We start from the raw sequence: 280,658 nt of genomic DNA on the forward strand, positions 1-280,658 counted from the left end.
CTCCCTGGAAAAGACCCTGATGTTGGGAAAGATGGAGGGCACAAGGAGAAGGGGACGACAGAGGACGAGATGGTTGGACAGTGTTCTTGAAGCTACCAACATGAGTTTGACCAAACTGTGGGAGGCAGTGGAAGACAGGAGTGCCTGGTGTGCTATGGTCCATGGGGTCACGAAGAGTCGGACACGACTAAACGACTAAACAACAACAACATTTTTTATCTATGTCATTTTAAACTGTGATTGATATTAATTCTGTATTCTTAGTTTTAGATTTTATGATTTATGTGGAAATTGTTTTCCACTTGGTTGTGTACTTTTTGATGTGTTTTATTTACTGCTTATGACTTTTGTTATGTTGGTAATTACATAAATCTTGTCATGTTGTAAGCCACCTTGAGCATTGTTTTAACTATGGAAAGGTGGCATACAAATAAAATGATGATGATGATGATTTTGCCAGGGATGAATGTTCAGGGGAAAGAAAACTCCTGTGCAGGGTGGTTCATTACTCAAAACAGCACATCCACACAAATCCAATGAGATGACTAGTTATAGGCACATGCTTTAAATTATCAATTTGTATTATTTAGAAATACAATTATTTACATATTTGATGTTACTGATACAATTTTCACTTTGGAAAAAATATAATTTACAGTTTTATTTTACAGCAGAAACTAAAAGTTTGGTTATATAAAAACAGCCAATGTGGCAAGACAGCAAATAATTTAGCATTATTTTCAGTTGGGAGCTGCTTATCCAACACAATGAAACTGATTTCAGCCTAAAAATGTGATCAACCCACACTACCATCAATGAAAATGCTCACATTTAAAAGTTTTGGACTGAAATATAGTAGGCCAATCCTAAATATGTTTATCCCAAGGAAGTCACACCAACTTTAAGGGGAGGGGGCTCACTCCCTGTAAAGTAATGGAATTGCAGTTTGGTTTTTGTCATTTGTCTCTGTCTGATGCGCGTTGAACACATCAGAAAACAGCACATGCTCCAGTACAATTTGAATGGAATACCTTTGTCCTATTCTTCCCCGCCACTTTAATTGCACTTGTACTTTAAATGTAATATCTAACATTGCAGAGGTTTAAAACCTTTGTGTATTTGCTCCTTAGCCAGTTTCTTACACTTGCATGTTTTAGGACAGTGTATCAATTTACACTGACGTCTACCTGCTCTATGAACTGCTCTCCCAAATGTTACTTTCTGGTGTATATAGAATTGTAGAGCTGGAAGGGACCCCGAGGGTCATCTAGTCCAACCCTCTGCTATGCATAAGAAAAAACTCCACTTCCAAATATTTGTGGCATACAGTCTTACATCCAAAAGAATGGTGGTAGACATAGTAGGACTCCACCCTTATAGTCCAGTTGATATTTTATTCTGGATTACTTTATTATTGCAACCACGTAAGTAAATGAATGCAGGCAAATCAAAGGAGATCTGCCTACAGCTTATGGCTCTTCTCAAACCAGAAACCTACTTTTCATAAAGTAGATGCCCAACCTGTGCAAGGCCCAAATTTCATGGCACTTTGTGTTCAGCACCAATTTTCAAATAACTCGCAGAAGCATTTCTTGAGACATCTTCCATTATCCCAGTTTTGAACGTCCAGTGTTTTTTGTATCACTGTTGTTTCGCAGGGCCGCTGTATTCAGTGTTTTGCTTTAACTTTTCTTCTTGCATCTTTATGTTTCTTCCGACAATCCTGAAAATATTTCGAGTTCGTTATTCTAAGTTAACATTTTAAATATTGTCAGTTTCACCAGCTAGCCTGCTCCATAACAGACAGGGAGAGACAACTGTTTGTAAAGTATTTGTAGGTATTATGCAAGTTTATTCTTTCCCTGGTTAAATTAGGATAGGCATCCACCACAGCTATTCAGCACCTCTGTTTAAACTGCACTAAGATAGCTTTCCGGGTCCATTGTCGTGAGGGGTCCTAGAAGGGTTTTGTGACCATGATTATTGCATAGCTGTCAAGTTTTCCCTTTTCTCGCGAGGAAGCCTATTCAGCATGAGGGAATTTTCCTTAAAAAAAGGGAGAACTTGACAGCTATGTTATTGCGACAGATGTATATTGGTGCAGCAGTGGCCAAGGACCTGGCAAGCTGGACCTGGAGCCTAGTGGACCTAGTTTGCTCCTAAAACCCTTTCCACTAGCCCTTGAGCTTTGTCTGAAGCCCTGCCCTTCTTGTGCAATTGAATTCCCCTCCCTTTCCTTGCCCCTGTACTGCCGCCCTCTCAAATCTACTCCATGGGTTCCCCCAAATATCTTAGGCACATTTTTTTTTTGGGGGGGGGAGAGGAAAGGAGAGGGAGAGGGAGAGGGAGAGCAACTTTGCTCTCTGCTTGCACAAATCATTAGAATTCAACCCGCCGTCCCTTTTAATTATAATAACCATGAATATAGTACAGATATACAATGAACTAGGGCAGGGCATGGCTGGGAAACCTATGGCCCTCCAAGCATTAACAGACTACAACTCCTATAATCCATGCCCATTAGTCATGTTGTTTGACACCAACAACAGGGACAGGTTTCCTGCCCCCTGAATGAATTGGTCATAGTTCAACTGCATATTTTAGTTGCGTGCAGTTAACGTGATCTGCATGACCAAGCTTGTGAAAATAACTTTACAAAAAAAGGGTTCAGGAGTCTTGTTATTTCCACAAGTATCTCTAAATCCGACCAATAGAGTATCTTCAGTCAACATACCTCAAGTAATGTTTGGCGTCGACTTTCCCAATCATCTCTGTCTTCATCAAGATTAGAAGATTTACAGAACAGCTTTGGACCCTCTACAACAGGCACAAAGAAGAACTCCAGTATTTTCTTTTAAATATCTTGCATTCAGCAGGAGTACGAAGGGAGGAAGTTATCACTGTAAGACAGTGATCCCAACTCCTGCCTGAGATGAAATGCTTGATGGCTTTGATAGCTGAAGCCATGATAGTGTTTACTAATTCACATGCTGCTGTGGCCTATTTCCTCCCTCCCACTCCATTGCCTGCTATGTTAAGCATGAATTACATACTTGTAAAGGACAAAAGGTTATCTGTGCTGTCCACAGCCTGAGAAAATCACATGCTGTTCTCAGCCATATGGCGTTCCAAAAACTGCACTTGTTCTTTAAAAACCATGTTGTCAGCAACAAAACATACTAAAAACACCAGGGAGGAGAGATCGCAATCTAACACCATCCTGTAAGTACAGTCTGGGGAGGGGGGAATTGCAACTCCTGCCCAAGCTAAAGCATATTGTTTTAAAACCACATCTTATGAGTTCAGTGTTAATCAAGCTAAATTTCACTGCCAACTGACATATTTTAATGTTCTTTGACAGGCACGTGAAAAGCAGCTTTTAAAAAACCCAGAAGCTTAGAAGAGCATAAACAAGGAAAAACCATGTGTATGGAAAGCATGACAGAATGATCCATGTTTTTAGAGGTCTGTAATTTTACAGTAGTTTTGCTGGTTACTGAAATATCCAGCTGCCCTAAAAGCTCTTAACCACCCCTGCACCCTACCCCAGCCTCCAATAGCTCCTATTTTTCTTCCATGCCTTCTCTGAGCACCTTCACACAGTAGCATCTAAGGCAAGCCTTTTCCAAGGGAAGGACTGATGGGAGTAAGGTGTGTTGGGAGCAGCTGTTTGAAGGGGCTATGCATGAGTTCAGACAGTGGTTGCTACACTCTCCTGCTGGCTGTTCCTGAGGGAAAGGCAGGCAGTGAGCATGCCGGGGGGGGGGGCGTGTGTCACTGGCTCCCTCCCATCAATGGTGTCAAACCCACCCTCAGCCTTTCCCAGGGGAAAGACTGGCAGAGATGGGAGTATGCTAGCTTGGCTACTACTGGGCCCAGTGCCATCTAAGCATGCCCCACCTGCCAGCCTTTCTTGCGCCACTGTAGGAAAGGCTGCCTTTGGCAAGGGGTGCTGGTTTGGCCTGGTGCATCTATGACGCTGCTGCAGGTGCTACCAAATCACTTCCAGCCTCCCTCCCAATTTTGGAGTGGCAGGCAGCCCTGCTCACTTCTACAACTTCAAATATGGGAGGAGGGCTGGTGCCTCCTCACACTTGCCATTGTGAGCACAATGAGCCTAATTTTCAAAGGCTGCCCATTCACTGTGTAAGGTAAAGGCTCACAGGCTGCTCCACTGAAATAAATTAAAAAGATGCATTAAAAACTTGAGCTGCATCTCCTCCTCAGTTGACTATATTAAGGGTGCACCTGCTGCTGAACCCCCAATTCTGCCCCCTGCCCTTTTTCCTGTTCATAGCCAATAACATGACGCTTTATCTTGAAGTAAAGTTCAAAATATGGGCAGCAGAAAGGAAGATGACATCATAATAAATATGAACCTTAATAAGCAGAAAACGGGAAAGAGAAACTCTTTGGGTATGCAAGTGACAACCCAAAGGAGGATGTCAGACAGTATTAGCAAAGACCATCTTGAGATTTATGGCCTAACACTTTAACATCTATGGGCACCAATTCCAAGTTAAAGACAAAATATGAGTCCTCAGGAACTTCTGATTGTTAAATAGACTCAAGGCTGTGGAAAATAGGTCTGCATGCCAACCATGAATTCTTTACTTGGTTCAGTAAAGGGTGGGGGGGGGCTGACAGCTAAGCATGCATTTGTTACTAGTCTGTTTTCCTTTTCCTTTGTACCTACCTTTTAATCTATCATCATCTCGGGAGAAGAAGAAAAATCTAATATTAGTCTGTGGTAGAGCTGGAGACCTAAAAAATGAACAAGAACATTATTAGTCCCCAAAAGGAACACATGAATAGCACGTTCAACTTGAGGAACAAGTATACATTCTTAAAAGCAACATGCAACATTTTAAAACCTTGCCCTGCCCTCCTTTCCTGAACATTGAGATGTTTCAAGAAGGGCCTGCATATGGCACAAAGGGATGCAGTGGAAGGGGCAAACCACCACAGATTAGACGGGTTGAGAAGCTTGGCTGTGTGAGTGGTCTAGGGAATGTCTGATATTTGGGGCCTATATAGCCAACTGCTTTACGGATTCTCAATAAATATCATTTGTAAGGACCACCTACATTTCTTCGACATCTTCTCTTTCAACTTCTTCTGTCTCATCATCTTCTGAACTACTGTCCTGAAAACGTGGATCCTCTTGCCATGCAACCCTTGAAGCCTTTATTGTTTCAATTACATAGGGTTCTGAAAGAATAGAGGATGACAGCTTATGAAGAAAGCAGTCCAACATAGAAACTTCCACCTGAAAGAAATCATTCCCAAGCTATCCCACCCTTTCCCTGCAATATGCAGAGGAGTCACGCTCAGAATGCTGACCAACATGCAAATACACATATGGGATTGTGGGCACGCAGAAGCTATCTTACTCTCTACGGATGTATTTTAGTAGACTTACAGTGTATCACCCCACAGGTTAATGGTACCCAACAATCCAATTTGGGACCAAAAAAATCTTAAAAATTAATTTGAGGTTATCTCATAGGTATCTACCCACAATTATTTTTTGTGAGAGCACATGGCACCAGGTGATTTGGCATGGAATGACCCACAATGGAACACAGGGATGGGTATAGTCTCTTGGTTATGCTATGCTCAGACAGTTAAGGGCTCTAGAGGTAATCACTAGCTGCTTGCATTATGCCTAGAAAGAAACAGGTAGCTCAAGCAGATGCTGCAATACTGGTGTAAATAGGCTCCTAATGATTCATCCCCATCAAAAAGATGAGTCACAGTGTTTGGAACGAGCTCAAATCCCTAAGCCGCCATAAAGGGAAGCCTTCGATGAAGTGCTCCATGGTTGTCAGCTCTCAAAAGTTATGAGGCCATGAACATGAGCTAAGTAACACTCTGCTTGCATGCTGAAGTTGCAGCCTTAGAACAGGCATTGGTACCTTCTTTCATTGGCAGCCTCTCCTCTTCAGCACCAAAAAAGGAAAATCTGAAACCGCTGGTTTCCTCTTCTCTGTCGGTTCCATTACTGAATACGAATGTCTCTCCCTCAGCTGGAGTTGCTTCTTCCACATCCTCATGTTTATCCCAAGGTATTTGTTCTGTTTTCTCATCACACTTTGTAGATCCAAGTATCTCTTTCAAATCCACAGTGACATCATAAAAGATTTCTTTAGACACCTCGGGCAGTTTCTGAGCTTCCTCCTTCTGCTTCTTCCTTTTAGCTTTACTATAGGAATTAAGCGTGAGTGCATTTTAGTGTCTCATATTTTACAGATTAATAATATACAGGTGATTTATATATTGTCAAGAGCCTACAGCAGGGTAAATAGGAATGTAGCATTTTTCTCAACCCATTTACTTTGGAACGTTCAGTGTGCAAAAGCCCTCAGTCTGGTACTATTGCTTCACTAACTTTGGCTGTGTTTTCATATAGCAAGGGACTTGCCATAAGTCATGCCCCATCTTTAGAAGCAGCACATTGCTCCATTTCAGCATTTGATGACTGGCCAGTCTTGGTTTTTTATATAAATCACTGTCAGTCTCTAAGATCTAAAGCAGGAGTCTGATGTTTCTGTAAGGCAAGTTCATTAGCAAGCGACAGCTCTGAAATCACAGCTAGTCTATCCTGCACCTTCTGTAAAGTTAGCAGATTCCTAGCAATGAGCAGTTGGTGGAATAAATTACCTTTCTTTCTCAGTGTTTTCTGGCTTCCTTTCAAAAACAGCATGATCTTCCCTTGTAGGGTCATAGCGTAGGGTATTCATATCTCTATAAAAGAAAACAACCAAGTAAATCAAGATGTCATGAACAAAGTTTAAAATTCCTCCAATGGCTCCAAGATCCCATTTTATGACAATATTTATTTATAAACAATTTTGTTGCTAAAACTACATCTTGCTTGTTTTATTGTACAATGATCTATGGCAGTTCTAGCAGAGATGAATTGGATATATGCCTATTCTTACATGCACTGCTTGAGAGTCCTGCATAGTACACTTGGGGCATTCACTTAGGACTAAAGTATGTCTCTTCTCTTTTCTAAAAGTACATGTGCTTAAACCAATATTCCAAGGCCTCAGTTTGGTGTATCAAAGGCCTGTCTATCTGCAGGTTCTCTCTCACCTACAGCAAGTGCCCACAGAGCTGTGGAGACTGACCTGAATTCTCCAAAAACATCCAGTGACTCTTTGGAAAATGTGTGAGAGGAAAAGATGCAGGTGTGCTTGTGTGAGTTCCACCTTTATGTATATTCTCTTCCCCTTCTCATGCTGACTTCTTTGTACACTTGGGGCTTGTTTTCACTTTTCATTGTTTCCTTCTGTTATTTGTTCCTGTATTTCCCACCTCCTTAATTTTCTTATTCTTTTGATTCCCAGCATTCCTTCTTCCTGCCTCCTTTCTAACTTGCTTCTGATCATTCTCCTCCTTTCTATTTCCTTCAACAACCCCAATTCTTGATTTGATTGCTCCAATTCAAAAGGATTAGGCACCAGTTTACAACCAAGTGGAATACAGGCAGACTTTTAACCTATATTCCTGAAACAAACATAATATGAACTTTTAACCTTCATAAAAGTCGTAGTATTCTTAGATACAGCTATTTAGAAGCTCTGTTGCAATGACTGTGAACTCCTGCTATTCTACTATTTCTGTAATGCATAATGGTACACAGAAAATGGTATCACTTAAAAAGGCTCGAAGTAAAACAAAAAAATTCCTTCAGTAGCACCTTAAAGACCAACTAAGTTTTTATTTTGGTATGAGCTTTTGTGTGCATGCACACTTCTTCAGAAAAGCTCATACCAAAATAAAAACTTAGTTGGTCTTTAAGGTGCTACTGAAGGAATTTTTTTATTTTACTTCGACCCAGACCAACTCGGCTACCTACCTGTAACTTAAAAAGGCATGAGAGTGTCAGTTTTTAGATGCCAGGATATCTTTACTCGGGCCTTGGATTAATTGCCTCCTATGAGCATCCTTTAAGTGAGGTGGGTAAGACTTGTTAATTTGTTGCTGGATGAGCATATTATACTTATAGTCATTGTTTCTTTTTTGTTTTTGTTTTAAATTGCTTTTATGTGTAGCATTTTATATTGCTTAGTCACTTCAATACTTTTTATTGTATATAACTGATAAAAGTAATTAATAATAATAACCAACCTCAAAGATGGCTACAAAACATTAACAAATAGGAGAAATTTGCGTTATTTTAGTGAGTTAATGTTAAAATGTTAGAAAACATCTGAAGGCAGCCCTGTTCAGGGAAGTTTTTAATGTGTGACATTTTAATGTATTTAATGTATTTTAAATTTTTGTTGGAAGCCGCTCAGAGCGGCTGGGGAAACCCAGCCAGATGGGCGGGGGTACAAATAATAAATTTATTTATTATTATTATTATTACACATTCCATAGGAAGAAAAAAGCCACTCTTTAGCAGCAGAAAGCAGTACAGTAGTTCTATTCTAAGCTGGGAAAATGGATGTTTTCACTTCACTTCCTTATACAGAAAGCTTCCTACAAACAGAAAACCATCATCTTAGGCTGAAGGGTTCTACTCAGGCCTTGGTCTGCGGTGATAGCCTTCTGCATTCAGGGAGTTATTAATGTGGGAGAACCATCAGCAATCTGAAAAGATGTAGTGCATCCCAACATTTCATTCTCCTGTATGTGTAGAACAAGCCTTAGTTCATCTGATAAAAGAAATACCCATACTTGAATTTCTTGGCATTTGCTGTCTGCTTGCGAGGTTTCGAAAGTTCTGCACCAATATTCAGAAGATTTTTCAAGATGTCAAGATTTCTCTTTTTTTCTAAAGTGAGCTCCTCCTCTTCATCTATTTCCACTTTTGATTCATCTAAGTGGAGAAAAAGGAACATCAATTAAAGGAGCCTTTGAGTAGCCTTAATTGCCAGCACCACCAAATGATATTGGTTGAATTCAAACATCACACCAAACCATGGTTTGTTTTTAACATCTGAACCTATGCGGCGGGCTAGCAAATGGTATGATATTAAATGGTGTGAAACTGCCATGCAATCCACAGTTTACCCTAGCTGTCTGAATTAACAAATCACTGACAAACCAATGTTATTGCCCAACCTCAAGAGACTGTTATTACATCATGGCAATCCATGATCTTATGATAGCCTTAAAAAATTGCCTTCCAAATGTGTAGATCATGGGTAGGCAAACTAAGCGGATCTGGCCCAATTGCCTTCTAAATCTGGCCCGCGGACAGTCCGGGAATCAGCATGTTTTTACATGAGTAGAACATGCCCTTTTATTTAAAATGCATCTCTGGGTTATTTGTGGGTCATAGGAATTCATTCATCATCATCCCCCCCAAATATAGTCCAGCCCTCCACAAGGTCTGAGGGACAGTGGACCAGCCCCCTGCTGAAAATGTTTGTTGACCCATGGTGTAGATGTAGCTCTATTGATATTCTGTCAGACATGGCAAATTTTCAAAGGATTGCAGGTGGCAGTGAAGACTATTCCTATACAACTGTAGTATATTACTTTTCCCTTTTTCCATATCACTATGGCCACAGGCACAGTGTTCGTTAATTGCCTTTTAAACCATTTAAGGTGAGCAGTAGTAAAGAAGAAACAATAAATATTACAAGGTTACAGCATATAAAATTATTTTAATGAAGTTTTCTCTAGAGCAATCAATAGGAAAGCACCTAACCTTCTTGTTCACTGTCACTTTCAAGGAAGCGAGCATCCATACGAAATCTTTCATCTGTTCCAAATCGTGACTGTAAATGCATAAGCTGAAACAACAGCAAACAGAAAGTTGGTATTCATTCTTACTGGTTTACAGCAGATGTTCATTCTGTTGTTGTTTAGTCGTGTCCGACTCTTCGTGACCCCATGGACCAGAGCACGCCAGGCACTCCTGTCTTCCACTGCCTCCCGCAGTTTCTACGTTCAATAATTGCTATGTGGTTATAATGATAACCGTTATTCTGTGTACACACACACACACACACATTATGACTTAGCATGAATAAACATGCTGGTGGACATTTTTTAAAACTGTGGTTGCTTCACTTCTCCCTCTTACCTACTACTGCTGCGCTATGGGGAACTAAGCTGCAGTTTGCCTTAGTGTTACATCCAAAACAGGGCTTGTGGTTTCTCTCCCCCCCCCCCCCCACAAAACCCACCAGTGGTAACGCAAGAACAAATCAGCTTAAGACTTGAAGCAAGCCTGAGTTTGCATGCAACACTAAACCAAACCATAGCTTATCTCTCAGTAGTGTGGCAGCAGCAGAACCAGGGGAAGAACGGAGTGGAATGGTTTTCTAAACATGCACTGCACTGTTTGCTTGCCCATGCTAAGCCAAAAATGTTGGGCTTAATGTTATGTGCAAGCTAAACGAAGTGTTTATAAGCATCCCATTACAGCAGAGATGAGGCAGATTAGCAAACATGAAGGGACAGAAATGCCATTTATTGTCAGAGACGTATTAGAATGTCAGGAAAATATTGCTATTTCTTAGGATTAAAAAGTCATGAAAAGAACAATATTTATACCTATAAAGGGCTGATTCACATTTTGGAACCGTTTCAGAATATGCTTAGGATAATGTTAAGTAATGAGAAAACACGAGGAAGCTAAAAAAAAAAAATGCCTTAAGTATATTTACTAACCTTCTCTCCAGCTTTACCCTCAAAGTGAGGTTTGATTTTGAATCTGTCATCTTCTTCATCTGTTGTTTCTGATTCGTCATCACTGCTCTCAAACAACTTTCCAGAGGTTTTAGTAGTAAATTCCTTGGGCAGAGTAACAAATACAGGATCTTAATCAGTTAATTCTAAAAACAATTCCTAATGCTTTAGCAAGTATTCCCCTAGTTTTTCCAGGGGTGAGCGGGAAGAAACTACAATGGCAAATAAGCCACTGTTTGGCGAATAAGCCCCCCCCCCAACTCATTTACCCATTCCAATTCAAATGAATGGAGGAAGCCACTCTATTACATTACAAGAGTCAGGTAGAAAGACTGTTTCCAAGCCCTTGGATTGATTCAGAAAACTTACTGATGTTCTTCTGATTTCCCCCCTGAAAAACTCCTGTAATTTGAGTTATTCCAAGGCGAGCTGTAAAAGGTTTGCCTATTCCTACTCAGGATAGTGGAAAGTGTCAGACATTTTACCATGTCTATTTATTTGGGTCCAGTATCTACTAGGTTACCTGTACTCATTAACCATCCTTAAGAAGTTATTGTTGTTGCTTTAGATGTGTATCTCAGAAAAAAATCAATAAATTTTGTCTGGGACAGGGGTGAAAGTAGTGGAAGCATTCATTTTTCTTTTTAAAAAACACCCCAGACATGTGTATGCTTATTTTTCTCTCCGTTGTCGGCCATGCAAAATGCATGTTTAAAGTTTTATAGCAATCGCTATGAATACAGCTGAATTTTGTAGTCCTCTCACTTTTCCCAGCAGCTGTCCTGAAGACCCTCCTTTCATGCTTTCTTGTACTTCATCTTTATTTTCAGATTCATCCTCTGAATCAAATACTATGTGCTTCTGTTTATTTGCCGACTGAGTTTCCTACAAAACCAGAGAGTGAATAATTATGAAGATGAAACATTAGCAGTACACAAAATATTCAACAGGGGAACAAAACAAAAACTTGCACATATCTAGAGCAGTTGGACATGGAGCCAACCAGAGTGGTGGTGACTCTGGACTTAATCTGAAGTGGCGCTGGGGTGCGAAATGTGACCATTGTTGAACCAACTGGGAACAGGGACAGTTGAGCTATCAGATTAGATGTCCACCTAGACCTCCAAGAGAATCTAACAGAGTGACATTTAATAGAGGAATAAATACAGTATATTATTAAACTTTTCTGAAGATACAAATCAAAAATAAAACAAACTAAACAGATGGAATGTGTAAGTTAACAAGCTTAAGACAGCTCAACAACTATACATACTGATAATCTGAATTATTGGCCCAAATATAAGCCACACCCGCAAATAAACTGCACGTTTAAAATTCATTGGGGCGGGGGGAAGAGGAAGAGACAATACCCGAATATTAGCCGCTCTCTTAAAACTGGGTTACAGGCTGAAAATCGCTGCGGTTGGTAGGATTGTAACTCCCTGCCAATTTAAGCCTTTGATCTTGGAAGCCCGCAAAAGTTACCGTACAATCGCTAAAATCGCAAATCGCTATTCAATTGCTACAATTCCGCAGGCACTTATACCCGCAAATGGCGAATGAACAGTCTCAAGCTCGCAAATCAGCAATAAAACTTTTTTTGATTTCGTTTTACCGTATTTCTGTTTCAGCAGCGATAGCGTAAAAGCCTATTTTTGTAAGGTTGCGAATTTAAGCCGCACTTTAACTTTTCATGGTTGGAATTTGGAACAAAAGTGAGGCTTATAATCAAGCCAATACAGTACTTTCTTTCTCATTTATGTTTTTCTTTACAGGGTTTTCTCTGCAGGGTTTTTCTTTATTGGGTTTCAAAATGAAGAAATAACTCAAAAGGTCCACAGTTGAGAGTGTGTATACAGTGTTACCTTGGTTTGCAAATAGTCTGGTTTGCATACGTTTTGGATTACAAACAGGTCAAACCCGGAAGTGCGTGTCCTAGATTGCAAGCTTTTTTGTGATTACAACCCTTTTTTGGGATTACGAACAATTTTTTTTTTTTGGAGGCCCCATTGGCGAAAGCATGCCTTGGGTTACAACCTGTTTTGGTTTACAAACGGACCTCTAGAACAGATTATGGTTGTAAACCAAGGTACTGTACCCACTGTTCAGTATTTATTGGGGGGAGGGGAGGAATTACCTTTTACACTTGGATAGTAAACACTTTCTGTATTTTCTCAAATGGGTCCTTTCTTTTCTGTCCGCTGGTTGCTCTTAATTTTTTTGTTAATTTCTCTGAAAGAGCACACTACCAAATCTTTTGATACCGTGGGCCAATATTTACATTCTGCAGTGTCTTCCAGTTTTGAGCTACGACTGCTCACACAGATGAATAAATGACAACAGGAATATGATCTAAATTTTTATCCAAAATCATTAACAAGTCAGAGATGGCTGTATCCATTGATCAGTGATCTCACTGACCTCCTGGCCTATCAGTTTTCAAAACACTTATACCTACTGACCATGTCACAGCTTCTCCAACATATAGGGAAAAGATTGCGGTTTATCATGGATAACTTTCTTGGTGTCAAATACCATTGATGTAATGTTATCAATGGCAGCTCCCTAGTAGTGGTAGATGTTGTTTCATATTATTATTTATTAATATGACTATTTCTTTTTGTTTTTCTAAGGCATAATTATTAAATTGTGGAATTCAAGGTTTTATGACCACTTGCAGGAATCATTTTTCAACCACTACCCCCCTTCCCAAGTTCCACCCCAATAATATCATAATTTCTCCCATCATAATCAAAATATAAACATAAAAACTACCAGACTGGTTAACGCTCCCTGAATAAGTTTCTTCTGCAGTTCTCGTTCTTTTTGCCTCTCCTGTAGAGCAGTCAACCTTTTTTCATTATCCTGCAGCTGTTTTTCCTTTTTATCAGACATGCTTGTAGCTTTGGCAGAATCCAGGGCAGGCTCTTCGCTTCTCATGTTCTTACAGTGTGCAAAACTGGAACCTTTAATGCTCGTCTCGATCTTTGTTTCCTTGCCAATAGATTTCAGATTTTTTGAGTTCTTTCTTTCAGATAGAACACTCACACCACTGCTTTCCACCTCACTACTTTTTGCACGGAGTTTACTGTAGTCAGAATCTTCCCCTGATTTTAGAATACAAGCTCCGAGAGAGTCTGTGCTATTTTCTTTTAACGATTTGCAGTTAGGTTTTTTGCTTGCAGAGCCGGAGTACTGTGAAACCCTTTTGGAAGCTTCCGGATCAACAAGGTCGGAAGAAGTCTGGTTATCTTGACTGTCCTGTGTGCCCAACTCTCCCTTAGTCAGCTCTCGACTTAATGACCCTATTCCTCTGAAAGGCGGAACTTTCAAATTCAACTTCTTTCTCTTCGGATTCTCTTCATCGGAACTTCCTCCTTCTAAAATGGCAGAAATTATCTCTTCAGGAGAAATGCCTTTTTTCCGGGTAGTGATCTCTTTGGATTTCTTTGCAATATTGCCAGTACTGTTAACTGGAAATTCAGTACTTTTACACGGAGTGTCATTTGGGTTACTTGCAGTATCTTTATCTATAGCTTTGGTATTTTCACTGGCTAATCTTTCCAATTCTTCTAATGTAAGATCTAGCCGGTAACAACCCTGCATCATCCTTTTGTAATCTTCATCCCCTTCAGGCTCACTTGTGTCAAGATCTGAAACGGAACTTTCACTGTCCCCAGCCTTGCACTTATTAGTGATGCTGTTCTGTTCAGCCTTAGAATCTGATGCTTTCTCAGGCTTTGCTCTCCCTCCCCTTTTTGGTTTATCCAATATTAAACCATTTGAGAAACAAGATCCGGAATTTGTAGCATGCATCTTAGGCTTCTCATCCTTTCCCAGCGTGTCTGCCTTAGATTCCTTTGGCGCTTCCTTCTTCTCATTATTTGGTGTTCTAGTCACAGCTATAATTTCATCAGTGTCAGCCGAATCATAACCAGACTGATTGTCAGTGGTCCTCAGCTCCCCATTACACCCGGTGTGCGCTTGCTTGGCATCTTGTGCTTTCTGTAAGGACCAATGAGTGCGATATTTCAGCTCGAAATCCTCTCTGACAACTTCCATATTCTCTTCCTGCTCAATATCAGGATTATCTTGACGCACTTCTCTCTCCCTTTCTATTATGGCTCGAATTTCCTCTTCAGAATCAATATCACTTTCAGACAGATGGTTTCTATGCCTGCAAGGTGTTGAAGCAGTTCCAAGCTTCTGATGCGCTGAGTGCTCTTTACTTTGCCCTTTGGTCTTGGGTGTGCTGCTTTGAATTAGTTTGCCTGCGGCCATGCTTGTTGTTTTTGATGAAAACTGACCATATGAATGCAATTCTGTCCGTCTCACACTGTCCCCGTCCTGCACCCTCATTTTCTTTTTAGGTGGCTTATATGCAGGAAAGTGCCCTTGCCGTTTCTGGCTCATGCTGTCATCGCCTTCCTCCAAATGCCACGTGAGCTTGGAAATAGGAATCATCTCAGTAAGGTCTTGATCCAGTTTTTTAAGATTGTGACAATATTTGGAGGGGTCATATTTTATGGTGTAATTGCCTGAATTAAGGAAAAACAAATTGTTCTCTTGCACCAATTATAGATAGGTTTGCAACACTATCTGGCAGGAAAGAAAATGCTTATTAATGTGTCACTATGACTCCACTCTAAGAATGCCTGGGAACAAGCATACTGTATTAGAAGAGTGCACATAGGCTACATGTTGTCCAACTTGGTTCAGAAAACATTTATAAAAACTGTCACATTCTTAAAATTATTCATTACCATTACTATGGATTAAATATTTCAATGGATTGTTCTTGTTTGGCTTCTTTTATTCTAGGCAAGAAGATTATCACATTGTAGACAGTGTTAATAACCAGTTAATGTTAACCTGCCTCCATTTATAATAATTATAATAATTTATTATTTATACCCCACCCATCTGGCTGAGTTTCCCCAGCCACTCTGGGCGGTTCCCAATCGAGTGTTAAAAACAATACAGCATTAAATATTAAAAGCTTCCCTAAACAGAGCTGCCTTCAGATGTCTTTTAAAAATAGAATAGCTGCTTATTTCCTTAACATCTGATGGGAGGGCGTTCCACAGGGCAGGCACCACTACCAAGAAGGCCCTTTAAGATCTACCCAGCCTTTAGGAAAGGATATCTTACTTCTGTGTTGACCTTTAAGATGGAGGATTGGTAAAACTCTGCCGAATTTGCCAACAACCCAGTCCTATTAAAGTAAAAGAAAATACACCATTATTTTTTGGGGGAAATGAATACAATTACAAAGCAGCATTTAAACAAAATGGTAAACAGCTGTCTAAGCTTGTTGAAGCCTTCCAGATGCTGTAGTCCATGGAACATCTGGAGGGCACCATGTTGGTTATCCCTAGTTAGGCATTCAAATTTTATGTCTGCCATTGAATTCACCATACCTTGTGATTTGGTACTTCTGTTCCTGGTACTGCTTTCATGTGAAAATCTGTAAATCCAGATTTCTTCATAGATTCTAAGACATCTGTCATGCCATTTCCCCCTGGCTTTTCCTTCTTTATACTTGCCTCTTGACGCTCTCGTGCCAGTCTACATAGCAGCATATAATTAGTTTTCCAGATTAAAAGAAAAGAAAAGAAAAGAAAAGAAAAGAGAACACAGGTCTTGTAAACTTTCAAGATGGGTGCTTCTACTTACAGACACTGTAAACGTCCTACTAGTTTCAGTTCATGCAAATTCCTCCCTCCACACAAATGAAAGATCACATTCTACATTATAGTCAGGTGCGTAGCAAGGGAGAAGTGTAGGGGGTGGGCCACCCCTAGCTCCAGTCTGGTGGGGGCATTGCGCAGGGGCAGCGCCCCGGCCCCTGGCCTGCCCCTGGCCTCCTCCTCCCAAGCAGGAAGAAGCAGAGCGCGATATGGAGAGGGTTGCCGTGTGGCGGCAGCGGCAAACTGCTCCATAGCACGCTCTGCTTCAGAGCACGCCGGCTGAGCAGAGCAGCAGCGCCAACCCGAACGGACTGCGCACGTGCGGACATGCGCATTCGTCCTGGCGCGTGCGTCATGACGTCATGGCGTCTGTGGAGCAACCAAGTGGCACCATTCGCCCCTGATTATAGTGCATCCCAAATACTAATTAATCAGCATCCACTAGGAAAAAACAATATATATTCAATGCATATTCATTTCTGTTGTGAGAGTAAGGTTCACTTATATAATGAAGAATCACTGAAAATCATCTGATGACTCATCCAACATTTTCACTGAAAGCTGTTTGTAAAATATTAAATATTACCTATGCAAAAAGCTCTCTTTGGCCAATTCTATTTGTAGCGTCCCACCTTTCCATTTTGTCTTATTTAAAGCAGATACACCTTTGTGAAAAGAAATAGAAACAGAATTATTAACTCATCCAGTATGCTAAGCAATTCTCCTCAACAACTTCTAAAGTAGGGGTGGGGAACCAGGCATTGTTGGACTACAACTTACATCAGCTCAACCCACCCTGAACAACAGGGATGATAGCAATTGTGTGGTCCATCAATATCTAGAGGGCCAAAGCCCCACTACCCTCATTTTAAAGTATTTGTTTCATTATTTCATTTCTACCCCACCTTCCCTCCCAAAGGAGCCCAGGGCAGAACTTATCTCAAGTACCATTGATCAAGGAAACATGCAAGAGCCAATGTGCTCTAGTGCAGCCTCCCCCAACCTGGAGCCCTCCAAATGTGTTGGACCACAACTCCCATCAACTCTGACCACTGCCTGTACTGGCTAGGGCTGGTAGAAGTTGGAGTCTAACAACATCAGGAGGGCTCCAGGCTGGTCTAGAAGAGACAAGGTGAATATGGGAACTGAGGAACATAGGTTGAAGCACTATTCAAACACATTGGCAATATTCTTGCACCTGAATGATGGGAAAGAATGGAAGGATAGCTTGATAGTCAAGGTTGGAGAAGTTCTAGAGGAGTTAAGTGACAGAGGAAAAACTTGAATGCTTGGCGACCAATACTGATAGAAGGAGAACACATCAGTAAGGAATTCAGTGCAACTATGATCATAAGGATAGACAAATGCCACAAAGAATAAGTGTCTATGAATAAGATGTGTAATTGTTTTTATTCAAAGGTTTGTTTCAAAGCGCTCCAATAGTAGCTACCTGTGGGACGATAGTAGAGTTTATCAGTATTACAAGGATACACACAAGTACTTGCATTTTTACAAGTGGTTTGCCAAAAAATTAAATTGATTAAAGGTGAACAGAAAAGTTAAGAGTTAAAATAGCTGTGAATTTCAACATTTCTGCTAGACACAGATTTCAGTGTCATAAGCTGGTTTTGCTTCTAGCATTTGGCAGATGCTTAAAACATAGAACATTGCACTGTCAAAAAAATACACCTATAGGTCACGTACTTACATTTTTTAAGTTCTTTTTCTGAAAGGGTGATGTTGATATAGGCAAATGTCTTTGTAGGGTTCCCTGTTGAAGAATGAGACTATGTTTACTCCAAAAAGGCACAATTTAAAAACTGCAGCATAAGGGTTGTTATTGCAGATCAGTTGTGACTTTAAAGAGTTTAAACTTTAAAGAGTTTAAATATATTACCTTTTTCATCTTTCCGGGTCACAATTTCTGTCTCTGTCACATTTCCAAACTTGCCAAATCTTTCCTGCAGTTCAGTTTCAGAAATTGTATGGCCAAGTCCACCAACATATAGTCTCTTTATAACTGGTGCTTCCTCCATATTCAGAAATTCAGCAAACGTCCTGATCTACCATGGGTCTTTTCAGTTTTAACTTTTCTGTAAAATAACAGGTATTTAACACTCGGAATGTATATTTTGTCATCAAAAGGGTTTCAAATATGAAATCAATTAAGGAGAGCACATTCCAGACCACGGATAGGAAACAAACCACCTTCAATGCTGTTTTGTTCAGTTTGTGGACTCTATTTTCGTTGTTGTTGTTGTTGTTGTTGTTGTTAGAATAGGAGTTGGTTCCAGAGTTCCCATGAGCAGAACTCCACTCATGGGACACTCCCACTGGAGAAAGCAATATCTGCCTGCCTTGACAATTTGAAAAGCAAAGTATAAACTTTAAAGCAAATTAAAATTTTAAGACAAATACAGCCACATACTGAACAGTGCTCAAAGGGCTTAAGAAACTCAAAGGCTTAGAGCAGGCATCCCCAAACTGCGGCCCTCCAGATGTTTTGGCCTACAACTCCCATGATCCCAAGCTAACAGGACCAGTGGTCTGGGAAGATGGAAATTGTAGTCCAAAACATCTGGAGGGCCGAAGTTTGGGGATGCCTGGCTTAGAGGTTTAAAATCCTGACTGCAAGCCACTGAGCCTGCTTTGAAGTGGCTTCCCCTCAAAGGGATACACTTCTGGTTTTATAAGGGTAACACACAACTCATTCTAATGTTTTGATCCATTTAGCACAGGTTAAAGGAAAAGAGAAGCACAACACAGCTGTCACTGTTTCACTTAAGAACTTTAAAAAACTCAAGCATGTTGAACCCCACTGCAACTCAAACCCTACTTCTCCTGCAATCCTTTGCATATGTGCTCATCAGAATCAAACTGCAGTACCATACATACTTTTAAACACACTTTCATGTAAACCTCGCTGAAACCAACAGGGCTAGCTTAAGTTCAGGGCTAGTTGGCAGGTGGCCCCATCATCTTTGCCTGAGGAGAATGAAAGGAGACATAACAGCCATCTTCAAATAGTTAAAGGGCTGTCACATGGAGACAGCTTGTTTTCTCTTGCACCAGACGAATGGATCGAAGAAAGGATATTCCAACTAAACTTCAGGAAGAACTTTCTGACAGTAAGAGCTGTTCGGCAGTGGAACAGACTCCCTCATAAAGTGGTGGGCTGTCCTTCCTTGGGTATTTTCAAGCAGTGTTTGGATGGCCATCTGTCATGGATACTTTAGCTGAGATTCCTCCATTGCAGGGGGTTGGAAGAGATGTCCCTCGGGGTCCCTACCAACCCCACAATTCTAGGATTCTCCCTGCGCTACTTTCCCTTCCCTACTGTCACCAGGCTCTGAGTGGGAATCAAGACCATTGAAAAAAGGGGATATAAAGAGATCCGTTGCCTTTCCCCCACGCCCAGGACGAACAATCCCGACTGAGAAGGAAGAGGCTTCAGGGCTCACCCGCGGAGGGCCTGCAACTTCGGGGTCCGCACTGGGACGTCAGAATCCCTCTCCCCCCGCCGCCACTCAGCACTACTCACAGCGTGGTCTCCGCGGGGTGCTCCTCGCTCACCTTTCCCCCTCGATCCACTTCCGCCGCGCGCTCCACAGCGTCACGTTCCGCGAGGCTACTAAACACATTGCATCCACTCTCCCCAACAGAAGTAGTAGAGAAACAAATTCCTGGTGTTGGGGGAAGCTGGGTTGCGGCAAACGACTCCCGAGTAGCTGTGATAAAGGGGAACCGTGACTGCAAGCCTGCCTCCTCTCACCCCGGCCAGATAGAGAGGCTTACATAGCCACCCTCTAGGGCAGCTCTTCGTGACGACCCTGCAGTCGGTGTTGTTTTTCCCGGGGTGGCAGAGGGGAGTAAGGCGGAAAATAAGCTTGCCATGGCTCTGAAATGCATAGCCCAGTGTTATTAAGTGCAGTTCTGACCATGTCTTCTGACTCAGAGGTAAGCGCCCAATGAATTCAATGGGGCTTAATCGGCTCAGGTCCGTGGAGTTAGGAACATTCGAATACCGGTACGCTGCAGTAACCATCACTTTGTTAAATAGCTCTTGATTTAGAAAAGGGAAAAAAATAGGTTGGTAATGGAAGGGCGTTGAAAGCTACCTGTATTTCCTTTTGTGGCTGTGGACGGTTTCCCACCGGAATCAATAAAAAATCTATACAAAACACAGCTCGGGTACCAGCCACAGAAAACGGCCACCTGAACCGCTCCCTCCAATCCTCTCCCTAACAACCCGAAACAGATGCTGCGCGCGTGTTCCCGTTTTAGAGCTCTACACCGCTCTACCCTTTTTCTATCTCTACGTGCTCACTGTTTCCCAGCCGGACAAGTATACTCGACAGACTTCTGGACTGAACTATCTGACATCCTTAAGAGGGATAAACGGAGGGTAGTGGAGTTTGTGAAAAAGAGGGCTATGGGCTCTTCCACGGAATGTTTTTCTGTTCGCGGCAAGGCTCTTCGAAAGAGTGGTGGCCGGGTGTGCGGAGACCTAACCCAACCCCAGGGTTATGACGAAGCTTAATAGCCTTTTTATCTCCCACCCACCACATATTCTAAGGGATGGTAGCGTCTGAGACGCGCTTTGTTTGGCGGTTAGTTCAGATCTAATGCCTGGTCGGAGGAGCTCGAGCTCGGGCGGTTTTCGCTGCGGCGCAAGGGGTACGTTGCCGCGCTTACGTCAGCCTCGGGGCGGTGGGGCCAGGGGAGAGTTGCCGGGAGTCGCTGCTGAAGGTGCTTTGGACAACGGGGGCCCCTGTTGCCTTTGGCGAGAGTGCCTCTGAGCATGTGCCGTTCCCTGTCGCCTAGCCCTCCCCACCCTTCGTAGTCGCGGCGGGTCTCCATGCCAAATGGCCCCACAGCTGAGGCGCCTGCTTCGCCGGGGTCGGCCTGTGTGAGACGTTCTTGCCCCTGCCCTGAGGGAAATTCTTGCCCCTGCAGGGGAGGGAGCTTCCGTGCTGGCCTCCCCGGCGGCAAAGCGGAGCTTCTCCAGGGTCGGGCGGCGGGGCCTCTTGCCTTTCTGCCGCCTGAGAGGACCGCTTCATCCAGCCTCAAGAGACTCCCTCAAAGTTGATGGCAGGGACGGTGAGGTTAGTCCAGGCATCCCCAAACTGCGGCCCTCCATATTTTTTGGCCTACAACTCCCATGATCCCTAGCTAAGAGGACCAGTGGTCAGGGATGATGGGAATTGTAGTCCAAAACATCTGGAGAGCCGAAGTTTGGGGATGCCTGGGTTAGTCAGTGTAATGCCGTGATAGCAAAGCACCGCATAAGATAAACCCTTCGGGATGAAAACACTGGTGAAGCCTGGTACTCTTAATAGGGCTTCCATTTGGTGGTCATAAAAGAAGCCCACCTCTGCCCCCCATTAGACGTATGTGTGTGCATACGTTGAAAAGCACATTTTGCTCTCTCCTCTGCCCTGTATTTCTACCTTCATGATACTTTAGAGAAAAGAACAAAAGAAAAAAAAGGACAAATTTGCAAAGACTGACAAGAAAGAAATGTACTTGGCCTGTGTGGTTTGGTATTTTAGACTATCAGATCACAGCACTGTATTTTATGCCACCGCCCCACAGAATATATACAGTGATCTTGAGGAGATTCAGGACATCTTACATTTGGTTCAGGCACTCTAACTGCATATTATAAACTTCTGGAATAGTTAAGTTGAATCTCATTCTTGCTTCTGACAACTAAGATGAGCTAGCTACATGGATTGTACCCAAAAATTCAAATTCACTTACTTCAAATTAATTTCTTCATTAAGATATTAAGAGATGAACAATTAAAATCATGCCAACCTTAAAAAGCTTTTAGGGGTGATTACCAGAATGTCTGATAAGAAAGCCAATGAATAAATGTTACTTTTTCCACTTAAGTTTGATTTTTTTTTAAAAAATATAATTTTTATTAAGTTTGAAAATTTAACCTTAATTTCAATTGCATTAAAAAAAATTTTTTTGGGGGGGAGGTGGAACCCATTACTTACCAAACTGCTGTTTTCATTCTCTTTTCTATAGGAGACCTGGGGTGTGAAAAATGAATAATAATGATATTAAGATTTATGAAAATGAAATCCAGTCTTTGGAAGAAGAAATTAAGATGTTAACAGAAGAATATGAATGTAGTCTACATGGATCTTTTGCTTATTCTGATGGGGAGATAATGAAAGCTATGTATGTAAATCTATCTATCTATCTATCAAATTAGCCCAATCCATGTTTATTCATATGTAAAGCCAACTGTTCTCGAAGCTACAATGTCCTCAAAGTTACAAACAGTGTTCTCGAAGCTACAAACATGAGTTTGACCAAACTGCGGGAGGCAGTGGAAGACAGGAGTGCCTGGCGTGCTATGGTCCATGGGGTCACGAAGAGTCGGACACGACTAAACAACAAACAACAACAAAGCCAACTGAGTAATGTGCAGTTTGGGACTGATCCCTGAAGGGTCCTGAGTTTGGTTTGGACAGTAATGTAGAAAATTGTCTATCCTATATGTAGGCAATGTAAAACTGAACTTTTTTCTTTTACTCAAATGTAAAAGGCCATCTGTTACAGATATCTTAGTGGCAGCCAGTACATGCAATGATTACGGTAGGAAGCTAGTGCTTTGAAACTGGAAATGAGCTTTTGTTACAACAGTAGATGTGCTTTCACATGGTATTAGTTAGAAAAGGGAAATAAATATTAACAACAGTGTAAAGAACAGGTGGGCGTGATTACTGTTGTCTACAACCTGCCTAATTATCATATTTGTTAGATTTAAAACTAAAATGATCAATTTGCTCATTTTAAACATAATGATCTTGGTTCATGGCTTATTACAACAAGAACAACTTGTGTTCCTATAGGCTTCCTCTTCCCCTCATGCATTTAGCTTTGGCACTGATAGTTTCTTAAGCCACTGTTTCTTGTGACTTCCCAGATGAGAAATACATTAGTTTAAGGACTCACAAAAAAACAGAATATGAAACCAGGATACAGTATTCTGATTTGTTGGAAGCCCTAGATTTAATCTAGAATGCCGGTGCCAAAGCCAAACTTGCAAGGAGAGGAAGAGAGAAGGGAGTGTCTGGATAACACAGTTCATTATTAATTGAATAAAATATGGCTTATTAGACCAGGTTTATTAAGTTTGAGCCAGTCCAGCACAATGTACGTTTACTGCCATGTAAAACAATCCTAGGGAGATGTGTATTGAAATACTTTACACAAAAAACTAGGCTATTTGCCAATATGTCAATCCTGGAAGTAGGCTTCTCATTTTCTTGCTGACAGCTGAAGTTTTTTCTATCAGGAAATCATTTAAAGGAAAATCTCAAGAAGACTTAAGGCACTATGAATTTTCTCCAGACTTAAAAACTCAGCTTGACTTCTTAGAGTCTGATCTCTTCTTCATGATGAAATTTACAGGCATTTGCTTCACACATTGTTCTAGAAAACCTGTGGAGAAAAGTACCGGCAAGTATTTTGACTCTTTATGCCTCACCCATTCTTAATTTCTATAAGCTTCTGTCATATGTCATACCTTATCATATTTGAAGAGATCCTACATCTGGGGTTTTTATGAGTGACCTGTTGTCCCAATCCTCAAGTTGTATTTTCCATTTTCTGTATACAGTCTTTAATTCTGCATACCGGTAAGATGTATTGGGACTGCATATCCTCATGATGGGACCCAGGTGGCGCTGTGGTTAAACCACTGAGCCTAGGGCTTGCTGATCAGAAGGTCGGCGGTTCGAAGCCCTGTGACGGGATGAGCTCCCGTTGCTTGGTCCCAGCTCCTGCCAACCTAGCAGTTCGAAAGCACGTCAAAATGCAAGTAGATAAATAGGAACCGCTACAGCGGGAAGGTAAACAGCATTTCCATGTGCTGCTCTGGTTTGCCAGAAGCAGCTTTGTCATGCTGGCCACATGACCTGGAAGCTGTACGCTGGCTCCCTCGGCCAATAATGCGAGATGAGCGCCGCAACCCCAGAGTCAGTCACGACTGGACCTAATGGTCAGGGGTCCCTTTACCTTTACCTTTATCCTCATGATAGCAGATAGGTGGAGGTATGGAAATGAGTGAAAGTTTTCAGAGGAGATGAAGAGGGCTAGTTAAATGAAAGCCCCCCCCCCTTTTCTGGTTTTCCTTACGTATTTTATAATCTGGGGATACTGGTCAGCCAACACTCTGGTTATACGGGTGGAGCTGACTAATGCCAGATCTGCCCAGAATACAACATCTATCACCAAGCTGACTTGGTATGTATAACAGACTTGGACAGATGAGCTTGATCAAGCTTGAGCTTGACAGCTTGGACAGATTTGCTAACCCAGGTGTGTTCACCTGTGTTTGGTGCAACATCATTCCATTTCAGAGAGATGAATGGTGGGGAGGGGTTCACCATAGTCTATAAAAATTTCATCCCCTTTTCTAGGAGGAGACTGGTGTGCATTGTCTGGGTTCAAGGGATTGTATGTGTTGTTGGGCCAGAGAGAGAGAGAGATCAGAGATGTTATTAATGTACTGTTCATCCCATTGTACTACAATCTCCCTGACCAAGCCGGTGGGAGTAGTCTCGAAAATTATGTTGAATAGCTTCTTCAAAACTTGGTCATTGGGGACTTCAGTATTCATACTAAGGCTGCCCCAGGCAGCTGGGCTCTGGACATCATGGCCTCCATGATAATGACAGGGCTGTCTCAGTACACTGTTGGCCCAGTACATGTGGCTGGACATAACCTTGACTTGATCTTAGCCAGGGGTCCCCAAACAAAGGCCCGGGGGCCAGATGCGGCCCAATCGCCTTCTCAATCCGGCCTGTGGAAGGTCCGGGAATCAGCATGTTTTTACATGAATAGTATGTGTCCTTTTATTTAAAATGCATCTCTGAGTTATTTGTGGGGCCTGCCTGGTGTTTTTACATGAGTAGAATGTGTCCTTTTATTTAAAATGCATCTCTGGGTTATTTGTGGGGCATAGGAATTCGTTCTTTTTTAAAAAAATACAGTCCTGCCCCCCCCCCCAAGACCATAGCTGCCAAGTTTTCACTTTTCTTGCGAGGAAGCCTATTCAGCATAAGGGAAAATCCCTGTAAAAAAGGGATAACTTGGCAGCTATGCCCAAGACAGTGGACCGGCCCCCTGCTGAAAAAGTTTGCTGACCCCTGATCTTAGCCATTTCATTGATTGGGGAACTCACTGTGAGTCCGTTGTCAGTACAGATTGTTCCTTGGTGTGGTTTGGAATGAATGTGCCTACTTCACTCTATAAGGGTCCTCTAAATGTTTTCTGGTCTCCCAGCTCCCATCATCCCCAGCCAGTATAGTCAGGGAAGATGGCAGTTCAGAATAAGCAACACCTGGAGGGTACACAAGTTCCTCTAGCACAGCTCCATACAATTGTAATCATGAACTGGTTGGTAGAATAAATATTTTATGTTAAATATGGCTAATTTTAATGTTATTACTTACTTTTAAAATGAATTAAACAGATATCAGTACCTTAAATAAAGGTCTCTTTTTGTCTACTTTGTGGTAGGTGGAACTAGAACTACACATAAATACAGGCTATCAGGAAATTGCCATTCAGTGTCCTTTCAGTTGGAATTTCAACTCATGGAAGAAAATCAGGCAAAAGAAGAAGACGTTCATATCAAACAGGTATATATTAGGAAGTCTGATTTTTCTTTGGCAACCATCTACCTCTATAGGATTGCAGCATTTTTCATCTTTTCATAATGGCATAGTCATCAGCATCAAAATATAAATTACTATAGATTTGCCATTTGTATTTTTTATTGAAAAATTGTTTCCCCTTTAGAAAGACATAAGTACACCAGTGTTTCATAAACTAGCACTGAAATTCAGACTTTTATTTTGTAACGTAGATCTAAGGTCTGTCATACTCACCTTGTTCACATATCCCAGTAGCACTGAGATAATGTCTCACTGTGAGCATGCAAATGGCTTCTGCTTCAACTCCCCACGCCCCGCATGAGTGGGAATTTCAAACCATGATTTCTGGCTGATTTTGGGCTGAATTTAGATATAACACTAAACCAAGGATTGCTGTTTACTGTTTCTGCTCCTGCTAGGGGAGCTGAATCGGAAGCCATCTGCTCATTCATGGTAAACTATTAACTATGGTTGATTGTGATGCATGAACAAGGTGAGTATTGCAGATTATGTATTCTTCTGCTCTGAAATATACTATAAAGCTATATAGTATAAGAAATAGTCATTAAAACAGGAGCATCTGCTTATGTGACATCCTAGGTTTCTGATAGAGAAACACCAAATTGTAATTTACCTAGCAACCATGGTTATTTTTTACACTTATAATTTAAATACAGCACAAAATAGCACTTTCCTGTAATTTATCTCTGCAACTGTAGCTGTGATAATCCTGCTTGGAATTGCTTAGTAGTCTGTCATGTGGAGCATTTGCCTTACAACAAATGTCTTCCCTCAGTGGGGCAGTTTAATTGTAATGCTGGTGCTTTTTAAACTTTGGTTAGGTAATCAATGCTAGGCTGTGGAGTAACATGCTTCCTCTAGAGTGAAATTATCTCCTACATTTAATTGTACTTAAGAGATACATTAATGCTTATTATTATTAAGATTAGAAAGTGTACCCACTTAACCTAGATTTGTTAACCGATTCCAGACTCTAATCTCAAATCCTGATTAAAGAAGGAAACTGGCTAATCTTACATTGGCATGAAGGTAAAATTTATTCCAGGGTGGCCAAGATGATCAAGGGTCTGGAAACCAAGCCTTATGAGGAATGGTTGAGGGAACTGGGTGTGTTTAGCCTGGTAAAGAGGAGATATGATAGCCAAATATCTAAAGGGTTGTCACACAGAGGATGGAGCAAGCTTGCTTTCTCCTGCTCCAGAGGGTTGAATTCAAACCAATGGATTCAAGTTACAGGAAATAAGATTTCAACTAAACATCAGGAAGAACTTTCTGATGGCATAGCTGTTCAACAGTGGAACTGATGGCATAGCTGTTCAACAGTGGAACAAAACCTCCCTCCCCCGAAGGTGGTGGACTCTCCTTCCTTGAAGGTTTTAAAGCAGAGATTGGATGGCTATCTGTCATGGATGCTTTAACTAAGATTCCTGCATTGCAGGAGGTTGAACTTGATGTCCCTCGTAGTCCCTTCTAACTCTACAATTCTAAAAATTTCCAAAAGACTTGAAAAATAAAAAAATCTTCACTTTGTGCTAAAAAGATCACAATGTAAGCAGAAGATGTACCTTCTGGGAGGGCATTCAGCTATGACTAAATATCCACCTGTAGATCTTTTGTACAGTGGAATTGTATGATAATACTGTCTGTAGCTTTAGGTTGTCTGCTGAAATGAAGTAATTTTCTGTGAAAATTAAAAGACCAGAAATTGTTCACATGATGTCCATTATAAGTGGCAAACTGCCATTTGCAGCATGGTTGAGTTGATGTAATCTGTTGGTGTTTCCCTAAGACTTTTCCATGGTAATTCCATGAATTACTATTTGTGTCTTGCCAGCATCAGAGAACGAAGGAAAGTAAAAACAAGTAAAAGGTTTTCCTTAAGTAAAATGAAAGGGGGTAGGAGTGCAGCAAAGTGAAGGGAGTGAAAATGGTTGACTGTTTGCATGTTGCTGTTACACGTGTGTTTGACATCCCTGGAAACCAGCTGTATGTGTGTTTTAGTGTGTTCTCCACATGTTGTGGAAACAATAGCCTGAAACAAAAGGTCAAATAAAAAACACCAAACCTTTAGTTTTTAAAGTATGTGATATCTAAGCTCATCTAAAGAATCTTGCTCAAGTGTTTTAGGATAATCAGTTCTAGAACATTGTAGTATCTCATGACCATCATGGCTAGCAGCTCTCGATAGCCTTATCTATGGGTAGGCAAACTAAGGCCTGCGAGCTGGATCAGGCCCGCTGACGGTCCGGGAATCACCACATGGATCGCCAGCGCACGTGTTCTTTCCCTCTCCCTCACACGGTGGCGGCACCTCCTCCCCCCCTTCTCCTGGCTTCTCTTCTCCCCGCCCTGCCTAGAGGAGGAAGGGACCTGGGTTTTGTTGGTGCCAGCAGAAGCAGCACTTGAGCCGTCGCCATTTTAAGCAGCCCCTCTCCAGAGCCCTTTCGTGTGCCGCTCATTATCCCCCCCTGCCGCCAGCCCCTGCCGCTCTCAAGACACAGGTAAGCAGCCACCGGGGCTCATGGTGCTCTTGCATCATCCCCCCCTCAAAATATAGTCTGCCCCCCACAAGGTCTGAGGGAAAGTGGACCAGCCCCCTGCTGACAAAGTTTGCTGACCCCTGGCCTTATCCTTTCTGAATTTGTCTAATAAGCTTTTAAAGTCATGGTGGCTATCACGATTTACATTCAAAAAGTGGAGTTGCTTAATGAACAGAACAGACCCCACTCCCACAGTTATCCCATGGAACTTGCCCATAGTGAGATAGATGAGATTCTGGAGACATGGAGATTGTGAATCTTAGTGTGCAAGGAGATCCACTTCATATGATCTATATTTTTTGCATTTTTTTTTACTCTTTGTAATGCTTGAAATTAAACCCAGAACTGTCTGCATGCAATGCAGATGCTCAACCACTGAGCTGTGGCCCTTCCCTGCTTCCTCACTTTTGATGCATACCTCAGTGCTGATCATTTTGCCTACTATGGGATAGAAATTCCTTTGCACAAGTTATTTACAACACTGCTGAGTGTTGCAGAGAAGGCAACAAAACCTTAGAAGAATAATGACAATATTCCATAGGTACATTTATTTTCAGATACTTACTATGATTAAATAGAAGCATCACATTTGAATAATACCATAACACCACCACCACCATAAATCAATACCTCAATACCAAAATGATTCCCAATTTTAGGTTCTACCAGAGATGTCTTTCTTTTAGAATAGTACAATCATATTGTACCATAATAGTGTCTCCTGTCTTACCCTTGGAGCAGGCATGTCAAACCTGCGGCCCTCCAGATGTTTTGGACTACAATTCCCATCTTCCCCAACCACTGCTAGCTAGGGATCATGGGAGTTGTAGGCCAAAACATCTGGAGGGCCGCAGGTTTGACATGCCTGCCTTGGAGGAAAGGTGAGATATAAGTGTGTGTGTGTGTGTGTGTGTGTGAGAGAGAGAGAGAGAGAGAGAGAGAGAGAGAGAGAGAGAGAGACCTGCTTCTGGTTCCATGGGATTGATCTCTTCCTCACTACAGGAGGCATATGTAAGTCAGTATTTTTTTAACTTGTTCATTTATCTCCTAAAATGTCCATTTCAGTTATTCTATATTTCTAAGAATGGACTTGTGGTAGCTCATGAATGCTTTGCACTGCTTTGGGGATATAAATCTAAAATAAAATTGCTTTTCCTCAACAACTAGGACATTGCATTTGTCATTTTCTCTTTCAACCACAAGATGGCACCTGGATATAAATATGTAACTTCAGCTTCTGAAGATTTTAGTTTGCCTAAAATATTTCACCCTTGCTAAGTTTTGCTCTTCAGAGTGCACATGGAAGCTTTTCAGACAGCAGTTGTTTACTTCTGTGGTAATGTTAACTTGAATACTGGTTTTGTATTGGTAGATAGCAAGCTACTGTTGTTCCTTTGTCTCAGTGTATGCACTTTGCATTCAGAAGGCCCCAGATTCAACTTCTGACAGGAATGGAAAGCCCCCCCCCCCCATCTGAAACCCTGAAGAGCTGCTGCCAGTCAGAGTATACCGAACCAGTGGAACAGTAGTCTGACTCAGTATAGGGCTGCTTCCTATGTTTCTAAAAGCAGTGGCTGTTCCATGGTTCTTCACAAAATAGTCAAAGCAGATCAAAAATTCTCCCCATCTATTATTTCTACTTGGAAGGATACATTCTAGCCCTGAGCCAAAAATGCCATCTCTTAAAAGCATCCCAGAGGAAACAGCAGTAATCATTGCCAGATCTTCCAATAGTAGTTTAACACTTGTCCAATGCACTCTCTACAGTGGTAGAAGGGTAAGCCAGCAGTATAGTGCAAGTTTGACACCTTCTGTATTACTACAGAAGTAGAAAACCCCATTCTTGGCCTCCTTGGCATCAGCAGCATGTCTGACTCATGTGCCTTCAGATCTTAGTTTTCCCTGTTTGTTGAAGAGAATTTGGAATAGCCTTAACTCATGCAGAGATCAACATAGGACATCCAAATTTGTGCCAAATTGCAGTTTCTCTTAATGATCACCTTTCTTTGATTTATTATGTACTATATATAGAAAAATTATTGTAATTTGATAATATTTTAGTCCTATATTTGAGTATTTTCTAGTACTTATTTTATCTATTAATAAAACATTTTCTTTTTTCTGAACCAGTGTAACAAAAATGTTTCAGCTGTTGTTACGGACCTTAGCATTGTGATAGAATCAGACAAATATTTGGATTTAAGCAAGCTTGTATCAAGGTAAGACTTCTACTAATATATAGAGGAATATCTTTCTTTGCTTTGGACAATGTCAGTTACATACTACACATAGTATGTTCCAAGTCCCACTGAGTTCAGTGAGACATTAACTATGTGGTAATGTCAGGCAATGAATCCTTTTTATCCCAAGGGTTAACTTTTATTCCCTTGAGGGTAATTTTCCAGGGGCCATATGTCAGTTGTTGGTGGGGCCAGCATCAACAGATGTGGCTTATAGTTTAGCAGACTACATTCCAGTGGTGTGTCTATACACTTACCCATTCAGGAAACAAAAAGGAACTATCACAATCAAAGGACCCATTCCAGTCAGGCAAAAGCATTTCACACTGGGCAGCTGGGCAGGTGACTGACTTGGCCTGGGGAGAGGATGGAGTCCTGAGGGTGGGATAGGGAGGGCTACATTCAGCCCCTGGGCTTGATGTCCCTCACCCACATGTGGTATAGAATTGCTATCTTAATTAAATTGCTGGCATATATGGTTATACAAGATAATACAGCTTTTATGTTTGAGAATGAACTACCTTATTCTAAATGTGCACCAATCTGGGATTTGGGAGTCACTCACCCGCAGTGTCTCTGCCTTAGGTTCAGCTTCAGTCTATCAGCCCTTGTCCAGCCCACCACTGCTGCCAGGCAGCTTGTGCCCAGCTGCTCCTGACTCAGTTTTAATGGAGAAACGGTCTTGATGGCATCAGCACAGTGATGACATTGTACCCCAGACTTCCCAGTTCCTGCTCCCAATGGCTTCATACTGATGCTAAACAACCCTGGAGATTTTTAAGAGTGCTTTGTGGTACCCTGCAACTATGTTGCCAGATTGTAGACACATAGTTTCCCAATGCTATTCTCTAAGACATGTCATGCAAGTACTGTATGTATCTGCCATATGCTGAAGGGGCACCTTTTTTCTTGGCCTTTGACAGTTGAGATACATATTTTCAGTATCCACCCTATTTGTTGACTGTAATTTTTTTTAAACCGATGTTTAAGGGGAGGAGAGAAATCAAACTGAGTATGTATTGATTTACATGTGATTATTGGAAAACTGAAAACTTGATGATGGTGATGTATTTTTAAATTGCTGAAATGCACCCTGGAAACTTATAGGTGAAGGGCACATAAGAAATTAGATTAAACAATAATATGTAAGAGCAAAAACCGCCATAAAACAGTGCCTCCAATCCCCAACTCACAGAGATGGTCCAGGAGGATACCATGGTCAGTGGTATGAAAGGCTGCTGAGACTTGTAACAGGAGCAGCAGGATTTCATTTCCCCATCTCTACTTGAGAAAAGGTCATTTGTCAGGGCAACCAAGCCCAAGTCTGGGACAAAACCAGGCCTGAACCCAGACTGGAATGTGTCCAGATAGTTTCCCCTAAAAGTACCTGAAGCTGAATTGCTAGCACACTCACAAATACTTTATATGTAAGATGTTCATAGGTTAGAGAACTTATCACATGAGGTTTTTTAAACTCTTGTTTCCTTCCCCTTTAAAATAACTGCAGAAATGGGGGTAGTGACAGTCAAAGAGGAGGTTTGTGTAGGGAAATCAAGTGTCAGAAATATGATTTAATCCTGGTCCATTGAATTGTGGGGAATCACTATGGGCATGTTTCTAGAAGCAATTCTCAAAGTCAAGGAAGTCACTACAGCATCCCTTGCCTTTGGGAATTGCCACTCAAAATACACCTGTGGAAGGCTTTCTCTCCCCCTCACCCAGTAACAACAGCAGGCTTGGAATAAATAATATTTACAGTGCATAGTTCCCCCCTCCTTTCCCTTTCAAACAAAACCAAATGGAAGTAAAAAGCAAACACCATACCCTCAATATGGATATTTTTATTTTTTAACTGTTTAGATCCTTTAGAAACATGCTCGGCTGCAAAACCAAGGTAAAGATAAATGAAAAAAATAAGCTTAGCATCTTTGCAGTACATAAAAGTAGGTTTTCTTGTCAGGATTTCTATTTCAGCATGTGGTATTTCCCACAGCCTAACTGATCTTGAATTTCTCTGCTGGTTGCAGTACAGTTGACTCTTTCCCTTCATCCGTGGAAATAGACAGTGGCAGCTCATAAGTTCTGCCCATTTCTGAGAGCAACATAAAAAGTGGCAGCCAATGTTTAGTATAATCTGTTGTATGGGTCACACAAAGTGATTTACTGTGTTTATTTTATGCAGTTTTTATATGTATATAGTGCCCATTGATATTTAGCAAACCAGACTGGGTTTACCTTGGCATACCAACTCTTGCCTAACATAATTGATGTGGCACATTCACCAAAATAATGCTGGGAAGGAGTTTCCCCCAAAAAACTTATAAGCGAGTGCTTGGCTTTCATGCTATATTTGATTGTTATATCATCATTACACAGCTAACTTGTTGCGTAATTGTTTCAAAAGCTGCTTTCTTGAAGCAGTATGAAGCATTTAAACTTGTCTTTTGCCTACCAGCCAACTGAAATTTGAGTCCATCAGTAGTGTGCCAGAAGTGAGTATTAAATCACATCTGGATCCAATTAAGCACTGAAAGACTCTTATATTTGTAGGTAGTGGAGGAGGGTAAAACATGAAGCATTTTTGCCATAACTGGAAGGGTCACTGCTTCTGACACACACACACCCGGTCTGGGTGCAAACACGTAATCATGCTTTGGTACTCTAAAAACCAATTATTAATTTTGGTAAGACTTAATTTAGAATCCAACAATTTGTTCAACATCATTAAAAGTTATCACACGTAGCATATGGTTCATAAGTTGGTGTTTTTTGCATGTATAAAGTTAGTTTTCTTTTAACGACTTCATTTTCATGTGACTGTAAACAATGGTTTAGCGTGACTTGCACAGTTTGCAGTGAGCCTTGGGCTTATATGTTCCCACCTCTCACATGGCTGGAGAACTTTAGAAGCATTTTCTTTTTTGTTCACCTTAATCAATTTCAGGAGTTGCTGATGGGTCTCGTTAGATTAATCCTGCCCAGAGTTTGTTGGTGATGGTAGGGCTCGCAAATGTGTGCTTTTAACATGTATTCCTTGTTAGATATAAGTAAAAGTGCCTGTGGTCTCTTTCCTGCCTTCCCACTCCATCATTGCTGCCGGAAGCTTGACAGTCATGAGATGGTAGGGAATGGAGCTGCCAGCCAGAGTGAGTAGAGTGTGCGAGGTCTGTGAAAGTGTCAGTGACAGTTTCATAACCAAGCAAGCAGATTAATTTTCATCAACTTTTCACTTGTGTCTGTGTAGTTGAGTGTGCGGATTCATGGAGCAATGCAACAAACTAGAATTAAGCCAGGATATGGAACACAGATGCTATTACAAATCACAGTTAATGCAGACTGAGTTTTACAAAGCAACTGCAAACTGTAGTTTGCTGGCCCCAAACTATGGTTTCAGATGTACAAACAAATTATAGTTATGCTAAACAAACTATGGATTAGCATAAAGATAATCTAATGATATTCTAAAGATTAAAAATATATATAAATGAATTTTTGTAAGGGGGACAGAAATATTTTTTTAATGGCATAATGTTGTTTTCTAGAGTTGAAGAGAGTGGGAATCTCTTGCTTTTCTTCAAATGTCTCTCCTATTTCACTGAGTGGTGTGATCATCGGAAACGCACTTTGACCCATTTCAAGGTAGTGTTTTGAAAAGTTTTGTTTTCTTTCAAACCTTCCTTTTTCTCTGTTAACCATTGCATTATGGAACAAGAGAAAACTGAATGACATTGGTTTTTGAAATATGGGTTAATTTAATGGTACTGCAAGGTTTTTTTGGGGGGGGGGGAATAAATTCATGGTTGTTTGGTTCTGTGCTATTTTAGAAATCTCAGTTCCTCAAAAACAATGTTTTATGGTTGTGTGGACAGCCGAGTTGAAACTTTTCTGTTGAGGTTCTGGGAGAGTCAAGAGCATTGTGTGGTTGGTAGGCTGACAAGACTCCTCATTTGTAAGTCTGAACTGTTAGTCACAGATTCAAAGTCTGGTAACTCTGGAATTGTCATAGAAGAGGACTGGGGACTGGGTCACAACAATTTGAGGATTCCCCCAATATGCCTATTGAGGGAAGGGGAGAAGGCTTTAGTGGAGAGCAAATAAAGGGTTCAATTTGTCTGTCATAGGATGTAGTAGAAGGAGTGGCAAATCATGGAACATAAGACTGAGGAAGATGCTGTGATCAAATAAACTTTCAATCTACCTGGCTGTTGGTGGAGATTGAAAGTGCTCAAACAGGGAAAGGGTTGAGGTAATACAATGGAAGTGAGGTTTGGTGCCATTGCCCAACCACATATTTTGCCAAAGACAAACTATGTATTGCCATCTTTGCCCAGTCATTTACTTACAAAGGAATAGTGAAGTATGTCCTCTTTCTTACTTTTTCTTTCTGATGATTTGTATTATTAGACATGTTAGCGTTTTAGTCAATAGGTAACACACACAAACTAAAAACAAACAGTAATCTCTAAAGATTTTGCCATGTAAATGAGATTGGATACATAGTACAATTAAAGCAGCAGAGCTAGAGCGGAGCTGAATAGCTGTAAAAATCTTCAATGCTAGTGAATAATTAAATCAGAAAAGAGCATATCTGGTATGAAAAAAAGAGAACGCAGATCAGAATTTACTGATGAAGAAGGTACTTCTGAATAAGTCTTCAGCTGACATGCACAAAGTTGGACAATTATATTCAAACCAGCCCAAATGACTTCTGTTTTGAGATAAGGTTTAAACTGGCTGATCACAACACATATACCACAGTCTAAAAATAGTCATGTGGTGGCTTGAGGAGAGTGATATATTAAATACAATAAAAATTCACAGTTATTGCTTATTCTTACTGCAGAGTACTATGCATGATTGGGTAGAATCAGGTTCCACAGAGCTCAGTAGGACTAACTTAGAATTGTGCATGAGATTGTGGTTGTCTGTAAATACCTATTTGAATTGTATAGGACTGTACCTAATATTACCAAAATGGATGCATTTCCCTTCTAAGTACACTGACAGAGCTTAAAGTGTCAATAAGGTGCATTATGAATTGTTCAGTTATTAATATTCTTCAGGGTTTTTCAGGAAATGAGTAATTGTTTATTGGTAACAGTGTTCAATGCATAGACTATGTTGCATGGTATCTTTTAAGCAATATTAATATTGCCAAGCATGAGTTTCAGGTGCTGACTATTTCTGATTAAGAAATCTAAACAACTCAATCTGACTGGTCTCTTTGATATGATGAAATCCTGGCTTAATAAGCTAGGATATGTATGAGGTTCATGCACCTTCACACAGACCTTTTGCTTTCTCTTCACACTTCCCTTTCTGTGAGTGGAGAAGCAAACTAAGAAGTTGCCTTTAAAGGCAAACTGTGAATTGTGGTTAATGATTTCCCAACAAGCCAACTTTAAACAATGGGAAACTTCGTCAGATCTATTTGTAGGTCTGTTACTGATTAAAGATGAAAAGCTGTTTGTTGCCTCCATTTTATCCCCAATATATTGTGTCTTACTTTGCCATTAGACAAAAAACTGGTGTCTTAAATTCAGCTACTTTATGTTTGCTAGAAAATAACAAAAGTTTATTTTGCTTCAGCTAAGTCTGTCTCATTTCTCCCATGTTGTGCATTATGTGTTTCCTATATAAAACACATTAGACTGGTCACACGAGAATCCTACCTCTTCTTTCTGATTATTCTCCATACAGTGTTAAAGCATTTTTTAAAAAAATTCTTTATTCTTTTGAAATACAGGCAACCCCCCATTTACGTGGGGGTTACGTTCCGAAGTACTGCATGTGTCGGTGAAATGGTGTATATTTGAAACACCGTTGAAAACAAAAGCCTGCAAACACCCTGTTCCTCCCCCCTGCCGCCCCATTCTGCCTCTTTTTGTGATGTTTTTGGGCCACTTCTGGGTTCAATATGATGCGCATATACATGGTCGTGCACATATTGAATGCACATAGATGGGGCATTGCCTGTAGATTGGTTCCCTTGAAAAAAGAATATGTTACTGGTTTTATATTTGAGTCTAAGTTCTAGAATATTTGAGTCTAAGTTCTAGAATTAAAAAAGGCTCAGGCTTATTAAATCAGAAGGTGCAATTTCACCAAGTTAAGGTAGAAGTTATAACGGCTAAAAGTGTTGAATATACATATGTGAAGCTATTAACATGGAAAGACAAATTGAAACAGTGATAAAATGGTAATCTTTACCTACTTTTTACCATTTTCAGTTTTGTTAATAATTAAAAGTATGTGCCTATAGGCAAGGTTCTCAGGCACATAAAAGCATTGGGGTACTTCCCCAAGACGACTGGGTTGCCATCCATTCTTATGATATCCATGCGTTGCCGAACGTAACGGGTCTGATTGTTCCCTTTGCAGAATGTTTCATCTGTGATGCTGGTTATGTTGTTGAACTGCAAATCAAAACAGTGAATTTGAAAAATCTGAATATCCAATGCTAGTTAAAAGATATATACTAGTTTGATGTTTTCTTTCATTCGAATCCTATTCAATACTTCTCTCTATAACACTATGATGATTTTTGCTATAAATATGTACATTGTCTATAGGATATGGTTTTTCCAAACTCCGTACACTAATGTTTGGCTTCTTCTTGGTTCTTCCTATACAACATTGTTTGTCTATTGCATGGTATTCTGCCCTGAAAATTTCTTCTTTACATGAAGAAAAATAAAACTTGCAGATTCCTATAGATTACAAATGGGAGCCCCTATGGTAACATATCCCTTCAGAAGAATCTGTAAGTTACCAGAGAACAGTATTCTTTATTGGGCAGGTTACGGTTTCCCTTGCTTAGGCTTGCAGTGCCACAGCTTCTGTTTTATTTTATTTATTAACTTAATTTATAAACCACCTTTCTGCTGAAGTATTTTAAAATACAAAAATGAAACAAAAAATGTAAAGCTGAGTTCTCTTGGGCTATTGGTGGTTGTGTGTGTGTGTGTGTGTGTACACACACACACACACACACACACACGTTTGTACAACAGCAACAAAATGTTTTGACACCTGAAGATTCAGAGTACGCAGGCTCTCTGGCAAGTTAAGTGGGACGGACTCGAGTAAATTGTGTCCTAGGTCGAGAAATGACAAGTTGGTCAGCTTCTGTAAAAGAGAAACAGAAAAGGAGGGGAAAAGAAACTTTTACAAACAGTTTGAACAAGATAATTGGTTACTAATTGGATAATCTATTGATAGGGATTGGGCTATTCAGTTGCATTAAAAGAAGTTTGAAGCCTGTACAGTAGTATAAATAAATATATTACTTAATCTAGAAAGAATAACACATTTTTTAAAAAGTGATCTCCTTCAGTACTTTTGGACCAACACCAATATGATAGATGCTGTAGATGAAGAGAAAGGAGCATGGAAGAGAATCAAAGATTCCTCTGGGCATATACAAGCCATTCAGCATGTCACAATTAATGAATTAAATCCCAGCTTATTTGTGCTACTTTAACTGTTCCTTTTCATAACTTTCATTCTGAACAACTTGTTTTTGGATACAGTGGAACCTCGGTTTATGAACACCTCGGTTTACGAATTTTCAGTTTACGAACGCCGCGGACCCATCTGGAACGGATTAATTCACTTTCCATTACTTTCAATGGGAAAGTTCGCTTCAGTTTATGAATGGTTCAGTTTATGAACAGACTTCCGGAACCAATTACACCCATGCTTCGGGTTAAGTACGCTTGAGTACTCTGCAGACCCGTCTGGAACGGATTAATTCACTTTCCATTACTTTCAATGGGAAAGTTCGCTTCAGTTTATGAACGCTTCAGTTTAAGTACTCTGCGGACCGTCTGGAACAGATTAATCCACTTTCCATTACTTTCAATGGGAAAGTTTGCTTCAGTTTATGAACAGACTTCCGGAACCAATTGTGTTCATAAACCGAAGGTATCACTGTATTTTGAGCAAAAAGTGGTGAGATGCTATGTAGCATGGTAGGCTGCTGGGTTACGAAACAGACTGACAGCCCTCTTGGGGATGCAAAACTAGTTGTATGGTCCTTTGGATTGGGATCCCATGCAATATTGTATTGAAGAAGTAGAAAAGCTTCCCAAAGCATACACTATAAACTATAGGACAAATCTTGGGTATAGTTCTTAGATAGTCTGAAAAGCTAAACCACAAGACTGGGTTCAGAGGACATGCACACACCAGGCCATGGCTCACTGTCACAGCAGCAAAACAATGAGGAGGAGCCAAGTGGCCAGGATGTCCTCTCATGGAGCGTACATGTTGTACTAAGCCATGGTTTGGCTTAGCACGACAGGAATCAATTGTAATAATAAATTTTATTACCTTGAAAGCATTTGCTTTAATTCCTCTGCTTTTAATAAAGTTATTGTTTGCTTTCAGTGAAGTTAGCTTTGGAGGCAAAGCTGGAAGCTTGGCAAGTCTATTATCAGCAAGTGAAAGTTCTTCTAAGAATACTAGTTTTGCAAAGGTCCCATCTTCAATATCTTGTATCATATTTCCAGTCAAATCTATTCTTTTCAATGTGGCTAAAAAGAAGAAAGAAAGAAAGAAAAGATAGGCTCTGATGCTTTTCGTAAGCAATCACCTGCTAAACGCCTAGTAAAGTGTTGCTGCATACGTAGTAGGCTGTGCTGTGCAGCCTGGTTATGGAATCCTTGGTTGATAGTTTATCTGAAGCTCTCACAAGGAGAAAAATTAAGCTTGCCTTCAATGTCCTCCAACGTTCTTCCTTTACAGTGGCAGCACCAATTGTAAATGTCTAATTCATCCTTTTTAAAGCACTAGCCTGGTACCACAGATGACCAGGAATTGCATGCAACTGAGTGAGCAGACTAGTGGAAGAGAGTGATCATTCCTCTTCTGTGCCCGTGGGCTGTCAGGGAAGAGAAGCCCCACCACCACACTCAGTATAAAAGTGCACAAACAGGCTGACCTCCTCAGCTGTTATCTCCCTTTCACCACTTATCAAATGATTGCTCTGCAACCCTCTCAGGAGCTGGGTGCTGTGCTCAGTAGGAAGGTTTAAACCAGGGGTCAGCAAACTTTTTCAGCAGGGGGCTGGTCCACTGTCCCTCAGACCTTGTGGTGGGCCGGACTATATTTTGAAAAAATAATAATGAACGAATTCCTATGTCCCACAAATAACCCAGAGATGCATTTTAAATAAAAGGACACATTCTACTCATGTAAAAACACCAGGCAGGCCCCACAAATAACCCAGAGATGCATTTTATTTAAATAAAAGGACACATTCTACTCATGTAAAAACATGCTGATTCCCGGACCGTCCGCGGGCCGGATTTAGAAGGCAATTGGGTCGCATCCAGCCCCTGGGCCTTAGTTTGGGGACCCCTGGTTTAAACCATAGCATTCAAGCTACTTTATTTTTTATCCTTTTTTGCTGAGATTTTGACAGTGTCTGCTCCCTGCCAGCTTACACAATGTTGTTCTGCTAGTCTATGAGCATGTATTCTTTTTTGGTCTTCCTCCTAGAGTAGCACTGTGTCAACTTGGAGAAAGGAGTTCTAGGATTAATCCTTTCTCATTCAGTGGGCATTGTTCAAGGATAGTACCATGCTGTTTTATCTTATTTCTAGGGATGTCATTGATGAAGAAATATTAATTAATTAATTAATCCATTACTTAATTAACCATACATGTATATGCATATGAAGAAAATGGTACTGCTGAAGATTAAAATGTTCTTTCTTAGTTGTTATCTAGGTCTGACTTTGTGACCACAGGTATCATGTAAAGAGATAGTCAGTCCCTTGTGTGGGAAATGATTGCTTCTTCCAAGATGGTGATTCATACAATACCTGTGGTTATTTATCTGAAAAAAATAAGTTTTAAAAATAAGAATAATAAATGAGATGAAATTAAAAGGAATACAATGATCTTGGTCAGTGTTTATTTGTTTACTAATATAGATGGTTGCAATTAAAATTTTATGAATGAGATGTAATTCACCTTCAGTAGTAATAGTATATGCAGTAGTAGTATATGGACATGAGTATAAAGGTAATGAAATGCTTTACCCAAACTTTTAGTATAGTCAAGAAGTATGTAGTTTTAAATCAAGTACTGTATATACTTACGAATTTCAGCAAAATCTGATACTTTCACCTTCTTGATTTTGTTGAAACGTGCATAAAGATACCCAGTTTCTTTTGGCAGAGCTGGAACACTTTCAATTTCTGTTTCTTCACAGTAAACTGAACCACTTAAACAAACACACAGCAGACAAGTAGCCAAATCTGAAATAAGATAATTTTGTTTCTATGTAAGTGGAATTTGACTGTGTCGACCACAGCAAACTATGGCAAGTTCTTAAAGAAATGGGAGTGCCTGATCACGTCATCTGTCTTCTGAGAAATCTCTGTGTGGGACAAGAAGCTACAGTTAGAACTGGATATGGAACAACTGATTGGGAAAGGAGTACGACAAGGCTGTATATTGTCTCCCTGCTTATTTAACTTATATGCAGAATTCATCATGCGAAAGGCTGGACTGAATGAATCCCAAGCCAGAATTAAGATTGCCAGAAGAAATATCAACAACCTCAGATATGTTGATGACACAACCTTGATGGCAGAAAGTGAGGAAGAAATATAGAACCTTTTAATGAGGGTGAAAGAGGAGAGTGCAAAATATGATCTGAAGCTCAACATCAAAAAAACTAAGATCATGGCCACTGGTTCCATCAGTTCCTGGCAAATAGAAGGGGAAGAAATGGAGGCAGTGAGAGATTTTACTTTCTTGGGCTCCTTGATCACTGCAGATGGTGACAGCAGTCACAAAATTAAAAGACACCTGCTTCTTGGGAGAAAAGCAATGACAAACCTAGACAGCATCTTAAAAAGCAGAGGCATCACCTTGCCAACAAAGGTCCGTATAGTTAAAGCTATGGTTTTCCCCGTAGTGATGTATGGAAGTGAGAGCTGGACCATAAAGAAGGCTGATCGCCAAATAATTGATGCTTTTGAATTATGGTGCTGGAGGAGACTCTTGAGAGTTCCATGGACTGCAAGAAGATCAAACCTATCCATTCTGAAGGAAATCAGCCCTGAGTGCTCACTGGAAGGACAGATCCTGAAGCTGAGGCTCCAATACTTTGGCCACCTCATGAGAAGAGAAGACTCCCTGGAAAAGACCCTGATGTTGGGAAAGATGCAGGGCACAAGGAGAAGGGGACGACAGAGGACGAGATAGTTGGACAGCGTTCTTGAAGCTACCAACATGAGTTTGACCAAACTGCGGGAGGCAGTGGAAGACAGGATTGCCTGGCGTGCTCTCGTCCATGGGGTCACGAAGAGTCGGACACGACTAAACAACAAAAAGTGGACTGTTAGACGAATGATTGTCTGCAGAGGACAGCTTTGAATTTATTGTCAGTCAAGAGAATTTTTTACATAGCACTTTATTCAAACAGACTTGACCTAGTAAATTTTAGAATTTAGATTTCTAAAACATAGAAACGTACTATATCTATATATCTATATTTGAGATAGTGTGCATATTTTTTCTAAAATGTTTTCAACTCCATTCCTTATTGTTGTATGGGTTGAAAAATACAGATAGATGAAAGGATAACAAATGTAGGTTAACTAGAATTCCAGTTTTAATAGTCAGATCATGAGAAATAGTCTATATTTTCTTTTTCTTTGCTTTAATTGAAATATCTCTCAAACCTTACGATATTGGAATGAAATTTGATATGATAAATGGGTTCAATCCTCCTTGTTTGTTTTCAAGGAGAGGAATTTACTCACTTCACTATTTCCTACAGTATTTTTGTTCTCCTTCCCTTGTTCTTCTGACATTGAGAAACCTTAGTCATGATTCTGACCCAACTTGATTCTGACCGAACACTGATTGATCACATATTGTCAGCACTAACACTGTAGTGGAGAAGTGAGATCTGTTGCTAAGCTTTCTGCTTTCTCTGGCATCATCTTTGTCTGGGAAAATGCAACTCTGTGGTATCTATGAGCATGTGCTTGCTGTCTAGGCTTATAAAAAAAGTGAAATTTTTAAAGCCTGGAGTATGTGAGTGTGCATGCACACAGCTGCCATAACATGCTTCTCTGACTAGAAGTATTAGAAATAGGGGAGAAGAGGAGACCAGTTTATCTTGCACTTTGTGGTTCATTCAGGGCAATCATTACTTGCTCCAAGCAAGTGGCAAGTTGAATTCTGTTTTGTTTGTTTTTTTGTTTGTTTTAAGCTTGATATTGTACTGTAATGTGGTAAAATCTTACCTGTTAAATTTGTTGATCCCTCACTAAGTATCTCTTCATCTCTCTGCACTTGCAGTTCATTGTCATGGAAAAGGAGCATATCATTGGTTTCCTTATATGTAGGAAGTTATAAAAACACATGCAGGGATTAATATATTATTTTTCAATAGTGGTGGTAAAACCTTTAAAAGTTAATAAAACACATTGTCTGGAACATTTCCTGGAGCACTGAAAACAATCTAGTTAAAAACACACACACCAAAATCTAACATTCAGCAGTACTTATGGGATAGGTTAACTTAATGTGACACCTCATGTTGAATACAGACAGTTAAATTAAGCAATACTTTGTTATTTCCATTTGCTAGTGGGCAGATCAGATGTCATGTTCCTGGCCCAACAACCATAATTTATTGGATCAGGCATGCACTGCATGTGAGCTTCTTTCCCTGGCACACTCAGCTTAATCCTATATAATAATGTGCAAGTGTCTCTGCGTCCAGATTCCCTGTGTCCCTGTGTCCGCGCTACTGTGCATGTGCCCCATGGACACAGGGATTGGACGCAGAGACTGCACGCACACACACACACTCTCCCCACCCCCACCCCTCTGCCTACAGATTACCTACGGCTGCCAACCGCCGCTCCCGGCTGCTCCCCCCGGCAACCAGCAGCCAGCGGGCGTCGCACGCACACATGCGCACCCTCCCCCCCACCCCCAGCCGCTCCGCTTTGACCTTTCGGTCTCCGAAGCCCCGTCTCATGCTGGAGGTGTGTGGCAAGGCGGCGGGGGAGAGAAGCGCTCCCCCCCGCCACCTTGCCGTGCACCGCCGGCATGGGACGGCGCTTCCTCGGCGAAGGAAAGCAGGCAGGCTGTCTGCCTGCTTGCCTTCGCCGAGGAAGCTGAAGTGGCAGCGGGCGCTTTCTGGGTGAAGGCAAGCAGGCGGGCTGTCTGCCCGCTTGCCTTCGTCAAGGAAGTGCCCGCTGCCGCTTCGGCTCGGCGGCAGCAGCGCTTCCTCGGCGATGGCAAGCAGGCAGACAGCCTGCCTGCTTGCCTTCGTCAAGGAAGTGCCCGCTGCCGCTTCGGCTCGGCGGCAGCAGCGCTTCCTCGGCGATGGCAAGGAGGCAGACAGCCCGCCTGCTTGCCTTCGCCGAGGAAGCCAAAGCGGCACCGAGCACCGAGGGAAGCCGGCTTTGGGTTGGCGGCGGCGGGAAGAAGGGGAGGAATTCCTTCCCTTCTTCCCGCCGCCAAGCCAGTCCCTGAGCCAAATTGTGGTGCGGTGGGGGCTTTTCGTCATTTGCCTCCCCCTTGGCTTGGGGAAGGCAAACGGCGAAAAGCCCCAGCCGTGCCGCAATTCGGCTCCGTCCCCCGCGCGCTTTGGCTTGGGGAAGCAGGCAGGGAGACTGCAACAGCCCGGAAAGCTGCGGGCTGTTGCTGTCTCCCTGCCTGCTTCCCCGAGCCGTAGCGCATTGGGGGACAGAGCCGAAGATCGGCGGGCGCTGTTTGCCGGGGTTGACAAGCCCCGGCAAGCAGCGCCCGCCGATCTTCGTGTCCCAGGGCTTCCCCTCTGTTCCCGCCTGGCTAGTGCCCATTTATTAAACGGGCTGAATGACACTAGTATAAGATAACCTGGCTGGTAGTTTGCTGTGATGACTGAACTGGGAGGTTGTGGGTTTAATGCTGGGATCAAACCATGGTTACCAATTCTGAATTGCAGTGAATACTCAGACTAATTAGAAGTGGGATGGTGTGTGGAGGCAGTGACAGGCTGGATGTGGGCCAACAAAGGTGTTGTATGTTCCAATTTCTTGAGTCCCAGAGGTGAACACAGCTTGTTCTGGACAGGATTGCACTCCACTGGAAGGAGCAGGTTGATAGCTTGGGGGTACTCCTGGCTCCAGCACTGTTACTTGAGGCCTAAGTGGCCTCTGTGGCTAGGAATGCCTATTTCCAGCTATGGCTTGTTTGCCAGCTATGGCCCCGTTTGGACAGAGATGACTTGACCACAATTCTCAGTGCTCTGATAATTTCCAGGTTAGATTATTACAGTGCCCTCTGGAGCTGCCCTTTAAGATGACTTAGAAACTTGTAGTGGTTCAAAATGCAACAGACAGATTACTGGCTGGGGCTGCCTTTACTACTCATATATAACCCCTGTTCTAAAACAGCTGCATTGGCTGCTAATTCTTTTCTGGGCTCAATTTAAGGTGCTTATATGCTAGTATTTAAAGTCCTAAACAATTTAGACCTCAAATATCTGAAAGCTCCCTCATTCCCTACAGACCCTTTCCCAGTGTTAATATTAGCAGAGAGGGCCCTCTTGGTAGTTCCATCAGAATTTTGGAATTTCGGAATCCTGCCCTGGGATCTGCAGGGAAATGAAATGAGGGACTAAAAGCCTCTCAGATACCACAATAACACTCTGAAGCTGGACAAACAACTGATTGTGTCTTGCTCCATATCATCAGCATTATAGTTGAGACAACTACTGGGACTGAGCTGACCATCCTTTTTGCAACTCCATATTGCTCAGCCGTCAAGCAGGATGAACCCCCATCACATCAGCTGGGACCTCTGGCCTTTCATTTATTGTTTAAGTATATGAAACATTTATAAACTGCTTAATACAGGCAGTGGCCATTTTAGGTGTGACTAATATGTGTGTGACTGTGTACATGTGCATCACACTGAACCTGAAAGTGACCCAAAAACATCACAAAAAGGAACGGGGGCAGAACGGGGTGTTTGCCGGCTTTTTCAGTGGTTTTTCTAATATATGTGATTTCACTTAAACACGCACTGTGTTGGAACATAACCCCTGAATAAGTTGGGAGTTGCCTTATTTAAAAATCTCAGAGCAGCATGACTATGGATAGTTACAGCTATTTCTGTACAACAGTGATGTTTCTGGGATTTTCTTGTGCCTTCAGTTGCATAGGAGGAAATCCCGGTATGCATTTCCTCAGGAGGATGTCACTGCCCATAGGTTGGCAATGGGGCTGTAGGTGAACAATTGCCATATGGGGGGCTTCCTGGCTCCAAGGGGTACTAGTTAAGATGGCTATGTTACCCCAACATTGAGAGCAGCATGCCTCTGAAAACCAGTTGCTTGTAAGCTTCCCATAGGCATCTTGTTGGCCACTGGAGAATAGAATGATGGACAAGCTAGATCTTTGGCAGGGTTATCCTTATATACTCATGTTTTGAAGGGACATGGAATGGTGGAGGGATCCAACAAGGTGACTTAATTTAATTTACTGTAAACTGAGCAGGGTTTTGTTCTACTGGGTCTTTTTTTTCCTTCAGGCTGTTTTATAAATAATTATAAATCATACCCCATTCCCCCTCAAGGTATGCAAATGTGCCACCAAGTTTGGGTATTGCTGCTTTGATGTTGTTCCTGTTCATGAATTAAAAGACAGGAAAATCATAAATGATATTAAAATATGAGGTGGCAAACTATTGTGCTACTTGCAAAAATGCAGGTAAATGTATGGAATATATGATGATAATAATAATAATAATAATAATAATAATAATAATAATAATAATAATATATTATTTATACCCCACCCATCTCGCTGGGTTTCTCCAGCCACTCTGGGCGGCTTACAACAGAAAAATGAAATAAAATAATTAAACATGAAAAGCCTCCCTAAACAGGGCTGCCTTCAGATGTCTTTAAAAATCTGGTAGCTCTTTTTCTCTTTGACATCTGATGGGAGGGTGTTCCACAGGGCAGGCGCCACCACCGAGAAGGCCCTCTGCCTGGTTCCCTGCAACTTGGCTTCTCGTAACAAGGGAACCGTCAGAAGGCCCTCGTCACTGGACCTCAGTGTCCGGGCAGAATGATGGAGGTGGAGACGCTCCTTCAGGTATACTGGACTGAGGCCATTTAGGGCTTTAAAGGTCAGCACCAACACTTTGAACTGTGCTCAGAAACGTACTGGGAGCCAATGTAGATCTTTCAAGACCGGTGTTATGTGGTCTCGGCGACCACTCCCACTCACCAGTCTAGCTGCCGCATTCTGGATTAGTTGTAGTTTCTGGGTCACCTTCAAAGGTAGCCCCACATAGAGTGCATTGCAGTAAGCCAAGCGAGAGATAACCAGAGCATGCACCACTCTGGCGAGACAGTCTGCAGGCAGGCTCAGCCTGCGTACCAGATGGAGCTGATAGACAGCTGCCCTGGACGCAGAATTGACCTGTGCCTCCATGGACATGAGAAGAACTTATGTCTAGTATGCATTTAAATGTTCATTGAGTTAATTTTGTTGTTCATATCCTGTTTTAGTATTATGAAAAGAAAAGCAATTTGTCTTTGTTTTAATACGCTTCATTTGTACCCACTGTTATTTGGTTCTCTTTTAAGTGAAACATTAGCTTCTCCCCATTTAGTACTCTAATCACTTTGCCCTTCTTTAACCCCTTTCTCACTTCTTTTTACTATTAAATGTATTACTCATCCTTCACTGAAGGACCCAGGGTGGGTTATAGCAACCTAAAACATCATTAAATGCAGCTTACATTACAGTGGTACCTCTGGTTAAGAACTTCATTCATTCCGGAGGTCCGTTCTTAACCTGAAACTGTTCTCAACCTGAAGCACCACTTTAGCTAATGGGGCCTCCTGCTGCCGCCACGCCGCAGGAGCATGATTTCTGTTCTCATCCTGAAGCAAAGTTCTTAACCTGATGTACTATTTCTGGGTTAGCGGAGTTTGTAACCTGAAGCGTTTGTAACCTGAGGTATCACTGTACATGGACTAGTTTTGGATAAAACAAATTCGCAAGATATGTACTGTAAACTGAAGTTCATCTTACTGAAGCGCCATCTACTGGTGCAAAGCAGAGTTTACTACTGTATACTTAAAATGTTACACTTTCTCCTTTTTAGGTAAACAATTTTAAAAATAGTAAATAGACTTCTTTAAGGAATAAACAGTTAAGAACTTAATACATAGGCAGATAATGTAAAAAATAAATTGTCACCATCTGTGACGGTTAGAGCATGGTGCTAATAATGCCAAGGTTTCAGGTTTGATCCCCCATATGGGAAAATGCATATTCCTGCATTGCAGGGGGTTGGGCTAGATGACCATTCCTACTCTATGATTCTATGAATACTGCTACCATGGATGAGTTGCACTTCCCTTGAAAGAGCAAGTAGGCAGTATGGGAGTGCTTTTGGATCCAGCTTTGTCACATGGCCAACCGCAACAACAACATACATGCTAAAACCTATTATTTCTTTTTCACATTGGCTCTGAACATCATGTTATGAGGCTTTGATCCACCATAGGTTTTCTGCATATGTGCACTACATTCTATACAATATAATTTTAAATACTGATTTTATTTATTTTTTGTACTCGTAGACTGAATGGTCACAGAGCAGGTATTTAATACTATTGAATAGGGCAGCACTTTGTGAATGCATTAAATGTAGTGGCAGTTTATAAGGCTTGTTAAGGTACAATGCTCTGTTTTGGTTTGAATAATTGAGGATTGTACTGTATAGCTGTTTATCATTTATATAATGCACAAAGTTTCTTATAATATTTATTAATGTTGCTCTCATAAAATAGGCCACTGTTAAACCTATTTTACACAAAATGGATTGCGGGTTGGGATAAGCCTAAGACTTGTCTAGACCAGAAAATGACCACACTTGCTTTTTGTATATAAGTGCAGAATGTAACAGTGATAATGTAACAGATAATTGGTAAACTGTACTTTAGAAATAAAAGGGGAAGAAAGTCATGCATTAAGGCAAACATGGGCTCACACCCATTGTTTGTGGCCCACAGAGGTATGTCACATTCCCCATTCCTATGTGCCCTAACAGTTCCACTATGATAAAGGAACAAAATAAAACAATTGTGTGTAACTATATTATGATTTTATTTTGGCTAACTTTACATTATCCTTATTTTTTCCGACTTGTTTTCATAATTACCCATGGAACATGCTTGCATGCATAGATGAACACAGAACTTTTCAAATACCTGATTTTTTACTGCATCCTGTGGCTTGTCTTCATAATCCTCCTTAAATATTATGTCTTCATAACTTTGTTTAAATATCGTCTCTTCAAGAGTGGCCAAACCAGGGTCATAAAATGTGGCTGAGTGTTGTTTAGGTGGTGCCAACTTCACCAAGGGCAACAAAAAATAAAAGAAGAGACCAAATTTCTGCAAAGTCTTCATTTTGAGAGGCTGGGGCTTGAATTGAGCTGGAAGGACTAAGCAGAATGATTTCTTTGTGACTGGAAATTAAAAAAAAGCAATCTCTCAAAACAATATTTAAAGCGTAGAGGTCTAGTTGGCAGTGATTTCTAATGCTTAAGGAACGTGGAAAAATTATTAACTCTTAGCATTCTTTCTATAAATATTTCCAATGTTAAAAAGTTGACAATGTACAGTGTAGAAAAATAGAAGTACAAATTGATACATTGCAGATTTGTTTTGTGAGTTAAGTGCTGATACATACATACAAAACATTGTTTTAGATTTTGTATGTATGGTGATGAAATAGTTAAAAGGAACAGGGCTGAGCCCAGCCTGGGACTGAAAAGAATATTTTTCATTGTCTTAAGGACTATTTTGTAGAGCAAATTAAACTTTGAAATATGCAACAAAGTAATAATGTATTTAAATATATAAAATATCATGCATACAATTGAAAAAAAATACTATAACTTTTAACATATGCAATCTAGTATATAATAAACTTTTACAATAACATGTTAAAACTAATAATATAACTTCTTGGAAGATAACACCTACCGTTTTCGCTGATTGAGATCTCTTGTGTGATTGTTTCAATATGGTTTTCTCTGCATTAATTCCAAATGGCTAGACAAGACTGAGATTATTTTCAGCAGTCTGAAATGATACTACTACAAAAACTGTCAAAATTTAAAAGCACCTTCTGTGGGGTAAATAAGGCTGGGTCAGCATGCAGTCTTGGATGCAAAATGATAAATCAGTCCTGCTCGACTAAAATATTGGAAAAGGTTCAACTTCATATGTTGATATAGTTGCTCTTATCATTCAAAGCTTTAACTGGACCAACTGCAGTTTCATGCAATAAAGACTTAAGCAAAGTCATATGCTTCTCATTTAGTTTAGCATTTAATGGAAGACAAAGGAGCTGACTTCCGTTTCAGTTTAGGCATACACATTCCACTTTTTTGTGCAGTTAAAACTTGCAACTCAAGATACCACAGAGGAAATTCAAGCTTTTAGTTTGCAGTTTAGTTGGTTGTAGGTTTTGAAAATCTTGAGAGCATTCTAACCTTAATGGCTCATTATAGAAAACAGTGTGATGTATATTCACTGAGAATGACAGAAAGTGCATATGAAAGTGCATATGGCAGAAAAATTACATTTCATTGAAAAATAATTCAGATTCATGTCTTGATAATGAAAATGCTTCCAATGTTTCATACCTCTTAAAAGAGGAGAAATCTTTCAGTTTGATACACAGCCAGTGAAGATAAACAGAACCTAAATGTACAAACAGCATTTATTGTTGAAAGGCATCACTGCTGAAACTGTCTGTGGTTTGGTATGTTACTTTTAGCTGGGACTCCAAATAGAAGATGCATCAGCTGAGAATATTTTCATTTTGGATTAGTTTTTTAATCCCAAAGCTATGCTGTTGTAGAATGTTTATTGCTCCAAGAAAAGCCAGAGTTCAGACACCAGCTGTTTGCTGTGGAACACCATCTCAGTTGGAGTTGGATGCTTTGCTTTAAGTACATCTGCTGGTTTACAGTCTTCATTTGAAACTTGATCCATTCTGAACATAAATGTTTCCCCTGAATTCACTGTGCAGATGGAAAATAATCGTAGCAAAATTGAAAATCAGTGCATGCTATTTTAAAATACTATGTGTCCTGTTAATATTAATACTGAGGCACCAGAATAATTTTGAAGTTTTTTAGCCCAACTGTTCCCATCATTGGTTTTATTTTCTCTTAAATTCAGTGACTGATGACAGTTTCTCTCACTTTTATGCCACTTTTACAACTCAAGCTAATATATGGACAGTCCAGGATAAACATGATGGGTTGCATCCGGAGCAGTGTTCACTCAAGCGTTATCCTCCTCCAAAAGCCACTCCTGGGGAAAGGCCTGAATGTGGGGTGGGAAGAGAGAGTTGTCAGGAGTGGGTGTAAGGAATCACTGGAGGCAGCTCTTGAACAATACACCTACCCAACATTCTAGGCCATTCCTGAAACTTTTTGACCCTTGGTATATGCTTTTGGATGGGCAGACAACTGTGCAGGGGTGGAGAGGGTAGCACATTCACTTTGCAGGAGCACTGCTTTGATTGCAACCTCTGGTGTTTGAGAAGAAAAGTAAAATTGAGCCTGTTGTTGCTCAGATAACTGTTGTGGCTCTTTTGACTCTTTTTATAATATGATTCTCTGAGATTTTATTTCTTTGTATGTTGGCAGGGAGACTGTAAATTGAACTGGAAAGCTCATCCCCTCAAATTTGGATGCAAATTGTGATTTTAATAAGGCTCTACCTATAAGGCAAATAACTCCCCAGTCATTTTTCTCTGTTTAACTGTATAGGGAAGGGGCCAAGGCCTCTCTTCATCTCTACTATTCCTGTAGACATGCATTTATTAGCTCAGTAATTTCCAAAGTGTATGCCAGGACAAATGAGTGTACAGTACTGTAACAGAACTGCTAATACAGAGCTTTCAAAACTTTTCATGTTGGTGATATACTTTTTAGACATGCATCATTTCACGACACAGTTTTACTAGCAACCCGGGAGTTTAACTAACCACAGGGGTCAGCAACCTTTTTCAGCCATGGGCCAGTCCACTGTCCCTCAGACCATGTGGTGGGCCGGACTATATTTTGAAAAATATGAACGAATTCCTATGCCCGACAAAGAGACGCATATTAAATAAAAGCACACATTCTACTCATGTAAAAACACCAGGCAGGCCCCACAAATAACCCAGAGGTGCGTTTTAAATAAAAGGACACATTCTACTCATGTAAAAACATGCTGATACCCCGACCGCTGCGGGCCGGATTTAGAAGGTGATTGGGCTGCATCCAGCCCACGGGCTTTAGGTTGCCTACCCCTGATTTACTAACCCTTTTCCAGCCCTGGGAGGAGCACGGGGAGCATTTGCATGACACACTTACACGATGCAGCCGACATACTAATGTGTCGTGACACACAGTTTGGAAAGCTGTGCTGTAGTCATAATGAGGGTGTCTGCCACATCTCTGAACTGTATGTGATTGGTATAATTCAGTCATTGTTATAGAGAAAAACTAGAATTTTTAGCCACTGGAAGGAAGTTCTCAGTTGTGTGTCTGCTTAAGTCGGTGCTCTCTGGGTTTTAGTCCTTCAAATTGCATGCAGCTCAGTGGTGCTTAAAATGCACAGGGGCTGAGCGTCTCTGGGGGTGAAACAGATTTCTGACAAATGAATTCTCCTGTTTTTTAAATAAGTTCTTTTTATTTGTATGGTGCAGTAAAATCTAGTTGTTCTTGCTGCTGTGCTGCCCACTCAGATCCAGCATCCAATTCCCACACAAGCCAGCTAGATGCTTATGTGAAGCCCCCAAGCAGGATCTGAATGCAATAGTCCTCTCCTCATTTGTGATTCCCAGCAACTAGTGTACAGAGAATTCATCTGACAGTAGATACCGGTACCACCTCTGTGTGGCACAGTATGTTGTAGCTGCTCATGCGCGATAAACCTAAATACCTCCTTGTATTATTCTTACGCACTTTAAAAATAAGTGTATAATTTGTCTCTATTTTTATTGAAAATTTGGGAAACACTTTTTTAATTTGCAGAGTAACCGCTGTGGTGTTCTTCATATGTTGTGGGACTACAACTCCCGCCTTTAACTCTTACTGTTGGTAATGCTGACTGGGGCTAATGGGAGTTGGAGTTCAAAAGTATCTGGAGCACCACATGTTGTCTACTTGTAGATCCATCTCTTTGGCCTGTAGCTTTTGTGCCCTCTTAGCATCTTGCTTCTAGTTTCATAGTTGAGACATGGAAAGATGCAGCTGTTGCTTGGCTGAAAGACCAGGTGCCATTTGGCTCCTTCCTTCCCCGAACTGTTTGCATTTATACTGGTCGTCATAACAACAGCTATGTGACTAAGAGCCCCCAGTTTGCTTGTCTGAGACTTCTTTCCCTATCCTTTTTGTGTCATGTCTTTTAATTTGCATACCTGCAGGCGGGGACAGGCTGCCCCCCACCTTTTAGCTGTTTTAAAAATGTAGGTGCTTCATTAAGGTAAAGTTACAGTCGTGAACGACTCTGGGATTGTGGCTCTCATCTCGCTTTACTGGCTGAGGGAGCTGGTGTACAGCTTACGGGTCATGTGGCCAGCATGACTAAGTCGCTTCTGGCGAACCAGAGCAGCACACGGAAACGCTGTTTACCTTCCTGCTGGAGGGGTACCTATTTATCTACTTGCACTTTGATGTGCTTTCGAACTGCTAGGTTGGCAGGAGCAGGGACCAAGCAACGGGAGCTCACCCTGTCGCGGGGATTTGAACCGTCGACCTCCTGATCGGCAAGCCCTAGGCTCTGTGGTTTAGACCATAGGGCCACCCGCGTCCCTAGGTGCTTCATAACTGATGATTAATAATATTTCACCCTTAAGGTAAAGGTAAAGGGACCCCTGACCATTAGGTCCAGTTGTGACCGACTCTGAGGTTGCGGCGCTCATCTCGTGTTATTGGCCGAGGGAGCCAGCGTACAGCTTCCAGGCCATGTGACCAGCATGACAAAGCTGCTTATGGCGAACCAGAGAAGCACATGGAAACGTGTTTACTTTCCCGCTGTAGCGGTGCCTATTTATCTACTTGCACTTTGACGTGCTTTCGAACTGCTAGGTTGGCAGGAGCTGGGACTGAGCAACGGGAGCTCATCCCGTCGCAGGGATTCGAACTGCCGACCTTCTGATCGGCAAGCCCTAGGCTCTGGGGTTCAACCCACAGCGCCACCAGCGTCCCTTACTTCAGGTTAAAATAGTGATGATTACAAAATGCTAACAGCAAGGGAGAGCTGCTACCTTGTGAGCTTCCCAGAGGCATCTCATTGGTAGTCACTAGAGATAGAATGCTGTACTAGATTGACCTGTGCTCTGATCCAGATTGGCTTCCCTGGTAAATCACAAGGAAATATAATGTAATAATAATAATTTGTTATTTATACCCCCGCCCATCTGGCTGGGTTTCCTCAGCGATTCTGGGCGGCTCACAATCGAATATTACAAACACAATACAGCAGGTTTTCCCAAACTAAGGCCCGCGGGCCGGATGCGGCCCACGAGGCTCTTTTATGTGGCCCCCGGCAACGCCTGCTGTCGCTGCCTACTCTTAAGAGCGCAGCGCAGCTGCCCATTTTTGGGTCACTGGAACGTCGGAAATAGCTTGTGCACATGCGCAAGTGTTATTTCTGGCGCACTTCCGAGCCGGAGGAGGCGCATGTTATACAGGACACTAATTGTAGTGGTCTGTATAATGAGAAGGGAACCACTTTGGTGTTCTTCCTACATTGCTGGACTACTATTTCCTCGCCTGCCACCTTAAATACTGAATCCACTCCATGGGAATAGTGTATCCACAACATTTGTTGATATTGCAGTGTTCAGCACAGTGCACCCTAGAGTATATAAGTCAAATACTTTGTAGTCTCTTAAGAAGGTACTTCAAAGTTATGAGGTAATAGTTGTGAAGCCTTTATTTTGTACTTTCCTTTTTCTCTTTTAAAAATTCATTCTATTTCATATGTCTTAATGGGTTGTTATTTTTTAATAAAGGCATGCCATTTTTTCAAAAAATACTGTTGCCATGTGCAGTATGAATTGGTCAATACTAAGTGATGCAGCACCGCAAAAGATAGGTTATGGGCACAGGCAAATGAGCTGGTCAAAGGTAGAGGAAAAGACTTCAGTTTATTCCACACTTTGTAGCAAACTTCCTGTGACCACATCTGGCAAAACATGCTTTGACTGTAATGTATATATATATGCAGAATAGATTAGAAGCCCATGAACCTTTCTGAACATGATCTGTTCCTACTTGGTTTTTTTAAAAAATAAGGTGGCCTGAAGGCTTCCTGGCACTTTTTTCTTAATAAAACCCAATTTTAGCTGTTTGGAGCAGCTAGAAGGTGTGGTGCTATTTGTTATTTGTTATTTGAGATAAGAATCCAATGTCCTTATTCAGACCAGGTCTCTCCTACTGGTTTCTCTGTCTTGTGATTCCTGATGTCAGATTTATGTCCATTCATCCTTTGGCATAGGGTTTGGCCTGTTTGTCCAATATAGAGAGCTGAAGGGCACTGTTGGCATTTGATGGCATACACAGTGTTAGAAGATGAGCAGTTAAATAATCCTGAGATGGTATGTTTGATGTTGTTGGGGCCAGTAATGGTGTTGTCCGGGTGTATGTGGCAGCAAAGTTGGCATCTGGGTTTATTACAGGCTCTGGTACCAGTGTCCATGTTAAGTCTGGTGGTGGTATTGTGGGTGAGGAGTTGTTTAAGATTGGGTGGCTGTCTGTAGGCAATGAAAGGTCTTCCTCCCAGAGCTTGAGAAAATTTCAGAAACAGACTGGAAAGAGAAGTTGCTGAATTGCAACTCATTACCAAGCTTAAAACCATGGAGAGACCTGGTCTGAATAAGGACATTGCATTCTTATCTCATTATACATGATAAAGCTTTCTTATGCCATCTCACCCCTTGCTTTCTCCTGCAAGACCAATTGCAGTCATTAACAGCCGTCAACAGGTTTACCACTCCTATCAGCCAATCACCCATTCCCACCACCCTTCTGAGTAATACCCCTCCCCACCTTCTGACTATACATAAGGGTCTGGTGACTTCTGTTTCAGTGTATCTGAAGAAGTGTGCATGCACACGAAAGCTCATACCTATGACAAAGTTAATTGGTCTCTAAGGTGCTACTGGAAGGAATTTTTTATTTAATGGTAGAATACCTGCAGCTAGCAAAGGTGACAGGAAGGATAAGAGGACAAACAAAACAAAAAGTCTACCGGTATAAGGAGTGGAGAATTTTTAAAGAATACTAAAAAAATTATGTTATAAAAGGAAACCTTTTGGCAGAACTAGGCTGACCCTTGTATTGTATAAATATAAGTTCGTAGGCATGTATAAAGAAACTATACAAGAAATATGTAACTGTGCGGTATAAGGTAATCAATAGACAAAGTACAGTGAGACTAATTGGAAGTCATTTTTAACTTTTTTCTTTACAAGTTTTAAAATTATTTGCATTCTTGGGTGTATAAATGATATATGTTATATTAATTTTGCTGGTTCTGATATTGTTGTTATTTGTTTGTTTCTTTTTATTGTTTGTTTGTTTGTATATTTGTTGCTTTTTCTCCCTGTTCCATTCTATAAATGTATTTATTTTAAAAGAATAAAGATATATACATTGAAAATAAATAAAATTAAATGAACTTTGTTATTAGCTCTGTAGTACATCTATTGAAGTTTTCCCTATTGAGTATCTTTTTGTTTTTGCAATTCAGAGCTTTAGAAAGCAATAAAAGAAAGGAAACTGAATATGTATTACATTGGAATGTTAATATATTATAAGTAATCCCTAAGAATACAAAACATCTGTTAAATGCTGAGCAACCTCTTCTTCAGAAATGGTATTGCTTCTCAAGTACTTCGGTGCAGTGTCAGGAACAGAATTTATTTATAAAAACATAATAAAGCTTTTTCCCCATGGGGAGGGGGGCAAAATAAATTTAAAAAGTCACATTTTCAGTGCATCAGTTTTTACTGATAACTTTATTTAGATAATCTGCTAGAAGAAATCTGTTACATTTTAAAGTATATTGTACATTTATTTGTAAATGCTTAGATATATAGCTAACTAAACATTACATAGTTACAATCTAGCTGCTTATATAATTCAGTCTACAGTATGTGTATTGCTGACAAACATCAGGTTTGCATAATTACTTGTCTGTTACAAAGTTACCGTATGTACAAAGAGCAAATGCTTGGTTGGTTCACCTGTAATGCTAAACCATGGTGAAAGTCTATGGTTTAGCACCATGGATGAGCCACCAGCAAACCCCAGAAAAGCCTCTTCCATTTGCAACAGATCCTGGTTCAAAACAAAAAAATGTTAATTGCTAAACAAGCAAATGTGAAACCATGGGTTATGAAGCTGCCCTGCTTAACTGCTTATTTAAACCAGGATTCTTAGTTTGCACATTAAACTAAATTTGAGATCATTGAAACTGAAAGTAAACTGACAGAACTCCTCCTCTTGGCTGTGCAAAGAGGAGGAGATGGGAGCAAGGGTAGCTTGCAAGCCCAAGGGCCCTCTGAGACTGGTTAGATAATATTAAACCAGGCATCCCCAAACTTCGGCCCTCCAGATGTTTTGGACTACAATTCCCATCATCTCTGACCACTGGTTCTGTTAGCTAGGGATCATGGGAGTTGTAGGCCAAAACATCTGGAGGGCCGCAGTTTGGGGATGCCTGATATTAAACCATAGGAAACACCCAGCAGAGTAAAAGAATTACCAGATGCTTCATAAAAAGACAACTCTGCTCTTCTAATTGACCGGTATTGTCACTGAATTGAATGTAAACTAGTTCTGGTTTTGTATTTGTATTTCCATATTAAACATTTGAATGTTGGTGAACACTGGTGAAGATTAAATCTTAGATCCAGTTTAAATGCACTAAGCACCCTATAGAAAACTTACACTAGAAGCACGTTTCTAATAGCCTTCTTTTTCAACTGACTATTGTTGCAGTATGCTTTTCTGAGCATATATTTGAATTTTAAAATATTTATAAAGCAGCAAAATTTGAATTCTGGCCAAACCTGTTGTAATTGTGGACTTTTAATTATTTGATTGTTGCTGGTTCTCATATTAATGGAATCCTAACATTTTCTTACAGTCCGAATCCTTTTACATCAGTGATGAATTTTACATTGGCCTCCCTAGGATTGTGACCATGCTTTTAACTTGTACTATATAATTTGCATACCTAGGAAAAATTATATTCTCATTTGAGAATGTCATTATTCCATAATGCAGACAGTAAGTTCAATGATATCTGTAGCTAGAAATATATCACACAAGCAAAGTTGATACTATGTGTTTGTATATATAGTTGAAATTTTCTAATTGGGTAGGTAAGATATTTAGAATCTTTTTCTGTTCTAAAATTGTATGGTTTGAAAATATGGGAAGTACTTTTTCATTGTAGATTGAAATTTGATAAATAAAATTTATCTGCTTCACAAGTCTCACAAATATTTTGCATTTTCAGAATGATTTTTGCTTTTTAAATGAGTATCTTCTCTATTTATAAGAAAATAAATTTTAATAATACTACTATACCTTATAACCTCTTAATACACATAAGGGTCAAAGTAATCATCATCCCTTTCCCTTTGATTGTGATCATGATCTTGTTCTTCGTGATCTTCTGCTTCTTCATACTCTTCTGGTGTTAAATATCTTTGGAACACTGGCGTTCTCAGCTGTGTTTGCTGGTTGGCACCAATTTTTTGTTCACCATAATAAATACTGCGTATATGTGGAAAGCAGAAGAAGGCATATGTACTTATTGGAGTGGTGAGCTTGTTGTGTTCCACTCGTAAGTAGGTTAAGTGATTGAGGTTCAGTGGATCAATAGTAGGACACATTAAGGTAACATTGATGACTGTAAAAAAATTAAGCAATGTGTTAAAAAGGTGGAACTATTAATTCTAAAATGCTGATTTGCTATCATAGAAGCAAAAATGGTACTCAATATAATCCAACCAAGGAATGCTTTAAAAGGAGCTGATTTTCTTCCTTCTGTAGTCAAAAGATGCTTTTACTGCTAAGAGTGGATTCTTATACATTGATACATTCTGCAAGTTCCATTGATGTCAGTGATGTTTACCTCTGAGTAGAAATGTATAGAACTGTATGATTAGTTATGCCAGACTAGTTAAGATGAAACCACTTCTTCACTTTAACAATATAAAGCTACAATTATGTATCCACTTTCCTGGGAGTAAGCCCCATTGAACATGGTGGGACTTAATTCTCAGAAGATATGTATAGAATCACACTGCAACTTTTGTTTGTTTTTTAAGAAGTGTAACATCTAATTCTGTGAGGTTTTTAATCTTATATATTGTAGGAACCTTTGCTTTCAAGCTTTTGTGACTCCCCGTTCCCACCTGCGATTTAACTAAGAAGTAACATTGTATAACTGGAGCTGGTAGTAATGAAAGAGATTGCACCATGGATGTATTATAAGACAGAATGCAAAGGTGTTAAATGAAAGCAATTAAGCAGTTCTAGACATGGTTGGTTGGTTGTATATTAGAGGTCACAATGTACTTTATATTTTCAACTATGACTGGTGCAAACTATGGTTTTGCATGGAGTCTGAGTTGAATCAATTTGGGAATATGAGAATCTTGGGAGTAATGGGTATCTGTGCTAAGCAGGTGAGGAAGCTTGTAGAATAATAAGTTATATGGACTGCTGCTTCCCCCTCCCTTTCATTTTTCACCAGGGTTGGCTGAGTGGAGTCTTACCTTGCAATCATGACAACTCACATGACATGTTGCTTTCTTCATTACAACCCATGCAGAAATAACTTCAAACAGATGCCATAAAGGTTGTGAGGTTTGCAACCTGCTATGTGGGTGATGAAGTAAGAATTTTGTCTTTTTCCCCTGTGTCTTTGCTGCAGTACAGTATTGTCTCAAATGGATATTCAAACTTTCACATAAAATAAGATAAAATTAATCTTTCTCACATATGCTGACAATAAGATGCCATCTTTCATTCTAGTTGCTAGACAATATTAGAACATCCATAAGACAATCCAATAATAATTAAAATTCTCAATGAATACTAAAAAAGCAACTTTAAAAATAGCTTAGACAGCTGCTGTATACTGTCTGATCACAGATCTGGTGGATCCCTGCAGGTACCAATAGAGTCATTACCCCTGTCAATGTTGCAGATGGGAGCACATGAAGACATTGCAAGAAATGGGAAGTCTGTGCAATCCTCTTATGTCCTCACCTGATCCTTCATCTACATGCTGTTCAAGTTATTTCTACTTGAGGCTGAACAAATACATTTCTTTTAAAACAACAGAAGGAACATTGGTGAAATTCTTCTGGGGGAGCCTCAGCAATACCAGCAAAAATTACTAATCTTTTTTACCTTGAGCCAAGGCAACTCATACATGAAACAATGTCCTATTTGATACATACAGACCTAAATCTCAACACGTGCACCTTTAACAACTCTGTAATCCACTGCAAGGGCTGCAGTTCTGGCTGATATGATCTTAGGCCCATCAGAAGATGAGCTCCTGCTAGTGTATCGGATGAAGTGTTTTATTAAAGACCCCTGCTTATATAGGACTAAAACTAGGTTCAGGAGAACTAAGTTATATGCTTGGTCTGATAGGGTTAGATAGCCCAGTGATTACTAGCAAGCCTATCTCTAGCAAAGAATCAGATTTCTTTACTAATATTACTTCTGTCTTGTCATGATTTTTATTTACTTTTGTAAAGAAGAAGCAACTAGTAAGTGGAAATAATAATAATAATTTACCCACTCAAACTTTAGCTTTAATCAACTCAACCAAAGACAGAAACCAGAGCTGCTGGAAAGACTGGTTTTCAGTTCATACTTTATTTTTTAAACCATGGAAGTGTTCCAGTTTCTCATTTGTTTCATTCTACCCATCTACCTTAGTCTTACACAACCGTCTGAGAGACCATGAGAAACTTGTATTGGTCTACATCTATTGACTTATTTATTTTGTTTACTGCATATAGGAAATTTCTTCTTCTTTGGCAATCACTCGTAGCCGAGTAAGATTGTGTTCCATGAACATGTTCTTAACCGTGAGTCCGTAAGTGACTGTGGAGGCCACTTCTGGATCCATACCACAGTGGGGACAGAGGTCTTTGGGCAGGAGTTGATCATAGTGAGGGTTTGCCAAACATGCCTTCCTCTTAGCACTTTTAAAAAAAATTACATTTTTTCATATTACATTGCCTTGCTCTAACTTCCTGGAAAAATATTTTAGAAGAATAGGGTAGATATTCCACCTTTTATGCTCTAACTTCTCTGTCACCATGCATAGCTAACAGTATAAAGAATGATTAAAAACTAATATTAACTTTACAGAGGCTAGATCAGGGGTTAGCAAACTTTTTCAGCAGGGGGCCGATCCACTGTCCCTCAGACCTTGGGGCTGGACTATATTTTTTGGGGGGGAAATATGAACGAATTCCTATGCCCCACAAATAACCCAGAGATGCATTTTAAATAAAAGGACACATTCTATTCATGTAAAAACACCAGGCAGGCCCCACAAATAACCCAGAGATGCATTTAAATAAAATGACACATTCTACTCATGTAAAAACATTCTGATTCCCGTACCGGGCCTTAGTTTGGGGACCCCTGGGCTAGATCATTGAAAACAAAGGATAGCATTACAGAAGTAACGCTTTAAAATAGTAATTCAACCAACCTTCCATGTCATTGTCTTCTATGTACAAATGCTGCAGGGTTCTTGGAATGTAGAATACTTGCTTCAGTTTATTGTGCCCAAGATTGAGTTCCACAAGATTAGAAAGGTTAAAAGCATTATAAGGAACTTCATGCAGATTGTTGTGTGTCATTCTTAGAGCAGTAAGCTTTGGAAGTTTCTGGAAATAATTATCTGGAATGAGAGAAATTGAGTTATTTTCAAGGGAAAGATGCATAAGTGAAAATGGTAGATCTGGAGGCATTGATTGAAGTCTGTTGCTGCAGAGGTTGATCTGCATTAGGTTTTTCATCTTTGAAAAATGTGTTTGTTTCAGTTGAGAATCTTCAAGGTGGTTATTGCAGAGGTCAAGCATAGTCACGTTTACTAAACCTTCTAGGTCTTTGCTGGGCAACCTGGTAATCTGATTGAAACCCAGGAGCAATCGTTCTAAGCTTCTAGGTAGAGGGGATGGAATTTCTTCCAGCAGATTGTGTTCTAAATGGAGTTGTACTAGATTTGAAAGTTTGCCAAAGACACCTGTGTCAATCATGTGAGACTTAATTTTGTTGTGGCTGAGGTTAATTTCTTTCAGGGCAGTAGCATTAACAAAGGATTCCACAGGCACAGCTTCAATGTCGTTATTCTGTAGATAGAGTTGTTGGATGTGACTGGGAATTCTTGGTATAGTTTGAAGTTTACGATTATCACAGTACATTGTTAGTGGGAAAGTTGGTGGACAAAAGCATTCTTTGGCACACTGAGCAGGTGTGCTGGGATAAGGAATGGCGTATTCTATGCTAGGAATATGATGAAAAATGGATGGATATTCATTATCCATTTCATTATCATAGTCATCCTCATAGTCATATTGACAGAACACTGAGACTCCCAAGAGGAGAGTGATAGTTAACAGTTGACTCAGGATTCCCATATTCAAGTTCTGATCTGATATCCTGTGGAAACAAAACAAAACAAAATGTATTAATAAAACTGTTGTGTAATTGGCAAAATTATGTTGTCATTTTTTAATATTGTTTTGTCTGAGAATTAACCATTGTACCATTTTGAGACTACAAACATACTTTAGGCTTGGGGCTAAAATACTGTTTACTGTATGGTTTGAATCAGAACATTTCTTGGTAAATTATTATAAAATAGTTGAAATGTTTTTCAACTACTTTTAGCTAAGTATTAAAGAGATCTGCTACCTCTTAACTAGCAACTATTTTCAAGTCTTCCAGATAATTCAGAGGTCAACTGCAAACCTAAGAACTGTTGATGATAATACATGAACTCTTTACAGCAAAAATAAATAAATCAAAATATACTCAAAAGTGCATTAATTTGACATTTTAATTGCCTGCTCTTGCAGATCACTCCATTGCTTGTGTTGGCCCTTTTCTTTCAGGTACCTTGCCCCTGCAGTATGAGGAAAGGATTTGCTGACATAAAATGTTTGTTATTTCCCTTCCTAAACATTTTTGTTGGCACAATAAGTATTTGGTTGTCGGTATCCTGACATATATATTAAATACGGTACATTACTTTAGTATGTAAGTGTATGAGACTAGAGGTTTGTAAGTCATGTTCTGTGTTGGGGAAGTTCATAGATAAGGATATATTCTGAAACTTTTTTCTTTTGCCACCAGTTTTTAAATAATTTTTTTGTTTTTTTACATTTCAATGTTCGATAGCATGCTGCACATCTATTTAAAATGTAAAACATATACAGCTACTGAGCAGATGAAAGAGTAAGCTAAAGAATAGGGGAGAAATACATTACTACAACCTATATTTTGTGGTGTCCAGTGGAAAGGAAGGAAGGTTGTAGCAAAAGATCATTTAAGGAAGTTTTGTGACTTGCTGGCAGTATAAACACAGTTGATGTAACCCAGCTATATGACAGGTCTTCTGAAAAGATGCCATATAAAAATTATTGACTGCCTCAGAAATTTAATGTAGTTTGGTTTCGGAATAAAGTTCTAAGAGAAATATACAGGCATAGCTGTCAAATGGCATTTATTTCCACTTGTTTCTCAACAGCTCAAGCACTAAAGTGATGGCAAGGAAAGGAATATTCATAGTTTAGCTTCTGTGGTGGAAGGGAAAGTTGTGGGTTTGGATTAAAATTTCACTCCAGCTATAGAGACAGAAGTGATAGGTTGAGGATTAGAAAATGATTTGGAAGAGATCCCAGGAACTAGGGAAGCTTAGGTCAGAGAGTTCAGAGGCAGTGCTGGGAAGCAGGGGGTCAGAATATATTAATTAAAGTTTCCTGCTGCTCACCCACTGCTTAATCTGAGAGAGGCATCTGTGGAAAGAGTGGATAAAGGAAACAGAGGTCCAGGGAAATATTTATGTTTTCTTGGGTTCCTTTACTACCTGTTTATCAATGCCCAAAGTACATACCTATAAAATGTAATTATGAATGTACACAATTGTTAGAATACTCGGAGTGAGGAGGAAAACAGGCTAATGAAACTCTGGGAATTTGGGGAAATGTTTAGTCAGAATCTCCTTTTATGTAACTTGAAGCCATCCCCTCAAGTCCTACCCTCCAGAGCAGGAGAAAACAAGCATGCTCCCTCTTCCATGTGACAGCCCTTAAGATATTTGAAGATGGCAATCATATCTCCTCTTAGTCTCCTCTTTTCCAGACCAAACATGCCCAGTTCCTTCAAGTGTTCCTCGTAAGGCTTAGTTTCTAGACCCTTGATCATCTTGGTTGCCCTCCTCTGCACACGCTTCATCTTGTCAACATCCTCATTAAATCGTGGTGCCCAGAATTGGACACAGTATTCTAGGCGTGGTCTGACCAAGGCAGAATAGAGTGGTACTATTACTTCCCTTGATCTGGACCCTATACTTCTGTTGATGCGGCCTAGAATAACATTAGCTTTTTTTGCTGCTGCATCACACTGTTGACTCATGTTAAGCTTGTGGTCCACCAATACCCCTAGATCATTTTCACATATACTACTAATAAGCCAGGTGTCCCTCATCCTATATTTGTGCATCTGGTTCTTCCTGCCTAAGTTCCGTAATCTGTTAAGATCATTTTTAATTCTGATTTTGTCCTCTGTGGCATTAGCTACCCTTCCCAGTTTGGTGTCATTGGCAAATTTGATGAGCATACCCTCAATTCCTTCATCCAAGTGATTTATAAAGACGTTGAACAACTATGGGCCCGGGACAGAACCCTGCGGCACCCCACTTGTCACTTTCTTCCAGGATGATGAGGAATCATTAATGATTACTCTTTGGGTTCGGTCAGTCAAGGAGCTACAAATCCACCTAACAGTTACCTTGTTTAACCCACATTTTACCAAAATAAACTGCTTCCTCCAAGCACGTCTGAAGCTGACTCTACATGACCATCTCAGTCATCTTGCCCATGAACAGGACATTTACAAGAGATGCGGAGAAGTGTTTGGATTCTAACCAAGGGAAATCTTATCCTATCAATAATATTACTTGAAGCTTTAACATTTAGTATATGATTCATGTTTTTAGGTTGCATCAGTTGATGTACTGTACCAGTAATTTACTCTTTTTATCCCTAACTTCCCACAATATTGGTCAGCAAAATTCTAAGAGAAATCACTTCTGCAAGATATGGAAAGAGTTAAATGTGGTTTTTAGTTTACTTAAATATCCCCAGAGATCAAGAGTAGGTCTGGCACAGAACATTAGGGCAGCAGTCCTAAACCCACTTAGCTGGGATAAATCCATTTGATTCAACTTTTGAATAGTCATGTATAGGATTACTGTATGTTGTAAATCAATTCTCTTATGGTTTTCTTCTTTCTATAGCTGAGCCCATCCCATAAAGTCTGATATACAGCTACTGCTGAATTGATGTCCCTAACATTAGAAAATTCATGCCTTGCTACTTGTAAATAGAGCAAAAAAGTATCTAATATTCAGTTTCTAGTTAATTCAAGAGGAGACATTACACAAAAATAAAATGGGCCAAGAAACAGGAATATGATCTGATATTGCAATAGTACCAGTATTAAATAATAATAATAATAATAATAATAATAATAATAATAATAATAATATATTTATACCCCGCCCATCTGGCTGGGCTTCCCCTGCCACTCTGGGCGGCTTCCGACAAACATTAAAATGCATCAACTATCACAGATTAAAAACTTCCCTAAACAGGGCTGCCTTTAGGTATTTCCTAAATGTCAGGTACTGGTAGTTGTTTATCTCTCTGACCTCTGATGGGAGGGTGTTCCACAGGGCGGGTGCCACTACCGAGAAGGCCCTCTGCCTGGTTCCCTGTAGCTTTGCTTCTCGCAGTGAGGGAACCACCAGAAGGCCCTCAGCGCTGGACCTCAGTGTCCGGGCAGAATGATGGGGGTCAAGACGCTCCTTCAGGTATACTGGACCGAGGCCGTTTAGGGCTGTAAAGGTCAGCACCAACACTTTGAATTGTGCTCGGAAATGTACTGGGAGCCAATGTAGGTCTTTCAAGACCGGTGTTATGTGGTCTCGGCGGCCACTCCCTGTCACCAGTCTAGCTGCCGCGTTCTGGATTAGTTGTAGTTTCCGGGTCACCTTCAAAGGTAGCCCCACATAGAGCGCATTGCAGTAATCCAAGCGAGAGATAACCAGAGCATGCACCACTCTGATGAGGCAGTCTGCAGGCAGGTAGGGTCTCAGCCTGTGTACCAGATGGAGCTGATAGACAGCTGCCCTGGACACAGAATTGACCTCCATGGACAGCTGTGAGTCCAAAATGACTCCCAAGCTGCGCACCAGGGAATCCTCCACACCTGCCCGCCTCCTGTCCCCCACAAAAACAGTACTTCTGTCTTGTCAGGATTCAATCTCAATTATGAAATATGCTTAGATATTCTAATTCGTAATACAGTATATTTAAAGTCAAGCTGAGAAGTTTTTATGCGTTAAAAATATAAAAGTACAATAGTGTGCAGTTAGTTGTTTTCATTCGCAAATGAAAGCATGCTTTTTGTCTAAACGTCAATAATACATGCAAAACTACTTAGTTCCCTTCCAACATTAAAAGATAAGATATTAAATCAAATAAGTAAAAATATTTTTTTAATCATTTTAAAGACAATATTGGGATCTCAGCTATATTTATTTTACTGTATTCTGTCTTCAAAGTAAATGTCTACTGTACTAGCTCAAATGCTAAAAATGAAAAAAACATTTCCTAATTCAGCTGTTGAGGTGACTTGAGAAAATTGATATCCTAATCTAAATAATCTGTATTATTATTTCTTTATAAAGAAGCTGTCTAGACTTCTATAGCATTTACTAGGGCTCTGATCTTACAACTTTTTGTGATACCATTATTAGTGAAATCCTTCCCAGCATATTAAACAACTTTTTCGTAATATAGTCACACAACACTCTGCCTTCCATTCTTCATACAAATCCAATATACCACAGTTCCCCAGGGACTCTTCTTTAGGGCTGTATTCTCTTTTCTCCTTAGCAACTTTCCCCTTTGTCTTTTCTACTTCACTTTAAATACCTTCCCTTCCAAAAATGAAGAGAATGAGGCCAAAAGCTTACTTTTTGTGTGCAAAAAGAAGACGATACTTCTTTCTTCTCAAACTTTGGCACTATAGTGGCCACTCGCCTACACTCTTCCTTGTTTCAAGCCCAGCTTCCTCATATCTCATATTTTCCTTATCTAGATTTGGCTGTACAATATTAGCTTTTAAATGTTGACATATATTTCCCAGTTCTCATGCTTCCTAATTTGTTATTCAATTCTTCTGATGTTGAATTCATTTTTGTTAATGAAGTGATTCTATTAGCATGTGAAAAACAACTGAAAGTTGTGTCACATTGATTGAATAGGTCAAAATAATTATTTACTTCAATCAACTTACTCTTACTCCTAAATAATAGACTAATACATTGATCCTCACATAAGTGGCAGTAATGAAAACAAGGGCATGCAACTTTGCAACTAAAACAGCATCTGGGATGCTAGTCTAGTAAAACATAGCCAGTGTGGTGTATTGGTTAAGAGTGTCGGACTATGACATGGGAAACCAGGCTTCAAATTCCCATTCGGCCATTAAGCTCATGGGTCACCTTGGGTTGGTCATTATCTCTCAGCCTAACATATCTCACAGGGTTGCTGTGAGGATAAGATGGGGAGGGGAAAAACATGTACACCACCCTGACTTCCTTGGAGGGAAAGGTTTTATATAACTGTAAAAAATAAATAATTAAAACAGCTCCACTCAACATGCCTTTCCAACCCACCAAGATGTAATAAAATGCTGGCACAACATTTTGCCAGCACTGGTGGAATGGGGTTGCTTTGATAGTTATAAGAGGATGAGGCATCTATCTCACCACTACCTGAACTACCTTCTTGTATCCCAAAAGCATTGATCCTCCCCCTCCCCCATTTTTTTACATAGGCACAGCAGAACTGACATCACCCTTTCCCCAGAGCAGGGGGAATAGTTAAGCAAAGTAGACTGACAAAAGATTGAATGTAGGGTTTTTTTTGGGGTGGTGGTGGTGGTTAGTGAACTGGATCAGGCTGTTAACTGTTTATTGGGGATTATGCAATATTACATAATTTTCTGGTTGCCAGATTCCTGTTTTCTGTTATATCTATGCAACATGGCCAAGAACATTTTAAGAGATCATCAAATGTTAATTCCTGAATTTAGTGAATAATCAGAGTAATTTATTTATATTTTTACATAAATATGTCTAACTGTATACATTTGAACAAAAGGTTGTATCTATCACTGGATGCTTCCAAGGATAAAACTACATGACAAATATCATTAGTTGAAATGACACTGGATATATGCCAAATGTATATAATCAATGAGCATGATAATTGGTTAACAAGGTTGTATAATAATCTGAAACACATTACCAATAAGAAGATAGAAGTATTTAAAACAAATAATTTCCTACCTCAAAATTATTTGGTAGTTTTCAGCCAATGAATATGCAGCAAGATTTAGAAAGTATCAGATGGTGCTTTCCTTAAAATCCATAGTCACCATATAAGAAGTATCTAGTTCAGAGTATGAGTACTCGATGAAATGTCATTTACTGCAAAAATGCTCCGGAGAAGCTTAAAATGCTGCTTGTTGCACAAAATAGTTTATTCAAATAAGGGTATACTTTCACCCTAGTGAAATTATGTGGCTTTAGCCTGCTTTCTCTAATGTTTGGTTTGAGGTGTGGCAGGAATTTCCTTCACATGAAGGGGTGGCTCAAGATTATTTTTAGCATGATCCATCCAACTGTTTGTTTTATTGTCAGTGCCAATTCTTGTGTCCATTCAGTTTGTTTACTGCCTGAAAGTCCAGTTAAGTGTATTACCATTCTCTCCTTTTAAGGACACTTAAATTATATCAACATATTTACATTGCTAACTATTTGGCATTCCTGTTATAAGCTAAATCTTACAGCTGGTACAAGCATGAGCATCACTTGATTCCTTCTGATTTGTGATTCCTGAATAGTCTATGACTCACATCTGGATTTATCGTTTGCTCCATTGTAACACACTGTCATAATCTACCACCACATCAAGCTAAATGCATTTCAGCAATTCATTTCATTGGCTTTTAATCCTTGTTGAAATAAATTAGTCACAACACTTTTTATATTGATTTCAGTGGGACCTAAATATGACTAACATCTTCTGGATACACGAATGGTTCAAAGCATGTTTAACACTATGATCCTATACATGTCATGAGTTCCCAACTTTTAAAGTCTGTTTGAGTGCTGGTGACATTTTCTGCTTTTAACTGTCCCTCTTTTCCTTTATTGAAGAAGGTGGTTAACATCTGTTTGCAATTTAAAGCACTCTTCCCCAATGATTGCAACCCCTATCATCTTGGTATGGCAGTGGCCAGGGATGATGGAACTTAGTCAAACATTTGGGGACCCAAGTTTGAGAAATGATGCTTGAGAGTTTCCCAGATAATGCACACTTATCTATTTCTTACCAGTTGTCAATCTTTCGGATTGGTCAGAGATTCTTTTGTTAGCTTGAGTGGACCATCTTTACTTGAAGGCAAAATACAAAAATACAATCCTATTGTTAAACATCTCAGCAGAATTTAGTACAATTGACACGGGGGTTACTGGCACAACTCTTTATTGGGACCACCCTATTAGGTAGAAATGTAACTACAGAGTAAATGCTGCATACTCACAAGATTTCCAGAAATCTTTATGTGCTCTTCTAATCTTCCTAGTCTTCCTAGTCTATTTATGTCACAAATTAAAGCTGCAATCATAGGCCCACTTACTTGGGAGTAAGATCCATTGCACTCATTGGGACTTTGCTTCTAAGTAGACATGTATAGGCTCACTCTGTTAAACATGCTTTGAACAATAACAGTGTAACCAGAAGATGTTACCCACATTTAGGTCCCACTCCCTATAAACAGAGCTGCTGTCGTCTCCTCTGACAGCAAACTTTTGTCTATCTAACTGCTTATGTTTGGTCATACTAAACAACCTGCCAGCACCGGAGAGAAAAATACTGAAACTGATCCAGACAAACACAACAAGAGGCAGCTAATGATCTTTCTGGCATAGACTCTGTATTAATTACTGTTCAAGCTGGAAAGGATGTAGCTTATCACAGCAGGCTCTTGGCAGTTTTAACTCTGGGTGGACAGTCCAACATGACCAGGACTGAATAGCCTGTTAGTCACATGAAAGAGCTCCTCTGGATGACACTGAACAAATGGAACAACTTCTTATGGTGCTACTAAAACAGTGTTTTAGGTCTTCAGATAGGCTCTGTGTTTTGTTTGGCCATATAGAACATGGGGTTTTCATCATCTGCACTCTTTAGTGATGTCCTGATGGCAAAGTAGATATGGATGTCTAGGAACTACCATGACTATTCCTGAGGTTAGCCTTGTATTTCATAGTTCATTTATACTATCCACAGGTTAACCATTAGCATGAATAATCCTTATTTTATATAGCTCAAACTATATGCACAAAATTTTAATATGTATGGATATGTCCCTGTCTCAAGAGATTTGCAATCCATACATAAAACAGGGAAGATTACATAGAAAGGGAAGGAAAATGGATACAGGAATAGAGACACCAAGAATATAAAACAATTTCAGTTATACATACTTTTGTGCAGGAGGGCATGGAATTTAGGAGTTGCTGTGCAAACATTTTCATAATAGAATTTCCCCTGTAGAATTGTGTAAACCAATTGGATCCATTAGGCTCCAGGTATGAACCAGCCTAATTGATTGTGTCAGAGGGAGGGTTTGAGAGGCAAGAATCCAAGTATTCACAGGTTATTACAAATGGAGTGATGAATGGTAATTTAATGTTAGGGTGAAGGGTCAATAATATAATAGTGTTAATAATAATAATAATAATAATAATAATAATAATAATTCACTTATTTCTTCTGGTCAACTTTTCCAGGCATGTTCCACTTTGGAATATTCTTCCCAGAAAAGACCATCTGTCTACTTTTTAGTGAGCTTTCAAAAATAGCCAAAACATGGAGTTTCAAACAACCTTTTTCAAAATAAAACTTTATTTGGTGTTGTTACTTTTACTGGTTTTTATTATAATTTGATCTAGTTTGTGGTAATGTTATTTATTTTTTATTACATTTGTATACCATGTTTTTCTTCCAATGAGCTCAAGGTGGTGTACATGGTTCTTCTCATTTCCCCTTCAAAGCAACCTTGTGAGGTAGGTTAGGCTAAGAGATGGTGACTAGCTCAAGGTCACTTAGCAAGTAATGAGTGGTTTAAGTTGGTGTGATAACCTACTTGAATTATAAAACAGCAATTTTTAAAATGCATCAATAAAACAATTGAATTGTCTGCTGGGATTGCCCCGTGACTGATATTTGCCACTCAAGCCTAATGCTGTACTGAGTATTCAGTGACACTATCTGGGGCTGGGCCAACTCTGCTTTCCTATAGCTTCATATAGCCAACAAATACCAGGTCAGCCATTTCATTCACAATCAAATAATGTAAGATGGTTCCTGACTTGCATTTACATGCCATAGATGCTTAACAGTAGATTAAGATATGCAGTAGTTGAATTTTTAAATTTTAAGACAGAAGTATTAAAATGTGTTGGAGTGACATATTTCCTGCCTGGCAGATGGATGGGATGGTGCACTCATAACATTTTATTTCAAAAATCACTTTCACAATTTCCATATCTTGTGCTGTACTAGGTAGACCTGTGCCCTGATCCCACAGGGTTCTCCTTACATTTGTATCAATACAAATTTTACTATGTTGCCTGAATTATTTTTGGACAATTCAGTAGTATGCTTTAAGACAGAAATATAGGATTGGATCCTAACATTCTGTGAGCAGATTTCCACTAACAGGATGTTCGTATTGGTGGAAAGGCAGTACAGTGGTACCTCGGGCTACAAACACTTCAGGTTACAAATGCTTCAGGTTACAAACTCCGCTAACCCAGAAATAATACTTCAGGTTAAAAACTTTGCTTCAGGATGAGAACAGAAATCGTGCTCTGGCGACGCGGTGGCAGCAGGAGGCCGCATTAGCTAAAGTGGTGTTTCAGGTTAAGAACAGTTTCAGGTTAAGAACGGACCTCCGGAACGGATTAAGTTATTAACCAGAGGTACCACTGTATGGACAAAGACAACAGGCATATAAAAGTTATGACGCTGGAAGATGAGCCCCTCAGGTCGGAAGGCGTCCAACATGCTACTGAGGAAGAGCGGAGGACAAGTACAAGTAGATTCAGAGCTGATGAAGCGGCTGGGCCAAAGCCGAAAGGACGCTCAGTTGCGGATATGCCTGGAAGCGAAAGGAAAGTCCGATGCTGTAAAGAAAAATATTGCATAGGAACCTGGAATGTAAGAACCATGAGTGGAGGTAAGCTGGATGTGGTCAAAAATGAGATGACAAGAATAAATATCGACATCCTGGGCATCAGTGAACTAAAATGGAAGGGAATGGGCGAATTCAGTTCGGGTGACTATCATATCTACTACTGTGGGCAAGAATCCTGTAGCAGAAATGGAGTGGCCCTCATAGTCAACAAAAGAGTGGCAAAAGCTGTAATGGGATGCAATCTCAAAAATGACAGAATGATCTCGATACGAATCCAAGGCAGACCTTTTAACATCACAGTAATCCAAGTTTATGCACCAACTACCGGTGCTGAAGAAAGTGAAATTGACCAATTCTATGAAGACCTACAACAACTTCTAGAAATGACACCAAAGAAGGATGTTCTTCTCATTACAGGGGATTGGAATGCTAAAGTAGGGAATCAAGAGATAAAAGGAACAACTGGCAAGTTTGGCCTTGGAGTTCAAAATGAAGCAGGGCAAAGACTAATAGAGTTCTGTCAAGAGAACAAGCTGGTCATCACAAACACTCTCTTCCAACAACACAAGAGACGACTCTACACATGGATATCACCAAATGGGCAGCATCGAAATCAGATTGATTATATTCTCTGCAGCCAAAGATGGAGAAGCTCTATACAGTCAGCAAAAACAAGACCTGGAGCTGACTGTAACTCAGATCATCAGCTTCTTATAGCAAAATTCCAGCTTAAACTGAAGAAAGTAGGAAAAACCACTGGGCCAGTAAGATACAATCTAAATCAAATCCCTTATGAATACACAGTGGAAGTGAGGAACAGGTTTAAGGATTTAGATTTGGTGGACAGAGTGCCTGAAGAACTATGGATGGAGGCTCGTAACATTATACAGGAGGCAGCAACGAAAACCATCCCAAGGAAAAGGAAATGCAAGAAAGCAAAATGGCTATCCAACGAGGCCTTACAAATAGCGGAGGAGAGGAGGCAAGCAAAATGCAAGGGAGATAGGGAAAGATACAGGAAACTGAATGCAGATTTCCAAAAAACAGCAAGGAGAGACAAGAGGGTCTTCTTAAATGAGCAATGCAAAGAAATAGAGGAAAACAATAGAATGGGGAAAACCAGAGATCTGTTCAAGAAAATTGGAGATATGAAAGGAACATTTCGTACAAAGATTACCATAATCAAGGACAAAAGTGGTAAGGACCTAACAGAAGCAGAAGACATCAAGAAGAGGTGGCAAGAATACACAGAGGAATTATACCAGAAAGATATGGAGGTCTCGTACACCCCAGGTAGTGTGGTTGCTGACCTTGAGCCAGACATCTTGGAGAGTGAAGTCAAATGGGCCTTAGAAAGCATTGCTAATAACAAGGCCAGTGGAATTGATGATATTCCAGCTGAACTATTTAAAATTTTAAAAGATGATGCTGTTAAGGTGCTACACCCAATATGCCAGCAAGTTTGGAAAACTCAGCAATGGCCAGAGGATTGGAGAAGATCAGTCTACATCCCAATTCCAAAGAAGGGCAGTGCCAAAGAATGCTCCAACTACCGCACAATTGCCCTCATTTCACACGCTAGCAAGGTTATGCTTAAAATTCTACAAGGCAGGCTTAGGCAGTATGTGGACCGAGAACTCCCAGAAGTGCAAGCTGGATTTCGAAAGGGCAGAGGAACCAGAGACCAAATAGCAAACATGCGCTGGATTATGGAGAAAGCTAGAGAGTTCCAGAAAAACGTCTACTTCTGCTTCATTGACTATGCAAAAGCCTTTGACTGTGTCGACCACAGCAAACTATGACAAGTTCTTAAAGAAATGGGAGTGCCTGATCACCTCATCTGTCTCCTGAGAAAGCTCTATGTGGGACAAGAAGCTACAGTTAGAACTGGATATGGAACAACTGATTGGTTCAAAATTGGGAAAGGAGTACGACAAGGTTGTATATTGTCTCCCTGCTTATTTAACTTATATGCAGAATTCATCATGCGAAAGGCTGGACTAGATGAATCCCAAGCCGGAATTAAGATTGCCGGAAGAAATATCAACAACCTCAGATATGCAGATGACACAACCTTGATGGCAGAAAGCGAGGAGGAATTAAAGAACCTTTTAATGAGGGTGAAAGAGGAGAGCGCAAAATATGGTCTGAAGCTCAACATCAAAAAAACCAAGATCATGGCCACCGGTCCCATCACCTCCTGGCAAATAGAAGGGGAAGAAATGGAGGCAGTGAGAGATTTTACTTTCTTGGGCTCCTTGATCACTGCAGATGGTGACAGCAGTCACGAAATTAAAAGACGCCTGCTTCTTGGGAGAAAAGCAATGACAAACCTAGACAGCATCTTAAAAAGCAGAGACATCACTTTGCCGACAAAGGTCCGTATAGTTAAAGCTATGGTTTTCCCAGTAGTGATGTATGGAAGTGAGAGCTGGACCATAAAGAAGGCTGATCGTCGAAGAATTGATGCTTTTGAATTATGGTGCTGGAGGAGACTCTTGAGAGTCCCATGGACTGCTAGAAGATCAAACCTATCCATTCTTAAGGAAATCAGCCCTGAGTGCTCCCTGGAAGGACAGATCGTGAAGCTGAGGCTCCAATACTTTGGCCACCTCATGAGAAGAGAAGAATCCTTGGAAAAGACCCTGATGTTGGGAAAGATTGAGGGCACTAGGAGAAGGGGACGACAGAGGACAAGATGGTTGGACAGTGTTCTCGAAGCTACGAACATGAGTTTGACCAAACTGCGGGAGGCAGTGCAAGACAGGAGTGCCTGGCGTGCTCTGGTCCATGGGGTCACGAAGAGTCGGACACGACTAAACGACTAAACAACAACCACTGTATGTGACCCTCCCCCACCCCAGCAGCCACGTGTGTCCTAAAAAAGAATCTGCTTCAGAAGGCTGGAGCACTCCCTGAAGCATCCATCATAGGAGATGGCTCTGGGAGCTGCCAATGGAATCAGTGAAAACTGCTTCTCCTCTTCTGGCAGCAGGCATCTCCATTGTATCAAGAGTCTCTTCTGTCAACAGAAGGAAGACTTCCATTAATGGAAAGGCGATTCACATAGTAAACAAAACACTTGTAGTTAACATAAGAACATCATGTTTCAGATATCTCTATCTGATCTTATTAGTTCAAATGCTGGAATAAAAAAGTAAGAGCAAAAGTTTGAAAGTAGCAAATCTGTGATATGCTGAGTAATACACTTTTTTTAAAAAAAAACTGATCATTTTTAGTAGGAGTTGGGAAAAGTCTTCAAAGCAACAAATGACAAACTAGTGATATGAATTTCTCACAAAGTAGCCATAATTTATTTATTTATAAAATTCTACATCATAACAATAAACTTATCAGTATTTTGTAACAGGAAACCTCTTCTTGTGATCAAACAGTGCATGCCCTACATAAATATCTCTCTGTGGGAAATGTTGGTGTCATCAATCATGTTTATATTTAAAATAATTATTTGTTTATTTAACATTTCTATCCTGGCTATCATTACAAAATGGGTCATAACTATAAAATTCATCAAATATTATGAAGCAAATAATTCATTATAATTTATTAGGTGGCAAGGTCCTAAGCTGTTTAGGGCTTTAGACATCAAAGGCAGCACCTTCAATTGAGCTCTGTGATGAAAAGGCAGCCAGTGCAAGTATTTCTTGACCTGTGTTGTCCAATATGGCTGTATGAGATCATACAACACCTTTGCAGCTGTATTTTGTATTTGTTCCACTCTATGAACCCCTCATAAAATTCATTACAACAGTCTAGCTGGGAAATTACAAGGATATGGATTTCTGTAGCCAGGCTATACCTGTCCAGGAGTGACTGCCTTTGATCTGCAGCTGAAATAGGCATTCCATGCCACTGTAGCCATCTGTGCATTCAATGACAAGTTAGATTGAAGAAATACCCTCAATCTACACATCTACTCTTTTTTAGGGAAGGCATCCAGAATAGTCTGCTCCCAAGAACTGCAAATCTACAACACTTTTTTGTGTTGGAATTCAGTGTCAGTTTATTGGCTCTCACTCAGTCCACTGCTTCTAGGTATCAATTAAGCACCTGTACAGCTTCACCTAATTTCAGTAGAAAAAGAAGAGAGCGCTGGGGGTGACCAAAATACTGGGGAAGCCTCACCCCAAATCCCCTTATAACCTCCCTGAAAGGTTTCATATAGAGGTTAAATACCATGGGGAACAAAATGGATTCCTGCAGGGCCCTATGGCACAACTTCCAAGGAACTGAGGAGAGGTCCTCCACTGTTATTTTCTGGAAATAGTCCAATGGGTAGGAACTGTAGGGTGCTGCAAGAACGCTGTAGTGTCATGCCTTTAACTCCCAATCCACAAAGTCATTCTAGAAAGATACTATAGGTTATGTTATCTAAAGCTGCTGAGAGAGCAATAAAAATTAGCATAGTCTTAGTCCCCACGTCCTTCTCCTAATACAAGTCATTGATCAGGGTGACAAAAGTTATTTCAGTATCTGAATCAGGAAGCTGAGTAGAAATGGTTCAAGAGATAATCTTCCAAGGCTAAGCATTCTTAGTGGATGTATGATGGTAAATCTGCCTTCATGCTGATCAGTACGTGGAGATTGACCTTTTTATGAAACACATACATGGCTCCTTAATAGGATCAGTGGTTGTCATCTTGACTGTACTTCTCAGAGGCACAGATAGCATGTCTCTTGGACAATGATGGTATAGAACAGGCATCCCCAAACTGCGGCCCTCCAGATGTTTTGGCCTACAACTCCCATGATCCCTAGCTAACAGGACCAGTGGTCAAGGATGATGGGAATTGTAGTCCAAAACATCTGGGGGGGGCGAAGTTTGGGGGTGCCTGTTATAGAAGGAATTTGATGAAAGAATGTATGAACCAGGCTGCTATACCTCTTATTGTATATATTAAAAAAATATTTTTAAAAAGATTTTAAGGGTACTCTGTTGGAGTGTGATGGTTATTGAACACAATTAGCAGCAAGAGTAAACAGTTGTGAACAAGACCTATGTTTTGCTGGTATGCACATATTTAAATGAGAAAAAATTATTAACCCTTCTAGTTAATAAGGATTAAGTGGGCGGGGAGATAATTGGCTGAAACAGGTATTACTATTGGAAATGTGTGTCCATCACACTAAATGTTTAAAAACTAGAAATAATGCAGTTAGTCAGAATTAAACTGAGAAGCTATGCTTTATGAGTGTATACAATTTCCTTAGTTAGCTGGAGTTTTGGAAGAGACATTTCCCACACTCACTTGATATGCTCAGTTTCAGAAACTACAAAAGAACATATTATCATGTTTTATTGGAGCCTGATTGTGGGCTAAAATAAGAACATTTCCCCTAGAATGCTTCCTAAGAATATTCTGTATTAGCTTGGTGTCAAGTAAAAAGCAGGGAATGATAGCCTATCCTTATTTCCCAGAAACTATATAGTTAAAAACTCTTAAGTCACATTTGTACTGATACATTCATATTTTGTAAACAAACTGCAGCAAGTCTGGCTCCTGGCAGCACATGTAGCTGAGCTAATTTTTATTGAATATTTTTGAAGATTTATGCTGGCCAGCTAGTTATTTCAAATTGAATATCTGAGTGGTATTTTCAGCTTTGTCAGTTTAGAGGTTTGTTAATTTTTTAGTGGTTCTACATAATAATCTTTTAAAATTGGCATGGTATGTGCACTGTTGTGTGATTGAACAAGTAAGGTAAATGTTACAAGCTTCTTCCCATATTGTCTGAGACACTGGAATGTGATACGTGGCATTTGGAGCTGAAGCCAGTTGTTCACTTACTGCAAAACTTTCCCATATGTTTCTTGTTAGCAGCTTTGTTCTGAAACCTAGAGTCTTCCCAGAAACAAATAGAAAGCAGATTCTTAAGTTTTACTGAACACAAAAAGTATTCTCAGTCTCTTTCCACAGAGTAACCATATTTCTTAAGAGTATATACAATAATAGTTTTAAAAGAGAAGAGATTAAAAACTCTTATTGAATTATCTGCTTCTTTTGCACTTGCATTTTTCTGGTGACTTTTATTAGCTAGGAAAATAATACACAACAATTTGTTTAAAAACTGAATAGCAGCTATCAATGTTTGCATTAATTAGAAAAGCAGGAGGAAATCAAAGAACAATTCCTCATATTTATTACATTTATTTATTTATATTAAATTTCTACTCAAAAGTAAATCCCATTGTGTTCAATAGGACGCTGCATGGTATTGTATTCTTTATTGCTTTTATCTACTGCCCAATTAAACATGTTCTCTGGACAATTCACAAATTTAAAATGATACCAATACAATCACAACTAAAAACAATACAGAAAAACTATAGAAGCACAAAAGTCAGTATGAAACCATCATAAGCAACATGAGAGCAATAAAACAATGAAAACAATGAAAACCAGCAGTAAAATTATCATTTGATATGAGAGCAACTACTGAAAATGTCCTCAAGAGGATCTATGAGAATGGCCTGTAGTGAATATTTTTAAGGCCCGGGGAGGTATCTATGGAAGGAGCCAATTCTTCTGGTATTCTGTCTCCAATCCATTTAGGGTTAATAACAGCATTTGAATTGGGCCTAGAAATAGATTGGAAACCAGTGCAACTAACCAAGCACTGACATCATGTGCAGATATCTACCAGTTCCTATTAATAATCTTGTAGGGGGGGGGGGCAATGACTGAAATTTCTTTTCCAGAGCATTTTCAAAGGCAGCCCACAGATTACTCATTGTTGTAATCCACCTGGGAGGTTACTAGAGCACCACTAGTTTATTTATCCACCAAACCTGATAAAAGGCACTCTATGTCATCATGGCTACCTGTGCTGCAAGTTAAAAAGCTAAAAGCTAAGAGAACCACCAAACTACAAACCTCCTCCTTTTGGGGAGTGTAATCCCATTCAAAACTATTTAATTTGAGAACCATTTAATGAGCAGATGAATCACCCATGAACAGTACCTTCGTCTTCTCTAGATTTAAGTTTGACACATCTCAGCCACACCCCATATTACTTTTCTTTGCTTTTGTGTAGACATTGAATAGTAGGGGGAAAGCTGTAATATTCCAGCACCACCTTCATGAAATGTAGTAGAAGTGGAAACACTGCAATGAAATACCATCCAGTCCTCTGTTCCAGATAGCCTGTCTAGAAGAATACTATAGTTGGTGGTACTAAAAGCCTCTGGGGGTCCAATAGAATCATCAGGGTTGCACTACTGTCATCCCACAAGGTGACCAAGACAGCTTCTGTTCCAAAACCAGACCTAATGCCCAACTGAAATAGATCTAGATTCTAGAAAATCAATTTCAAGCAAGAGAGCATATAATAAGTGAAACTATTAGGGTGCAGATCTCTTCCTGCTGAACAGTAGTTCATTGCAACACTTGTAACTTTTGCAACCTCACCTCGTTTAGTTAGATCAGCCAATGGTAGCAGCAGGTTTTTTTTTAGCTTTTATCTCTTGTTGGATAGAGTTGCAAAGGAACTTATTCAAGTGGTGTTAGGGAGCATTTATAGCTTAAATTTAGTACACTATTCTGTGTCATAATGAAATATTACGAAATAAACTTAAGTCATTGCCATCAATTTTAGCATTACAACAAATGTTTCTGGCTGCATATTTTCCAGCAGTAGCACGATAATGTCCCTAAAAATCTGGCATGCTATATACTGTGCTACTGCTGATCTTTTCCAATAAATAGCTGATTTCCTTGTGAAAAAATATAAACCAGCAAATTATGTTGTTGTTCAAGTTAGACTTGTGTTCTAAGTACATTTCAGCTGTATCTTTCGGTGGTATCCAGCAGCATCCTTGATTTTTGGTTTACGATGGTAGAAATGTTAGATGTGTATCTTTTTCATACTTCTTATGTTGGCCAGATACTTCCTGATCTCTACCCTTACTTTGAAAACCTCAAAGAAATTGCTGGTTCTGGGTATGGTTTGTTTTTGAAGAATAAGAAGGTCCTTGACTCATTTTCTCCATTCTTATTGTGGGAGGATGAGCTGTGCTTTTCATTTTGACCTATATTATAAGTTTTATCATTTTGTAACCAGTTTACAGTGCATTCATAAGTTCTCAATAAAAACTACTTGCAAAATTTCTCTTGGCATAATAAGAACCGGTAATCGTTCCATAGGTTGGTTCTTTGTGGGTGGTAGAAATCCAGCCAACAATCCTACTATTGCAATAAACAAAATATGGCATTTCACTCTAAAATTATTTTACATTAGTCAGGAATAGGTAGATTTATCACTAAACCAAGAGAAGATAGCAAAAAAGAAAAATATAAGTCCTTGATGGTGCTGGAAATAACTGCAGCAGACTAGTGGAGATATTCCCTGGCCTTCTTTACATTGAAGAAATAATGTTGGCATTTTTTTCTTTTATCTTACAACAAATGAGTTGTGATTCAGAGAAGGACAGCTTCTCTTGCTGTATCTTCATTTGGGTTTTCTTTTGTGGGGAAGAGCACAAACCCAGATATACATTGTCTTCCCTAATCATCTAATCTAAATTAGCTCCATATACCTTCAATTTCTTCTTTGCATGAACTGCAAGGTCTTTGCTCCTTTTTAAAAGGTAGGAAATCACAATGAGTACTAAACTATACCCTTAACAGGAACCACCAGAAAGCTGCCTAGCCTTTTCCTGAAAGATTGGAATTCCACTTTCAGTACCCCTGAGCTCTGATTTCTATAACTGGCTTTATTATCACATTATATGTTTAGATTGTTTTTAAAGAAAAAAGTGGTGTTGTAACAATGTCATTATTAAACCAACCAACCTATTGCAAAATAATGTGTAAGCCTCCAAAACCCTTCAGGAGGGTAGATGGTAGATGGTTTTGTTTAACTGGAGGTGGGGGGCATTTTTGCAGATGGAATGCTATGAGCCAGTGTTCTGGTGAGTGTTGAAATGTTTCTGCAAATAGGGAGTAAGCTGTTCTTACGTGATTTGTTGCTGTCAGGCCTTGTTGCAATCTAATACTGTGCCTACATAGGAAAGGATCCCTACAAAGGATCCCCATTTGAATGCCTGCCACCTCTTTCCCAATTATCTCTTAAGGCTCACACCAGATGCAGATTTTTTTTAGCATTATGATCAGCCAATATTTTCTCCCATGCCATCACCTATACCATCTAGCTTAGTCTTTCCCAACCTGTTTCCCTCTAGATGTTTTTAATCACAACTCCCATTAGTGCTAGCCAGCATGGCCTGGAGGTGTTGCTGCCAAACTGAAAACCACACCTCACACATAGGAATATCCCAGCCCTTGTGATAATTACCAGCATATAGTACAAACAATTATCCTTTGCATTTGAGATCACTGTTATCAAAGGCCTATAAAAACTAAAATATAATCAATTTTATGGGTAAGGGAGACTATGAATATAAATAAAGAAAATATTCCCCAGCCATCCTGAATGTTATGGCAGGTGCATTCAGTGCCATTGTTTTATAGGCATGTACAGCAGGGATGTACCGGAGAAGTATATACACAGGATGAATATAATGAATATTCACTCCTTTACCACATAGTCAGCAAAGCCCCTTGTTGGAATGTGTTGCAAATTGCTTCTTGCCTGAAGAAGAAGAAGAGTTTGGATTTGATATTCCGCTTTATCACTACCTGAAGGAGTCTCAAAGCGGCTAACAATCTCCTTTCCCTTCCTTCCCCCACAACAAACACTCTGTGAGGTGGGTGGGGCTGAGAGACTTCAAAGAAGTATGACTAGCCCAAGGTCACCCAGCAGCTGCATGTTGAGGAACAGAGACCCGAACCCAGATCACCAGATTACGAGACTACCGCTCTTAACCACTACACCACACTGGCTCCCATCAGCTAAATGATCATCAGCTAAATGATTTGATCAATTGAGAGAGGGTGATAACCTCTATCTTCAGATGATATGCATGGATCAGCTAAGGAGGAGGAAGTATGTGTGCCTGTGTGTGAGAGAACAACAATATTGGCCTGTGGCCCTCAGAGGGTTGGCTAGGGGTGAAACTGCCCCCCAAATGGTCACTGCTATAGTAGAATAATCAAGAAGTGATGTGAACAGTCTATGAAGGGTATTTGGAAGTTCATGAGCCCCATGGAGACTCCTTGGCAGGAATGGGAAGAGAGAGGGGAGGAATGGGATGAAAATGCACAGCTTGATGCTGGTGTGGCACTGAGTAGACATTCTCACTCTACTGTGGGACCCGGAGTAACCACTTGCTTGCCTAATTCTGTTGCTTTGGACCCAAAATTTGCAAGTGATTGTGCCCCCTCTACTCTTCAAAAGGAAGGCAAAGGGTATGTATGTGTCAGGTGTTGAGATAATGTCTTAGCTTGTGCCTAGCTATGTTTCTTAGAGCTCTGCTTTGAACTACTGAACTGTGTACTGTAATGTGTAACCTGATGTACGTCTAAGCCATTTAGTGATTTTTGGAATAAAGTTGTCAGGAATAATTGAGCCAGGGTCATCACACTGTGCCCATGAGTGGGAGCCAGGTCAGTTGGTTCAGGATGAGCTTGCTTGTTTATTGACAGGTATGAACTGCTAGGTCCCAGCTCCTGCCAACCTAGCAGTTCGAAAGCACGTCAAATTGCAAGTAGATAAATAGGTACTGCTCCAAGCGGGAAGGTAAATGGCCTTTCTGTGTGCTGCTCTGGTTCTCCAGAAGCGGCTTTGTCATGCTGGCCACATGACCTGGAAGCTGTATGTCGGCTCCCTCGGCCAATAATGCGAGATGAGCGCCGCAACCCCAGAGTCAGTCACGACTGGACCTAATGGTCAGGGGTCCTTTTACCTTTACCTTTTTATGAGCTGATGGGAGTGTGTTACATGAGTCCTTCTAGAACTGCACTGTCTTCCTGTTATTTCTGAGGCTCATTCGAAGCAAGCCCCGCTGTCTCCAGTGGGATTTACTCCGTAGTAAATGTGTTTAAGTACCGGATTAACTATGGATAGAGCACATTTCTGTAGAAATTACTTAATCATCAATCTTTAGCTAATGCTATATGGAATAATATAATTTAAAATGAAGCTGTAGGATACACAGAAGGAGAGCTACTTCATGTGGACCAGGATCCTATGTAGTGTGGAAGTTTATTCTAATATATCAAACTGCTTTGTAAAAGAATGTGATATTTGCACCTAAACAGTATCCTTCATTTTTCAGAAACTTGTTTATTTGCATTCCATTCTTTTCTTTTTTTTCTTTTAAGAAGTCCTTGATATAGTGGGATTAGACTGCCATCCTATGGTGTGACTGAGTTTTCTATTTTTGCAGTAAGCAGAAGAGCAAAAGAAGATAAAAATACATCATAATTCACACCTGAGGGACTAGTTAAATTGTATTTTAAATTATGATGATGATGATGATGATAATGATAATAATAATAATAATAATAATAATAATAATAATAAATATATTATTTATACCCAGCCCATCTGGCTGGGTCTCCCCAGCCACTCTGGGCGGCTTCCAACAGAAAAATAAAACACAATAATCTATTAAACATTAAAAGCCTCCCTGAACAGGGCTGCCTTCAGATGTCTTCTAAAAGTCTGGTAGTTGTTTTCCTTTTTGACATCTGTTGGGAGGGCGTTCCACAGGGCAGGCGCCACCACCGAGAAGGCCCTCTGCCTAGTTCCCTGCAACTTGGCTTCTTGCAACGAGGGAACTGCCAGAAGGCCCTCGGTGCTGGACCTCAGTGTCCGGGCAGAATGATGGAGGTGGAGACGCTCCTTCAGGTATACTGGACCGAGGCCATTTAGGGCTTTAAAGGTCAGTACCAACACTTTGAATTGTGCTCGGAAACATACTGGGAGCCAATGTAGATCTTTCAAGACCGGTGTTATGTGGTCTCGGCAGCCGATCCCAGTCACCAGTCTACATGCCGCATTCTGGATTAGTTGTAGTTTCCGAGTCGCCTTCAAAGGTAGCCCCACGTAGAGCGCATTGCAGTAGTCCAAGCGGGAGATAACTAGAGCATGCACCACTCTGGCTAGACAGTCTGCAGGCAGGTAGGGCCTCAGCCTGCGTACCAGATGGAGCTGATAGACAGCTGCCCTGGACACAGAATTGACCTGCGCCTCCATGGACAGCTGTGAGTCCAAAATGACTCCCCGGCTGCGCACCTGGTCCTTCAGGGGCACAGTTACCCCATTCAGAACCAGGGAATCCTCCACACCTGCCCGCCTCCTGTCCCCTACAAACAGTACTTCTGTCTTGTCAGGATTCCATCTCAATCTGTTAGCCGCCATCCATCCTCCAACTGCCTCCAGGATTGTGAAAAAGTAATAAAATACATTAAAAATAATTTGCAGATAAAAGCATATTAATTAAACATTTATACTGATTAGTGCATAAGTATTAAGGATCAGTTTTTGACTTAAACAAATTCTGAATGCATTTTATATGACAATACAAACATCTTACAGTAATACATTTCATGGCACTTAGAAGCAAAAGTATAGTTTGTCAGGAATGATACCAATAACAGTTGAGTAGCCATATGTACCTTACCACTGTTATATTCCTGAAAGATTAATCACTACATGTTTTTTTTGTTACTCTTTAGACATAGGTTTGAGCATCTCTAGATTTCAGAATGGACCTGATAAACTATGTTGACATACCACCTCTATAGTGCTATAGGGATAGGGCCAAACTCAGTCATAAAGCCCATGCTTTATATGGAGTACTGCCCAAATTTAATCTTTGGGCTTGAAAAAAAATTGTCTGAAACACCAGAGAGCTGCTGTTGGTCAATGTAGACTAGGATTGCAAAGCTTTGTGGCCCAGCAGGCCAGATCTTTATCCCTTTGCTCACCACCCCCCTCCTTGTGGACCAGCTTTGATGGGTGGCCATCCCCAACCTGCCAAACCGAACCTGACATGTATGGCATAGGTGTAGGAGAGATGGACATGGATTGCCTGAAACAGCCTTATAGGTTCCCCTCCTGGATCCCAGTGGGATTGGACTGACGTTTTGCCACAGTTTTTGGGGGAAAGGTTGAAGAGGATACAGGGGACGGTCCTAGTGGGAGAATTCCTCTCCATCCTATTTCCTTGCTTGTTTCCCTGCCCATTTCTCAGATGTGTGGGCTCTGTTCTGTCTCTGGTCAACAGGGTCTGACTTCGACATTCTGCTTATGAGATCAACTTGCCTCCAGAGCTACCCGAGTCCATCTCTGGTTCGGTTCCTAAAGAGGAATCACCCATCTGATCTGATCTGGAGAAATTGCTGATGCCTCCTCCATCACCTAGGTCAGGCACGTCCAACAGGTAGATCGTGATCTACCAGTAGATCACTGGACATCTGTGGTAGATCGCTGGTAGATCACTGGCTCCCCACAAAGAAGCTAAACAACTTTGGCTCCCCTCAAAAAAGCCCTGCACCCCCCTCCCAAAAAAAAGCTCAATAACTTTGACCTGGAAAAAAGGGGGTAGATCACTGCCAGTTTTTAACTCTGTGAGTAGATTGCAGTCTCTTGGGAGCTGGCCACCCCTAGGTCATGGAGACACTAGCTCAGACATAAGTAGATAGGTCAGGCCCAACTTTCATGAAGTGGTGTCCATTTGCTTGCCTAGTCTAAGAAACAGGCCCACTTGCTCCCTAAGTTGTGCCCACCCCATTCCCATATAATGGGATATCAGGAGGCATGTCACTTGCTGGATCCGCATCTTAACTTGCCTAGCCATGTGTTGTACATTTGAACTTTACTTTGCTTTTGTACTGTACCAATTTAAGTATTAAAGGTTCTGGTAGAAATCATAATCTTGGTTCATGTTCTTCATCCAGTGGGAGCCAGGACAAGTCTCCCACAGTATCAAAAGTTATTGATAAGCCAATGAGATATTATATATGAACCCCAGGAGGACATCAGTCTATTGCAAGTGAAAGAGGCTTGTGGATAAGGGACAGAAGTACTGGGTTCTCTCCAGGGAGGGATGGCAAAGTCTCTGAAACCTTGGATAACTGCTGTCAGCGTAGACAGTGATGAGGTAAGTGGAGCGTTTCCGTGCACTCTGGCTTCCATCATGGTGTTCTATTGTGCCAGAAGCGGTTTGGTCATGCTGGCCACATGACCCGGAAAGCTGTCTGTGGACAAACGCCAGCTCCCTCAGCCTGAAAGTGAGATGAGCGCTGCAACCCATAGTCGCCTTTGGACTTAACCATCCAGTGGTCTTTACTTTTACCTTTTTTACTTAGTTGGAACAATGATTTGATTTAGTACCCTGTTTCTCCGAAAATAAGACGTAGCCATAAAATAAACCGTAGCAGGATTTCTTAAGCATTCGAGGAATATAAGCCATACCCCGAAAAGAAGACACAGTAATAGGCGCAGCAGCAATGCCAGCCACGGCAGGAGAAGGAGGGAAAAAATAAGACATCCCCTGAAAATAAGCCATAGTGTGTGTTTTTTTAAAGGAAAAATAAATATAAGACGGTGTCTTGTTTTCGGAGATAAGACAGCTTCCTGTGCCTCTGTAGATTATATCTGTAGTTGTCAGATTGATATGGTGAACTTTTTTCTCACGTTCAGGATGTTGTGAATGTAATTAAAGAAGTAAATGACTCTATGAAATATTTGCATAGTTCTTTTGAAAAAGAGATACACAGCCACTGTTTGATTAGTTGCATTACTACATCTATGAAGAAAAGCCTTGTACCCACTGTCAATGTCAGACCCCATTCCCTACGTTATACTATACTATTGGAGGACCCATGCAGAAACTAATGGTGTTCAGAAAAACCAATCACCTTCACCATTTGCTTTTTGGAATTCAGAAATAGCTCCTTTAAGGTTGCACCCCCCCCAAAAAAAGTTGAACATTGAGCCTACTGTTTTGTCTTTCTCCCTCTGCCAATCTGAGGCACTAGGGCACAAAGTACTATTTGTGCAAATGTATGTGCCAGTAACTAGGTGAATGGCAGACTTAAAGGCTGCTTTGAGGCAATACATGGCACTGCTTCTAATTTTTGAGTGCACTACAGTTACAGTATTTACTTAACAGGAACAATCAGTTCTCCATTATTCTGAAAACTGACAGCAGGAATAGATTCAGAAAAATTAACCAAACAATCCGTTGACGTTCTGTTAACTGAGTCACAGCAATGTTAGGAAGTTGCCATTAGGATCCATATACATACAGATATTTGGTTTATTTCTGGTTTTATTTACTGTAAGTCCATAATTAGGTCTAAAGTGCAGGAATTGTGCTTTTGCTTATTATTCTACAGTTAGGTGGTGCTGTTACACTAAAGAACTAGAACTAGAAAATAGTAGCCTTTATTTTTGTGATGGGTTTTTTTTACAACATTTGTGGATCAAATAAGTTCACCTCACATCTCTGAAGGATGTCTTCCTATCCTGTGTTCACCAAAAATAGAAACAAACAACAACAAAAATTGAACATAAAAGCCTTTGTCTTGAATATATTACTAGATTATGGGAAAAAATAACATATGATGTGACGTGTAAGTGGCTGTCCCACACACAGACATTCTGGGACACCAAAACAGAGAAAAAAACAGGTTGGGGTTTCCACAGTAAAGGGACACTCTGGCTATTAGGTTGACAGAATAGAGAAGCAGGCAAGTGTAAGCCTGCACTTGTTGCATCAAGGCAGAAGAGCAGTAGCACTTGGTTACTGGTTTCTTTTGAATCAGTGATCCTTAGGTGCATATTCTCCAAACTCAATTTCTTCACTGCAAATGATTCCTTAAATTAGGGATGGAGAACATTTTTCAACTTGAGAAGTGCATGTCCTCATGGACAACCTTTCTGCATGCTATAAAGACTATTTCTGGGCAGGGTCAGAGACAAAAAGGGGTAGGGCCAGAGCAAGAAGTGAGCAGAGCAATGAATGTGGACTCTTACCTTTGTGCAGCAGGCTACATTGCAGCCATGCAAAAACTAGAGTCTTCCACCCACCCACCCACCTACCTACACCTCTATCCTCTATCCACAAAAGCAAGAGGCATTATCACAGTTCAAGGACACATTCCAGCCAGCCAAAAGCACTTGAGTAGGGCTCAGAGCAGGGTCTGGAAGGGAGAGTCCTGAGGGGTTACTTTTAGGCCCCAGGCCCAAGGTTTCCCATCCTTGAGGTGGATGATCCTGCAGTTCAAACAGTCGTGGAGGAAGCCCCCCGGCATGCCTCTTCTGAGCCTAGTTCCCCACCCCACACTAAAAAATCCTTACAAACTGTAAGGAGGAAAACTGCCCCATTCCAGTTTAAGGGATTGTGGGACATGGAGTTGTTGGCCTTGGAAAACCTGTATCCTAAGGCATTCTCTGAGCACAATTCTTCTCCCCCCCCAGCCCCCCCCCCAGTTCTTTTAAAGTATATTGGAATATACTGAATCTATTCCTGTGTTTCCTTAGTTGGATCAGATGACAGAGTACCAGTGGAAGTGAAGAGGGAGGGGCAAAAATCATTGTCCCTCTTCTTTGGTGATGAGATACCACAAAAATTAGCTTTGTTTTCTGGGTCCACCTTGTATACAATGACATTGATATATTCCTCTTATTCCTTCTATGCTGATGTGAAATTGTTTTGTCCAGAATAAGTAGCAGAGTCATTAATTATACAAAATTCTGTCCTTATTTGTTCATAATAAGTATGGGTGATATTAAGTAGAAGTCATAGTTTCCCAAGTTTAGTGCAGACATAATACTTACCAATATGACCCATGCGCACACAGCTATTCTTGTGTAGGCACACTCCCTCCATTACAGTTTTGGAGATACGTATAGTTGTCATTAATTTTGCACAAGCAATTTCAGTAACAGTAGTTACTGAACACAATGTTCAAACCTACTTGTAGTCATAGTTGCAAACTGTGGTTTGATGCTAATTGTAAAAAACAAACCAACACCAAACCCTGAGCATTCTTTGTTCCTTCTGCATTCCAATAACATTCAGCATGTGCCAACTTAGACCCAGCCGTAATTTTTTGTCTCATTCTGGTGTACCTGAAAAATCCATTTTAAATTCCCTTCTCTTGCACTCCTGCCTAGAGTTGCCTGTATGGCTTGCCTTCCCCGTCATGGAGCACAATATAGCTTCTTCTTGCCTTTACATCTACCACTCTATTCTCATGTGCAATTTCTCTCTTGGTGGTTTAGTGGTAAGCCTATATGGCAAAACTGGAAGTACTATGATAACATTTTGTTTTCATATATAAATCAGAAGCAGGAAACTAGTCACAAAGCAGTGTGATCATGGCATTAAGGGTGGGCTGAAGGAATTATTTTAAAAGCTAGATTTATTCTTATCATTCACTTCAGAATATATTGGCATGCCGCAACTACTCTAACTCACTAGTAAGGATACTAGTTCAGCAAAGGACAAGAGCACAGCAACTGAAGGAAGTGTTTGCTGTAACATTACTCAGATGCTTGGTATCAGAACAAATTTATGTACAGTACATTGTAATTGTTTAAATAAATTCTTACAACATTCCTGAGTGTCCTGCAAAATAAAGATCTGTAGGACAGTGTTCTCGAAGCTACGAACATGAGTTTGACCAAACTGCGGGAGGCAGTGGAAGACAGGAGTGCCTGGCGTGCTATGGTCCATGGGGTCACAAAGAGTCGGACACGACTAAACGACTAAACAACAAAGGAATGCTGTGCACACAGGAATTCAGCTAACTGTAAAACATCTTAAAAGTTACCATATAAAAATAAGCGCAGAGAGATATCCATACCAGCTACTGTTTCATGGAAATTTTTGGTTCACCAGGTTATGTTAGGGTAATTAGAATCCTGCAGTATGTTGAACATAATCATTAAAATTTGGCTTAATCTGTAATCAAACAACAGATGTCTTCAAGACCACCAGCTATGGTGCAAGCTTTTGTGGACTATAATCCAAATCTTCAGATGCATCAACTGTAGTCTTCAGTTGGCATGCACATAGGGTTTGTCCACACAGGAGTTAAATCCATACTTAGAATCATAGAGTGGCAGAGATGGAAGGGACCCCAAAGGTCATCTAGTCCAATCCCCTCAATGCAGGCATCTCAGCTAAAACATCCATGACACAGATAGCCATCCAACCTCTGCTTAAAAACATCCAAGGAACTACAGTCCACCACCTCTCATGGGAGTCTGTTCCATTGCTAAACAGCTATTACTGTCAGAAAGTTTTTTCTGATGTTTCATCAGAATCTCCTTTCTTGTAACTTCATGCCATTGGTTTGAATCTTACCCTCCAGAACAGGAGAAAACAAGCTTGTTCTCTCTTCCATGTCACATCCTTTGAGATAGTTAAGGTGGCTATCATGTCTCCTCTCAGTCTCCCCTTTTCTAGACTAAACATACCCAGCTCCTTCAACCATTCCTCATAATGCTTGGTTTTTAAGACCCTTGATCATCTTGGTTTCAGCTGTTTGATATCTCTTTTACGTTGCATGGTCCATCCAAATGGAGCCCACAGTTTTTGAACAGTAAATACAAACTGCAAAAAGTGGAAGTAAATCCAGATAAACTTTCATGTATTTGATTGTGTTGCTGCTGTTATTTTATGTTGTAAACCTCCCTGTAATCTTTGGATGAAGGATGGTATATAAATTTGATAAATAATAATAATTAGTAGCAATCAGAGTAAAATTTTGAAATACTTTTAGTGAATTGCTAGAACACATTTGGAAATCTAAGAAACTGTCACAGGCACCACTCTATACCTATTTCAAAGAGGGAAAACTTTTGATGCTGAAACTAGCAAAACACATAGCAAAAACAAAGATCAGGCAACACAAACAGACTCACACCTCAAAAGAGGCGAAGAACGACTCCTGAAAACAAAGCAGGCAATAACAAAGCAGTCAACATGCACACATACAAACCAACTAAGCAAAATAAAAGCAGCCAACACTTGCTAAAGAACAGCCAACACACACACAACCCCCCAAAAGCAGGCAAAACAGTTCACAACCAAACAAAACTGTGGGCAAAACAGTGAATCCAAAACAAGCAAGCAGAACATACATTTATGGCAGATTCCCTTTTCATTTTTGTTTCTGAAGAGTTTTGGAGACAGGCTGTTCCACCCTCTTTCTTTCCCTTTTTCATTCCCTATGAAGAATTCCCCTGAGCCTTGTGGGGCTCAGAGACATTATGGGGAATGGAAAGCAAAAAGGTGTAGCAGGTAGCAGCCTATGCCACTTCTAGGCTACCCAGCTATTGCTCAAGGTAAAAAGGAAATAAAACAAAAACAAGGAAAACACACATGAAATCAGGAGTGACAGAAGGTCTGGCAGTTGGCAAATCTCCTTCCTTGTAACTTTAAGCCATTGCCTCGATTCCTACCCTCCAGAGCAGGAGAAAACAAGCATGCTCCCTCTTCCATGTGACAGCCCTTAAGATATTTGAAGATGGTTATCATATCTCCTGAGTTCTCACTGGAAGGACAGATCCTGAAGCTGAGGCTCCAGTACTTTGGCCACCTCATGAGAAGAGAAGACTCCCTGGAAAAGACCCTGATGTTGTGTGAAAGATTGAGGCCACAAGGAGAACGGGACGACAGAGGATGAGATGGTTGGACAGTGTTCTCGAAGCTGCCAACATGAGTCTGACCAAACTGCAGAGGGCAGTGGAAGACAGGAGTGCCTGGCGTGCTCTGGTCCATGGAGTCAGACACGGCCAAACGACTAAACAACAACAACAACAACAACAATCATATCTCCTCTCAGTTTCCTCTTTTCCAAACCAATCATGCCCAGTTCCTTCAAGTGTTTCTTATAAGGCTTAGTTTCCAGACCATGCATAGGCAAACTAAGCCCTCCAGATGTTTTGGGACTACAACTCTCATCATCCCTGACCACTGGTCCTGTTAGCTGGTGATGATGGGAGTTGTAGTCCCAAAATGTTTGGAGGGCCGACTTTGCCTATGCCTGTTCCAGACCCTTGATCATCTGGGTTGCCCTTCTCTGCACACGCTTCATCTTGTCAACATCCTTCTTAAATTGTGGTGCCCAGAATTGGACACAGTATTCCAAGTGTGGTCTGACCAAGGCAGAATAGAGTGGCACTATTACTTCCCTTGATCTGGACCTTATACTTCTGTTGATGCAGCCTAGAATAGCGTTAGGGGTTTTTTGTTTGTTTGTTTGTTTGTTTTGCTGCTGCTGCTGCTGCATCACATTATTGACTCATGTTAAGCTTGTGGTCCACTAAGACCCCTAGATCGTTTTCAAATGTACTGCTTGTAAGCCAGGTGTCCCCCATCCTATATTTGTGCATCTGGTTCTTCCTGCCTAAGTTCCGTAATCTGTTAAGATCATTTTTAATTCTGATTCTGTCTTTTGTGGCTATGGTGTCGTTGGCAAATTTGATGAGCATCCCCTCAGTTCCTTCATCCAAGTCATTTATAAAGACGCTGAACAACAATGGGCCCAGGACAGAACCGTGTGGCACCCCACTTGTCTCTTTTTTCCAGGATGGTGTGGAATCATTAATGAGTATTCTTTGGGTTCAGTCAGTCAAGCTACAAATCCACCTAACAGTTACCTCGTTCAACCCACATTTTGCCACCTTCCTCACGAGAATATCATGGGGGACTTACTGAAATCAAGATACACTTTGTCCACAGCATTTCCGTGATCCACCAAGTTTGTAATTCCATCAAAAAAAGAAATCAGATTTGTTTGGCATGACTTATTTTTGAGAAACCCATGCTGGGTCTTAGTAATCACAACATCATTTTCTAAATGCTCACAGACCAACTGTGTAATTTTCTGTTCTACGACCTTCTCTGGTATCCATGTCAAGCTCACTGGTCGTAGTTACCTGGGTCTTCTCCCTTTTTGAAGATGAGGACAACATTTGCCCATCTCCAGTCTTTGGGACCTCACCTGTTCTCCTTGTCAATGCGACTGATAAGTAGGGCCATATATTTAAATTATTGTAAAGGGAGTAGCAATACCATGAGTACAAGGAGGCAAACCACACACAGGATTTGCTACATAAAGTAAAGGAGGTACACAGAAAGGAAAAATTTTCCCCACCTGTCCCACAGCAGCATATAAAAAAAATTTTCTCTTGGAAGAAATATTGGTATTAGGCCAAAAGGCTAGATATAAGTATTAATATAAGTGAATTGTACAATAAATTTAAGTTAATCAAGGCTATTGATTTCAGTGGCTTTATTCTAACTTAGTTGGATACAGTCTACAGTAAATAAATAAGATTATGAGAAATCAGTAAAATATCAAAATCTAATATAGGAATTTTAGACATTTATACTAGACATTCATACTAGAAATTAACTCGTACTGAATTCTATTGGACAGGCTTCTGGATAAAACATGCCAAGAATCAGGCTGCAAAGTTTACAATAAGTAGTTGTATATTTTTAATATTACTATTTTACTTAAACTGAATAGGAAACAGCGTGACAATATAAAAGGTTTCAATCTAGCATTTTAATGGACACGATTTAAAATTTTTAAATTCTCAACTTTCTGTTTATATGAACAGCACATTAAATCTATAGTCAAGATAGCCACTTTTATACAGTCCCATCATTAGTCATGTTCAAACACATTTTGCATTATATGGATTTAGCAAAGTTACAGTACTCAAGATGTAATATGGAATACAAGGTCAGCATACAATGACAGTGATCCAGTAGCTGTGGTGTACACACACAGCTCTGTGCACACAGGGGCTACTCCTTTTTCCTCTGTAAACTAAGTTTGGTATGCTACACATGTTTGGAATCCCTGCCCATTCATTAAAAAAAATCCCTTTGCAACAGAGTACTAGGCCCCTATGACTGCAGGTCTTTTAATTGTGCCCCAAACTGCCAGTTTGAGTAATTATTTTTACAGTATATAACAATGGTGTATTTGTACTGGCGTGCAGAGAATTTTATCATTCCTTTAAAAACAAAAATAAAAAAAGTTATAGGATTTCTACATTGTTAATATTTAGCATACATACACCTTTGTTACCAACAGAATATATAGTTTTTGGGAGAAACTACATGAATAAATACTAAAGGCTTTGAGGCTTGTAAGTGTATGGTATCAATCTTGCCTTTCAGCTTACTACAAAGATATACAAATTATCTAACCTGACCTGATGTATTTTACCAACAAATTAATACTACAGTACCTTTTAAAATGTCTTCTTAGCCAGTTTAGTTTACTTTTGTTAACTTAAAAGTTCACAATTCCCCCTTGAAATCTGACAAATACCTTTACAGGATACATTTGCAATACAGAAAAAAATATATAGGTTAATCAAAAAAAGTTTCGAATCTTTGCATTATTTTCTGCTAAGAAAAAAAATAGTCTATAAACATAGCTTAGACAACAATGATAGGAAACACCTAATGATAGGTTTCCAGTTTAGGGTTCAGGAGGCCTTTTATTCTGGAAGATATGTAAATTTAACATAAGATAAGAATTTTTATGGGATATTACATTAGTATTGTATAAAGCAATTGGACAGTATAAAATTGTCCATCTTCAACAGATTTCAAGTATTATATTGCTGGTTTTAACATTGCAGTCTGAATGAGGTTTTGGATATACACCTTTATTTTCCATAATTTCCAATCTGCACACTGTTTCTATTTAATATGCAGCGAAATGTTCCAGGCTGGATATCCCAGTATTTAACAGGATTGTTGAATAAACTTATGCCACTATATAATGTCTTCTTGAGCCTTCCTCCTGTTGGGCAAAAATCATTCACTCCCACTTTTGAAATACTGTTAGAATGAAGAAAGACAACCTATAAAAGGACAGAAAGAAAAAATAAATATTTGACATATCCCATGACTACATTAAATTGCATGTGAAGATTTGAAATATGTGCTAATCCTAGGTAAGAGTGTATAGATTTCAGCCTTAGATATTTGTATCTAAAATTCAAAGGGGAAAGTGAGGTTTATAGAAAAATATTCAATATACTTTTGTTTAATTTTTAATACTTCTTAGATATGCTTTTTGAGGACAAAAGGTAAAAATTGGGGGAAATTAGGTTGCCAGAGTCACTATGATAATGAAAACACAAGTGCAGGCGTATCAGTGGGGATAGTTTTGGAATTAAAAGGGGGTGGATATGCCAGTTTGAGATGGGGAAAATGGAAGAGTTTGTAAACTTTCTTCTATTCCTGATCATGTATCCATGTCAGGCAGTCAGGTAGTATTGCATTTACACTGTCACTTAACTCTTAGCTTTTGGTAATCGCTACACATGAGTGCATACACATGAGTGCATAAACCCACATCTTGACTGTTTTTTTTAAATAAATAAAAAATATATATTTGGCTGGATCCAGATACCTGTACACAGTTGGGGACAGGTGGAAAGTGAAGTTCTCATCCTTCTCCCTGCCAGTCCCTAGAGCCCCCTGAAAATGACATCCCCTGAGAGTCAGAAGACCCTGCTAAGTGGGGGATGAAGGGAGAGTGAAATTTGGGCATAGGCTCCTTGTTGTGTAGAGCGGAAAGTTATTCACCCTAGTCCACTCCTCTAAAGGTCCCATGCCACTTGGGAAGTATTTTCTGGGAACTCTGAAGACTGGTGGTAGCAAGGAAGTTAGGTTTTCCTGCCCCCATCTGTGGCCTAATAACTGAATCCAACAATTTTTTAAAAATACATTTATTGTTTAGATTGACAATACATTGAATAAGTAGGACAAAAATGTCAAGAGGATAAGATTTTAAAAGTCTGTTGCATTGTGTATTACCTGCAGATACTTCAGATCTGGAAAACCAGAAGGCACGTTTTTTAGTTTATTCTTCTCTAGATGGATTTCTCGTATATTTGGCATATTAGCAAAACTGCCATTTTCCACATCTTTGATTCTGTTGTTTCCTAGCCCCAACCTAAAGATAAATGTTAAAAAAGAGTACCTCAGACATTATGCTTTAAGATAACACTAAGAAACCATTTTTAGTGGTTCAAAATTGGGAAAGGAGTACGACAAGGCTGTATATTGTCTCCCTGCTTATTTAACTTATATGCAGAATTCAACATGCGAAAGGCTGAACTGGACGAATCCCAAGCTGGAATTAAGTTTGCTGGAAGAATTGATGCTTTTGAATTATGGTGCTGGAGGAGACTTTTGAGAGTCCCATGGACTGCAGGAAGATCAAACCTAACCATTCTTAAGGAAATCAGCCCTGAGTGCTCACTGGAAGGACAGATCCTGAAGCTGAGGCTCCATTACTTTGCCACCTCATGAGAAGAGAAGACTCCCTGGAAAAGACCCTGATGTTGGGAAAGATTGACGGCACTAGGAGAAGGGGGTGACAGAGGACGAGATGGTTGGACAGTGTTCTCGAAGCTACAAACATGAGTTTGACCAAGCTGCGGGAGGCATTGGAAGACAGAAGTGCCTGGCATGCTCTGGTCCATGGAGTCACGAAGAGTCGGACATGACTAAATGACTAAACAACAACAACGAAACCATTTAACATACTGTATAGAGAAATGAACATATAGAAACAGTGGTTAAGAAGTCTTGGCTTACTAGCCAAACCCATGATTTGGTTGCCAGTGACCTACCCTTCCCTCGATCCTGTGCAGTGTGTAGAGAATTTAGAGAAAAGAGGGGCATTTGCTATTGTACTCATTTCTTGCAGAAAGAATAAGTGGTACCTTGATGCTGATACCTCCAGCAAAGAGAAACCCAATTAGAAAGTATACAAAAGTATGTTTCAGAGCATTGTAGTGGACATTGACTGTTCTCAGTTTTCATCATTAGTCTTTATTCTGTTAAGAATCTATACTTAGCATCTGATTCAAATCTCATATTGAGTTGAAGCAAGAGCTAATTACAGAGGTAGAATTATATATAGGCTGTCTTAACTGATGCCTATAACAGAAGGTGTCCTAATAATTAATCATTCTGATAAATCAAGACATCCAGAAAGGACAGTGGATTTTTCTAAGGCTTCTTCCATCCCCTCCCTCTTCTATAGCAACTCAGACTTCCTTATGCTGCTCCCTGGACAAACAAACAATGTCTTATTTTCAGCCAGCTGCTCTCTCTTTTGCAACAATGCTCATCTGGAAGTAATCCAAATATCCATCCGACCTCATGTGCAACCTAAACTGGCAATTATGTTTGAGATGGAAAGGCTTGGTTATGTATACAGGTTTCTTGACTTGTTTCTTTCAAACAACAGTCTCTGTACTCTGTGAACGTACTGTATAGCCCTGAGAATTATAGCCATTGTCCTGAGTTTTCATTAACCCCCCCCCCCCCGCCGCCAATCACTTTATTATTTTCTCAAGATAGGTAAACCTGTCTTCCTAAAATCAGTTGCCCTGGGCACTGTCTTCTGAAATTACTTGAGGAAACAAATAATGAGAACTACTATTCACCAGGTCTTTAATCTTACTTTTTCTCTCTCAGTTGTGCTGAAGCTGTCTCTTAACCACCATACGTTGGCTCAAGTTCCCATTTGCTCTTCATATTTTTCAATTTAATTAAATTAAACAGGAAAACAAGTTCATGGTCAGTGCTGGGTTTTTCAATAGCTCTTAAGGACTTTATGTGTGGTGAGTCTTACAAGATAAAGATTAGGCACTTTAGTTCAGAGATTGTAATATAATCACAATACTGTCCACATCTTAGTGAAGTAAAAAAGGCAAGGTTTAAATTAATTTGAGTGAGTCAAATGGATTACACCCTTCCTTAAGCAATGCCTGTATAGAAGTTGAAATGGCTAAAGTGTTGTGTGGAAATTTAACAGCTTGCTGTGACCTGTTGTTTGGACCATGACACCAGCTTTTTGCCTATGTTAAATGCCACATGAATGAACAGAAGGACTGGCCCAGTTCCTACATAACTGATCAGATGCCAGGTACACTGAATCACTTGAGAAATGTTCCACCTCGAAGTGCCCTTAATATTTTTTTAGGAAATATTGGTTATTTCAATCAGTGCACCATTCCTCATAGTTTTAAAAATGAGAAAATCCTGAAATGTTTACATAATATCAAATGTTTGGAAAGAATTTTCCATATTAAGTGTTACCTTTGAAGGTTTTTATAACGAATAAAATCCTCAAGTTCTATTGCAGAAATTTTGTTGTCATCTACATGAAGTTCCAATAGACTGGAAGGCAATCCTATTAGGGAGAAACACACATTAAGTTTTTAAGCTGGACACAAAGAGTTTCAAGAATCAATGTATTAATTGTGTTGACGAAAATAGTTTGTTCTATTTCATTTGCAGGACTTCTGCCTTTAGCATTAAGATGTTATTTTTAATGCAACTGATAGAAAAAGTCTCACTACAGTATTGTAAATAATATTGTGCAGAAATTGCTGCAACAAGTTTATGGAATTTTTCTATGCTGTCATTCCCTTTTTTTTCCTATTAGATAAAAGGCCTAGAGCAAATTATTATTCGGGCGGGTTTTTTAAAAATCTTGTTCAAATGATTGCTTAAGTTTTTGACTACAAAACTATAGTCCGGGAGTAAACGAGATTGAACTCCATGGGACTTGCTTTTGAATAGACATATGTAGGCTTGTACTGTTGAACAGCAATCCTATGTACATTTTCCATGGACTGTTTTGAACACAGTGGGATTTACTTCTAAGTAGAAATGCATACTGTCAATTAATTAAAATAAGTGACTTAGACAGCAATCCTAACCCCTAGATGTGCTGGCTAGAAGGGGTAAAATGGGGCAATCATATTTCTCCACAGGGCTGGTGTGTGTGTGTGTGTTTGTGGAATATGCTCTGGAGGTCACATATACATCAGCAGAAAGATTTGATGGTGGTAGACTCTGAAACAGAGGGTCAGAGGCAATCTTGGAAATGCTGAAAGACCAAAATAAAAATAGGCACTCTTTCACCTCCTGACCTAACCACCATAAGCCAGCAGGGTTTTGCAAGTGGTACATAGTCCATCACTTCACTCAGTTAGGATTGCTGTATCTCCATTCACTAAAATACTGGTAATAGTTTTGGAAGAAAAACACTCCTTTAGAAAAAGATGGTTCTGGCATGTGTAGCAGTGGGCATGCATCTTAGAAGAGACACTTCGTCCTGTGTGAGTCCTCTAAAACAGTGGTCCTCAACCTTGGGCCTCCAGATGTTTTTGGCCTACAACTCCCATGATCCCTAGCTAGCAGGACCAGTGGTCAGGGATTATGGGAATTGTAGTCTCAAAACATCTGGAGGCCCAAGGTTGAGGACCACTGCTCTAAAACACTCGTGGTTTTTGTATTAAAAATCATACATGGTTTGTTTAAAATAGCTACCAAATTAATTGGCAACAATTTTTTGTCAAATAGTTTTGATTTAACATTAACAAATACAGTAAATGAGTAATATTGCATCCATAGTTCTAAGTAGGTCTATGGGTAGCTTTACATGTATACAGGCACGACACTGCAGACAGCATCGTGCACCATGTCGCCTTATACCCACATAACCCACTTTATTAGTGGCAAGGACACAACATCCAATGTTATAGTGGACCTGCATATATTTGTGATATTTCAAATGTTATAATTTCACTATGTATCTTTTTTTAGATTTTTGAGTTTTCCCTAGTACTTCCTAAAATGGACAAAACCAGATACAGACATTATGTGCAATTTCTCAGCAGCTGATGAGCAAGTTCATTTTTTTTCTAATAAAAATATGTGATAATCATCACCGCATGTAGGATTTTTCCAAAGGATGTAGGAGTTGCATTTTTATATTTGTCAAGGATATTATGATAGCATAGGCTATGGAAATTGTAAGCATAATAGTATCCTTGTTGTGTTCTTTTCATGCTGATCTGCAGAATAGCTTTCCAAGTTAAATCTAAGCAGCCACCCATACTTCAGAACTGTTGGCGTCTGTATTCAGGGAATAGCCAAAAGTTGTTTCTGTGGTGTGCTTTAAAATTAGAGATGGAAGGCATTGAGTACTTCTAGATTCCAAGAGCTTTCTGTTTATTATATTTAGTTATCATTTTTTGTGCAGTACCATGACCTCAAGCATGCTTCTAATTTCCATGGTGGCTTAGGAAAATATTAAATCTCCAGTGCTATTACTTCTGGCAACACTAGTATGAAAATACCAACTAATAGTTTTCTTTCCCTACTCTTTTTGGCGTGCTAATATTTTTCTAGTGTATGTATTCATGTTTTTTCTGGTCATATGTTGGTAAATTAAACAAAAATGTTTGTTCACACTTGTTTGCCTGTCAATATTAATTTTTACTCAGAAGGGAGAATTAATGTTTTCTCATAAACATTTTCTTGCATTATGACACTGAGTTTTTTCAACAAAAAGTTAGGTGGGTTTAGGATCACCTAAGGCTGCAATCCTACAGTTCGTAACCTGCTAAACTCAATGAGACTTACTTTGGGGTAAACATGCATAAGTTGTGCGGTTACTTGTGTTCATTCAGGAACTGGGAAGCAAAGAGGATTTCAATTCAGGCTGATTTCCTGTGTTTTATGGCATGTCTTGAAAGGATTTCTTGCTTTCCCCAAGTGCTTTTATTTAGAAGGCAAATATTTCCCGAAAATGGTACAAGGAGCTAGTAGTTCTCTACTCTCACTAAGTTGTTATAACCAGTTTAGGCAATTATTTTCTGTAGAGTTCTATGAATTCCTTCAAGTTGTCAAAATAATATCAGAGAAGTTTGTCTCCTTAGTGACTACATAGTGAGTCACTAGATATCTCAACAGCAAAAGAGAACTCCTGGGACATCAAGACCCTGGGAAAGGTGGGAGGTCTTCTCCCTAGACCAGGCATCCCCAAACTGCAGCTCTCCAGATGCTTTGGCTTACAACTCCCATAATCCCTAGCTAACAGGACCAGTGGTGGGGGAAGATGGGAATTGTACTGCAAAACATCTGGAGGGCCGAAGTTTGGGGATGTCTGCCCTAGACCATCTCAAGAAGTGGTTGCTGAGGTTTATTCCTTGCTTAAAGAAGAAGAGTAACATAAACAGACCATACTTCCTCATTGACTTCTCCTGAGAATATTGATTACTTCTTCCTGGAAGGTGGCCCAGCTCTGGGCATCATGCCTTCACCACTGTCAGTGTACACTTCAAAAGGAGAATTCTGGCTCTATAACAAGACTGACTGCCAGGATGGCCTTTCACAACATGTACCATTAAAGGAGTATTTCAGTTGTCAGCTGGCTTCAAACAAGCACTGAAGCAATGTTTCAGTTTGCCCAGTGGTTAGCCTTAGTTTTGCCTTAGCCTTGCCCTCAGTTCCCACAATACATTGCCCCAGGTTTTGATCCCAAGATAACAGCTATTCACTGTTGCTTGTCCAACAAGACAGACAAGCCCTCTGTCTAGGACTTGGGTACTCTACAGCTTTACCCTCTGTCACTGTGCAGTGACACCTCTATGAACCTCAGTCATGAAAGGAGATAATGTATTATCAGTTCATCTGTATTTCCAAATGATCAGGTTTCCTAGATAGATAGTCATTTGAGTAGCTGCAGTAGTGACCCTCAGGAAACACCTGCTTCTGGGATTTCTCAGAATTTTAAGGCACTTAAGAAAGAAAATGTACATCCTTTAAATTTGTGCTCCCAAGTTTTTTTGCTATCTGCCCAGATATCTGCATATTTTGGCCGTTCTATGGGTGATCCCTGGTGTGTCCATAGGCTTCTGAATCCTGTGTGTTAGTGCTTTCAGACCTCATTTTTGAAAGGGGATTAGATGTTTATTATGCATTGCAATTAAACAAGTATATCACCACCATTATTTTTAATTCAATCAGCATAATACCAAGCTCAAAATTAGAAAGCAATGTACATGAGAAAATGTAAGATCAAAAACTTGATTTAAAAATTAAAAAGATCATACCTTTAGGAACAGAGGTTAATTTAGCTTCTGCAATTCTTATATGATAGACTGTCACACCTTCAAAGGCCCCGGGTTCTATTCCTTCATTATCAATAGGATTTGCACTCATCTCTGCCAAAAGAATAACAGTTGTGGCTCGTGAGGCTGTAGTTTTTTAAGAAACCTTTCCTCAACCAGGGCTTTTACAGCATTAAGAAATGAAAGAATGCCTTTAAACATGTGTAGCACGATTTCCTCCATTCAGAAATTTAAAATGTTCTCTTCATACTTATAGGTATGGGTAGTGGCTTCCATGTGAAGGCATGACTCCCAGACAAAGTTGAGCTTCAGTGTTTCTTGCTTAGAAATTAAGCCATGTCACATGGCAGAAATTCTTGAAGTCGTGCATTGTTTTTAAGGAGAATACAACCAAAAACCAAAAGAATGCACATGCACATCAAAGCTTCTAAAATGTCAGGGAACACTTGCTCCTAGTTGCATAAAATTCTTTCAAAAACTTTAGTCAACCTTTCATAAAACAAACATTTATCAAAGATGGAAATAATTAATTTCCACAAGATGTGATACCCACCAACTTTAAAGGGGAATTGGCCAAATTCATGGAGAATAAGTTTGTCATTGGATGCTAGGCTTGTTGACTATATGTTGTCTTACTCCTTGGAACTTGGAATAGACATGAAGTCTGTTCACTAATTCTGTTGTTGGTGAAGCTCATTATGATGAGTTATGCAGCGCAACCTAGTGTTGAGGCAGGAAAGGGTCCAATATAAATGTACCTCACTCTCAGGATTCAGTTTACTATTCTGCCAAATTTGAGTAGTCAATGTCCTTTATACTCTCTGCTGTCTCTCCTCACAATCATGACATATGCAATCTTACTCTTTAAAACTTCTCCATAGACATGTAAGTTTGCACCTTAAGTCTGATTTTGTAGCCTTAAGCTGCAATCACCTTAGGCAGCAGCATGCATCTGAATACTAGTTGTTTGCCCTTACATCATGCTTGTGGATTTCCTATAGGCATCTGGTTGCCCACTGTGGGAAACAGGATGCTGGTCTAAATATCACTTGTCTGTGGATCCAGCAGAGTTCTTATTATGTTTTTAATTATCCATGTCACACAGACCAGTGTGAGAGTTTATTTTAAGCCAGGACCCTCCAAAGCAGCATAATCTATTTTCAAAGCTATGGTTCAGTTCCAGTGTGGCATAATGGTTAGAGTGCTGGGCTAGGACCTGGGAGGACCTTGGGCCAGTCACCATCTCTTAGCCCAACTTACCTCAAAGGGTTGTTGTGAGGATGAAATGGGGCAGGGAGGAGAACCATGTACACATTATTGATATCCTTGGAAGATAAAAGTGGTATATAAATGTAATAAATAAAATAATGTTTAATTATGTACAGTGTGCCTCCCACCATGGAGTAAACAGACTGTGTTTCCATATTTCTAGTTACAGGTAGGTAGCCGTGTTGGTCTGAGTCAAAACAAAATAAAAAAAATTCCGTCAGTAGCACCTTAAAGACCAACTAAGTTTTTATTTTGGTATGAGCTTTCGTGTGCATGCACACTTCTTCAGATACACATATGTGTTTCCATATGACTGTGATAAGTAAGGGCACGTTCCTGAATTATTATTTTTTTAAGGGATGGAGGAGATAGGGTGCCAGGGTGAAATCCACACTTTTTATTTTCGCTGACAAACCTTTCCTCAAACATTCTTATAAGAAAACAATGCAATATATCAGTTCCTCAGTTTGTTCCATTGGGAAATGGCAGAATCTTCCACCGTGAGGGTGGAATGCAGTTGTACTATCCCCTTACATTCAGTTTGTCATATTTCTAAAATGTTTAAATAACCTGGCAAGACACTTTTCTTGACATTACTTGCCCAAAGTGAATCACCTCTCTAAGACATCTTATTTAAAGAATAAAAACAAACTAGTCATCTGAAAATTAGGATCACCCACACTTAGGAATATGATCTCAGTATTTGTCATCCTGGTGCAGATGAGAGTTTGACCACTTAGGCATGTAACACAGAGCATGAGAGCATAGTTGGAAAAACTCGACCAGCTGGGAGAAGGTCTAATACACACAAATGCACACAGTTTGCTCAGATGGGGTAGGGATGTATGAGTGAACCATGCAGTAACTTGGGCTGCCTGCCTTGTTTCTGTGTGAACTGTAGCCAGACAAGAAATTATTCCCGCACAATTCATTCCCATGTGCAGGTGATGGTTTGTTTTTTCTTAGTCTTATAAAGCAACCATTCTGTTTGCATTTGCTGGGTAGAGTAGAAGATAACAGGCAGCCAAAAAGGAATCAGAATTCTACCTACAAAGCTTGGACTAAGAAAAAATAGTCAAATGGGAACCATTTGTTCAGCAGAAACCCCATGGCTGCATTTGCATGCAGACAGCTCTGTCTCAGCTCTGTTTCTGAGCCTTCCTTTCATCTAGGGCTCATTTAATCCCTGATTTCTATCACATTGCTGATGAATGAAATAATACTGTACGGTAGTTTACGTTCCACCTGGTGTTATGCAACAGCTTGATTTATTAAAAAAAACCACTTACCTAACACATGTAAAGCCTTCATTCCTTTAAATGCTTCTTTGTGTATCTTTTTCACTTTATTATCATGAATTCTTATCTCAGCTAAACTCTTTGGTAGATTTGCTGGAATCTCAGTTAAGTGATTATGGGACAAATAAAGGCGCCGCAACTTTTTTGTTGATTGAAAGGCTTTGGGGTGGATCTTGGTTATTTTGTTGTTGTTTAGTGCAAGTGCCTAGGCAAAATGTGAAAAGATGAAATTAGAATATTTATTTTATTTTACGTCTCACATTCAGAAGATGTCATATTTTTAAAAAACTGCATATATGTATTTTGCACATTTGAATTAAAAAATACCATCTGCCGTCAGAAAGCTCCAAAATGAAGTGTGTGTGTGTGTGTGTCTTTAGATTTGAAGGAGTAACAAGTAACAAGAGGGAGTGGAATCAATCAGGACTTAAGAATAGGAAATAAGAATTAACATTTAGTTTCACTTAGATGTACTGTCAAAATGTAAGCTGTATCTGAACTGTGTTTGATTGTGAGAGAAGTCTTATGCCATGGATAGCTTTAGAGCTGAATTTTGCAAGGTATTTTGGAATGGTCCCACAATAGCTGATGCTGCTTAGTGAAATTATGCAGGGAAGTGCTTTCCCAGAATCCTGGTTATGGTCCATATTGATTGTGGTACTTAAGATGATGGAAAAGGATCCAGTGTCTCTGGATCTGTACCACCCAACAGCCCTCCTGAACCATGACACCACAGTGTGTATCTCACTGTGCATCTCTTACCAATCAGCTGGCAGATCCTGTAATTAGAACACTGAATGCTATACACCACAGCGGTAGCATTAAATGTCATGTACCTCTGTTGTCGCTTGGTGTTTATAAAATATTTGACAGGGTGGAATGGCAATTCATTTGCCACCAAAGCAAATTCTATATCAGGGATCTCCAAACTAAGGCCCGGGGGCCGGATGCGGCCCAATCGCCTTCTAAATCCGGCCCGCGGACAGTCTGGAAATCAGCATGTTTTTACATGAGTAGAATGTGTCCTTTTATTTAAAATGCATCTCTGGGTTATTTGTGGGGCCTGCCTGGTGTTTTTACATGAGTAGAATGTGGTCCTTTTATTTAAAATGCATCTCTGGGTTATTTGTGGGGCATAGGAATTTGTTCATATATTTTTTTCAAAATATAGTCTGGCCCCCCACAAGGTCTGAGGGACAGTGGGCTGGCCCCCTGCTGAAAAAGTTTGCTGACCCCTGTTCTATATCAAACTTCATGCACATCATGTCCTGGCAAGTTTGCGTGAATGGCTTAGTCTCATCCAAAGCAGGGGGACAAAAAATGGTGTCTACTGTCCCCCTTCCTTTTTTGCAACTTCTAAGTAAATTCCAGCAGAACTGGACATTAACTAACCTGAATCAGAACTGCTTTGTGTATGCCCTCCCCCTTGAGCATCAGGTAAGACTTCAGAACATCACACAGCTGAAACTTCGATCAGGAGACCTAAGGTACCTTGGCATGACTATTCCCAATAACTTGAGGCAGCTGAGGAAGAGGAACTTTGACCCTTTCCCTAGAGAATTGAAGGCTGAAATCTGTGCTTAGGGACAGACCTCTCTTGTTCTGGCAGAATTGCCACCCTAAAAATGTGTTTTTCCCCATTTCTTTCCCTGATTCCAGTACCAATCTCAGACATTTGAAACAATAACCACAGCTGCAAGAGCGCTTTGTAAAGCATTACTGGCATGTGTCTAGCAGTTGTTCAATAAGGAATATAGCCTTTAGGCTGGAAAAAGTTCCCCAGTCCTGTTCAGTGAGATTTCAAAAAACATGTGTGCTAGTTTGATTTAAACAGAAGGCTGTATGTTGGCTAGGCACAATATTTTGCTACTGGTTGTCAGTAAACAACAGGATTTTACATTAAGCTATGAAATGTTTATTTGAGAGCCAGTGTGGTGTAGTGGTTAAGAGCGGTAGACTCGTAATCTGGTGAACCGGGTTCGCGTCTCCGCTCCTCCAATGCAGCTGCTGGGTGACCTTGGGCTAGTCACACTTCTCTGAAGTCTCTCATCCCCACCCACCTCACAGGGTGTCTGTTGTGGGGGAGGAAGGGAAAGGAGATTGTTAGTCGCTTTGAGACTCTTTCAGGTAGTGATAAAGCGGGATATCAAATCCAAACTCTTCTTCTTGTTGTCTTAAAAGACTGTAGTCTATTTATAATTCAAGTGCTATAAGAAATGTATTTCTTATATGGCCAAGAACTTTCTGTTAGTTGGGGGTTCAACTGGCCATTCAGCTAGAATCCAAGACACGGGAAAGTTTATACAAAAAATGTATGAGATTTTCTTTACTATGGCAAATGAAGACATCTGCACTCTGACATAAGGGAAGGAATTCAACATGGGCTACGACAGTCTTTTCATCAGTGCAAGAATTTCAGCTTGCCAGGCAGAACGATCCCCCCTCTCCTTTCCCTTTGTTCTGGGGGTTTTCCTGCGCCCCCCCCCCCCGAGCCAATTTTAGGAGCACATAGTGGGAGAAGATCGTGTAAGCCCCATTGCACTAGTGAAAGTCCTTGCACAGGCTTCTACTGGCATTAGGTGAATTCAGCCCAAGATCTGTCAGTTAATGGTGAACTGAAGGTAGTTCTGTTTATTGTAGTTTAGGTAAACAATAAATAAGGAATATTGATCAACTTTGTGTATGGAAAGTGTTTTTTCTGTGCTTTAGATAACAGATAACTGACTTTTCCCGTAAGTGTTATTGATCTTTTCCCACATTGCTTTCCATACATTTTATGTTAATGGCTGTCAGGGTAGAAAACATCAACTTGACGTATGATAGATTGCCATAGTCCTTGATAAAGACAAATATTAGGAATGCTAGAAAGCAAACTTACATGTAGCGATGTGAGTCCTTTAAGATCATTCTCCTTGACCTCTTTTATTTTGTTATTTTGAAGGTCTATCATGCGAGTATCAAAGGGAATATTCTTTGGTATTGAGGTCAAACCTATTAATTAGAAATAAAAAATAAATAATCATCTACAAACAAAAGACCCTTTAATCTCCATTTGTTTGTATTATGCTGAAATGTTTGTTTCAGTTTTGCAATAAATTAAAATGTTTTGTAACCATTAATTCCAACTTTTGGTTATAGTCAGGCATCCCCAAACTCTCCATCCCCATCCCTCCAGATGTTTTGGACTACAATTCCCATCATCCCTGACCACTGGTCCTGTTAGTTGGGATCCTGGGAGTTGTAGGCCAAAACATCTGGAGGGCCGCAGTTTGGGGATATCTGGGTTATAGCCAATGTTACTCAGAGTAGACCCATTGATATTGCTGGGTCTACTCTAAATATGAATTGGTTGGCTATCACCCCTCCCAACTATCAATAAAATCTAATGCTGATTGTGCCCCCTTCTCCTTTGTTTGAGTAACAGATAAAGCTATACAGTGGTACCTCTACTTATGAATAACTCTACTTACGAATGTTTCTACTTACGAACAGAGCTCCGTCCGCCATCTTGGATGCAGTTTAGATAGGACTTTTTTTCTACTTACGAATTTTTAGATAGGGTTGCTTCGACTTACGAATTTTTTCTCCCAATGCATTCCTATGGGATTCGACTTACAAACTTTTCCGACTCATGAATGTGAGTTCGGAACGCATTAAATTCGTAAGTAGAGGTACCACTGTATTTAGAAACCTGGAATCAGGTTTCAGTTTATGAGAGAGTTCAACATGGGCATCTGATAAATTGAACAGATGAGATTCCACTGAACTCTTACAAAAAGACTGCTCTGGTGGCATGGTTATGCTTTTTATAAAATGGCTTGATGTCTAATTAGGCATAAGATTAATCTAAAGCTATGCTTGAGATACACAAGAAAGTAACAGATGGCAAAGCAGTTCTTTCCCTAGGCTTGTGTTTATTTTTGAGGTGTCCAAATAACCCTAATACCTTGGTGATGGCAGCTGTTGAAATAATTATTGTTAACATATTAATTTACTGAATAGGCTTTTATTAAACTCAATTTTTGGAAAATCATCTTAGAGTTCATAGGCTCTAGAGAAAAACTATTACCACCTCCAGATTGTGCCATTTCAAAAAAAAAAGTGGGGGGGGGGGTATTACAAATGAACAACATAGATCCAATGAAAATAAAGCACAGATTTATTCTTACCCAAATCTGAGCAGTGTACAACTCTCAAGTAGCATTGACATCCAAAGGGACACACAGGAAATAAATCAAAGGGTATTATGGGTGCCCTAGTTGGAAAAAGAGAATTGTCATCATCTCTGTCATCGTCATCTTTGTCGTCGTCGTCATCGTCGTCATCATCAAGGTCTTCCATATCCATGAGCATCATGTTCTTGAAGGTGAAGTATGAAGGGCTTATGAAAGGCTTAGCAGAGCACATAGCCAAAAGGAGGAGAAGCACATATTCTTTCATATCTTCAGAGAACACACTCCTAGTAAAAAATACAAGTTTGTAATTTGTTTATGCATTTTCTTTCTTTGTATGCCGTTGTCTGGAACTTCTTAGAAGTTTGTACTTCCAATATGAAGTGTTTCACTGTTGCAGCCCATAAAAATGAATTTTCCCAGGATGTAAGTTTTCTTTAATGGGGCCCATTTAGATGCTTCGATGAACTCATGGCCCCATAGCCTGGGTTTGAAAAGAAATACCACAAAGACCTTGAGTTTGCTCTAATAGCTTTAGAGAGTTTCAGCCAATGTGCACATAAAGTGGCTCAGGTATCATTCCTAGTTCTCAGGAACAGCTTATTGGACAGGGGGTATTGACTATTGTGTTGCATTATTTGTACCTTAATATTCAATGTACCAACTTGTCAAACTTTGGCTTAGCAAGAACAAACAGGTGTTCAGTTATCCAAAGCAAATATTGAAACCACTTTGCTCCACCCTGGTCCTGCAGCTATCATTCTATCTAGGGCTATACATTACAGACAAACCCATGTTTGTGGGTTGTCTTGCTGCAACCAATGTTTGTTCTTACTTATTGCTTATGGCTTGTTTGGGGTAGGGAAATTGTGAGCTGGGTTATGGCTTAGCTCAGGGTAGCCATGACTTAGCTCCAGATAGCACAGCACCAGCATGACTGTGGCAGGAGCAACACAGCTGCATTTTTAACCCTGGGTTGCTCATACTTGTATGTATGCCATAGTTTGTCTTAATATTACATAAGAACAAAGCCAATATGACACTGTGAGGTGTAGAAATATTTGAAATTTGCAGCCAGTCATATAGTGCATGAAGATTAAAACTAGTGCTTTGTTACTTGGCAGTACTGTATTAAATTGTCTGAAGAAGTCAGGGCTCTTGCTGAATCAACAAGGGAAGGGAACTTTATGAGCTACCGAAACTCTCATATCTCGTCATGAACTGCTTGCCCCTCTGAGGGTGTGTACACAATTACACTCTCATTCTTTGAAATTTTGGGATTAACTAATTCAAGGAAATGACTACCGGTATCAGCAACAAAGAATGTTGTGGCATTTTAAAGGTTGGCACATTAATTGCAACATAGCCTTCATTCCCAAAGTTTGCTTTGTTGGATACAACTTTATTAAGTGATTTTTATAATGAATCCGTGGATACATTTCTCATCCCTCCCTCTCTGAAGGAACTATTCTGTGCCATTCTATATATTTAATTCTATATTCTATATACTATAATGAATCCGTGGATACATTTCTCATCCCTCCCTCTCTGAAGGAACTATTCTGTGCCATTCTATATACTTAGGCATCCCCACAGCAAAACAGAGCAGCTTTCAATAATGTTTAAAAGGAACCTGTTGGTCTGTATGACTTTCTTCTTACTGTTTCTTTCACAGTTGCACAGTGCAAGCAATTAAGTAAACAGACTATGTGCTGTCATTATTGTGACAGAAACACTGCTACTTTATTATATGCAGTTCCCTCCATATGTATGCTGTGTGAAGGAAACTTCTGTCCATACCTGAAATTAAGGAAATCTCTCTTTACTTTCTATAAAACTCTGTGACCTCTGTTACTTTTGTTCAGTTTTCTCCTCAAGGCAATAATTTCTTCCCATTTCTCTCAGAGTAATTTCACATATAATGAAGATGCAAACTCAGCTCTGCCACTGAGTGCACACTTAACAAGAAGCTGCAGCCAGACACGATTCCCAATGAGTAAATCAGCACTTACCTTTTTAGGTGTATACTTAATATATATAAAAATGTATTATGGTCTAAAAGCTAAATGTGACTATAATATGTATTGTGGCCCTAACAGTATGATAAACTCCAAACACAAAACCTGAATGGCTGGTGAAAATGGGGGGGGGGGGGAATCATGGCATTCCTTTGAACCAAGTGATTGGTGACTGAAATAACACTGGAACCTAACTACTTTCTCAACATCTGTAATAGGAAAATTATATCCTGACCTCGGAGCTTTTGCATGCTGCTAAACTGAGCTGTTGACATACTTTCTTAACAGTAGGAAAAGTCCTAACTAAGCCCCTGGTCTTATGGGAAAAACTTCCTAAGTTTTTTATTTTGGCACAGGAAATCATTATTTTAGAGAAGGGGGAAAACATTGTTTCATGCTGCCAATTTGGCGAGAAGTATGTTGTAACTTCAATAATTAACTTTACATCAGAAAGTTGAGTTAGATTGATTTGAGACATTGGGGGTGTGTACTTCAAGTATATATGAAACATAAAAAGAAGTCGGAATATGTTCTTTGTCTGACTTTTGCCAAATAATACTCACTCTTGATTTGTTCTTGCTTTAACAATGTATGTATACAGTTAAAACCACTTCTAAAGCTACAGGTTTACATGTACAAAGAAAAACCGCAATGGCCCCTTTATCAAGGCAAATTAACTTTTATATGTGGAAAATCTGAGAAACTGAGAGCACAGTTCTATGCTAAGAAGTAGATGTGGAACTTGCTTGTAGGCAAATGATAGGATTGCAGCCTAAGTGACTTTCACAAGATAGCAGGCTTATTATCAAGTCAATACCCTAAACTTTCTGATATATTTCTTTCTGCATAAATGGTAGGGTGCCACACCAATTATTAATATATATAAATAAAATTACTCAATAGATTAGGATTAGAACACAGGTGCCTTTTCCACATTAATACTTGGTGCAGTAGTCAGTGCTCTTCCTTATATAGTATTTTTTAAATGCTGCCTGTCAGGATATTAGTAGGTAACTCATGTGCAATAAACTATTTAAGGTGCAGTCAAAATAATAAAAAGTACTAGGATGGAAAGCATCTCAATTATATTAAAATAACCAATTATAGAACAGAGTGTAAAACAATCATTGGGTTGTATGCAAACCTGCAGTGAACACCATTTAGTTGTCTACTGGCAAAATGCCAGTTGCATAATATTATAATATTTGGTACTTATTTTCATGATAGAACTGACACTGGAGTGTATTCTAAATGGTTAAAAGGCAGATTTTAAAAGTGCTAAAAAATTCCATTGTCTAGAGCAGGGTGCCCACACAACCTTGTCTCTAAATAATTTAAATCAGAAGCAAGAAAATGTTGTTTTTCTTGTGGAGAGCCATGGGAAATTCTTGTGTTCGCTAGTAACACCCAGTCATTGCTCTGCACAAAAGCAGAAACCATAGAAGGAAAAGAGGAATCCTGAGCAGTGAGTTAGTTATAAAGTTAGCATCTACTAACCTTTCATACATTCTCCCAGAGAAATTGATTCATTTTAAGCCCTTTTGTGTTTATAATATCTATAGTATAAAGGTGAAACATTGCAGAAATCTTTACTGTATAATATTGGAAGTCAAACATTTTTAAATGCAGAGACTTGCTATGTCTTGGAGGGGAAATAACTGTTCATCTGTTCAAAGCATCAAAGAAAACTGCTTCCGTGTTTTTGTAAACAATAATTTGGCAGTGAGTTTCTTCTAATTTGTTTTGCTTTTTTGGTAAATAACAGATTCTGAATGCCTGGAAACATTGCTAAAAAAAATTAAAAATCATTAAATGTCTATAAAACTGTATAGGATGCTATTTTTCTCTCCTAGATAAATATAACTGCAATGCTAGACCAGTTCAAAAGGTACAGGTTTCCTGTTTTCCTTTCTTCATACAGTTCACAATATAAAAGCATTTCTACTACACTGTACAATCATCTAATATATCCTTTAAAATACTGAACAGTAGTCAATTAGCTTACATTAGTAATGATAAAAGCACATTGTTAAGTTACAATGAGAAAAGTTCTTTTTTTAAATAAAAAAACACACAACCAAAAACCAAAACATACCTTTCTGGTTTGTCAAGTTCTTCTAAAGATAAAAAAATCCACCTGAGAAATTTATATCCAGTTCCTTACTATATAGAACTCAGATTCAAGCCTGTAAAATGACCAATAAATAATAAAAGGGTAAAAAAAACTGCTTTAAAGTTCCCGTTCCTTCTGGCACTCTGGGTGATACTTGAATAAACTGCTTCTGTAGATTAGTCTATCTGAGCACTGCAGAATGATGTTAAGAAAACTTGTTACTACTCATGTGTTTTTCATCACTGCTTGTATCACAGCCAAAACTTCTAGCTTAATTCTAGACGTCTAAGCAGAAGATGTGGTTAAATTTGAAGCTTAATAATGCATGGCACAAAGCCAGTGCAAGCCCCATATGGTTCATTCAAGTCCATTTCTGATGTGCAAGTACACACCTCATAAAATTTCTGCAGTGTGCCATTTCTTACATAAATGAAGACGTCTCCATCTTTCTACCCAGGACAACCTAACAGTAAATGAATTATTCTATGTTGGTTATATATAAGGGAATATCAGTAGATCTGAAGGCAGAGGTATTTAAATAAACAGCTACCGGTATGTATTGGGTTACAGAATGATCATATAGAGAGAGCGCTATGGCAGTGGCTCTCAAGCATGGTGCCCACTGGGGTGCATAGTGAGTTTGGTGGTACACCCTTCTTCCAGAATGCATCTAGTTAAAGTTTTGCACCAAATACAGCCCCTTCCCTGACCTAATGATTGCCGGGCATAGAGAGGAAAAGACCACCGCTCCATTTACACACACATTCTTAGTCAACATAAATGAAGTAGGACATCCAACTGAACTGGATTCTTTGAAGAGGCCAGCATACTATGATTTTTCAGCATGCTTCAGCAGATTGATTGGAAACACACTGCCCAAGATCCTACAACCTGGTCAACAAAGTTCGAACACTCAAAGGAACTTCAGCTTATGTTTCTAAAATAGTAATTTCCCATGCCACATAACCAATGTCTTTTATAACTTGAACTTCAAAAAGCACATTATGAAACAGCCCTGTGGTTTTCCACGGATCTGAGGGCAATGAAACAATCGCTGAGACGGCTAGAGCGCCGGTGGCGAATAACTCATTCTGAAGCTGACCGGACACGGGTTAGAGCTCAATGTCGAGCCTACCAGGTGGCGGTAGCGAAGGCGAAGAAGACTTTCTTCACCGCCCTATTGCATCTGCAGAAAACAGCAGCAGGAGACTTTTTCAGGTGGTTCACAGTTTAGTGGAACTACCTGCTCCATCGGGGCCCAGTATGGGCCGCATGATCTCCTGCAACGATTTTGCAAAGCTTTTTGCAGATAAAGTCGCTCAGATTCGGGAAGAGATAGACTCCAGAACTCCAGAGATAGATAGAACAGGGCCGAGGCGGGAGAGTGCTAGAGTCCTGTCTAGTCCAGTTGCGTGGGATCAATTCCAATCTGTTACCTCCGAGGATGTGGACAGGCTGCTTGGACAAGTGAAACCAAACACCTGTCTCCTTGATCCTTGCCCATCCTTGCTTATAAAAGGTAGCTGGGAACGGCTGGGCGATGGGCTTCGCAGGTTGGTGAATGCTTCTCTCTGTAAGGGAGCCTTCCCAGACCCGCTGAAAGAGGCGGTTATTAAACCGCTTCTTAAAAAACCATCTTTAGATGCGGCCAATATGGCCAATTATCACCCAGTCTCAAATCTTCCATTCTTGGGCAAGGTGATTGAGCGAGTGGCGGGCAGGTGTGGAGGACTCCCTGGTCCTGAATGGGGTAACTGTGCCCCTGAAGGACCAGGTGAACAGCCTGGGAGTCATTCTGGACTCACAGCTGTCCATGGAGGCGCAGGTCAATTCTGTGTCCAGGGCAGCTGTTTATCAGCTCCATCTGGTACGCAGGCTGAGACCCTACCTGCCTGCAGACTGTCTCGCCAGAGTGGTACATGCTCTGGTTATCTCCCGCTTAGACTACTGCAATGCGCTCTACGTGGGGCTACCTTTGAAGGTGACCCGGAAACTACAACTAATCCAGAATGCGGCAGCTAGACTGGTGACTGGGAGCGGCCGCCAAGACCACATAATACCGGTCTTGAAAGATCTACATTGGCTCCCAGTACATTTCCGAGCACAATTCAAAGTGTTGGTGCTGACCTTTAAAGCCCTAAATGGCCTCGGTCCAGTATACCTGAAGGAGCATCTCCACCCCCATCGTTCTGCCCGGACACTGAGGTCCAGCACCGAGGGCCTTCTGGCGGTTCCCTTGTTACGAGAAGCCAAGTTGCAGGGAACCAGGCAGAGGGCCTTCTCGGTGGTGGCGCCCGCCCTGTGGAACGCCCTCCCATCAGATGTCAAAGAGAAAAACAGCTACCAGATTTTTAGAAGACATCTGAAGGCAGCCCTGTTTAGGGAGGCTTTTAATGTTTAATAGATTATTTTATTTCATTTTTCTGTTGGAAGCCGCCCAGAGTGGCTGGGGAAACCCAGCCAGATGGGCGGGGTATAAATAATAAATTATTAATTAATTAATTGTTGTTGTTGTTGTTGTTGTTGTTATTTTATGAGGACAATCTACTCACTAGAAAATTTTAACAGCAGGGTAGTTTGTACAGGTGTTTCTTAAAATAAGACTTCTCTGCACTTTAATACCGTAGCATCTTAGAATGACATAGCATTATCCATATTTAGATAACATAAACGGTAACATAACATAGCATTGATAGTAAAAAAGAGAGACACTGATGCTGAGGTAGTCCATCATGACTGCTAGCCATTGATAGCCGCAATCTCCATGAATTTATGTAGTACTCCCATCTCAGGATGCAGAAACGAGAAAAGTAGGTGAATCTGAACCTGCACCTTTCCTCCTACTTGAGGCAGATTTTTACCACCAATACTGGTGAACCAGAAAGCCTGAAGCAATTTAGCTAGCCTTGTGGTAGTGTGTGTAGTTCTTAGGCTCAAGATATTGTCTCACCTCAGAAATATTGTCTCTTAGGTACATGACCCAGCCCCAGAATAGATGCAGAGTGCACTTTTTTAATGCAAAATATAAGCCTGGCCCTTAGTTTTGCTAAGATGTGCCATCTCAATAAGGAATACTCTCTCATATAAAAAGCCTTCTGCATATAGAACACTTACAAGTTAGGGACACAATTGCTTTTTTAATTCCGTTGTAGTGGAGCAATGGAGACAAGTTTTTCCTGCTGTCTGGGGATAGGCAATTTGTGGCAATATTACAACTTTTATGGTCTGTTTTTTAGTATATCTAAAATCCTTTGCTTATTCGGGGCTACCACACATTTTCTTCAAAAAAATTGCTTTGCACAGGTAACTACCATAGAGCTTCCCAGTTCTCACGTGTCTGTATACCCTTGAAAGATAATAAACACTATCTTTCAAGCTAACTCTCCACTCATAGTCTGACTTCTCTGTCTGGAAATATTCCCTCAGAGAGGATTTTATACAGCTCAGAGGTTATGCTGTTATGAAGTCCAATGTCAGGAACCAAATCTCTCTTTCCCTTTCCCTCTCAAAGTGTTGTCGCTAACTCTTTCTGGCTAGCCATACCCACAGCCAATCAGAGTGAAGTTCTAGCTCAGCATACTGAGAGCTATATCACTCTGGTGGGGTTCTGCCTGTATTGTAACATCAAACTTTGCTTTACCTGGGCCATCAGTCATAGTAAGTGACAAGGTTTAGCTGCACTTGTGATCCTCATCGTCCTTCCTGAGGCAAGCCCTGCTTTGGTAGCTGCACAGTGATTCCTTTCCTTTTCAGTCTTTCTTTATTTCCACTCAAATACAGTATGGGATTCTGAGATCTCATGAGTTTTCCTGTCTGTTCCCAGTTGCCACAGTTAATTCTTCCAGCCATGGCCAATTCACTTCCATCAGGTCACAACAGCACACTGGTATAATTGGCAGATCCTGTAATAATTGGCCCAGTGGGTAATCATCTCAGCAGACATTACTATAGTAGAGTAACAGAGTCACATTTGGGAAAAATAATAAGATAAGTGTTTCTTCCATAATTTGAATCATTTTTAGGGATTAGCAGAGAAGTTACATATCTTGAGTAAAGCAATAATCAGACTAATAATAGTGAGCAAACCTTGTGTATATTAAGCCTTTTTTAAATAAAAAAACTTATTACAACAACAGCTGATTCTAGTTAAATCAACATAATACTTAAACTAATCAAAATGCAATTTTATAGCAAATCAATTCAGAATAATAGCACTGCTTTAAAATAGTTGACATTATGGCAGAGTATGTCCCAACTGGACTTTTGTGTAATATAAAAATGCCATTAGATTATGCAATGGCAATATGTCAGTGGGTCTCTATAAATAGCAGCCATATTTGGGGTTTCTGTCTTATTGAAATATGATTAGTACTAGTACACACATTTTAAAATCTCAAGTGTCTTCTCATCCCCTTTCTTTAAATACTCATATAACATTTGCATTACATTTTTAAAATGATATTTCCATATGAACATCTTGCAAGACATTTTTCGCTGATTTCCCCCCATTGTTTTGTGATTATACTAGATCCTGAAAGTACAAATTCTCATTTTTGAATTGGGCCAAGATGATTTATGACATAGTTTTCTAGTGATATGTTTTGACTTTAGTTCAGTCTGGCTTATTTTAAAAAGCTGTACATTGTTTATGTTGCTTAGCTATGGGAAATCCATTATTTCAGAACTGTAGTTATTTTTTGATCTTTCACCAGATGTCAAAAGGAAAAAAGTATTTACGTAAACATTTACATAACCACAAATACTGCACAGAAGCTTTTTTACTCTTTTATCTATTAATGCATACTTAAACCTTGTTCAGAAGTTTTGGCTCATTCTCTGTAACTTTTGTGTGTGTGTTTGCACTGTAAATTCAATGTTTTTTAAAGTGTTGGACGGATGACTATTGTATTGAAATATGCTGGTATGTTGGGTTAGAGAACCAGAATAAAAACTGTACACTCAACCGCACAATACATTTTTCTAAAGTTTTGCACCCAGATGATAAATATACTGGTAGCTACTTGAAATTTGAAAAAGTTCCTGAAAGCAAGCTATGCTTGCTCTTTATTGTCTTGTGTACTGGTCATGACTCGGTGCTCTCTGGGATCAGTCAAGCATTTTGATTTGGAGCTTCATTCATTAGTTGTCAATCCCATAGGCGTAGCCAGGGAGGGGCAGAAGGGGGCAGCTGCCCCCCCAGAAGCAAAAAATTAAATGGTTAAGGCAGCTGCCGAGTGAGGAAGGCAGGCATCCCGCCGGCGACACAGCCGCCCAGAAGGGAAAGGGCTCGGGCTCTCGCTCCGACTCGCCCAGCTCCAGACCAGGGAAGGGGACTGCAGTTCCCGAAGCTGCCACTGGGGAGTCCTCAGGCTGGAAAGAACTTGCAGGACGCGCTTTCTGTTTCTCTGCCTCTCTCTGCCTCTCTCACTTTCTGTCTCTCTGCCTCTCTCTCTCTCTCTCTCTCTCACACACACACCACCTCCCCCAGCGGCTGGCCGGCAATGCTGCTGCGTGTAAAAAAGATGAGTGATCCTTGCTGTTGCCCCATTAAGGTGAGGGATCTGCTGCAAGCTCTCTCCCCCCCCCCCCGTCTTTTATCCCCAGGAGCATTTAATCCTAACCCCCTCTTCCTCTTGTGACACTCTTTAGTTCACTTCCGTCTGGCAAGTTGTGATAAATGGCCTCAAAAGTTTTGCTTTTTAATATATCTTTTTAGCAGCAACTCCTCCTGTGCCCAGCCACATAAAAGAAGGAGCTGTGAGCTCGAATCCAATTTGCACCCCCAGTACAGTAGATTTGCCTGGGGGCAAGGATTAAATTTGCATCTTGCAAATCCGTAACATTCTTTGGTTTCAAATAAACAAAAGGTGCCTTTTGCAAGCCACTCTCTTGAGAACTGGACGGTTGGAAGGGATCCCCCGAGGGTCCTCTGGACCAACCCCCTCCAGTGCAGGAATCACAGCACAAGCATCTCTCACAAAACAATTTCAGAATTTGGCAACCAGATTTATAGAGGATGTTCCAGATAGGTAGGTTCTGGCTTGTCCTACCATCACGATTAGTATCAAGAAGTTTGATTAGTGTCTCATTTATTTTATTTTTTAATTTTATATCCCACTTTTCACCATCTAGGTCTAAAGCAGTAGTACATGTGGCAACCATTTTATACATGTCCAATTGATATGTGGCTGCCAACATGTGGGTCCTTTTCTGGACCCAAAAGAGGGAAGAATGGGGATGGGGCAGGCTTATGTGTGCTCCACGAATGTGAGAGTTGACCCAGAATGCAACCCCCCATGGCAGTGCTTTGTTTCTAGAATAGGTGTCGGTACTCACCATGAAGTTGTTACAGTAAGTGTCAAATTTTTTAACAACATGAAAAAGAGGTGTTGGTACTGCATACCCTTGAGTACCCCCTGGGGGAACACTGCCCCACAGAAACATTCAGTTGCCTTTACTTAGAACCACAGTTCTTTTGATTAACAAGTAAAAGATGAATCTAACTGAGCAGGTCATCAAAAGTTTCCAGTATATAGGCTTGGTTTATGTCATTCATTGGTTGCAGGAAATGTTCACTTGGTGTACTGTAACTGTATTTATTATGTCTTCTTCCACTCCCTTCCCAGAAGTATCAAATAATGTTGGTATTTGGACAACATTTTTGGGTAGCATTATTGTAATTTAATGGAGTGCTTCTTTATATTTTATGCTTGCGTGGCCTGGAAAAAAATACCCATTGCTTTATAAAAGATGTCTAAAAAGCAAAAGCTAACAATTATATGATTCTTGAAAGCAAAGAGTTTATGTTACTTCTATTTTTGTTTCCTTTTTGTTGACCAGCATGAAGACTAAGCCATTAGGGTCACTGAGCATGCATATATACATTAGCTAAATGATACTCTTTTTAAAACTTGGCTCCTCCTTGAAACCATGCAGTTGATTATATCTGACTTTTATCTAAGATATAAAACAATAATGCTTAACTTATAAACCAGATACTTACCTCCTCTAAAACAAAAATCTAAAATATCATTTGATTAGGAGGTATGTGGACTATAGAATAAACTAGTAATTTACTGAAAATACAGTGTTCTGCATTTGTTCTTTCACCAGAATTGCAAATATTTATATTTCTGTGGGAGAATTACCAAACATAATTGTAGGGAGCAATTCAAAATCACATGCATAAAGTAGTATGAAAAAATGAAGTAAGCAGAATCATTGGGTGCAGTTTCTGGACCTTATTTTACAATCCATTTTTTTAAATTTGGTTTCTCAGTTCTTAGATTAAACTGGGATACAATAAATAATTCTTATTTCTTTATAAGGCATCAAGAATTTGATAGTCATACAGTCATACAGTGGAATCTGTTTGTTTGTTTGTTTATCTATTTAGGGTTTGGTATCCCACTTTTCAGTTCAAACGTGGAGATGCCCCAAAACAACTAGCAAAACATAAAAAACAATTTTAAAATGCAATAAAAATGCAATAAACTCTAACTAACCTGGAGTTATACCACGCGGCAGCAGGTTTGGTATGGGTTTGGTAACCCACAGCGCCACCTGGGTCCCTTACAGTAATAATTACAGTAGTCCAGTCTAAATGTAACTAGTGTGTATATGACTGTCGGCCAGGTTTGACTGCTCCGGAGTTAACACATTTGATGCACCAGCAAAAGCTGAAAAATATGTTCTAATGGACAGCTGCCTCTTGAACATCAGAAACCACCCCAGAATTGTGAAGCTGTTTTTTAAAGGGAAATGCAACCATATCAAGTCACAGTACTACCCAGTCATTAGGTCAGTGGCCTTACTACAAAGAACACTTCTGTATTGTTCTAATTATCTATCACTAGCCTAAGGCAATGACTCAAACCTATTACAACCTCCCTAGACTGGGATGGAAAGACTAAAGTATTATAGATCATATAATGGTGAGTGAAGCAAAACCAGTAATATTGAAAATAAAGGTCTCCTAACCTGCCATATAATTTCAGTATTTTCTTCAAGTCATGAAATAAAAATTGCTAAGGATGACTGCTGTATTAATCACAAGCCACTTAACTGTCTTGGGGAATTTGACATGGGATTTGAAGGAATAAACATTGAGATCATACATCCTTCACTTTTTAAAACAACCTCTGTTCCAGAAAGAACAGGCTTTATTTTCCATTACTGTCTACTGTACCCAGCACTGGAATGTTGTACAATGATATTTACATAGTTTCATTAGACATAGTAGCTCAGGGGTAGCCAACCTGATCCCCTCTACATGCTGTTGGACTATAGTTCCCATCAGCCTCCACCGGCATGGGCAATAGGGATGAGGGGAGTTTAAATCTGGGAACATCTGACAGCACCACTTTGGCTACCACTGCAGTAGCCAATCCATATAATACCATACCAATATAGTTAACAAAATATGAGAGAAATGTCTGGCAAATGGTAAGGTAAATAAAAGTGATGAAATTACAAAGGCGACCATGTAATTCCCCCCCCCCCGAACTTATAGTTTCATCAGAATGGAATGTTCTGTTTGCTTATGTTGAAAAGACAATATCCGTGAAAGATGCAGTTGACATCTTCCAGATAATTGATTTGTTCTATTACAGTTACATTTTCATGCTACCAAATTCCTTTTCCAGTCCCGTAATATCTCTGATCATTACTAATACCCTAACTTTCCCTCAATACTCTAGATTTTAGCATTATACACTCTAGTAACCCTCATCACCAGTTCCCTTTTAGTCCCCATTCATCCCATTCAAGTTATTCAAGCTAGGCTGTGGTTCCAAATTTTCCAATTACCCAGCTGCTGTTAGTACAGTGCTCAAGTAATCGTACTAACCAATATGAAGACAATACTGTATGTATTTTGAAAATACTTTATTATAGTATTGAAAACAGTTATAATTTCTAATATTCCTTATATAGTATGAAAATGGCTATCAAACAATGGTACTTTCAAATATACTAAAAATATACGTTATCATTTGATTAGATTTTTTATGTTATTTATCTTACCAAGGATACATCTGTGTATATATGTGTGTATATATGTGTGTGTCTGTGTGCATATATATATGCACATAATTGCAAACACATGTAGTATGCATGTTATTGGCCCATGAATATGCTACCCGCTCCATGTATGTTTCCTGGAAAACACATATGTTATATGTAATATTTGAGCAATCTTATACCATTCTGTAAAAGTGCATAACATGTACGAGATTAGAGAAATAATAAAATCTTGATAAAAGAACTTGAAAACGTTATATGAATTACAAAAATATATCACTTACCAAGGCACCTTTCCTTTTACTTTAGATCTGGGGTGAGGAGCCTGTTGTTTTCCAAATGTTGTTGAACTCCCATCAGCCCCAACTAGCATGGCAAATGGCCAGGAATGATGGGAGTTGCAGTCTAGCAACAACTGGAGAGCCAGTTGTGATCTAATAATTCAGATTAGGGGTAAAAAAAAAATTTCTCAAGAGGATTACATATTAGCAAATAATGAGTTATATTTTTGCCCACAAAGATGCTTAAAGGCACAAATAGAGAGAGAAAAGGTCACAAATACTGTATACAAAACATTTTATTTCCCACCTTCTACTTTTCACATTGTCAGATTCCTGGGTTTATGCCCATTAGCTTACTTTTGGACTGGTGTGCTTTGCTAGTGCATTTTATCATGTGTCATAAAGTCTGGCAAAGTATCCCTGCTGCATAATGGAGCAAGCAGATAATGTAAAATGCTAGCTGGCAGGGGGTAGTGTAAAATCAGAGTTCCTGCTCCTACACCTTGTTTTAATTTCCCTCAGTTCTTAGTGGCTCTTTAAATAGTGAGAGCATGTTATTGAAAAAAGGGGTGGTGGCATGATATACATTTTGTGACTAAACTATAGAGTCACCTCTTCTTTTGAGGTACAACAGCCATTCAGTTCATGATTATGGAAAAAGCCTCCGAATTTAGAAAAAGCTATTGTCTATCAAAATCTTTTTAGAACATGTACACATGATGATTTCAGCAGCGGCTTCCACAGCTGGAACTAAGAATGTTTACAGTGGAACAACTGTGTCATCCTATGTCTGCTTTCCATGGTTTCAAGTTATTGTCTGGAATGTGAATTATTGGGGAAAGCCATCCAGCCGCTACATCTCAGGCATGTAATTCATTCTTGTCACCACCTCAATTAACACAGATTTGTTAGGAGGTGGATTTTCCAATTCATCTTGTTTTCATTGAACATACTTTGGATTGCCTCAGGCAACTATGAGTGCAGTCAAAATGATTTTTTTGTAGTCCTTGTTCTATTTCTTTGAAATATTTGTTAGTTTTCACAGTTCCATGAAAGCTTTGATACTGCGATGTGAACTAGCATGGAATTACGTACTGGAATTTTACCTTTTAATTTGCTAATGATGCAAGCAAAAATTGCATATCATTAGTGGATGACAAAACTTCAGCTTGCATTGCCCTTTGATGATAAATGCAAGTTGCATAGCTTTTGATTATGCCTCAAATAGCACACATCTATATGAAGAAAGCTTCTCTATCCTCTGCTTCATTATCACACCACATAATGATCAGGACGCATCAAACAGTGAAGAGGCTGTAGCTCAGAGGTGTATCATATGCTAACACAGGCATCCCCAAACTTCGGCCCTCCAGATGTTTTGGACTACAATTCCCATCTTCCCTGACCACTGGTCCTGTTATCTAGGGATCATGGGAGTTGTAGGCCAAAACATCTGGAGGGCCGCAGTTTGGGGATGCCTGTGCTAGCATATTCCATCTTCAGTTAAAAGTATCTCAGGTTGGAGAGCCTTTGCTAGTCTGAACAAGCATACTAGACTACACAGCACAGTATAAGGCAGACTCATATGTTCGTAAGGTAGAGTCACTTGTCAATTCTGTCCTTTTTAAGATCCTATCAATAAGGAGCATGTCATTTCCTCATGTTATTTGATATCATTTTAAATCTGCAAAGTGTTGCATGGTTTCTAAGTTTGCTCTGAGCGTAATCTATTTGACATGCTCGCAACATTGTCTGCAGGTGGAGGTAATAGATGACAGTTGTACTATGAGAAGTGTGGGTGGTAAGCAACTGTGATTATTTTGAAACAATTTTTATCCTGCTCCCAAGCAATCTGGTCTCAATAGGGACTTGTATATTATGGAGCCATTGCTTTCCCTGCTTTGGAGCTTATTGCTTGTGTCCTTCTGCCTTGGAACATGTGCCTGTTTTCAAGCAGGTGTTATTTTTGCATGAACTAAATGCCATCACATATTCTCCTAGAACAGAGGAAGCTGCCTCGTGCTGAATAAGTCCATGTAACTCAGTACTGTCTATATCAGGTATCCCCAAACTGCGGCCCTCCAGATGTTTTGGCCTACAACTCCCATGATCCCTAGCTAACAGGACCAGTGGTCAGGGATTATGGGAATTGTAGTCCAAAACATCTGGAGGGCCGAAGTTTGGGGATGCTTGGTCTACATAGACTAGCAGCAGCTCTTCAGACATGGGACATGCCCAGCTCTACCAAAATATGCCAATGATCGAAACTGGGACCTCTGCATCTGCAAAGCAGATGTTCTCCCTTATTGTGGTATTATAGTAGACTATTGCTATGTTCTCAGACACAGCTGTCACTTTATTAATGAAAGTCCCTCTCCCAGCTCTGGTTCACGCCTCCTTCACTCCTTAAAGGAATAGTCAGACTGCTTGCATCTACGGTACTCCCACCATGTCTTCCTTGCTCCTTGAGCTTTTCAGTAACACGGCTTAGTGAGATGTGTTACGCAAATAATGAGTTGTGTGGTGTCCATTGATTTGTATTTCATTGTTTGTTTGTTTGTTTGTTTGTTTGTTTTAAATTGCAGTTCCCATGAGCAACCTACAGCACAGGTTAGCATTAATGCCATGTATGCAGAGGCCCCAAATGTTCTACATTTGGTACTGTCTTAATTTATATGTGCATCTTACAGTATTTTCTTAATTTGAAATGTAATTCCAAACACACACACAGCCCTCCCCTGTCTGTAGGGTTATAATTCATTGCATTGAAAATAATTATCAAGTCAACTTTTTGAGGAAAATCAGAAGGTCAATAAAGTTCAATAATCTTTCTTGTACTCACTTATCACATTGGTATGCAATATTTATCTTACTTGGAGTAAAAAATAGGCTGCAAGTATAATATTTCTAGGCATGTACACAGCCAGCCTCCTGAAAATATTCCTACAATTACACCTTACCCTTCATTAATAATAAATAATACTGTTAAATAATAGTGCTGAGGCACCTTTCATAATTTGTGCTTTGGTTTTCTTGCTTGTGGAGAACAAATATTCTAGTTATAACATTTACATGCAAAAACAGTTCTTTTATTTGCTCTTTTGAGGTTTCAGAATCACACTAGAATATGATCTGACACATGAAAAAGCATCTGGTGAAAGTTCTCTTGTATTGATGTAATTATATTCAAGATGAAGGTGTTCTAATTGTGAATCTTCATAATCATGATTCTCTTCACTGTCACCATCTTCCTCCTCCTCCTCCTCCTCCTCATTATCCGACCTACTCCTACAGATGCGCTGTGTAGGGACTGTTCTGTAAAACCATATATGAAATAGTTAAAGGGGATTAACTATTACATTTTGCTAGCAAATTTCCTTGCTCTTTGCAGCTCATTTTCAAGATGGAAATTACTGTAAAAAGTGTGAAAAAAACACAGAGCTGTATCCAGAATTTTTCTTTTTATGGGCCTCCAGATATTCTGCTTAGGCATATTATAAGCATTTTGTCATTTGCACACATAGCGCACACTACTAAAAACACGAACATAGTATGTACCTCTACAACATACATGTGTGTTTTCTGTTTGTGTGCACATGTTTTGATGTCTGGTTACATTTAGAAACCTATGCAGCATTGCAGAAAATCCTCAGAACAGGAAATTTAATTCACTCATTTAGAAAACTTGGTCAACCTTCACATTTGTTATTTCTTAATTCTGGGCTAAAATTTAGACACTATTTTTTTATTAATGACAGTACCACGTACTTCCTATCCTTGCCACACAACATCTGCCTGCACAAGGGTTGTAGACATTGCTTTTGAGGGTTAGACAACCTCTCACTTTCTGAATACAAAATGTTGCTGATAAATGGAATGCTGCTATCCTTATACCATGTTGCTTTTACATGCTCAGGCCATGTAAACCTGTTTGGAAATAAGGTGATATAAATCTAATATATGCAGTTATTTATTCAATGATATTCTATATTATGCGCTTTGTGAAGAATGTATCTGAGCATTTCCTACTGTTGCCATCTTCGTATGGAAAAGAAAATGAAAAAAGACTTAGTGGGAGCATACTATTTTCTTTCTGCTGTAGTCTGATGTTCAACCACTATAATTTTTAATGTCCTAAGTGCATGTCAGGCACCATCCTTAGATTGTTAAGGAAAGTTTGGTCTGAAGAATGTGGTATGCTTATTTACATTTCATTGTGGAATTTTCAAATGACTACTGCTCAGCAACAACTAGTTAGAACAAAAGAAGAGCCTTGCCATATTTGATCAAAGGCCCATCTAGTTCAGCATTTGTTTCCCACAGTAGCCATCCAAGGTAAACAGAGTAGGAAGGCAACATCCCTCCTCATGGCTTTCCCCCCAGCATCTGCAATTCAGAGCTATACTGCATCTGAATGTGGATATTCAATCTTGCCATCAGGATTAATTGTGGTTCATAAAATCAGTCTTCCACAAAGTCATCTAGTAGGGGGGCTTCAGAGTTTGAGTGACTATTGGTCTGGAAGTGAAACAGGACCACCTAAAATGTGGCATCCCAATCATTGGGATCAGTATGACCTATTGAATCAACAATGTCTTGCACTAGCGGTTCACCATGGCCTCAAAGGTTCAGTTAAAGAAATAAGCAAGAATTCCATAAACCATGATTTGCTGTGTTTGAACATTTATAATAGAAAGCCAGTATTCTGTTTTAACATTCTTGTATTTACAATTAAGATGTGTATTTATTTACCTTATTTTGTTATTGTTGAGCCTCAGAAAATTTAAGGATCTCATTTCTGCAATTCCAAGTGGTACAGACTTCAGTTGGTTGTGATCTAAGAAGACTTCTCTTAGAGAGTGATATGCCCCATAGAATGACACAGGATCAATTCCCTCATCATCAAGTTTGTTAAATGAAAGGTACAGATATTCCAGCCCTGGCCTCATGTGTCCAAATACGAATCCTGGGATTCTGTCAATTTGGTTGCTTATAAGCACAAGGTGCACCAATGACTTTGGCAGATAGGAGGGAACATGATAGATATTATTGTAAGAAAGATCAATAGATTCCAGGTTCCTAAAATAAAGTGAAAATATATTAAAAAGTAAGAGCATAAAGTAACTAATTTTGTCTTCATACATAACATGCATTTTCAGAGTTCAGGAAGATTGGAAGCGTACAGTCTTATATATTTTTCTGGAAACCATTTGGGGAATATTTGTACCATATGTTGTTCTGCTCTAAAACTTCAACTCCCATCATTTCTTGTTTGTAGGACGAGTGGTCAGGGATGGTTGGAGTTATCATCTAACTACATCTGGGGACCCAAGGTTAAGAAAGGGTGCTTTAACCACTTACACCACACTGGATGTACTTCTTTCTATCTTTCTAACCCTCCACAGGCATTTTTACATGTACAAGGCAGGTATGGGCTGCCATCCTGCTTTTTAGCCATAAAGAGTTAGCAGGCTATAAATAAGGAGAAGGTGAATAATTTGGGTTGCCTGAGAGCAGCTCTTCTTTGTCATAGCAGCTGGTAGTTTTCAGCCTGCAGTACATTCTACTCTGCACTAATTAATAAAAGGGCAGGACTGTAAAAAGTCAAAGGGCATATCCCAGCTCTCCAAAAACAAATTCACACTAAAGAGAATTTTTTCCCTACCACCTACTCTTTTCCCATAGCTATTGTCCAAACATGTTTACATAACTGTTGCTATCCAGGATCTGACAGATTGCTCAAGTCTGTATGAGAAAAAGAATAATAACTATGGTCACATCCATAGGCCAAACCTTCTATTTAATTTTCCTCTCTTCCATTAGTTCAGGACATCTGCTAAAGTACTCTTTTAGAGTTAAAACCACTCTCCTCACTCTCAGTTATCTCACTAGTCAAGTTTTTTTAAATACAATTTGTAATACTTGACACATCATAAATCTCAAGTGTTCAAATGCATTTCCCTTTGAAGGAAGAAGTAATATATATTATTGCCAGGATGACAGTATTATCCACCTCCATCCAGAATCCTCGCCTGTGTACTTTGGATTGAAATGTTTTAATTGGTCAGTAGTTTTATTGTTGGATTGTATGAATCTGTTGTATATGATCAGAGGCATTTTTGCACAAAAAGCAGTAAAAAAGTATTCTAAATACTGTAAATAAATGTTACCTGTGTGCTCTCTTCCTGCCTGTCTTAACTGTACCCATAGTTCCTTAGTTTTCTATTTTAAAAGGTAACATATTGGCATAATGTTTACTTAATAGCCACATCCTTTAATTGGACATTTTCCTCCAGACATGGAGATTCTACTATCTACTGAGATATATTGGTAAAAAAAACAAGAACAAGAGTTCAGGATTAAAATACGTCTCTCTTCAGAGGAAGATGCTTCTGGTGTTTATAATTTTGCTTTAATTAAACTAGCCACCTGCATGGTATATGTTGTCAGAATCCAAAAATAAACTTTTTTTTTTAGGTGATAGTTTTCTGGGTCATACGGTAGGTCTACAAATTCATTTGCCATGTTGCTATCATGATCATTGTTAGCCCTCTCCACTCCCCAGTAGTTCACTAAGAGCAGAGCAATCTGAAGAGAAAGGGTCTGGAAATAAAATTGTCCTGAAGATAGAACAGTGTAAGGGACTTGTTCTGTTATCCAGAAATTCTGTGCAAAATCAAGCAAGAGCCAGCACAGCCCCCAAATCCATTGGCATGCACAGAAGACTCACTGGGACAGGAGAGGGTATTTTCTCTCACTTTGGATGTTTAGAAGGAAATACACAAAGTCCTTCCATCATGTTTGAAAGAGTCTTTTGTGAAGTTACTTATATCCCACATCACATCAAGTAATTGAGAAATGTATTTGCACTGTAGCCATTTTCCTCCAAAGCTCTGTGCAAAGTGATGAAAAATAGCCTAGTACCCTGTACTGTGCTAGTAGACTGGGGGTGGGACATTGAAGTTAGTTTCAAATTTCCCTGAACTTTCTAAGGAAGCAGAAGCAGCATGCATGTCTCTCTCTGCTCTGCCTTCTCTAAAAGGAAGCACGATAAGAAGACCACACTCTTCTCTTCCAAGTTCTCTTTGTATAACAGCAAGTAGTTGTTGGTTAATATGCCAAGAAAAACGTTTGTGGAACCTCCATCTTCTACAGTATGTAGTACAACTTCTTTATTCTATAATTAAATTAATTAAATGTTGTGATTGGAAAATAACACAAAGTTTACACTTACTCATGATTGATCCATGCCAAAGGAGCTATTCTGCTTTCTTCTAATTTGTTGTGCCTCAGAACAATTGTGTTTATATTTCTGGTATGGTTAAAGCAAACTTCTGTAATTTCTTCAATTTGGTTATTATCAAGATATAATTCCTATTTAGAATGCATGGTAAAAGAAGGAAATATTTGAAAAGTATATTGTATAATACATTAAAGTGGTTATTTAAAAATGTAGAATATGTGGCGTAAAGCTGCTTTACTTATTTTCCAAAAGTGGCAACAAAGTTGTTCCTTGTTTCCAGAGAAAGTTAGTTAAGAGGTATTACAGTGGTACCTCGGGTTACATACCCTATTCATTCCGGGGTGTGGTACATAACCCGTAAAGTATGCAACCCGAAAAACCGCAAAAGCGTGCTTCTGCGCATGCGCGCACGGTGAACCCGGAAGTAAACGCTTCCGGGTTTGCGGAGTTCGTAACCCGAAAAGTACGCAACCCGAAGTGTACGTAACCCGAGGTACGACTGTAGTTCCAAATGAAAGGGGGAGAAGTTCCCCCTTCATATGTTGCACGGGTTGTGTGATTGAGTACTGCATCTATTTTTCCCATGTCCCAAAACCTGCCCTTGAACTGCAATCCTGACTCATTGCTTTTGAAATTATTGGCAATTACTAATGAATAAGTATGCCCAGGATCAAAGCTTAAGGTTGTCTCCAATCTCACAGTATTTTGTGCCATGGGGGATATGAGATTCTTGCACATGCCAGGAAATTTAAAGTTCTCTGTTGCTCTGGTGCAACATTCACTTTTTAAAAATGAGGTTTTGCTATTAGGAAAGTGATGGAAAATGCATTTTAAAGTATGTAACAAACAAGTGATTAGCAGGACAACATATTAATAATACCCCACAAGCATATCAGGATGAATGTTGATTGTCATATACCTGCCTCACAAACAAATCAGAAGGAATGCTAAACCTAACCTCTACAGTAAGCCTTGTGCAAGCAAACCAGGATAGGTCACCTAGAGGAGCCCTGACTATTATGGAAAAGGAAACAGATCATCTTTTTTATTTTAAAAACCTTACCTCAATAGAATTGGGAAGGCGCTGCGGAATGGTCCTAAATTTATTCCGTCCAAGGCGCAAATAAGACAGGCTCTTCAAAGGTTGAAAGGCTAGTGGACTAACATTAGCTTCGTTGAGTTTATTGCCTTCTAATTCCAGTGTCACCAACTTTTCTAAACCTTTAGAAAATAAAGCAATCATGGTGAAGTGTTTGTGCTCATCCAGTAAGATTCAGGGCAAAAAAAAGAAAAGAATCTGAATATTGGTATTTCATATTCTAACCAATTTCTCTTCTCATTGACCTATGCCTCCAGAATATCAGAGAGAAATTTGAATCCTAATGTTATTTAATAATAGCAGGAGAACTTCATGTTTATTTGAATACAATTTATCATTCTCCATACTTGTTTGTTATTGGTTCGCTAAGACACAACTATGATTATAGTAAATTTAAATAAATTAGGAATAAATATAATACACGAGAATAATAGAATATACACTAATATTCTAGCTTTCAAGTAGAAACCACATGCATTGAAAAGATAACTGTGCCTTGTTCTGAGTCTGATAACCAAACTTATTTTTTACCCTTTGTGCTATGATTCAAATAAAAGTTCCTATCCTTCATAAGGAGGATCTCTCATCCCCTTCTCCCATTTCTATCTCCTATTGTGAGAAACAGGGGAGCCTCAGGTCTTCCCATATCTTCTGCAGTCCTTCTTGGGCCAGGGGAGGATCATCCTATAGCAGCACTTTAGGGTGCCCCCAAGAAGGTACAGTGGTACCTTGGTTTAAATACACAATTGGTTCCGGAAGTCTGTACTGAACCTGAAGCGTACTTAACCTGAAGCGAACTTTCCCATTGAAAGTAATAGAAAGTGGATTAATCCGTTCCAGACGGGTCTGCGGAGTACTCAACCTGAAGCGTACTTAACCCGAAGTATGAGTGTACTTGCTTCTGGAAGTCCGTACTTAACCTGAAGCGTACTTAACCTGAAGCGAACTTTCCCATTGAAAGTTAATGGAAAGCGGAGTAATCTGTTCCAGATGGGTCCGCAGAGTACTTAAACTGAAAGTACTTAAACCAAGGTATGACTGTACTTAATTTCACAAAGGTGGCATCTGGATCTTGCAAATGGCAACAGACTTTTAAAACTAACCAGATTCTCTATTATCAGCAACTAATCTGTTCATACTGCTTTTCAGCATTAAGAGCTAGATCAATTCACAGTCTGAACCAGGTAATTTACAAGTTTTAGCAACACCAGTACACAATTTATTTTTGTAAACTTTGTTTTGAGGTTTTTCTTACAATTAGCAGTATATATTTTATGAAATAATTAATGTATTGACTTCCAGTATTTTTAGACTGACTTTCAGGAAAAGCCATCCTAAGGCAGCTTACATACATTTCTAGAGTAGGTGGAATTAAAAAGAGTATGTAACCTAGTATCTCTCCTCTAGGCAGATTACTGGATAAAAATCAAGGCTACAGCTACATTCTTATCCAGGGGTAGGCAACCTAAGGCCCGGGGGCCAAATGCGGCCCAATCGCCTTCTCAATTCGGCCTGTGGGCGGTCCAGGAATCAGTGTTTTTACATGAGTAGAATATGTCCTTTTATTTAAAATGCATCTTTGGGTTATTTGTGGGGCATAGGAATTTGTTAAACCCTCCCCCCCAAAAAATACATATACTGTCAGGCCCACCACGTGGTCTGAGGGACAATGGACCAGCCCATGGCTGACCCCTGTTCTTATGCATCTGAATAGAGGGTGGTTGTCCCTCTTGTAAAGCGTGTAGCTAAGTACCGTACTGGAAAAACAACTTTGTGCACAATCAGATCTGTCAGTGTGATATAAGAAAGAGTGCAGTTCCCATGTTTAACAATATATGTACATGATCCACTCCTGGTGTCTCTGGGAATTGTTATTATTTATTTCATTTCTATACCGCTTTATATTTTTAAGAAAATTATGCATTCTTCAAGACATAAAACTTGCTGACAGCAGTTCTAATGATGGCTGTTTCTGTAGAAGATTTGGCAAATGGACAACCATTATCAATTTGCATGACACATATCCCATTTGTCACTTATGAGCTGTTGCCATGTACAAGAATGTCTATGCAATTGTAGTGTTAAAATGTATTCTTATTCATTTTAGTGTTTATTTGTAGTGTATTCTTATTCTTAGTTACTAAATGAAAAATTGTAGGATACATTTTTAAATAATATGTAAGTTGTTGTTCCACCTACTTTTGTTCCCCCTATTTTTTTCTTGCCATGAATTTGTAAGCTTTTATTGCCTTAGTCATCTGCATTCATAGTTATAATATACCTTCAAAGCTGTATTCATCAATTGCATGTAGTTGGTTTTCGTTTATTTTAAGTTCTTCTAAAGTTGATGGCAAACCAATCGGAATATGTACTAGTGCATTTCCATCCAAATATAAGCGTTGCAGATTCTTCAATATCTGTGTTGGGAAAGATACAAATTGAGAAATCGAATTAACTTTTGATTTTTAAGTTTGAAAATAATTTTTCTAGCTTTAGGTTCATGTGTGCTTTATGAATATTATGTGGCCTGCGTTGGCTACACTAGCACATGGAGAATTTAAAATTAAATTGAAGTCACCAATTCTCACTTCCCTAACCTATGCAAGCAGTAATTTTCACAAAATATCCCCAGATCTCACTTTGTTCTGTCAATGATTTCATTATTAATGGCAATTGTGAAGAGTTACAGAGTATTCATTAATGTACTCTCATGGATTCTTTGACAAACAATTTCAGCAAAACAGCCATTGCTATATATTGATACATAAAGAATTAACAAACCCTAGATTTTCTTACTTTAAATGCCCGTGGACCTATGCCAGATGATGTGATATTATTTCTACGAAGATCAATCCTTTCCAAATTGGGAATCCCATTAAAAGCTTCATCTGGGATGGAAGTTATAGTATTACCTAGGAAAAGGAAAGGTGTGTGATAGCAATAGGAATTTTAAGACTCACTTCCATTTCTTAATCATTTTCCATTTCCCTTATGGTTTTATCACACAGATACTTAGTACAATTCTTGGTGTCAAGTAAACATTACTGTGTGTCCATATTGCTTCTTCATAAACCAACAAAGCAAGGATTTTGATACAGCCAAGCAAGGAATATCAAAACTTACATCACATTGTCCCTTCCCTCCTCCAATTTTGGACATTAGTTGTCTGGTGCAAATAGAAATAGCAGAGTTAACATTAATGTGAGATGCATTTGAAAATTATTATAATAAACAGATCAGTTTTTTCCTTACCTACAAGCTCTATGCTTGTAAGCTCTGCATCCATGATTGATGGTATTTGTTTGAGTTTGGCATTAACACAGCTTACTGTGTTGTCCAGGATGGAGCATCCGGTTGGCAAAGTAGGCACTTCAGTAGAATGCTCAGGAATTGGGAAACGAGGCGGCATTCTGAATACATCACCACGCAAAACATCTTCCTCCTCTTTTTCTTCTTCCTCACTTCCTTCAGGTCGTTCATTTTCTTCTTCCTCTTTCTTGAGTCCTTTTTCTATTCTTAACTCTTCTTCTTCATATGCTCTTCTCCTTTCTTCTGCTGCTCTCATCTTCTCATCTTCCCTTTGATCTTTTGTGTGTCCATGTTTTTCCTTCTGTTTATGGCTTTTTCTTCTTTGCTGGTTCTCTTTATCTTTTATAGTAATTTCTTTCTTTTCAAGTTGTTTCCCCTTCTTTTCAGCATTTTGATCTTGTGTTTGTAGGTTGTACAAAACTGGATCAGTGTGGTCATTGGGCTCTAGATTATCACCAGAAAATTCAGATGTGTCACCTTGTGAAATAGTGCTTTGCTCTGAATGCAAGGAGGTCATGGTGTTGAAAGTGGACAGTCGATACCAATATAAAGAAAAATGATAACACAGTTTTTAGTAGCAAGCATTAATATATATGTGCTTGAAGAGAATAATTATTCTATTATAGTGAAGAATAAAATACACTATTGTGCATAAAATCCCTAAGATAAGAAACTTACAGTGGTTTTGCTAGTGTGTGTTTTGTATGTTTACACACATACATATATACAGACTGAGTTAAGGTGTCTGGTAATTTTACCTAAACACTTTTTAGTTCTGAGTCTTGAAATCCTATCTTAAATCTTTGAACTAGTTGTTAGCTTATGTCATTAATATTGAAGTCCTAAACGAGATTTATTTATTTATTTTGACAAAATCTAATCATATATTTGTTCCTTGTTTGAATACATAAATTTTAGACAAGGATGTTGAATTAATGGATCGGATGATTATCTGTTGTGACTCACAAATTCAGTAATGGGATTTTTCCGAAATGGTGGTATTTGTGAAGTATAATATGTTGAGCTACATTCTAGTGAGTGCAACTGGTGACTGCAAACAAAAAAAGGTTGGGAAAGATGAAGACCTTTGCCATAATGACAGCTAAACTGGCCCAAGAACTTAGTCATCATTCTAGATTGTGTAATTCAATTCAATATCTGAGGGTAAGGTAGCATTTAGGTTGCAGGTGATTGCCCTTTTCAACAGTAGTGCCAATGGCTATATGATTTTCCAGTTACTAACTCAAAATTATGAAGGAAAAATTCAAATGCAAAATGTATATTATCCTGCTTTGTTTCCCACCTTTGATTTAATGGCAGCATGTGCTTACACACTGGCAATGTTTGGACACATCACTAAACCATAAACTATTAGGAAATTAGTTATTCATGAGCTATGTGCTACTACATGCAGCTTGAACTTCCCTGCTTTGCTTCTTCCTTCCTCCTGTAGGAAAACGCAAACACAGAGTGGGTGATGTAGTATTACATCAGAACCAGTGCCCATGGTTATTTCCCTCTAAGCAAACCAAGATAAACCAAGCCAAGGTTTATTCTAGGCATCCTGATCAATGTTTGCTTGGAGAAACAAACCACAAATCCTGATTCAGATATAACGTTAAGTCAGCTGCTTTGTGGTTTGTTTCCTCACTGGAGGGAAGGAGGAGGAAAGCAGGCAGATCTGCTCATGGGCTTGTGACTCAGTTAAGTTAATGCAGATTTGCTGTTCATTTCTGCTGACACTTGCATATGGGTAAGAGTGTCTGTGTTGGCCTGGTTGCTGCGCTGACAGGGGCAAAAAAAGAGATGCCACCATCATCATGGACAATCAGGACAGCTATAGATATTCCCAGTGGAAATGCCTGTGTTGATATACAGCCTACCATAATCTATGCAAATACTAAAAGGTTAATGAATAATTCCTAATTTCATTGCCCTTTAGCAGTTGCACATATTCAAAGGATTACATTACTTACACTAAATTGTATCCTGTATATATACTGTGTGTCTGAAGTATGCAAAAAATCAATATACTGTACCAATATCCATACACACTGGACAACACTCTCCTTCAGGTATCTTGGTATTGTGACACGTCAGAGGATGGCACAAGGTTTCATCACACAACACCTTTCCTTTTGAGCAGAGGCACGTAACACAGGGTTTAGGAGACCACACAGACTTATCATACATAATCATCCCATTTGCAAAACAGCGTTCTTCCTTTCCTGATAAATGGAAACCAAAAGCAAGTTTTAAAATTGTTATAAAATGCATTGGTAAATTAAAACATTTGGTGGGTTGGTTTTCCAGATACCCAACTTCATACAAATCTCTGTGGGGGCTCTAGTGTATGCATGAGCAAAGACTCCCCAGCCAAATCAATGTTGAAAACAACTGTGCATGAACAAGAAGGTATACATCCTTGGTATGTATTCAACATGGGAGATACAGCATGGTGTCAGACTCGGTCTCGGGGAGACCCATGATCAAATCCCCACTCAGCCATGAAGCTCACTGGATAACCTCAAGCTAGCCACTATTTCTCACCCTAGCGCACAACATAGGGTTTTTACAAGAGTAAATGTTTATGTGTAAAGTACCATGTAAACGGCATTCAGCTCTTAGAAGGACTATTATAAATTAAAGAAAATAATAATAAACAATTGGATGATGTAATTGAGGGGTCATGTTCTGTCTTGGGAGAACCATGTAAATTACGGTATACTTTTTTGTTAATATCTTTAATATATAAATATTTTTAATTTAGATATCGTTGAGAAAAAGATTGTGTGGTTGTAGCCACCTGTCTATCCAGGTGGTTTGATTACCAAACATGAATTGCATTATTTTATATCAAAATAAGTTCTATTTAACATTGTAAGGAGGTTTGTTATCACATAGATAGTATCTCTAAATCTATAACCCTACCCTCTACATTTAATTGGTCTTATTACATTATGGAGATTTACATGTAGGCTTAGTTTTTGATCACCTGAATTTTAAATTAGTGTAAATGTTTGTCAGAGTATACTCTGCTACAGAAATAGACTTACTTGGCCTTCTACACTGCCTGTTAACCTCTGTTGATCAACAATCCAAGTCTTTAGTCTAAAAAAGCTAGCTAAACTCAAGAGAGGTCCACAATGTGCCAACAGAAATTAGCAACTCTATCCACCAAATAGTAAATGAAAAGTTTTATTTCAGCAAGCTTTTGCAGAATTTCATGGTTCTGCTTTTTCTGCTTCTTTAATATGTCTAGTGTTTAGATTGTTTTTACTGATGTTACTGTGTTTGTTTGTTTTTCTTGTTTATTTGGTATAGTTTGTAATCCTGGTAGTTTGGGTTTCATGTACTACAGTAGAAAGCATTTTACAGGAGCATAATCAGTTTTGCCATTCAAAGCAGGGTGGGTAGTGGTCATTCCTAAAAATCTAAAAGGAAAGGCACTACTTTCCAAGCACCTGATGTTAATCCTCATCCAACAGTTGAGAAATATAAGATTAGGACTTAATTTCATATGATAATAGTGGACAACCCTAACAAAGCTTGCTTGGTTGTTTTCATATATCTGACATGTTACTTGCTACCTTTCGGTACACCTACTTTGTCCAGTTTAGAGCTGGAGTTGTTAATCAGTTGTTCTCCAGCTGTTGTGGGTCTCCAGTTCCCTAGCACGGCCTAGCACGTGCTAGGGATTTGGAGTGTTTCTGGCCTCTGCAGCCACAGCAAGCACTGTGATTCTCCAGCAGTTTGACTTCAACCCCAGAGGTACACTCCATTGTCTCTTGAGACAGGCAGATGCCAACAATCAGGAGATTTATAGTCTAGCAGCATATGAAAGACCAAAGGTTAGCCACCATGCCTTAATTATAGTTAAGGATCAGGTACCAGCCCTTACATGCAAGTCCTCATTATCACCATCAGATGAAAGTAGGAAAGCTACTTGCAGGGGTCACGGATGGTTTTCAGAGTGCAGTGTTAAGGCTTGCTAATCGCTAAGCCACCATCAAAGAATTCTGATTGTAGGACTAGGCTAGGAAGAGGGGTAATGGAACAGAGAGTATCGCTAGTTCAATTGAAAAAGCTTGCTTGTAGTCTACACACTACATATATATTATTAAAATGTGAATCATGAAAAGAAACCACAAAAGAAGATATTAAGAAAGAAAGATGTGGAGTTCTGCTAAAGCCAGAGATGCTTGTGATGTTTTTTAAAATAATAATAATAATATGGACATATGATTGATTATAGGATCTGTTGTTAAATAGGCTTCTTTCCAAATATGACCTTAACTTGTATTCTAAATACTAGACTAGAAAAAAATACCTTGTGATTTAAATCATTGGCAGATATCTCAATGCCTTCAACCTTTGGAAATATAGTACAGATCCAATATTCCAACTAAAATGTCTAGTGGTTTTGGGTAAAATTCCAATTTTAAAAAGACAAGAAACAATGGGGAAAGGAGGAAACCACGTATTACTTCAGCTGATGATTTCTGACAAGATTTGAAATAGTTAATGAAATGCTTGGTACATGTATTGCCAGTTGTGTTTAATGTTTAAAAATGCCTCAAAATGAACAGTTTTCAATCAAAAATGTATATTAAAAATGGGACATAATAGTTCTTTCTATCATTTCTGATCTGATTTTTTTTATCATAGCCATTTCTATTAAAGTTCACATTATTTGTCCAAAACAATGTTTAGCATGCCTTAGAAGGAAGGGTGAATACTGTATATGTTCGAAGATGATCCCGTTTCATAAGCAACTGTAATACAATTCTCTAAAGTAGCCAAATGCTGTTTAGGGCAAGAGGAGTTTTCTCAACCAGTTTCATGGTTAGAACTATGTAAAATGGTCAATTTTAAACCGAGCTGGCACCTTAGTGATCACAATGTAGTAGATGTACAGTATTCACATTGTCATATACTGCTAAGTTTGCTGTAACTTCTTGATAAATTGCAATGCATATATGTCATTCTGAACATTTTCATGTGCAATTTCTATCAACTAGTGTTGTATAAACTAGTTGCATTATAGCAGGGTATGGGGTTACTAATAGGAGGAGCTGAGAGCGTATGTATGTTACTGTTTTCACTTTTATATTCAAGTTTCCAATTTAAACTTTCCATTTGTGGATTCTGTTGTTATTGATGAAACACATATTTATTTTACATTTTTACTCACCCTTTACCATATAGATTGCTAGGATAGTTTATTTCTACCACAAACATGTTATTTATTATGTTACCATGTTAAGAGTGTTATTCTTCACATTGTTTCTTTGTGAGAAATTATACCTTTCACTATATAGGAGGAACTTTAGCTGAGAAAAGCATCACTGCATTCTGAAGGATACTCTGGGAGTTTATGATTGAATTGCAGTAAGGGGGCAAGAGCATTCTGGATGATAGAACAGGTGGAATGCATTTCTACAGCAGTTCGTTGCTGGGCCATGATTCATACCTGCTGAGACTTTGAGAAATGATCAAACTCTCTCCCCCCCCCCCCCCATTTTTGGACCATTGCTTCATATTTATTTCTGCTGTATAATGCATACATATTTAAGAGGTTGGTTTCATGTCAATGTTTATGAGTCACAGATGGGTTTTGGATCATGCACAGTTTTCCCATTTATTGGTAGTGGAAATGTTAACCAGGAGAACTGCCCAATGCTGGATCAGATTCAATACTTCAACAACGAAGAGTTGAAACTATGTGCTGAAGCTGACTTAGTGAATAGTTCACTCAATTCCATGTGTTTTGCTAGCAAGGTTATGAGAATATGAAGGAGAATACTTTGCCTGTTTCTTGGATTATTGTTTTGAAGAAGGAGTAAAAGACAAAAAGAAAAAAATGAATAATTTGGAACTGAATCTTATTTACTATATATTGAGAAAAGCAGTATTTTGAAAGCATACCTTGTTCTTTGGCATTGGTGTTGTAATAACAAAAGCTTAGTCAACATATAAATATATAAATATTTTGTTTGAATTGTGTTTTTGTACAGTATTAGTTTAATTTATTGTTTCTGGTTGTGAAGCTGCCTTGGAATATGTTTGTATGAACAGTGGTATAAAATTAATTGAAGAGAACCCAGTCTTGAGAAATGAGTGTGCTTAGTTGTAAAAGGTAAAAAGGTAAAGGACCCCTATGGGGTGCAGTGCTCATCTCGCTTCAGGCCGAGGGAGCCGGCGTTTGTTCACAGACAGCTTTCTGGGTCATGTGTCCAGCATGACTAAACCGCTACTGGCACACAGAGGACCGTGATGAGTTACAAATCACACGGAAATGCCATTTAGCTTCCCACCATAGTGGTAACTATTTATCTACTTGCACTGCTATGCTTTTGAACTGCTAGGTTGGCAGAAGCTGAGACAGAGCAACGGGAGCTCACCCCATTGCACAGATTCAAACTGCCAACCTTCCAATTGACAAGCCCAAGAGGTTTAGACCACAGCGCCACTCATGTCCCTCTTGCTTAGTTATAGAAGCAATTGATATGTTTGGTAAATATATATAATATAAAATATATATAATATATATAGGTGGATAATAGTACAACCCTTTGCATTTCTACTCAGAAATAAGTCATTTTTAGTTCAGATACATGTATATAAGTGAGCAAGTATAGGCTGGGCATTTTAGTTAGGATAATAAAAAAGTAACTGTTCTCTGCTTACCTGGTAAAATATTGTAACTGGATTCTTGTCCACCCTGACCAATCAGAGAGTCAAATACTTCAGTGATATCACCGTCTATATTAATAAGTGGAATGCTTGGTATTGGAGTAATAACAACTGGGAATTTGATTTCTTGTTGCTTGTTTGGTCTGTGATTTCCTGAGGAGCTCATTCTTGACCCTCTATAGCGCATTCTCCTCCTTGCCCTCCTACGCATTACACTGCGTTCATTCTCAGCAACAGCAATGCACAGAGAAACAAGCAGAATATAACAGAATAGTGCTGCTTTTTGCATTTTCTCCTAGTGTTGTATCCTATAGAAAACACAAAAAATGAGTTTTGGAGATTAAGGGAGCTGTAGGATATAGTACTATAGAAAATGGTAAGAGTTCTCTGAAGTGCATTATGTTTGTACCCAGCTGTTGCAGTAATTATTAATGACCACTATTTTTTGACCAGCTTTCTATAGTTTAAACTGGGCAGTGAGGTGTGTAACCAAGTGCCAAGGGTGTGTTCTAGCCTAAAATATCTGAAGATGTGGGATGGAGCATTGATCTACCTGTATTATTTTCATGATTCTCTATTGCTAAGATTCTCAAGGGGCTTTTTGTCGTTTTCAGTGTAGGACATAGTATATGGGATGTATCCAACTAAACCACACTGTAGGTTATATCCAATGTTATTCATTCTCACAGCAGACTCACTGAAATTGATGGTGGTGATGCCTCCACTACAATTCTGCCTGGGAACTTGTTCGTACCAGGAAAGGCCTTAGAACATATAGTCAGTCAGTCTGTGAGGATCTGGAAAAGGGTACTGTGTTTGCTAAAAGCAAGCATGGGTTTCTCAAAAACAAATAATGCCAGACTAATCTTCTTTCTTTCTTTTTTCTTTTTTGATAAGCGTTACAAGCTTGGTGGATCAGGGAAATGCTGTATCTGTAATGTATCTTGATTTCAGTAAGGCTTTTGTCAAAGTCCCCTATGATATTCTTGCAGAGAAACTGGTAAAATTTGGCAAGGTGCTAGACAAGGGGGATTTGTAGCTGGTTTACTCACTGAACCCAAAGAGTGTTCACCAATGGTTCCTTGTTGTGAGGGACAAGGGATACAGGGAAGTCCCTCCCATCTTAAGTTCCAGCCCATCCCCAAGCGCTGGAGAGAGTAGGGAGAGCTCTGCCTCTAGCGGAGAGTCAGGAAGTGGGGTCCGAGGCTCAGGCAAGGTTGCGGAGCCCATGCACCAGGTGGGACAGGAAGTGGGGGGTCCGGGGGGAAGGCCAATCCCCCCGACTCCCGAATTGCGACGCAAACGTAGGGGGAAGAGGTTGGGTCTGCCAAAGCTTCTGTGCTGGAAGAAAACGCGCCAATCGCCATTCGGAGGTTCTGACACCTCACCTTAAGGATGCATATTTACCGCTCTGAACACTGTAAATAATCAGCACTTAATAAAAGCCTAAAAAGACCATGCTGGAGTCGTTACTCTAGAGTAGCCATATCAGGCCCCCTGACAGCAACCTCCGAATCTTTTTTTGGCTACTTTGGAGTGCCGTGATGAGCGCGCAAGAGGCTGAGCATTGGAGGCTGGAGGCTGAAGCAGCGAAGCAGGAGCTACGGAACCTTACAGCGCAGGCACAGCAGCAATTGCATGCCGCTCAGGAGGAAGCGCGCGGGGCGCAGGAGGAGCTGAACAAGCTGGTGGACCAGGTGAGGACAAAAGAGGAGACTGAGAAACAGCTAAGGGTGATGGTATTAGACCTGCAGAAGAAGTTGGAAGAGGAGAAAGCCGCTAGAGGGGGGGGGCGCCCCAGCCGCAGCTAGTCCAAGTGAGAAGGGGACAGAGCCTAGTCACCAAGTTTAGCGGCGACCCTAGGGAGTACCTAGGATTTGAGACAGAAATAAATTATGCGCTGGAATTGCATGCAGCAGAATTCCCAGATGACGCGCACAGAGTCTCCTTTATCATAGAGCATTTGACGGGGGCCGCCCGAGAATGGGTAAGACCGCTCATCGCGCAAAAAAAATCCTTGCATGAAGAACGCAAAACTATTTCTAGAAGCTTTAAAAATAATGTACGCTAGTGACAGTGAAATGGAGGCCACTAAAGAGGAGCTTCATAACTTAACACAAGGAAAATCGACAGTTAGGGACTACTGGGCGAGATTCACCATGCTGGTGCACAAACTGGGGTGGGATCTGCAAAGTGAGCCAGTGAAATCAGCCTTCTACCTGGGTTTGCACGCAGACATTAAGGATGAGCTGGCGAGAGGTCCTAAACCGCGAACTATGGATGAGTTAAGCAAAGCGGCGCTAGCGGTGGGGGTGAGACAGGAATCCAGATGGAATGACAAACAAGCGACGCGCGCAGCAAAGCCTTGGTTCCCACGCTCCCAGGACAGACCACATCACCAAACCCCACCCCAGGGCCCGCCCCCAGACCCGCCCAGACCAAGCCCAGAGCCGGAACTGATGGAGATCGGTGGAGCGCGCGCGCGGGCTTTTCAAACCCCGGCGGCGCCAAGACGCAAGGAGGGAAGAGGCGGGAATTGCTTTCTCTGCAACTCCCCCCGGCATCGCGTCAGAGACTGCCCTCATCGCAGGGAGTGGCAAGGAAAGGCGGGAACGGTTGTACCTTCCCCCACTGAAGCAGCACCACAGCAGGGAAACGAGACAGCCTGGCTGCAGGAGACAAGGGGCAGCAGCCAGGCACAGTTAGCACAAACCGGCCCCAACCCACCCACCCGCACAGCGAGGAGCAGCGACAGCCCACACCCCCCCCCCCAGAGCAGGGGTGGTTCTAGAAGTGACGCTAACACTCCCAAATGGCTATCCCCTGACGGTACTCGCGTTAATTGACAGTGGTGCATCAGCCAACTTCTTCTCGAGAAACTTTGCAGAAGAGCACCAGATCCAACTTCTGCAGCTGGATTTCCCCCTGCACGTCTCCACCATAGACGGCAGGGAGTTGCTGGGGGGGGCATCACCCACCAGACCCCCCCCCATGAGAATGACGGTGGGACGACACTCAGAGACGCTGGCATTCAACATCACCTCCATCTCCAACCCCCCCATCGTCTTAGGCATGAGCTGGCTGGCGCGCCATGACCCCTCCATCAGTTGGCACCAGAGATGCATCACGTTTGGATCGGACTTTTGTCTGGAGCATTGCATGCAGAGCCAACCTGGGGAGGGGCCTCCCATCGCCACAGTGGCCACCATGCACGTCAAGGGGGGTGAGGCAATACCCAAACCGTACTGGGACCTACAGGAGGTCTTCAGCGAAGCGGAGTCCGACCACCTACCCCCACACAGGTCCTTTGACTGTCAAATCAACCTGGTGCCAGGGGCCACGCTACCCCCAGCCAAGCTGTACTCCATGTCAGATCAGGAACTGGAGGATCTGAGGGAGTTCATCGACAAGAACCTCAAGCGGGGGTTCATCAGAGAAAGCAAGGCAGCAGGGGGCAGCCCGGTCTTCTGGGTGGACAAGAAGGACACGCAACAGCGCCGTCTGGTGGTGGATTTTAGACGGCTCAATTCAATGACGGAACCGGTGGCTTTCCCAATGCCCAGAGTGGATGATCTGCTGACAGCGGCACGCAGGGGAAAGATTTTCACCAAGCTAGACCTGAGGGGGGCGTACAACTTGATCAGGATCCGGGAAGGCGATGAGTGGAAAACCACGATGTTCACGCCACTGGGCTCTTTTGAATATCTGGTCATGCCCTTCGGTTTGCAAGGGGGCTCAGCATGCTTCCAAGCCTTCATGCACCACGTCCTGGGGTCCCTCCTCTTCAAGAAATGCCTGGTCTTCCTGGATGACATCCTTATTTACTCCAATGACCCAGAGCAGCATGTGAAGGATGTCAGGGAGCTGTTGCAGCGCCTGAAAGAGAACCACCTGTATGTGAAGCTGGAGAAATGCAAGTTTCACACCAGGGAGGTGGACTTCCTAGGTTACAAGCTGTCAGACGAGGGGCTAGCAATGGATAAGGACAAGGTGCAGGCCATCCTGGACTGGCACAGCCCTAGGACGCACAAAGATGCCCAACGCCTACTAGGCTTCGCCAACTTTTACAGGAAGTTCATCAAGAACTTCTCTCGCGTTACGGCTCCCATCACGGACTGCCTAAGAGGCAAGCAGAAGTTCAGGTGGACTCCAGAGGCGCAAGCAGCGTTCGAAAGCCTCAAGAGGGTGTTCACTTCCGACCAGAACCTGTTCCACGTGGTGCAGGATGCGCCCCTACGCGTGGAAACCGACGCTTCAGACAGGGCTTTGGGAGCGATCCTGTTGCAACTGGATGCCAACAGAGAGTGGAGACCCTGTGCCTTCTTCTCCAGAAAGCTGACCCAGCCAGAACGCAATTACACGGTGTTTGATAAGGAGCTTCTCGCGATCCACGCTGCGTTCCAGCATTGGAGACACTTCCTTGTGGGCGCCAAGCATCCCATTCAGGTGTGCACGGACCACAAGAACCTGGAGTTCTGGAGAACGGCCAGGGTGCTCAACCAGCGGCAGATACGATGGGCAGAGTTCTTCTCGCACTTCAACTTCTCCATCCACTACATACCGGGGGAGCAGAACGTCAGGGCGGATGCCCTCTCCCGCAAGCCGGAATACATGGAGGAGGAGTTGCCACCAGCACCCCGGCACATTTCCCCCCAGTCCGCATGGGCCTGCGGAGCAGCAGTGGTAAGCGAGGCAGAGCTCACAGCACTGACGGCAGCAGATGAGTTCGCCACCCGCATCTTCAGAGAGCTGCGAGGGGGGAGGGAGCAGGCAAAAGACTTTGAGGAAAGGAGGGGTTTGCTTTTTTACAGGGGAGCCCTGTACCTGCCCACCAAACAGCTGAGAGGTAAGGTCCTCAAGCAGATGCACGACAACCCGACGGCGGGTCATTTCGGAAGGGACAAAACCACTCACCTAGTCATGAGACACTTCTGGTGGCCAGGAGTGCGGGAGGATGTTCGGGATTATGTAAGGGGCTGTGACACCTGCCAGCGAGCAAAGGTGGTCAGAGCGCCACCGGCAGGTTTGCTGGAGCCATTAGCCACACCGCACAGGCCGTGGGAAGTAGTGTCCATGGACTTCATCACTGACCTGCCATCGTCCAGGGGCAAGACCGCAGTGTTGGTGGTGGTGGACCTCATGTCCAAAATGTGCCATTTTATACCGTGTGCCAGGGCGGTCTCGGCAGAAGAGACAGCCAAACTGTTTGTTGACCACGTATTCAGACTGCATGGATTGCCTTTAAGAGTTATTTCGGATCGTGGCCGTCAATTTGTTTCCAGGTTCTGGCGGCGGCTAATGAACCTTCTGCAGGTGGAGGTCAGCTTGTCTACGGCTCGGCACCCGCAGACCAATGGACAGGCGGAGCGAGTCAACGCCATTCTGCAGCAGTACCTGAGATGTTACGTCAGCCAGAGGCAAACAGACTGGGTGGATCGCCTGCCACTGGCAGAGTTTGCCTACAACAATGCGGTGCACGCCTCCACAGGGGTGTCGCCCTTTAAGGCCAACTACGGGCGCGACCTCAGATCTTTCCCGGAGAGGGAGGGGGAGGAGGAGGAAGAGGGCCCACAGGCAGAGGATTGGGCAGAGGACCTGGAGACGGTGCACCAGCAGCTCAGAGAACACTTGGAGAGGGCCAAGCAAGCGTACAAGAAGGGGGCAGATCGCCACAGGCGACCGGGGGAGGTCATCAGGGTGGGGGACAAGGTTTGGTTGTCCTCGGAAGGTCTTCCCACCAGGGGGCGATGCAAGAAGTTAGCACCCAGGAGGCTGGGCCCCTTCACGGTCACGCAACAGGTCAACCCGGTAGCCTTCAGGCTAGCACTGCCTGAGGACATGAGAGTGCACCCAGTGTTTCATAGATCCCTGCTGTCGCCGTACAGAGAAAGCACCAGGTTGCGGGACAGTGATCAGCCTCCAGGGGGGGGGGGAGATGGGAGACGCCCGACGACTCAATGAGGCAATGGAGATTTTAGACTCACGGAGAGGGGTGAGAGGGCTGGAGTACCTTATGGCATGGGAGGATACTCCGCCATCCCACAATGAGTGGATACCGGCCACGGAAGTACCTGAGGAATTTTTAGTGGAAGAATTCCACGCCCTTTTCCCCCACAGACCCAAGCCCTGGCACATGGAAAGGGAGGGGGAGGGGGAGGGGCGGGAGGAAGGGAGAGCAGGCAGCAGCTCTCCATGGAGATGGGAAGCGGAATTTGAGGATACGGAAGAAGAGGTGTGGGTTTCACCAAGGTCGACTACGTCAGAGGCAGGAGAAGACTGGCAGAACATTTTTACTCCCACCAGCTCTGACGCCACAGACTTTTTGGGATTCCAGTCTTCTCAGGGGGAGAGGGAAAGATTGCCAGATTGGGGGGAAATTTTCACACCCACAGGCTCTGACACCACGGACTTCTTGGGGTTTCACTCGTCCCCAGCAAGCGGAGAGCCCTTAGGGAGGGGGGGAGAGGAGCCTGGGAGGGGGGTGGATGTGAGGGACAAGGGATACAGGGAAGTCCCTCCCATCTTAAGTTCCAGCCCATCCCCAAGCGCTGGAGAGAGTAGGGAGAGCTCTGCCTCTAGCGGAGAGTCAGGAAGTGGGGTCCGAGGCTCAGGCAAGGTTGCGGAGCCCATGCACCAGGTGGGACAGGAAGTGGGGGGTCCGGGGGGAAGGCCAATCCCCCCGACTCCCGAATTGCGACGCAAACGTAGGGGGAAGAGGTTGGGTCTGCCAAAGCTTCTGTGCTGGAAGAAAACGCGCCAATCGCCATTCGGAGGTTCTGACACCTCACCTTAAGGATGCATATTTACCGCTCTGAACACTGTAAATAATCAGCACTTAATAAAAGCCTAAAAAGACCATGCTGGAGTCGTTACTCTAGAGTAGCCATATCAGGCCCCCTGACACTTGTCATCGTGGAAAAAAGTGACAAGTGGCGAGCCTCAGGATTCTGTCCTGGACCTGATGTTGTTCAACATCTTTATAAATGACTTTGATGAAGAAATTGAGGGATGCTTATCAAATCTGCAGATGTCACCAAACTGGGAAGGGTAGCTAATACCTCAGAAAATATAATCAGGATTCAAGATGACCTTAACAGACTGGAAAACTATGCTACAACTTACTAAATGAATTTAAATTGGGACAAATGTAAAGTTGTATACTTAGGCAGAAATAATCAGATGCACAAATATAGGATTCCTCCATGATGACAAGGAACCATTAATGAGTACTCTTTGGGTTTGGTCAGTCAACCAGTTATAAATCCACCTATCAGTTACTTCGTTCAACCTACATTTTACCAGCTTCCTTTAGCTGTGATTCCTGCATTACAGGAGGTTGCACTAGATGACCATTGAGGGACCTTCTAACTCTACAATTCTATCATTCATCCATGTTCACATCATATAATGTAGTGACTATCTGTGTAGTAGGAATCTTGATGCTTACAGGCCTAGCAATATGGACTCAGGTAGTTTGTGTAACGTGTAGCAACTAACCAGCTTGCTTTTTTATATCTCTGTGCTTACTCTTCAATCCACAAAGGCATTTTTGAAATAAATATTTTATATTCATTTGTATTGAGATTTGTTGGTTCTTGCTAATTCCTATGGGCATGGAAGGTAGTTTGGGCATTTCTAATGTAATTGTTTCTATTGAGTAACTCCTGGGTTCTGCAACTAACTGCTGTAAAGATCCCCAAATTGATACGTCTGTGAACATGTATTCACATATATGTGCATATAGATATGAGCAGATTTGATAACATGCCAACTATCCTTTTATACAGTGAGGGGGGAAAGTATTTGATCCCCTGCTAAATTTTCCCGTTTGCCCTCTGATGAAGAAATGACCATTCCATAATTTTAATGGTAGGTTTATTGTATCTGTGAGAGACAGAATAACAACAGGAAAAACCCCAAAAACCCAGAAGACAAAAGTCAGAGGTTGATGTGCATTATAATGAGTGAAATAAGTATTTGATCCCCTATCAACCAGCCAGATGTCAGGCTACCTGATATCTTCACTGTATGTAATGAGCTGAGATTATAAGCACCTGCTGTAAGGGAGAGGTCTTACCTGTAATCCCAGCTCGTTACAGTACCTGTACAAAAGACACATGTTGACAGAAGCAATCAACCCAGCAGATTCCAAACTAGCCACCATGACCAAAACCAAAGAGCTGTCCAAGGATGTCAGGGTCAAAATTGTAGACCTGCACAAGGCTGGACTGGACTACAAGACTATTGCCAAGCAGCTTGGTGAGAAGGTGACAACAGTTGGTGCAATAATTCACAAATGGAAGAAACACAAAATAACTGTCAACCTCCCTCGGTCGGGGGCTCCATGCAAGATCTCATTTCGTGGAGTTGCAGTGATCACGAGAACGGTGATGAAGCAGCCCAGAACTACAAGGGGGGGACTTGTCAGTGATCTCAGGGCAGCTGGGACCATAGTCACCATGAATACAGTTTGTAACACACTACACCATGAAGGACTGAGATCTTGCAGAGCCCGCAAGGTCCCGTTGCTCAAGACAGCACATGTACAGGCCCTTCTGCAGTTTGCCAATGCACATCTGAATGACCCGGAGGAGAACTGGGTGAAGGTGTTGTGGTCAGATGAGACCAAAATCGAGCTCTTTGGCATCAACTCAACTTGCCATGTTTGGAGGAGGAGGAGGAATGCTGCCTACGACCCCAAGAACACCATCCCCACCGTCAAACATGGAGGGGGACATATTATGCTTTGGGGGTGTTTTGTGCTAATGGGACAGGACACCTTCACCGCATCAAAGGGACGATATACGGGACCTTGAATCGTCAAATCTTGGGTGAGCACCTCCTTTCTTCAGCCAGGGCATTGAAAATGGGTTGAGGGTGGGTATTCCAGCATGACAATGACCCAAAACACATGGCCAAGGCAACAAAGGAATGGCTCAAGAAGAAGCACATTAAGGTCCTGGAGTGGCCTAACCAGTTTCCAGACCTTAATCCCATTGAAAAGCCATGGAGGTTCGAGTAGCCTCGAAATCTTACTGACTTGGAGAGGATCTGCAAAGAGGAGTGGGACAAAATACCTCCTGAGATCTGTGCAAACCTGGTGGCCACCTACAAGAAACGTCTGACCTCTGTAATTGCCAACAAGGGTTTTGCCACCAACTACTAAGTCATCTTTTGCAAAGGGATCAAATACTTATTTCACTAATTATAATGCACATCATAGCTGCCAAGTTATCCCTTTTTTTAAGGGATTTTCCATTATGCTGAATAGGCTTCCTCGCGAGAAAAGGGAAAACTTGGCAGCTATGATGCACATCAATCTCTGACTTTTGTCTTCTGGGTTTTTGGGGTTTTTCCTGTTGTTATTCTGTCTCTCACAGCTACAATAAACCTACTATTAAAATTATGGACTGGTCATTTCTTCGTCAGAGGGCAAACGGGCAAATTTAGCAGGGGATCAAATACTTCCCCCCCTCACTGTTAAATCTGTAAGAAGGCAATAGCAATTCTTCATTGTGCTGGTGTGTGGGGATGAACATGTGATCAGCTGAATCAGACTTTGCTTCCTGCCTAGCATTAGGAATGGAGTGCACAACAGTGACTGGGAGCATGGTACACATAGGATTTTCTTTGAAGTTCCTGCATTGCGGGGGGGTGGACTAGATGGCTATGGGGATCCCTTCCAACTCTGCAATTCTATGATTCTATTATTTGTTCCCTCTCATACCACATTCAAGAAGTAACTTCTGATTTGGCCAGCATTGCACAAATACGTCCTTCATAATGGCACTGAATGCAGTTGAGAAAAATATACTTTCCCAGATACCATAATATTGCATTATGAGTGCTGGTCATTCTATATAGTTAGTACATTTTTGTCAGCAAGGCAGTGGAAATGGTTAATTTCTTCAACTGATCTTCATTAAAGGTACTTAGACTAAGCTACAGTAAATTGCATAAACATTACATTTGTTTTGATATTCCAATGAACTACTGTTCAAACTTCTACGCAATGTATCTAGGACTTCTACGCAATGTATCTAGGAACAAGGGGTTGATAGTTATACACCACAGTTATTAATTATGTCTTATTTTCACAGCTGTGAATTTAGTTACATAGCAATTAAAACATTGCCAACACACTACTATCATTCATAAAAATGGATAAACAGTACTCTACAATGCATTTTCTTTTGCTATATAACTCTGTTATTGGTGGCATTCAAGCTTATTAAAATTAATGATAGTAAATACATACCGTAGTGCTTTCTGCAAATATACCTTATTTGACATTTGTTCTATCATATGCAAGTACATCATACTTTTAAACCTCAAATTGTTAAGCAAAGTTTTACATATATTTCACATGAATCTACCAATCTTTAAGCAATAATTTAAAATGTAAATGCAATATATTACCTGGTAATCTAATCTAACAGTAGATTCTGCTTGCTGTTATTTAATCTCCAGCTGCAAAAGAAAGAAACTTCAGTTGCCTTTAAAATAAAGCAACAGTAGAATTATGTTGAAACATGTAAGATGACTCCTTAGGGTCTGAAATAGTTCCTTTCTCTGGGGACAAGGCACTGTTCTGCCCTGTGTGCAAAGATTCTCCTAATACAGCTATTGAGAATTGTGCAAACTTCACTTAGAGAAAATGAAAAGCAGCACAATACTTTAGGTCCTTAGGCTGACAAGGCACAGCTGGAAGCTTTCCTTTAACAATATGCTTACATAAGGAAAAGAAAACAGGACTATTTTCAAACTTGATAATCATTTGCAGGTATTTTAATCCTGATTTATAAACATTTTAGTATTAGTTCATTGTAGGTTTATTATATTTTACAGGTTACATACATATCTTAAATTTTCAGTAGAAGCACCCCAAGAACTCATTATTTCCTTACGTAATGACCAAGTTTCTCTGCTAACAGTGTATCTCATTTTCCCCTCTGTGCTGCAGGCTTTATTCAGAATACAAATTCCACTTTTGCTTTGTTTGAAGTAATTGATTTAGTCACAACAGAAATCTTTGCACTTTGAAAACAGAGTACCGTAACTGAAGCATTTCTTCTTGTCTTGCCATTAAAGAGTAACTAGGTCCTGAAATATGACACTTGTGCATAGCTCTGTAGAAGCTACAGTGGATTTTTAACCAAAAAAGGAAAGTATACATTACTCACAAGTTCTCTTTGTGCCAAAGGGGTGAAGTCTCCCATTGTTTGGCATATGTTTCTTAGTGTATCACAGTTTCAAAAATGCTAAAAACATCTAACAGAACAAAACCTTTGAGCAACCCTTTGTTTGAAGTAACATCATTTAATTTGCCATAATAGAGGCTTAGAACTTGAAAGGCAGTGACATATTAGGGGGGGAAGTGTCATTCTATAATTTTGTGAAGGTTGAGGTGTGCTTCACTTTAGGTCTGTTTTATGTGATCATTTATCCTTAATGAGCAATCCTAAACTCAATGATATGTAGCAAGCTCGTATTATGTCAGAGGAGAAATTTCGGTCTGCAGGCATTGCTATTATTGTTGTTGTCATCATCATCAATATTATTAATTACATATCCTTCACCTTAAGGTCCCATGGTGGGTGACAACAACTAAAACTCAATGTTAAAACAGTTTAAAACTTTGCAATCACAGAAATAAGGTGGGTCCTAAAACTTTGCATCTAGGTGGGAGAAGCCATAGTAAAGAGATATGCCTTCCCCATTTGCCAAAAGCTGTTTAATGAAGATGCCAGGCAGCCAGTAGCAGAGGAAGGGGGTGCCGGGGTGCGGTCCACCCCGGGTGTGATCACTGAGGGGGGTGACAAAATGACAAAAATGTGAGTTCTAAAAAACAATTTTTTAAAAATTGGGCTCACGAAACTTTTTAATTTAGCCAACAAACATAATGAAATGCAGCTGGCACTGGGCGCCATAATGCAGGGGCCGGCACTTACCACAGGGCCTGGAGCATGCCCAAGCCACACGTCTCTCCCGGGAGTGACATGGTGGCTTGGGCGCCTGCAGGCTCCACACTGCCTGAAATGGCAGTTTGGGGCTTGCGTCTGCCCACCGCCTCTCCCTCAGCTGCCCTACAGCTGAGGGGGAGGCGGCGGAGAGGGTTCATGCAGCGTGCCCCGCCCCCATGGCAGCTCGCCCCGCCCCTGGCTGCAGGACATGTGTGCCGCACCGGGCACCCGAGTGGCTAGCTACGCCGCTGCAGGCAGCCACACAGGATATATGCTGTGCAACCACTCTTCAAGCTTCTGAGGGTAGTGGAACAACCACTAGGGCCCCCTCTGCTGATGTTAATACCCAAAGTGTCTGTAAGGAAGAAGATTGTCTTTCAGGTATTTGGGATTGGGCCTGGAAACCACTGTGAATTGGGCCTGGAAACCAGTGCAGCTGTTTTAAAATAGGGGTTGTTTAGATCTTACAAAACCCCTATTTTAAAACAGCTGCACTGGTTTCCAGGCCCAATTCACGGTGGTCATGTTAGTGACTCCAATCCCAAATACCTGTAAGACCATCTTAAAATAGGGGTTGTGTAAGATCTAAACAGAGGACGAGATGGTTGGGCAGTGTTCTCGAAGCTACGAACATGAGTTTGACCAAACTGCGGGAGGCAGTGGAAGACAGGAGTGCCTGGCGTGCTATGGTCCATGGGGTCACGAAGAGTCGGACATGACTAAACAACAACAAAGATCTAAACAAAACCCTAGTCATTAATCTGGCCACTTCATTTTCAGCTGATTGAAGTTTCAGAGTTATCTTCAAGGGCAGCTCCACACAAAGTGCATTTCAGTAATCCAGTCTGGATACTATCAGAGCATGGGGCTCAGTGACCAAGTCATTTCTGTTGCAAAGGCGCCATAGCTATTGAGCCAGCTATAGCTGGAAAAATGCAAAAAACCCTCCCCCCAAAAAGTCACCTGGGCCTCCAGTGAGTGTTAAATACAGAAGCACCCCTAAGCGACAGATCTCCTATCAGTGGAGTTCAACCTTATCCAGGGCAGGCTGTCTCCCCATCTTCCATACATGAGAACTCAGGACACATTAACAGCTCTGTCTTCTCAGGATTCACCTTCTGTTTCTTGATCCACACCCAGTCCATCACTGCTTCTAACTGGGCCCAGTATGAGTCCCAATTTGGCATACAAGGCCATTTCCCTCACACCATGCCCACCAGTCCCACACCTGACATGGGGAGCTTAAAGAGCACTTCTAATTGTTCTTTTGCATCTGAGCCTCCCTGCCAGACAACCAGTCAGAGAGTCTCACTGAGGGGATTGGAAGAAACAGTTCGGTTTCAAAGCACTTTGTCCAGCAGCTAGAGTCCAAACAGCTTCCTCTTCACAGGATAAAATGCTACATTATTTTTCACAAGATAAAAGAAGGAGAAAGTTCAATTTAATTGCTAGGAAAGTTTTCTCCTCCTCTTCCTTGGGTCTTAAAAGTATCAAGCTATGATAGATAAGGTGCCAGTTGTTACTTTGGGGTGGGGAAATGGCTCTGTACCTAGAACGATTTCATGTGGGTAAGTACTGATGAAATTTAGTGAGGCCTTTAAATTCTCTGACTAGAAGCTTAATACGGTAGGGAGTTTGTCTGATTGCTGATTTCAGATAATTGTATAAACATTTTTTATGAAAACATGGATAGCTTTGTTCCATAATATACCTGCAAATACCAGAGTAGAGTGCAGATCTACCTTTTGAGAGAAGGGAACGTTATAATTCTAATGCAGTACTGCTGATTTACAAAAGAAAAGAAAAAACCCCAGGAAATCATAAAATTATGAACCAGCAGTAAAGGTTATACTCAACATGCTATATTTACCCCACCACATACCTGTGTTTGGTGAAAATGTTGTGTTTTTGTATAAAAATGTGAGTTATGCTCTCTGTTTCTTGGTCCAGGAAAGTGCCTCAAACCCATATGGTTTTTTCTGCATCTGAAACATTCTTAGAAATACATTTAAATTTGTTATAGGTGTTAACACCAGCCATCTCACTGAGGTCTGCTTGTAAACCTTAGTATGTACTGAGTATATTTCTCCACCTAACAATCCTACTATTTTTACTGTCTATTTTAAAACAACTCCCAAAGTGGAAAGGTGTTTAACATTTAATAGCACTTACTGTTGAGCAGCTTAACAGATATGTTGAACATTTAAAAAATAAATAAATCTGGGAGGACTAAATGAGTCTCTGCTGGAATCTTAGGCCCAGCTCATACAGTACACACACTGAGGCCAACACTGAAATAGCTTGGCAGAGGGGTGGCACAAGTTCCTCCACCAGACAGCTAAGTTTCTGTATAAGCCAGTTTCTCCGCACAAATTACCAGTCATATAGAGCTGGGAACCTGTGATCCTCCAGCTGCTGTTAGACATCAACTCTCAGTAGCCTTGACCATTGACCATGCTGGCTAGGGCTCTGTGTGCATGAATTATCTCTCCCCCACTCCTGCAAAAACAAACACAAACAAACCTGGAAAGAACAAGAACTGGAAAGAATGGTGAGATTACCAGTTCATATGGATGTCCCCTTTCACTTCCATCATGCTATTTCCACACATGCTACAGAATCATGACTGCTCTTTTCTGATAATCCTACCATTTACATTTAGCCCAACTCATGCACATTAAGTGAGCTTAAAAACTCTAGGATGTGTATGCCTGCCCGCAATAAATCAGGCAATTGTGGGATCAGCAGAAAACTGACTCTAAAACTGCACCAGTGGCTAAAAGGCAACATCTAGCACAACTTGCACTGTCAGTTAAGAACAGATTTTTCCATAAGGGCTAGTTGGTAGTTTCTGATGAGGGCGGTCTCAAGCCGGTCGGGCGCCCTGACGCTGAGGCGTGGAGATTGCGCCGGCGCCCTCGCAGCGCGCAGCACGGCTTCTGCGCGGCTTTGCCGCACAGCGCCCCCTGCCGGCCCGGCGCCCTACGCCACCGGGACTACACCTAGAGCCGGGCCTGTTTCTGATTTTAAATTATTATGTGATTATATACAGATATTTTTGAAATCTGCTTTTATATTTTCATGGTATATTGGTATATATTTTGATACATAAATAAATAATAAACAAACTCTGAAGCCAAATAAATCAGATTAAAACCAGCTGAACTTTGATCTCACCCACTACTGCTTCCGCATTTGCCATCGTTGAACTCCAGAATTCGCTCCCACAGGAGGCAGCAATGACCACTAATGTAGATGGCATTAAACAAATGCATGACGCTAAAGGTTATCAGTAGCTGTGCTCTGCCTAGTGGTTGGAGGCAGTATGCTGCTGAATACAAGTTGTTAGAAACCTCAGTAGATCAGATTGTTCTTGCACTTGGTCCTCCTTGCAGGCTTTCTGGTTGTCTGAAACAGGGCCATTGACCTGATCCAGCAGGCTCTTCTAATGTTATTGGGAAAAATTACCCTTTGCTTGATATGGGAGTTCAAACCCATAGCAATTTATTTTTATAATAGTCAGCAAAATGCACAAAGAAGTGGCTTGGCACAGTAAACTACATATCTGAAACCATGAGTAGTTGCATTCTTTTGTTTAATGAGTGGTCTCTAATGCCTTTACAACCATAAATATAGAAGAATAGTGGGGGGGAACAAACACAGAAAGACATTCTGTAATATTAGAAACAGATGTATTCAACGGAAGTGGGGTGGGTGGGTGGGTGTAAGGATGAACCTTTAGGAGTAGTGATTTTAAAGTGTTATTGGACAATATTGTCTGTAAAAATATGAAATTAATTCTGTGATCCCAGACTTACTTCTCTTCAACAACACACATACACACACCCCAATAACATGGCAAATGACTTTTGAAACCAAGAGGAATGTAAAAAAGAGATTCTGATATAGTAAATGGGTCTTATGTTCCATGAAATGTCAACTCCACTGAACTCAGACAAACCTCTTGCATGAGCATCAGCAGGTCTTGGATCCTAGCCATACGTCTCAGTATTTCTGCTAGGTAAGTTCTGTTTCTGCTGCTGCTCCCTGTTAGACAGTTGTCTTCATTGTATTTATAAGCATTATAAACATTATTTTCTCTAAAACTTATTAGAATTTGAAGTTATTAACTGCCTAAACCTAAGCAATTATTTAGCTGAATAAATATTAGTTGTATGTGTTTCCAATGATGTTGTATTTTCAGTTATTTTCATGGGGTCATTATTATATTTGTATCCACTTCAGCATTTTCTTATTAAAAAATCGTGTTTCGTTTGTTTTCTTTCACAAGCATTCAGCCTTTGACACCAAAACATTTCAGGAATTACATAATAAGACACATCTGCTTATGAATAGTCTTGAGTTCATTGACAACATTTAAATCTAATGAGTCTGATGTGAATGCCTTGAGTTATATCAATACTTTAAATGGGTAAACATTATCTTATAATTTGTTATTATTGCTTCAGCAATCACTGTGTAATTTTACAGTAATTTAAAAACCAATTTTGTATTGCAGTAGTAATAAATCCTTATTCAGATTTATTAGAATATCACCAGAGACATCTGGGAAAATACTAATTTTCAGTTGGCGTGCTTTAATTAAAGACTATTGATATCTTCACAATAATCTCAGTGGCTACAAAGTTAGCACTGTTAGAAATGTTGGCATTCATTTTTGTATTCACTATATTTGTAAATGTTATGCAGTATCCTTTTAAAAGTGAGGAGCTTGATGTGTTTGATGTTCAGTCACCTTGGGAATCTTGAAGGAGGAAAATCATAACTGTTTTATTTTTTTATTAAACCAGTTGCTATGTATTTTGGTTTGTTAGATTTCTGTCCTTCCAGTCCTCCAAGCGACTAGGGCAGTAGCCATGAAGTCTGCTCTTATTTTATTCCCACAATAGCCCTATGAGATAAGCTAGGGTGACAAATTGTGACTGACCTAATGTGAGTTTTATGGTTGTGCTGGGATATGTACCTAAGTTTCCCCACTTTCCCATTAGAGGTCTGAGGTCTTCCACACCATGCCACATTGGCTGTGTTTTTGTTAGCTTGCCCAGCTGGCAAGACATAAAAAGATGATTCACTGGCTTAAAAAAATAGTTTGGTCACATTTGTGTTCTCTTAATGTATAAAATATGTCTGAAATATTCGTCTTTATTTTAACAAGTTTCTTTAGCCCTGTTTTTCCTTGCAAAGTAAATGTCAGGATGGTTTCGTTATTACTTTAGTTTACATGAAACTGGGCCTATTTAAAGTGGGATAAGAAAGGTTTTGTTCATTTTTCCACAAGTGTATCTGTGCAATGTCAGCATCACCTTGAGATGGAATACTTCAAAACAGTTTTTGAAGACAATGTCAAACTTGATTACGAATATGCGTCTAAAGCTCACATTCCAGTTGTGACACATTCTGTGCTGTGGAAAAATAATGTGCATTGCTATTTGATACTAACCTGTAATAGATATGATCAAAGGGGTTACATGGGCAAGGTTTCGGAAACTCCTTTTTGGGACCACTAGCTCTCAACATAGTCCATTAATGCTTAACTTTTTATACAGCATGAAGAGCTTTAGACAGAAAGAAAATTTAGGAAAGTCTAGGTTTGTGGAGAACATTTGTGGACACCCAGGAACATCTTTGGACCTTGACCTACACCAGCTTTTGAAAGAGATTTTCTTTTTGATTCCTCCATGTGCCTATATTTGAGTCCAACGAGATGATTGGACAGTGTTCTCGAAGCTACGAACATGAGTTTGACCAAACTGCGGGAGGCAGTGGAAGACAGGAGTGCCTGGCATGCTCTGGTCCATGGGGTCACAAAGAGTCGGACACGACTAAACAACAACAAAAACAACTCCACTATGAAGAAAGGCTGCAACATTTGGAACTTTTTAGTTTAGTAGAAAAGTAAGATGGGACACACAGAGTCTAGGGCTTGCTGATCAGAAGGTCGGTGGTTCGAATCCCTGCAACGGGGTGAGCTCCCGTTGCTCAGTCTCAGCTCCTGCCCACCTAGCAGTTCGAAAGCACATCAAAGTGCAAGTAGATAAATAGGGACCGCTCCGGCAGGAAGGTAAACGGCGTTTCCATGTGCTGCTCTGGTTCACCAGAAGCAGCTTTGTCATGCTGGCCACATGACCCGGAAGCTGTGTGAACAAACACTGGCTCCCTCGGCCTATAGAGCGAGATGAGCGCCGCAACCCCAGAGTCGGACACGACTGGACCTGATGGTCAGGGGCCCCTTTACCTTTACCTTTAAGATGGGACATGATAGAGGTGTATAAAATTATACATTGTGTGTAATTAGATAAGAGAAATATTTTTCTCATTCATAATACTAGAAGTCAGGGACATCCAGTGAAACTGAATGTTGGAGGATTTAGGCCAGACAAAAGGAAATACTTCTTCAGACAGCACATAGTTAAACCATGGAGTTCACTCCTACTAGATGTAGTGATGGCCACCAGCTTGGATGATTTTAAAAGGGTTTAGGTAAATTAATTGATGATAAAGGATCCCTGGGCGGTTAAATCCAGTCAAATTCAACTGTGGGTTGTGGCGTTCATCTCTGCTTTCAGGGTGAGGGAGCCAGATTATAAAGTTATTCTGGCTGCTAACCATGACAATGTACGAACTGCATTATTGGAGGTGGTATGCCTCTGAATAACAGTTGCTAATTACTAACTGAATCCCAGTTAGATAGGAGACAAAAAAATTGGATATTTAGGCTGAGGAAGGGAAATGGAGTATGGAGAAGTGAGGGATGGAACTCCCTGAGCCACTGCTTTTGTTAACAGCTCCTAGAACCTACCGTATTTTTCACTCCATAAGATGCACCTGACCAAAAGACACACTTAATTTTTGGAGGAGGAAAGTGGGGAAAGCCCTGGGTTTATTTGGATAAGCTCACAGTTGTGCAGCTTTTTTTGCAAAGGGGGAAAGCTCCAATTTTTTTGAGGATCAGCTCACAGTTGTGCAGCTTTTTTGCAAAGGGAGAAAGCTCCATTTTTTTGAGCATCAGCTCAAAGTTGTGCAGCTTACCTTGCAAAGGGGGGGGAATCTGCTTTTATGGAGTTCAACTCACAGTTCTGCAGCTTCTTTAGGAAAGGAAAGGAAAGGGAGCCATTTCTACAGTTTCCAGACAGATAATCTAATCAGCCAGTCACATGTCGCTGGGGAAACACAACAATGGAGGTCTGGGCAAGGGGGTGGGGCTGGGAAGGGAGCTAGCTTCTCTTATCTCCCTCTCAATCTTTTGCAATCAGCTGCTGAACGGGTTCTCTTTCCCTCTTATTAGCCTTTAGCTCTTTCTAAAAATAAAGAAAAAGCACGATCTGTTTTTCACCCCTGGGCAATTTGGCTCCAGAGACCACACATTCGCTCAATAAGACGCACAGACATCTCTTACTTTTTAGGATGAAAAATTGCGTCTTATGGAGCGAAAAATATGGTAAATCATGTTTATTGGTTTGCCTTTCTTCACCCTATCCCACTGTGATTATACCCTCAAACTTCATCCTTGTTTTAGCAGACTTTGTGCAGCACAAAAACTCTTCTCCTTGGTTTGCACTGCATGTTTTGGCTTGCTCACCTTTCTTACAGGCTTTTCCTTGTTTTTTTATTCCCATCGGAACTGCTAATTATCTGCCACATCTCCCTGGACTGTCTTCTGAGAAATTGTCTTAACTATCTTCTCCAGCCTTTAGTTCCATCTTGTCTCTCAGATCAATGCTCCTGATGGAAAAGTCCTCCTGGAAAAGACATGTCACTACATATACAGGTCATCTCTCTTGCCTGGAGGGCCAGACCATGTAGTGGTCTTGGGACTTTTCAGATGGCTGCTATTCAGATCCATTTTTTCTCCTGAACTCAGTACCTGAAAAATAGGCTTATACACATTATGATAGAAAACAAGAAAGCTTTGATTATATGATCATTATTGTCCAATCACAAATATATTATGGGTGAGGATTTCTAGGATTTAGAAAGCTGACAGCACAACTGGTGGAATCTGAAGGACATATTTATTTGATAAACTCAGGTGAAGTTTCGTTCAGTATTTTAGAAGAGACTATGCAGTTTAGTTTTTCTGAGCAACTTCTCATAAAGCCTCTTACATTGTAAACTGGAAAATATTTCTAGAATAAAATATAAATTCTGGGTACCTTTTTAAAAAACTGAAATTTATTAGTCATTTGGGAGTGGGTGGAGGTTAAAGTTAAGAATGTACTAGGCCAAAATACTCCTCACAAAATAGTCTTAACTGCTTTAATCTTTTTTCTTTCAATTTATACTGCTTAGCACTATAAACTGAAAGCAGAATGTTAATAAATTTTTAATAGTAACAAATTCAGTCTGACGTCTGGTAGAGCTGGGCTTGATTTACTTCCTGTGAACTATACATTCTCATCAACGGAATCAGGAATACTTAGCTTGCATTATTCTGAAACTTACATACTGCCTTTCCATCCAGTAAGGCTCCTAAGTACTTTTCACAGTACAAATCTTAGATAAATAAAATAGGAAACTGCGTTCACAAAAAAGAGCAAAATGTCATAAGAAACATAAGAGCAACATAAGGAGCAGTTATCCTGTGAAATAAATAAATAAATAAATAAATAAATAAATAAATAAATAAATAAATATTACTGCTCTTCCAAAAACTGAAGAAAACTCATTTACTTCCACATTATAGGTAGCTGAAAACATAATGTCTTTCTGGATATCAGATGTGTTATGCCTCTCAGACATTCTGAATTTAGCCCCTTCTGAACTCACTCTACCTTGTAACCCTTCACCCCCAAACTAACCTGTTTGGCACAGAGATCCTTATGGGCAGCTTCCTGACGCAAGAAAATATTGTGGATTGAGTTATTTATCGAACACAGTATAGATGAGTGGGACGTCATTATAATTTTGCTGTTATCAAGATTGGATTATTTCATTATCAATTGGATTGGATTAATTTATAAAGAGATATTGAAGAGGTGCTTAAGACTGTGAATTAGAATTTGGAACTATAACGAAAGAATTAAAATGGAGTGGAATAGCCAGAACTGGACTTAAAATGGTGTCTATTTGGAAATTTGATTCCTGCCATTTGATTTGTTATCTCCTGTTTTCCCATGGGATCTGAGAAGGCAAGACCGATGGTAGACTCAACATCATCACAAGACTTATACTGGCAAAAGATCTATTTGGAACTTTTGGACATTAAAGGTGAACTGGTCAAGAATAATAAGCAATTGCGACAAATTAATAAACAATTAAGTGATGCACAGTGCAGCAAGGAAAATGAGGTGGAAAGAGAAGAGACCTGTTCAGAGAAATTAGAGGCAAATTCACAAATGACAGACAGTATTAATAATTCGGAAGAACTTAAAAGCTGCAAAGAAGAGGAGGAAGAAGGCTGGCAGAATGTTCCACAAGTGGGAGATGTGGAACAGAACTTGGATCTGAATAAAGAACTCCTCAAGGGAGAACAAGGGGGGACTATTGCACTCCCAGTGAGAGAGGGAGTGCAAGGAAATCTCTGGGAAAATGGGAAGAAAGAAGGAGGGTGTTGGGAAGTAGCAAGAGAAGTGGGGAAACAGCAGAGTTGGTGTAAAAAATATTGGTGGAAGCTTTCGGAAAGGGTGGGAGTGGGTTAAAAAGGTTAATTGTATGATTTTAGGCTGTATTGATTGGAAAAGTCTGACACTGGTAGGAAATATGGAATTCGCTGAGACATCTGGGGAATCTGGGTCCAGGGGAATGGGGGATGAATTGTTATTAGATTGTATATAAAGATTATGAGTGATGAGGAAATATTAAAATGGAATTTCATTGCTGGTAAAATTTAAGCTAAGGGGAGATATAATTAATAGAATATAAGGATATATATATTTTTGAGTTTATAGATAGAATTGAATGGTGATAATTAGAGAAGAAATTTTAATTAATACTTATTTAATATTGTGAAAAGACCCTGATGTTGGGAAAGATTGAGGGCACTAGGAGAAGGGGACGACAGAGGACAAGATGGTTGGACAGTGTTCTCGAAGCTACGAACATGAGTTTGACCAAATTGCGGGAGGCAGTGCAAGACAGGAGTGCCTGGCGTGCTATGGTCCATGGGGTCACGAAGAGTCGGACACGACTAAACGACTAAACAACAACAAATATTGTGAAAACTGCTTTTTGATTAATTGAAATAGGGAATCAATGAGGGGGAAACCGGGGAAGTCTAAAATGTTATGAAGATTATATGAGATTATTAGATTTTTTTTGTTCTTCTTTTTTGTCTTTTTCTTTTCTTGTTTTTTTTTCCTTTTTCCTTTTTCTTTTTTAGTATTTTATATTTTTGGGGGGGTATGTATTGTTTTAGAATTTTAAGCATAACCTTGCTAGCGTGTGAAATGAGCGCAATTGTGCGGTAGTTGGAGCATTCTTTGGCACTGCCCTTCTTTGGGATTGGGATGTAGCTGGATTTCGAAAAGGCAGAGGAACCAGAGACCAAATAGCAAACATGTGCTGGATTATGGAGAAAGCTAGAGAGTTCCAGAAAAACGTCTACTTCTGCTTCATTGACTATGCAAAAGCCTTTGACTGTGTCGACCACAGCAAACTATGGCAAGTTCTTAAAGAAATGGGAGTGCCTGATCACCTCATCTGTCTCCTGAGAAATCTCTATGTGGGACAAGAAGCTACAGTCAGAACTGGATATGGAACAACTGAGTGGTTCAAAATTGGGAAAGGAGTACGACAAGGTTGTATATTGTCTCCCTGCTTATTTAACTTATATGCAGAATTCATCATGCAAAAGGGTGGACTAGATGAATCCCAAGCCGGAATTAAGATTGCCGGAAGAAATATCAACAACCTCAGATATGCAGATGACACAACCTTGATGGCAGAAAGCGAGGAGGAATTAAAGAACCTTTTAATGAGGGTGAAAGAGGAGAGCGCAAAATATGGTCTGAAGCTCAACATCAAAAAAACCAAGATCATGGCCACTGGTCCCATCACCTCCTGGCAAATAGAAGGGGAAGAAATGGAGGCAGTGAGAGATTTCACCTTCTTGGGCTCCTTGATCACTGCAGATGGTGACAGCAGTCACGAAATTAAAAGACGCCTGCTTCTTGGGAGAAAAGCAATGACAAACCTAGACAGCATCTTAAAAAGCAGAGACATCACCTTGCCGACAAAGGTCCGTATAGTTAAAGCTATGGTTTTCCCAGTAGTGATGTATGGAAGTGAGAGCTGGACCATAAAGAAGGCTGATCGCCGAAGAATTGATGCTTTTGAATTATGGTGCTGGAGGAGACTCTTGAGAGTCCCGTGGACTGCTAGAAGATCAAACCTATCCATTCTTAAGGAAATCAGCCCTGAGTGCTCCCTGGAAGGACAGATCGTGAAGCTGAGGCTCCAATACTTTGGCCACCTCATGAGAAGAGAAGAATCCTTGGAAAAGACCCTGATGTTGGGAAAGATTGAGGGCACTAGGAGAAGGGGACGACAGAGGACGAGATGGTTGGACAGTGTTCTCGAAGCTACGAACATGAGTTTGACCAAACTGCGGGAGGCAGTGCAAGACAGGAGTGCCTGGCGTGCTATGGTCCATGGGGTCACGAAGAGTCGGACACGACTAAACGACTAAACAACAACAACATGTATTGTTTTTTCATGTGTGCAAAAAGATTAAAGATGAATTTTTAAAAAATGAGTCTCCGGTTTCCTAAAACAGGGGACTATTGTTAGAACAAAGCAGCACTTTCCCCTGATCTTCCTTCTTCCCAAATCAAATTGGGATGATGTGGGTACCAGGGGCATCCCTCACAAATCCAAGGTGGGCCATTCAGTCCCCCTAGTTCTTAGCTCATAGGGAAAGAGCTGCCCCGGGAACCTCTTTCTCTCTGTAAATTTGCACCTCCCTTTCAGTTACCCCTGATTTCTGAAGGAGAAAACTAGTTTGAACTAGTTAGGGGACTTAATCTCACTTCAGATGGTATTGTTAAGCAGATCTCGTTTCAAGAATTGTAAGTTGCAGTAAGTTAGAATAGTGGGCCAATTCTGATCTCATCTGTATTTATAGAATTTCATTATAATTCCAATAAGCATGGGCAGTATTTCTTTTTTACTTATACACCAGTCAATGAGAATACAATCTGAACTATTGGCCTGGTGTTTTGTTTGTATTATAAGTACCAAGGACTGTGATGTCAGAACATGAACAGATGAATGTCTGATAGAAATTGCAGTTGTAAAGTACCTTTCCACCCTTGTGGTTTATAAAAAAAAATGGATGCAGAGTTTATAAAAATGAGTAATTTTCCTGCCCTTGGCATTAAATTCTGTTTTTTTATGAATCCAGCAGTAGCATATGTTTTTAGTGTTTGGTATGTGCAAAAGACTGTCCAAGCCCAATATTCATGTTGCTTTGCTTTGCTTTTTCAAAAGACATGTTGGCAGAGAAGTTATCTCCTTGTCTAGCTATCCAGCTAGAAATAGTTCAGTGATGCAAAGAATATGAGCACATGTTAATACCAATGGCAGAAAGCAGAAACCATTTTCTGCTAGTTGAATGAAAATTTCTAGAGCTGCAGAAATGTTGAAAACAAGTAATAGAAAAACAGGTTGAAGAAGAAAGGATAAAAATAGTCCTTCAATATTCTGACTGTAGGGAGAATTCCATAACTAAATACAGAGTTACTCTGACAGTGTATCAAGAACAGCAAGTCCCAGAACATGCTCTGGAAATTCCATCTCTGAAGCTAACCAGTATTTGGCCTGGAAGTAAGATGCCCTGGAAACTAGATGTATGCTACTTTGTGTTCCTTTGGAGAAGGGCATGGATACAAATGCATGAAGAAGTCTTTTACATTACTTAACTTTTGCCCTTCCCTTTGTCAGCAAGTCTGTGTCCCCTGCTCCTTTGACCCCAGACAATGATTAACCATAGCTGCTATGGTTTGTCAGCATATAAGCTTGTGACCTAGATCTGGTCCTCTGTCTGACATACAAATTTAAGTACAAGCATAACATGTTATGCCCTTGTGTAGTCAATATGAATGAATCTAGGCTTGTTCAACAGTACAATTGATTTTTATTGTAATCACAAATATGGATGTTTATTTCAATGTACAGTGGTACCTTGGTACTTGAACAGCTTGGCTCCCGAACGCCGCAAACCTGGAAGTGAGTGTTCCAGTTTGCAAAAGTTTGTCGGAAGCCAAATGCCCTCTGTGGCTTCTGCGACTTCAGATTGAGTGCAGGAAGCTCCTGCAGCCAATTGGAAGCTGCACCTTGGTTTTTGGACCGTTTCATGAGTCGAACGGAGTCCCGGAATGGATTAAGTTCGAAAATCAAAGTACCACTGTACTGAAATGTAACTTGCAACACTATTAAAAACACAAATTAATTATATTACACCATAAAACTAAGCAAACAAGCAAACACTCATAACAGCCAAAGGAAGTTCTGGCAGCACACAGACATGTTAAACTATCAGCAACCTATCTGCTCTGGAGGGTTGAGGTAGCAGATTTGGGAGTGCAGGGCAGGAGAGGAGGGGAAATTTAATTGTGCAAGGAAACATTCCTCTTACACAATGACTTTGTTGGATACTTTCTTTGGCTCTTTCAGCTCCCGTGAAAATCCCTTCTAGTGGCAGGGTGACAAAACACCTTGAAAGTTATCAGGGATATCAGAGGAACAATTCATTTAGTCCCCGTGGCACTTGTACAACACTGTTCCAAACAACAATCAACATTATGATGCTGTCACTACCGTAGTTGTCCACAGAGACAATTACGGTACTACAATTTGAACGCTAGGAATATATGATTACATACCTGAAACACATGTACAACCAAGATTCACGTGATGTCTGGATTGAAATGGATAAAGATCAGCAAATGTGATTCCCTGCCCCCTTCATTTTAAAGCAATTCACTGAAAAGTTTTTTTAATAGTTCTGAAATAAGAATTTAAACCTTTTCTTCTTCTTCCCATATATATCTGATACTGCCTTGAATTATGATTCAAACAACCAAAAGTGGTAAATTTTGTCACTTTTGTTTTGGACACATTTGGGATGCATGAATAAAATCATTTTGTTAATTAGGCAAGGAAAATCTGTGCTTAAAAAATTAATGTTTTTGAAACATTAAGTAATAATATATTAAGAATTCATGTTTAAAAATGTTAATTTTATATAGAAATTCATTAATGAAAAGTAATATATTTTTAATTGGCTATGTTTTAAACACCAAAAAGTTTGATTAAATAAAAGGAAAGGTGGCATTATAAATCAAGCCATTCCTTGGAGCATATTTTAATAATTTTCCACCCAGTGCTTCATTGCCAAAGGATCTGAATCAAACAAACAATACTTAAGATGTGAGATCATAAAACATGTCTGCCTAGACCATTCCAAATAATGATTTAATGCTGTATAGTCATCCTGACTTTTTTTAAAGGAAGCATGTGCATTTGAGAATGGTTTGAAACACATCTTGAAATTCAGCTAGAGCACCTCTCAGGTTGGCACCATTGCCATTCTTAGAGAACAAGGGAGGTGTTCATGGTGAGTGCTGGCACCTCTTTTTATAGAAAAATAGCACTGTGCATAATTAAAAAACATCCTTAAAACAATTATAAATAATTATAGATGATAAAATAATACTGTCAATACAGCAGCTAAAAGGTAAGGTAAAGATTATTACATCACCCATCTCCACACACTATGAACTCAAGAATCATTCTCTATGCTCAAACCATTAAAATATGCAGCTGGCATACAATTATGCCCTGATCCACTAAGACTGCTGTCACCTAAGCTCCAGCCATCACAAAGGGACTGTGATAAACTCCACACACACTTCCTTGCTGTGCCAGTAGCAACATAAAATAACAAACAAAGGTGGTGATATCCTTGAATAGATACGTGCTCATTCTGCTTGGTTTTACAATCAATCCCACACTACCATTTTTGTTTTTAAAGCCAAAACACACAATGAAATTAGAGTATTCATTGACTCCCGTCTCATGTACAGCAATTAACCTTTTCTTTACTTTCAGCTATCTCTTTTATCAGCCAATTGACTAATAGTAGCATGCATAGCCTATGTTATCGTAGAATCTGTGCCATGCTTGCTAACACTTGCTCTTTTTGCAAAACAAGAGAACTGAAGTAATTCTACAAATGGGAACAAACAATCCTTTTAAAATGGTTGTGCTTAAAGATCTCAAAAATAGGTAGAATAGTGTGCCATTCTGTTGTAGAATTGTTTTGTGGCTGTTAGAAATCAGAGAACAGCTTGATGATCACATGTCAATATGTGGTGTGGTATTACAGCACAACTGTGCCATACAGGGCCTAAAGGAAAAACAATGGCATAGCAGGATGCAAAGAAATGTTCTTTTACAATAATTGGGATTTAATTTAAGGACAAGGACAAAATGGGAAATTCAAAGTGGTGTAAGCCGATGTTTTTTCAAGAGTCCCAGGCATTATTTCTTCAGGGGAGTTCAGGTTGTCAAAAGACAGATCTGCTTTCTGGACATGTGAATTGCAATGAACTGCTCTGAAGAAATGTTTTGGTTTGAAATGCATCAGGACTCTTGAATAAATATTGGTTTTCATTTTTTAAAAGAATATATTTTTCATGTAGTTTTCTGTTATCTTCACGCTCCTACTTGACTTCATGACTCATATTGAATTTAAGATGGCAGCTCTGTTCCTGCAGCCTGATATACAGTTTCTAAGAGAAAAAGTTGCTGGAGCTCAACCCTGTCTAGAAGTCTTCTTCCTTGCTCTTAAATTTTTTTGGGGTGGGGCAGATAGGCTGTGGCTTTTCCATTGTTAAGGAAAGGCATACTTCATCCTTGCAGTTAAAATTTACTTAATGCACATTTTACATACAGTGGTACCTCGACTTACGAACAACTCGACTAATAAATGTTTCGAGTTACGAACGGAGCTCCGTCCGCCATTTTGGATGCGGTCTAGATAGGATTTTTTCGACGTACGAATTTTTAGGTAGGATTTTTTCGACTTACGATTCCCCCCCCATTGGCTTCTACTCACGATTTTTTCAACTTACGAAGGTCCATTTGGAACGGATTAAATTCATAAGTCGAGGGATCACTGTATGTCAGGGTTCATCTGTGGTATGAAATAGAAATTCCCAGCAGAATTTAAGTCTGCCTTTGGTTGGTGCTACAATCCTTGGGCTGGATTCTATGAACTGATTTTGCACAGCGACTTATAGGACTGGGCCATAGGTTGCTGGGGGATCCACATCAGAGAATGCTTTGTCATGTTTACTTCTTCATAGTTCCATAGTGTAAGACAAACCCAACCCAATTCTAAGTTGCTGGCCTTTCATTGTGTGGTCATTGCCTGAATCCATTTTGTTCCTACTTCATTTAGGTTTACAACAATACCTAAAATATCCTATACTTATACACATGTGATTACTGTTTAAGGAGGCTGTATTCAAAGCAAATGCTTTTCTAAGGTACATAATGCAGTGCCATTTAAGCATAAAGAATCCTATTACCGTACATTCCTGTAGACATACTATTTAGTCCAAGTTAGGAAAATAATATAGATTAGGTTTCTAAATTAGTATGGTTTCTGGAGTAGTAAGGAATCTGTTTATGCTGGATAGGATGATATATATTTCAACTTGTCGTGAATCATTTTTGGGTTGGAATTCATTGGTGAACAAGAGGTTCTCTAGTTCCTACTGACTTAGGAGGGGGAAGTGGGCTGGTAATTTTACAGACACAAGTTTTGAGCTTGCAAACAGCCTTCTTGATTCAAGTGAAATAAACTGAAAACAGCTGGACTGGAGTATGGCAAAGGAGAAAATGAATCGTGTCATTTTCAGGCTGAATTCAGATGACTCAGGTTTTTGAGCAGATACAAAAACATGAAGAGCCAGACACCTTTCACTTCTTAAAAGACTACGGTATTTTGCTTACATCTTAAATAAATACATTCAGAATAAATATATCCCACAGAATCACCTTTTACTCTCTCTCTCTCTGACCTGTATGTCATGCTGCATGGTTTTCCAAGAAGCTAAAATTAGGACTCCATTCGAAATCCTTTTTAAAAAAAACTATGCTATTGGAAGGAAGTCTTTTAACTAAAAACTTAACTCTCCCATTACAGTCTTTTGTTGTTTGCCCCATGAATCACTCTTTTACAACCATGGCTAACATTTCCTCTATTTGCTGTATTCAGGCTGTGAGTACCATTGCTTATGTAGCCAAAATGTCAGCACCCATTCAGGTATCACTAGACTTGGGAGAGCCCCAAGGTTTGCAGAAGTGCAAACTTTAGGAGACAACCCTAAGAACAGAACCAAAAGCAGTCTAATGAGGGCTGGGCATAAATGGCCATGTAATGTTGACTGTAAAGCTGGGTGGACAGCAAACTGCATTGGAGAAGGAATAGAATAGAGTTGCTGCAACTCTGAACAGAAGCACTCCATACTGCAACATTTTGTTGCAGGCTGCATTTGTATTTATATATTTATGTTAACAAATGTATGATTTCAATATTTATATGCTTTTAAAAATACAGTACAACTTATGCATGTTTGTTTATAATTAAGCCCCATTGATATAAATGGAATTTAATCCCAGTAAGTGTGTACATGATTGTTTTAGGCTACAGTTCTATATAGTCTACCAGGCATGTCCAACAGGTAGATCACGATCTACCGGTAGATCACTGGACGTCTGCGGTAGACCACTGGTAGATTATTGGCTCCCCCCAAAGAAGCTGAACAATTGTGGCTTCCATTAAAAAAGCTCAACATTTTACCTCCTCCCTGAAGAAGCTCAACAACTTTGACCTGAACCCAAAAAAAGGGGGTAGATCACTGCCAGATTTTAACTCTGTGAGTAGATCACAGTCTCTTAGAAGTTGGTCACCCCCAGTCTATACCATCTTGTCCAGTATTTAGATTCCCAGAGTGACCAATCAGATGTCTATGAGAAACAAATAGGACATGAAACCACATAAGAATAAGTATCATTGTTCTCAGTAGTGCTTACTTCTGAATAGATGTGTAACACATTGCACTGTTATATTGGATCTGGTTACTGTGTGTGATAAATGCTTCACATTTACTTCTATTATCAATTGGTTTTTTAAAAAAGTAATGCAAATATTAAAGTAATCATTTTCACTACCCTCCAGAAACACACGGGGAACAGCTATTTCAAATATTTATTTTGGGGGGATTTTGCTGTTTCTGGAACAGTAACAGATACAGAATCTCCCATTCCAACAATATAAATTTTCCCAACTGAACAGTTTGCAGGATTCCATTTTCACCCCCAACCCATTGTCTCCTGAGACAAATGGATGCCACCAACACTATTTTCTAATTGCAATAGAATCAGAAGTCTGTAGCATCCACCCAATATGGCTATATTTACTCTGGAACTGGCTATAATTATGCGGGGAATTTAAGGCCTAGAAGGTGGGTAAGATAAATGCATCCCTCCAGGCTTTTCTACCAGATTCTTGGGAACTTTCCTAGGCTACACCTCTTTCCCAAGCCACAGTTCCTCACTGACTTTGCTCCGCATCCTCCTTGAGTGCTTTTGCCTGACTGGAATGTGTACTTGAACTGTGATAATGCCTGGATGGAAAATAGAGGGATATGGGGAGGGAGTGTAGAAGCCTCTGGCTTTTTCATGGCTGAAAATGTAGCCTACTGTTCAAACAAAAGAGTTGCATCAGTTGCCTCACCCACTTTTGCCTCTGGCCATGTTCACCACTGGCATTTGGCCCCTGAAAAGTTGCTCATAGGGGAATGCAACCCTTGGGTTGAAAATGTAGAGGTGTCAGGACATAAATCGTATCTACTCTGCCATATTCAATATATATAATTCATATTCTGACACTGACTTCTACATGAATCAGAAATTTCTCACAGGTTCTCAGATTGTTTTTGAAGCATATTCTACCTTGGTTTAGTACATTGAATATGCTTTTGATTTAACACTAAACATCAAATAAAGCACTTTAGTCAGATTTTCATCTCATCAATGAATAAATAAATAGGAAACATATGTAGTCATAGCATGTGGACATTCAGTTGTAAAGTAAGACTCTTCAAGCTCAACATGAAACTGTCTAGTGCATACATATGAGGAAGAATTTGCTTTCTTTAGACAAAGATTCAATAGGACTCAAAGAAGTACAGAAATTTAATATCTAATTTATGGCTTTCTGATATTTTTCTCATGGTGATATTGCCCAGTTATCCCAGCAAGAGACTTCAGAAAACCTCATCTAACCAATCCTTAGCTTTGATCCCTGAGCTTCTCAAAAACTCTGTTTCCTCTTTCATAACAGCATACGGTATTTGAAACTCAACCCTCCCTGTCCCCCATCTTTGAAGATTTTGTGATAAAATTGCTTAAAGTAAAAAATACTCCCCTGAACCATCCCAGAACAGCATGGGAGGTGGTGCTGGGAAGAGTAGAACTCTATTCAGCCCATGATAATAAATTCAGACTCCAACCCATAGTGAAATAAATAAATAAATAAATAAATAAATAAATAAATAAAGTAATAATTCAGAATATTTTTTTCAGAATATTTGCACTTAAATTTGTAATATCCTTCTTGTGTTTGTGAAAGATGGCATTACATGATGAGTTTGTACTCTTACCATGAACCACTCCTTGAGCCATAGTCATGAATGGCAGAGGGCAGAGGCCTTCATTGGGATTGTGGGACACTGTGTCACTGGCATCTTCATTTAGCCTCCAGAGGCAAACGTGTTTGTGGAGCCCACCTTTCTTGTCATAGCACAGAACCAGAGCAGGAAATTGCAAGATCTCTAGAATCTCACTACAGAAGTCTGGGCCATCTGGGCCAGAGTTCCACATGCAGGTTATTTCTGCTTGCAGGGCATGCAGTACCCAAGCCTACACTGGGGTTGTGAACAAGGGGAATCACATGCTGGGAAGTGTTCTCTCTCTCTACTTTCCTTCTTCACCATACCTGTACTCCAGATAGTCAGACTAACCAGCGCATTTTACTGGTTGTCTCAGCCTTTTTGAGATAGGCCCCCAACTCTTCCCAAACCCAGTTGACAGCTCTGCATCCAAAGCAAGATTGGAACCTTTTGGTGATATGAGTATATTATATATGTGATGTGATATTTATTGTTAATCAGGGATTTCAAAGTCTCTGGGCAACACATCCAAATGTAAGACTGGGTCACTGGATTGTTTTCATGATGGCATCCTCACCATAACTCAGGAATTTTCCATTTCTGTCAGATGCCTAATCTAAAAAATAATAATCTCGGCAGTACCCACCACATTAGTTAATAAGACTGTTGTACATTTTTGTGATCATCATCAAAGGTGCATACAGAGAAAACATTGTTTAATTATTTTGCTCTGTGTAAAACAACCTGAACAGATATACAAAGTGAAGTGCCTGTGATACTAAATTACCAGATGAAACTTTGGGTCTAAAAAGAAAAGAGAGAGGGAGTTGGAATTCATTTGTATGAGTTGGGGGGAAAACAAAGTAATGAAACTCTTTCATATCACAAATATCTTATTTGGGACAAAAAGAAAATGGGTTACATTCTTGAAAAACTGCTCAAGGTGTTCTTGTTTCTTTCATGACAATGATGTTAGTGTTAACCTGGGCTTTTTAGACAATATCTGTTGCATAAAGGCAGGATCTAACACAGAATGCCAAGTGTTGAGGTATTTAATTTAATTTACCCAAGCTTTTTGTCAAGAAAATTTTATAGCATTATGTTACACATAATATTCAGAAGTGCAGTGACTTGCATCCAGACTATCTGTAATTTCAGACATGTTTTGAGTTAGCCTTGATAGCAATTCCCTCCAATATTAAGGCATGTGAGCATAATTTAAAAGATAACCGAACACTCTTTAACAACCAGAAAATAAGCTCTACAAGCCTCATAAAGCTTCTTGAAGAAATGTTGAAGTTTCTTTTAGCCAAAAAAATAGTGTTTACAATTCGAGAATATGCCAAAGTATTACTATGAAAGCAATATCAGCATCTCAAATGTGTTTTAATAGTTGTGCTTTTATTGTTGTTTTTATATTTGTAAGCCACTTTGAGCAATTCCTTTGTGGAGGGGGAAAGTGGAATATAATTTGTATAATTATAGACTCTACTCTTTCTCTCTCTTTGGTGCTAGTAGCTAGATTCACTCCAAAACAGAATAAAAAAATAGAATAGGGCTTAATAAACTCAATATAGGAATTATTTCAAAACTTTCTCAGTAAACAGTAAGAACATATATATTAGTTCATTTCAGTCTATTGTATCTGCCTAACACCTAAAATGTATACATTCTATAAAAGGTAAAGGTAAAGGGACCCCTGACCATTAGGTCCAGTCGTGCCCGACTCTGGGGTTGCGCGCTCATCTCACATTATTGGTCGAGGGAGCCGACGTATAGCTTCCAGGTCATGTGGCCAGCATGACAAAGCCGCTTCTGGCGAACCAGAGCAGCACACGGAAACACCGTTTACCTTCCCGCTGTAGCGGTTCCTATTTATCTACTTGCATTTTGATGTGCTTTCGAACTGCTAGGTTGGCAGGAGCTGGGACCAAGTAACGGGAGCTCACCCCGTCACAGGGATTCGAACCGCCGACCTTCTGATCAGCAAGCCCTAGGCTCAGTGGTTTAACCACAGCGCCACCTACTGGATGGCAAAAATGGGCCTTAACCTTTAATAAAAGACAAGAAGAAAGGGGTGTGTGCCATAACCCAACTGCATCAGGAGCAACCTCACAGGTCAGGCTTGATGAAGCAAAGTGGTGTTGGGAATTATTGCCAATTAAAGCCTCAAAACTGAGTTTTTAATATCCATATTCCTAGTGGACAGTTGTTCTCCAATCTGCTTTCCAACATCATTTTATGTATTTAAGACAACAAACATATCCTAATAGTGGGGTAGGAGAGCTGAAAATAATATATTTCACATCTGGCAACCTATGCGCCCCTTTGGTTTCATTGGAACCAAAGTTCTATGGGAAGATGAGTCTAAAAGGCCCGGCACACAAATTTTCATGGCCCTCTAGCGGCTGTGGTGGCTCATTTACCAGAAGTAATGTATTTTGCTTTAACTCTGGAAGTATATACAGTACTCGATTCTGACCAAAGTAAGCTTCCTGATATAAAGTTTGCTCTAGAACTAAACTAAGCCTACCCCACATCTTCAAAGCTCTCTTCTGAACCACTTCTAATTTGCCAGTCTTTAAAATGCATTACTACTTTTTAAAATGTTCCATAGAACAGCGTTGTTTCCCACAAAATCTTAAGTTTCAGTATATGTCAAAGTACTGTACAATCTTCCTAAGTAAATTTGGCAGAATGTTTCTACAGCTATTTAAAAGCAGCCTACAGCATCTCATTTTGGGTTGGGGGGAACCCTCCTTTTGTCCAGTGCACTTAAGCCTTGAACAGGAATGTGTACATAAACAACATTTTAGAATAGTTTCATACCAAGATGATGAATATTATACCCAGCTTCAGGGCACACTGAAGTGCTGCACTAAGAGCATTGAAAAGCATTCCTGTGTCATATCTCCGTTTTGGTTGTTAGGCAACTTGTACAACAATAGTATCTCTTTCAGTTATTTCTGTCATTTATTGTCTTCTGCATAAATACACTTGGTGTCAAAATAAGTCAAAAGTATATTTCATTTGGAAAGACATCATGTGACAGCCTTTTTGAGAAAGTTTTGTTATATTTACCACTGTGAGAGATACAAGTAACTTCAAGCCCTGACTATAGGATGCCATATTTCTATTAAGAGTATGAAAGGAAGGACTGCTCTCTTTTTCCATGTCCTTTTAAAGCAGTGAATAATACAGAGAATGATTGTTTGCTCAGTTCTGTTCACCAACTCCTCAGTAACCATCTTGCCCAGTGGTAAAATTGAATTCCAGTGGAGGTGGCTGGGCTAGAAGATGTAGGGAATTCCTTATGGCCGAGAGTCTTCATCTTGCCCAGTGAATCCAAGCATATTTGCAATGAGGACATAAGGGATGTTTCCAGGTGAGGGTGTTATCTCGCAAATAGGCCGTTTTGAAGCAAATTAAGTTTTTATGTGTGCACAGTTTGCCACATCAGTTACGATAGTATAACTGTAACCTGTCTCACACAGTTATTGCGATGCTAAAATGTGGAGAGGGGAAACTATGTGTGCTATCTGAAAGAAAGGGAAACAGAACAGAAGTGGACAATGGCTGGTGAGACAACTGGGGATTAACTCCTTGGGGAAGTGGCCTTCCTTCCTGAGAAAAAGTCCTTTAAAAAAAAAAACCTTTTATAATAGCAACTGGAACCTTGGCTGATGATATAGTATATTTCCCTCCAAATAATACTAATGTATTGTTATATATAATTTTAAAAAAACCCACAATTATTACCAAGGAATTTTTCTGAGTCAGTAAACTGTGTATGGTAATTACTGCCATTTGTGTTTGTCCGAAGAGCATGGGAAAAAGACATGAACAAAATTCTAAACTTCTTGGCACCAGTATCTTCTCTTCCCAACCACAAATTGGATCTTAATTCTTCTTCCACCCCACCCCCCAATACAACTATATTTTGTACATTCCTGTGACTAATTAGCATTTAAACTGACAGAACCTAGGCTAATATATCTTTTTGAAGTTATCTATCAGACAAACCATGCTCTAGCTCACAAAATTGACTTTAATCTACAACAGCCTAACACAGCCACGCTTCTGGAATCTGCTAATGCAGTGGAACACAGAAGTTTGTATGAACACCAGTCTTAATTATTAAGCATAAGAATGCTAGGCATGGAACAGCCATTCAAATCCAAGATAACCAACAAGGATTAATGAACCTATAAGGTCTGGTTTTTAATCTAACAGGCAATGCTTACTTCAGATTGTTTACAGTTAACCATTGTCAGTGAGTTCAGCCTCATTGTATGTTCCATGGGCAGGAAAGCCTTGGCTCTGAGGATTGACACCTCTGCACATTTGTTGCACCTGTGAGATAGCAAGGTAACCCACTACCAACACTGTGTTTCAAAGTTGAGAAAACAGCATGTTAATAGAATGGGTTACAGAATTTCATACTCTGGCTTTCCATTAAGGAAATAAATAATGGAGAGTCTTGATACCTTGTAAGCTAACAAATCTAAATAGGGCATAATTGATTCTGCATGAAGTGTCACCTTCAGTTGCAGGTAATATGAGGGTTACACTCCATTCATCTGATGTAGGGGACTCTAGTCCATAAAATTTTATGTCATATTAAATTATTTTGTTAATCTTCAAGGTGCCAAAAGACTTATTGTTTTTTCCCCAACAAACTAACACAGCTTCCCCTCTGGAAATTAAAGGAATTGTGTCTGTAGATGTATGTTATGTAGCTTATAAAAAGATGTATGTTCTGTAGCTTATAAAATTCTTGACGGTGGTGATGTCTGCATTTAATATTTTCCATGTGCTGTATACTAAACAATCCTCTAGTCTGCTCTATGAAAAACTGCTGACTATGTTAATTGTATTTAAGCTATAACATTCATGTTTTTTAATTTACATTCTTTGCTCAGATGATTTTAATTTAAAAGTCCTTGAGGTTTAAGTCTTAATCCATCACTTTTTCCAGTAAAAATCACACAAACCCTATGTATGCTGTTTCTTTCTTGTTTTGTATTGCTATTTCAGTAGCTACATTTGTTGTGACATGTTAAATTGAAATGTGTGGTACAGAGCTTAAGTAGTCAAATTTCAGATTGCTTTGCTTTGATTCTAATATGTCATGACAGCAATAGCACATGGATTGCAAATAATCACACAGCATTCCCATTACAAAATGCTAAATTGTGGTGAAGGGGTGTGACCTGAAAAAAACATTAATAGACATTTAACTTTTTCAGAGCATAGCACTATAGGAATTAAGAAGTCCTTTTGCACAATCACTTTGCTGTTCCATCCACTTTTTGATGAGATTTTCTGTGCTGAAAAGAATGTGATATACAACTTCCCATAGATATTGACCATAATCTAGCAAAGAGTTGGGTGAATATAAACCTGGTGTAAAAAAATTATGAAATAAGTATTCTTTAAAAAAAAATACTACATTTTTATCTGACCTTTCTTTCATCAAGGAACCCAATGTGATGTGATTTCCCAATCACATCACCAAGGACCAAAAGTGTACATGTGAATTCCAGGTGTTTTTCTATCTTTCTTGCTCATCTTCAGCAAGATGGTGGCTTCAGAATATACCCTGGGATTATGTTACCATTATGCAAAAATCTCCAACTCAATAGATTCTACATTTTACACAACTTTTATGTTAGGAGTGGGAGAGGCACAAAGGTAATGAAAAATAAAAAAATCAAGTGGCAAGTACAAACTAAAGTTCTTACTCAGTCAGTTTGGTTTTGGCATCTGTTGTAGCTGACAGTGCTTGTGAGACTTGGAAAACAATTCCAGACAGGGCAGTTACTTAATGTTTCTAAAATCCCAGGGACATCCATTTAAACTCTTAACTTGCTACAAAGTATAACCAGATCCTGGAAAAATAATGGACTTTCAAATGAAGTGAAGTGTTTGGTTCAACCAAAAATACTTTCCATTTCCTCATCTACTCCAATAACAAATACGGTGTACATTCTGAGGTGTTTGACATGCACTTTTTTAAACCCAGCTGAGTTGTAGAATGAATCAGTTGCCTACCCTTTAAAAAGTCCTTGAAACTGTAATACAATTGGCACTGAAACTAGAGAAACATATTTTTCATGGATAGTGTAGCATTCAGAGTGTTGTTTTTAAAGTTTAGCTTCCCATTTCTCCTTTATTTAGTTAGGTCACAGATTTATTGGATGGAAAATTTCCCTTTCATTTAGGGGTGGCTAATCTTGGGAATCCAGCTGTTTCTAGACTCAAATTCCCATCAGCCCCAGCCAGCATGGGCTGCAGCCCAGCAGCATCTGGCAAGCCAAAGGTTAACCACCTCTGTTTTAAGCAAAGTTTAATCCACTGTAAAATCAATGCAATTGAAAGGGATTAGGAAAGTGTTCTCATCTACCTATAAGTGGAGTTGTTCAACAGAGGCCTGCATGCATTCACACATGACAGCTGAGTCTTAACTTTGGAAAGCAGTCTCTGTTGATGATTCTTCTCCATCTTCCTTCTTCTGGTTGTTCTGCATCTGCTGAGGGGGGTGAATATAGGTGACCATTTACCAAATGATAATTGACCACACTGTATGTGACCACCAGTCATCTGTATTGTCCTGACAGGAGAACTTCACTAGGTACAGGTCTTCCCATCAACTTGCAGTGATGGATAAAGATGGGCATCATAGAAGTCTCCCTTCTATGCAAACCTTAAAAGGGCAGGATCTCTCTCAAAACTGACAGTTTCAAAAGTTGTTTGGGACAAATATGCATACCACAGCTGGGTTTATTTGTGTGTGTGTTAAACTGAAACATGTGTCTTATTGGAGATCTTCAATCCTGTTCCATCAAATGCAGACTACAGATATTTCTTTGTTATCTCCCAAAGGTGTAGAAACATTCAAAGATGAGTGATTGCTTTTCACCTTGGATATGAAAGTTTTTCCATTCCTGTGCGGAAATCCTAACACAATCATATATTTTTTATCCAGGACTGCTAAGAACAAAGGTTGTCAGCATGTGAATCTCTGTCTCTGTTGAAAAATGCCTTGTGAATATTCTAGATCTTTTTGTTGGGGAATCTATTTCCTTTGTCTTAGGAACATGTCAATCAAGTTGAAGTTGCAAAAATCATCCAAAGTAACCAATGTCTGAAAGCTGTAGCTGGATTTTTAGTTATTTATGGTTTATGCCCAGCACTTGGTGTGAGATGTAAGTGCTATTAAACTAATAATGACCCCAGTGCTATCAAATTTATGTGGGGAAATTGCCAAGGAAGTCCAGTAACTTTTGAGTTCAGAAAATGATGGGATTGGTAAAAAGGAAGCTAAAAGGGAAAGTGAAGCAGGTCAACTTTCTCTGTAATGCTTGCTAGATACTCTACTCAGCTAGAACGTATACTGCAGACCAGGGCCACAAAGAGTAAAGGAAGCTATCTGGGCACAAGAAGGCTTCCTTTAAAAATTAGATGTTTTTTCTAAATGTAGAGAATAAAAAGAAATACAAACTTTGAGAAAAGAAATGAAAACAGACAATAAGGAATGCTGTGGAAAAAGTAGATAGAAGTTTTCTGTCTCTCATGATAGCAGAAGCTGAGGTCATCCAGTGAAGCTGTACGTTGGAAGTTTCAGGACAGATAACAGAAAATACAGTGCACTGTTACTATGGAATTCACTCTATAATATGTTGATATACATCAACCTGAATGGCTTTCAAAAAGATTTAGACAAATTCATGCAGGATAAGGCTACCAGTGGCTACCAGTCAGGATTTACAAAGAAAACATTTAAATAGCTACCTTTCTACCAGTAGGACTGGGAAGGGGCACGGGCGTAGCTTGGATTTTTGTCAGGGGGCAGGCTTTTGTTAGAGAAGTAGAACCTCATATAGCATTGGGGGGGCACAGAAAGGAAACAAGGTCTGAAGGGGGCCACGGTTGGAAAAATATACAGCCCTTCATCAAAAGATCTCAGGGAAGTTCACAGAATAAAATACAATATAAAAAACAGCTTGGTCCAGCAGGACTTGATGCAGCAAGACTTATTCAGTGGTTGACTACCGACCCTCAGCTGAGATACCAGCCGAAGAAAAATGCTATCCCTTCTTTCCTTCCTTTGATCCTTGTTCTTTTCTTTAACCATCCAGTTTGTTCCGTACTGAAATGAGATTTCTGAAAATAACCATGAGAAAACCATTGTGGGTTCCCTTTCTCTGTCTGCCCTTCACCTTCCTTTGCCAGCTCAGTTGCTGACCATTCAAGTTAAGGTTGGAAAACATTTGAGAAAACCCTTCTTTTTATATTCATTGTTTGAGGAAGTCTAGCATTTTATTTGCCTACAGCCTTTGCAAAATAGTCTGCATTATCAGTGGAAGTTTTCTGTTAGTAAACTCCAAACACCGGGGCTTCTATAGAAGACTCTGCCGAGGACAAAACTCAAAGGAAAAGTCTACATAAATATCTCTAGATCATGACCCAAATCTGCTGACTTGGATAACCACAATTTGAATATGTCACAAAATCATATGCATACTCAGTTTGCTGTGTTTTATTGGGAAGGGGTAGGATGGACTTCCCTGGGCCTAGGTACTGAGAATCATAATTTTGCATAATAAAAGCCCATCTTCCATGCTTTTCTCAGTGTAGTAAAATACCATACTAATTATCTTGTCTTTTTCTGTAATAAATCTCGTCACTATTCAGTTCAGTGCAAGATCTTTTGTTTTTCTTGTTCATATGGTTTCCAGCAGCAAGATCCGCACATTACACTGAGATCGCAGTTTAATGTATTGTATTCCCAAGCAACAATAAAAGGGAACATGTGGTAGCCATTTCTGTTTGCCAGATGTAGATAGGATCTTGCAAAATGATTTGTCTCCAGTGCACTTCAAAGAAACATCCTAACCCTTTATCACTACCATTTATTCTCTTCCCACTTTGATCTGTGTAAACTAATTTAACTAAACTACCATTAAAATTATGGACTGGTCGTTTCTTCGTCAGAGGGCAAACGGGCAAATTTAGCAGGGGATCAAATACTTTTTCCCCTCACTCTATGTTCAGAACTGTATTTATTTACTAGATGTATACCCTCCTTTTCAACTGGAGTCCTCAGAACAGCTTACAACTGTTATGAAATGCAAATCGATATGTAAAAAGCCAAACAAAATGAGTGCATCTGGAGCAGGCATCTGGTGTTGTCTCTGTCTCCTCCTTGTAGCTTCTCACAGGGTAGTTGGTACAAGGTGGCCTGGAAGGTAGGGAGCAGCAGGAACCCCACCTTCCCCTGCCTCCCAACAGAGAAGTTGGCATTAGGACTTAGATGTAGACCTTCTGCTGTTCTAGGCCCTAGCGTCTGTGTCTTCAGCAATTGTTCAAAACATATGCGAGTATAATAATTCTCTGAAAATCATAATTGTTGGATCAGTGCCCAGGGTCTACGCAATATTACTTCATACTGAATCTCAACTCATGTATACTTCCTTGGAGTGGGGGGCAGGCTATAACTAATATTTGGCTTATCAGTAGGATTGTACCTATTAATATATTTACAGACTGGCTATAGTATTGTTCTTTTTTTACATTTAATAGAACAAGTATCCTGATGTTGTAGTACTTCCCGAAGGATCATCAGGAGATTACATGATCTTAAGAAGTCCTAACCTTCCTGGGTAAGGAAGCTTTGTGATGCACATTAATGAAAGTTGTTGATGATCGTCAGTTATACATTATAAGTGGAATTCTTTTATTTATTCTATTTACAGCCTTTCCTTCCTTCCAAAGGAGGCCAAGGCAGCAACTGCATTGAAACTGACATAATGGAAAAGTGGTGGTAGTTTTTCAAAGGTTCACAGTATTGAAACATGATGGCACAATTTGCTGTACAGTGGTACCTCGGGTTAAGAACTTAATTCCTTCTGGAGGTCTGTTCTTAACCTGAGGTAACACTTTAGGTAATGGGGCCTCCTGCTGCCGCCACGCCGCAGCTGCGCAATTTCTGTTCTTATCCTGAAGCAAAGTTCTTAACCCGAGGTACTATTTCTGGGTTAGCAGAGTATGTAACCTGAAGCATCTGTAACCCGAGGTACCACTGTATTTGAAACTGATGCCAATAGAAATATTATTGATTGAGCAGGAACACATATTTTAGCAGGAAAGATTTCTCAAAATAAAATCTCTTTAGAATCTGCAAAATGCATTGCTTCAAAATGCAGACTAAGGTGAGTTTCGTAACTTTATCTGCTTCAGGTGGAGTCAGCATTTGAAAGTAAATTAATGATTTGGTTCATAGTCTTAGCTAAAAAGATGTTGAAATCCTCAAAGTGGATTTACAATTTCTAGCATTTCTTATAAAGGCCTCAAGGCCATGATAAAAGTCTAGTAGTTAGTTAGTACCCAAAAGTAGGCACCCTTCATTACTTTGACAACACAGTCATTGTAAGTGCCCTTCCGTATTTCATAGTGGACTTCTCCTATGAGCCAACCTTCCTTTACCTGAATAAATTGCAATAGGTAGGTAAGTCTTAGAACAGGAAATTGCTATCATTGCAACTGACCTTTCCCAGCACTAATGTGCCTTAGCAGGATCTGGCAGAGGTGGTAGTCCTGGTGTACAAAAGTGTGTTTAGCAAGTACACAATTGGTACCAAGCACGTCTCTTGGAGGAGTAGGGTTTTTCCTACCTCTGAAAGCACCAGCCCAAAGAGAAAAGGCTGAAAAAGACTTAAGAGCAAAAATAACATTCTTCCTTAGCATCAGAAATTATGCAGCTGCAGTATACGCCTAGTAGTGTGTATTTGGTAACTGCACAGAAGTTTTTTGCAATACAGAATTTGACCTCTGAAGCTCTGACATTTAATATCATTTGCCTTTTATAGACTTGAGTTAATGATTGTTTGGAAGATACATGTAGATGAAGAAGGAAACGTTACACCAGTCTTGGATCTCCTCAACAAAATACCAATGTCAGGTATGCTTACACAGTATAAAGTATTTCTTCCCTTGTTCCAACCATTTAATTCCAGCTTCATTCTCTCTTTGAAAGTTTTCTTGCTCTGCATTCCTGAAAGTACATCCTGCAAAACATTGTCTTGATAACAGTATTCTTTTGGCAGCATTTAAAGACAAATTACACAATACAATGTTTTAAATAGAAAGCAACTTATTTGGCTTTTTCTCTGCAAAGAAAAAGCATCTTGGAGACAATGGTGATTGGTAAAACACACACACACACTGCCCCAAGCTGCAGCTTGCTGAGGTTAGTTTAGTTTAATGAAGCCCCCAATGGGTTTAGTATGTCACACTTGCATATAATATGTAGTTCAACAAAATCCGCATCTGTTTATTAAATGCCTCCAAAGACTTTGATGACTAGTTCAATTGGTATGTGACGTTCAGCTACTTTCCTCCTGCTTCTTGGCCCTTGTATTCCCTGAAGGCTATCAGATCAAAATACAGCTGTAATAGTAGAAGGGATGAAGCCTTGACTACCGCTTCATTTGTGACTTTCATGTTTAAGGGGAGTAATCGCCACTGGATCTACTATAATATTACACAGTTTAGGGAGGTAGTCCAAGAAGGAAATTCTTTAAGTCACCAAATAACCACTTTACTTCTCTCAGTTTCAGTATTTTCAACTGAGAATATAAGTCTGAGGACCTGAAACCCCTTTTGAAACTCTGATTTTTAATAAAGAATTGTAAAGGATAATTGTCCCATTCATTACAACTTGCCACTTACAACTAATTTGCGAGGGGGGGGGGGGAGATACTGGGCTACAAGTTTTCAATTCACTCAGTGTAGGCTCTCTTCATCTTGCGAAACTTCCTACATAAATAGGAATCCAAGACTTACAGGGTTTAACTACTTTCAACCAATAGCTGATTTTCTCATATTTTGGTTGAATTGTCCCCAAATTTAGAAATGCTTGGATATTGGTATTGAGTAGTGTGAACTAAACAAGTCTGTTTGGAATTTATCCAGAAGAGCAAAAATATTAATTATAAATCTCCTGTATTGAAAGAGTGGATCTCTATGACACAGACTAGCCAATCTGACAAGAAATTTCAGAGATGGCGAACAATGAACACACATTTCAAGAGTTTATGGTTGCCCCTTATTACAACTTGGCTATTAATATTTGCAATTTCCATTATACATTATGTTATTTATATAAAAAAGGAACTGACCTAATTTTGCTTGTGTTAAGCAGTAGCCCGTTCAGCATCTAACCAGGTTATGACCCCTTTTCATGCTGGATAGCTCTTGGGAGCTGCATTTTAGCTGTGGGTGGAGCCAGACCCTAAAGCAAGAACACCCACCCACAGCCTATGTAGATCAGTGGGGGGGGGATGGGTTTCCTTCACCCCCATTGAAGTGAGGAAATTATGGGAAATAAGTGGAAGGGCCAGGGAGATCATCTTTTCTCCACTCAAATTTCTTTAGACCTGCCTCTGATTTTCAGTCATTTTCTTTAGCCAGATGCCCAAGATTTCCTGTCTTCAACACCTCATTTCCCTTTTTCTTCTGTGAAAATTCTGGCAGTGTTGCTCCTCAGGCAGTTTGGCAAAGCCACAGAGGCAATACAAATTATAAATATTAAATGTTTGCAACAGTTGGCAAGTTATAATTAGATAATTATAATATGGTATGCATCCTATTAGTTATCCATTAGAAGTTTGTACAGTAGCGTGCCCCTACATCCATTTTGGACTGCAAACTTTATGTGTAAAATCATGATCAGGAAATTAAAATTTAAACCATCCAGGGGTGATATACAGAAGCCAGGGATGGATTCACCCTGTGAGGCTGCTATGCAACTTCGTACAGCATACCTAGTTTACCTATTTATTATCTTACACTCAAGCCACATTCTTGAGTGCGGAGGCAAAATGTATTTAAAACTACCAAAGCTTAGAATAGGACAAAGATATATACAGTGATAGACATGCAATATGTTGAAAGCAGGCTATATATATTTAGTGTGCCTAAAGGCCTGTGAAGTTGGGATAGAACTGATAGTTTTAGTGTCCCCCCTTTTCTTTAGGGAGCCTCCCTTAAAGAAAGTATCAAAGCCACCAAAACAAAATATCCTCCCAAACCCATTTCCCAGTTTGCAAAGGGTAGCATAACCAGCATAATCAAAAACTTCAGACTTCTAGGGAACTAACAGGATTGCACTCCCACCATCTACCTCCCCTTATAGGTAATCCAGGAGGGCAACTAAAAGTACATATCCAGGCTTAGTTTATCCACACCTGAGAAGCAAATCCCAATGACACAGAGGTAGAAATGGGTTGTATACTGCTAATGTAAAAAAGTATTGTCTTTCTAAATACAGATGAATGCATAAATTCTGGGCCTCATTCAAAATTGTAATGCTAGACCATTTCAAGTCGTTATTAGTATTTAAAGTGAATTGTTGCCATATTTTCTTCTTCTCTTACAGTGGTGGAAGCTAACAAGTTTGCATCAGATGCTCCGCATTGCTTCAGAAGTCTACTGCATGTGCTTGGAATACAAGCATGCATTGAAACACTGATCAAGTCACTTTGCAATGATAAATGAATACCAGGACAATAAAATATGCATCTATAGTTTATTGAATATAAACATTAAGTTATTTTTCATTTAGAAATCAAACCCATAAAACATGCTGTCTGTACAATTATGGCACATATATATATAAATCATCATGACAAATAAATACAGCCATTTTAAATACAAAATGCCAAATAGATAAGTGAATTTTATTTTAATTTTCTGAATCGAAGTGGTTTCCCCCCTGCTTCCATAGCATTTCCTAGAACTTCTTCGGATCAACCTGGTAAACTCAAGTCTATAAAAAGTGACAGTTTCTGTTCACAGCTGTATATGTAACAGATTATTAGAAATGACACTGGAAAGTTAAATGAAAGGAAGTTTCAAGATGCAAAAAAAACTTCACTCAATATTGCAACTACTTCTTTCCTCAACCAGTGATTAAAGGCAAAACCAGGTTTATCAAAGCTTTCATAAAACAGAATTGTGATATTTTAATTTACAATGGATCAGAAGGCATAGCTATAATTTACAAAATATAAGCTACAGTATATATTTTTAGTCCCAGGATTGCTTATAATGAAAATAGCAAGGTCAAGATTATTGACCCACATACAACTTATCCCATGTACTTGCTGTTTTTTGCTTTCCAAGTTAAGTAGCACAACAATTTCAAAGGTCTCCCTGCTCTTTTTGAGTGCCGCAACAGTATTTGCGTAAAAGCAAGCTTTGTAGCTCTTCTCAAAAGGTGGAAACCTAGTCCTCAAACAAACACCTTAAATAGCAATTTAACTCACTTGACTTCCTGGCCCTAGATTATAAATGTAGAATTTTACCTACTTCTATAATCAGTTAGTTATCAGAATATGCAAAATCAAATTTAGGAATGCTGCGCACATCTATTTGTGCCATGGCCTTGTTTTGCTTATTGCTTCAGGAATATGGGAATGACAGTCTTCCTTGCAGAACCTTTACATACCAAGAGGAAACCTGATATAATATATTACCTGACACTTCCGTCAGGGTAATTTAAGCTAACAAATTTAAGTACTGATTGTAACCAACCATTAGGCATGGCAGTTTTACTAACTTCAACCCAGTTATCAGTCTTATTCTAGACAAATGCCTTAACCTGCAGTTGGGCTACTTGACATCCTGTGAATTGAGGTCTGTAACCTCTATATAACCACATCTTATAATTAAGACAGTTTTTAGAAGTAATGGGAATGAATAACTAGAGACACTAACAAAATTAAGTTCTATGTAAGATGAGAACAAGTATTCAAATTATACAAGTTTTGAGATGTTACCATTATATTTAATGTTAACTGTAGCAGCTTAATTGGTAATGGCAAGAGTATTCTTTTAATTTTTTAGGGATAGATACTGTACCTTAAAACAATGAATAAACTGGATCACTGATGAAACACACAAAACGTCAGTTAGAACATAAATGCCTACAGTTAAATACAGATAGTAATTTTTGAATGGCCATAGCAGCTTAAAATCTGGGTTTCTCACAGATAGCCTTTACCCACTTCAAGTATCTTGCCGCCAGGCAACCCCTATGAAAGTTTCTCCTGTTCTACAAAAAGCCCACGATATGACTTGCCTTTCCAGCATTTTGAATTCAGAAGCTCAAGTCACACAGCCAGAATAAGAATAGTAATATTCCTATACAATAAGAGAAGGCTATTGCCATTGCACAGCACAGTGGGAAAAGAGTCTGAGCAGATGAGCCCTGCAGCCTGCCAAACCCGAGGCTTATTTCCTATTTTCTGTATGCAAGATAGGGCAAGAGACAGTAATAATCATGCACAGGCACTTCTAGAGAAAATGCTCCTTGCTAACTAATAACTATTTAATGTGAGGTAAGTTTCTAATTCATAGAGTTCACTTTGAGGAACATCTCAATTAGCAATGACTTTATTTTACCCAGCTCTGGGAGAGTTGCAGGTGTTTAATGTGAAAGGGGGAAATCAATAAACACAAAACCTATCACTCATGGGTAGGGATAATAAAGCCACTATTTAACTTCACAAATGCTTCCCACAGCAGCAAAACGCAGGATGGCTTGCTGTACTGGAAGGTTTCTGCATATAAATGAGGCACATGTATAGTTATTTTACATGGAGTTAAGAATATCGGGGGGGGGGGAACAGCTGAATATAATTGTGCTAACACAACCATTCGAAAGAGCTTCTTCATAATTAAATTGTTCTAGTGAACTTTTAAAAGCAACACCTATTTGAGTAACGAAGAGCTAGTTTAGTTTGATAAGGCTGTTTTTCTCTATATCATTAAGTTTCCTTTGTTTTGTAAGTTTACTCGCATGTATTCCAATCACTTTTTGAGAATGGCCACTACAATACCATTTTTGGAAACAACCAAACTGTCATCTTTTGTCACAAGACTGAAAAATATTAAGATTCAAGCTGAAAACCTAGGCAGCACCATATATCCACTCTCCAGCTTAAGAACTGTTTTAAATGGGAGCTGGTTCACTTTTACAATTAATCTGAGCAAGTGCTATTCAGCAATTCACATACTATTGTTTGCAAACATCTGCAAACCTCATAGGAACACTGGTTCCCTACATTGAAGAATTAAATTCAAGATACTCACTTCTCTGCTTCATACAGTAGTCATTTGATTCAAACTTAACTACTTTCCCAGCAACCAGTTTACTAAGGGTTGTAGAGTGCATATGTCTGTCTAACTCTTTTACCATAAATACATTCCTTCAAGGTAGTCTGAGTGGTATTCTGTGTTTCTGAAAGGCAGATAAATTTAAAGCACAACAAAATAATAGAAAACCAACATAACTTATTTATTCCCATTCTGTGTCTGATAAATATTTAGCCAGTTACATTTTATGGAGAAGTAGTGTGCAGTCTTCATTTTCTTTCAAGAGATTTGACATCACAGAGTCGTCTTTGGCCTGTGTGTTCTTCAAATAGAAGTTTACTATCTTCCTATCAAGTTTGTACTGATGGTGAATGCTTTCATATGGCTTAAGGTCTAGGTCCAAGACGGAGACGGAAAAGGTGAATCTTGATTTAGAAGTTAGAATCAGTGGCCTCTGCACTGCACTGCAGTTTGAATTTAAAAAGAAAAGTTACTTCTTGCCCCAAGAAAAAATACTGACATCAATGGACTTTTAAAAAATCTTCTACACATGAAAAAGTTTACCCATTACCTAATCATGACCAGCTTCAGCTGATGCTGCATTTTTGAAGTAGCTGTGGTCTAGAGAAAGAGACAGCTTTTCCAGTCCAAAATGTGGTGGAATGAAAATTTAGTTGATCATGTTGATCATTTTCCACCTCAGTTTATGCCAAGCATCCCTAAATTGCTATACCACCAACACTGCTGTAAAAATGAACTGCACTGAGATGTTAGCAATCTGCTTACTTAAATTTAAGTCACTGTTTTCACCAGATTATATTGCATCAGTTATAACACAGGGAGAATATATAGTATTAGCAATCCTTTCCCTAAACCAAGACATTTAGGTCTTAAATCTGAAGAAATGAAGATCTGCATAGAAGTTAATATAGCAGTATGTCCTGCTACACAAATTGTAAATGATATAGCTGTGGTCCCATGAGGCATTTCTGTAAGATTCCCTGCTAAGTAAAGTCATTCATTCTGGTGTTACCATACCAGTACAGGAATGTGTCAAGTTTTCCATTCATTTATGTGCCCCTGACACTGCAGATAGAAACCAGCATTAATGGCTAGTCCCTTGGAAGGTGCATCATCTGTGCGGTTGCTAACCACAATATGAGACTCCCATCCTCATGGGACAAAGACTTTACCATTATTCCCTTACTGACATAGGAGCAGCGAGCAGAAGCTATGCTGGTAAATTTTAGTTGAGTAAAGTTCTTTAGTGGTTGGTAGATGTGCACACAAGGTTTTCCAGAAGAACCCCTATTTATATGTTTTAACTGTTAGGGAATATATATATAAATTTAAATGTGAATACCATAATTACCGTATGTTTTAAATTAAAACCAGATCCTTTCTAGAGACATTCAGAACTTTGCAAAGTGAGTGAGAATGTAGCAGACATACTTATCAATGACTGGCCAATCCTGACAGAGCAAGGGGCAAAATGAAGGAGTTCCCCTCAAGGGAAGAAGTGCCCATCGACCATTACATGTGGGTGTCATCTAATATGTCAACAACCTCTTGACCAAGCTATGCGTACTATTAAGACATCTAAAAAATAGATTACTAGATTTTCAATTAAGGCTGTCATAGGCATCATCATTTTTGCATGCTTTTAGTTGAATGGGGTTTGGAGCTTCAATTATATCAATGAACCTATGCTTTGAACCAAAGCAGCGTTAACTTCAATGCATGCTGATCATTCTGAAGAGTGCAGACAGAGAACTTCCAAGAAGCATGCATAACATTCTATATCATCTTACCATTCATCCTGCTGACAAGGTGAGAGGGCAATCATAATGGAGCAATCCTTTGCTGTCATTGCAACTCTGTACTGCTGAACCTGCAACAAAATTAAGACAGGACTCATCAAACAGACAATTACTTAAGAATTATAATGCTGACTCAGCCAATCACAAATGCAAGCCAGCCTCTTATGTCTGCCACACAATTGCCCCTGTGTAAGATATTGTGTGGCAAATCTACAGTATAACTCTTGACCTCCTGATCACATAGATAAATACTGCAAGGGTCTGCCCCCATTTCCATTTTGCCAGTTGATATGATACCAGAAACAGCTGCTGGCCATTGTTGATTGTACCCATATATTATCTGGGGTATGGGAGAGTCCCTTTCTTGTATTAATCAAGGAAGGGGAATCTAAGTAGTTATTAGGAAGCAGTGCATGCTGCTGGCCCTAGCCCCTACATCCATACATGAAGCCGATGTGTAGGCTTCCTACACATGCAGTCTGCATGGAAACATATACATATATAGAGACCTATGCATGCAAGCCTTCCCCTGGGCAGACACCAACTCTGCATGGATGCAAGAGGCTGCCCCTTACCCACATGAATGGGTCTTATGTTCCTCTACACAATCCTGTACATTTGTATAGTTGGGAATTTGATCAAGCAAAAATCAGATTGTATTAATGCTGTTGTCAAATTATGCCACTGGTAGTCCACACAGGTATAGGTACATTGACTTCATGGAATATTTCACCATACTCAAGTAGTCAGGTAACCAATTAATTGACAACATTACAACCCTACCTCTGTTCTACTGAGCCACATGTTGGAGCCCACAACACTAGCAACCAGCAGAGAAATATCAGCCAACACATTTAGCAGACAATTTTATTCTGAACATTAATACACCACTTTCCCACAAAGCTGCTAATAAAACAAAGTCATAAAACATAAAAAATTAAAGCAGTACTTACACCTGGAGCCTTATTAGAGCTTTAACATGTTTAGGTTTCATTGTGCCAGCTCCAGACTTATCTTTGGCAGAACTTTGCTAACTGGAGGTTCCCACTGACACAAGGAGAAGGGGCAATTTTTGACACCAATTAGAATGTTAGTCTCTATTTATATAGCACATAAATGATGCTGCTCCTTTGAGTGGTCCATCACTTCTGAATCACGTAAGCACATAAAGAATTCAAGCCACATAGGTGGATGGCTTCATTGGTTGCAGGGGCAATGTGGGAGAAAGCACTCAGGTTGCATCAATTGCATCAGCCCCAATATGTGGGAAGGTCAGATGAAGCCCTGTTCCACTTCTAATACAGAGAGAAATGATTGGGTGGTGGCTATTAACACCAGCATTTTAAAAGAAACCATTTCTTGTTCCCTTTGACCATGTGTACAGAGGCAAAGGACTTGTATTGCTAATACAAACTGAATTGGGAGTGCATTAAGAATTCCTTAGGGGAAAAATTCCTTATCTTTACTTAAAATTGGTTCAAAATAAGGCAATGCCTTCCATGCAAAGCTGGTCTTAATACCATATACGGTACCATTAACAAAATCTGCATAGTAATTAGTGGTGTCACCAAAAACTGTACTTACCTCATCTGTATTATGAACTAAGCATGATTTGTGTCTCAGACGTTTTCCTCCAGTTTGGACTGTTATCTGAGCAAGTGAATCATTCTCTGGTACCTGGAATGCTACCACTACACCTTACCTATCAGAAGGCCTTGGAATTCTAGTTCATACCATGGGCACAGCTGCCTTGGGGAACTACATTTCACAAGTACCTGCTGCCTCGAATCATCCTAAGTCCTGGGGAGGGAGGCCTCATAAAGAGGATTCCAAAGAGATGTTCCTTCCCACTGCCAGGTTGAATCTATGTTCAATCTAGAAAGATCATAACTTGGTGGTAGACCACATGCTATGCATACTGAAAGACGCAGGTTCAATCCCTGGCATCTTCAATAAAAGGAATAAAGTAGCAGACTCCTGCCTGATACTCTGGAGATAAACCACTGGTCAGATGAGACAGTAATGGAATAAATGAACTAATAGCCTGATCTGGCATATCACAACTTTTCTACATTGCCCTTATGTTCAAAATTGTATTTATTTACTAGATGTATACCCTCCTTTTCAACTGGAGTCCTCAGAACAGCTTACAACTGTTATGAAATGCAAATTGATATGTAAAAAGCCAAACAAAATGAGTGCATCTGGAGCAGGCATCTGGTGTTGTCTCCGTCTCCCCTTTGTACCTTCTCACAGGGTAGTTGGTAGTAGATGGCCTGGAAGGTAGGGAGCAGCAGGAACCCCACCTTCCCCTCCCTCCCAACAGAGAAGTTGGCATTAGGGCTTAGATGTAGACCTTCTGCTATGCTAGGCCCTAGCCTCTGTGTCTTCAGCATTTGTTCAGGACATATGCGAGTATAATAATTATCTGAAAATGGCATCTACTAATAATTAATAATAAGGAACTTCAGCTCCTTGCCTTTGTCAGTGCATATGCTACTGTTCCATCATCTTCAGTTGAGATATCTAGTAGCTTCTCATAGAATGATTCATTATAAGGTCCATCTATCTGTAACACATTCCTTAAAAAAAATGGGGGGAAACCATTTAGAGAACAGGTCTAAAATCTAGAATTACATAATGATTGCAGATTATACTATATTTGTTCATCATTAAACAATTGCACCAAATTTGTTTCCGCTGCTGTTTTCTTACCATAGATCTAGCTGCTCCAAAAAAAAATATTGTGTTTTTAACAAGTGAGGCTGTTGCACCCTCTAGTGACCTTTATCTAAAATCACAAGAGATGAGCCATGGAACTAACATTGGAAAAACAATGCATCTCCAAAGTAACATTATAGTCTTTTGTTTTTGAAATAGAACCTGAAATAAAAATGTTGCAGAGCAAAGTGCTTCTGTTCAGGGTTCCGTCTAGTCTGTCATGTCCATTTTAAAGGGTTTTTGTACTGCTGCAATATGCTCTTCATAGTCCAGATCAATTTGTCAGTCCATTTCTCTAAAGTTCATGCTTTGTGTGTACGTTTTTAAATAAAAAATCAGTATACAGTGGTACCTCTACTTACGAATGTTTCTACTTACGAATGTTTCTACTTACAAATGGAGCTCCGTCCGCCATCTTGGATGTGGTTTAGATAGGATTTTTTCTACTTACGAATTTTTAGATAGGGTTGATTCTACTTACGATTTTTTTCTCCCAATGCATTCCTATGGGATTCGACTTACAATTTTTTTCGACTTACAAATGTGCGTTCGGAACACATTAAATTCTTAAGTAGAGGTACCACTGTATAAATACTTAGCAACACTCTTATTTTTTGGGTCTATACTGACTGACTAAGAAAGAAGCAAGTCCCTAACAATGCAGAAGTCTCTCCTTCATTCCTAATGTGAGCAGAAGCCACTGGTTTGCACTTAACATTAAACCTTGGTTTAGGTCCCCAGAGGTGAGGAGCCTATGGCCCTCCAGATGATGTTCAACTTCCAACTCCCATCACCCCACACCAACATGGCCAATGGTCAGGGATAATGGGAGTTGTCTGGAAGCAGACAGGTTCCCCCACTGCTGGATGTAGTGCTATGCGGGTGAACCTGAACAATGTTCACTTCCACTGAGTGTGATTTCAGGTTCGAAGAAACTGAGCTTAGTGTTGAGTGAACCAGGAATCCTGGTTTAAAATAAGCAACGGTTAGTTGAAAATGCCACCCACAGTTGGGTGATAAACAAGTTGGCTTGTTTATCAGATACCCATTGTTTGTTTTAAACCAGGACTCACATATAACATATTCACATATGGTTCACATATAACATATATGTTATATTCTTTGAAACCAAAAGTAATATTGGCAGAAGAGAATACTACAACCTCTGCATCAGTCCAAATGTTATATTCCAGAACTGCAGAAATAATCCACATTTCACTAACTGAAATGCCACACTGCAGTATTGTTGGTAGATCCTCCTCTCAAGAGAAGAGGAGTGTGCATTTTATGTGAACCAGTCCATTACTGCCTCTCTTTTCCTACCACAGAAAGGGAATAACTATTACCATGTTAAAGAAAAGCTGTGTAAATAATAAGAACAAGAACTGTCAAAAAAGCTATTTTGTGACAGGAGTTCTTTATCCAATGTGGTATGAAAGAAAGGGCAGTTGCCAACAATATTGGTAGTGTGGCATTTGGGTCAGTGAACTGTGGGTAATTTCTGCAGTATAACTTCTGGATTTATGCAGAGGTTGTAATATTACAGACGACCTTATTTACTCAAGACTGTAAGCTAAGCTGTATATTACGACTCAGAGCTGTACATAGAATGACATCACTGTGTTTTCTTAAACTGGTAGATCAGAGGGGTCAAATAAATGCAGCCTCTTCCCGCAAGGCCTAATCCTCAGTATCATGGTGAAGATAATCCTAGAATAGCTGAATAGGCCCTCCGAATTCTAAAGAAACCTTAATGAGCCTTTGGCAACAATCTTCCACATTTCTCAGTGCAGCTGCACTTAGCTGGCCAGCTCTACTCCATTCCACTTGCCAAGTTAAAAACAGGTACCATGAAATCTTACCTCTCTTTGGGAAACTCTTCCAAGTATTGCTCCACTCTGTTGTACAAAGGATATACACCCTCAATATCCAGCATATCCAGCATCTGAGCCTGGAGTGTTTTGTAGAGGAGACATTCTTTGGGCAAACCAGGGGTCTCAATTTTATTTTTGCCTGAAAGTAAAGTATGTTTTCAAAACTGGTTTGACAATATATATATATACATATACATACATACACACACACACACACACACATACCTCTCTGCTCACAACTAACAAAAGCAAAATTATGGAGCAGGGGAGATTAACCATGGCCAATTTACGTATTTCAAAACAAAAGCCAGATTTGGACCTCCAATTCAAAAAAAGGAAACAATGAGGGACTGTAATTCAATGTTCAGCTCTAGTTAGAAAGAACATTTCCAAAGAGACAAATAAACATAAGTCATTTACTGCTCCCAATATTGAGGGCACATTTATGGTGATATGCTAATGCTATTGCAAATGGCATACATTTTTATATGTCAAGGCCTCAAGGTGTACAATATTTGAGAGTCAATCCTAAGAAGAAATATTATCTTAGCACATTTTGAAAATACCCAGTTCCCCACCCTCAAGCTATTCAGAAGAAATATTGCACCAAACTGATTTAATTGATTTTGAATCATGAGCATCTTTGCAAATCTAAGTTTTGTATAAAAGGCACATTTTACAGGTGGCTCTTTTTACAGAGCCTAGGGCTTGCCGATCAGAAGGTCGGCAGTTCAAATCCACGCGATGGGGTGAGCTCCCGTTGCTCGGTCCCAGCTCCTGCCAACCTAGCAGTTTGAAAGCATGTCAAAGTGCAAGTAGATAAATAGGTACCGCTACAGCAGGAAGGTAAAAGGCGTTTCCATGTGCTGCTCTGGTTTGACTCATTAGTTGAATCCCACCCTCATCAATTTTCAAGCAGTCCATGGCAAAGAGGGGAAGTGCAAAAGCTACTGAAATATTCTACTAACTACAGCTCTAAAAGCAACAGCATGGGCCTAGAGTAACAAAATCTGCAAGTTCTACGTGTCTGAAGAAGTGGGCATGTGCCCATAATTAGCTTTAAGTTTTCTACACTGAAAAATCTCTTGAAAACTCTGCAATATGCATGTGAAACACATGCAGCAAATAGACAACTTGAAAATTACAGTGCAGACAATCATTCTATCAATGCATTCTGAAAAATGATTACTAAAGTAATTGATTAATTGATTCACATACTTTTATGTATATTATGCAGACACAGTGGGGAAGCATATGCACATCTAGACAAATACTTGAATGCTTTCCTGACAAGTATTAAGGTCGGAAGCATAGCAGATTTTCTGATTTAAAACCTAAGTACATTATTGGGAAGCCAGAAAACCAAGATTAGACAGAGATTACTTACAGTTCAACCCAGTGGCAACCATACTGATAGCAAAGCATATCTTGCTGTACAGTATTTTATCATTTGAATTCTAAGTGGGCAGATGAAACTCAGAAATTGCTTACCATTTCTTGCTATTTCTTTACTGAAAGCACTAGCTTCACAGAAACTCCTTCCTTGCGAGGAGGGAACTGTCTTCATATCACCTGCTTTGCAGGCATCTGTGCTACTCAGTAGAGCCATTGTTATTACATGGATTAATTCTTTCAGAACTGTTCGTGTACAATGAGTTCCATTGACCAGGCCATTTGAAGGAAAGAAAAAAGGCTTCAGATGGCAAGCAAGTTCATTCAAATCAGAGAGAGAGTCCTCATTATCTTTACAACCATAAATAAGTTCACCATTCTGTAACAGGAAGGAAAAAGAAGTCATTCCTCTAAAATTTTACTTTTTCATATTAGCAAAATGTATGGAGTAACAGACACTGCATGCTTGTATGTACTGCTCAGCTGTGACACCCACTAAATAACCTTGCATAAGGGGACACTCTCTCAGCTTCTCCTACCTCACAGAGATATTGTCAGGTTCTGAACTAAATGTACAGCAGCAGATCAAGTCTGAGAACAATCTGGGTAGCCAGATTGAAGTGTGGCAGGAGAAAGGTGTGATTTGGCAAGGGAAAGCAGCAGGCAAAGAAAGGGGCAAATGCATCTGCAAACCTTAGCTAGAGATTAAGAAGCCATGCTGCTGCTTTCCTCTTCCAAATTTCAGTCTCCCCTGCCACTTTTTCAAGAGCTAAGCAGCAACCTGGTTTCTTAGACCCAGGACTACTGCCAAGCATAGTTCCAGCCTCAGCTCCCTGGGAGAAGGCCAAAATACAAACCTAAGTTAAAACAAGGAGCTTATTCAATTGCTAAGTGGGATACTACTAATTATAAGTCATGAGGGAGAAGCTTAGCCTCTGACAGGAAAAAAGATACTTAAACACAGTTATTGACACAGAACACAACTTAAAAACAATTAAATTAGATAGAAAGACACCCACTGACATCAGTGAATGTATATTAAGCAAACAGGCCTTTTTCCTCGTTTTACTTTCCTCAGAATTTTCTGATAAATCGGTACAAATCATATTAACAAATTTTTAAAGGCAAGGTTTGTTCAAAACATTATTTGATCATTGTGCTAACATACAGGCTCACCACAGAACAGATCAAATTACAAACTACCATCAAAAACTAAAGTCAGTCAGCGGAGGGAGACAGGGCTCATGTATGCCATTAATCTACAACTGTGCCATGCAGGTGCATATTTCAGAATTCTCACTATTCCATTTTGATTTTTAATTGGAACAAGCAATGCAAAACACATACATTTGCTTATGAACTTTTTTAGTTTCTAGAATTAAGCTTTTCATGGAGCAGACTCTGTACTTTTAAAACACAGAGTATATACAGCCGTGTACTGGTGTGCAACTAGTCAAGTCTGCTATTTTAGTTTATAATGAGATTAAGAGCTTGATAAAGACTTCCTTTATAGAACAATTCCTTATGTTCATCACACACCTTATCTGAATGCCACTAGGAAGGAAAGATCCTGTTGAATTTGGCTTATACAGGGCTAAAAAATGAGAAAGCAGGCGGAATTCACCTAATGAGGACATATGCTTGCACAATGGGTGTTTACCCTCTCCTCTCCACTATATCCTCCATGAAAAATGGCTCTGGAGGTTGGGATAACCCCCAGAACAGTGTGCAGGGTGCACTCAGTGGTTGTGCTGAGATGCAATGCTTATCTATAGCTGGCACTGCAATAAGGCTGAGTGAGCAACCCTTGGGACCACACTGCACAGCTATTCAGTCATGAAATCAGCAACTTCTTTCATTTTATATTAACCACAGTTTACAAGTTGCCTGAACCCTAAACTGTGGTTAATCTTGACTATGGTTAACTGAAACAAGGCAGCTTTGTAAAACATGAAGCAGGTTCATTTTAGCTAACTATAGCAAAGATTAAGCCAGTTGGACCCTGTTTAGACATGGCAAGTTGCAGTCAATTTAAACAAGAAGTAAACACTTCCAAACACCTCCTCATAGCACATCTCAAAAGTGTGCAAGCCAAATGTTAAAATATGGCTTAGTACAGCAGGGGAACCTTCAGCCCTCAGGTCTAATTAGTCCCACCAGGCCTTTGAATTTGGCTAATGAAATCATTTTGAGTAAAACACACCAACCTGTCAATCACCTGAAGTCATATGATAACTGATCTTTTTCATCATATGATCTTTGTAGCTGACATTGCAGATATTGGTACTGTGGTACTTAGTACTAAGATCAAAAATAAGCCTCTATGTCCTCTTTGACAGCAACAGGCAGTAATTTCACACTTCAATTCAACTTTACATAACCATATTTACACTTCCTCCATTTCCTTGCCTATCTCTACAGATTTTTCTCACTTTCAACTTCACATAAAGGTTATAAATATTTTAGGAAATGAAATAAATAACTTTGTTTCTATAAGCATCAGGATGTATCCAATTTTTATCCAGTAAAGAGTGGCCTTGTTGTATTTAAGTCTGTGGGACTAGCAGCTGGTCACCCAGTCAAGCATACTAACAGGAGGATATAAGGGGCAACAGATATGGTAAAGAACAAAAACATATTGCAATTTTCAGTGCACCTTACCTTAAATATTTTTAAGTTATTCTGTGCTTCCTGTAGCAGACTTCTCAAGGCAAAGTGCATTCGCTGTTTATTTCTAAAAGGAAAACCACATTGGACTATTTAAAATGAAGAAATGTGACCAGGCAAACAAGAAACCTGCCTCTAATGCTTGGGCATCATCTTCAAGACCTCCTTCTTCAGCAAGGTCTTTCTGAAGCCATGTTTACACTTGTCCGTAACTGCCATTGCCACATTACTTGCCCCTTTGATATCTCCATGAGAACCCACCCTTTTTTGTCTAACAGAGAAGAGTCTCAAGCTAGGAATATTGTCCTTGCCTTTCATTCAGCACCCATAGCACCTGGCCCTACACAAACTTGAAAAGATTTTTATAAAAAATATAAAGCAGTCCAGAAATTAAAAAATAAATAAAGTAGCAGTAAATAAGCAGTAGTGACAAAAACCAAACACAAACCATTCATAAAAACGTAACAGCTCTCACCCTGAGAAGAGATCCAGAGGACAATATTTACTTTGCCGTTTCCACTTTCCTTTTGCTACCTGTGAAAACACATTATCTATTAGTACAAGGGGAGCCCCCAACTATGTATTCACATATTTCTAGAAAACATGTGCAACAAGAATTACACCCACAGAACCTTTAGGATCTCAAATATACAAGTAGCTCATGCAATTTAAACTTCAGTGATGTCCACGTGTTATTTGTCATGTAAAATCACCTGTTAAATGTTAAGATTTGATCAGCTAGCAGTTACTTGTCTTTTGTTTTCTCTAACAAAAGCATTTCCCCTCTAGTTTCACTGTAATGTAGAGCATTTTTGCAGGTGCAGAAAGTTCCATGTTGATGTGGAAATTCTCCTCCACATAAATCTAAATGTTTCTCGATGAAAACAATAGGTCAAGGAACATAAGAAGTTACACTAATGCTTTTTGATGAAGACATGGTAAGTTTAAATGAGTTTTTTTCATATATTTTTATCATAAAGGCATTCACAGAATCATAGAAGTGTAGAGTTGGAAGATGCCATAAGGGTAATGTAGTCCAACCCAGTGCAATGCAGGAATCTTTCATCCAACATGGGACTTGAACCCACAACCCTGAGATTAAGAGTCTCATGCTCTGAGGTATCCCAGTTTTCAATTACAAATTACACTCCAAAATTCTCAACTAAGAATGGTGCTTTATTTATTCCTTAGACAAAACAAAATTATATGCAAGTACTAATCTCCTTAAAATATGTTTCAGTAAAGCAAGCAATAGGCACAATTTCAATAGTTCTTGTTTGGTAGACTGTGCCCAAGATGGAATGTTAGTTCTATCGTTTTACTAACCAAAGGGGGCGGGGAGGAAAACATTATCTTGTAGATAAGACATTACCTTTAGATGTTGATGCATGCAGTAACGACATACTTTGTGCTTTATCTCCTGTGAAACATGACTGGAGAAAGGGAGGAAGCCACATTTGGGCTGCAAGAATAAATATTTAAATATATTAAAATTATTAGCACACTTTGTATTTAGAAGGCACTATTTGGGGGAGGGGGTCTAAAATGACACTTGAAGTGTCTTTCTCTCTGGATCTAGCCTTTCTCCATAAATACCGTATATTCCGGCTTATAAGACTGGGCGTATAAGACGACCCTCAACTTTTCCAGTTAAAATATAGAGTTTGGGATATACTCACTGTATAAGAAATACGACCCGACATATAAGACAACCCCCAACTTTTGAGGATTTTCCTGGGTTAAAAAGTAGTCTTATACGCAGGAATATACAGTAAGTTTTGGTAGACGTGTATATATTCGCACCACCCCAGATACATGTGAGCATCAGGATTATTTCTCTTCATGCTCTGTGATTAATACAGAGAAGGACTACCTTAATGATTTCTGATACATCCCAAAGCAGTATCTCCCTCAATACTTGTAAAACATCTCAATTAAACTAACATTTAATCAATCCAACACATAACTGGTGGTTTTTAGAAAGAGTTATGTGCTAACTGTTCAGTTTTCAGGTTTGTAAATAATTTAAATTTGCATAAATGCCAAAAAATTAATATACGAGAAGAGGTCATTTATACATGTCTTTTGCATTATCAAACAGAAATACAAAATCATTTTCTGTAGTGCTGTTGTCTGTTCCTACCTCCTTTGTGACAACAGCAATTCTCAGCATGAGGGAAAGCAGTCTGTATTATTTACAGTATTATTATTTTTGCTCTAAGCTTCTAAGGTTCAAATGTTTATACAAAGTTAAACAACTGGCTGGCATAAAACGTTTCACCTATTATATCAAATCACCTCTTCACTGTACCTAATGGTGACACAGAATTCAGACTGTTCACATTCACAGTACTTTGGGGCCCATAATTTCCAGCAAAATAGCTCCATAGGGAGTTGAAGGGGTGGCAAGACCGAAGAAACAGGGGCTCATACTCTCGGCAACTAGTTACTACTAAGCACAAAATGAGTATACAAGAACAGGCCTTTTAAATGGCTCCAAGAATTTAAAATGAGACACATTTCTCTTGACAGACCAGCTGCCAGACAAATGGGGCTGTTGAAAGTTGAGGGGTTATTTTATTTTTATTTTATTTTTTGCTTTTAAAATCCTGACAGACTCACCTTAATCTCTACACAAAGAATTGGTCGATGTTCAACAACATGTAGCCTAGTAAGGTTAGGAAGGCACATAGCATAACCACTAAGAGCATCCATGTCTTTATCACAGCGAGACTCTGTGGATAAAAAGAAATAACTGTTTGCATCCATGTTCAGTGCTGAAGTGTTATGGGCAATACAAATAAACTCACAGCCATCAGTTTACCACTTTTAAGAGGAAATGTTGTCTTACATTACACTGTAGAAGATTTTTCCAGAAATAGTCTCTTCCGCATCTGTATCCATCATGAAATGCAATAAGTAAAAAGAAAACAGACAGGAACCCACATTACACTGCTTCGCCTGCATGCAGGAGATACTCCTGCTTCATTTACCTTTGTGAATACAGTGGTGCCTCGCTAGACGAATGCCCTGTAAGACAAATTTTTCGCTTAACGAAGAGATTTTTCTAGCGGAGGTTGCCTCGCTAGACGAATTCGTTTTACGAAAAAATCGTCTAGTGAATCATGGTTTCCCATAGGAATGCATTGAAATTCAATTAATGTGTTTATATATATATATATATATATATATATATATATATATATATATATATATATATATATATGTTTCAATGCATTCCTATGGGATTCGCTAGACAAATTTTTTGTTATACGAATTGATGCGTGGAATGAATTAAATTCATCTAGCGAGGCACCACTGTATACTGAAATCACACAATGTTGTTCCACTGCTTAACATAAGCGTGCCTTAAAAAGTCTAGTCAGTACTTGGATGTGAAACTACCTTAGAGCCCAAGTGTAAGCTACTCTGGACTTCAAAGGAAGCGTCCCTATAAGTATAATAAAACCAACCAACAGAAGAACTACACCAAATGTTTGAGAGTGTAAGCAGAAAACACCTTTGATGTGGCTTTTGTGAACCAGCACAGTCAAGCCAAACATTTAAAAACTTGAGTAAATGGGATCTCCAAGCATGCTATTCAACACACTGCATTTCACCCAAACAACCTGCCTCTTTAATTCATAACAGTCCACCCCTCTAGCAGGCATCAAAAATACTTTTAGAAAAGGCCATTGTCTCCCAATCCCATCTTCTTCAGAAGCGAAATTAAATATCACTCTTTACTCATGTCTCCTGAACTAAGTGCAAGAAAGGCAGACCCCATAAACATGTAGTGGGAGACACAAGGTGCCACAGTCATTCAGGCAACTCTGTTGTGCACAGACAATTGGACAGCCACAGTAAGCTAGCAGGACACTTCAAATGCAATGAGAAACTGTATTTTGTGGCTTTATTCCAGAGAGGAAGTCATGTGTGTGAAGCAGGACCAACAATCTTGAGGCATGGTTCCATTGCGTAAGTGGTCCAGCAAACCCCGCATTTTCAAAGCACTTAGCTAGTGTGATTACACACTTACTACAAATGTTTGCATCATACAACATCTAAGAGGTTCTGATTTTTACCAGCTATGCACTAATTAAACCGGACTGCCGTTAAGTTATTCACACAACTGGAAACTATTTTGTAAATTTTTCCACAAACACAGAAAGATCTCTTTGAAGTCCAGAATTATATACCGTCTTTAGACTAAAAGCATAATCTATTAACATCTTTGTATCAAGATGCTGCAAAAGCAACTACTACTTAGAAATAACTACATTATCTACAGGACAGTAAGTCCAGAGGCAGTTCAGCAAATCTTTTAAACTGACCAAAGAATCAATGTGGTACCATGGCTAAGCTTCTGGGCTTTAATGATAATAATAATAATAATAATAATAATAATAATAATAATAATAATAATCAGGGTGGCTGACACCAACAAAACCACAACAAAACGTAAAAAAGAAAAAACAATTAGTTAAAATACAGGTTAAAATACAATTTAAATTTAATTTTTTTTATATTTTAACATGGGAAACCCACATTAAGTCCCTGCTGACTATGAGGCACAAACAGCTTTAACCTACCTCAGAGTAATTGTTGAGGCTACAAGTGCTGCTCTGAGTTCTTTGGAGGAAGGAAGGGTAGAATAAAATTGCAGGCAACATTATTCTGTCAAAAGCCTCCATGAAGTTTACTACAAGAGGTCAATAACTTTGTTTTGTGTCCCTTCTCCAAAGCAACATAAATGCCAGAGAAAAGTTCAGTCAAGTGCAGTTATAAATAGAGCATAAACTATTTTCTAGCCAGAGTGTTTTATAACATTCGACATGCATAGTTTTAACTTTCCTTTTGCAAATGCTTCCCAAAGTTAGAGAATTTGGTTTGCTGAAACTATATGCATGAATACCAGCACATCTTTGAAACCTTTGCAGAAAAACCACTGTCATTTTATGCACTGGTTGTGAAGTAGCTGCTTGAGAAATTCAAGCCTGTAAATGCACCTGGCCACAGAAGAATCTGCATCTGCTACAGAAAATGGCTAACTTAACAGGTGTGACACCTAGAACAGAATTTATCTGAGCCAGCAACACTGCACAATATTGTTAGATATAAGAAGAGAAGTGAATAATTCATCCAACAGGATTATATGCAAAAAAAATTAGGCTCCATTAATCACAGGAACTGGAATTTCACCAGGACTAAGTGACCCAACATTCAAATATTAAGCAAATTTTCTCCTTCTTAGCAAGGCCTCGGGTTGTGTATCATTTTGCATCCAAATACAAAATGTGCCAGTTTTACCAAAACAATAGGCCATTGTACTATTTTTTTATCCCTAATGAGGACAAGTTTATTTTAGGGCAAGTTTATTTTGAAAGAGGGATTATATTCTTTATCATCTTGGTGACATAACATGTTTGCATGGGCCTGGCTAACTTTTCAGAAACACCGCCTTAAACTATTAACCAGCACAAGCTTCACTGCCAAACAATTCGCTCCAAACGCAAATATACACCATAATTGAAACACTCCTTTAGTAAAGTACTGGTGCCCAATTTAGCAGCAAGTTAAACAGATGATCACACCTGCTACCAAACAGAAACTCAACTCCAAACATTCCGTGGGGGGTATGGATGGATAGAGGCAATGCACAGGGAATTATTCAGGTTATGCTTAACTTAGATGCATCTGTAGACAGAGGTAATTGAGGGCAGCATCTACCTTTATTAATTTCACAAAGGAAAAAAATCATTTTTGTAGTGTTATTCAGGAACAAAAACTGTTTTGACCCCTAACAAAAATCCTTGGACAAGATGAAACTAGTAGACAATATGAGAATCAGGTGGGCAGAATCCATCCAAATTTCATTTATGCTGCCGGTGCACATGAAAGACTTAAATGAAAACACAGAGCTCACACACTTGCAAAAAATAACTGGGGGAATATATCTAGCCAGAATACGTCTCACTTTTGGAGGCAGCATGTGACATATTCTCTTCACCCTTCCCTTCCAGGAAAGAGACTCACAGTCAGCAGTACAATCCAGAATTCCGGTGCTCCATTCCGGAGCAGTGCACAAAGCTGCTTCTCTGTCTCCAAGGAGAGAGGGTGTTAAGAAAAGCAACCCCTATACTCTGCCTCCAGAATTAAGGACACATAACAGCCCCTTTTGGGAAATGGGAAAAGTAAAGACTCTCACACACCACCCTCAAAATTGCAGAGGATATTTCCAAGAAAGTATTTCCAATACTGATTGAAGTGTGTGACACATTTTGCAATTTTGTATTTTAAAAAAGCAGATTTCAGATAAGGCACATTCCATATTTTGTGCAAGTAGTCATGCCATTATTTTAATTCCTTACCTGGCCTCTCTGACTGGATCTTTAAACAAAGCTGTTTCAGAAAGTCCAAAGACAGCTGCACAACCTCCTAAAGAAAAAAGGAAACATTATTTTACACAATGAATTGCACAGTTGCAACAAAGTGAAAGAGCACTGACTTGAAACAGAGCCACTTTTGAGGATTCTTTAGGTAAAAAGGTGGAATAAAAATAGACAAACATTTAGATGACAATCCGATAGTGGGGGGGGGAATAGTTTTGTCTGGCAATCTTGCCCAACTCTTCTTATAAAACCGTAATTGTGACAAATGGGAAAAACCAGTGTTCAAGTTATGTCACATTCCTAGTAAGAAATACTCATATTTACATTAACAGCTTGTCCCAGTGTCTTACATTTTAAGTTTATCAGTCAGGAGCAAACAGCCCTTAAGTCATTAATCATTAGCATTAAACACTCCAGCTGGAATTCAGAATAATAAATTAAGTGGAAAGTCCCCAGCACTCCACCACCTTTCCTTGAAGAGACAAGGCTGATTAGGCTTTCCACTGAACTCAAAGGAGACGCCCATCTTAAGCAATATGCACTTCTTAGAAATATTCAGGTTGCTGCTGAATATTTAAGTAGGAGTTGTATATTTGCTCTTTTATATCTAAGCAGCAATCAACCAGAACAGTTTTAAATTTTTTGTTTTTTGTTTTTAATAAACTTTATTGAGATTAAAATACACAAGCACACAGAAAAGATACCAAAGAAAAACACACATTAAAAATACAAAGAAAATAGAAAAAAAGAAAAAAAGAAAAAAACGAAAACACAAACGAATACATATATAAATACAAAAAAAAGAGCCTAACGATGTCTAAATAACAATAAATCATAATTCAAATACAAATTAGAATTAAATCATATCATAACAAAAATTATAACGTAACATAAAACATAACACGAAATTAATATCAAAACTTAAATCTAAAATAGAATCAAAATCTATATTCTGATGTGTAATTTGAATGTAAATTAGCCCATATATCAATACCTGTATCTTCTTGTAATGCTTATAATACTTATATTCCATAAATTCCTATGTACACACAATATTCATACTTAATCCCCCTTCACCTACTAACCGACTTCCGCTTGTCCTCTTCCCGGGTTAATAGCTTAATATTTATTGCATTGTTTCTTTTTTTTTTTTTGAATTCACTCTTTGCGAGGTGTTAAAAGCAAATCCAAGTTTTTATCATGGGGCAGTTTTAAATTTTTTGATCAATTGATACGGAAGCATAAAAAATGGCCCTGTAAGAGTAGGGCAGTTTTTCTGATAGGTCAGCTTTGTAACTATCCATTCATCCTGCCCTTTTTCATAAAAGGAGCCCAGGGAATCAGACAATACAAAGAATTTAAATACATTAAGAACATACACATCAGAGAAGAGTTCTCATTGGAAGAAGCAGTAGTCTGATATAAAGGTAAAGGGACCCCTGACCATTAGGTCCAGTCATGACCGACTCTGCGGTTGCGGTGCTCATTTCGTGTTATTGGCTGAGGGAGCCGGCGTACAGCTTCCAGGTCATGTGGCCAGCATGACAAAGCTGCTTCTGGCGAACCAGAGCAGCGCACGGAAACGCCGTTTACCTTTCCACTGTAGCGGTACCTATTTATCTACTCGCATATTAGCATCGTGCTAATGGGGGGGGTCCCTCTTTTCCTTCAAATATAGAGCTTTGGGATTCTTTCATATGCAACAGTTTACATTTTCATATGAAAGTAGTATACAAGTTACATTTTTCTTCAGAGATCCTTTTCACATAAACATTTTAAGACCTTTTTTAAAAAAGGAGTAAAGATTTACTGCATTCCTCACTCAACTGAAGGATAACCAGAATTTGGGTATTTTAAAATTTCAGTAGCAGAATTAAGATTCTCAATAGAGTCGCAGGAAACACACACACACACTCCTGTTGCTACTCTACAGCTCAGTCTATGCTGCAAAGGTGAGCACAACTAATCCTATCCTATATAATAATGTCCAAGATGTCCCTGCGTCCAGTTGTCCCGTGTGTCCCTGAGGTACTGCGCATGTACCCCAGATACACAGGGATTGGACAGCAGAGACTGCCCGCGCGCACTCTCCCCCCCCTCTGCCTCCTCCAACCGCCGCTCCCGCCGGACAACGCCTCACTGCAGGGCACGTCAGGGAAGCGAGGGTGGAGGCCGGCGAAGGCCTCCTCACAACCCTCCCTGGCCCGTGAGGAGCGGCGGTTGGAGGAGGCGGGGGGAGAGTGCGCGCGTCCTTCCTGTCGGCGGCTGGAGGAGAGGAAGGAAGGAGAAAGCGCTCCTCCGTTCCTGTCCCCCTGCCGCCGACAGCAAGGACGGGTCCCAGGGTTCGGAGAAGCGCTGCGCACGTGCTTCTCCGAACCCTGGGAGGTCTCCTTGCTGTCGGCGGCTGCGGGAGAGGAACGGAGGAGGAGAAAGCAGCGCTTTCTCCTCCTCCGTTCCTGTCCCCTTGCCGCCGACAGCAATGACAGGTCCCAGGGTTCGGAGAAGCGCTGCGCAAGCGCTTCTCCGAACCCTGGGAGAAGGTCTTGCTGTCGGCGGCTGCGGGAGAGGAACGGAGGAGGAGAAAGCAGCGCTTTCTCCTCCTCCGTTCCTGTCCCCCTGCCGCCGACAGCAATGACAGGTCCCAGGGTTCGGAGAAGCGCTGCGCAAGCGCTTCTCCGAACCCTGGGAGGAGGTCTTGCTGTCGGCGGCTGCGGGAGAGGAACGGAGGAGGAGAAAGCAGCGCTTTCTCCTCCTCCGTTCCTGTCCCCCTGCCGCCGACAGCAATGACAGGTCCCAGGGTTCGGAGAAGCTCTGCGCAAGCGCTTCTCCGAACCCTGGGAGGTCTCCTTGCTGTCGGCGGCTGCGGGAGAGGAACGGAGGAGGAGAAAGCAGCGCTTTCTCCTCCTCCGTTCCTGTCCCCTTGCTGCCGACAGCAATGACAGGTCCCAGGGTTCGGAGAAGCGCTGCACAAGCGCTTCTCCGAACCCCAGGATGTCTCCTTGCTGTCGGCGGCTGCGGGAGAGGAACGGAGGAGGAGAAAGCAGCGCTTTCTCCTCCTCTGTTCCTGTCCCCCTGCCACCGACAGCAAGGACAGGTCCCAGGGTTCGGAGAAGCGCTGCTCAAGCGCTTCTCCGAACCCCAGGATTCTAGCGCCCGTTATTAAACGGGCTGAAAACCACTAGTAGATACATAATAGACATTTTGTCCACTGCTCTATGTTCTATATGAGTTCTATATGAGCAATCTAAAAGCAAGTTAAATATGGAGATTTAATGCAATGTTCCTTCATACAAAAACCAAACCAACCAGCTTGGCTACAGAAGTTAACGAAAACACAACAGTAGGAAAACACTAAATGAAACAAGAAATAATAGTTACCCCATGGTGAACATACTTCTCCCCAAAAAACTGCTTCATTATGTGTTTGCCAAAGTATACTATGTTCTGAAGATGTTGAAAGATTTCTTCTGGTGTCTAAAAAACAAATTAGATAACAGTTAAATCCACTTAGAAACAACCTCTGAAAAATATTACTTTAAATGTGTAATGTCCACAACACCCACCATAAGCTACCAAACAAAATGGTCTGGTTCACATGTCATATTAGTCAGAAATTAATTTAAATGGCAGAAGTGGCACTTTGCTTAAATATTCTTGCTGTACGCAGTGGTGTAGCAAGGCCAAAGGGGCAATTGCTCCGGGCACAAAATTCTGAAGGGGCGCAACCAGGTGTCGCCACTACAGGCCCGCTCATCAATGCCCTGTGGCTGAGCTCCTGCCACTGCAGAGAGGCAACTGCACCCGGGCCAGGCCTTCAGCCAGGCCTTCGTCCTGACAAGCCACACACTGGCTTGTGTCCCTGTGGAGTGGCAATAGCAGAAGTGGGAGAAAGGCACAATGACGGCTTTTTAGCAGTGTACTCCAGCATTTATTATTATTTATTAAATTTATATACCACCCCTCATCCAAAGATCATAGGGAGGTTTACAACATAAAACTTGATTTTCAAAATCCAGTTAGCAAAGACACTTCTCCACAGGGGGATCTAACCTATTATCAAACTGTGTTCTAAAATCCTAAGTCTTCTGCAATACTAATATGCATTCACTTTGTTTCTTTTACTGGAGCTATTTTTGCTTATTACAATGAAATAATTCATATGAATAGTTACTATTATACAGGGCTTTTCATTCAAGATCATCAAAAAAATACATTTATCAAGATCTGACAATATCCCAATCTACTAATTGGTTAAAAGCCCAGCTTATTAAAGGACTGCAAATCCCTTAGATCTCAGATAATGTTTTAATCAAGCTGCTGTTGGTTTTTAAAAAAAATAATGCTGAGGCCTCCTCGAGCTCACAGAAAGTGGGAATGAAAATTAATTATCCTTTTTAAACTAGAACTAGTTGAAATTTCTTTGGTGGGAAACAAGAAGGATAAAAGGGAATAACAAATGATAATTGTCTCACCTTGTCTCGATTTGGAGGAAACTTCAAAAAACGTAGCACCACACAACGCTGAAATTTAATTTAAAAAATGAGTGGATTAATATAGATTTGTAATTTGGAAAACAAGCTGTACCAACCCATTGCAGGAAAATAATTTGCACAAGTAAACCACTTTATCTATTAGGCAGGGGCACTGTTGTATGTGGCAGGCCTCAGGATTCCTGCCCTTTTCTACCTTTTTATTTTTTATTTACTTTGTTTACATGGCAGCTAGGCTCAATGCAAAGTGCCGTGCCCATAAGATCCCAGCCATCCACTATCTTAATTTGCAAATTTGTGTTGTAAGCCTGTTCCTGAATCCTTTAAGTACTTAGTAGTGCCCCTGATTTTAGAGGAAGCAACCATACTTTTGCTCAGTATTCTGTACATACTTTATTTAGTTATCAATGCATTGACAGGTGACAAACAAAAAATATCAATTGATTTTACTGGATCAGATCAGCAGTCCATTTAGATTGGGAATCGTCAACCTGGTACCCACAAAGGCCTTCATTGGTGCTCTAACCAGAGGCCCTAGACTATGAACTTTCATTTAATTTTTTTTAAGTGTCTAGCACTGCAAGAAATAAAGTTATAAAGCAAAATGTGCAGGTACTCATAGCAACTTCTGTAAAATAAGCCAATCTGGCTGCTCCTGTTTCTCAGATATTTTAACCATTGAGTGAAGTCAGTGATAAATGAGTTGTTTGGATACTAGGCAATAGGAATCACGGTGCTCCTGCTCCTAAGGCCTGCTGTATTTTCCTCCTTTTGAATGCACTTTCCCTGGAATCTCTGTAGTTTGCCATTCATTTCCCCTAGCCACCAGGATAGATCTTCCATATGATAGGTTTGAGATCAGGTAGGCTCTAGAAGTTATTTTCTGCAAAAACTGCTATACAGGAAACATGAGCAGATGTTAAAGACTGTCTCAAAAATCAGAACGTGCCTGCCTTGATTAAGCTCAACATCTCCCCTGTCTTCTGTGCAAGAAAACAGAAAAAACTATCCTAGAATCAATAAAAAGATGAAAATCTGTACATGGGGTCCATGTATTTAGCCTGAAGACCAAAAAAAAAAATATCTAAACATTTGTAAGAGGAAGTTTTATAACTGCCTGTGTTTCAGACAGCTATTATTTAAGATAATACTAATTTTGTGTGTTTTTTATTCTGCTTTTATCCTTCTGTGTCTGTTGACAATCTTATGAATTTTTATACACATCGAACTTTGAAAAAGGCAATACAGAAGTTTAACATGTTTTGCAGACCTAGTCATTATTTAAAAATACACATTTGTGCAACCTGTATTATTCTCCAAATCTCAGACCCTTTTGGCATTATTTTCAATATGTAGATAATGATCATTACTTTAATACAAAATACATTCATTTTAGTCCATGAGAGGTATTTTATAAATAATGTGTCCCTCTATGCTTTATAGTAACAGAGGTTGCATGCACATCTATTTTACAGCTTTTCTCCTTAAGGAGACACAGTAAACACGACTATGCATAAACTTACTGTTTGTCAGCTGTTACTTAAACCAACTAAATGCTCTTATAGAAATATTTCACAAATAGGTACTAGAAGTGAATTTTGTTATTTCAAACTCATTTACCTTATGTCCTTTGCTTGCGTATGTGCAATACTTCCCTGAAAGCTACAGGAAGCAAAGATTTCCTCACTTTGTTTGCAGTAACATGGCACTGAATTTGCCAGGTTTGAAATCAAATCAAGTTTTTCAGGTTTTTTAAAAAAAACAAAAACAGGCCTAAGACTAAAAGTTGTACAACTAAGTAACATTCTACTGATATTGCAGGTTTTTCAAGAATTTTTATGTTTAAACTATTTTGAAAATAGTTTATATTATGAAAAGTGCAAGAACAAAATACACAGTAAATGAACTTTTCAATAACAGAACTAGATTCCAATAAATTCTTCGGTTTCTTACAGCCAAATAGGAGGATTTTCAAAAGCCACATCTGTGGTCAGCTAGAGTTAAAATGTTTACCATACTGCTGATAATCCAGATTTTATTCAAACCAGCAGGGCTGTGTGTATTGTTCCCTTGCTTTTGTTCAGGCTAACATTGTGCCAAGAATGCAATACAAAACATGATCAGTTGAGATTGGTTTTTCAAGATTTAGAGGACTAATCGTTCTGATGATGTGGAAGAAGGGACATGCTGTTGGTACTTCTAATGACCAAGTTTGAAATGAGTTTTTCCACCGCATCGTAGAGATGCAAACAAATGGATAATATGCTTGTCCAATAAGACTACTACTTCAATTTGTGTTTCTCAGCATCTTCAAGCAGTGGCTGCATATGTAATGAAGCCCTCTTTTCAAAATGTTCTATTTGTGTGTAGGAGAACTGTTACAGTGAGGCACACGATGTTGCTCCCTTGGAAATCTCAAAGCAGACTTCACAACATACATCCCTCATACTCATTTCTACTGCAGCACCCCTTAAAATAAAAGGGATTGTTAACTTAGCTTTAAACACCAAGAATTTGTCCTTAACTTGGGAACACTAATTCTGGCAATGCTCAAGACCACCTGTTCTGTGAACATTTAATCAGCAAGCCTAGACATTGGGTAAAAGCAATCAAAGTTTATATAGTCAAGCTCTGGTGCTCATTTACCAAACAGCATCAAATTGTCTCTCAGCAAGAAGTGAAATTGCTTCTTATTTCATACAGTCCCTGGGGAAACTTAGTTTATTATACTGTCCTTGTTTCCAAAATAACAAAGCCAAAAACGAGCATTTAATGAATGGTATTGAGCTCCGACTAGTACTATGGAGTACTACAGGGCAATTTGGTTCTGAAAAATAATTTATAGGGTTAACAACAGACTCAAGATTTTAATAAGATTACTATCAGTCGCTTCTACATTACCGTATATATGGTTACAATAACACTGATCAAGTCAAAATCTGTATAACTTTCAACATGATTACAGCCCTCCAAAAGCAAGTCTGTAAACAGGGTGAAAGTGATGCACTGAGGGGGGCAGGGCTTGGCAGAACACCGAAACTCTCCCTTGCATATTTGCTTACATGGAAGTAAAATGCTTGCCTGAATATTTCTATTATTGTACGCTTACTAGCACATGCCTCACATTTTCCTTAGGTTCATCTTACTAAAAAAAGGATTTTTCAAATTATTGAAGTAACTAGGAGTTTGTCAGAAAGCTGTAGCTACCATATAGTCACAATACTATAAATTAAGCGAACACCTATTTTCAACATCCAAGTGAAAAGAAGATCTCTGAGATTTAGTGTGACCTGCTTTTGGAAAAGACAGATTTAACAATTGAATTCTGTGACTAACAATGTATTGGAAACATGTGAATATAACTGGATTAAGAAAACTGTACAGCTCCTCTAATATCAAACCCCAGCTCCAGTTCAAAAAAAATCATTTTCCAAAATGGAATACAATAATGCTTTTGCAAGTCCTTGTTCTGTCAGGCGATTAAGGTGCAGGAGGAAATATTTGTTGGTCGAGGGAAAATATTTGTTGGTCAATACAAGGGAACTGAGCTACTTCAGTTTTATCACAACAGGGGTCCCCAAACTAAGGCCCGGGGGCCGGATGCTGCCCAATCACCTTCTAAATCCGGCCCATGGACGGTCCGGGAATCAGCATGATTTTACACAAGTAGAATGTGTCATTTTATTTAAAATGCATCTCTGGGTTATTTGTGGGGCCTGCCTGGTGTTTTTACATGAGTAGAATGTGTCCTTTTATTTAAAATGCATCTCTGGGTTATGTGTGGGGCATAGGAATTCGTTCATATTTTTTCCCCAAAATATAGTCCGGCCCCCCACAAGGTCTGAGGGACAGTGGACCGGCCCCCTGCTGAAAAAGTTTGCTGACCCCTGTATCACAAGTTCACTGGTCAAAAATAAATACCAACTGTTTATTGTGCTTATATTAACCAAGTTGTGGAAGTAGCTGTGCTATAAGTCCTTACATGCAGTCTTATGCATGTTCCAGCAAGCATCCCACAGTTCCCACAATATTTATGTAACCAGTTGCTTAAGGGAAGTGCCTAAGTACTTTCTGTGATAGGCTGTAAAGACAGCATTCACACTTTATTTCTCCTAAACAAGCCATGTTCAGGAAGCCGATAACAAGCCCCAAGTTCTAGCTTCGACAGTGAAAAGTTGTCTGCACAGCAGAGTTGCACAAACTGAACTTCATGGCTTAGCATTATTTCCAAACACAATAATCACTGAATGTCTTACTACTCCAAATGTCCTGTTGCATGTCAGATTTTAGTACACACTGCTGTTCAACTAATGCTGAAATTGAGAAGAAGACGCATATGCACCATTATGCATGAACATGCATTTGGTTATACTAACCTACCACGAAATAGTATATTTTCAGCCTTGTTGCTATTACTTTGGTTAACTGAAAATCCAACTGTATTTAGGTATCACATGCAAGTATCTTGGCACCACAGATAAAGATAAGAGCCTCATATTCTAATAACTAGCTTCTTCAGCTTATCCAAATGCTGGGAACAGAGAGCTGCAACTATGCTGAACATCAAGCACTGCACCAAAACTAGCTCAGCATATTATATACACCGAGACTTGGGTGAGAACAGCACTGGGCAGATCAATAAACTTTGAGCACAAAAGGGAAAAGCAGCAAAACCTGCTCAGACCTTTTCCGTGTGCATGTTAAGCTCTGTTACAAAGAGAAGAAGAACAGGATCAGCAAGGGACAGAATATTTCAGGGCATACCGTGGAAATATACAATTCTTCACACACCTGTTTCCTTTTTTCTACCCCTGCCAACGGAGGAGCAAAAAGAATAACTAAAATAGTTACTCAGAGGCACTGCATAAAGGGCTTTGCAGGCATCAGTCCCTTTTGTCCAATCCCCACATCTGATATCAAACATGCCAGGGATAGGGCAAACATGGCTTGGCCAAAACTGACTCGTGGACCAAGTGCAAGCCAAATTAGGCCCATGGACTAAAGGTTCCCCACCCCTGATGCAGGCACATGAATTTATCTCCTCTCACACAGGTATTTCCCCTCCTTTGTTTTTTGAGCAAACTATGATGAGCATTACATTTACAATAAAGCTAATGCTAAACGCAGTAAACCCAAACCAAAGTTTGCGATATGATTTCAAAACAATTAACTGATTTGTTGACAACAATGAAAATTAAAAATGCCAATTTAGTTGTAATGCTAACCACAATCAGCTTTGAAAGAGAAAAAGATGAGGGAAGGATTAGGCCAGAGTTAGACAACCTAAGGCCCGTGGGCCGCATGCGGCCCAATCGCCTTCTCAATCCGGCCCATGGATGGTCCAGGAATCAGCGTGTTTTTACATGAGCAGAATGTGTCCTTTTATTTAAAATGCATCTCTAGGTTATTTCTGGGGCCTGCCTGGTGTTTTTACATGCGTAGAATGTATACTTTTATTTAAAATGCATCTCTGGGTTATTTGTGGGGAATAGGAATTCATTCATTTCCCCCCCCCAAAAAAATATAATCCGGCCCACCACATGGTCTGAGGGACAGTGGACCAGCCCACGGCTGAAAAAGGTTGCTGACCCCTGGATTAGACAATTTGGCAGAGTTACATTTGCACTGGACCCATGTTTCAGGGATCAATTACTTGCACAAGTCACATTTCTAATTCTTTAATAGTCAGGTAAATATATTCAGATGTTGGTATCCATCTGTTTCAAAAGACAATGAGGTACACCTCTGGGGGTGAAGTCAAAACGCTGCTGTAGCAGCACCAGCGTGACCTTGGGGTACAAGCCTGGACGGTGTATGGAAATCCTGGGCTGCCCAGACAACAATACTCCCCTCTCGGCCTCAATGATGTGGTCCAAAGGAAAGCAGAGCAATATGTTTGGCACCAGCTTGGCTGCAGGAGTTGCCAGAAGGTGTACAAGGTACCATCTAATCGCCTTAAGGACTCCACTCCAGATTTCTTCTCCAGAAAATATCCCTCAAGACAGAGGAAATTTAGGATAAGTTTTCCTTCTCCTAGATGGGATACCTTCCCATGTTGATAAGCCCCATCTGTCCCCCACTTCCCTGTACAGCACATGCAGAAACCACCTTCTTGGCCATTGGGCCCGCTATTGCTTTCATCCACTCAATCTGCTGGAACGTGCCTGCATACAGGAGAAGTTCCTAAATCACCAAGGTTTTGAGATCCATTAGCTACCCTCACCTGGTTTAGCCAACTATTCAAAGCCGTTTCCTCGGGTATGGCTGCTGTTGCATGCTGAGCTGGCAGCGTCTAGCAGCCACTGGTGAGAGCTGAGTGCAGGGTGATAACCAAAGGTGAACAAACTACTCCAAAAGAAGTATGATGAGGGGAGGTACTACCCTTCCTCTAAAACCCAGAACACACCAAATATATTCAGTATCAAGTCAGCAATAGCATCATTTTTTCTTTTAGGAGCACTAAAACAGATGGTTATGGTTGTGCCAAATAATGGGAGACAAAGGATGCTTAGATTCTTATTTATCAACCTGAAGTTACAAGCCAGACTTCAATTTCTCAGAGATGGAAAGCAGCCATTGCTTCTTTCTCCCAGAACCTTAAGTATATATATCACAGCAGCAAATGTGAGGGAAATTTTCATCCTGCAATATTAATCTTGAAACCAAGCCTATAAACTGACCCCATGGCTGCATCAGCCTAATTTCTTTCAAGTTGCTTCCTTTTCCTCATTAGCCTTTCCCCTGCTTTGTGCAAAATTTTGCCCAAGGAAAAGTTCTGGAGAACTTGAAAGCCTGTCATGTTTTTGTGACATTCTTGGTTGGTCCCAAAAAAGGTACCATAATGCTGTATCTATATAAAAAATGTAAATGTCCGTTTGTACAAAATCTAAAATCTCCGAAAGTTCTTGACCGATTGTTTTGATTTTTTTGACACAACATTCCAATCGAATATGGGAGTGTTTGTAGATTATTAGATTATATAGATGTAACACACATGACAGGTAAAAATGTGTTTTTTTGGAAATACAATGCCATCTATTGGACATCAAAGCAACACATGCTATACTAAGGTTCTTTACTCCCAGGACGCCTTGGGGTATGCAGTAGTGTCCTTCCGGCACGACCGTACAAAGGGTACTGGGAGTGGGTGGCCAGCGGCTACTTCTGGGAGAGTGGGGGTCCGATCCTGTCCCTTCGCCGCCAGCACCTCAGCTCTACCCGCCGCCCTCGGCATGTCCGCCTTTGATAAAGACCTGCAACTGCCCCGCCTGCCCCCTTGGCCGCCAGAATCCGCCGGGGGAATCGGCCACCCCTTCCCCAAAATGTACATATGGTATGTGACTCCTTCTGGGAGACCGGAGGCCGGATCCTGTCCCTTCACCACCACCGCCTCTTCTCTCGCCCCCATCCTCGGCATGTCCACCTTCGATAAGGGACTACACCTGGACCGCCTGCCCCCTCGCCCACCGGGATCCACTGGGGGAACCGCCCAGGCCCTCCCCAAAATGTGCATACTATATACAAGGGGGAGAGGGGGGATCGGGGTGGAGGGTCACGTAACATGGGGGGAAGATGATGTCACACGCCAGGAGCAACAGAGAGAGGGGGATCGTTATGTCATCGGCCTCTCCTGGGAAACGGGGACCCTGACTGACCCACAGCAACGCGTGGCCAAGTACAGTTAGTTAGTTAATAATCACATGTACATTTTTATTCTACTCCAAGAAGCACATACCCCCTTCACATTTTATCCCCATAACCACCTTGTGAGGTTAAGTTAGGCTGAGAGCAAGCTTTGTAGTTGAGCACAGATTCTAATATGAGTCTTCTGGTCTATACTACATTAGCTGTCACTGGAGGAGGAGGGCATCAATAGATGAAACACAATGAAAAAAATCTCAAATAGCACAGAGCTTTCATTAGATTACACCTTCCTAGAAAGCAAGTCTGCCATTTGATAAAATGTACTACATTTGATGTGTGAAGAAAGAAGACATTTGTATCAAACACACCAGCACTTTTAAATAGTGATATGCACCATTTTGGAATTTTTCCTCCTGCCATGGTGCAGTGAAAAGCCTTCCTCCCAGGACATCACAGCCATTTTCCCCACTTATTTTGTCAGAGGTGTAAGATCTGCTCAACCATGACTCAGGCCCTTTCCAGTCAGCTTTAAGATAACTTGCTTTTAATACTCTTTCTCTCTCCCCCCCCCCCAGCTCTTTTCAGCACTGAAAAAGAAAGTCACTCAGCTTGAATTATCACAACGCAGCACACATTAAGGCACAGTGTGATTAAGGACCATGGGCATCCAATAAAATGCTTCTCCGGCACACAAATCGGGGATGGCACCCATTTTGGCAGGGATGGAGCCTTCAGCTATATATCTTTCATGTACAGTACACAGTGAGTTTCCCTATACATCAGGGGAGTTTCCAAAACTTACTCCCCTCCCCACAAAAAAACGAAGATCTGATTTGCTGATCAACTGCGATTACAGTTCGTTGCCTCTATACATTTTTTGTTGTTATACTTTAAGTTATCAACTTCTTTCAAAGTCCGTTCGCTTAACGAAAACGGTATAAAAATGTTTTTTCCCCCAAAAAAGAAAAAGTGACAGGAGGAGAGAGAAGAAGCGTCTGATTTTACCGTTACCGGTAGTATGCTTCTGAGGGGAGCGAGAGGCGGAGGAGAGGCTGTTGGACCACTTCGCTCACCCGCTGATGAAGGAGAAAGGCGAGCTCTCTGCGGGGGTGTCCTCCCTCTCCTCCCTCGCCTCCCCCGGGCACCTCTTCCGAGGCAAGGGAAGCGGGAAACAGCGGAGTAAGCCCTGAAGAGGTGAAGCGGAAGGAACTGACGGGCCTGCAGTTCCCTCCTTCCCCGCCCCGGCCAAAATTTCCGTTAAGGATGGAAGGCGGGGGGGGGGTCAAAAAAAAAAACTCGAACCGTTAAGCACGAGACTCAGGAGAGCGGTTAGCAGCTAACCTCGGACGCGCGCGAAACAAGAGGCGACCGGCGCCTCTTTTTTTTCTTTTACCTGTCTATGGGAGACGACGAGGCTCTTGTTGCCTTCCCCGTGGTATCGCCATTCATTCTCATCCATTTTCTCCGCTTCCATCCCCCAGCCAATGGCCCCTCCGTTTTGGTTTCCGGCAGGGCGAGCGGGCGGTCGTCGTCGCCTCCTCCTGCTGCTGCTGCTTCTCGCCGCTTCTTCTCCCTCAGCTCCGGCCTCCGTTTTCACCCCGTCCCACTTACGCGCGCGGCCTCCCGCCCACAAGTCCCTACACAGCGATGAGGCGCAGCCTCTCCGGACAACGCGCTCAACCAAGCCGACCACCTGGTTGTTTCCCAGCCCACACTAGCGTCCTCACCCGGATCGGAACAGGAAGTTCCACCTTCCGCCTTGGGGCACGCGGAGGTCACCCACCCAAGAAAATACCGGTACTGTAATATACTGTATAGGTTTGTATGGGGGGCGGGACTTCCTTAACCGGCCATATTTAATTTGGGCAGCAGCCTCAGCTTCTATTCTTCCCGCAAGGCTACGGCTGTAGTAAGCTCCATCTTTATTTCTGGCAAGTTCGGGAAGAAAGAGGTTCGTCACCGTTGACCGGGAAGACCCTGGGCATGCGCAGGAGCCTTAGCGTGGTTCACAGGTGTGCGTGTATGATATGATAAGGAAGAACGGCGGCAAGCTGGTTTTGGCGGTTTGTTCAGAGGACACCGTCCATTCTAAACCGCTTCAGGAATTGACTGCAAAATGGCCTACATCTTACGATAGTACGACAGACCCTGGCTTTGATTAGCATCGGAGGTAGACAGGAGTCTGCTCGCTATTATATTCATTCATTTATTTAAATATATATTCTGCCCCCTACCCTGGAGGCTTTGAGTATGTAATGACATGTTAAAACATGTTAAAAACGAAATTAAAATATCCAGTTGCACACTAGTTAAAATAATAATTTATTTAGTCATTTGCATATTTAAAAGGCTTCCAGCCCACATTTCAAAGGCCCCTGTCCTTACACGGCAGTTTGGTACCCACCAGGTAGGGCTGTGAAAGACCTGGTTGAAACCATGGACAGTTGCTGCTGGTCAGGGTAAGATAGAACTCAAGCTAGATGGACAATGTATATAGGTATACATTGGTATAGGGCAGCTTCCTGCGTTCCTGGCTTACAGCATTTAGGAGCATATTAAGCAGCCTTAGGCAAAATCAGATATTTGGTCTATCAATATTGTTGACTCCACCAGCAATGCTATTGTTGTGAGAATTTTAAGGTCATACTGTATATTAAATGTTCGTAGATGTACCAAGCAAATGTGCAGGAGGGCAGACCTGTAGCCATTTTTTACTCTCCCAGGTTGACAAAGCCTTTCTCTTTGAAAGGAGGGAGGAAATGAAAGAACCTCCCCATTGTGTCTCTGCTCACAGATCCTGCCTTAAGTACAGATTTAAGAGTTACCAGTAGATCCAAAAGAGGTAAGCAACTCCTACAGCCAGAGCCAAGATAGGAAACTTACAGCTCAGGAGCTGAAACTTGGAGTGTTAAACCTGTAGAAACAAAATAAAAATAAAATAGAAAAATTCCTTCCAGTAGCACCTTGGAGACCAACTAAGTTTGTCATTGGTATGAGCTTTTCTGAAGAAGTGCATGCACACAAAAGCTCATACCAATGACAAACTTAGTTGGTCTCTAAGGTGCTACTGGAAGGAATTTTTCTATTTTATTTTTATTTTGTTTCTATGGCAGACCAACACGGCTACCTACCTGTAACTAAACCTGTATAAAATGAGTTTTTAGCTTTGCTCTAGCAAGGCAGGTTTGAGGTGCCACAGTAAACTGTAACCAGAAACCTAGATTAAATGCCATTTAATGGTAAATCCTGTCTTAACTAACATTTTGTTTCATTAAGCATATGGATAGGGGTGATTCGGTAGACACTGTGTACTTAGACTTTCAAAAAGCTTTCGATAAGGTCCCTTCCCAAAGATTCGTGAATAATAGTCATGGAATAAATAGAGAGAACTGGTTAATGATCCATAAGAGGACAAGGAAGAAGAAACAGAGAGTGGGGATAAATGGACAGTTAGCACAATGGAGGAGTGTAAGGAGTGGGGTTACCAAATGATCAGTTTGGAGACCTGTGCCTTTAACATGTTCATAAATGACTTGAAGGTGAGCAATAAAGTGACCAAGCTTAATAATAATAATAATAATAATAATAATAATAATTTATAATTACGGTCAAAGACCAGTTCAAAAGTGACCAAGCTTAATCATGCCACCAAATTGTGTAGGGTCGCGAAAACAAAAAAGGGTTGTGAAAACTTCCGAAAGAATAGTTTTATAGTTTTAACTTGCTGAAACACAGACCTTGGGGTAAAAGCTACAGGTTTCTGGAGATGAGGTCAAGTGTTTGTTCTAAGGGAAAATGTTACACAACTGCTGCCCTTTCCTAGATCTATAAATCAATGCATTGTGACTCACTTCCTAGAATGGAGAATAATGCAATAATGTAATGTTGAAACTTGGGAATGCTGGTATGTTGTCATGCTTTTAGACCAGACTCCAGCAACGGCTTAGTAAATTATCTGCATGAAGTTTGCATGCGTATGAGTGTGAAATGTCCTGAAACGTGCATTTGTCAAAGACCTTAGATTATTTTAAGACTACTACTTTATATATTTGCCATTTACCATATTTTGTCATTTATTTGAAAATATTTCCGTCTCACCCTTCCTCACAATGAGCCCAAAGCCAGGGCACAACAAAACAGAACTAACATAAAATGTAACAGTAATATAACTGCTAGGATAGCTCATTTGGTAGAGCATGGGACTCTTGATCTCTTTGAGCAAAAGATTCCCTTCCTACTGTACAATTCTTTTATTTAATTTGAGTTACAGCACTTGGGAACTCTTCAGGAAATATTTTCAGTCCAATAGTTCTGTAATGGTAAGGATCAGCAACTGTAAGCTCCCTAGTTGGAAGATGGAGTCGAGGTCTTGCCACTTGGGTCAAAATTCCAGATGAAGGCATTGCAACTTGGAGAACTCAGCAAATGGCAAACCTTGATTTACTGAGGGAGAGCCCTAATGGCTTCTGATAAGTGCCTAACCCTTGGTTCCCCAGGCCAGTAGTTCCCTTCCTACCTTGCCCTTGTTCCTTTCCACTATCCTTTTATTCTAACACCCTCATGTTTCCCTAGCCAAATCTCCCGTCTCTTGCATCACTCTCTACTACAGTACGGTAGTTCCTTGTGGTGCCTGGCTTTTTGAATTGCCTTCCTCCTACCATCTCTTCTCAACTTTCCTCCATCTCTTACCTAGTAGCTGCTCACCTTTCATTCAGCAACCCTCTCTTACATCCAACTAGAATATACGTAAATGCCTTCTAGCTGGAGTGTAGTCATGCCCCCCTCATTTTCTTTCCTTTTTTAAATTAAATTTTTATAATAATTTATCTCATTATACATGATAAGCGATCTTCAGCCATCTCAACCCTTGCTTTTTCATGCAAAACCATTTGCAGTCGTTTTTCGGTCATCAACAGCTATCAGTCAGTCAATCACCCACTTCCACCACCCTTCTGAGTGATCCCCCCTCCCCACCCCTTCTCTACCTAAGTGCCTGGGGACTCCTATTTCACTGTATCTGAAGAAGTGTGCATGCACACGAAAGCTCATACCAAAATAAAAACTTAGTTGGTCTTTAAGGTGCTACTGAAGGAATTATATTACAGCACCTCTTCCCTCCCCTCCTGGGCTTCCCCCAACTTCCACTTTTGGTTTGTTTCCCCTTATTTCATACTGCTGTTTCTTAAGGATCCACTATATCTTTTCTTTATCTTTTTAAGTGTTCTTTGATAATAAAGATGTGAGTGTTTATTTAAATCCTGCCATTAAGTCAATAGTCTTCCTTTGTTCTGCAAATATATTATAAATGGTTCCCACTCTTTTTCAAAGTCACTGTTGTCTTTTTCTCGGTCTGTCCATCAATTTTGCCAGCTCTGCATAGTTCACCAATTTCTCTTGCCATTGTTCCTAGTTGGTACTGTATTTCTCTGGTCTTCCACTTTTGTGCTATCAGAATTCTCACTGCTGTAGTAGCATACATAAATAGTGTCCTCTTCTCTTTCGGCAGGAGGAGCGTCCCCTCTCTCTGACTTTCCTAATGGCCCATTATCTTTCCTTTGGTTAATGGCTAATCTCCCAGGCAATTCCTGAACACAGGAAACTGGTTCTTCCTGTATTTTAATACTTCGCTAAATCCAGCGTCTATCACCAGGTGAATACCCAAAGCATTGATTAAATTCTGATACCTACCGGTACTTGAGAAATCTCTATGTGGGACAAGAAGCTACAGTTAGAACTGGATATGGAACAACTGAGTGGTTCAAAATTGGGAAAGTAGTACAACAAGGTTGTATATTGTCTCCCTGCTTATTTAACTTATATGCAGAATTCATCATGCGAAAGGCTGGACTAGATGAATCCCAAGCCGGAATTAAGATTGCCTCAGATATGCAGATGACACAACCTTGATGGCAGAAAGCGAGGAGGAATTAAAGAACCTTTTAATGAAGGTGAAGGAGGAGAGCGCAAAATATGGTCTGAAGCTCAACATCAAAAAAACCAAGATCATGGCCACTGGTCCCATCACCTCCTGGCAAATAGAAGGGGAAGAAATGGAGGCAGTGAGAGATTTTACTTTCTTGGGCTCCTTGATGACTGCAGATGGTGACAGCAGTCACGAAATTAAAAGACGCCTGCTTCTTGGGAGAAAAGCAATGACAAACCTAGACAGCATCTTAAAAAGCAGAGACATCACTTTGCCGACAAAGGTCCATATAGTTAAAGCTATGGTTTTCCCAGTAGTGATGTATGGAAGTGAGAGCTGGACCATAAAGAAGGCTGATCGCCGAAGAATTGATGCTTTTGAATTATGGTGCTGGAGGAGACTCTTGAGAGTCCCATGGACTGCAAGAAGATCAAACCTATCCATTCTTAAGGAAATCAGCCCTGAGTGCTCCCTGGAAGGACAGATCGTGAAGCTGAGGCTCCAATACTTTGGCCACCTCATGAGAAGAGAAGAATCCTTGGAAAAGACCCTGATGTTGGGAAAGATTGAGGGCACTAGGAGAAGGGGACGACAGAGGACAAGATGGTTGGACAGTGTTCTCGAAGCTACGAACATGAGTTTGACCAAACTGCGGGAGGCAGTGCAAGACAGGAGTGCCTGCCGTGCTATGGTCCATGGGGTCACGAAGAGTCGGACACGACTAAACGACTAAACAACAACAACAACAACCTACCGGTACTAGAACCAATAATTTAAGGGAACCTGGCACCCTGTAAATTCATAATATTATCATAACTCAATACACCAGGTTCTCACTTAGCATAATTCATAATATTATGAATCATGAATAAGTCTTGGGCCCAGTCTTATTCAACATCTTTATCAATGACTTGGATGATGGGCTTGAAGGCATCCTGAGCAAGTTTGCAGATGACACCAAATTGGGAGGGGTGGCTAATACCCCAGAGGACAGGATCACACTTCAAAATGACCTTAATAGATTTGACAACTGGGCCAAAGCAAACAAGATGAATTTTAACAAGGAGAAATGTAAAGTACTACACTTGGGCAAAAAAAATGAAAGGCACAAATACAGGATGGGAGACACCTGGCTTAAGAGCAGTACATGTGAAAAGGATCTAGGAGTCTTGGTAGACCACAAACTTGACATGAGTCAACAGTGTGATGCAGCAGCTAAAAAAGCCAATGCAATTCTGGGCTGCATCAATAGGAGTATAGCGTCTCTAGATCAAGGGAAGTAATAGTACCACTGTATTCTGCTTTGGTCAGACCTCACCTGGAGTACTGTGTCCAGTTCTGGGCACCACAGTTCAAGAAGGATACTGACAAGCTGGAACGTGTCCAGAAGAGGGCAATCAAAATGGTCAAAGGCCTGGAAACGATGCCTTATGAGGAACGGCTTAGGGAGCTGGGTATGTTTAGCCTGGAGAAGAGAAGGTTAAGGGGTGATATGATGGCCATGTTCAAATATATAAAAGGATGTCATATAGAGGAGGGGGAAAGGTTGTTTTCTGCTGCTCCAGAGAAGCGGACACGGAGCAATGGATTCAAACTACAAGAAAGAAGATTCCACCTAAACATTAGGAAGAACTTCCTGACAATAAGAGCTGTTCGGCAGTAGAATTTGCTACCAAGGAGTGTGGTGGAGTCTCCTTCTTTGGAGGTCTTTAAGCAGAGGCTTGACAGGCATATGTCAAGAATGCTTTGATGGTGTTTCCTGCTGGTCTCTTCCAACTCTATGATTCTATGAGGGAAACCTAGCACAAAATTCCAAGCAGTTTGCACAGAAATGACACAGAGTCACCCATTTTGATCTACCATGGCTTCTCTGCTGCACATTTTAAATTTTGCTGTAGTTGTTGACTCTGCAGGTGTAGCAGACTCCAGATTGACATTGTTGGCAATATTGTTTGATAATTTAGTTTTACATAGCCATAACATAATCTTCACCCAACTTGGCCAGATGCCTGAATACCTTGATGAGGCAACCTTCCGAAAATGGCCTGTGCACTACAGCAGTTCACTATTTAAATGTTTTAAATATTAAATTTGGAAAAACTTAATGCTAATTAAGAAAATGTGTTGTTGTTGCTGCTGCTGCTGCTGCTTTTGTTGTTATATTTTGCAAGAGAGATGCAAGCCAAGAAAATGTATTTTTTTTAAAAAAAAATTAATGGCATAAAGGAAGCCAGTGTATTCTTTCTTTGTTTTCTAGTTGAGGGAAAATAATTTAATGCAGTGAATGGTGTTTGTGTCACGAACTAAGGCTGGATATTTTTGGCACCACATCAATGAATTGTATGTTTCTATTTTTAAAAGAGCTGATTGTTTCCAAAGAATGCTGGACCCCTTGGGTTATATTACAGAATGGGGTAATAAAACCTGCAGTCATCTGATGTAATGTGCCACTTTGTGATTTAGTCTTAAATGGAATGGCTCCAAAAGGTTCGGGAATGTACAGTTCTGATCACATTGCTGCTCAAGGGACACTATGTATCTAGAAATGAGATTTATTGAATATTAAAGTCAGAACACTCCCAAAGTGACTAATATGAATTAAGGCTCTGAAACATAAATGCATCTAATTGCATCTATATAAATCCTAATGCTGCCAATGACATTTACACACACAATAATCTTTCTCGGAATGAAGGTGTCTCTTTACATTCACAGTAGTATTCAATCAGCTGAGCAGGAGACCAGCATAATGCTTTGAAATGTGAGTCAGGATTTTCAGATCTGTGTTTCCGGGGAATTTAGTGTTGTTACCCAAAACCAGCAGTCCTGCCTACTTCCTGAAATAGTAAAAAGCAAAATGATTGGGTCAGTTCCCTTGTGAGAAGAGAGCCTTTTGGTTTTCTTGTTGTACGACTTCCCACTACCAAAAGAGGTTTGGTCATTCCCTTCCTGAGGTGGAACTGTCGCTGATTACTTTTAGGCACACAACAAAACAAATAAAATAGTATTAAAAAGACAGATATAAGCTGGAAACTTAATTCTGAGACTGAGAAAAAGATCTTCAGAAAGATGCTTAAACCTTAGGAATTTAGCAGCCCACACAGCAAACCTTTGTACATCCTTGACATTAAGTTAAACTATCAGTTCAAACTCCTTTTATCTGTATGGGTTCTGTAGCTTTTCATACCATACGTTGCTTGCAGAGGAATATACCCTACTTTGCATCAAGGAGAGTAAACAGAATAGTCACAACCTTCCCAGGGTCAATAACCCAACCCAAAGTACTTTGCTTCCTTGGGTACTATGATCATTGGGCCCGAAGATTGTTAAAGAAGTCTCTCTGATAAACAGGAATCTGCAGTTCAGATAATGTTTAGATTTTATTGCATCTCCAATCTACCTATATGAAAGAATTTAACAAGGCTTATCTACAAACAATGAACTGTCTCAGATAAATTCAAAGTTTGCAGCAGAAGAATTACATAAAACTAGTCCCTAAAATGTTTAGTTTGCTTCTCAGAGGATCTGTAGAACACATTTTTTTTCCTAACCAATTTTATAACCAAAATGTCCTCCTTGTAATAAAGGGGTGGTAAAATGCTTACAAATTGTGTTAGTGTTACTTTGCCATGTTTGTGTGTTATATTCCTGATGTGGAAAGCAGTGGAACATTCACCTGTAAAAAAAAAAAGAATACATTGGCTCTTCACCCCACATCTCAATTGTCCCTAGGCTGGAAAGAAGGAAAGCTTTTAAAACGTCAATTAGATTGATATTTTGAGCATAGGATATACATGTCAGCATGCTTTACTGTGTGTTTCTAGAAGAAAACTAAGGACAAAACTGATCTTATCCATTTTATTCTCTTTCACAGCTCCTTGTTTACTGTTCCTCCCTTATTAACTCTAGCCCAGAGTGACAGTGGCAAGACCACATGTTCAAATCACATCTAAAGAAAGGCAAGAGGGACCAATGGTACCAAGTAGTATGGGAAAAAGCCTTATTATAAAAAAATGACCAATAAACTGAAACTGACATGGGGACAAATAGAAGAAGACGCCTTCACCCCGGTATGGCTCCCCTTTATCACATGCACAGCCCAGTAAGACAACAAGAAGAATCCACCAACAGCATACAAATCAATATTGCTAACCTGATTCAAAAACACACACACACCCCACTCACATGTGAAAACAAAATTCACCACAGCCAATCACAAACAAACAACCACACCCTAGGCCAACCCCAACTTCTCTCACCAACAAAGGAACACAAGTGAATAGCAAAGAGAACCTGCACAAGCGACGCTGACACAAAACCCCACACATACATTAAGTAAAATAGAAACATCGCCACCCGGCTCCACCTGCACTCACCAAGGCCCCCTCCACCTCTTCCCCCCTTTTCTTCCTAATGTAACACTAATGTCTCAACAAATGAAACTGATCTGTATAAAATGTAACTTGAAAAAAGAGACATTGCACATACTTTTGTAAACCAAGAAATCTTTAATAAAAAATATGTTTAAAAAAAGAAAGAAAGGCAAGAGGGGTGGGGTTGGATTGCTCTGTAAGTACATACAAATGTTACTGTGTTTCGCTCATGCCCTGTTACCCTCTCTTTATTCACCAATTCCAGAAAACCCGACAGGACAGCAATCCCACTTATGCTGACGGTTTCCAAATCTGATTTTAATCCTTGTCCACTACCCAGTCGTCTTGCCAACCATTCCTCCAGCAGGTCCTGTAAAGTGGTAGCAGAGTTTCACCTAACATGTCAAAGCTGCTAAAAAGTGGTGCATTATAAACTGGTCCAAGTTCGAATCCCCAGCTGTGACTATCTAGCACCTCTTTATTCGGCATGTCTATCTTTGTCTCTATATGCTGTCCGAATCCCATATTCTGGCAGTTCTGCTAGGCTGGTGCAGAATGCTCACATACATTCCAGTGTCATGGTAACCATGAATGGTGTTAAAATACTGTCTTTTTAGACCAAAAAAAGTCAAAATGGAAGCCCTAATGATCCTTTTGCTCATGTCCTTTCTTACCCACTCTTCTCTGCCACTTGGAGGATATTCTTTAACTGCCACATTCCTTATTCTTTTGGGTGGAAATAGTTGATGACTCATGACATGACATCTCATAGAGCGACCTTTTTGCTCCTTCTGATTGTACTAAACTCTTGCCTGTAGTCTGGTCATATCTGCCTTGTTATACTCACTTCCTCCTTTCTAGCTTTCCTTACTGCAGTACTTCCCATATTAATTCAATTCAGTTTGTATGAAAATATTGAAATCTTCACCTGTTCCTTTTAATCACATCATACACTATACTTCATTGTCTGTTGCTCTGTTCATCCATTTTGTATTTAAAGTTGCCAGCTACTGTTGTGAGGTCTTCTCTCTCATTTCCTCTTATTACTCTTTTTGTTTCTAATGCCTGCACCTCCTCTATCACATTATTTCCTCCTCCACCCCACTTCAGTTACTTACCGGTAATTTTTCCCTCCACCTCTTTCTTGTCTGTCTTAAGACAAATGTACATGTTCAGCAACAAACATAGTACAGCCATACTGGGGCTATACCAGTTCAGTTTGCGGTAGGGGAATGCATTATTATATATAATCTATATAAAAGAAAATTGGTGCCCATAAAATAATTGGTAAGGGAGAGAAGGGTTGTAGCATGCCTAGGTTTATACACAAAGAATTGCTTTGTTTGAATTTTAATTTTTAACCTGTGGGACATTCTAACTACCATACTGAACTCTTCATGCATTCTGGAACAGCATTTGTGTATATGTATGCCACTACTGCTATTTTTCATATATAAAAATCCATTATGCCATGCATACAACACAGAAATAACACAACCTGCTACAATATGCATGTTAACCATAATGTAGCAGCAGTATTTTAAAATGTTTAAAATTATCAGCAAGCATGAACTGCATCCTTAATGATAATTTTCCATAGTTTTCCTCATTTCTCATTAGTTGTGGCTTGGAGGAACAGGAAAAATCTATGATGTTGTGTCACACATAACATTGTGAAATGTTAAAAAAGAAGAGGAAGGAGAAACAGTGGCAGCCAGAAACCAACTTTTAACATCTAGTTCTGGTCTAATCCTGAGCCACACAATGAGTCAGGAGGTGTATGCTCGTATCAAGGACTCTTTATTTTGTGAATACAATTGCATGGAAAAAGACTCAAGTTGTGTTCTTACTTGAAACTAAAACTATTTGTGATAACAGTGATATAAGAGAGATCTTGCATTTGTAAATAGAATTCTGGGTTTACCAAGTATGTTGACAAATTAGATCCATGTCTAGAAACAAGCCCATTTGACACAATGCAGAAATGAGTTCTACTACATGCAGCCCAACCCTATCCACATTTAATTTGAAGTACCGTAAGTCCAATATATTCCTTAGCACTTAATTCCAAAGAAGTGTAGTAATGATTCTGTCTGTTAAATTAATAGTAAACTGGTAAAATGAGGAAAACTTTGCATTGCTTAAACATAATGTCACTCAGTTCATTCTTCCACCCACCTCTGCATGTTTAAAAAACAAAATATCTGCCCACCTATTTTGCTAGAAACAGTTTAAGTAATAGTTTAGCATCCTTTGAGGTTGTTTTTCCTATGCACTAATTATTCATAGCTTATTATGTATACACATACATGCAAACAAACAAACAAACATTGTTATGTACGCGCACACACACATATTTCCCCCCTTTCTGTGTTTTGACAAACCATTTTTTATTTGTAGTTTGTTTATTTAGTAGAAGATACTAGTAATAAAAGCATTTTCTTACATGGGATGTGTGGGTGGACAAGAGAGAGGTGTCAATATTCCAGCAGCCCCCAACTCAGGCATAGGTTTAGTTAGTATTAAACTGCACCACCTAGTGGTTGAAAAAATATTGGGCCTCTTTTATAAAATGTTTTTCAGCTTCCTCCTCTCACAGTTACTTGCTTAAGGCATGTTATTTACATGTTATTTAAGTGCAATAGACATGAGGCTGGAGCTTTTAAATTTCCTGGGGTATGCTGGCGTTATTCTCAGAAGTAGATAATCATTACTATTTGCTAGAATCATGGATTTTGAACGTGTTCTGAAGTTTGAAACCATAAAACATGAAAAACCTTGATTTTTTTTAAAAAAACGGTCTGTAATAGCAATTCCATTTGTGCTTTGTACACACAGAAAACTTAATAGTGTACAACATTGCGCAAGCAACATGTCAGCTATTTGGGTGTTGAGCATCCAGTTCAAATTATATGTAAGATACCTTGTTTTATTATTTGTTATTGTGCTATATGAGGCTGCTGGTGGTGGGAGATACCATCCGAAACAAATGGAGGGCAACATTTTGGCTAAGGCTTCCCAATTGACAAAGGTAATATTCACACTGTAAATGATATTGATTGGAAATAAAGCTCAAAACGATTAAGGGTTCAGCATATCTTGAGTGCCTCTTCTCATAGAAGCTGTTGGAGGCTTCAAAACACAGATGGGGAACCTGTGGTCATCCAGAGGTTGTTGAATTACAGCTTCCGTCAGCTCTCACCATTGGTCCTGGTGACTGAGACGGGGAGAAGGAGTAGAATTTGGAGGGGCCAAAGTCCAGCAGTACTGCACATCCTTTGTGTGTAAATGGCTAGCCTTGGCATCTGCAGGCAGGGCTGGGAAAGATGCTTATCTGAATTCCTGGTAAGCTACTGCCCATGTAAACAACACTGTGCTAGATGGATCAATTGTTGGATTCAATATAAAGCAATGTCCTGTGTTCATGTGCAGCAGTATATCTCCAAATACCAGTTACTGGGAGTCACAGGTCGGGAGATCGCTGTTACACACAGTTCCCACTTGCACAGTGGTATAGCATGGGTTTCCAGGGCCCAGGGCAAGGAAAGTATTGTGCCCCCTAACCAGCAACTCTATGCAGTGCTGCTGCTGCTGCTGCTGCTGCTGCTGCTGCTGCTGCTGCTGCTGCTGCTGCTGCTGCTGCTGCTGCTGCTGGAGGGAGCTGTGGAGAAGTGGCAGGACGTGTGCACCTTCATGGGTTGGGGCGCTGCCACCGCTGCATGTGGGGACACCGTGCGGCCAAGAGATAGATACAAGGGCCCATCCTCTCAACAGCTCCTGCTCGGCAAGCTGCTCAGATGAGGCAGGTGGGTGGGACGGAAAGCACCTCCAGTCGGGGAGGCAGCTGCAGAAGCGCATCCCTAATTTTTTTGCGCTTGGGGTAATTGTCCTGGTAGGTCTCCCCACCATGCTATCCCTCATCTGCAAACTTCCCCTGGGCATCTGGTTGACCTCTGTGAGAACAGGATGCCCAGGGGTGCCAACTTGAATAAAATATGGGGAGGCAGGTAAGCCCTGCCCCACATAATCACATTTGAATGGCAATGCCCGTCACCTTTGGGGGGTCTGGCCCCCTCCAATATTTTATTGGGGGGGCAAAAACCCCTCTGCCCGTAGGAGTTAAGAGTCTATGAGGATTGGGGCTTGGGTCTGATGCAGCAGGGCTGTTGATATGCAGCTGCATTTGAGAACTTGTGGAAAAGCTGCAAGCACAGTCAGAATTCTATGCTCCCTCAGGGGTCAGTTATACTAACGACACTACCGCAGCCTCGACTTGCCTGCTTTTTTATTTCCATTCAGTCAACATGGTAGCACTGTCTGTCAGCTTCCTGCTTCTCAATGTCAGTGTTGCCAATGTAGAACTCAGCAGGGAGCAGGATGGAGACAGCAACTAGAATCAGCTAGCTCTGCCTGTGACTGGGTCTGGCCCCACTTACTGCTAGCCTTCCTCCCTTCCAATCCCAGTAGGGACCAGCAACCATGGCCTCCCACACAGTTCTCACCTTTTCCCTCTGAGGTCTCCCATGCATCACTCAGACAAGGAAAACCATGCCTGTAGCTTCTCTCTCACACAACTTTGCTGGGACCAAGGTTGGCAGCATGCTTCTGCCAGCACTCATCCCACCACAGGGATTGTTCCAGAAAAGCTGTGACTGTTTTAGTTGTATCCCTGGTATTGCAATGGCTAGCAGATTCCCATCCCTGGCCAGTAGCCCATTCCCATTTCTGATGTCTTCACAAAGGAACACAAAGTGGGGTGATGGGTTCGCCATGGCCGCAAGCCCCCAGGGCTTTATTTTTTCCTAGCCTTTCCATTGGAGTGGTGCTGTGGCTGACCTCAAGATCCATCTGACACCCACTTGTGAAATGAACCAAACAGTGCTGTAGTCAATCATAAGCTTTGTGTGGAAATAATCATTTGATATTTTATAAGCCACTTGTGATTGGATAGGATGAAGGGGGTTCAATAAAGGCCATAATAAAGCAGACTGTTGCCAGGGTGAGACTGTTAATCTATGATAAGTCATAGTGATTGTGATTCGTACCAAACTGCCTTTGGTAAAACAAAAAAAAGGAAAAGTTATGTTTTGTTTATTTTTATTTATTTATTTGATTTCTAAACCCACCCTTCATCATAAGATCTCAGGGTGGTTCACAGAATATGTATTGTTGATGCTTTAGCCTAAATGTCCCAAAGACAGGTTTGAACTTCCAAACATTTTGCTTGGCTCTGACCCCACTTGCCCCACAGCACATATATAATAGTAATTTATTTTCTGAACAGTTTGAACACTACATTTAAAAAGAATTCAGAGAAAAGGAAAGCCAGTCTTGTTCCAGAAAAGAAATAATAACTATTCATAGAATGAGGAGCTGTACCATTCATTAAAAAGAAAGTGTGTGAAAAAATAAATGCATACAGTTAAAATTGCTTAAAGAAATTTTACTAAAAGGAGAAAGAGGGGACGGGGAGAGATTTCTTGATAGAATTAGATGCCTGATTTTATCCCTGTGCCACATCACAGAGGAACCAGGAAATTGTTCTTCATAGAGAACAATGAAAATATTTGCCATGAAATCAGAGCTACATCCCTTTCATTATTTATGCAGTGGTGGCAAGATTCAGCTTCTCACTATCAGCCTACAACAGGGGTCAGCAAACTTTTTCAGCAGGGGGCCGGTCCACTGTCCCTCAGACCTTGTGGGGGGGCGGACTATATTTTGGAAAAAAATATGAACGAATTCCTATGCCCCACAAATAACCCAGAGATGCATTTTAAATAAAAGGACACATTCTACTCATGTAAAAACAGCAGGCAGGCCCCACAAATAACCCAGAGATACATTTTAAATAAAAGCACACTTTCTGCTCATGTAAAAACACCAGGCAGGCCCCACAAATAACCCAGAGATGCATTTTAAATAAAAGCACACTTTCTACTCATGTAAAAACACCAGGCAGGCCCCACAAATAACCCAGAGATGCATTTTAAATAAAAGCACACTTTCTGCTCATGTAAAAACACCAGGCAGGCCCCACAAATAACCCAGAGATGCATTTTAAATAAAAGGACACACTTGACTCATGTAAAAACATGCTGATTCCCGGACTGTCCGCGGGCTGGATTTAGAAGGTGATTGGGCCGCATCTGGCCCCCGGGCCTTAGTTTGGGGACCCTGGCCTACAACATGATGGTAATTTTATTGCTTTTTTTATTCACCACCTTCTTTCAAAATGCTACTGACAAAAATGATTTCTATGAATTGGCAATCAAGAATAGTGCACAAAGCGGATCAGTAATTGTTGAACACTCCTTGCTGTGACATAATTCTCACTGTTTATTGCTATGTTTTCTTTTCATGCTGATTAAAAGTGCTTTATTTTCAGTGTGTTGTACATACTGTCATCTTTCATGGTCCTTCGCTAGATGTTTTTCACTGGGTAGAAGTACAGATATCTGTACCATTGTTTTTTTCTTTCAAGAAAGCCATTTGATTAAATTGAAAATAATATTCTGCTTCAATTATATATACACTGTATATATGTGTGTATATATATACTGTATATACTGTATATACTGTATATATGTGTGTGTGTATGTGTATGTGTGTGTGTGTGTGTGTGTGTGTGTATATATATATATATATATATATACTGTATATATATACTGTATATATATACTGTATATATATGTATATGTATGTGTGTATATATATATATATATATATATATATATATATATATATGTGTGTGTGTGTGTGTGTGTGTGTGTGTGTGTGTGTGTGTGTGTTAAGTAGTACATTATGTTTTACACACTGTCTTCCTACTGGCTAGAGATGATGAGATCTGTGGAATCTTGCGCCAGGCTAACTGATTGGCTGAGGTTTCTTAATATGCCAGCTTTCCACAGTGAGCTGTGCCCAAGGCAGCTTTAAAAATTGCTTATCTTATCAAAGTACAAAACATTGGGGTGGAGGCCTAGAAGTCAGTTTACAACATATATCAATAAATTCAAATGGGACAAAAATCATTTAGCATAAATTAAGTATTACAAAATAAATAATCTAGACTTAAATACATAAGCATAAAAAAGGTCTGACAACTCTGGGAAATGGGGGGGGGGGGCTCTGGAGGGATCTTTGCACCACAGCGCTGGATATGCTTATTGCATAACACAATATATTTAAGTGCAAAGTGAAGCAAGAGATTTTGCTCCGTGAAAAATAGCTCTGTATAAATGGAAAGCAAGCATTGGAGGAGCAAACTTTTTCACACATTTTCCAGTTATTCAGTCCTACTCACTGATTTCAACGGGGATTGATCTCAGATAAATGGGAATAGGATTGCCAAAATAAGTGGGAATAGGATTGCCACCTCAGTTACCCTGTATAACTGAACCTATTCCTGAAACCAGAATCCTTTCCGCACAATCGATTTTTGTACAATGTGCATTTGCTCCCCATTTGTTGGGAAGTATACACATGTATTTCCACGGGTAGTGCTTTTGTGGCATAAATACAAGGCGTACCTAAGGCTTGGCTAAGTTGGCCACCATTAAGGGTGCAGGCCCAGGGGAGCACAAAAATCATACCTCTACATGCTGGCTCAGAGTGGCTAGGAGCCTGTCTGCCCATCTGCAGTCTGACCATACAGCTCCTTTCCAAGGGCGCAAGGGAGCCTAGGTACACCTCTGCATAAACATTAACATTTCCAAGCACCAGGAAATGTGAAAATTAGTGCATACGTGCAATGTAATAGCACAAGAAACAATAAGCTGGAAACCATGGGGTCCATTTTGATGTTATTAGTGATAACAAACTATTGCTTCCCTTTCTTAATTCGGTACACCTTTCCAGTCCTAACAGAACATCATGAAAATCGGATTTACATTTTTCTAAATTAGGGGTTCTACAAGACAATTTGGGACTCTGCAAATCTGGGGTTCTACAAGGCAAGACTACCCGTGCAATCCTATATACTGTATATGTCTGTAAAGAAGTTAAGTCCATTAGACTTATTCCCAAGTAAGAGTGTACTGTACAGAATTGCTGCCAAAAAGCATATAGTATATTGATACAAAACAACTCAATGTCTCAAACAAGGATTTTCAGAATGGTAGAAAAATGGTTGTGAGTACTGTAATACTGTATATACAAGGAGGTCCTTTAAAACAGATTTTCTTCAGACACTATAGGAAAGAAATCATACGCTTTGCAAATAAAACTAAAATGGAAGTAATTCAAAGGGAATAAAGGATACAGATGCGTAAAGATTTTTATTTAGGTCACTGGGCTGGTGAAGTGCACACGCTGCAGTCAATGCAGTCATATTCAGTATAATTAGTCTAGCACATGTACTGAGTGGGGGACGTTCTGCTCAACAGAACAATCATTCAACACAGCAATTGAAAATAAGGTTTGGGCCTTGCTGCTGTTTTCAGTAATATTTCATCAGCCCAGGAGCAGCTGCAGTAAAGACAAACACATTAGATGATAAAAAACAGGAGGACAAACAATGGTAAGGCAGCTGTTTTGTAAAATAATATGTTTAATGCTACTGCTGAAAATCACAAATTCAGGTCAAATATAGAGGTGGTGAGTAGACTCTAAAAATTCTACCACCCTTATCCAAACTCATAATGCTTTTGTCGAACATGCTTTCCATAATTATCTCACGTTTCAGTGTGAGCTTTTTGCAATGTTTAAACGCTCATTTAAACACACTTTCTGTATTTTATTCCATGTCTGTTCATGCAAACCATCTCACAGTCTGCATATTTTGGTACAAACAATAAAATACTAATGTACAGTACAGCAGAAATACATCTTACACAATAAGTGTTTCTATTAATGGAGCCCCTGATTCACCTCAAGCAAATAACATATGTGCATCACATGCCAATATTTACTTGCAATCACTTGGTAACAATCAGCTGTACACAGAGCTCCAATGAGCTCTGGCAGGTCAGAATCTTTAAACCTAAGGCTGTGTCTGTGGTTTGAATAAACAGAACTAGGGATGAAACCCTAGAGGATTTGAAACCAGTCCTGCGTTTAGGATAGATCGTTATCCAACAAGACTAAGTCCAATACTAATTTTGGTTTTATTTCTGTAAAGGGAGATAATGGGATTTAGATTTACTTTATAGGGACTATAATGGAATGCAGGTAAGTAGGTGAAGACTTTTATAATGCTTGTGCTCTGTGTTTCGGTTCTAATGATCAAATTCTGGCGCACGCAAGCATGGACACACACACACTCAAACACACTTTGCTCCTGCTTGACTGCTCCCTTTATGCGAGCAGGGAAATTAATCAGAAAGCTATAGTTAACCATAACTCCTCAATATTGTGGGAATATTCAGGGAGGCAGGAGAGGATATATTGTTTAATTATATCGTTTCCAACTTGTGTTAGCAAGTGCTACAATTTAGCAAAGTAACATTCCCCCTTTTTAAATTTGTGCAGTGGATAGTGTTTGCCAGGCTTGTATAAGCATCTAAAATAAGTTTCCTGGTAATTTCCCCTTTAAAGGTAAAGGGACCCCTGACCATTAGGTCTACATAGCTGAAAATCTCCCGTTTTTCGCGGGAAACCCCCATATTTTAAACCGTTTCCTGCTGGCAGCCTGGATTGGTGAAAATCCCGTAAATTCCACGGATTTCCTACCTGCCAGGGAGGCTCCATTTTGGTTCCTGGCGCTGCCCGATTTCGGGTGCCCAGACATGGGTAGCGCGACACCGGAGGTTGCTTCTACGCATGTCCGAACATGCGTAGAAGTGACTTCCGGTGCTGGTGCCGCCCAATTTCCGGTGCCCATACATGGGTAGCGCAGCACTGGAAGTCGCTTCTACACATGTCCGGACATGCGTAGAAGCGACTTCCGGTGCTGCACCGCTGATGATGCCACATTTTTCAGTGGGAGACTTGGCAGCTATGGGTCCAGTCGTGACCGACTCTGGGGTTGTGGCACTCATCTCACGTTATTTTCTGAGGGAGCCGGCATACAGCTTACAGGTCATGTGGCCAGCATGACAAAGCCGCTTCTGGCGAACCAGAGCAGCAAACGGAAACGCCGTTTACCTTCCCGCTGTGGCGGTTCCTATTTATCTACTTGCATTTTGACGTGCTTTCAAACTGCTAGGTTGGCAGGAGCTGGGACCGAGCAATGGGAGCTCACCCCGTCACGGGGATTCGAACCGCTGACCTTCGGATCGGCAAGCCCTAGGCTCTGTGGTTTAACCCACAGTGCCACCTCTTTAGTCCTTCATAAAAAGATAGACACAGAACAGTCCTATAAAAGTATAAAAAGTTTACTCACTCACTTATTCTATTCACAAATGGATCCTAGAAGGCAGACTTGTTACAAAAGTAATATACCTGGAAACTATCCCATAATGAGATAGCTCCTTTGTCCTCTCTTGGCTGGCCAAGAGAGCATCTCAGACTAAGAAGATGTTGCTTCTTCGATGAATGGAGTCAGAGAGAGAGATGGCTCTCCTTCCCTGTGCTTTTGTCCTTACCTGCACAGGTGAGGCCACGCCCACCTCTGGTCACATGCAGAGGAAGTCTGTCCCAGCCTAGGAGGAAACAGGAAGTTCCAACTGGCTGGTCCAGATATCCCCTTTTTATGTCCACTCTAGGGATGTTGTATTTGACTGCTCTGTGTTTCACATCCCATATATATGTGTGAAGTGGGAACTTAATGGCTCCCAAACAAGCCAGAATTCGGAAGCTAGATGTGTTTGTGAGCAGGGTAGGTGAGGGAGATACTGCTAAGCATCTCCTGTTTGTCATAAGGACAGGTATCCCAGTAGTAGTTGTTAATCAGCAACTCCAGCCATGCCCAGGATTGGTTAAAGGTGTTAGCAAATGACTCAGTTTTAAACATGTTTCCGATGATTAATCCCATGAGACACAAATACAACAAAGTGATTGATACAGCTCTGATGACTAACTTTTAAAAAATGTCAAAATGCTGTCTAGTCATGTGGGAGGGTTGCCATATTGGCTGGGAATCCTGGAAGACCTACTCCCTGCCTTGCAGTGCTTTCCCCAATTGGCCAGGGAGAGTGGGGTCCTGACTGACTCCAGCTACAAAAGCTGAGGCTGCGGATGAGACTATTGGGCTGGGGTATTGTTTCGGGTTTTTTGTTGGGGGGTTGTTGCTGTTATTGATATTATTTTTTGTTTGTTTATTTTAGATCTATGATTTATGTGGAAATAGTTCAGTTTGTTTGTGTACTTTTTGTTGTGTTTTATTTATTTCACAAACAAGAATGGCCTTATAAGGTCCTTAGACAAAATATCAGAAATGTATTCATGCACCAGTCACTCTTGTTGCGTTCCATTTAATTTCACAATTTGTCCCTTGCTGTCATAGTGCTATTTTTTCCTGCCAATATAATGCTGAATTTGCACAATTTCACCCATGTCACCATATGTAGATAACATAAGAACATGACAGCCCTGCTGTTATGCTGGACATGACGGGCATAACAATTAGGAACAGTGGATATGAGGATATCAGCCATTATGATGACTAATCATATGGTAGCCTGTTTCTTTGCTAAAAACTCTGTCAACTCGGTTGTGTGAGCATCTCTGCATGTACATTCAAAGTTTGTTTTTTCGAGTGGTCACAACAGAGTCACAACAGAGAACGCTTTAAATACATACAGCTTGTTTATATTGTTCATTTGTTTATGTATTTATTTATTATTTTTACCTGCCTTTCATTCCAAAGGCCCTCAGTGTAGCTCACAACATAATTTTAAACAACCTACAAGATACAGTGGTACCTCAGTTTATGAACATAATTCGTTCCGGAAGTCTGTTCATAAACTGAAGCGAACTTTCCCATTGAAAGTAATGGAAAGTGGATTAATCTGTTCCAGATGGTCCGCGGAGTACTTAAACTGAAGCGTTCATAAACTGAAGTGAACTTTCCCATTGAAAGTAATGGAAAGTGGATTAATCCGTTCCAGATGGGTCCGCGGAGTACTCAACCTGAAGCGTACTTAACCCGAAGCATGGGTGTAATTGGTTCCGGAAGTCTGTTCATAAACTGAAGCGTTCATAAACTGAAGCGAACTTTCCCATTGAAAGTAATGGAAAGTAATTTAATCCGTTCCAGATGGGTCCGCGGCGTTCGTAAACCGAAAATTCATAAACCGAGGTGTTCATAAACCGAGGTTCTACTGTACACTCAATAATAAAATAATGCCCTCAGTGAGCAATAAATACTGTTAGGTAGGAGAAACATAGACTCTGATTGTCACCCCCTTCTCCATGGCACATCCACCACAAGTGAATGTGAAAGACTGACTTAATTCAATGCTACAAAGTGGGTTTTTTTTTTAATATTTCTCAAAAGTTATCAATTAAAAAGTCCTGCTGCATTAGCTGAGGCAATGGGTTCAGACATCAAAATAGGTAATCATAGCATTGTGTTGTTAGGGTGAGTTCAGGAAGCTATATGTGTCTCTGTGGGGACAAGGAGAAGGCAGAGGTCAAAAGCACTTTCCGGGAGTTACGCCTGCTTTCTGCAAATCTATTTCATAGTAAATGAGAATGAGAAATAGGTGTAACCTGCTTTGGTTTCGCCAGAAGCGGCTTAGTCATGCTGGCCACATGACCCGGAAAAACTGTCTGTGGACAAATGTCAGCTCCCTCGGCCAATAAAGCGAGATGAGCGCCGCAACCCCAGAGTCGTTTGCAACTGGACTTAACTGTCAGGGGTCCTTTACCTTTACCTTTTTAGTCCTGAAACAGGAAGAATAATGCATGTAGAGAATGGTATTAGCTCCAAGTTTTGAGGGGCCTTGAGGGGCCATCTCCTCAATGAAGCCCACAGTGCCTGTTTACTTGCACTCTGCCTCTGGGCAGATTGAGGAGAGAGGGAAAGCACAGGGCAACTGAAAGATGCTGCTTTATCTCCTCCCTCTTGCATGCTCAGGAAAGGCAGGTGAAAGCACAGCAAGGAGGAAAAGAAGCAGGAGGTTTGGGGGTCAACCGTGGTCCCCTTGCAGGGCTGTGCACCTTGACAGGTCTCAAATGATGCTTAGCCCTGATGCCAGCCTTGGCAGAGAACAAAATCGCTGCCAAGAGACTCAGACTACCTACCGTAATACAGAGATATTAACTTGGTTTGTCATACAACTGAGCATTCCTTGATTTGAATTGCATGCAGTTATTTTCCATGGAATTCCAGCAACTGCATTAGGATCTACTGAAATACGACTTCAAAAAACAGGTTATTGCAGAAAAAAAGATACTTCATAGTTTCTGTTGACTGAGTGCCCCACCGCCCTTTCTGCTTTTGCCCTTTGAGATCTAGAGTTTCTTCCTGTGTCATCCTTAGTCATGTCAAGCCAGTCATTTTCAATTGCAAAACAGCTACTTGCTTGAATAAAGGTTCACAGCATCCAGTTATATTATGGAACTTCCAAATTCTTTTATCGTCAGTATGGTAGAAGCAAAAACAGCAGCAATAAAAACATAACATCTAAGGCAGCAGATACTAATAGTATAGTAGACACCCCTGGAATATGTTGGGATTTATAGTGTAGCAGAGTTGCTGTTTTAAAAACACACAAACACCCACACCCTTGTTACTTTCCACTATATGTAAAACATCTCCAGCTTTTTTCTATGCTGGTTGTTTGGTCTAGCTTTTACATTTGGATTTCATTCCTTTCTCCTGGACTTTTCTGTTGGCTGACATTCAATGATGACTGCCCACTCGTGGATGGCAACAGTCTCATTAGCAGAATGGGAAAGGAGGTCATTTTGTGACACACACACACACACCCCATTTCATCCCTAGCCCTCTGGAACTGTTTTATTTATCATTATTTCATACAATGTCTATATTGCTTGATTGGAGAAAAAAACCTCAAGCAGTTTGCAATAAAGAAAACCATAAAATTATTGTTAAAAACAACTTAAAGCATTTTTTAAAATGTAATCAGCAATAAACTTAAAACAGATTAAAACACACATCAAAATTCTAGATATCTAAACAGGCTTTTAGATGCATCAGAGTGCTGCAGAGGGGGAAGAGTGTTGTCAGAAATGGCCTTCCTTGTTTGGAAAATGACCTTGTTGTTGGCAGACTCCTTTTTTCAGTGGACAGTCATAAGTGGGTGTCACCTAATAAATATTAAAATGACAGCATTTCTCTGGTTTTTGGTGTAGATTTTACAAGACAGACCATAAAGACTAATGTTGTAAGTATTACCATCACTTATTTTCACACAATCATTTCTGTCAGAATTGATCTTGTTTTTATTTTTGTAATTTTATGCAAGTTTTTATATAAGTAGATAGGTAGATTTAAATATGTCATTATACCAAATCTTCCCCCCCCCCAACCCTTGTGTGTATTAAACAACCTGAGTTGGCTTAATGAAGTAGCTTATAATAATTATACTACATTAGCTTTTTAAAAGTGTGCTTTTACTAGAACTATATCTACAATAACACTAGCAGAGAAATTCTAGTGATAGTGCAATCCTATACATATTTACTAAGAGTATCACTATATTCAATGGGACTTACTCTGAGAGGATTGCAGTACGAAGGAACTAGAGTACGGTAATATAGAACACTGCATTACAACACATAACGTTTGAAGACAAATAGGTATCTAATTCAGAAAAATGTCTTAGGGAAGTACATTGTTTGGTGTCTCAAGGCTAAAATCAAACAAACAATGATCATATATATATTTCAAACCCTAGTTAAGAGCAGTCTTAAGGTTATATATTCCTATAATTTTGACAGAACTTCCTAGAAACTCATATGTATTATGAAGTGAAATGCTTTGTACACATATAGGATGAAATCCAATTTGTCCAATTTGAATGAGTCTTCTGTGAGTATAACTAATGTTGGTTATCTCACATTTGGTTATCTCCCATTGATAGCATGTGTGTCTTTTACATGCACATTTACAACACACTAGTAATAAATATTACAAACACAAGATGGTAGTCAACTAAATAAATGTCTAAGTGGAACAATTTTCACTTGCACAATAGGAATCTCCCCTCCTCTGCCTCCCCTGCACACACCTTGCATGGTCTCCAAGTCTGCTTCAGAGGGTTGGGGGAACTCCTAGAATGTATTTTGGGGGACACAAGGGAGGAGGGGGGTATTTGTGGCACAAGGATATATCCTTGCACTAACGGAATGCCTGCCTTCGCACCATGTTGAACTCCACCCATAATTTTTTGTGACTCTTCAGCTGCCGATGCAAGTTTTCTACTGAATTTGATGGAACTTGCTTCCAAGTAGGCATGTGTAAGATTGCACTGCAACATTTTGCCTTGCACAGAAGTGTTTAAAATGCCTCTATGAATTAGGTAACAATCCAGTTCTCCTTACGTACAGTAACAGAACTGTTGCTTTGTAACTCACATCAGAAATCATTTTGCCAAGGAACATAAGAACAGTCTCCTGGATTTGGCCAATGATTCATCTAGTTCAGCATCCTGTTCTCACAGTGGCCAACGGACGCCTATGGGAAGACCACAAGTAAGACTTCTCTAATCCTGCTGTTTCCAGTTGATATTCTGACCCACACTACTTCTATCAGATCTACTTCTATCCTTCATGGATCTATGAGAGCATAAGAAAGCATTTGGGAAGTAATTGTAAAATGTTCAGAGTCTTGGTATCAGAAGATTGCCTTTATGTTACTTAAAATTCAGTTTCTTGATTTTCTATGTATAATACCCGTATCTAACAGGGGAGAAAATGTTGTTACTGCCAATCAATGTTATTGGTTTTAAGTACCGGTATATAAAAAAACAAGGCTCACAGCTTGAAGCATTATATTGGAAATATGCTCCGACAAGAAATGTTTCCAACCTATAGGCCACTCACTAACATTTATTCAGAATCCTAAAAGGAATTTGGGGGTGGGGGGCAGGAGCGACAGTTGAGGAGAGAAAGCAGTCAGAGCTCCAGGCAATATGATCATCAGACAAGAGCATCAGGACTTTGTCCCTCACCCCCCATGGGGGGGACAAGTCTGTTGGTACTTCAGCTGGCATTGGAGAAGTCCTTGGAAGCTGGAAGTCAGACTTTGACAAGGCTTATGTGGTTCTGGGGCAGTTCTTAGTGCTAAAGGATGAGGACCTCTTCCATGAATGGCTGAAGGACATGTGTGGCTCCAATGCCAAGCAATCCAGAGACTGTTACGGCTGCCTGAAGGGTGAGATGTTTCTTGTGAGTGACATTGGCCAAAGCCTAGTGGATGCTGTTAGGGCTTTTGTAGTTGAATATAGATTGTTCCTCCCCATCTCTCTTAGCACCTACTCTTTATAAACCTTCAGCGCCTACTCTGTATAAACCTTCCAGGATCTACATGGACTGCTGTGGGCTATTGCTCCCAACTCTGGTATGCGGGGGAGTCACAGCTGCCTTTTAATGTAACAATCTTTGTTCCTCCAGGGAGAGGGTTGAGAAACATCAAATGTTCTAATTTGATGCTCCATGTAGTTTTTTTTTTAATGTGGCTTTGATAGCACCCTCCTACACACACACAGTTAGGCCACCCAACTCCAGAACCAGACCTGCCTGCTAACAGTAATAGAGGTTCCCCTGCTCCCTTTCTTTGAGCTCCAGTTAGACTGAGGTTTACCTGTCTGAAAACAAAAGATGTATTAGGATTATTATTTTTCTGTTTTCTCTCCAGCGTTTGGTCACCACAACTTTCATGCGACTCCGCTCATTGGCAAGAACCAAAAATCATTGCAATACAATAAAAATCAGCAGTGTTAACTAAATAAAAATAAAATGATTTTCAGTAAGTTTTGTTTTGTTATCAATGCACAGAATTGTTAACTGAAGTTCCAGTCCAAAGCCTTCCTACTGAAAAGCCCCACTGAATTCACTGAGCTTTGTCAGCTAACAAGAGATAATTGAAGCAATTTATTGAAATATATTATTCAGAAGCAGACTTTATCCATTATGTATTTTGAAATGTTACATCCTAAGTTTTAAAAATAGCTTTTATTAGAAGTAACTCTTACTTAAAACAGGTATTAGATTCCCGTAATCAAATGTTAAACTTAAAACAGTTTTCCTACTCCCACTACCTTTTCAGCCAAGTTGGAAGTATCACTTTGAATTTGCCCAGACTTGCCCCCTTAACTTTCTCTTTTACCATGCTAATGTGATATTTTGCTAGGTTTGTCTACATTGCTCTTTCAGAAACTACTAAGAATTCCACCTAGCATGACCAAAGGCCTTAGGCTATCTAAGGTAGTGTTTGGATCAGTTCTTGGCTTTGGAGACTGTTGGGGCAGGGCAGAATGACTTAATTTTGAGTGGTGTTTAATGTTTAGTGAATGACAAACATGTTTAAATAGAAAATAAAAAGGGGAGTTAGTAGTTAACATATTAAAATATTTTAAAACATGAAGCAGCACGCTAACATAAAATTTGCATCCTAATCCCAAAAACTTTATATGAAAATAACTCCTACTGAAATGAATGGAACTTCCACAAAAGGTGTTTGGGATCAAGACAATAATTTCCATTTAGGGCAGCAGATTCCTAGATTCAGGTTATTCTAGAAAAGCTTTAACAACAATTACTGTACATTCTGTAATGTGCATACTATACACATTAGATTATTTCACTGTGATGTTATATAAACCAAAATATGTTTCTGTTTTAACTGACCTATTTTTATCTAATACTTTTTGATGTAAATAGATGTTAAAAAGGTATTTTCCTGGACAAGTGGGAAAGAACTATGGAGTACATTCCTAGAACTTTAATTCCAAGAAATTTGATTCCATGCATGACAGCTGTTTGGGAATAAAAAGCTGGCCTGGATATTTACATTAGACAATTCATATTTGTTCTGTTCAGCTGTGTTTATGATCCTGAAATAGTCTGTGCTGCCAAGTCACTAGAGAGGTTTAAAAATTCCAGTTGGTCAGAGTTTCTAATTCCCACCACCCACATTGCCTCCTCCCTATACCCCCCCCTCCAATTATTGCTCAATAAATGCAGAGGTGGTAGGGGATAGCTACTGCGAACTAAAAGCCATTGTTAAAAAAAAAGATTTAAATTAATTTCATTTTTATTACAAATAGCCAAGGATTTTTTTCCAAAATATAAATCTGTAAAACAATCATCTTGACTGTACAATTTCATTTACAGTATACAATCCAGAAAAAGTACACAGTTAAAGAACTGTTTTTATACATTAGCCCTTGGCCACAAAACAAAGAATTTGGCAGTACTACTACAACTTTAATGACTATGGGGTGAAAATCAACATATCAATTACATCATCTAACTTCATTATCAAAGTGGGATACATACATACATCATTGTACAGGGAATGTTAATTTTTTTAACTGGAAACTGTCATCATGTTGTAGTTTTTGGAAGGGCTGGCTCTGCCAATTCTCCACTCCTCTTTACAGCTGCTCATGCTCTCAAGAGCTTTGGCATTCTTCACTGCTGGCTGAGGGCCTTCATAGAGGACACAGATCGACCCATCTTCTCCGATGCGATAGGACACCTCAAAGGGGTCGATCCAAAGAGTTAATTCGCTGGGCAGGAGCTGGAAGAGTCTCTCGTGGCTTAGTCCGATCATACCCGCTGCCTTTCCTATCAAGGGGTCCATCTTGTGATTGATCCTAATGCAGCGGTATCCTGAGCCTTTGGAAGGCATCAGGGGGAACCAGTGGTGCTTATAATGGTCTGCAGAGGGTGGAAGGAACAAAGGAAAGAGGAAGAAGAGTTACAGCCTCTGGCACACAGTCCCCGTTCTTCAGCTGTCTTGCCTGAACAGGGATTCAAAACACAGAGAAAACAACAAAAGGAGGGCGGAGGTGGGGGAGAGAAGCCTGTTTAGAAACACAAATAACGAGGACGTCAGTACTGTTATCACTGAAAGTAAAGGGGGGCTTCCAAGGAGACAGGTCGCGAGTCCCCTCCTCCAAGTCGGAGAGGCTCAAACTGAGGCGAATTTAATCGTTGAGAATTGGGGGGGGGGTTGGGGGGAAGGAGAGAGGAAAAGTGGTCCATAAGAACCCCATAGAAGGGACAGTTAGGAGTTGGGGAAAGATATTTCGAAATCCAACCCGGGTGGGGGAGGGGGGAGAAGCGACGAGAGGCTGCTCTGTTCGTTCTTTCTTTTTTTGGGGGGGGGGTGGCTTCCTCTTTGTGGCAGGAGGGAGGCATCGACTCCCCTACCACCCGCGTGCGACGGCTGAGGGGTTCTCGGGGCTCTTTTTCTTCAACTCCCCCATCATCGTCGTCGTCAACAACAACAACAACGGCGCTGGGTGGGGAGGGGGGGAGAGAGGTTTGGGAGTCATGGGGGGCGCCCCTATCCTCCGCCGCCTCACCTCGCAGCGCCTCCTGGAGGGACTCGCTGAAGCAGCGTAGCTCCTCGTCGCCGATGCCGCCGGGCGTCCGGAGGAGGCGGGTGATGAAGCCCGCAGCCGAGGAGATCTCCGTCTTCATGGCCCTCCACAGTTCCCTCGCGGCCTCACTCGATCCTGATCTTTCCCCACACTGTGTGTGTGTGTTTGTGCGCGCGCAGGGGGGATGGGGCGGGGGGTTGGCTTCGTGGCTGCGGAGGAGCTGAGGGAGATAAGCGGAGGGGGTGTTGCGAGGTGCCGATCCGCGCCGCCGACGCTCCCTTGCTGCTGCTGCCGCCACCCACTCAGCGCTGCCGCAGCTGCGCGAAGAGTAAACAGATCGAGACTCACAGACGAGAGGCGGCCTTTTCCCCCCCACCCACCGCCGCCACACTCAGCGGGAGGGGCCGGGACACCAGGCAGCCAATGACGCCGCGCCCCCCGAGCCGCTACATCACAGAAACCGGGCGTTCCGCGTCGCCGACGCCGAGCCGCCCCTCCGGATTGGGCGACGAGTGGACATTTCAGCCTCCTGATTGGGCGGCGGGCAACGAGGAAGTCGGTGGAAGGTGGCGGTTGAAGGAGTCTCTCCTTCCCCCTCCCCTCCCCCGCACGCACTCTTCCACGGTACTCCCCCCCCCGCAACTCCGCAGGAAAAGTTTGGGAGGGGGCGGACCTGGTTTTCTACCAATGGGAGAGGCGCGGAAGGGGCAAGTTTATTTGTTCCTTGCGTCAGTCTGGCGGCGCCTCTTGAGTCAGCCGCTGGCGGGGGTGGGATGAGGGAGTGGAGTGGGGGAAGGGGGAGACTGCCGATCCTTTTGGGGATGGTGGGTCTGATTTGCGATGCCTAGAAATCGCTGGCAAGGGAGGAGCGTGGCGCCTCCGGGGCCATAGGGAAGGGGGCGCGGGCGCCCGCTGTGAGATGTGACTTAAAGTATTAGAAGCGCCCAGGAGGCGGGAAAAGGGAGGGAGCGAAGGCGGCCGGGCGGGGGCAACATGACTAATCCGAGCACAGGAGGCTTCACAGGAGTGCTGCAAAGACGCCTATTATCTTAAGTTATTCTCATTGTTATCGGGTCATACAGTTATCTTTGTGTGTCCTAAGAGGAGACTTCTGTGGAGTAAAAGCGAAGGAAGAGGCTTGATATTATTTATTAAATTTGTATACCGCCTTATACCCTCAAGGCGGTTCACAAGATGCATGAAGTAAGGTCTGGGTAAAAGGGGATCTAGTAAGTCAAAGACTCTTGACTTTTCGCTATTCACCCCCCACCCCCATCCACCAGCAGATACCCGTGGGTCACCATGTTTTTAGTGTCATGTCTGTGGCACCTTGTGTTTTTTGTTTTGTTTTGTTTTTGTGGTGGCAGGACCTGTGTGAAAATCGTCTTTTTTTTTCAAAAACAACTTAAAAAGCTTTTTGGGTATGCTGCCTCCCAGCGCTTCCAATAACCTCTAATAAATTTTGAACGAAGTTTAGAAAAATGGGAGGGTTTCTTACTTGCTGTCTGCCTGCTTTCCCCTTGTTGCCTCCTCTTTACCAACCAAGCTGGCAGTAGCACCACTCTCACAACGTCTTTCTTGTTATTAGCTTTTCTCATTGGATGTGCTGCTGGTGAAGCAAAGCTCTGAATTGTTTCGCCTGTCTTCTTCATTTCTCCGAGTGAGACACTCTGGGGAATTAAAGATTGTGCGTGTGACTTGTCAGGAGCTTCACTGTGAAAAATAAAAATAACAAGCAAGACATTGGGGCTGCTGCTGCGGCAGCATCTTAGGAGACCCTCCAAATCCTGCAATAATGAAGAAAGGGAAAGTGGGGTGGGGAGGGGAGGAAGAGAGCACTCCAGCTTGCTAGCAATGGTGGTGTACAAGAGGAAGAAGTGACACTTTTGGAAGTTTGAGAACAAGTGTCCTTTCAAGATGATTGGTTTTGCTGAGGTCTTGGCAGCCTGCTTGAAGTGACTAGGCACACATGATCTGACCCACCACAGAAGTGCCACCACTCTTCTCAGGATTATTGACATAATTTACCTAAAGCATTCAATACACTTAGGATATTTGCCAAATATTATTAGAATAATAACATATTACAATGTCCTTTGGTTTATTCATTTAATAAATAACCCATTATTGTTACCAAGGCTTACTGGATAAGAGAAACAGACTACACAGCAGGCTTCATCATCAAGTGTATAAATTTTATTTAGGCTGATGTACATCTTGTGCTACTTGGAGCGTGACCGAAGGAAGTGTGACTCACGGATAGTAATTCACAAATACATGGCACGACAGTAGAAGCTGCAGTTGCCGAGTATTTTGAATGAGGCATTCTGATACTGCATGAGGAATGTTGGCACTCTCACACAAGGCTGTGGCATTTCATAATGTGTTAGCACTGGGAAACGTACACGGTTCCTTATGCAGCTGAACAGCTCATAAATTCCTAGGGGACTGATAAGGTTGAGCTTCAAATCTATGTGCCCATTTTTGTTCTGCAGAGCTGTGGTTTCTGTTCTTTAGGACATCCTCAAACAAATTTTATTAATAGCACCCAGAGGAAGCTACAGAGGAAAAAAGATTGGAAGGGAGAGATTGGAAGCCCCAGTTGACTTCTAAAAAGGACCCAAAGGCACTTGGAGAAGCCCAATGAAAGTAATTAACAACAATAAAAGTGGAGGGAATCGCCAGAGGAGACCCATTGCATTTAATGGATGTGGCTTACTTAGGTCCATTAATTTCAATGGATCTACCCGGAGTAGGACATATGTGCACACCCATACACACGCACACGCACAACCCACTGTTTGTAAAAAAGAAGAAGCTACAGAATTATGATGGGATTCTCAGGGGCCTCCCAAAACCTCTTGGTGGGCTGTGGGTTAGTCACCCCAGTGTAAAAGACCCTCGTATACACTTGAAAGTCAGCTCATTTTCTGTCCAGATCTGTCTTGATTTCTCATCACAAAAGGAAGGTGAAATATTTACCTCATGATATATTTATTATAAGCAGCTAATGGAAGAGGAAACTTGCAAAGTAAATAGTGTGATGGGAAGCAGAAAGGTTATTGATGTTCTAAGTGGACTAGGTCATTGTGTCAGATATAATATAGTTGAAGAGACAGAACTGTCATTTTCAACAGAAAGTTGATGCAGGCAACTTCTGAAGGGATTATTACCACTTCCAAGGATGGCCAGTGCTTGGAATACTGCTATTCCCCTAATTCCCCTAACACTACAATTTATAAATAATGACTATGCCTTCTGTCCCTGACATATGATTCTTGTTTTGCCTGATGCAGGATTGGTTCTACAACTTGTCTATATCTCCTGCCTCTTGCCCACTTGACAATTACATACCTTTGAGCAAGCGGCAGTTTGCTGTAGAGCTATGCTCCACCTGCATGTCTTGTTTGGAAGAGGACTTAAAAAAACAGATACTCCATATTTTATGTAACCGATGGAGAGCTGGTAGTTTTTCTTGATTGTTACGGAAAAAATCTAGGTGTGAGGCTGCTCAGCCACCTAGCTCGTTGGGCAGAGCCCGCGGGTCCCTGCGGAACAAAGAAGGAGCCCAGCCAGCAACCGGAGCAAATAGCGTAGACCAAAGTTTATTGCGCAACAGGTTCAAAGAGGAATTGAACCCAGAGCATGGGGTGACATTGACTTTTAAAAACTTCCCACCACATCCCAGGATACAGTTCACACAGCATCACTGATACATCATCTTTACATCACTGAAATGTCACCAAAGGGGAGGGGTAGACAGGGCTTACATTAGTTCAGGGGTCCCCAGACTTACCGGCGTTTGGGCCGGTTCCCACTGCGCCGATCGCGCGGCGGGCCGGAGCACGGGGGAGCGCGCGCCTGTGCGGGCCGGCGGGCGGGGGAGTGCGCGCCCGTGCGCATGCACACGGGCGCTTACTGGCGCGGCGGCGCACTTCCAGGGTGGAAAAAGCGCCGAAAATCCGTTGTGCGCATGCGTATGGGCCTCTCCCAACCCAGAAGTACACCAGAAATGACCTCTTCCGGGTCGGGAGAGGCCCATACGCATGCGCACAAAGGATTTTTGGCGCTTTTTCCCCGACCCGGAAGAGCGCTGCCGCGCTGCGCGCCGTAAGAGCGGGCGGGCAGCAGGGGTCGTCGCGGGCCGGATTGGCAGGCCAATTGGGCCGCATCCGGCCCCCGGGCCGTAGTTTGGGGACCCTGCATTAGTTCAACCTTGGCAAACATGTCCAGACAAGTCCTTGGTTCAAGATTAGCATAAACAGACATGTCAGGGCAAGACCCAGGTATAAGATTAGCATAGGCAAACACCTCTGAAGTCCCAGCACCCAGAGTACAATACAAGTTCCTTTGCATGTCTGGTAACTTGGCATCCCTTGGCAAGTCTGGTGATGGGATTAAGCTTTTCTTGGCCAGCAGTCAGCTCAGCAATTGTCACATCTGGGCACTTCCTGGAGTCCCTTTTCAAGGGCAAAATAGCATTGGAATGGAGGAAACTGGCAAAGGAGTTGATTTTATATGATTTTTAAAGCTAGGTAACTTCCCTGAGCTGTCAAGTCGAAAGGATACATTTATGCATAATATTTGTAACATTTAACAACTTTAAAGATGTGGACCCCCGCCCCCAAGTAATTTCCGTAACATTATACACCAGGTTCATTCACTTTTCAGAATTGAGTGACATTACTGAGGGGTATTTAGAGCTCTGCAAAGCACCTGAAGATGTTAATGAGGCAACAGTAATTAATTCAGTGCCCACAAGTTGTTTTAGGCTTCTAGACATCATACGGGAGATTCATAATCAGAATGTGGGGAGCAGGACGGGAAATGCCATAGCTCTGTGGGCCCAAGTTGAATCGCTGGAATCTCAGTAGGGCTGTCTGAAAACGACTGTAAACTATATGAAGTTTGAGCTAGGTGAACCAATGGCCTGATTCAGTACAGTTTGCTAAGATCTTTGTGCAGTCAGAGAATCACCCTTTCATAGATCAAGTAGACACTCAGTAACACAGATCTGAAGTGGATTATGACAAATTTGATCGTAGGGTGGTAAAGGACCCTTGTTAAATTATTCAGTATCTCCATAGTGCTCACTGGAAGGGCAGATCCTGAAGCTGAGGCTCCAATACTTAGGCCACCTCATGAAGCCACCTCATGAGAAGACTCCCTGGAAAAGACCCTGATGTTGGGGAAAGATTGAGGGCACAAGGAGAAGGGGATGACAGAGGACGAGATGGTTGGACTGTGTTCTTGAAGCTACCAACATGAGTTTGACCAAACTGCGGGAGGCAGTGGAAGACAGGAGTGCCTGGCGTGCTCTGGTCCATGGGGACACGAAGAGTCGGACACGACTAAACGTCTAAACAACAACAACTATCTCCATAGCCCCTAGCTGAGAGTGGTAGGAGCACAAAGTGACTGGAAGAGGGTTGTCAGATATAATTCTGCTTCAACATATTGTAATAATGTGGGGAGTTTTACTATTGCTTAGTTTGAAAGTCGCCTTGCAAAATACCAGAATTAAAAGGCGGAATAAAACAATACCCTGAATAGGAATACAAGCAAATACTTTAATAAAAGCCATACATACAGTATTCTGCTTAGCTGGTGTGTGTTTTCATACAATCTTAAAAATGTAAATTAAATACGTGAATAACTTCTTCGCACACAATGAAGCTCCAGTTTGAAACAACCATGTGCTTCTGTATTTGCTTCTACTTTTTTAAAAAATGTTGTTTTGGAAGACGGGGACGCAGATACCCCTTTTACAGGAGTGAACTAGGGATGGCCAAGGAGTCAGAGGCAACCCGGACATCCGGCTTTGGGCCTCTGGCCAATCCGCAGAGACAGAAAAGTCCCAATCGGCCAATTGCCGAGGGCCTTGCATTTCTGCATTTGCCTTCCTTTGGAGCTCTGCGGTTTTTCCTCCGTTGAGCTGACTGGTCAGCTCAACGCCGGCCGCACAGAGTCGGCCCTTGATTGGTTGGCCGGGGCAGGGGAGGAGCCCTCTGTTTGCAAGCGGGAGAGAAGGGCCCGCCGAGGCGCTTCCCGGTTGGGCGGGGAAGACTTTCTTTTGTGTGCGCCTGGCTGGGGCGCGCGGCCAGTTTATACCTCGGCAGGTCGCCTTTGGCAGATCCGGTGAGTTTGCATTCTCGGCTGCAGGTGAAGGCATCGCCGGATTGGGGGGGGGCGCTGCTCCACGGCTCTTCTGCGGCGGAAGAGGTACGGGGATGATGGCAATGCTGTTTCTGAATACTATCAGGTCTGTCGGTAACTTTCTGCCCCCTCCCAAATGCCTCATCTTCTGCAACACAGGCTGCGATATTAGACAAGCGTGTAAGTTAATTCCCATTCTCAAGTCACACATTGCAGGAGGATAGCTGCATGCTTTTGTTGGGGGCAAGTGAGAGGCATCTAGTTAGTTTATTGCGCCATAAGCAATTTTTTTTTTGCAGGTGATATGCTACATGACCAAATAGAAACGTGGTAGGAAGGCTTCCAGCATATCTAATATATACATCGTGTGCCGTTTCCCCTGAAGTTATGGGGTAGGTGATTGGGATGCTATAAGGATATGGTGGACTGTGATACAGTGATAAAACTGCTAAGCAGGGTTCAGTGTGGTTTCATATTGGATGGGATGAGATTCCTCCGTTGCAGAGGGTTGGACTAGATGCATAGCTGCCAAGTTATCCCTTTTTTAAAGGGAATTTCCCTTATGCTGAATAGGCTTCCTCGCGAGAAAAGGGAAAACTTGGCAGCTATGACTAGATGACCCTCAGGGTGTACCTTGCAACTCTACTAACTGAGCTAGAGATGAGTCTATGAATGTGAGGGCTTTAGAGTCTGAGATATTGTGTACTTTTACTATGGTGAAAGGCCCACTGAACTCAGTGGGCTTGCTTTTGGGTCAGCATGTGTGGACTTGGGTAATACAGTACCTGAGTATTTATTCTCTTCTGTCAGCAACCCATATGTACACATATTTCAATGTACACAGTGGGTTCCAGTTCACAATTTCAGAGTTCATAAATTTAAGAAAATTGTATCTCAGTTCTGCCTTCATACTTTTCACTGTAGGGCAGAAGGCAAACTGTTCTTAAAAGAAAGCTAAGAAAATCTTGTGATTACAAAGTTAAATGTCTGCTTATATTCGCTCGAAATTAAGAATCTAACCCCATAAGTTATGAAATCACTAGAAAGACTGATCCACATGCAAGTTGTTGCTCTGGTTTAAATCTGCTTTAAAATGTTTGTAGTACTGCTGATTCTATATAAATACAGTCATACCTCGGGTTACAGATGCTTCAGGTTGCGTCTTTTCAGGTTGCGTCCCACGTGCTGAACCCGGAAGTACCCAAACGGGTTATTTCCGGGTTTTGGCGCTCGCATATGCGCAGAACCGCTAAATCGCACTTTGCACATGTGCAGAAGCGCCGAATTGTGACCTGCGCAGACACAGCACTGTGGGTTGCGAACGTGCCTCCCGCACGAATCATGTTGACAACCCGAGCGTCCACTGTACCAGAATCATTCCTTGGATGCTTTTGTGGGCTTGACATATCATTGGACATACTAACAAGCAGGTGTAAACTCAAGTCATCTGTACATCTAGCTATGAGTAAGGACCAGAAAATATATTGGGACTTATTTCCAAGTAAGCATGCATACAGTTGGGCTGTAAGAGTACCTTTTGTAGGGAATAAATGCTGATGAGTGAGAGAGAAGCCAACAACACTCAAAGCTAGTTTGAACAGTGGCCCCTTGCTGATCTGTCTCATCCCTCTTGGATTTTGACACTTGGATAGGAAGTTGTTGTTGTTGTTTGAAATCATTTTTTATGCAGAATTTGGTGCTTTTAAATCAGGTTGACTTTAAAACATTTTATATTTCCCTTACTTGCCAGACTAATTTCTAACGCAGAATGTCGGTGAACCATTTATTTGGGAATAAGAAGAGAAACAGCTCCATATTGTATGGTGTGGATCAGGCAAAAGTTACCACTTCGCCATTATCTCTCCAGAGAGCTACAAGCCGAAGGAATATTGGGAACTGTGAAGATGGCTTTCCCCCAAGCAAGCGTTACAAAAGTAATGCTGGGACTGAGCATAAAGAACTGCAGGATCCGTTTGGGGACAATGATGACTTTACAGCAGATGATTTGGAGGAGATAGATATTATTGCTTCCCAGGCATTGACACAAAACACTTCTATAAATGCAAACACAGTGAAACCTAAGCAGAATGTGGAGCTGTCTTCCCATCCAAATAGCACCATCGAAACATCTGACCATATTAAGCAATGGAATATTGCCCCCCAATCTACAGGACAGTTTGGTATGTGCAGCCTAAATGCCGTTTCAAATTTGCATCAGTAGGGAGAAGTTAGCATCTTCTTACAAAAGCGTTTGCAAAGAAACTGCAACAAATATGCTTTAGGTATTTTATCCCTCCCTCTCTCCCTCCCTGCCCACCCATCTGCTACCCACAATGTTTGGACAGTGCAGTTAAGAATTTCAGGTCTCAGAGGTACAGCCTGGTGCTATGTAACAAAGTGTACAGTATTCTGGTCCTCATTTGTGCTGGCAGTATAGGCATGTCATAGAATCATAGAAGGGACCCTGAGCCATGAGTTCAATTGGGTGCATATGGGCACAAAAGTAAACCCCATTGAGTTGTGGGGCTCGCTTCCAGAAGAGTGTGAAGAGGGTTGCAGCTTTAGGGTCATTAGAATTTATTTTCTTGGTAGAAATGTTTAGGATTTCACTATAGAATTGGATGTGTGGTTTCTGGACATTTAGATCTTTTTGCACCATGAAAACTGTTGATTCTACTTCAGTCCATGTAGCAGACTGAATACTGATGGTACACAGATTGTGCAGGTTGCCATGCTGTCTTCTTTTTCTGAGTACTAGGGTGCCAGCAGAATTAAATGCCAAGCTCTATGGACTTTATACTGCTTAGTTGTTTTGGAAGATCCCATGGAGCAAAAATCTCATGGAACAAGTTTTATACCGAAATCTTCACATGTAGATCTAGATCGTTAATCGGTACCCTCAATCACAAAATAATTGAATTGTTTAGTTAAAATCCTGAGATCACAATTCACAAGTTTTTTTTCTGTAAACAGGAAGTAGCACAGAAGAAACCTCAACAAAATACCAATTTAGACTTGAGGCACTTCAAGCACAATATGAGGAAGCTGAGAAAAAGGTTTGTTTTGTTTTCTGAAAGAGTTCTGGTCTTAAGGCAGCCATGCTCTGTGGTATATGCCAGTGCTGAAGTTGTGGACCCAAGATTTGGATTTTTTTGGGGAAATGCCTCTACAAGGGGTTTGGGGGGGAGAACCTATAGTTGTATATGCTAATAAATAAGGATGACAAGTGGCTGATTCATTTTTTTCTCTCAGCGGTTACTGTTTTTATGGAATTTAGAGAGTTATTTGACCACTGGGGTAGTGAGGCAAATGTATGTGGAAGCTGAACTTAGCTCTGATAGGTTGTATAGACTATATATATATATATATATATATATATATATATATATATATAGCTTGTTGCAAAACCTCAGTGATTAAGTGAACCAGGGGTGAGAAGTCTGATGTCTACTGCTCTTCTTAACAGTCCAGTCTGATGCAGTTTTACATGGCGGTGTCTGGCATCACATTCTTAATTTTAATGGGAGCAATGGTTTTACTGGGGGGGGTGGTTTGTGAAATAAAGCTTGCAAATGCATACAATTCTTCTGCTTGCATCCTGTTTGTGAATTTGCAGCTGAAGGAAATGAAGGATGAAATCCTAATAAAAAATGGAGAAATCAGAATTTTACGGGATTCAATGCAGCAGATGGAATCCACTGCGGAGGAACAGCGAAAATCATATGCGCTACTAGAAATGGAGAAAGCTCAAACTATATGTGAAAAAGAAAAGGAATTTTCCAGAAAGGTACTATTTAATTAAGGGGGGAATCCATAACAAAACCTTTTTTAAAGGTTCTTTTTAATCTTTTCCTCCTCCCCCCCCCTTTAAGCAAAAAATTAAGGACTATTAGTGCTATGCTAAATAGAAGAACGGGACGCGGGTGGTGCCAGAGCCTAGAGCTTGCAGATCAGAAGGTCGGCGGTTCGAATCTCCGCAACGGGGTGAGCTCCCGTTGCTCGGTCCCAGCTCCTGCCAACCTAGCAGTTCGTAATCACGTCAAAGTGCAAGTTGATAAATAGGTACCACTACAGCGGGAAGGTAAACGGTGTTTCCATGTGCTGCTCTGGTTCGCCAGAAGCGGCTTTGTCATGCTGGCCACATGTCCCGGAAGCTGTATGCCGGCTCCCTCAGCCAATAACGCGAGATGAGCGCGCAACCCCAGAGTCGGTCACGACTAGACCTAATGGTCAGGGGTCCCTTTACCTTTACCTAAATAGAAGAACATTGAAAAGATGGACGTACATGTCAGATTTGATATTTTTATTACTGCTATTGAATTAAGGAATTAATGAGCTACTTTTTGTCAAAATGATTAGTGGCTTGTTTTATACACATAAGGGTTCATTCTTGTTAATTCTATTTTTACAATTTATGTTTTTAGAAAATGTGTTTTTTATTTAAAAAAGAGCAATGTACATTTCATTTTAAACTGATGTATAATGCCATTTGAGATTAAGGTTAAATACCTCTATTAGAGAAATCTACCCTGTTATTTCTGGTTGTGATGTTAATGGATGGCAAGTGTGGTGTCTATATTTCACTAGCAAAGCTCTTGTTACACTCTATCCCAATCACTCATGTTTTCACAAAGAAAGGAATGGACTCTTAAACACTCAGCTTTCCTAACTGAAATTAATAATTTACCTTTTTTTAAAAAAAAAAACCACTTTCCATGGCAATGTTGTTTAATCTCTGTTTCTGAAGCAATCTTGTTTTCCTGGGTTTCTACTGTCAAGTTTATTCTTTCAGTTGGAGTCTCTGAAGTCTGAGCTGCAGTTCAGAGATGCAGAAATGAATGAGCTGAGAATGAAGCTTTCAAACTGTGAAAGAGTTAAACCTGTTACTCCTTCAATGCCATATACCAGGTATGAAGTAAGAAGATGAATTCTGTCCACTGAATTCCAGGCAGTTGGCCAGCCAGGAGTTTGAGCATTCATCCTTGTTATAGCTGAATGTAATTAATTGCACTGCTGTTTTCATCTTGCAAGCTGTTGTGCGGAGACTTACCATTGAATGCACAGCATAATTCTTAAAACAAGGTTGTCTTTAATTTGCAAAACCTTCTAGTCTATAATTGGAGAACAAACTAATGTCTGGTGCAATCTGCTTGCACCTGCTTGACACTGCTCCTATGCAAACTGCACTGGCTGCCTATTTGCTATTAGGCCTGATTCAAGGTGTTGACCACTATATATCTTGAGACCCAAGGCCTTGATGGTACACTTCTTCCCATATCTGCCAGGTTGGGCCCAGCAATCTGCATGGAAGGCCTGTTTCGTGGTCCCTTTGGTCAACATGACCCAGAATAGGGGCTTTCTTGTGCTGGCCCACCCATTTGTGGAACACCTTCTTGCATAAAATATATACAATAAGGTCCAACAGGGTTTCTTTGGATGAGGAGGGATAATATGAGAAAAATATTACACACTACAGATCATGCATCCAGTATTCTGGAGAAAATTATTTTAGTTGATATAGAAGAAATTTACCCTGCATATTCTCCTATTCAAGTGTTCTTCATTTTCTAATGATTCACACAAGTATTTGGGGGAGGTAAGTGCAGGGCCGGCTCTAGGGGTAGGCTGGGTGGCGTGAGGCTGGCAGGGAGGTAGCTGTACTGCGCGCACCAGCCGCGGCAAGAAACAGGGCGGGGCGGGGGCGCCGGAGTGATCTCCGCGCCAGGGCGCCCGACATGCTTAAGACGGCCCTGGGTAAGTGAACTGTTCTGTTTATTTTAGATGTTGCTCCTGAGCGGTTTTGAATTATTTTTCAGTTACTGTACTTTGTTGTTATTTCCTCTGACTTGGGATTCTCCTGGATGAGGAACAGTTTACAAATGTAAATAACAAACTAATCATTTAAAATAATATTTTGCAACTGATTCGGATATTTTATTTAACTATTTAGTCCAAAGAAGAGCCCTCGTAACATTTCAAAAGCTGAAGAATGTACTCAGGAGAAGAAAAGTTTCCCCACTAAAGATTCTTTTCGATCTGAGGTTTCGCCGAAACCATCGTACTCCAGAACACAATTGTGTGTCCAAGCGTTGCCATTTATTAAGGGTATGTAAATTCTTAGTTATATTTGACTGTTGTACATCTTGCCATGATGTCACCTTGGTCACTCACCTGGGCAAAAATCGATATCACTCAAGTTTGACTTCAAGCAGGTCCTGCAAGAATGAATTGAAGATGTGCAGCAACAGCTAGAGTCAGCACCGCCATGCAGAACAGCTGAACAAGTGCTGGGTCTTCTGCTTCTGGTTACACTCACAGAGGGCCCACTGCTGTTTACTGGTAGTTCCAAGTCCATAGACTACCTGTGAGTGGTGTTTGTCTACCATAGGGCACCAAACTATTAAAAGGAACCTCCACCTGTATTGTCTGGGTTTAATGCAAAAATATATGCAAACTTTCTGTTAAGCTAAATTAAATGATAAATTTAAAAAAATCTATTGGTTACTGCAGTTCATTGTTAGATTTACTGAGCTTCAGTTTGCTCCCTTTCTATAATTTCCCCCCAGTTGGAGGTTATTCACTCAGGAGTATCATGCCATTTTTACTAGGTTTCTAGATGTGTTGGAATTGAAAGCAATGAGCTAGCTGACAAGGCTTCTAAGTTTTGAAATCCAACTTTCTGTTAGGTGCACAGGGATCTGTGTGATATCTTCATGATTGTTTAGTTTAATTTAATTTAATTTAATTGAAGGGTGTCCGTTTTTTAAGGCCTTTTGACATGATTGCTGGCAAAAGAAAGTTAGAGAGTTAGATGCTTGGCATAATCTGTTGTATTTACACTGTATGGTTTACTGTTAATTCCTAATCCACATACTTCTTCTCAATAAAACTGGCCTGGATTGCTCTTCTGCCTTTAATAGCACTGGTTTACATTAATTCAAGGTAAAGCTTTCAGAACACAGAGATAAGCATGATCACCTACTAATATCTCCAGGTCATACTGTTACTAAAAGCACAGAAGCAAAAATTAACAAAGTTACCATCCTACCTGTCAGTTTACAAGTGACTGGATTTGAACCCAGATCCAGGTTCTTAAATAGTACCCTTAGTCTTGAAGTTCTCAGTTTATACTTCCTTCAGATAACCTAACCATGCAAATACATTTACTTATTCTACATCTAGCCTATGGAATGGGTGTGAGCCCCTACTGATTTTCTGATGTAGCAAAATACATTTTTAACCCACTTAAATATATGTATCTCTGTTTGCTACAGTTAAATCAAAGCATGAAAATGAAACATCACCAACAGTGCTATTGTCTCATGATAAAAGGCAGTATAGATAGGGGCAAAAGTCAAAAAGGAATTGAATATGACTGCTTGAATTACTACAAAGATTTCTTTCCAGACAGTAAGATGCCTAACCAAGAAAATGAGCTTGTGAAGCAAGAAACACGTTTGAATATCTTTGCTCAAAGAAAAGGTAATTTCAGCTAAGAAATACTTCAGTTGCATACATTTCTTACGACTGGGGTTGGCATAAAATATGATCCCATAATGATAATAGGAGCCGCAAAATACTGCTGTGAGTTGTTAAGTAGTGAAGTCCCTGCAATAAGTTTCTAAGTCCTCTTCTTCTGAGTGTGTCCCTGTTTCCCAGAATGCCAGCTTCCCCCAAACCCTTTTGAGTTATAAACCAAGCAGAAAATTGGCACTGCTTTTATGAATTGCGAGTATTCTGAGCCACAACGCTGAAGCAACCTTATCAATAACCTTTAATGTATGAATGGGAATAAACAAACAAGAATGACAGTTTAACCACAATGAGTTTCTAAGCTACATTAAATATTAATTCTTGTTAATGTTTCATAGCTAATCTAGCCAACGTTGTTATAGTTACCAGACTCACAGCTGGTTGATGGTACTTGGGAGTGAATTACCTTTGTGGCGGCTTCAAAAGTGTCTGTTTGACCAAACCCTGACCATTCTTCTGATGGATGAGGCCAAATATAAAAGGGCCAATATTTATTTGTTTCAACAATGTATGTGCCACCGTACATTTCTAAGCACCGTAGGTTCTAAGCAGTGGATTTCAAGTAAACTACTCCGATTGTGAATTTGGGGTTCCCATAATGTGGGTTAGGACTCTCTTCAGCTGCAGATGTCACCACAAGAAAACTTGGTCCAAAAATAGATGTTGAAGATGTCTGTTCTTTCCATTCTGCAACTGGTCACGCTTATGATTGTCTGTAATGAGTCACATTGTCTTCCTTGCACCTGCTGTTTTGTAAGTGCAACTGCAGTATTGGTTTAGCCTAATACTGCAATAAATAGGTATGAGAGTGACTGAATTTGGTTTTCTTTTGTGTGGGAACCGTGTTGTCTTCTGAAAGTAGACTTAGCAGTCAGTATTTCTCACACGCACACACAGTTCTATCTGAACATTAGCCTTATTTTTACACCCATAGTATTGGGGTTGCTGAGCAACAACTCTCCTCATCTGCCCAGTCACATTTGCCAGGAATTCCATTTTAAAGCAAGCTATATTGCCCTTGCCTCTTAATGGCTACATATTTTTCCGCCCCTAGAGCAAAAACAAGAGGCAAGGGCAATATAGCTTGCTTTAAAATGGAATTCCTGGCAAACTGCCCTCTTCATACGTAGTCAGAATTTATGGACTTGGTTCTCTTTCCAAGTAGAAGGGAGAACATAATGGCATTGGCACAAATGAGTTACATTTACTTCACTCCTCCTTGCTTGCACTGGGAAGAAACAAACCATGACTGCTGGTTAAGCATTACATCCAGGCTCATACAAATATGGGAGCAGGACAAACTGTGATCCCTAGTTTGGGTGTCATGCTGTGAGTCTAGGTGTGTGTGTTTCATTTCTTCCCAGCATGAGTGGGTAGGAGCCGAGGGTGCCTGGTTTGCTTGTGTCCAGTAAACCATGGTTTGCAGCTTACTGTGATATGTAGAAATGGCTGTTGTGTACATATGTACGTGTGTGCTCATCTTTCTGTTTATGTGTCCAAGTGGTACTCTTCTCATACCATAAGTCGCTTACATCAAGGCACGGCATATATAGCAAATTACTGTTGGTTTTCTTTTTCCACCATGTTTGCAAAAACATCTGCTTGGCAGTTTTACACTCCTGTTGCAATGTCCATCTTGAACACTGGATTGTTATATTGTTGCAGGTTCCATTTTGATCAATGCATTGCTGAAACAGCCTGTCATTCCTGAATCATCACTAGGACTCTGCTATCTTCTTAGCTGTAACACTGATGCTCAGTCCGGACCTTCTGTGCAGTCGAGTTCTTTCAATACGTATGTTTTTTTTTTAAAGCAATTTGTGATACTTAGAATGTAATTTTAAGTAATGCCTGCTGCCGTCTTGTGCTGACCCCAAAAGCCCAGCAAGCAGAAAAACTCTGTTTCATGTAGATGTTTTATGCCGTAATCTGCCCTGGGATCATTATTGAATCATAGAATTGTAGAGTTAGAAGGCACCTGCTCTTGGGGAAACGTTAAATTAAGAAAAGGTTGACCTTGCTCTTTGTAAGCCTTGCAAACTGCAGTGGGTAAAGATACTAAGCAACTTATTTTTTTCTGTGCCTGTTTGCGTAGAGGATCTACAGGAAGCATCAGCAACAGGAGTGCAAGCTCTGAGGAAGAAGAAACTTCACTGAGAATCGCTCAAAAGCTTGCCTTAACTGGATTGAATTTGATTGCTGTGGACGAAGGCTCGTTGGCAGAAAACTCAGAAGAAACCGAGCAAAGAATATCCCACCTTAAGCGCTATAAAATTCCTGGAGCAATACATCTTCTTCCTCTCCTTGAACATCATATTGGTGCATACCACCAAGCCCTCCTCCTAATGATGAAGACAGGAAGCTCTTCTGGGAACCAATCTGCTTGCTCTTCCAGGACCTCCTCAAGTGCGGCATCAAGTGTAGATGATTATTTGTCTACTCTGGAAGAGTTTGCACTTGTGTCCCTGGGCATTCTTTATTATTTGGTATCCTATAGCTGGGATGTTCTTTATACACTGCTCTCCCTTACCATGAAACCGGATTGTGGTTTGGGAGCTCCAGAAATTCTGGAGAAGGATGAAGCTGCTCGCAGTAAGCAGTGCAGAGTCATTCTTCAGGAGCCCAGTCCAGACCTAAATTCTGCTAATGTGGACCAGTCCCAACATCCTCTATTTAAAAAGGTGCTGCAGCTCTTGGCTTCGTGTGCTACAGCAGCAGGGTACCAAAGACATGGAATCATGAATCAGTGTCTCAGAGTTCTGGTGAAATTAGCTGAAAAGTCAACGGTTGATTTACTTATAAGGTAAAATACAACTTGAGCGAAATGTCTTTTCTAAACACCTGTTTCCTTCCTGCCTTGATTTAAGATTCAAAGGCATCGTAGTTATATCGTTGTTGTTGTTAGTTAAATTTATATACTGCCGTTCATCCGAAGATCTCAGGGCAATTCACAAGTGAAAGATACAGGATAAAAGCACAAAATAAATAGTTCAAACGAAAACAAAACAATAGCCCCCCCCCAACAAATTAGTAAAGGATGCAATTAGGATAGGTCTTGTAAACACACACACACTCTACATATAAAAGGCAGCCATTCATTACAGAAAGACAATTAGAAAGGCTAATTGATAAGCAACTGTGAATAATTGGAGGGGAGGGGCACAATCCCCGAGAAACCTCTGCATATTTCCAGCTGAAATGCATATAAATTATGCAAGCAAATAACAATTATGTATCATTGAATATTATAGAAAAACAACTGTTCCTGTGCAGAATACATTCCTAAGAGGTTGTGTCCAATTCTTGCCTGAAAACTTCTTTCAAGTCTTATGGGCAAAGCATAGGGCCATTCTGAGCATGTGCTTTATCCGTATGAAAATTAAATGCATAGTAGAAAGAAAATGTAACCATATATACATTTTATATGCGGCTACAAACCTTTCCTGTTTTGATTCCTAATAATACTCTTGCCTTTGTGGAAAAACTTGCTTTTTGTAATCCTAAACATACATACTTGAATACAGTAGGACTTACTTCTGAGTAAATATGCATAGCATTACTTGACTCTTTTACAGGTAGGTAGCCGTGTTGGTCTGACGCAGTCAAAACAAAATAAAAAAATCCTTCCAGTAGCACCTTAGAGACCAACTAAGTTTGTCATAGGTATGAGCTTTCGTGTGCATGCACACTTCTTCAGATAAGTGTGCATGCACACGAAAGCTCATACCTATGACAAACTTAGTTGGTCTCTAAGGTGATACTGGAAGGATTTTTTTATTTTGTTTTGACTCTTTTAGACATTTTCTAACAGTATATACTATCTGCAATAATTATTGCCTCTACTCTAATTTGTATTTTATTTTTCTATTAAGCTTTCAGCATTTATTGAACGGACAAACACAGACTCTCCTCCGCTGCCTGTCTTCTGACTCTCCCTTGTTTGCTGTCCATCTGACTGTTCAGTTGTTAACTTTATTTGCTCAGCACTTGGAGCTGGCTGCTCAGTTTTGTTCTTGTTCAGGTGAGAGGGAGAAAATCTTCACTATCCTAGTGCTTTTATGAAACATTGACTTTGTAAGGCTGGAGTGAAAACAAAAATTAACTAGTTTATTTTAACAGATTTTTGTGTTTTAAGCTTACAGTGTGAAAAAACTGTATTACTTGCCTCAAGACTTCTGCATTCTTGAACTTCTGCATTAAAATATTTTGCTATCCATTAACATTCCAGCGCCTCAATTAAAGCAGACTTTCAAAGAAGTGAAAAAAATTAGAAGTGCTAGCTTACAAGAAGAAATGTTGGCAGTAGCTCACACATACCTGTGAGTTTTGCACCCTGTGTCAACAACCAGTGGATCTGGCGACCTGTAGTATTTATAAAATAACTAGCATTCTCCTCAGATGTGTAGGTGAACTGCCAAAAAAGCCTAAGAATTTGCACAAATGCAGTGTACAGTTTGGTGCTGTGAGCCACCACCATAATTTTGTTTTCCGCTTTGTGGTTTCCCTTGGGCTCTTTAAATAGGCCAAATATTTTGCAGATAGGTGTATTGCGATCTGAGGTTCTGGTCCTTTTTGGGCATCATGGTAGCATCCAGGCCCAGCGATCAACTGCTGGAGCACTCTTTTGGTTGCCAAGCCTGGTCCTGTACTGGAGTTCAGGAAGACTGGCTGAACTCTTTCCCCCTCAGCAGAGAGAGAGAAAGAAAGTGTTGAGGCGGTGGGCCCTTACCCATGAAGAAAGCTGTGAGAAGTTTTTTGAGGGTGGAGTAAGAAGATTAACAGACACAAAGGAGAAGAGCTCATCCAAATGAAGTAGGCCAGGCATAGGCAAACTCAGCCCTCCAGACGTTTTGGGACTACAACTCCCATCATCCCTAGCTAACAGGACCAGTGGTCAGGGATGATGGGAGTTGTAGTCCCAAAACATCTGGAGGGCTGAGTTTGCCTATGCCTGAAGTAGGTGGTGCAAATCACCACCTGACACATTATTCTTTCAAGGTTATTTTAGAGGATTCAAGTCTTGGTCCTTTATGGTAATTCCTCCTTTCCCTTCTCATTGCCCTGTTTTAGGAGGCACTTTTGAAATGGATTTGAAGTGTGGTTTTTAATGCTACTTAATTTTTTATATAAAAAGGCCCAGGGAGCTGCTATTCAAAATAACTTTGTACTTTTTAAAGGCAGTGCATTAGCATTACTAATGGATAACATAGAAATACTTTATTACTACACATTTCTTTTTATAGAAACCTGTCTCCTCTTGGCACTGTACACGTATATTACATCACGACCAGATAAGTCAGCGTCTGAGATGCGTTGGCTGCAGTTGGAACAAGAGGTAAAAGGGTGTGCATCTCTGTGTGGTTTTAAAAGTGCGAGTTTGGAAGTTTGGAATAAAGGTTCAATTTCTTAATTTAACAGGAAATGCTGGTGAGGGGGATTGTGGCTTAGTGCTCAGCCCCGCAAGCTTCTTTTGCAGGTTTTGTTAACCCTAAAAGTGCATACCTGAAGAAGGTTTTTGTGGAAACCAGCAGTGAGGAAGTCAGATATCTTCTTGCTGCAGGCAGCAAGCGGTAGCAGCCAGGCATTCCTTTTGGCACCAAGGGGGTTGTCACCACTGGGCACCCCAGCCTGCTGCCTCTCCTGCTGCCTGCCAAGTCCAGCCCCAGTTAGGAAAAGAGGAGGGAATGTGTGCCCAGAATTACAGAAGTGGGATTTGTGTTGTGTGTATTGAGCCATGGGAGGAAAAGGGGCAGTTATGGCGTGATGTGTTGAATGGAAACCACTCAGAAACAGGTGGGAAGCCTAGCAGACAGGGCCTCCTCTAGCCTGGAGCTAGCCCTGGTTAATATGCTATTGAATGAGCGTATTAAAATGGATATTAAAGCTCGATCCAATGCACATTGCTTGGAAGATTTTTCCCCCAGGTACAGTCGTACCTTGGTTCTCAAACGGCTTAGTTGCCAAACAAATCTGCTCCCAAACTCCACAAATCCGGAAGTAAGTGTTCTGGTTTGTGAATGTTTTTCAGAAGCTGAACTTCCGCTTTAGTGCTCCTGCACCGCTTTAGAAGCTCCTGCAGCCAATTGGAAGCTGCATCTTGGTTTTAGAACGGTTTCGGGGGTTGAATGGACTCCCGGAACTGATAAAGTTCAATAACCAAGGTACGACTGTAGGTGTGCAGAGGATTGCAGACTTGCTTACATCCCGTTGAATTTAATGAGGCTTACTTTGAGCACATGTATATGAGAGTGCACTGTGAGTCTGATACTTTAAGGACATTTGCTTCCTCCCCTCCCCTCCCCTGCTTCATCTTGACACCTACACAGTCTGTTCTTTGGTTTTCGTTTTGTTTTGTCTTAGACTGTTCGCTTGCTGACCAAGTGTGCGCAGTGCTGCAGCAACTCTGTTTCACTGGTTGGAACAGACTGCCAGTGCAACTCTGAGGTAACCTACTGAATGCAATGAGGCCTTTAGGGCATAATTCCGGTTGTAGCAAGTTTGTCTGTATTTATTTTTAATGTGAAAAATTAACCCATCCATGATACATTATCAGTGTAATCTTACTAGAAAGGAACACTACTTTCCTATCATAGCATGTGATTTAAGAATAATTAATATTTATAATAACAATTTTGCTTTATTGTACTGCGACAAGATGATCAAGGGCCTGGAAACCAAGCCTTATGAGGAATGGTTGAGGGAGCTGGTTATGTTTAGCCAGGGAAAGAGGAGACTGAGAGGAGATTAGAGAGCCATCTTCAAATATCTGAAGGGCTGTCACATGGAAGATGGAGCAAAGCTTGTTTTCGCCTGATCTGGAGGGTAGGACTTGAGGCAATGTAGGACTTGAGGCAATGGATTCAAGTTAATAGAAAGGAGATTCTGACTAAACCATAGGTGCCAACTCCCAGATTGAAAAATCCGGGATCGGCACCGGAAGTTGCGCTGTGGCCATTTTGGAACTGGGCAGAGCAGCACCGGAAGTCGCTTCTACGCATGCTCTGCCCATTTCCAAAATGGCTGCAGTGCCAGAAATTGCTTCTGTGCATGTCCAGAGACTCCAGACATGTGTAGAAGGAGCCTCCCCGGGCTGGTAAGAATCCGGGGGATTTACGGTTTTTTAAAAAAAATCTGGGCTGCCAGCGGGAAACGGCTGGAAAAACGGGGGTTTCCCAGGGAATACGAGAGACTTGGCAGCTATGGACTAAACACCAGGAAGAACTTTCTGGTAGTAAGAGCTGCTTGACAGTGAAACACACTTCCTCTGGAGTTGGTGGACTCTCCTTCCTTGGAGGTTTTTAAGCAGAGGTTGGATGGCCATCTGTTATGGATGCTTTAGCTGAGATTCCTGCATTGCAGGGGGTTGGACAAGATGACCCTCAGAGTCCCTTCCAACTCTACAATTCATTAATTCTTTGAGTACACTTCCATAGGAATATAAGAGCACTGCTTGATCAGGCCAAAGGGCCATCATAGTCCAGCATCCTGTTTTCACAGTGGCCAACTGGGTACATATGGAAATTCCACAAGCCAGAACCTAAGTGCAACGGCACTCTCCCCACTTGTGATTCCCAGCAGCTAGTACCCAGAGGCATGCTGCCTCCAATAGTGGCGGTAGAACATAGGCAACATGGCAAGTAGCCATTGATAGCCTTACCCTCCATGAGTTTCTCTTTGCAAAATGGCAGCAGTGGAAAAGCTATGTTTGAGAACTGTGTTGTGCTTTCTCCTACAGGTAGTGAAGGCTCTTATTATAATGATGCATAGACAATGGCTGACGGTCAGAAGGGTGGAAGGAAACTTGTTCGATGTGTGTGGAAAGCAAGTTGTTCGGTTTTTACGGGACACTGTTTTGCTCTTACACAGTTTGTCTCAAAGGGATAAACTCTTCCATGAACATTGCCTGGAAGTGCTTCATCAATATGATCACGTCATGCCTGGTGTCAGAGCCATCCTCAGAAAAGTTCCAGATCTGAAAGCCTGTGAAGGTGAGGCTGATGGCATGAAATATGTGTCACTTAGTGGATATTGATGCCATTAAAGTAACCTGCAGCCCAATCCCGTGCATGTTTTCTCAGAAGTAAACCTGAGTACCAAGTGGGACTTGTTTTCAAGCAGGTGTGCACAGGCTTGCAGTGTTAAGCTTCCTAGCTTTTTATTATTCACTGACTTCAGTACTGATCACTGGACATTTGTTTAGCCTTACTTTTAATATCATGCCAATCTACTGCACATGCAAAGGGAATGTTTCTCCTTTGCTAGAACCAATGAATCTAAGGCCGCGTTTAAATGGACAGCACATTACAGTTTTGAATTGGGCTGGCACAGTGGGTTGTGCTGTTGTTACCCATTCCTGTAGTAATAATAGGGCAGGAAGATAAATATGCAGTAGCAATGCAAGTGGAGTACATGGTATTCTGGGGCCAGTGCTAGTACTGCCTCTCTGCAGTTTGCAGCTATATTCCTTGATGCATCATGACCATATTTTAATATTCCACTTTATTACTTGCTGTAGTTGAGCATATGAATCTGCTGTTGAGTCCTGAGCACTGGTATATCTTCTAGCCCAGGGTTTCCCAAACTTGGGTCTCCAGCTGTTTTTGGACTCCAACTCCCATCATCCCTAGCTAGCAGGACCAGTGATCAGGGATGATGGGAATTGAAGTCCCAAAAAAACAGCTGGAGACCCAAGTTTGGGAAACCTTATTCTAGCCCAATGCCTTTGGCACTGACTACAAGCAACTCTTCAAGGTCATAGGCAAAGGTCTTTCCCAGCCCTGGAGCCTCAGGTACTTTTAATGGGAGTAATAGTGTTTACCATTGCACTACAGTTATTTGTATAAATTATTCCCAGAGGACCTTATTGTTGCTTCTTCACTGGCATAGTAACAACTTTCCTAGTACCATTCCTCATGTGAAACCCAGACAGCCATCTTTTTCAAATAGTTAATATTTAGATTGGCCACATTCCTATGTTGTACTAAACCATGGTTTAGCAGTGCATTCCTGACTTGCAGGAAACTTTGGACTTGTACAGTTCCCTCCTCCTCCCTTTATGCACGGCTTGGAGGAGGAATTTAGAAGCTTCCAATTGCACTTTGGATAACGATGATTTGTTGAGTTGTCTGGACTGATAAACTGTGTTAACAGAAACATGTTTAAACCCTGCTTTTTTGAAGCTAACTTGTTTAAATGAACCGTAATTAAGTTTAACCACAGTTCTGAGTCTGGACAACTAAACAAGCTGTGGTTAGCCAAAGGCAGAAGCACATGCTTCTGAACTCCTCTTCCCAGCCGTGTTGGAGGAGTGGGCAGTGTGTGGACCCAAGGCTTACTCCAGCTTCTGCCTGCTCATGCACATCATGCTAAGCCAGATTCTAAATGTAGAAGCTGCACTATGACAACTCAGACTGTTGATCATCCAGCTCAGTATTGTCAGCACAAGGGGTGAGGAGGCTGTTCAGATGTTGTTGTTGGACTACAATACCTACCATCTCTGACCATTGGTCACAGTGGCTGATGGGTTGTGGCTAATGGAAATTGGGAGTCTTTACAAGGGTCCACATTTTCCTCCATTTCTCTTTACCGTACTATAAGTCAGGAACGAGAAACCTTGGCCTCCTAGATGTTGCTGGGCCCTAGTTCCCATCAACCCCAGCCAGCATGGCTAATGGGTCAAGGATGATGGGAGTTGGTGTCCACCGGGAAATTCTTTCACTCATAAGATACACGTTTTTCCTCCCCAGAACTTGCATTGGATGAACTGTACCCATTGGAACCAGAAGCTGAGGATCAAGAAATTGACTGCAGCTGATCTTGGTTCAAGAATATATTGGTTTACTTTCTAGAAAAGGCAAATTTGATATACTAAACTTGACCCAAGTGTCCAGTAACCAGGAACTATTCCAATGGAAGCAGTACGTTGGTTCTTTTTTTAAACTGTTTTACTCATTTAATTTGCAGCCTAATATATTGTAATATAACACTGGTGGCTGAAGGATGTGATATTAAAAAATAAAATCTAAAAAGCTGTTTCTGTGTTTATGGGAAGGCCTGCTTTGCTCTTCAAATGTTGTTTTCCTTAGATCACTGAATATTGTGGGAACTTGTATTTCATAAATATGTATTTCAATGTATTTTCAGAAGAATGCTTGTGTTCCTAAAACATACAATCAACTTCCTGTCTGTGGCAAATGCTTCACAAGGGCATGAGTTTCGTTAAAGTCAGTGGGTCTTAATTCTAAATTGACTAGCATATGATTGATTTGTTTGTCAGAAGCGGAAATGCATCCCTCCAAGCCCCTCTACTTTGTCCTTAGGACCCCCCAGACCATGTCCCTCCGTAAGCCCTGCGTTCTACCCTTTTGCCCTTGCTTCAGTTTGTGTGGAACATGGATGGTGACAATCCTTCTCACTTGCCAGGATGGGGAGAAGGGTGTGTGCAGAGGGTGTAGTTACCTCTGGCTTTTGCATGACTGTATAAAATATCCCATCCCTTGCTCTGCACACTTTTGTATCTACCCTTTCTGACACTTTTAGCCTTATGTTGTATACCTGTGAAGGTATTTCTCACTGCAGAATCTGCTTTAAGGTGACTGACTGCAGGTACATCTTCTCTGTTTTTAACTCTAACAGGGCAGGGTCGGAGCCAGGATTTTCTAGGCTTCTAAATAGCATGGAGAGCCTCAGTGAACAGAACAGGCTCCCCTCAGTAGGCATACAGTAAAGGTAAATGTATTCCCCCCCTCTTATATTTGTACCCCGCCCATCTGGCTGGGTTTCCCCAGCCGCTCTGGGTGGCTTCCAACAAAAATTTAAAATACATTAAAATGTCACACATTAAAAACTTCCCTGAACAGGGCTGCGTTCAGATGTCTTCTAAATGTCATATAGCTGTTTATTTATTTGACATCTGATGGGAGGGCGTTCCACAGGGTGGGTGCCACTACCGAGAAGGCACTCTGCCTGGTTCCCTGTAGCTTTGCTTCTCGCAGTGAGGGAACCGCCAGAAGGCCCTCGGCACTGGATCTTAGTGTCCGGGCAGAACAATGGGGGTGGATAAGCTCCTTCAGGTATACTGGGGGAAAACCCAAAACACCAAAACCAGAGCAGCGCACAGAAACAATATATATCCAATAATACTGCTTCTGCCATGCAGTGATCTTCTCTTTCACTATAAATGCATACACCCAATCTCCTAGAAGTACCTTGCCCCAGTTTGCCTAGGTCTCTTTCAGAAACTTCTCCACTAGAAATGCAGCAGTATATCTCATACTTCCTGAGTGCCTGGTTCTAATATTTCTGCCTTTAACTGAAATAAATCTTTGAAGTATTGCATTTCAAGAGGGAGCCACCCTCATTCTTGATGAGTTTCAAAGTGGTGCTATTCACAGTAAGAATTGTCTAGCTGTAAGGGGGAAAAGTCTCTGGGAATTATAGGAGTGTATTGAGCTACCTCTCTAGGAATTATGCTACGTCAGGGACTGAGTCACTAAAAACAAGACCTCACATGTGTATTTAATAACATCTGTGCGTCCAACACTTAGTAGTGAAATCAGTTTTAAAGTTGTGTAAGCATGTTACAGCAGAAACAATTTAATTAGTGTTTCAAATGCTTCTGCTTGCAGTGGGTAATATCAAACTCATAGGATTGCAACTTAGAGAACAGGTGCTTGTTTTGTTGTTATGATGTCCGTATTATTTCTGATTTTCCCAGTAGTAGGTCTAAAGCTCTAGCTACTGAACAGAAACAAATATGCTTCTGTGAGATGTGAGGACAGAGAAATGGATACAGTTAACTTTTATTTTAAAAAGTGGGGGCAAAATACTTAACCTAATGCATATGAAAAATGCATATGAAATATGAAAAATGACAGGACTACTTCAGTATCTGAATTGTAAAAATCTTCACCAAACTGAAAAAATAGGCTTTTTTTTTTACAGAATTCATTGAATAACACTTGACTCATTCTAATGCTCTGCAAGTTATATATTTTAGCCATAATGAAAATAATTGACTTATATGCTGACAATATTTTAAATGTGGAACAGGAGCAAATCCATCCCATTTCTGTCCCCCGTTATCCTTTTTGCTATTAGCATGAGCCACAATCGACTAAAACGTGGTCTCGGTGTCTTTGAAAGCCTGCTTGGCTGGTGCCTGCTGCTTACAGTATAAAGTTTGGGCAGGTTCTACAATTGTTCTCTCCCATGAATGTAAGCAAGCCCCTTTTGTTATAAACTTGTTTGTAGCTAGTTATTTTGTCTGTGGATTTGAGAACAACCTACATGCTTTCCTCTTGCAGTCTCTCCCCCCCCCCCCAAAGAAGTCAGTTCCAAAGAAGCCAAAACAGGTTATAAACAGCACGGTACCCTGGCAAAGCTAGATGCTGCAGTAACATGCACAGATTTAAACACTGTTCTTTTTCCACGAGCTCGCTTTTGTGAGATCCTGATTTGTCCGGACTGTGGCCAGGGAGGAGCTGAGCTTGAGCTTTCGGTTTCACCCGGAACTTTGGGAGCGGCTTTCCAACGCCTAATGGCAGATCAAAATAAAATAAAATAAAAAATCCTAAAGGGGTGAAGAAGGCGCTGGACGGGACAGAAGGTCTCCATCGCGGAAGGCTGCCTGCGCGCCATTCTACTCCCAGTATGTATTTTAAACAGGAGGCTCCGAGTCGGATCGCTTGCAAAACGGAAAGGGAAATGCTGCTTGGTCCCGCAGCTGTTCTTGAATTTAGGGGTTTAGGCGAGGTCGTGAAGGGAGTAGGGTGGGACGAGCTCGGCCGTCCTAACGTTTCCCTCCTTTGCGAGGGCCGTTTGCGCAACCCAAAACGTGGCAATGCGGGCACATCGTCTCCCTTTCCCGCCAGTGGCCCCTGCAGGAGGACGGCGCCATTTTCTTGGGTTCATAGACAGGATTTCCAAGCATTTACACGGCGAATGCGGCCATGCTTAACGTGGGGTTGGGAGTCGCTTTGCTCCCTTACTGGCTCTCCGCCACAGGAAGACGAGCTCGAGCCTCTGTCGCGTTGCTCAGCTCCCGGGAGGGGAAAGGGGCGCGCGGCTCTTTCTACGCAACTCTGCGGTGTGGAGCCACCTGCCCTTGAGGCGCCCGGAGGTCTGGCTCAGGAGAAAACACGGACTTCCCTCCAAGGTCGAGAAGAAACCTCTACCGTCTAGTTCGAGGGCAGAGTGGGCGCTTGGTGCCCGCATCCCATGCAGACCTCTACACATCGGTGTGACAGAGTCCTTCTTGCCACCCAGTAGGAAGGCTCATGCAGCCTTTCTCAGCTGTGATTCCTGCATTGCAGGGGGTTGGACTAGATTGCTCTTGTGGGTCCCTTCCAAGGATTCTGATTTTATGAAGTGCAGCTCCTTTGCGAAGCGTGCGGTGGGGTCGGCAGTGTAGCCCGAATGACCTGAGCATGGGGCTTTTTCGCGTATATCTGCAGCTTGCTGCTGTGTGTCTACTTCATTTATTAAAGCATTTTGGCCACACAGAGAGGGTAAAAGGAAGGGTAGCTACGGGCATAGTATTATCATGAGATCTATACATTGCACTGGCCATCTTGTGCCTTTCCCAAATTTTCACTGTTCTTTCTTCCTAGAACTGAGAATGTGGTCAACATATCCGACTCCCTCCAAACCCATTGAGACATTTGTTTTTATGGACCTGGAAGCAACAGGCTTACCACCATCGCAGCCTAAAATTGCAGAAATGTGCCTGTTTGCTGTGTCTAGACATTCCTTGGAGAATCCTCAATACAGCAATCCTTGCCCAAAACCACTACCTCTCTTACCACGTTTAGCAGATAAGCTGTCCATTTGCATTAATCCAGACAAGCAGTTCACCCCGGAGGCAAGTTTAATTACAGGACTGACAAATGAAGCGTTTGCCATGAACAAAAAGCAAACCTTTAACTTGCATCTTTTGCACATGATTGTTGCCTTCTTCAGACGGCAGCAGCCACCAATCTGTTTGGTAGCACACAACGGCAATCGTTACGATTTTCCTTTGCTGAGAGCTGAATTCTCTGCACTGGGTCACTTAGCCATTGACGGAATCTATTGTGCAGATACTATTAAAGCCATGAAAGCCTTGGACGGCGAGAACAACCAGCTTCAGCAGTTTGGATACCAACCTAGCGCACCTGGCAGCAGGAAAAAATATGCCCTTCGTGACTTGTATTTTAAATTCTACAGAGAATATCCTCCGAACAGTCACAATGCAGAAGGAGATGTCATTGCGCTAATAAACATCTTTCAACAACGTGCCAGTGATCTTATGTGCTGGATGGATTCCAATGCAATGCCATTTAATTCCATTAGAGCCATGTACAAGGAAAAAGAAAGATACGCTTCCTTCTCAAAAACACCTGGGAACATTCAACCACTCCACTCCAATCACTTACAGATGCAGTCACGGCAAAGGGTAGCAGCAAATACTTCACGCTGGCCTTTTCCAGAAGATGGTAAACCAGCAGATAATAATTATATTCCACTAAACAATAGAAGTTCTGGTAATTTTTTCATAATTCCTGATGAAATTAAGAGTGTTAAGGGTATTTTGATTCTGTTTCTTGGGCTAGTAGTTGGGTGGGTTGCAGTTAAATATCCTGTTTAATTTAAGAATATACATTGGATTTTGTATATTGTAAGTTGCAAGCTGCAAAAATGTGTTTCCACCAGCTCTGGTTCTTATTTTTCCCCTCCATTTAGATCGGGCATCCCCAAACTTTGGCCCTCCAGATGTTTTGGACTACAATTCCCATCTTCCCTGGCCACTGGTCCTGTTAGATAGGGATCATGGGAGTTGTAGGCCAAAACATCTGGAGGGCCACAGTTTGGGGATGCCTGATTTAGATCTTCTATAACAGCGTTTCTCAACCGCTGTTCCGCGGCACACTAGTGTGCCGCAAGACGCTGGCTGGTGTGCCACGACGTGCGGCGACGAGAAGGGCTATTTGCATTGTCACGTGCCTGGCGGCCACCAATACACAGCACTGACCCGCCGGAAAGGAAGCCGGCCGGGTCACGACGCGGGGCGAGCGCAGCTCTCAACAGCCACCACCACGGGAGGGTGGTTTTAGACAAACTTAAAGAAGCTGGCTGGATGAGCTCAACCTGAAACTTGCTGAGCAAAGGATTGTGCTGGCAGAGAAATCAGCGGCTTGTGAAGCCTTATTACAGGAGATTGCAACCAACACAGCAATTGGCAAGTGTTTCTTACAGTCATAAATTATATAGTCAATATAGGGCGGCACAGTTAAATTTTTTAACTTTTTTAATGGTGGTGTGCCTCGTGATTTTTTTCATGGAACAAGTGTGCCTTGGCCCAAAAAAGGTTGAGAAACACTGTTCTATAACCCCTATTTGAAAACAGCAGCAATGGTTGCCAGTTTGTTTCCTGTCCCAATTCAAGGGGCTCACATTGGTGTTTTTAGCCTTAATTGATTCAGGTTCCAAATATCTGCCTCCTTTTGTACAGAGTCTCTTGTGTGCCGAGATCAGCAGAGAAGGTCCTCTTGGTAGTTCCTCTGAGAGCCAGTGTGGTGTAGTTTTTAAGAGCGGTAGACTCGTAATCTGGTGATCTGGGTTCGGGTCTCTGCTCCTCCACATGCAGCTGCTGGGTGACCTTGGGCTAGTCACACTTCTTTGAAGTCTCTCAGCCCCACTCACCTCGCAGAGTGTTTGTTGTGGGGGAGGAAGGGAAAGGAGATTGTTAGCCGCTTTGAGACTCCTTTGGGTAGTGATAAAGCGGGATATCAAATCCAAACTCTTCTTCTTCTTCTGCCCTTAGAGGTTCAGGGAAGGCATTCTTTGTGGTGGCCCCTAAGTTGTGGAATTCCCTTCCCACAGAGATGCTTCTGGCACCTTCATTATACTGTTTTTAAAGAATGCTGAGGTTTGAGGTTTATGTTCTTAGGATGCACTTTATTTTTATGGTTATTAAGTTGTTTTAAACTGTTTTTAATACTATGTTTCAATGCTGTAACCTGCTCTGGGATCTTAGGGTGAAGGGCGGATAATAAATTAATATTATTTTGGTGATTCTTGCCGTTATTGTTTTGTTGGTGTCTTCAAGGGCTGTGATTTTTTCCTTTGTTTTTTTTACAAGCCATTCTGCACAATGTAAAAAGTTAAAAGGATAAAATAAAATTTAAAAATTGTGCAAGAAGTCGAAATGTTGGAGTAGATGAAGGTGGGTAAAAGCAACCACCTCCCTTTTCATTAAAAAAAAATGCTTAAAAGCTCAAGTGGTTGAGGAAAGCGTTTTAATTATTTCCTAGAATCTTGACTCTGGAAAGTTCCATGTCGCCTTGGGAGGCGCCCAAAGCTAAGGCTTAGGCATAAAGGGCAAGGTTGTAGTTTGTATTTGCTGACTTCACTTTAAATCTCTCACCCATGGCCTTCCACATTTGACCCAACCAGGCCATTTTGGGCAAGCCACACCCACTCTACAAGATATAACCAATAAACCAGATGTGTGACATGAATAGCAGGAGCTTAAAGTGATGGGTCGTGGGAGTGTGGGGAAAAAGTCCATCTTAGCAATAGTTTCAATGGAAACTGCTTCCCTCCACTCCCAGCACTGCTGTTTGAACCTCTGGATTTAAAGAGGTTTAAAGAGCAGCACGGACATGTTTGCAAAAGGGCTTTCGAAACAACCCAGCACTGCTCATATTGTAGGTCTGCCAAGGGTGGGGAGATAAAGATTTGGCCCATTGTCCAGCAAAGGTTCCCCCAAGTTAGGTTGATGGATGAGATACTTTCACAAGGCATATTTACCAGTGTGAAAGCAAGAACGCGAATGCCTTCCTCATGCTTGACCTCTAACCTAAACATGTCAATCCAGACAGAACTTGATTTGATCTACTTAGATCCCTGGAGGAAGCTCTCTTTGAGGCACTGCTGCCACTACCAGTCACACTAGCTATTTTTATGCGTTAGAACCTCTCACTAAAAACTTAGGCTCTATTTGCACACTGTTCATTTCACTCATCACCTTTAGTGGAAACGTAGACCCAATGATAAGTTTAAATCCCCCCTGCCTCCACAGAACTCTAGATCAGTATCCCTCTTTGCTATGGACAAAGCCTTCATAGGTGACCAAGCCCATCAGAGTTCTCTAAGCTCTCAATGTCCAGAGTTTGTGAAATCTGCCCTAGATTGTTCCACCCTTAGCTTGACTCCCTCTTTACCCACCTTCAATCTTTGTTATTTTGTGTTTAGTTTAGGTGCGAACCTAGTATTTCCAAGTCTCTCTTGCCACCCAAAGACAGCTTGTATTCCATAAAGCAGAGTAGCCAACATGGTGCCCTTCAGACATTGCTGAGCTCCAAATCCCCATTGGCCCTGTTGGCTGGAGCTGACAGGAGTTGGGAGTCCAACAATATCTTGGGGACAAGCACATTGGCATAAAGCTTCGGGTGCCAAAAGGCATTAGCACACTTAGGGATCCGCAGTGTCTTTGCAGTTTGCGTAACAGACCTCAGCAACTGGCTAATCTACTTTATTTACATATAAACACACACGGAGCACATGGCTCCCTCTCTAGCATCAGACAGCAAAGAGAGAGAACAAAGGACAATAATCCCATTTCACAGAACACATAGACAACAATCCCATGACTGCAGACACGGGGAATGAATCTCCAAAAAGCAGGGCTCCTCTGGCCCCTAATTCACTATCACAGACTGCCCCAGTGGTTTGACACCCAAAATAACCTGCAAACACATTAGGGTTGTGTGATGCTTTGAGAGCTGTATCTTATATGGAAAAAATGTAAGGCTTTCACCATGCAACCCCCCATTGGAGTGTTTATAGTGCCGCATCACATTCCTGGATTTGCATGAAGCTGGTACAGGGTTTGGGGATCAAAAGAGAAGACTGGTTACACAACACCAAGGGAATGAGAAGTTGTGTTTGAAGCAGAAGTATGAGAGTAAAGCAGGGGTGGTGGGGATGCACAAAAGGAGGGGGACAAGGCATGGACATGGAGTGAATGTAAAATTGGGTGCAAAGCAGGGGTGCAGAATAAAAGAGAGTAGTGGCTTCAGGAATGGGCTTTGGAAAGTGAAAAGCGAGTTTAGATAGCAGGAGCTTAGCCAGCAGAACAAGCAGGGGCACAAGCCCTTACTGTGTTCATATTGTCACTGGGTTTGGATTCTTTTCAGTTAGTGCAATTAATTTTCTCTGGGTCAGAACCACTGTCTTTTACATGCAGGGAGTTGAACACCATTTTTCTAATACTAGCAGAATTCAACAAATAATGCAAAGTGAGTACATTTTGACAATATATTTATTATAAAAAGCTGCAAACATGCCAATCCTTTTGAATTTTCTTGTTTACTATAAGCAACATACAAATCAGGATTATTTTTTTAAAAAAAGAATATCAAAAAGAATTGCATTGTATATTGATATATAGTACACTGATGCAGTTTGAAAAGTTTGTGAAAGGCACTTCCAAAGTTCACAATAAAAAAGTAAACACTGAAAATCTACAATATGAAGCTGAAATTCAATTTCCCTTCTGCTTCAGTAAACAATTTTTTTTATTAAATTGACATATATAACACACAGTATTTCACAGGCCACAATTTCCCCCTCAGATACGCACATATAAGCACTATTGAGTTACAAGACTCATGTAACAGCAGAATTGCAAATAATGAAATACTTGTTATATGTAAGCAAACACTCTCAAATTCTGCTCATACACACACACTGGTGTCATCATGTGACTATGTGAGCTGAGATTGTGCACAGGTCACAATGGAACAGGAATTACTTATGATGTTGAAACCTTTTAATGATCGTAACAGTTTCTTCCTAACTCTCACTCCCACCAATTACCTAATACTGGGAGGAAGGTTAAAAACACACAAGATACTGTCTCATAGCCATGGCAAAGTAATGGCAGTCGACAGAGCTATGCTTTGTGATACAATCACTTTTTGTGGAAGTGTGGACAGGGTTTCAATCCATGCTGGCACAATGGTGAATTAAGATAACTCTGATGCTTTTCCTGAAGGAGGTAGAGAAAGACACACTTTTCAGCAGTTTGTTACTATACACCCAGAAAGAAAAGTAGAGCTTAACACAGCATATGGAAATCAATATCTATATAGCCTTCCTACATCCCCAATAATCGGCACAAGACAGGTCTTTTCCCCACTACAAGTCACAGTAAGGAAATGCAGTCAATGCTAGTTTCTAAAACTTTGCATATGGTCTACATTCTACTAATGTAAAATGAAATCTCATGAAGAGAGGGTCTATGCCTACATAACATGATCCACATTGCAATCCTATGCACTTTCCCTCAAAAGCAAGTCCCCACTGAGTTCAATGGGGCTTACTCCCAGGTTAAGGGTACATGATTGCAGCCTTAGTCATTTTACCAGAAAATTCTTGAATAGGAAAATGCGACAGAAAGAACTATATCAAGACGTTTAAGAAGGCACAAAGATCACAGTAGCACTCCTCAAAGCATTGATTGCTCACATAGAGAAATGCAGGGACTTATAACTACATAGGAG

General features: G+C 40.6%; 10 protein-coding genes across 25 annotated transcripts; 3 read left to right on the plus strand and 7 right to left on the minus strand.

Moving 5' to 3' along the window:
* Window positions 1–307: 307 nt before the first annotated feature.
* NOL8 (nucleolar protein 8) lies at window positions 308–20,005 on the minus strand. Of its 3 annotated transcripts, XM_060271489.1 has the most exons (18): window positions 19,808–20,004; window positions 18,244–18,439; window positions 18,055–18,117; window positions 16,933–17,011; window positions 16,077–16,224; window positions 15,802–15,871; window positions 14,964–15,185; window positions 13,432–14,927; window positions 11,422–11,541; window positions 10,639–10,761; window positions 9,671–9,755; window positions 8,692–8,833; window positions 6,664–6,747; window positions 5,919–6,205; window positions 5,088–5,211; window positions 4,697–4,764; window positions 2,735–2,817; window positions 308–1,723 (listed from the first exon to the last, which is right to left on the minus strand). In XM_060271489.1, exons 2-18 carry the CDS (start codon window positions 18,380–18,382, stop codon window positions 1,670–1,672), a joined length of 3,387 nt encoding a protein of 1,128 aa, XP_060127472.1. In that variant the 5' UTR covers window positions 18,383–18,439; window positions 19,808–20,004; the 3' UTR covers window positions 308–1,669. The 3 variants fall into 3 exon arrangements, with proteins under 3 accessions (XP_060127472.1, XP_060127471.1, XP_060127470.1); XM_060271488.1 differs by having other exon boundaries at window positions 13,432–15,185; window positions 18,555–20,005; XM_060271487.1 differs by having other exon boundaries at window positions 13,432–15,184; window positions 15,801–15,871.
* A 407-nt stretch (window positions 20,006–20,412) lies between these two features.
* On the plus strand, window positions 20,413–186,158 carry CENPP (centromere protein P). 2 transcript variants are annotated; one of them, XM_035106202.2, is made up of 9 exons: window positions 20,413–21,023; window positions 22,386–22,541; window positions 23,665–23,828; window positions 25,893–26,014; window positions 30,721–30,809; window positions 34,373–34,469; window positions 182,151–182,230; window positions 183,437–183,528; window positions 186,007–186,158. In XM_035106202.2, the coding sequence occupies exons 2-9, from the start codon at window positions 22,405–22,407 to the stop codon at window positions 186,123–186,125; spliced, it is 900 nt and encodes a 299-aa protein (XP_034962093.1). In that variant the 5' UTR covers window positions 20,413–21,023; window positions 22,386–22,404; the 3' UTR covers window positions 186,126–186,158. The 2 variants fall into 2 exon arrangements, with proteins under 2 accessions (XP_034962093.1, XP_034962094.1); XM_035106203.2 differs by lacking the exons at window positions 183,437–183,528; window positions 186,007–186,158 and adding an exon at window positions 182,324–182,561.
* On the minus strand, window positions 32,652–50,326 carry OGN (osteoglycin). Of its 3 annotated transcripts, none has more exons than XM_035106200.2 (7): window positions 49,870–50,326; window positions 49,090–49,325; window positions 43,103–43,193; window positions 40,940–41,098; window positions 39,165–39,367; window positions 37,863–37,958; window positions 32,652–37,246 (listed from the first exon to the last, which is right to left on the minus strand). In XM_035106200.2, the coding sequence occupies exons 2-7, from the start codon at window positions 49,288–49,290 to the stop codon at window positions 37,073–37,075; spliced, it is 924 nt and encodes a 307-aa protein (XP_034962091.1). In that variant the 5' UTR covers window positions 49,291–49,325; window positions 49,870–50,326; the 3' UTR covers window positions 32,652–37,072. The 3 variants fall into 3 exon arrangements, with proteins under 3 accessions (XP_034962091.1, XP_034962090.1, XP_060127476.1); XM_035106199.2 differs by having other exon boundaries at window positions 49,090–49,349; XM_060271493.1 differs by lacking the exon at window positions 49,870–50,326 and having other exon boundaries at window positions 49,090–49,383.
* Window positions 56,760–68,877, minus strand: OMD (osteomodulin). Of its 2 annotated transcripts, XM_035106196.2 has the most exons (3): window positions 68,596–68,877; window positions 61,660–62,612; window positions 56,760–58,821 (listed from the first exon to the last, which is right to left on the minus strand). In XM_035106196.2, exons 2-3 carry the CDS (start codon window positions 62,588–62,590, stop codon window positions 58,508–58,510), a joined length of 1,245 nt encoding a protein of 414 aa, XP_034962087.2. In that variant the 5' UTR covers window positions 62,591–62,612; window positions 68,596–68,877; the 3' UTR covers window positions 56,760–58,507. The 2 variants fall into 2 exon arrangements, with proteins under 2 accessions (XP_034962087.2, XP_060127474.1); XM_060271491.1 differs by lacking the exon at window positions 68,596–68,877 and having other exon boundaries at window positions 61,660–62,706.
* On the minus strand, window positions 93,883–113,795 carry ASPN (asporin). Of its 2 annotated transcripts, XM_035106198.2 has the most exons (8): window positions 113,233–113,795; window positions 109,117–109,406; window positions 107,826–107,938; window positions 104,939–105,152; window positions 102,363–102,473; window positions 98,554–98,647; window positions 96,256–96,394; window positions 93,883–95,294 (listed from the first exon to the last, which is right to left on the minus strand). In XM_035106198.2, the coding sequence occupies exons 2-8, from the start codon at window positions 109,385–109,387 to the stop codon at window positions 95,097–95,099; spliced, it is 1,140 nt and encodes a 379-aa protein (XP_034962089.2). In that variant the 5' UTR covers window positions 109,388–109,406; window positions 113,233–113,795; the 3' UTR covers window positions 93,883–95,096. The 2 variants fall into 2 exon arrangements, with proteins under 2 accessions (XP_034962089.2, XP_060127475.1); XM_060271492.1 differs by lacking the exon at window positions 113,233–113,795 and having other exon boundaries at window positions 109,117–111,141.
* Window positions 125,107–155,207, minus strand: ECM2 (extracellular matrix protein 2). 3 transcript variants are annotated; one of them, XM_035106188.2, is made up of 11 exons: window positions 154,745–155,207; window positions 151,319–151,369; window positions 140,894–141,207; window positions 136,243–136,431; window positions 134,147–134,701; window positions 133,691–133,806; window positions 133,176–133,311; window positions 130,859–131,016; window positions 129,787–129,926; window positions 127,305–127,631; window positions 125,107–125,867 (listed from the first exon to the last, which is right to left on the minus strand). In XM_035106188.2, exons 3-11 carry the CDS (start codon window positions 141,186–141,188, stop codon window positions 125,642–125,644), a joined length of 2,142 nt encoding a protein of 713 aa, XP_034962079.2. In that variant the 5' UTR covers window positions 141,189–141,207; window positions 151,319–151,369; window positions 154,745–155,207; the 3' UTR covers window positions 125,107–125,641. The 3 variants fall into 3 exon arrangements, with proteins under 3 accessions (XP_034962079.2, XP_034962080.2, XP_034962081.2); XM_035106189.2 differs by lacking the exon at window positions 154,745–155,207 and adding an exon at window positions 151,807–152,130; XM_035106190.2 differs by lacking the exon at window positions 154,745–155,207 and having other exon boundaries at window positions 134,147–134,647; window positions 151,319–151,522.
* On the minus strand, window positions 183,514–219,486 carry IPPK (inositol-pentakisphosphate 2-kinase). 3 transcript variants are annotated; one of them, XM_035106192.2, is made up of 13 exons: window positions 219,120–219,486; window positions 210,065–210,112; window positions 208,971–209,066; window positions 205,572–205,638; window positions 201,823–201,935; window positions 200,573–200,662; window positions 199,676–199,734; window positions 199,195–199,267; window positions 196,633–196,912; window positions 195,130–195,280; window positions 193,026–193,128; window positions 190,538–190,617; window positions 183,514–183,634 (listed from the first exon to the last, which is right to left on the minus strand). In XM_035106192.2, exons 1-13 carry the CDS (start codon window positions 219,198–219,200, stop codon window positions 183,586–183,588), a joined length of 1,290 nt encoding a protein of 429 aa, XP_034962083.1. In that variant the 5' UTR covers window positions 219,201–219,486; the 3' UTR covers window positions 183,514–183,585. The 3 variants fall into 3 exon arrangements, with proteins under 3 accessions (XP_034962083.1, XP_034962085.1, XP_034962082.1); XM_035106194.2 differs by lacking the exon at window positions 183,514–183,634 and adding an exon at window positions 188,231–188,871; XM_035106191.2 differs by lacking the exon at window positions 183,514–183,634 and adding an exon at window positions 188,231–189,190.
* Window positions 219,487–246,107: 26,621 nt separating this feature from the next.
* LOC118080648 (protein BTG1) lies at window positions 246,108–247,823 on the minus strand. The gene is made up of 2 exons (XM_035106187.2): window positions 247,405–247,823; window positions 246,108–246,754 (listed from the first exon to the last, which is right to left on the minus strand). The coding sequence occupies exons 1-2, from the start codon at window positions 247,520–247,522 to the stop codon at window positions 246,402–246,404; spliced, it is 471 nt and encodes a 156-aa protein (XP_034962078.1). The 5' UTR covers window positions 247,523–247,823; the 3' UTR covers window positions 246,108–246,401.
* A 5,605-nt stretch (window positions 247,824–253,428) lies between these two features.
* ATRIP (ATR interacting protein) lies at window positions 253,429–273,515 on the plus strand. 5 transcript variants are annotated; one of them, XM_035106182.2, is made up of 15 exons: window positions 253,429–253,560; window positions 253,878–253,970; window positions 255,329–255,758; window positions 256,552–256,634; window positions 257,195–257,365; window positions 258,371–258,486; window positions 259,529–259,683; window positions 260,986–261,060; window positions 262,777–262,906; window positions 263,207–263,914; window positions 264,984–265,132; window positions 266,355–266,446; window positions 267,472–267,555; window positions 268,847–269,099; window positions 270,858–273,514. In XM_035106182.2, exons 3-15 carry the CDS (start codon window positions 255,347–255,349, stop codon window positions 270,923–270,925), a joined length of 2,496 nt encoding a protein of 831 aa, XP_034962073.2. In that variant the 5' UTR covers window positions 253,429–253,560; window positions 253,878–253,970; window positions 255,329–255,346; the 3' UTR covers window positions 270,926–273,514. The 5 variants fall into 5 exon arrangements, with proteins under 5 accessions (XP_034962073.2, XP_034962075.2, XP_034962074.2 ...); XM_035106183.2 differs by lacking the exon at window positions 253,429–253,560 and adding an exon at window positions 253,575–253,758; XM_035106184.2 differs by lacking the exon at window positions 253,878–253,970 and having other exon boundaries at window positions 253,441–253,560; window positions 270,858–273,515.
* A 3-nt stretch (window positions 273,516–273,518) lies between these two features.
* TREX1 (three prime repair exonuclease 1) lies at window positions 273,519–277,633 on the plus strand. The gene is made up of 2 exons (XM_060271495.1): window positions 273,519–273,760; window positions 274,722–277,633. Exon 2 carries the CDS (start codon window positions 274,730–274,732, stop codon window positions 275,735–275,737), a length of 1,008 nt encoding a protein of 335 aa, XP_060127478.1. The 5' UTR covers window positions 273,519–273,760; window positions 274,722–274,729; the 3' UTR covers window positions 275,738–277,633.
* The last annotated feature ends 3,025 nt before the right edge of the window (window positions 277,634–280,658 follow it).

Source organism: Zootoca vivipara, chromosome 2 (assembly GCF_963506605.1).
Source record: "Zootoca vivipara chromosome 2, rZooViv1.1, whole genome shotgun sequence".
Lineage (NCBI taxonomy): Eukaryota > Metazoa > Chordata > Lepidosauria > Squamata > Lacertidae > Zootoca > Zootoca vivipara.

Excerpts from the sequence above, each read along its gene's own strand:
- TREX1 (XM_060271495.1), top strand. The coding sequence starts at position 274,730 with ATGTGGTCAACATATCCGACTCCCTCCAAACCCATTGAGACATTTGTT.
- IPPK (XM_035106191.2), bottom strand. The coding sequence starts at position 219,200 with ATGGAAGCGGAGAAAATGGATGAGAATGAATGGCGATACCACGGGGAA. Across the intron at positions 209,067-210,064 it reads TTCCTCCAAATCGAGACAAG|ACACCAGAAGAAATCTTTCA; the intron begins GTGAGACAATTA and ends TTTGTTTTTTAG. Across the intron at positions 199,268-199,675 it reads CCTCTGGATCTCTTCTCAGG|AAATAAACAGCGAATGCACT; the intron begins GTGAGAGCTGTT and ends TTTTCCTTTTAG.
- OMD (XM_035106196.2), bottom strand. The coding sequence starts at position 62,590 with ATGGGAATCCTGAGTCAACTGTTAACTATCACTCTCCTCTTGGGAGTC. Across the intron at positions 58,822-61,659 it reads AGAAGACAATGACATGGAAG|TCATCAATGTTACCTTAATG; the intron begins GTTGGTTGAATT and ends ATTTTTTTACAG.
- OGN (XM_035106200.2), bottom strand. The coding sequence starts at position 49,290 with ATGAAGACTTTGCAGAAATTTGGTCTCTTCTTTTATTTTTTGTTGCCC. Across the intron at positions 39,368-40,939 it reads ATCAGATTTTGCTGAAATTC|CCACATTGAAAAGAATAGAT; the intron begins GTAAGTATATAC and ends TCTTCTTTTTAG. Across the intron at positions 37,959-39,164 it reads TTAAAGCAAATGCTTTCAAG|AAGCTGACCAACTTGTCATT; the intron begins GTAATAAAATTT and ends TCTCTTTTACAG.
- ASPN (XM_035106198.2), bottom strand. The coding sequence starts at position 109,387 with ATGAAAGAATATGTGCTTCTCCTCCTTTTGGCTATGTGCTCTGCTAAG. Across the intron at positions 105,153-107,825 it reads AAGGACTCACATCGCTACAT|GCACTTGCACTAAACAACAA; the intron begins GTAAGTTTGCTT and ends CATTTTGCCTAG. Across the intron at positions 96,395-98,553 it reads CGTTATAAAAACCTTCAAAG|GTTGGGGCTAGGAAACAACA; the intron begins GTAACACTTAAT and ends ATTTATCTTTAG.
- ECM2 (XM_035106188.2), bottom strand. The coding sequence starts at position 141,188 with ATGCAAAAAGCAGCACTATTCTGTTATATTCTGCTTGTTTCTCTGTGC. Across the intron at positions 136,432-140,893 it reads CAGTTACAATATTTTACCAG|GAAAGGAAGAACGCTGTTTT; the intron begins GTAAGCAGAGAA and ends TCCATTTATCAG. Across the intron at positions 133,807-134,146 it reads TACAAGCATAGAGCTTGTAG|GTAATACTATAACTTCCATC; the intron begins GTAAGGAAAAAA and ends TCCTTTTCCTAG.
- ATRIP (XM_035106182.2), top strand. The coding sequence starts at position 255,347 with ATGTCGGTGAACCATTTATTTGGGAATAAGAAGAGAAACAGCTCCATA. Across the intron at positions 258,487-259,528 it reads CCTTCAATGCCATATACCAG|TCCAAAGAAGAGCCCTCGTA; the intron begins GTATGAAGTAAG and ends TTAACTATTTAG. Across the intron at positions 269,100-270,857 it reads AGATCTGAAAGCCTGTGAAG|AACTTGCATTGGATGAACTG; the intron begins GTGAGGCTGATG and ends TTTCCTCCCCAG.
- CENPP (XM_035106202.2), top strand. The coding sequence starts at position 22,405 with ATGAATAATAATGATATTAAGATTTATGAAAATGAAATCCAGTCTTTG. Across the intron at positions 22,542-23,664 it reads GGGGAGATAATGAAAGCTAT|GAAATCATTTAAAGGAAAAT; the intron begins GTATGTAAATCT and ends TTTTTCTATCAG. Across the intron at positions 182,231-183,436 it reads AGAAGTCCTAACCTTCCTGG|ACTTGAGTTAATGATTGTTT; the intron begins GTAAGGAAGCTT and ends TGCCTTTTATAG.
- NOL8 (XM_060271488.1), bottom strand. The coding sequence starts at position 18,382 with ATGGAGGAAGCACCAGTTATAAAGAGACTATATGTTGGTGGACTTGGC. Across the intron at positions 18,118-18,243 it reads GACCCGGAAAGATGAAAAAG|GGAACCCTACAAAGACATTT; the intron begins GTAATATATTTA and ends ATTCTTCAACAG. Across the intron at positions 15,186-15,801 it reads AGGTCAACACAGAAGTAAGA|CCATAAAATATGACCCCTCC; the intron begins TATCCTTTCCTA and ends CAGGCAATTACA.
- LOC118080648 (XM_035106187.2), bottom strand. The coding sequence starts at position 247,522 with ATGAAGACGGAGATCTCCTCGGCTGCGGGCTTCATCACCCGCCTCCTC. Across the intron at positions 246,755-247,404 it reads CCTCCAGGAGGCGCTGCGAG|ACCATTATAAGCACCACTGG; the intron begins GTGAGGCGGCGG and ends CACCCTCTGCAG.